Source organism: Phyllostomus discolor, chromosome 1, assembly GCF_004126475.2.
Source record: "Phyllostomus discolor isolate MPI-MPIP mPhyDis1 chromosome 1, mPhyDis1.pri.v3, whole genome shotgun sequence".
NCBI lineage: Eukaryota > Metazoa > Chordata > Mammalia > Chiroptera > Phyllostomidae > Phyllostomus > Phyllostomus discolor.
Genome location: NC_040903.2, coordinates 139960693 through 140249050, shown reverse-complemented (window position 1 = coordinate 140249050; position 288358 = coordinate 139960693). Strand labels below are relative to the sequence as shown.

Below are 288358 nucleotides of genomic sequence, written 5' to 3'. Positions count from 1 at the left end.
GTATCTTGTATCTTCTTCAATAAATGTCTTTATTTTTCATAGTATGTGGCCCGATACCATCTGGGCAGACCTTGTATAGTGTTACTAAGTAGTAAAAGACCTGGGTAAAGTACTCTAACACTTATCCTGACCCCATTTTGGTAACTCACATCTTGGGAAGCAATAATAATGAATTTGTTTAATTCTGTCATTTCACTTCACCTAAAGTAAAAGTTTTACAATTTTGTGGTACATCTCCAACCATAAGGAAAAAAAATCTTTCAGTTTTTTATCTAGTGGTGTTCTCTGTTTAATTAATCCATCAAAGTCTGTTTCTCTAACTGTAGAATGAGGAGGTAATATTTATTCATGGCTACTTTTCTGGTGAATTTAGATATAAATAAATGGAAAAGTAACTGGGATACTCCACTACTTGCTTTTAGGGAACACTTTTATATTCTGGTGCTGGGAGTTTTAAAATTGGAGGGTGACATTTGATAGGGCTCATTGCTGAGAGTAGTGATGCTTAGTTACCTCTATCAGTTATAGTAAAGTTTATTTATTTCTCTGTTAGAGGGCACTTTTTTATCTTTTAAGAATAATGTTTCCAATTCGATGGAACTCTAAGTGTGTTGTGTCTTGTGGTCACATCTTTAACTCTTTCTCAGTGTCCCAAACCTATAAAAGCACTGAGGAAATACTGACTCATAGAGAAAACTAAATATGGTGCTGAGTAGAAGCAGTACTGGCTGCCTTAACATGGAACATCTGTATTATGTCCTCAGAACCATCTTGGTAAGAATAAATCTAAACCTAGGTGGACAAGTGGGGATATGGTAGTCATCAGAGTTCCTTCCAGACATTGTAGCAATGCTACTCTTTTAGAGGATCAGCCACAAACAGCAGGTTCTCGCATGAGGGCCTGTGCAAGGACAACCGCTCAGCCCTCAGAGCCAGTGTTGTGTTTGATGGTCATGCTTGTATTTGCAACATATGGAGAAATGGTAAGATAAACTGTAAAACAGAAAGTGATGAAAGATCAAATTATGCAGGTAAAGAAAACTTGGTTTAAGCTTTATAAATTACAATGCATGGTCATCATTTTAACTTTCTAATTATTTTATTTTCTGTTGATATCATAATCACTATAATTAGGTAAGATGAGATTGGCTGAAATATTTTTATAATCAAATTACTCTTCATAGTTTCTTTTTTATCAATTTAACTTAAATTTTATTGTAGAAAATAACCTATTTCCAATTTTTCAACAAAGTGTACATGTTCGTGCAGTCATTAAATTGGAAATTATAGGACTGTTGTATTTATAACACTGTAGTGTTGACTGAGTGAGAGAAATGAGTACCACAGGTTTAAGGATATGAGATATGATTCTGTTATTAATAACTAAAGTCATAGTGGGTGTATAATGTAATATTGTTGTGTCATGCCTGATTTGAAATACAGAATAAGTGTGTGATTAATTTTAATTATTTCTAGCAAAATAATTTCAGGGCCTGAATATATATGGAGTGTACAGATCAACAGATAAATAAGTACTTTTCAGATGGATGGTGTTGTGTGTTTAGGTAGTAACCAACAGTGAAATAAAAGGAAATTGTGCATAATCAACTTAGCAGACAGGTATTTTGAGCCAACACTTTGTCCTCTTCTGAGGTCAATAGGTCACTTATTACTCTAATAAATTTCCTTCTTGGTAAGTTTTAAGCAGAATGTGAGACACAGCTTTAAGAAGTAGCTAAATGAATACACAGATCCTGGAGTCAAACAGCTGGGTGTGAGGCTTAGCCCTCCTTCTTCATGGCCACGTGAACATGAGTAATATAGCATTTCCATGTTTCATTTTCCCCTTCCATAATAAAGCAGTGCCTGCCCCATTCAGTTGTTGTGCTGATGAAATGAATTAACAGGTATAAGGTTCCTAGAAGTGTGTTAGTACTGATTTAATGCTATAAAAACACTTGCTATTATAATATAGGGCAACATATTACATTGCAATTTTTACTAAATTTTAGGATCAGATGGAGGGGTTTGTATTCTCTCTCTAGGGATATATTTATTATTTTTTTGTTTTTGTTTTTGGACCTTGGGTAAGTAATGACACTATTGAGCTTCAATTTTCTTATCTGTAAAACAGGTATAATGATAGGACCTACCTTATGTTTTGTGAAGAGTAAATAAGGTAAGTTCTGATAAATACTTAATACTTAATAAATATAACAATTTTAATGTTAATTTAAACACACTAATATAGTGTATTGTCCTTGACCAAATTTAGATATATTAAAATCTTGTTACAGGTATAGGCTAGAAAGGGATAATGCAAAATATTCCAGATTCAGTTTTAAAAATACATAATTGAGCATCTACTTTTCTGGGCAGTGTTCTATTCCCTTGCCACAACAAAATCCTGAGTTATATCAGAAAAATAGGCATGAGAACCTGAATAGAAAGGAATTATATAGGCACAGAAAATCCTTCCTAATGTGAAAAGGCACAGTTTTCTTAAATAGGAAAGTAACATTGCCTTTTGACTGACAATCACATTTAAGTTACAAAGTTATTAGAAATTAGAGCATTATTGAAATGTTAATGTTTACTCCATTTTCTGCCCTTTTTTGCCAAATGCACATTACTGTATGGAATAAAATGTAAAACCTCACAACATAATTTTAATTTCATAATCACTGTTTTCAAAACATGTCTAAGCAGAAGGATAGTAACTAGGGAAATACATATATTCATTCAACAAAGGAAGAAGTATTTCCTCTCAATTTATAAAATGCAAATTATGAAATGACTATATCTTCATTGTTTACTGTTACTCTCTCCTTTTAACATATTTCACTTTTCCCTTGCCTATTTTTATATTTTCATATATACTTGGTTCCTCATAAGTTATACAACCACTTTGGAGAAATTCAGAAGGGAGCTAGAGGCCACTACCTGCCCACCTGCCCATTTTTTGTTGGATGCAAAACTGGGATGATATTCTGAACTTTCCCTGTAGATTGGTGTGACCACATGATCAAGCATTCTCTGAAGCAATGTGAGAGAATGTGCTGTGTATATTCTGGGTCTCTCCTATAAAAATCACCCAAGAGCACACCTTTATGCTCCCCCCCACTCCTTTCCTTCCCTAAATAGCAACTTTTAGAGTGCCCCTACTTAGCCCCAAGTTTGGTCATTGACTTGGAACATTTCTAGGTCGTTACATGAGAATAATTCTACCCTGAATTATAATATAATACCCTGAATTATAGACAATGGAGTTTAATTCCATTGTCTATACCCCCAGCTCACCCTAACTAGTGGAAAAATGATATTGAAATGGAATGTTGCTGTCAAAAATGAAAATGTGTTAATAAATTTTTGCTCTAACAACAAAAACAAGTGAAAGTCGTAGTAGATGGTGAGAAAGTATATATACAGCAAGTTGCAAAGGGAAGATTTGGGCTATATAGTGACAAAACTCCACCTGCGATTACTTGGAAGGTAGAACAAGTTGCTCTGGGGGAAAGGAGGAGAAAAAGACGGAATGCTAATAAATGTGTGACTGACTGTTACTTGCTGCACCGAACCATGCATTGTGAGAAAAAAGCTGAGCTCAGGCAAGAATTAGCTGATTTTTAAGAGAAATTGAAGAGAACAGAGAAAGCCAGTTTAAAAGCATTAGACAGTTGGAAAACCCAAAATCCTCTAAATCCTGAACAATGAGAAATAAAACTGAAAAAGGCTCTGAGGACCAAAGGCGTTCTTAAGATAGTGTAGTCAAAGGGCTTCAACTTGTGCAAAAATTGGCTTGAGAGTAGTTGTCTTCTCATTGACTCCTTCTGTTGCATAGACTTAAAAGGATCTGAGAGGGAGATGTGCAGGTGGGGGCGCATGTGGAGAGGGGGAAGAACAAAGAAATAATGCCAACTTAATAGAGCTGACAAAAACTACAACTAGCAGACAAAAACTATGGCTAGGAAAAAACTCAGCAGCATTTACTGGAACATGGAAATAACTGCAACATGAAACTTAACAGAAGCACATATATTTTAAATTTTGTATTGTTTTAGAAACCACAAGCATACAAAATCATTAGCAATTAGGAAATTTCAATGATATAAATATAGGGATTTTAGAATTATTCTTGCAGCTTTTCTGTAAGTCTGATATTGTATTAAAAGAAAAAGTTAAAAAGAAGTCCTCATCTCTCAACCAATGAGAGAGAGAGAGGGACAGAAAGACAGAGAAAGAGAGTGAATGAGAGAGAGATGTCTGAAATAGTGAAATTTTCAAGAAGGGTATTTTCCATCCATGCACTTCAGATGTGGTCATTGAAGACAATTAAAAAGGAATGAAATCTTGCCATTTGTGCCTGTCCTGCAGGATTTTATTGTTGTGAGCTAGGCACTGTGATGTGTTTCTCATTTTCTTTTTTCCTAAATATGAGTTTTCACACAACCATTCTGCCCTTGCCTTAATGTTGAGCATGGGGGAACTGCATCCATAACTTCTCTTTCAATCATAAGTCATTAGTATACAAGGAACCAACTGAGCAGACTTTTGTAACTGGAAGGGTCGTTAGGTTGCCTCACTTGGGAAGGGGTATGTTCTCTATGGGAAAAATTATATGCTGTACATGGATAGAGGGACCAACTTGGGTGGTGGCTATTTGCAATCTTCTAAATAAACGTATTCTTTTTCTGGGTTATATTTTCCAACTTCTGTTTCAGAAAGATATGTGCAAGTGACTATATTCTCTTCTATGTAATATGAACCTCACTCCTGTCCAATCTCTTAAATGTATTCCTCCATGCTTATTTCTGATTCTGACTGGGAATACAATCCCCATGGCAACCTTGAAAACTGCATACGGGAGTTAGAGAAGTTGCCTTCAGTTTTGATTCTCTATTGATTTGGGGGAGTAGATATTCCCTATACCCTGTAAATTTGGGAAGTCCATGAACTACGACTTTTTGTTCTGATTTATTACTGACTTGGGTCCAGTAGTTTTCTTAATCTACCCTACACTAAAGACACAAAGGATTTATAAAATCTAATTGGAACTGTAAAGATTTAAAAATATATTAATCTAATACAAACAGGTTCAGGAGTTAATATAAAACTCAAGTTACCTCCAAAATGTTGCAGTATTTATATAGTGAATGCCTTTAAAAATGATAAATTGTCTATATTTTCTACTATTCTACTGATAACACTTAAAACAGATCTTAAGTTTGTCTTTGTCTTAATTTTAAAAAAAGCTGAAATGTATCCCCAAATTAATTTGTGAATGTATAAGCAGAAAACACTATTGGCACTTGTCACTTTGCTATTGTGTTCTAGTATATTGAAGTGTTAGGAAGAGTTCTCATGCAGGTTATCATGTCACCTGCAAGTAAATTTTTTTCCCTATTGAGTCTTCATGTCTTTGGAAGCACAATTTTGTTACTGTGACTCACAACATATATCATCACAATTTTTTTGTAAATAAAAAATATAATATAGAGTTTACCATTTATATTTATTTTAGCTAGAAACACTTTTTACTTATAATCATTATAAAAAATCAATAATCTGGAAAGTATGGCCAGACATTAGATATTATTCTAATGAAAAAATAAAATATCTAAATTAGTAGTTTTATGTCAGCAGAATTTCCTTTTGTTTTTTTAATTGTTATGCTATTACAATTGTCCCAATTTTTCTACCTTGCCCTCTTCTGCCCATCCCACCCCACACTCCCACAGTCAATTCCCACTCTGTTGTTCACATCCATGGGTCATTCATACATGTTCGTTGACTAGTCCCTTCCCCTTCTTTCCACCATTATTCTCTCCCCCTTCCTCTCTGGCTTCTGTCAGTCTGTTCCATGTTTCCATGCCTTTGGCTATACTTTGCTCATTTGCTTATTTTTGTTCATTAGGTTCCTCTTACAGGTGAGATCATATTATATTTGTCTTCCACCAACTGGCTTATTTCACTTAACATAATAGTCTCCAGTTCCATCCATGATGTCACAAAAGGTAGAAATTCCTTCTTTCTTTCTGCTGTGTAGTAGTCCATTGTGTAAATGTACCACAGTTTTGTAATCCATTCATTTATTGACACTAATTCAAAAGAACTCATGCAACTCTGTGTTCATAGCAGTGTCATTTATAGTAGCCAAATGCTGGAAACGGCCTAAGTGACCATCAGAATTGACTTTTGTAATTTCAATTTCTGATATGCAAAAATTGTCTTTGTTTTCATAGAAACTCTCTTTACATTTCTCACTGTATTTGTAGGTGATCTAAATTTGATTCACAGGTGTCTATTTTTAACTCATTTTATTTGTCTTCATACATCCAGGAAACTGAAAATTAAAATAGGAAACAATGTTATGATAAAAAACAAACAAACAACAGGGCTCCTTGTGCTGAGGTAAGTGCAGGCAATAATTCTGCATTGCAGTTATAACAAAATCAATATTTATAGAACTAGAGAACAAATGCATCTTGCTGGAGATTTAATCAACTAGCAATCTCAGGGAGTGGCCCTCCATGAAATAGTGTCATTTTTATGAAGAACTTATTAACTTACATTTTATTTTTGAGTCAGTACATGTGAGAGCAATGTCATTATTTCATAGTTACATTCTGCTAATTTCTATATAGATCATGTTCTGAAGCGACATCCAAGAATGAGAGGACAAAATGGAGGAGTCAAATTTCTCCAAAATAAAATACTTATTAAATTTCAGAATTAAAGCTGTTACTCTTTTAAACAATTAAAATGTGATCAATTATGTAATAAAATGGATGTCCTAGAGTTTTACATATTCCTACTTCAAAGTAATAAAATTAATAATGCATATTCCTCCCAAGAGTGTAAAATGAAGAAAGTGAAATTTACCCATAATTCTACCAAGAAATAATCACTTTTCTGTCTATCATCATCACCATCATCATCATCATCATCTATCTTCTATCTCATCTGTCCTTTTACATTTTCTAAGTGTGTGTGTATACATGTGACACAGGTATTTCTTTGTTTTTCTTTATTTTTACCAAATTGGATTATACTATTTGTGCAATTTTATTTTGTCCTTTATGCACTTCTCATAATTGTGAGCATTGTTCATATCATTAAATAGTTTTATAAAATAGAATTTTAGACAGCTTTATGAAATCCTTTATATAGATATATAATATGTATTGATTGGTTTACCTGGAGGCAAACATTTACTGTTTCCAGTTTTGTCTCTTGCTAATATCTTTTCTATAAACATCCTTTTCACACTTCTGTGCTTAGTATTTACTGCTTTATTTTCGTAGACCCTTAGGTATGAAATTCCTTCTTTACAAAGGAATATCTTCTTTTAGCACTCTTGCTATTAACTGCCAAAGTGCTTTTAGTCTAGAGGTCCTAATGTCATTTTAACCTGCAATGCTTAAGATGACCTGTTCACAGTACCTAGGCAAAATTATGTATTATTCTCATTGTTAAAGTATTTAAGAATTGATTAAACTGTATCTTATTGTTATTTCATTGAAATTTTAACCTAGAGATTATACTCAATATATATTAATGTTTATGTCATTTTTATTTCCTCTTTATAATTTATGTTAATGGTATAAACCAGAATGATATTAGAAATAGACGTTTTTCTAATAGAACATTTTCCTCTTTGTTAACTTTTTATAGTTCTATCATTAATAATCTGATGAAAATCACTTTGACTCTTGGTTAGTTTTTTGCTACTCCCACTTCTTGGAACAAATAGTTCTTTAAGTTTATTATCCATTGTGAAGCAGGGCTTCCTTATTCTTTATTCTAAGACAACTTTGCCCAATTTCAGTGTTTTCCCTGTTATCCCCTGTATCAGGATGAGACAAATAAATACATTGGTAATTTATCTATTGTATTAATTTCTACGTAGATTTTGATCCTATTTCTTCCATATCATCATCTTTCAAATTGAAAGATTATCACCATGTGAATGTATTCTATGATTGTATATAAAGTTCTAAAAGCATATTGTCTTAAATCAATTCACAATACATTTTGGTTTATTTTTATACTCATTAAAATGCTAAAGAATTTATTAAATATTTTGGTTGTGCCAGCAAAGGGTTAACAGCCTGGGAGTGGAAAAAGGATGGCAAGCCACAATAAATAGCAATAACAATAAAATTTACTGTTATTATCTTTCTCTTTCTAGGTTGTAGATAATTACACATAATATGGATTTTGTACTTTTATAATCTTTTCTATAAACTTGCCTACTCTAGATTTTTACTTCCACCTTTCTGTTTTTTTGCACTTAGCTGTGAAATCTTATAATTTATTTCATCAGCATCTTCACTTATCAGAAAAGTTTTATGTTATACAGTAACTTTAAAATTTCAAATCTTAGAGGATTTATGGGTTGAAAAGTTTCTGATAAACTTTCATATGCAATCACACAAGTAAAAACAATAGAAAAATGATAAATAGCTCTGCCAAAGTTTGAATTTCTTAATTTTCCATAATCATTTTCTTAATCATTCCATAAATCTGAGCTTTTACAATACATTTGAGGACTTCACAAGAATTTTTGTAATAAATTTTAAAAGTTTAAATAGATTATATTGAACCCTTTCCCTATGGTCATTTCTTCTCTCTAGTAACAAAGATAAATTAATACAATACAGTTTATTCAGATAGTGCCAAGGACTAGATGCGTTGCTTTTTGTAAGATGCCACAAATAATACTTCTACAACTCATCTGCACCTGTTTTTTTTTTCTCTTTCTGAGCACATCATCATTCCCTTGGAGTTAGGCACCAAGTGATTTGTTATATTCAAGATGGTTTGGGGTTCATGTTTTGTTTTCATCTTGCAGTTACTTCTGACCTTTGAATTATTAGTAAATTTTGATACTGGGTAAGATCTCTGATATTTAGAATCTTATCAAACTATCCTTTCCAGTGTGTTACCTCAAGTGAAAACAAATAGTTGAATTCCATGGTCTAAGAATATAGATATGTTTAGCTTTATTGGAAAATACCTGTTTTTCAATCCACCAGACAGTCCACAAGAGTTCCACTTGCTCCACATTCTCAACAACATCTGGTTTGGTCAGTTAAAAAATTAGCCAGTTTAGTGGGTTTATAGTAGTATGGCATTTTGGTTATAATTTATATTTTTATAAGTTTATTTGTGATTTGGATACTTTCTATTGTTGACACTGTATATGAAAACAAAACATGAAAGAAATATGGACCCTTGATCCTGACAATAAGTATAAATTAACCAATACTGTAATATTCCTGACATCTGGATTTCTTGTTTCTTGAAATAATATATTTCTTATTGTTTAAGCCACTTTAATTAGAATTCTGTAATTTGCAACTGACATCATTCTAATTGGTATAGCAACTGTTAAAGTGTCATTTTAGTATTATATTTATCTCCAGTGTCTAACCTAGTATCTAACATCAAAAGATTATATTTAAGTTAACCAATGAAATAAACATTTTCACCTAAGCAATGACCCTATTTTATTAATGGATATATGGAAAAAGCATTTTTATTTCTTTTGTTCCCAGAAGCATTCAATAATCCATAGGGAAATAGGTGGCCTATTCTATTTAATGTCTCTAAGATTAAATACTTTCTATTATAAAGATGATTGAAAAATCAATGTAAATGATTCATAATATATATAATGATATTTTAGAATTATATTAATGAAGATGACATATTAGGATTTTATCTAAGGATTTGCATAGCATTAGGTTACATTCTTGGTGATAGTGAAGATTGATTTTCTAGGTTATCAAAAACAAATAATATAATAAAAATCACATTTCTAAATGAATTTACTTTGTGGTAAAAAATAAAATAGTATGCTACTTTAAAATTATCTTGGGTGGCTTTATATTAATTTTCTGGTAGGTGGCCAAACTAAAATCTTAGAGAAAACATGATTATAAAGAATAAGGGAAGAAGAGCTTTATAAGACTCTGTACTTGCAACTGTCTTTGCCCTTGCTGACTGTACTGTGATTGTCAAAGCAATTAGATGAATATTTACCTTACAACTGAATATTATCATTAGGTCTACTGTTTACATAAAATGCTGAGCAAAGCAGGAAAACAAAACTCAAGCAAGAACTCAAGATTTCCCTTGAAGAAGCCTTCTCACAAAAATATTAGAAGAATGGGTCTATCCAGAGTTAAATGACAGAGGATGCCCAAGGCATAAGGCAAAGTTTTTCTGTATTGTATGATTCAGTTCTATGTTTACTCAGAAGTGTTAAAGCAACAAAGACAAAAACATGTTTTCGTACTAGAATTACTAAGGACATGTTATGTGCCACCCTCCTGTCAAATTTGGCATTGTCTCTTATCCTGGATAAGGAAGTTCATTTCTGGGATGCATTTCATTTATTCCATACTGGATGTAATATTTATCTTCTCAAAAACACTTGGGAAGAAATAATTTGTACGATGATTAGGAGAAAACAGGAGTATCAGGAGAATAATTTTTCCAAAAGATTTTGTATAGGGTGTAAGTGTGACTCTGTCATAAAGTTTAAAATGAATGCTTCTTAAAACTTAGAGAATCATTTATGAGAGAAAAAACAATAACAAAATTGGCCACCTCTTCCATAAGAAGATTGGGATCTAAACCTTAGTAATGCAAGACATTAATGGATCTTTAAACAAATTAATTATTTTTAAAGCTTAGGGAACCATCTTGTAACACTTTGGAAAAGAGGGATATTATATCTTGTGCATTTTATTTTATTTAAAAATAAAAATTTTTTGCAACCTGCTAATGTTTCTATCTCTCTAGTTAAGACAGTAAATAGCAAACAAGGATATTAACTGAATTATCATAAAATGCATAAGATAAATTTTACTTATTTTTTGTTTTAAGAGTTAAGAGTTTGTAACAAACACTTTGTATGACCTTGTATGATTTCTGATTGTTAAGTCTATATAAAATGAGTTGAAACTGAGTTATCAAACTGGCGTCGTTTGTATTTTCTACATATTATCATTGCCATTTATCAGCTCCAACATGAGATGGGCAACTTCCATTATTAAATCATTGAAATCATTATATTTAATATAATAATTAAAATTATTCATATCTAAACTTCTCACTCAATAAACAAATACCATATAAAATAGAAAACTCAATATATATCTCACATGTTTATGTATATAATCACCCTTAACCATTTCTTCATTTTCATTTGGAATAAAGATGGATGGAAATTGAAAATAATTGAATTAATCAAGTTCCTTCTCATTTTATCTCATATGACAATCCGAAATTCAAATTTAAAACTGCAAAGGTATATCACTACATATAACATAGATAATAATGGTAACAAGGGATGGCTTAATACTAATAAATTTGACAACTAGATGTAATGCATTTATTTTTTAAAAAATACAACCTACAAAAACTGACACAAAATGAAATAGAAAATCATAATAGTTCTATGTCTATAATAAAAAACTAAATTAATTATCAAAAAGCTTTTCACAAAGAACTGTAGACCTAAATGCTTTTGCTGATAAATTATACCAGACATTTAAGGATTAAATAATATTAACTTCACACCATATTTTTCAGAAAATAGAGAAGATGGGAACACTTTCCAGTTCCTTTTATGAGGCTAGTGAAGCTTTAATATTAAAACTTGAGAAAGTTGTTTTAAATTTAAGTTTCTTAAATTTAACTTGATAACAAGTTAAAAAAACTTGTACAAAGACATAGGGGGCAGCCACCAAAACCACTTCCTTTTGTTACATAAATACTAATATAAATTTTTACTGAACGTATGCTTCCATGTCTTATGACGTGATTAAAATTATTTTTAAATCTTCTATGCTATTAGAATGCTTCTGTGCTAAATCTTGATATGCCATTATTCAATATGTAAAAAATTGGTAAAGAAGAAAAATAAAATTTTGATTACCTTATATAAAAGTGCAAACTCTATTCTTAGTTTTTCTGCTGGGTTAAGTGAGTACTGAACATTTGCAACTCTCTAATCTTAAGGAAAAAGACAAGAGATATATAAACTAATCACTATATAATGTCATTATTTTATGTTTTTCAATGTGTATTCAGGCACCACTTACCTGAATGGTAAATTGCTGGCACCTTGACCATGTAGAGAATTACTTCTGGCAGGACAGGACCACCTGGTGTGGTTAAGGAGAGCAAAGAAAAGCTGTGTAGAATGCCATGTCTATAGTGTGTTCATTGATATTGTAATAGAAGAAAAGTTTACTTCATATTATTTAGTAAGTACATCGAGGATCTACTGTATAGAAATGATTGGTTGAAAGCAATGAAAATGGTATGTTTACTAAAGCTTCTAAATCTTGTGTATGCTATTGTGCATTGTGAGTCACCAAGAAGGGGTTAAAATATTCTACTAAGGGCAATCAATATATGATTGCGCAGTTTTTCAATGCACAAAATTCAATATAATTTAATATGCTTTTACTAACTTTCTATGTGTTATTTGAGGTTTTAATGCAAGGAATAGATTCTCTATTACTTGAATACTGTTTTGAGTCCTACCTTAAAATTAATTGTATCTTTTTTAAATTTTGGAAAAAGGTAAATCATAAAATTAGCTGATATGACATATTTATCTTTTAAAAATCAATTTTATTGGGCTCTGGCTGGTGTGGCTCAGTGGATTGAGTGCCAGCTTTTGAACCCAAGGGTTGCCAGTTCAATTCCCAGTCAGGACACATGCCTGGTGACAGCCAAGTCCCAGTAGGGGGACATGTGAGAGCCAGCCACACATTGATGATTCTCTGCCACTTTTTCTCCCTCCTTTCCCATGTCTTTGAAAATAAATAAATGAAGTCCTTAAAAATAAAAATCAATATTATGGGTATAGTTTGCATAGAATAAAATGCATCCATTTTAATTGTACTGTTCAATCAATGTTGATACACCTGCTTAATCATCACCTCAGTCAAAACTGATAAATTTCACCACCTGAGAAAACTTCATGTTGTTCCAAAACTGTCTCTCTGATTCCCTTTTCCCACTTTTTTTCCCTAGAAAACCATTCATCTGATTCCTATTACTATAGATTAGTTTCATCTATTCTAAATATCACTTACATAAAATGATGATATTATGGTTTGTCTGGCTATTTTTGCTTAGCATGTTTTGAAGATTCCTTTATTTTTTTGAAGACACTAAATGTATGTTCCTTTTAATTGTTGACTGATATAAATATATCAAAATTTGATTTTTCATGCCTCTCTTCTGTTTCATATAGTTTTTTTATTTTTCTCTCAGCTTCCTCACCTCTCCTTGCTATCTTCAAATAATCATATTTAAAACTTGATTTCTAAACTTTCAGAAATTTCAAAAATTTTAATCCAATTTCTCATGCAAAATATTGAATTTCTTTTTGACTCCTCTTGCTCTTTTATTCTTTTGATAAATTTCTAGCTGTAGACTAAACCCCTTAATCTGTCCTAAATAAGGGTTCTAGTTGTCCATATCCACTGTTGCAACTCTAATTTTAACTACTAGCATTTGTCTAAATTTTTGTAATTTTTGCATACCCATCTCCTCAAATACAGTGTTTTGGTCTCTAATCAATTATTTCACCATTTACCAGTGTATGTTTTTAACCATAAAAGCCTTCCCTAATTACAATCTTTTAATTATACAAGAAAGTGAATATCATGAATAAAATATATATGACTCTTATTTACCTCAGTAGCATAGGGGACTCATCCTTCTTCACCAACTTTAGTGCCATTACTTTCCTCAGTTCTTCTTGCGTCATGGCCTTTGGACAAGTTCTCTACTCTATAAATAAGTATAATTCGTATTCATATTTTTAATTTCTACTAAAATTATTTTATCAGGGAGAGCCTTCTTGAGTTAATAGATTATATGAACCTCTCTTATTAAAGGTCACATGTCATCCTGCATCTTCCTGTTTTTCCAGCCTCCCTGTACCATCAATCAATCAATGCATTTGCTTAATGTCAATATCATTATATACTTTCATCTCTAAGGGAAGATGCCAGGTTTATTTTATTCATGTCTGTAATTATAGCACTTAATAAAGTACAGAAGTATTTTAAATACTTAAAAACTGTTTGTTAAATGAACTATGATGGAAATAAGTATTTTTCAATTGGATATGTCAATGATCTGGACTAAGAGATCATGGTAAGAAAGAGAAGGCAAGGCCTGGGAAAATGTGGAGAAAAATAAAGAGAATAGAATCTGTGGAGGTGGAGAAATAAATTTTCTTCTGCCTTTAAAAAAATTCGCACTCATTTGTTACTACAATCAGAGGAGGAGATGCCCCAAAGCAACTATATAAGAGTACCCAGAAAATCCTTGCCCTAATAAAAATTAAGTAATAATTTTATATGATATTTAAGGAATAATGATGAGAGTTTGTAATTAGAAAGTTGTAAAATAATAATTTATGTCCTAAATAATAGATATTTTCTTATTTCTAGTATAATTTCTATTTATTTTTATTATTGTTCAAGAACAGTTGTCTCCATTTCCCCCTGCCACTTTCCCCCACTCCATCCACCCCCACCTCCCACCCTCAATCCTTCCCCCCTTTGGCTTTGTCCATAGGTCCTTTATACGTGTTCCTTGACAGCCGCTCCCTTCTTCCCCCCATTATTCCTCTCCTTTCTCCCCTCTGGTTACTTTTATTTTTAATAGTAAAAACTAGAGGGGCACAGCACATGTGCTATTTCTTACATTTTTAAAAATGTTTATTGATTTTAGAGAGAGAGCAAGGGAAAGAGAGAGAGAGAAAGAAACATTAATGTGAGAGAGAAATACTGATTGATTAACTCCAATATGTGCTCTGACTGGAGATCAAACCTGCAACCTAAGTACGTGCCTCATGCAGAATCAAACCCCAAAGCTTTTGGTGTATGGGACGATGCTCCAACCAACTGCCACACTGTACAGGAGGCATGTGCTGTTTTTGTACTATATTTCTGATAAACATTGTCACCTTAAGAAGCATCTAAGTTTTTACATAAGTCATCTAGGACACTTATTTAAACATCTCCCAGGATTATTTTTCCTAATTTGTTTAAGGTAACATTTATTTCATAGCATTAATATGAGGATTAAATGAGGCAATATATCATCATCATTAAGCCCACACCATTGGGACTTTCACATACGTGCTTGGAAATGCTAAGCTGTTAATACTGCCACCACATTTTATATATGTTCTTATTATATCACAATCACTGCATTTATCACTGGAAGAACATTTGGCTAAGAGAAAAGATATTCTTCCCTTTCAATAATAGAAGAAAAGAATCTTTGGGCAAATACATTAACTTCAAATTCAATGCTATTATCTTTAAAAAGGGTTAATAGTATTTGCCTCATCAACAGAAAAAGTCCTTTGACACCCAGATAAGTACATGAATGTGAAGTGAATGTGAACATGGAAAGTTACTATTGTCAAGGTTAGACCATAACTTGGAAGCACTTATTTGAAGGAAAGTTCTAATGAGGACAAGTTTCTACATTTAATTCTTTTATGCAAAATTTTGTTCCATAACCTGCTCTATTATGTGGAGAAAATAATAGCCAATTTACACATGGACATGGTGGAAATAAATGAGATTATAGGAGATATTTAAACATTATTGCTTACAGGAACAAAGACTGCTGAAAGAACAAGAGAATTGGGTTTCATTTCATCTGTCGTCCAAGTTATATGCATACAGAAGGGAATGGTGGGTCTATTTCACCACTGTTATAGAGCAGTTAATGCAGGCACAATGGAGATTGACTGTTTAGTTCTGGGGATAAGGGAGTGACACATCACTTTACAAGGCACAGCTAAAACCACAGTGCCAGAAGAGACAAGAGGTGTTAACTGTTATGCACCCAGGTGATCTGAATGTTAGCCAGATAATCAACTACTTCATCTATGTAAATTAATTTTCAATCCAGATTTCTAATAGGCATGTGGTGTCTTAGAGTTCAAGCCTGAAATTTAACAGTTATTGTCAACTTACTGACTCTAAATGGGAAGGGTCCAATCATTTTTAAAGCAGTACTGCCACCCGTTGTCATGATAAGAGCCAATGGCCATTGTAGTTATGCATATGTAGTTATGGATTTTTTAGGAAAATCCAGTGGAACCTTGGTTCTTGAACCTAATTCATTCCAGAAACCTGTTGAGAATTGTTTTTTTTTTTTTCAAAAACCGAATCTCCTTGGTTTGTCACCTGAGACATGCTTGACTGATGATACAGGTATGAACATGAAAGGATTGTTGGGTACAGTAGCGAGACCCAAAGTTTTGTTAGACAACCAAGACATTTCTCCCGTGAACAACATGGTTGAGAACCAAATTGTTCGAGAACCAAAACATTTGAAAACCGAGGTTTGACTGTACCTGCCTCCTGTGAGGGAAGAAACCCATTCTGTAGATGTTGTGGGTCAAGGCCAAAGCTACAGATACTTTTTGAGGATATATTTGAGGCTGCATATGTCATGATCATTTTAATTCCTATCCCAGAAACCTTCTGAGAATAAGGGTATCAATATTCACACTGTTATTTATAAAGCATTTAGAATGTACCAGGGGTGGGCTGTAAATATTTCATGAATTTTATGATTTATAAAATGGATGAGTCATTATAAAATTTATACAGAATTATAAGCTGAGGCTTAGTTGAGTTTAATAATTTACCCAAAATTAACAGTGAAAAACTGGTGTGGCCAAAGTATGAGCTCAAGCAACCTCACATCAAGATCCTTTTCCCTTGTGTGTGGCTGGCAAGGAAGGATGTAAAAGGCCATGACAGGAAATTTACCTTAAGAAAGGACAAAGTGGACTGGGATCAATATTAGGATTTAGCTGTGTCCTTAGATGTGTCCTAATCTAGACACATCTTAAATGATAATTTAAATAAGTTATGAAACACTGACATAATAGGATAGCATACCTACTCTGTGTATAATGATATGGATCAATACGTAAACTGTGTTTTTCCAAAAAAAATGCAAGATGTAGTTTCTGTTAAAATTTCTAATTTAACAGAATATTTCTAAAGTGCAGAATATTTCTGTGTGTTTCATACATGAAACTGAGGTGATTACCTGTGTGGAATGACACTGAATATACAATAGTGATGGGGTAAAAATGCTGGCTTTTCTCAGATTATTTTTTATAACAAAATTGTTTAATTTAAAATTGAGAGAGCACTTTAAAACCTTATCTCAGAGTGGTCTGCATTTTTTAAAAAACTTTGTGTTTTATGTCTGAGAGGAGATTAGTCATACAGGTAGAAACAGTATTGATTTATGCATACTGCTATCCCCTCAGTATTCTAGATAATCTCCCGGTTTATTTTATCTTTGTCAGCAGAAAGTGTGATTAGCATTTGGTCAAAGTATTATTTTTCATCTAGAAATAGAAAATGTGAATTCTTTAAAAAGGGAAAGGACAGAGCATTTACCTATTTTGCTTAATTTACACTTTCAAAGTGGTGAAGAGGCCAGATTGATAACGCTGAACTGTTACATCAAAATAATTAAGCTTTAATCTCCTATTCAAAGATTTTAGCTAAGGGTTAACAAAGAATCGAGAAAACTTTGTCTTTTTAGTCAATCTTAGATGATTAGTGACTTTGTTTGTGGAAAGATCCTTTTCCAAGTATAGCAATGCAGCACTAGAGTAAAATACGGGGAAAAGATTAAGGAGTTTAATTTACTTGCCATGCCATAACTATGTTTATTAAAACACTAAGAATTACAGTCCAACTTTATCCTTTGTTAATATTACTTTTGCCTCAATGGGGGTTATATTGGGAAAACAATATTCTAGACATAAAGGCCACTACGAAGCTGTATTTTTATACACATATTTTTAATACTTTCTTGTAAAATAACCTCCTGGGTACTTAAAATGAAAGCTATTTCTTTGTTGGAATTTAAATCCTCCACCCCCCTCAATAAGCTTTCTATCTATGGTTTATTATTGCAATGTTGTTAAAATGAAGACAAGTTCAGAATACTGATATCTTAATCAGCATGCCTTAATACCATGAGAAATAGGATAAGGGGGACAAGCATTATTTCTCAACAAACGTTCTGTCTGTATAATGCCACACTTGGGATCTTCTTTTGGTTTTATCATGAAATTAATTAAATTGAGGAAATATATGCAGAAACTATATTAAATGTAGAGAATTTGTGTCAAGTAAAAAGAAAAAAATATCTTTCCTCTAAATAGAATTGAAAGTTTTATAAAGAGGGCAATGGTTTTAGCTTACTAGTTCTTACAACGTTGCCTGTTTTAATAGGCAGAGCTGTCTTTTCAGAATCAATAGGTAATGCTTGGTTTACAAGCATGAAAGTCAACAGAAAGTTGGTTTTGATAGGGTTGAAATATGCAAAATAAATACCAAGGAAATAGGCAGTTTTCTAAGCATTTGTCATGACAGTGGTGTATTATTCAATAATACCTTATGATGGAAATAATTTTTGCTCTGAGAAAAATGATGTTATATTTAGAAAGGAGAAGAATGTATTTATCAGGGTCAGAATATTATTTGGTAGGTTTTCTTGAGAGATTACAGAGAAAATGTACTGAAAAAGTTGGACAAAGGCATATGCTGTTATTCCAAAGAGCAGCTTGTCTTACCAGCCTGCTCTTGATATCTATGTCCTGTGTGGTAGGATCCATCATGTGTCAGCCATATTGAGAATTTTATACCATGTAGAAATTGTATGAGTTACACATCTTTTAATAAATCAACTACTATTTCTTAGAACTTTTAGAGTTTTCCAAGTAGCCATGTGGACTACTTTACATGACACAAAGAAGCATGTAGCATAAACTGACAAAAATAAGACTAAGGTATGGAGCATTACTTAAATGCTTAAGGGATATTGCTTAAACTGTCTATTTTCCTTATTTACTAGATTCATAAATAATTATTTGCAGTCAAAAGATCCAAAAATTAACTTCAGACAAAAAATGACTGATCTTTGTTATGAATACACCAGAAGCATTCTGTAAATATTACTCAACTCACATCATTAAATAAGACCAATTTAGTATATACCATCTGTCATCTTAGTTCAATATAATTCTTAAAATACATTTATAAGCCCTGGCTGGCATAGCTCAGTGGATTGAGCGCAGGCTGGGAACCAAAGTGTCCCAGGTTCGATTCCCAGCCAGGGTACATTCCTGGGTTGCAGGCCATAACCCCCAGCAACCACACACTGATGTTTCTCTCCCTCTCTCTCTCTCTCTCTCTCTCCCCCTCCCCTCTCTAAAAAATAAATAAATAAAATCTTAAAAAAAAATACATTTATAAAATGTAACATTACATAACTCATTTTTATTAAACAATGTATATACACTTAAAAAAACTCAGTCATAACTGATGGAATAAGAATAGAACTCTCCCCATTAACAGTTTTCAGGGATCACCATTTTCCATTTATAATTTCCGATTATGTCAATATCTCTAAATAATGTAGTTGCATTACTGTTTCTCTTTCTAAATAAAATAAAACACCAATTGACTCATTATTATATTATTTCCTCAGTGGTTTTCCTGATCTCCAATTCTATCATTGATAACATTTAATAATTTAAGTAATATATTTAAAAATTTCATTGTCAATGTCTATTGGGTTGGCTGAAAAGTTCATTTAGTTTTTCTGTAAGATGGTTATAGTAGCATCTAGTTGTCTCTAACTTTATTCAAAACAACTTTGTTAGATTCAATTGTGACAGCTGTTGTATAAACATGAATTTAAAAAAATTTATCAAAATTGGTGAATTTTTGCAAAGCCATTTTATTATGAAGATGAAAGAAAAACACACAACATTTTCAAGATACAATGCTTCATTATTTCAAGAAAGGTAAAAACACAATTGAAACAAAAAAAATTGTTCAGTATAAATGGAGAAGGTGCTGTGACTACTTGAATGTGTCAAAAGTGATTTGCAAACTTTCATGCTGGAGATTTCTCACTGGCCGATGCTCCACGGTCGGGTAGACCAGTTGAAGTTGATAGTGATCAAATTGAGACATCCTGAGAACAATCAATGTTCTTTCATTGATATTGTAGTATACACATTTTTTGGTTACTTTAATATTTGGCTGAGGTACATCTTCAATATTTCTCATATTATACCTGGTTGATACTGGTTTCTTATGCTCCCCAAACTGCTTCTCTTTTCAGTTGGGAGGACTGACTCTCAGCATTTCCTTTAATGACATATGGGTAGGGAGCAAATAGAAAAGCTAGCTTTCATTCTAGGTTCAAAACAATAAATAAAAAATTGAATCAAAATTCTGGCATGTTAATACCTGCACTAGAACGCTTAGTGTACCGTGATCAACTAACTGTTCAATTTATGTAGAGGAAAGCTCTTCAGTTTGGAGCTGAGAGTAACCCATATCTGTCAGTGCAGGGCTTCCGCTGGGCCGGCAGTGAGGGGTGCCTGGTCTTGCAATGACACAGCAAGGCTTTGAGTTATTAAAATAACTATGTCCTATCCTGACTCTCTGACAATGTAACCACTTGTCTCTAGGTGTGTACCTAGTTGGAATCTCTCGTCTTCCACAGAAGAGCATTGCTCCATGTCCATTGTTGTCTTCACTTGCTCCTTTTGGTGGACTGTGGCTATCTTACTTTGTTCACTTGTTGAGGTCATATCTCTTGGTTTTACTATCCACAGTGCTTGAATGTGTTTTGTTTTGTTTTAAAAATATGTACCAGTTATTTCAGTGGGCTGTTGGTAAGGAGGAAAAAACATGTGCTAAGTTCACCATTTTAACAAGAAATAATATATAGAGTTCTGAACTGGACTTGTAATCACTCTTTAATGAGGAATTACTGAAATCTTGGGCAGGTTTGACAAACAAATAATCTCTGGTAGGCGAACTTTCCTCTATTTTTATGTTATACCAATTTTTTCTCTCTTATATTTTTAACTTTCCCAACTGTCAGAATTACTATGTTGACTATGTTCATTTCTTCTACCAGAATTCCTATTACTAATTGCATAAACATTTAATGTTTTCTCTAGTTATTTTTTCTTAATGTTCTCATTTCAGATAACAGATTTGCTTGTTAATTATCCCAAAATATTCCCACTCATATGGAATGGAGCAGTGACGTTAGTCAAACTACTTAAGGCAGAAAGATAAACTGGGGAGCTTGCATTATGAGTCATTATTGCATATGTTTTTTCTTTAAATCATTTTAATGTTTTAAAAGAGTTAATTTTTCCGACAAATTTTTTGTCTTACCAATAAGATAATAGTTTCAGGACAGGGAGAACCCTCTTCATTCCACAGATTCCTATATTTTCAGAACTGGAAGAACAAGGCTGTAGCCTTACCTTTCCACACAGGCTAAAGATAAATTTGAGATGTTAACTGATGAGTTTAATGTCAGTAAGTTCAGTAAGTGGAAGAACTATAACTAGGCCCCAGTTTTCTCATTCTCATACCCATTGCTTTTCTAATATTTCTATTTTCTTTGTCTTCCTTTAGCATACTACAACCAAAATAAGCAAACACAAAATCCATACACTTTCAGCCTCTCCTGGCCCTTGCTGTGTTCTATGTTGATGTACAATGCCTGACCTACTAACTGTCTGAGAGAAGGTGGCTAATTTCAGGCCCAAGTCACAGGCCGTGAGGCCAGTAGTATGAAAATGCTAATTTATGTTTCCATAAAATAACCCTGCTAGCGGGTTTCTGAATGGCATTAGAACCTGTGTCATGTTTACATGTTTTAGATTTTATGAATATGTTATTTGCAAATGTTTGAGCAATAAAATTACTAAATACCTCCTGTCAGGATGCTGAAAACTTTATGTATATGTAATAATTACATCAGTAAAGAATATCAAAAGCAAAACCCACTAAAATAAACATAGGGAAAAAGTTTAGAATAGTGTAACATAAATGTACGGTGGATTAATTGTAAATTTAAAAAAAGACTAAAAATATAATTAAATTTGAAGATAAACACAAATGAAGCTAAACACATTTGTCTTTGGGAAAGGAATTATAAAAATGTTTGACAGTAAAATGAAACTACTTATAAGTCATTTCAAAATAATGATACACCCTGAATGATATTCTTGGTTTTATAACTTTAAAGCTCTGACCCAGTGCCTTGTATGTGCTTTCTTGTAAAGTTATAATCTAATTATGACGTGACCAGATATTAAAGAGCTGCTGTGAATCTGCTGCTGCCAAATGTTACCTCTGATGTTTAAACCTTTTCTAATGAAAATTGCATGCACGATCAACAGAAAAAGATTAAATACTATGGTTCAGTGATGTGAAACAGAGATTGGTTTTTCTCCCTGTTAAGGTTATGATTGGATTATTGTGAACTCAATATTTGTTCCAAAATTTTTTCTATCTTTTTAAATATATAGATTGCAATGATTGAATAGACAAGGTTATTCCTGGAAGTTAAAGGGTATGTTGTAGAAATAGTGTATGTCTTTTCTGCTACTCTAACTGCCCCTTTACTTCAATCCCAACTCTATTGTTAAGTTTATGAAAATACTGTGCAGTGCTCCAGAGAAAGAAACAGATTTTTCAATTCCAGAAACTTATTAGAATGTTTTCCATTTCTATTTGCGCATGTTGATGTGTGTGTGTTGCAGGGGGTTGGTGTTTTAGAAACTGATAAAGCAGAGGGAAATCCAAGATCTGGCTAACTTATTTAGCTCATTACTATGATTCACAGCCCATAGGAAAGCTATGTTATGGTTCTCCAAATTGTCTGTGTCAATAGCACAGACAATTGTCCAGCACATTGTCTGTATCCCATTTATTATTCTACTTTCTAGCATCCCATTCCAAAATGCCACACTTTAGTATTCTACACAGGCCACTCTTAGTTTTCCTCTAGAAAACACCTGTCCATGCTATAAAATGACATCATCCCATATTCTCTTTTTACTTCTAGTTACTGATATTAACTGGGTACAGTGGTGCTGGATTGAAAATATGCACAGAAGAAGACACATGAATAAATTTATGTTTTCTAACCCCCATTTTTCATGTAGAGAAAATTTGCACAGCACCTCAGATCCACAGACAAGCATACACAGGTGATCCTCCCAGAATGTCCCCCTATGTTTTGTTATTCCCATTTTACCTTTAAGGAAGATAGGTGTATATACTTTTGTTTCTATTTTGTAGATATGTCTCTAATGTTTTATGTGTGTAATTTCATATTTGTATTTTTGTCTTTCAATATTATCCTAGACAATATGTTTAATTCTGTTATTTATAATGAAACATATCAATGTCGCACTTATTTATGCAGGTCCTCCTACACTCTTTCAGAACTTTGTTACTTGTGTGTATTTAGTTGGAAAGACTTACAAATAAATCTGACATAGACTGGTGTTACGGAACAGAGGATTTTCATACTGCCCATCTCCCTGGCTGCATATTTTCAAATGTTATGCTTCATCTGCTAAAATTTACCTCACCACAAACCCTGACGGTGCAGCTGTGCAAATCATGTGTTTCTGTGACCAGGTATGCCAAGAATGGCTGTGGAGATACTCCTGTTAAGTAATCCTCCTACTGGAAGGGATAGTGATTAACATTGATTTTCAGATGTTGACAGGTTGGCTGGCCTAGGAACCAGATAGTTCAAGATTGCTCCAGAGTATTTTCATTTGAAGCATGATGTGTTAACAGTGTGTTAAGCTTTGGAAATAGCATGAGCACCTTCTATGCTAATAAAAACTGGGAAGCATTATCCTTTGCAGACTTTGGGAATCCTTAATATGTAGGCTGCTCTATCCTGCTAAGATATTCTTGTTTTCCTTCTGCTGGTGCTGAAAGCAAATAATCTAAATCATACTTTTATTTAACAATCATAAATTAATTACTCAACATAATCAAATGAATATATTTGATTCATTGACTGACTTCATGTGGAGCTGCCCTGAGGGCATCGGTCATTATGAAGTTGTGTTGCTTTTTTAAATTTAGTTTTACAACATGACACTGGAGAGATAGCTACTTTGGATGTACCTGTGATTACCCCCCTGAAGCAAGGTGACACTGCTTTACTGCCTAGGTTGAGAGGAAATCACTTGCTTTTATTATAAAAGGGTGATTTATGCTAGTGTCCTTTTCAATTAAGATCTAATATGAAAAGTAGTGTTGGGGAATGTTTTAAATCACTGTCACAGATCAGTAGATATTATCTCATCAGTTTGATGTTTAGACATATATTATATATTTGCCTTTCAAAAGAGTTGAGAAGTAATTGTCTTTTGTTTTCTGGATGTTCCTACCTTATGATATAGCACCCTAATTCATATTTCTTTTGTAATGTTGTTTACTCTGAAGTCCTCAGAAGTAAAGAAAAAATAGAGTTTTTCACCAGCATATAATCATCTGCTCAGAAATAACAAAATGACACCAGCAACTAGTGAAGTGTTCAGTCAGTTACATAGGGGAAAAAATTTAAAACTTTTCTAAGTTTTTCCAAGTAAATTAATACTTGGAATTGTTTGGATTCTGATTTTATGCAGAAATCATCAGTTGCTGTGTGACTTTTATCAACTTTTAAGCATATCAGAGACCAATTGTGTGAATGAATGCAAAAATTTCTGCCAAGATATTTGGTATGTATAAAATGGGCTGGAGGGATACACAATAGTACTGATAGTGCCGTTGAATGTTTTTAAGTTTAATTGTATTCAATTTCTTTTAAATCCCTTCTTTCTCATTTTCCTTAAGTTAGTTGCTTATTGTCTCCTTGACTAATGGGTGGCCTAGATTCTTCTGCCTACATCTGGTCCTGTTTTTCTACCTACCATCTCTTGATGAAACTGTCCTCCATCTTTAGGCATCAAAGTGTTGCACCTGGAGGCTTAGGAAAACCTTTGCCACAGTTCTAATGAGATGATATTTCATGGAATTTCATGCACATGGAATTTCAATCATGCCCAACAACATACCATGCAGAAACTTACAACTAAACTTGTATGAATAGGAGGCATTAATAATTTCTGAATGTATAATCGCTCTAAAGTTTTAGTTTGAAAATAATTCTAAGGTAGTAGCTAAGCTTGTACTTATGCTTCATGTTTACCAACCTGTGTCTTATTTCACCTGTTTAAGCTCTTGATCATAATTCATGTTGACAGATATGAATTTTTTTATTGTTCACATGCCTAAAACTGGAAATTACAGACCACTTCTAGAGATGTAACTTGGATTTTTATATCATACTGTTGTGGGCATGTTAAACAACTTATTGTAGTCTGTATGTGTGTGTTTGTCTAATAGTTTGGAGCACTAGTTAGGAGAGATTGCAATTTATTATGCACACTCTTTTGGTGAATAACTAAGATATTTCTCTTCCATTCTTTTAAAAATATTTATTAAAGTGCTTTTTGTTTATACCAAGTAATAATTATACTTCAATAAGAATTTATGTTACAGTAACATATGCTTTGAGTGTGGTCCTTTTATTCAAAACTAAGGAGATTGCTTGTCAGACAGAATTTTAAGAAATATGTATGATCATGTGGGTTACTACTTAAGCCTATTTCAGAAAGAAATTGTTTATAATTTTAGAAGCCATATTTCTCCAGTCTTATCCTAATTCAGTCTCCTACCATCATAACACTAGAACCACTCATTTGTAAAGGATGTAATTATTGTGGAGGTGCTAATGGTGCTGGTGGTGTTTCTTTAGGGGGTATAGGGGGTGAGATTAATAGGAGACAGTCCAATGCAACATTTGTGCTTCCTTGTCAAAGGTTCCTATGTATCATTTTATTAATTGAAATGGATGACAACCATATGATTTGCTAAACCATGCAATACACTAAAAATATCACATTATCAATATTTTATGTAAAAATTAAGGGTGATATATCATATTTTTCTATCATTTATCTAACTGATTTAAAATACTCTACTTGTTTGCCTAACATATATGTGTTTAGGCAAGAATGAAAGAAACAAAATATTAAGACATTCAAAGTCAGCCCTGGCTGGCGTAGCTCAGTGGATTGAGCACAGGCTGCGAACCAAAGTGTTACAAGTTTGATTCGCAGTCAAAGTACATGCCTGGGTTGCAGGCCATGACCCCCAGCAACCGCACATCGATGTTTCTCTCTCTCTCTTTCTCTATCTCCCCCATTCCCTTTCTAAAAATAAATAAATAAAATCTTTAAAAAAAAAAGACATTCAAAGTCATCCAACACTAAATGCCTATTCTGAGCCTGGAACAAAACCACCTAGCTGAGTTTTTTTTATGTGCTATTCAGTGAACATATACACACACACATATATATGCATATATAGACCTCATATATATGTATATATGTATACATATATGTATGTACACATACATGAGGTCTATCCAGAAGAATTCCAGCCATTATTAATGTAACAAGAATGATTTGCATGACACCATTGTAACCTGGCAGCCAAGGAGAGCGGACTGGAATGCTCATGTGTGAACAATGACAACTTCACTGTACTATTCAGTGTGTGGGGGGGGTACATGCTGTTGAGTGAGCTTGTGTACTGTGTGGCTGTCACATTCAAAATGACACTGAGTGAGTAGAACAATGAATCTGCATCAAATTTTGCATTAAGCTTTAACATTCCTCTGTGGAAACTATTCAGATGATTCAGAAGGCTTTTGGGGATGATGCAGTGAGTGCAGCACAAATAAAATTATGGCACAAATGCTTCAAAGATGTTTGAGAATCTGTTGAAAGTGATCCACGTTCTGGAAGGCCTTCAACAAACAGGACATCTGGAAATATTGCATGTGTAATAAACAAAGATTGACAGCTGGTAATGCAAGAACTAGAAGCTGATCTAGGAATTCCAAAAGCTACTAAGTCCAAGATTTTGGCATGAAATGTGTGATGGCAAAATTCGTTCCGAAGTTTCTGCTACTAGATCTAAAGGAACATTGTGCTGCAGGTACTTATGACTTGATTCAAACTGCTACCAATGAACCAGATTTCCTCAAGAAGGTCATAACGAGAGATGAATTGTGGGTCTATGGCTATAAACTAGAAACAAAGGTCCAGTCATCCTAATGGAAGTCACCTGGTTCTCCATGCCTGAACAAGGTGTGGCAAAGTCACAGCAAGATCAAGACTGTCCATGTTAACTGTGGTTTTTAGCTGGGAGTGTGTTGTCCATCATGAGTATGCCCCTCCAGGCCAAACAATGAATAAGGAGCACTACCTCAATGTTCTTCACTGGTTGAGGGATGCAATGCAATGAAAAGAAAATGGCTGCAGCTACAGGCAACTGGTGAATGGCAGCTTCATCGTGACAATGTGCCCGCTGATGTGTCATGTCTTGTGTAGAGTTTTTGGTGAAACAGCAAGTCACCCAGGTGACGCAGCCCCACTGCAGCCCAGATTTGGCACCCTGTGACTGCTGGCTTTTCCCAAAACTAAAATCACCTTTGAAAGGGAAGAGATTTCAGACCATCAATGAGATTCAGGGAAATACAATAAGGCAGCTGATAGCAATTCAAACTAAGGATTTTGCAGAGTGTTTTTGAACAGTGGAAGAGACTCTGGGAGAACTGTGTGAGGTCCCAAGGTGCCTACTTTGAAGGGGACTGACACGTCATTGTCCTGTGTATAATGTTTCTTGTATCTTCTTCAATAAATGTCTCTCTTTTTCATAGTATATATATAGAGATACTTTTAGACAAACTATTTATATATATTTATATAAATTTTTAACATGGATATGGCAGATAGCATCAATATATACGCTTCCTTATGATAATAAGGATGATTTGGAAGGTACCTTACAGTTTGTCTATTTCAACTTATCAGCCAGTGCAGTCTCATTCAATATTGCTGGGTGGCTTTTTCTTGGCCACTTTCATAAATAGGAAGCTCATAATATGCAGGGAGAGAAGATATTTAAAAACTAGACAGGATGGGGCAAAAGTAGGTTTATAGATGTATGTAAAAGAGATTATTCTTATATTCTTATTCATTAATTATTGTATTATTTTCCATAGAAACAACTATAAAAGTACTTTTCCCTCACTCTGTGTATATGGTAACAGAATGCATGTCCTTCTATCTTCCAGTCTCTTTAAAATATTTTTCTTATTGGGAAAAATTTGCATTTATTATATATGCATAAAAGTGATTAAACTAAAAAGAACTTAAACTGCTAGGGTAATATTTGTCTGTCTGGTATACTTTGCATTTTTTGCGTTACCCAAAATGTAGCGAACAGTGATTCTCCGTGATTCTGCAATGATACAACTTTATTTATGTTTTTCAGTTTTCTGTCATGTAAGTAATCATGGCACAGATCTATAAACTAAGTACGAAGGTGATCTTTTCCTATTTCTTCTCTGTCTTAGAACTGTCTATTTTTCATTTTTGTTTTGCTCTTTCCAGCATAAATTTCATTTGGGGAAGATGGAAGTAACTTTGTCCTTTCTTTGTTCTTGTAATGGGAAAAGCTAAGATAATGCCTTTTGTTGTTCTAGTTTTTTTAAATACTTGTTGAATTGTTCTGTTAACATAAACACTCATTCCAGCTTCTAATTTTGTGCCTTGGATGATATAATATGGTTTCAGAAGTTTTAGATTCTCTCTAAGTTGTGTCTGTACTTTATATTAGTTGTGCAGAGCTACTTTTATTTCATTCTGTGACATGTGATATGCATCCATTTTTAAAAGTTTAAAAACTTATTCTCACTTCCAACTGAATGTGCCCAAAGCTACCTCTTAATACAGTAGTTATCTTAATGAAAATTTTAATTTCTTTGTGGAATCACTTTTTAGAGAAAATGTATCAAGTTAGATTCTTCTGCTTTACCTTTAAAAAATAGACTTTATTATTTAGAACAGTTTTATACTGGTATCAAAAGTGAGCAGAAACTATTACAGAGTTTCCATGTACAGCCTGCTCCCCTCTCCTGACTCCAGACTCTAACCATTCCCCACAGAGGAGGACATTTGTTATAATCGACTGACCTTTGATACACTGTTATTTTCCAAAGTCCATAGATTACATTATGGCTCACTCTTGAGGTTGTGCATTCCATGGGATATTAACAAATGTATAATGACATGTATCCACCAGAGTAGTTTCTCTCCCCTGATCCCTGGAAACCACCTATCTTTTTTCTATGTCCATAGTTTTGCCTTTTCCAAATGCCATATAGTTGAAATTACACAGTATGTAGCCTTTTCAGATTGCCTTCTTTCATTTAGTAGCATGCATTTGAGATTCCTCGTTTTATAGTTTGATAGCTCATTTGTTTTTAGCACTAAATCTTATTTCATTGTCTGGATGTACCATAATTTATTCATCTCTTCACCTACTGAAGGACACTTTGTTAGCTTCCAGTTTTTGGCAATTAAGAACAAACCTACTGCCCTGGCCAATGTGGCTCAGTAAGTTAGAGCATCATCCCATAACAGAAAGGTTACAGGTTCAATTCCCAGTCAGGGCACATGCTTATGTGGTGGGTTCCATCCCCAATCCAGTGTGTAGGATCCCAGGTCAGGCACATACAGGATACAACCTATCGATGCTTCTCTGGCCCATTACTGTGTCTCTTCTCTCACTTCCTCTCTCCTTTCCCCTCTCTCTAAAAGCAATGGAAAAATATCCTCAGGTGAGGATTAAAAAAATAAAGAATAAAGCTACTGTAAACATCTCTGTGAAGATTATTGTGTGGCCATAGATTTTCATCTCATTTGAGTAAATACCAAGGAGTTCAGTTGCTGCATCGTATATTAAGAGTATATTTAGTTTTGTAAGAGACTTCTAAACTGTCTTGCAAAATGGCTATACAGTTTTGTATTTCCACCATCAGTTAATGAGAGTTCCTGTTGACCTACATCTTTTCCATGATTTGGTGCTGTTGGTATTATGGATTTCAGTAGGCGTGTGGTAGTATCTCATTATTTTAATTTGTATTTCCCTGATGACATATAATGTTGAACATATTTTCATATACTTATTTGTGATTTGTGTCTCTTCTCTGGTGAGGTCTCTGTTAAGATATTTGACCCATTCTTTAAAAAACATCAGGTTGGTTGTTTTCTTATGGTTGAGTTTTAGGAGTTCTTTGTATATTTAGAGTAACAGTCCTTTATAAATATATATTTTGCAAATATTTTCTCCTGTTCTGTGTCTTGCCTTCTCATTCTCTTCACAGTGTCTCTAGCAGATACTGCTAGATGCTAGAGATGCTGTATCCCACCCAAGGTCATCTGCCAACCCAAGGTCGTTTTCTCTTACCTTACTTTCTAGGAGTTCTATAGTTTTGTGTTTTACATTTAAATTGTAAGGTCTGTGTCTATATTCATTTCTTTACATGTGGATACCTACTTGCTCCAGCAACGCTAGTTGAAAAGACAATATTTTTCCATTGTATTGCCATTGTTTCTTTGTCAAAGATTGGTATTTTAATTATTTCTTTTTATTTGTTTTTTATACTTGAAATAGCATTGTGTCCTGCATATTTTCTTATCGTTTAAAATTAATTTAAGCTTGCTATTGCATGAACAGTCGGTAGCCACATAGAAATAATCCTGCTCATTAGCTCCTCTCTCATTCTGCATTCACTGATCATTCAAGTTCAATGCAACAGCTCACTAATGGAAGGAAAGTACTTGGAGAAGCCAACCATGTCTAAAATGAGAGGATTCTTATATTTTTAAAGAAGATTTAAATATTAGTTACTATCTTTACGTAGCACTTAATATTTGTGAACTGAACCTGTATGGTATATAACCCAAAGTGATGGTTGAATATTTTGTGAAAAAGGATGAACATTGCTGAGTTTTTATATGAGGGGGTGGAGCCTCTTCCACAACATGCACTGTGACACTGCAGCAGGAGACCAAACCTGTTTCTGTTTTGGTGTCGTTCATCTAACGTAAAGTGTTGGTTCAGCATTGCACTAGTGAACCGAATGTGGCGATTTCAGTTGAAGTTAAAAAGTCAAGTAAGCTATCAGGAACAGAGAAAGTAACCAAGGTAGAAGTAACAGTAACAGTAGTGAAATACACTCTGAAAAAAGGTTTGATCTAGTAGTCAATAATTTCTAGAACCAGATTTCTCTCACTTAAAGTGTGTCTTTTTTTGTTTTATTTCTTCACCATAAAATGGGGAGTAAATAAATAGTTATTTTTTTGTCTTCTTCAACTCTAAAATTTTAAGCTACTAGTACAATAAAAGTGAAACATAGTTATGGGTTAATTTGGTTCAAGTAAGGTGGGTTTAGTGAGTAAATTAAACACATGATTACTTAAATTCATACCAATAAAAACAAACATAAGAAATTTAAATCTTATGTGGATTATAAAAGCTGACTAGTTCCATTATTTAATTTTTCTCTTAAAAATCAGTAATAAACACACATGAAGAGATTGCAATGATTTGAACATTGTTCTTAATATTTGTGATTTTATATTCTGTACTTATTTTTGAAATCTAACTCAAGTACTTAGAATTATAGAATTTTAGAAGTAATCAGGGCATTTTAATTCCATGCCCACCCCAACCTCAATTTAGGAAAGAGTAAATAGAGGTCCAAGGAACTTAAATAATTTGCACAGGGTCACACAGCTAATTTGTGGCAAAGCTGGAAAAACAAGCTAGATTTCCTGATCCTTAGCCCAGTGACCTTTCTGCAATAAGCTTAAAGTCTGTATTACTACAATAATCCACTGGTACGACACTTAATGTTTTATTTCACAAAAATAAGTTTTGACACCTGTTAATAATTTTATCCTTTCAAAATCCCTACAAGGTTATTATTGTTCTCATATTTATATATGCACTATTACAGATTAGGTGCTATTGTTTCAAATATCACTTTGACTGACTCCATATCCCAATGTGTTTCAAAGCATGATGTTAACTTCTTCCAGTTTTCTTTGAGCAGTAGTATTATAACTAGACTAGAAAGCACCTTAAGCAAAGCTTTGACATTAGTCTTTATCAAGTCTTAGTTAGGACAGTCATTCAAGTTTATGATTATATTTTGCTTCTGCTTCAACATGAGGCTTTACTTAAAGTGAACTCACATTCGGATATGTTCAATAGAAAGTGTTTAGGGTGCATATATAAGTAATCAACAAACTATTGTGTGACTCAGTATTTCATGCTCTGAACCAATTTTTATTGTGTTTCTGTGTGTGCACACGTTATATAAGAATTGTACTGACCATCTTCTTTTTACCCTCTCAAGATGGCCTTAAATGTGGATCCAAGGCCCTGTGCATAACATCCCCAGGAATTGTAGCACAACTTTCAAAAAAAAGTCACTGGAGGTTTCTCAGAGCCTACCTACTGCATTTCTAAATTAACAGCAAATGCAGATTTGCCTTTGATGGTACTTTTATAGCTGCATGCAGCTGGAGAAAAACCAACTGCCAAGGGAACTCAATTTTCTTTATCATCAGTTTGGCGTTGGATAACAGATGGCTTCTGGATACCATGGTAGTCTTTGTAATTTGTCTTTTCGTATAGTGCGACAACTACCCTTGGTTAATTGCCCAATTATTACATTTAATTCTTTGTCAACAATATACATCACTGTTTTGGGACATATTACATGAGATAGCATATAATAGGCAGATATTTGTGGAAGCACTACTGTGCCTTTGAAACATAAAGCAAAAACACCTAAAGGTAGGCAAGTGTGTTAAAAATATCTTGTCTTAAAATCCAGGAGGCTTTCTCTTAAGCGTGCTATTTCTCTAGAATACAGAGGATTGTCAAGAGCTAATGTTATGCAAAAGACAGAAGAAAGGAAGTCTACCAAAAAAAAAGTTGGACACAAATGCAGAGACACTTTAAAGTAAAACATCTTGCCAGCTGAACATTACTCTAAGGTTAACTGCAACTGAAGTCTTTTTTCCCTTTTTTTTAGCATTTAAGTAAATAGAATTTAAATATTACATTTGGGAAAGAAAAAACTGTCCTCTACTTCAAAGAGTATGTAAAAATAAGTTTACATACTTTTGGCATTCCATAAAATGCAAATGTGAACACTTTCTATGACTGCTTTGGCAATCCAAAGAAATTAGCAAACTTTTAAAAAATAGAGTTTGGAAGAGCTTATTCAATTAGATAAGATTGCATACAACAGTACACACACATTTGTACATATACAATAAAAAAAGAAGAATTCAATGCAAGATAAGTGATTTCATTGATCATTGTAAGATCACCTTATGTTGTGACTTTCCAGACATCAATTAAAACAATGATTAATTTTAGCTTTTAATCTTAGTTTTTTTCATTTATTTATTAAGTGGTAAAGCTGTCTCAAGAATGATACAAAATTATAGTTTTACTATTACCTACAATTATACCTGTACTTTTAACAAAATAAATTCCTCCCAAATTTAAGAACTTTAAACAGATTTAAAGATGGACTCAGTGAAACCAGAAAACCGTTAACAATAGCGCTTAGCTATTATGATGGAGCATCTGAATGAATATAGGTAGTAATGAATATTCTATTGCAGTTTATGCTGCCACCTATGGGAAATGAAAAGTCTTAGTAATTAATCTAAAATGTAGAAATTACTGATGGTAACTATGAAAGACAACTGAAACCTATGTGTGGATTTTATTAGTATTTAACTGTCAAAAAAAATGTCCATTTGGAGAAAGCTGTAAGTTTTTCACCGGTTCTTTAAAACCCAAACTTGATATGGGTCCATAAAACAGAGCTATATAATCCACAAGGCTCAATTCTAACACATATCTTGTGTTAAATTATTTATAATAAAGTAGTTAAAAATAATATAAACTGGTTAACTGTTTATTCTAAAATCTTATGTGAGTTGATTTAATAATGATTCTATTTTCCATTTTCTTCACATTCCTTTCTCTTCATTTCTGCCTTTCTACATGTCTATCTTTTTCCAACTGGAGAGCAATTGAGACTATTTCTGGCCTTTAGTCTGCCAAAACAGCAATGTAGTAAGTACATATTTGCTTATAGTTGTTATGTCCTCTTAATGACTTTCCCTTTTTTGCTGGAAAACGTTTTTCTTTTTCCCTAGTTTTTAATTTCTCTGGTCTTAAAATTGTTTTAAGACAAAAAGCATTTTTTTGTCTTAAAGTTCATCAGATCTGATGTTAATATAGTCACTTCTGCTTTTTTCATTATTATTATTTGTGTGGTATAGCCTTTCCCATTATTTTATTTTCAGTCTGTTTGTGCCTTTTCATATAAATTGTGTCTTTTGTAGACAGAACAAAGTCAGAATAAAAAAATTGTTCTGCCAATCCCTGCCTTTCAGTTGGAGTGCTTATTCATTTCATATTTAATGTCATTACTGATAAGGTAAGGTTTAGATCTGCCATGTTGCTATTTGTTTTCTACATTTCTTATGTCTTCTTTGGCCCTGTCTTCCTTCATAATTGGCTTCTTTTTAGCTAATTAGATATTTTTTCTAGTGTACTATCTTAATCTTCTTATTGTTTATTTTGCTATATTTTTGAGACATGTTTTAAAATTGTTGCCCTGGAGATTACAGAGTAACATGTTGAAACAATCTAGCTTAGATTAATGTCAATTTAATTTCAGTAGTTAAAAATTTTGTGCCCAGGTATCTGATATAGAATCTTTGGCTGATAGTTTTGAATATATCGATCCCCTGCCCTCTGGCTTCCATTATTTCTGATGCAAAGGTAGTTCTTAGTCTTATTGAGGATCCCTTGTATATGGTGATTTTTCCCCTTTTGCTAACTTCAAGATCCTCTCTCTTTTAGTCAAGTAATGAATGCATACATAGTTGGAACAACAAATCAATCTCTCTCTCAAATCAGTAAAATAAATTTTTTTTAAAAAACTCCCTTTAACCTTTTCTAATTTCAATTTAGTTAGGATGTAGTATGGGGAGGATATCTTTGAGATTAACCTATTTGGAGTATATTGACCTTCTCAGTAATGTAGATTAATATTCTTCATCAAATGTGGGAAGTTTTCAATGATTATCTGTTCTAATATTCTTTCTACTCCTTTCTTCTCTCTTTCTTGACTACCATTATGCATACTTTCATATATTTGAGGGTGTCTTCTGTAAGACTTACAGAATGGTAAGAATAGTTCTACATTCTTTTTTCTTACTATTCCTCATGAATAATTGAGAAATCTAAATTGACCTATTCAAGTTTGTTGATTGTTTCTCCTGTCAGCTGAAATTTGATTTTGAGCATTTCTGATGAATTTTCCTTTCACTAATTTTTGTTTTCAACTAAGAAAATGTATATTTGGTACTTTTAAAACTATTTCTGTCTCTTGATTGATATTTCATGTGCAGTGAGATATTATTTTCATACTTTCCATTAATTCCTCAAATGTGGTTTCCTTTTGTTTTTTCTTAAGCCTTATAGTAGCAGAATTTAAAAATTTGTTTAGTAAGTCCAGCACCTAGTTTTTCAGAGTGGTTTTTTTTATTGGCTCTATTTTTTTCTTTCTTGTGTGTGGCTCATGCTTTTTTTCTTTTTTACATGTCATATTATTTTCTAGAAAACTGAACATTTGAAATATTATAATGTGGGTACTCTGGAAAACAGATTCCTATTATCCCAGGGGTTTGTTGTTGTTGCATTTGTTTGTGTAATGATTTTCCTGGACTAATTCTGTAAAGTCTCTATTCTTTGTCATGTGTGACCACTGAAGTCTCTCCTTCACCTAACTTATTGGCAGACTAATAATTGGACTAACATTTCATTACATGCTTTGAATCAGTTATTTTTCCAACCTTTGTAGAGGGGCTTTGTGTGTGTGATAGGGTGTGACTTTAACTCTCCAGGGGTTTACAATTATTCCTTATCCTTTATTTCTAGCTTGTATAGATCTTGAAGGTCAACTAGAGATGAGCGATTAGGAAGCTCTCAGGTGTTCTGGGGCAGACACACAAACCTAAGAATATTTTGGAGCCTATTACAACCCGTAGGGGCATCTCATAAGACAAATGTTCCTTTCAAGTTTTTTTTGTGTTACTCTCTTACTTGGTATCACTATCTTTGGCACCTTTAAGATTAAATAATTGATGCTAATTTCTCTTGAGAAACATCCTGGGTTTGGGCTTTCCCACTGAGCAAGCTCTGAGTCAGGTAAAATGATGAAAAGCCTTTCGAGGTGGCCTTTTCTAGAAAGCAGTCAGACAGGGCCTTTATAGAAGCCCCAGATCTATTCTTCCCCTTCAGTGTCTATTAGGCTGCTGGTTTTTAAGGCTACCACAGAGCTGGCAAGAGGAGAATGTGATAGGGAAAGTTAAAATACCACAAAACTCACTGTCTTACTGAGATTTAGACACTTTTTATAAATAAATGTATCTTGGATTTTGAAAGCTTTTTGTTAATTTTCAGAATTCTGAAAAATTTGATTTTGACAATTTCCTCTGCTTTGATTGCTTTTTACAAAGGAGCAATTTTTCAGAGCTCCTTAGGCTACCATTTTAGAAATCCTTGCCTTTCCCTAGCCTAATTCTAAAGAATAGTAAATCTCTCCCTACATGTAGGACTTTGGTATTATGACTCCAGTTATACTGATAGGAAAGAACTTGTTCAATGATTTAGAATCAATGCTTTATTCCCAGGGTTGGGCAGCAAAACAAGCCTACTCACGCACCGGGCTAGTTCAGGAACACTGCCATTGCTCTGTGATTTCACAATCCCACAAACTAATGAGGACCACACAAGAACTGCATTGAATATTCAAAATGTATAAATGATAGCTTTAACTTTTTAGTAGAAATTTATAGGCCCACCATTTTAGTGCAGTAAAATAGGGACCTGTGTTTATTTAAATGAATCATATATATTTGTATTTTATTCTCATTACTAATTGTTTTGATTAGTTCTCAGTACCTCTGAGCTCTTCCATTAGAGTGTAATTTCTTTGAGGGCTGAACTTTTAGTGTATCCCATTCTGTTAAATGATGATTTAAACAGGCCATGTATGCAATGCTGTCATTCAGCAGATCTGAACTTGTTTCAATAAGCCAGCATAATACCTTATCTCCAAAAGTACCTGGTAATTTTTGTTAATTAATCAATTTAGAAAATATATTAAGAACTTAGTGTATACCAATCACTGTGAATTGATATAAGGGATAGAAGATGAGAAAAAGTCTACTCTTGATGACCATATGTCTCTTAGAAATTTAATGAATATTCTTCATTTATATTATTAACACATCCATTTCTGCATGAGGTGTTTAATTTCCCCGCAGCTTACTAAGTACTCTGCATGATCAGAGATACTGAGGGAGACCATAACAAAACAATGTAAGTTATCACAGAGGGTTTAATTTGCACATTTATGAAAATTATACATTGTTTAGAGAAGCATAGAAACACTAGTTTTAGGTATTAAAATTAGCACTACATTCAGCTGAAATGATTCAGTTAATTTGCAAGGTCATTGATAATAATAGCTGGACTTTTAAAAATTATTTTAAATATTATCGATATTTAAAAATAAATAAAGAAAACAACATACTACAGAAATTAAATATAAATTAAGAGTAATTAAATATATATTAATAAGAGAAAAATTTTAGAATCCTCCAAAAATTTGGTTATTTAAAAATACCCTCCTTTTACATGTAAATTATTATGTTCTGCAGTTGAAAGAGACAGAAAGCACTATGGAATTTTGTACTGACATTATGTCTTTTCTACAGAAGTAGGTAGAGAATACAATGTGAGAATCAGCATTTAATGATAATAGGCATATTCCATACCCCATCCTTATGGGTGTAAAAAAGTAGAGTTGAGTACATGAAATTGATGTCCTTTGAAGAAAAGCAAAATGGCTGAAAACTTGATGAATTTTATGTCTTAATCAGCTCAGACAGCTACAACGTTCTGGGGGTTAAATAACAGACATGTATGGTGTTCGGCACAAATAATGCCCCTGTTTATTACAAAATCATAATCATATAAATCTGTACGCTTAACAACATCACACTCGAGCACACTATATGACATTGTAGGTGAAATGTTCAAATTAAAACTATTGATTATTACACCCATAGAATTACCCTACCAGCCACACTGCAGCCAGCCTTACTCTGCCAGAGGCTGTGTTTCTCACAGTTCTGGGAGACTGGAGAGTGCATGGTCAAGGGGTTGATAGATGTGGCTCCTGCTGGTGGTCCTCTTCCTTGTTTGCAGATGACTGCCTTCTTGCTGTATGCTCACATGTCAGAGAGAAAGGGAGCTCCAGACTTCTTTTCTTCTTACAAGGACATTAATTCCACAATTAGTCTCGACCTTTATGACCCCATCTAAATTTAACTTCCCAAAGACTGTATCTCCAAATACCTCCACAAGGGGGCTTAGGGCTTCAACATGAGTTTGAGGGGACATATACATTCAGTCCGTAACAAAGCATAAGGAAAATGAACACTTAGTTTTGTAACCAAATGCAGAGGATGAATCTTGTGCTCCAACACTGTGTAAGACATTGAAGGGAATAGAAGATAATCAGACAAGCGAATTAAAGACATAAGTTTGGTATGGAGTTTAGTTCCCTCTTGGAAAGGTAGAGCAATTACAAACACAGTGTCATACATACACTGCAATGCAATATTGCAGTGCTTATTATGTGCATATACTGGAGCCCCTTTTGGGGGGCTTACCACTGATATGTTGAAGGAATCCTTCCTAACTGTTCTTCCCTCTCACATACCATGTCTTAAAACCAAATTTCTCCACCAACAAACAAACATTGCCCAGAATGAACTAGCAAATGCTTTCCAAATATCAAGGCAAAAGAGTATTTATTTATAGCCTTATATAGTTTTTAAATAATTTTTATAACTTTACAAAACTACTTAATTCAACTTTTTATTACTATATTATCCTCATGTTCTTTGAATATTATAATAAAATACAAGGCCAAATTGTATATCAATAAAATATATTTCTCCTGTGTGTTTAACATATGCTTTATTATAGGTTTCTCATGGTATTTCTCTGTATATTTATGTGGATGAAACTTTAACATAAGGGGAGTTTCTATAAGAACATTTGGAATATAGACTCTCAGCAAAATTCATTTTTTATTAACCCCCTGCTGGGGTAATAGAAAACATAATATTATAAGTAGGGCAGTTTAAAACCACACATTTTGTTCATTTTAGGATTTGCTTTTATGTAATACCTATACATTTGGTTTTTTATGTAAATGAATACAATCCAGGGATTGATGATGCACCTCTGGGTTTTCTTGATGCAAATTCATAGAATATTTAAGATGTTTAAGACTACACTTGTTGTTTAACTGTTTGACTCATCTTGTAAAATCATGAGATATACTTTGAAACTAAAATGTACAAGTGTCTCCAAACTCTATCTTTCAACACAGACAATCTGAGACATGCTTGAGAACCTTCATTTCACATGATTGCTTTGAAATGAACACTATCAGCTTTTATTCAATAGGAACTGTAGAAAGAGCAGTTTAAAGAATCATAGTGAGAAAAAGTCATGGAATTTGTTACTGCTACTTTTTAACTGCTCTAGGTGATTAATGTAGAGCTTAATTTGTGTTAGTGTAAGGTGAAGAGAGCACAAATTAATTTGACATGCAGATTTTTCGCTTTAGTAATGATGCCGCAAGTATCCTGGGCCCAAGTGAAAACGGCACTGTTTGCCTCATAGGTCAAGTGGACCACTGTGTTCTCCGTGCAGCAGCATCGGGCACATCCTCTTCAAGGCTGAATTGGCTGAATATCTAATCTAGTCCCTTTGATGATCTTGATAGCAAACTGATGAAGCAAAAGTGACTGTCCCACAGCCATTATCACTAAGCATACCATACCACAGTGTGGGGCAAGGGAAGTTAACACATTTAATCTTGAGATAAATTTTGCAAAAAGTAATTGTACCTTGGCTAGCAATAGTTCTTAAATTAATCAAAGCCTCAAGCCTTTTCTCACTACTTTCTGGGTTCTTACTGAAAGCAAAGACACCCTTGACTTCTATAATTCTGTTGCCTGCAGACATGATAAACATGTGACAAAACTGTTGCTTTTCCACCATGAACAGACTATTACATTAGTAAAAATGTGTGTGTTTTTATTAAAAAAAAGTTAAGTGAATTGTTTTCGAAGAGCTTAGTGTTGTGAAATTTGCACTGCATTACAAAATGTTGCAGATATTTGTTAATGTTTCTGGCTTAATTATCCCTTTCAGAAAAAATATAGTGAGCTAAAAATAAATTGAGGAGAAAAACAGACATACCTAATATAATGCCTATTCAGTTAACAACTACTTACCATAATAGCTCTTGAATATTTGTACTGTTTTTGACAAAATCTCTTTTGTTCCAGCATGATGACTTTTCAGTTAAAGGCACATGAAATTAATATTCTGTAAAAATGATACTTTGACATTTTAATTCCAGGCAAAGACACACTCAATAATTTACTTGGCCAAACAGTTCCTAGAAAAATTATAGAAAACAATTGAATTCTATCCCAATGTTTAAATGAACCCAAAGTGTTTTTCTTTTGTATGTACGCCAAGTAGAAAGGGATGAAGAAATCACATTTTTTTATTCTTGCATCTCTTGTGTACATGAATAATATCTTGTGTTTTGAAGTGCTCTAATGATTGATTAGCTTTTCTATTTTGTTCTAAATGTATCAAGTAGCATTTGAGTGCAGAATAGCCATGATTTCCAGAAAGGGTGAAAACGTGGTGGGGAAAATGGTGGAGTAGAAGAACCATACAAAAATTACTGCTTCTCATCTCTTTTACACCACTATTATAGAGCCTTTTCCTTCTTATAAATAATAAACCTGTATTTCTTTAATTTTATGGAAAAACATATTCTTTTGAAAATTGTTTTTCCTTTTAAAACATGTTTTATTGGCAATATATATGTCTACCCATGATTATATTCATGTGTAAGTGTGTTTATATACAGATTTTTAAACTTTTCATGTAGTGGTAGGGTTTCTAGCAATGAATCAATGAGGCCCACAAGCAATAGGTGGGTAGAGAAGTTTTTTATTCTTTTTTATCTGGAATAATAATTTGATTAACAGTCTGAAACACCCTTTATGAATAATTTGTGAATGTACTTGATGCATGCCTTTTTCACATGGAATTATTTAGGCACATCATTTTTGTTTGCAAAACAGAAAGCAGAATATAATTTTAACATGTTTTAGATGATACTTTAAGTCCTTTTGCATGTGAAAGCCAGGGTAGTTTCTAAGAAGCTAAAAGGGAAATTTAGCATGAACATTAGCTTAGCCATCAAAATTGATGTTCATACTTTGATCTCTCGGGACTAGTGCTGTTCTTTCAATACAGCAGCCCTTATTGAAGGTCGGTGCAGGAGCCAGGACATCACCTCTCTCTATACATAATGGCTTGTAAGCATGTTGGAAAAGCCATGGAAATTGTACCATGTTCCATATGTGATGAGAGACAACAGAGTTTAAAGACACAGAGTTATGTTCATAAATGTTTTGCGGACTGTCGGTGTGACTGAACACTGACACTGAAATGCCAGCGCCTCGCTGGTTGTGTGGTGCAAAATCCATCTTTATATACAATGCACAGTTAGGTGAGCCTATCAATGTCACAGCATGGTGATTTGCTCCTTGATAAAGGTACTAAGAAATACGTTATTAATTCTCAGTAGGTCAAGTTGTGTGACTTTTAAAGATGACAAACATTAAACTGACTTGGGATCTTTAATGTCTTGGTAAAATAATATCATTGCATAAAAAGGAGATATAGATTACATCACAGTGATTTGAGGATCATTTAAAAATACCTAATATACAATAAGTATCCCTGTATGTCAGACACAGATATGTGTATTATTATCTAATTCTCCCCTACAAAAATGTTATGAAGTTCTTATACCTTTTCAATGTAAGAAAACATGGAGGGTCTCAATGACTAAGTTCATTTTACAATGTCCTACTGTTAATGCATTGTGGAGCCAGCACAAATCTATTGTTTTCAATTCATTCCAGAGGCCCAGCTATAAACTAATTTGCCATCAATGTTTCCCACATCGTACTCTCAGGTGAAGGCTCCTCATTTCAGTAAACACTTTTGTCCACTTAATCACCCACACCAAGATTTTAAACACCTATGAAATCCCAGCAATTATTCAGATATTCAAAAATAATTATTGAACACTCTTACTGTGCCCATAACTACTCCAGGTGGTAGGGATAGATCAGTAAATGAGAGAAATAGCATTTCCGTCCTCAAGAAGAAAGAAAATGCCAAGTATTAATAGGTGCTGAAAATAACACAATAGTGAGATAGAGAACAACTGTGTGTGTGAGAAAAATTAATTTCTAATCATACTCTCCTGTTCTTGTAACTTTCTCACTTCTTTATTTCTATCACTTTGATACCATCAGGGTTTTTATTTCCTAGGTACTTTCATTTTCACAGTCTGGCCCTATACCCTTTATCCATTTTCACTTATTTTCTTATCTAGTAGAGTTTCTATAATTCAATATGTCAACTACTTTCTAGGTAACTTTTTACACCCTCCCCCAATATTTTTCTTTGTCTTACTCACATACAACCTTGTGTTACATCTTACAACTGTGTTCTAGAAAAGAATTATAATATCATGCTCATTGAGCCACTAAAATATATTATCTATGTCTTCAGTTAGGCTTTTAGCATCCCTCAATTATCTTTGTATGTCTCCAATCAGGTTTCACTCTTTGTGCTCATATAGCTATTGAACACCATTACAGGCCCCTCCTTCGACCCCAAAGTAAAGCATTCCTATGAAACCTGTCAGAAGCTGAAATGGCGTAAAGCAAGGAGTGTTTCCCAATTTCCAAAAGTATGTGTTACACCATTTCACAAAATTGTGTAACATGAATGAACTTTTGGAAAGCAGGAAATACCTGTCTTGCTTTTCTAATAATCTCTACCCCTGCTCTTCAAAGTAACTGGTAATTTTCCTATAGAACTTTCAAAAAATAAATATAACATAAAAACTTTCTCAATGTTGGCTCTAACTTCAATGGCATTTTCAATTTTTCATTTCCTTTGTTTTGTGCCTGCTCTGCAAATTTTAGAGGAAGCATTGTTCTTCCTTGAATTTACTTGTACCTAAGTTCCATTCCCATATTTTTTCCACAGGACTTTCCTCATCCACTAGGCAACTTTCTCTTCTAAGCAAGTACATATGCTTGTGCCACTCTCTAAAAATAAATAATATTGATAATGAAAATCTCAACAGTTAGCCCCATCTCATTTTGTTCTTTTTTCCATCTTCATTTCTCTTTCAAATTCATTGTATTTGGGAGGAGTGTTTGTTGAGTGACCCTAATGCCTGAGGCTGTTGTGCACTGAAGTCAGATGCTTCTGTGGTCCCTGTAGGGTGGAGTCAGTTAGGCTGACCAGAAGTTTGTGTCTGTCGGTGTGCTCATCTCCCCCGGGGCAATGCTGGAGAAAAACAGAGTAACCCTTGCTTTTTGGCTGAACCTTTTATAACCCTACCCCATTCTTCAGTTACCATATTCTTGCATAGTTTGAAACCTTGTTAAACTAACTTGGGAATTCCTAAATGCCCAGGCTCATATATTTATAAACAATCATCATTATTACCTTTATGAGTGCCTATAATTCTGCATAAAAATTAATATTATGGTGGTACTTTTAGCTTATTTTTTTTTCATTTTTTGGCTACTTTAAGGTTACATGTGTATTCAAATATTTATTTACTAAATGTTTTGAATATGGACATTTAGGATATTTTCTTTCATTTTTTGGTAATAAAAATGCTCAATTATAAAGATTCTTATTCATGGGCCCTTGTATTAAATATGCCCTGGCTGTCAATTTTCATTTATTTGTAGATAATCTGTCTCTTCCCTTCAACCACTTTTAAAGTTCATCACTGTCTTTGGTTTCTATACTCACATTAGTATTTATCTAAGTATCTATACTGCTTGTATATTTTTTCTCTGATATCCAAGAATTCATATTTTTCTTCACTTATGCAAAATTCTTAGGCAATGTTTCTAAAAATAATCCTTTTACCTTAGCCTTAATTTCTCTAAGAACTCTCTCTAGACCATCTTATTCTGTTTTCCATATTTCTTACTCTTTCTTTTATTTGGTTAGTTTATATCTTAATATTAGATTCTAGAAAATTTCTTTAGATTTATCTTTAGTATATTATTTCTATTTTTAGTTACATCTAATCTGCTATTTACCAGTAATCCAGTTTAAAATTTTAAAGCATTTTTTTTATGTCTAGATTTTATTTTGCTCCTCTTGAAAGTTCTAAAACTGAAGGTGCTATATCTACTTATCCTCCTTCTCTATTCCATGAGATTTCTTGATTTGGGGAAAACATATATTTTAAAGCTCTGATATAACTATTTTCTCCCTTGCACTCACTCTGTATCATAGATGGTAGATAAATTTCTGGAATTATTCTCTGCGAATCTCAATTTTTTTGTTGTGTTAAATATTTGGGATTTTCCATCTTATTTTTCCAGAAACTGCCATTTAAATTTTCTAAGTGCTAATCATTTCCAGCTGTTCCTAAGATATATATATATATGGAAATTTTTGTTTTGAAAGTCCACAGTTTTTTAATAGCTACAGTACCATGGATTTAATGTCCTCTCTAACACACTAGATGTATTATTTACAGTTTTTTTTACATGTTTGTTATTGTTCTAATAACTATTTTCTCTCTTAGCTCTTCTAATTATTGAGCTTGGTTCTCTACTGATAATAAATATTTTTAAAACTTTGCTTGTATTTTTATCTTTGTTTCTGAGTTTTCCACTAGTAATTCTCTGAAACTCTCTCTACTGGTTTCACAAACCCTGTTACAGTAGATCATGGATAAAGGTGAGATGTGCTATCAGACATCAGAATTTTGACATCTAGGCCTGAGATCTCATTGCTTTTCCAGAGTCATTTCAGTGGTTGGTCCTTCCAGTGCAAATTGCTGTAATCATTGCTCTGGTGTCAAGGGCAAGTGTTTCTGTTGCCAACACCTAGGTACTGTGTTCAGAAAGGGGCTGACCCACTCAACCAATATGACTTTCTCATACTCTCTAGTTTTAGATAATACTTTGCTTATTTACATTTCTGGGTTATTTCAGATTTTTAGAATTTATAAAAATTATAGCCCTGGTTGGCATAGCTCAGTGGATTGAGTCCAGGCTGTAAACCAAAGAGTCGCCAGTTCCATTCCCAGTCCAATGCCTGGGTTGCAGGCCAGGTGCCCAGTGCGGGCTATGTGAGAGGCAACCACACATTGATATTTCTCTCTCTCTCTTTCTCCCTCCCTTCCCCTCTCTAAGAATAAATAAATAAAATCTTTTTAAAAAATTATATATTTTGACATGTAGAAAGTGGGACATATTTAATGTATATAACTTAATATGTTTGGGGATAAGTATACACCCTTGAAATTTTTATCACCATCAAGGCCATAGACTTATACATCAACTCCCAAAGTTTCCTCCCACTCCCTTTATTGTTATTATTACTATTGCTAATTTTCCTGTGGGTATAACACATACCATAAGGTCTACCCTGCATAAAAATTTAAGTATACAATTTTATTGTTAGATATACATTGTTATATAATAGATCTTCAGACTAATTTATTTGCGTAAGAAAAACCCTTCAAGTTAAAAGCAGTGTTCAAAGTTATCTCTTTTTGCAGTCCATATGATCATGTATTGAAAACCCTAAATATTTCACCTAAAAATTGTTTAAATTGATTAACAAATTCAGCAAAGTTGCAAAATACAATAAATATACAAAAATCAATTGCATTTTTACATACTAACAATGAACTATCTGGAAAACATATTAGGAAATAAATCCCATTTACAATAGCATCAAAAAGTATAAAATACATAGGGAGAAATTTAACCAAAACGATGAAAGACCTGTATACTGAAAACTATAAAACTATGATGAAAACAATTTAAAGGAAGCACAAATAAATAGAAACACACCCATGTTCATAGATGGAAAAATTAGTATTATTAAACTGCCCATACTATCTAAAGTTATTTACAGATTTAATGGAATCCTTTTCAAAATGTCAATAACATTTTTCAGAGGAATAGAAAAAGCAATTCTAAAATTATTGTGGAACTATAAAGGATTCTAAGTAAACAAAGCAGTCTTGAGCAAAAAGAGCAAAACTAGAGGCATCATACTTTCTGATTTCAAATTATATTACAAAGCTGAAGTAATGAAAACAGCACAGCACTGGTGTAAAAGCTGACACATAGAATGGGGAAACAGAATCAAGAGCCCAGAGATAAACCTGCACATATATAGTCAACTGATCTTTGACAAAGGCTCCAAAAATACAAAATGGGGAAAGCATAGTTTTTCAATAAACAGCATTTGGAAAAACTGAATATTTATTTGGAAAATAATGAAATTGGACCTATACCTTATGCCATCCACAAAAATCAACTTGAAATGAATTAAAGACTTACATGTAAGACCTGAAACCACAGGGAAAATCTCCCACACATTGGTCTTGGCATTGACTTTTCAGCTATGACATAATCGTAAGTAACAAAAGAGAAGTGGGACATGCCACTAAAAATCTTCTGCACTGCAAAGGAAACAATCATCAAAACAAATAGTCAACCTACAGAATGGGAACAAACTCCAGCTTACTCTAGAACAATGCAAGGGTTAGTGGCACAGATCACTTGTGCAATCAAAAAATCAATGTGTAATTGCTCTGGTCGCCTAGCTCAATTGGTTGGAGCACCATCCTGTACACAGGAAATCTCTGCATAACTTAAATTGTCCCTCAAATACTTTGGATTTCAACTTCAGAGATGACCCTTGAACAACAGGTTTGAACTGCATGGGTCAAATGAACTGTGCTGGTCTATTGAAAGAATTCACATGTAAGTGGACCAGTGCAGTTCAAACCTCTGCTGTTCAAGGGTCAACTGTATTTGTAAACCATGTATCTAGCAAACAATTAATATCCAAAATATATAAAGAACTCCTACAACTCAATAGCAAAAGTCAAATATTCTGATAAAAATAGACAAAGAACCTAAACAGACATTTCTCCAAAGAAGACACACAAATGGTTGACAGTATATGAAAATATGCTTAACATCAATAATCATTAGGAAAATGCAAATCAAAACCAAAATAAGATACCACCTCTCACTTTTTAAGATGAATGTTATTTTTTAAAAGAAATTATAAGTATCGGAGAGGATATGGAGCAAAAACTGAACCTTGGTTCACTGTTGATAGGAATGTAAATTGGTACAGTCATTATGAAAAACCATATGGAGGTTTTTTAAAAAAAATTACAAGTAGAACTACCATATGATCCAGTAATTTCACTTTTCAGTACATATTCAGATGAAATGAAATCAGGATCCTAAAGATTTATATGCATTTCCATGACTTTAGGAGCATTATTCACATAATTCACATTAGCCAAAGTATGGAAAAAACCTAAGTTTCCATCAAAGAATGAATGGATAAAGAAAATATGATGTATACCTACAATAAAATATCACTCGTCCTTTAAAGAGAAGGAAATCCTGTCATTTGCAACAACATGGATGGACCTGGAGGACATTATGCTAAGTGAAATAAGCCAGATACGGAAAGACAAACACTGTATAATCTCACTTATACGCTGAATCCAAAATAGTTGAACTTACAGAAGCAGAGAATAGAATGGAGATTTCCAGGGTTTGGAGAGAGGGAGAAAGGGGGAGGTAACAGTAAAAGGATACAAACTGACACAACTCTTTTGAATCATTTAATTCTTCTCAGAGGTTTTTCCCATCATTCTTCTCCTTTTTAATAAATGACAGAAATTCCTAGAATGTTATTCTTCAATTGGTCGTCATTGATTTTCATGTTCAACCCATGGCGACTTGCTCAATACACATGAATTATCACCTAAACCTAGATCTAATACCCCTCCAATTGAGTATGTACTCTAGATTTTTATCTATTAATCCTGAAAATTTATTTTAAATATATGATCACATGAGAACTTTCCAATTTTTAAACTTTTTTCTTAGTTTGGTTGGTGAGATTGTGAGAATTCCTCTGTAAATACTAATAACATAACAACAAAGTAACAGAAACAAAACAATAATAAACACATTGTCGTAACAGTTACAGTGTGGGAGTTCATGAGATCTGAGTTTTGTCTGGGATGAAAACTGACTCACTCTATATAGTAGAAAAATCATTAAATATTTCTGTTCATTTTTCATAATAGAAGCTGCTTTTGTAGTACTTTAGACACAAATCATCTGCATAAAGCCATAGTCTAAATAATAACAATTAGTCTAAATAGCAAATGTTGTTCATATTTGTCTAACTCTTTGAACTGTACCTGAAGGAAACAGTAACTTGAAGACATCCATGAGATGTAGGCAGTACTCTTCCATGTGTGTTTGTGTACAGAAAATTATGTCTCCTTGATGGTACTATTTTCTCATCCAAAATGCCATCCAGTGGCAAAATGCGGTCACTAATAGCCATGCATTCCCTGTGCACTCCTGCTGCAACTGAGTAGAATACTCTGGGTTGGGTTTTCAGGAACAGAATATTTGCCTTCTTTGTATGGGGTATTCTATCATTTCTGAGCTCTGTGGTTTTCTCTTCTCTCTCATCCTAGGCTGTTCTCAATTTCTTTGGGAATTCAGTCATTCTGGTGTGGTATGCAATTTGTTTTATTCAGTGATCTCTTATCATGCGTAGATAAAAATGGCTTTTTTATCATTTAAATTATTGTTTTCCTCTGGTGATCAATTTCTGCAGCTTCTGTACTTTATTATTTTATTACTTGTGACTAAGGCATGTTTTCCTATGGGGAGCCCAGCAGAGGTATGAGTTTAGTGTTACTTCATCATCATTCTGCATTACATTCTCAGCAATATCTCTACACAAAGAAAGAGGCAAGGAGTCTATGGGTTAAATAGTTAGAGTGAAATAGTTCTGCTTTCCTCATAGCCTCAGCCTGCATTGCAGTTGATTTTAGAATTTTACAACCTACATTAACATAGTTAATTTATTTCTTGTGTCCTATATTTCATATGGTTATGTTCTTGCCTTGAACAGAAAAGGAAAAGTGATAAAATGGCATGAGCAGTTTTCTTCTCATTCTTTCTTTCCAACTCAAATATTGATATAAAATTTTTATGGAATGTCACATTTATCCCTGAAGATTTATGTGAGTGAATCAACTCTAGCCAGACTTTTGGAAATTTCACTAAATTGACTGAGGCTCTCAGATCACTCACCAAAAATGAAAAAAAAAGTAAGAAAAAAAACCTACCAAAATGTTGAAATATGTTCTTAGTAGCTGTTTTCTTCTAAATCTTCTGCTTAGTTCATTGAAGTGGGCCCAAATTACTTCATTCACTTGTAAAGTTAAATGACTGGAAATCAGTTTTAGGTAGCTTTAAAGCCTATCCCATTTCTTCAGATTGAACCATTTTGAAATTGCCATGGAAGATAAAAAACTATCCTTTGTTTAAGATCCTCAGGGAAGAAAAGTCCACTTCCTTTCTTAGTAACTATTCTACATTTCTCACCTCTTATGTCAACATTTTCTAAAACCTAACTAAAATTCAAATAACAATTTAAGTCTATTGCATTTGTTCATCCAGTAGCAAATATAACAATTATGTTCAGCAAGTCACTATGCTAGTCTCTGTAAAGCATGTGTATTTGCTAGACACTGATCTTGCTGTTATAAGGTGTTTTAGCCTTCTAAAGGAGATAAGCTAAGTATTGGACAACTATGAAAAGAAACTAATGACAAAAACATGCACATAGTGCTGTTATTGTTCAGAGAAGTGCTTAGTTTCTTTGAATTGGAGGGACAAGGACACACTCTTGAGAAGAGCTGAGCCGAAGCTGTGTCAATGCTTGAAGAGATGTGTGAAATCCAGGACACTGGGATAGATACTGTTTAAGGCTGGGGTGGAGGAAAATGGAAACAACTGTACTTGAACAACAATACGGTGAAAAAAATGTGAAAAAAAGTAAATGGAGAAAAATAAAAGTAAAAATATGGGGAAAAAAGATCTCAAATGTCAGAACAAAGAGCTTGAAGTTTATTCTTGCTTGTTTGAATCTAAACTCTGTCTTAGGGCTTTTGGGTGGTCTATGACACATCTCTAAGCCTCAGTTTCTCATCTGCAAGAGCATGATAACATAGATTTCAACATATTTGTGAGGGTAAAGTGAGACAATGTATAAAGTGTTATTGGCACATAGAAAGTGTTCAGTAAATGAAAAGAAACCTAATATCAATAATAATAACAATTATAATACTATTTTATCATGGCAATAGGAGACCATTAAACATTTTTGAGCAGTGAAGTGTGATTGTGACTATGTTTCAAAAGATTAATCTAAGAATAAGATGTAAGTGTAACTAATGAATATATAGAAACTAAGGAAATTAGTTTTATGAGAAATAAATACTCTAGATATGTTTTTAAGACTTAAGGATAGTGACAGTAATGAAGAATAAGTGTGGGGAAGATTATAAAATTTTTTAATTCCAAGTATAGTGGAGTTTTATATATTTTATTAGCTTTTAACTCACTTTAAAAAATCTAGATCTTTTTGCTTACTGCCTGTTTTTTACAAAATATTTGCTCACCTACTTAACTCATACCATGTCTCTCTTTTGCTATGTGTTAGAGTAATTAAAACTTTCACCTCAATTACTTTTCCATAAGGTGTTTCAAAGTTGGCAGGTAGCAAGCATTAATACTATCAATTGAATAATTGAGTTTCACAAAATTTAATTTAGAATACATATTAAACTAGTATATACATCGTAATAAACTATAATTTTACTTTTTTCAAAACAGTCATTTCTAGCACTTGAATGGCAAGAAGAATTCATCCTGGAAACTTTATCTATGACAGAATGGTATAAACTTTTTTAAAAATTTAGTTAATGTATTTCATAGCAGTTGAAACTTCGTACTCAGGAATCCAAAAACCTGTGTTCAGTTCAGAGATGTCATTTACTGTATATGTGACCTCAGGCAAATTGCCTTTCATCTAAGTCTCAGGTTATCCATCTGTAACTTAAAGGTAATGGAAGCACTCAACTTGCAAATATATACTTATCACTTTGTCTGTATACAATAGGCACACAATATTATTGTATTTACTACTATTGTCATTAACATTAAGCTTCAAATGATTATAGATATTCCATTTGTTGTGCCTGAATTCTTTTTTCTAAAGATTTTATTTATTTATTTTTAGAGAGGTAAGGGAGGGGGAAAGAGAGAGAGAGAAAAACATTAATGTGCGGTTGTTGGGGGCCGTGGCCTGCAACTCAGGCATGTGCCCTGATTGGGAATCGAACCTGAGATGCTTTGGTTCACAGCCCGCGCTCAATCCACTGAGCTATGCCAGCCAGGGCTGTGCCTAGATTCTTCATAGTCCTCTTTTGCTCCATTTACTTCAATTCTGAACTACCAACTTATAAAATAATGAGAAATAAATCAGTTTATGTTGTTTATTTTCTAAAAGGCTTAACATGAAGGGTATATGTTAAGCATTGTCAAGATGAAGACCTGTTGAAAAATTACTCTAATATCTAGAGTTCATGATTCAAATTTCTTTCTTATTGGTGGCTAGGAAGGAGTTTATTTCCAAATAATCTTGGATGCTACAATAAAAAAAATAACTTTTAAGAATGAACTCAGCTAATTTTGGATTCAACCCCTATTTTCTGAGGGAAAAATATGAAATCATTGTTTTGAAATCTGTTACTTTTCTTCTTCCTTTGACTGCTTAAGTCTTACTAGTTTCTTTTGAAGAAATGTTGCTGCCAATATTTTATGCAAATAATTAAAGGGATATAAAGTGAGAGAGCCCCTCCAACTGGTCTGTATCTAAATAGTATCAGGCAGATGGCAGAGACTGCACAATTTCCTTTGGAGATATGCTGTTTTTTTAATTGTTATTCAAATACAGTTGTCACTATTTTCTACCACCACTCTCCCCTGCCACACCAACCCCCACCTCCCACCCTCAATCCTACCCCACTTTGGTTTGTCCATGTGTCCTTTATACACATTCTTTGACAATGCTTCCCCTTCTTTCCCCCATTATCCCTCTCCCCACTCCCCTCTGTTACTGTCAGTTTGTTCTTTATTTCAATGTCTCTGGTTATATTTTGCTTGCTTATTTATTTTGCTGATTAGGATCCACTTACACATGAGATCCTCTGGTATTTGCCTTTCACCACCTGGCTTATTTCACTTAGCATAATGCTCTCCAGTTCCATCCATGCTGTCGCAAAGGGTAGGAGCTCCTTCTTTCTTTCTGCTGTGTAGTATTCATTGTGTAAATGTACCATAGTTTTTGTATCCACTCATTTACTGATGGGCACTTAGGTTGTAGCACAATTTACAATAGCCAAGTGCTGGAAGCAGCCTAAGTGGAGATCTGCTCTTGTGCTTATCATCCCTTATCTTCTGAAAGTTAGATATATCCTTGATCTCTCTAGCTGCACTTCAAGCTGATTTAATCTTGTTCTTTTCACTGTAGAGATCAAGAACACCTGGTTATGGTGCATAATCTTCACTTTTTCCTGTTCTTCAACACCTATGTAAGATGGCATCCTGGTCAGATATGGAAATGTCTCCTCATTGTCTTCCCATTTCTACTGTCAGTACATAAACAAAGGCTCTCATTACATTTTGTCTGAGACTGCAGCACTGTTCTGGGCCATTCTTCTTCCTTCTGTGATCGCCTTTCTTTTTTCCATATTATTAATGCTAAACTCAGTTTTTTGAATCAATGGTTCTCTGCCAATTGTCTTGTTAAGAAATTTAAAATAGTTTATTACTACTTACTGATTGGATTTAAAAACTTTATTTTTGAAATTTTGGACCTGTCTTAAGCAGATACTGCATCTTGTTTTCCCAACATACATTTTCCCCTTATTTCTTCTCCAATGCATAAGCATGGCACTGTGGCCAGTTAAAAATAAAATAATAAAAAATAAAATAAAGTAAAACAGAACACAATTTTCCAGGTCCCTTGTACATGGAGGTGACTCTGTGACATGATTTGGGAATATGAGAGGAGAGTTTACCTGAAGCTCTTGGGAAAGGTGTGTTTCTCTTTGCCCTTCATCTGCCTGGAACACAGATGCTTTGCTAACACTGCAGAGGCATGTTGTAACTAGCAGGCTAAAGGTGGTGAGACTGGCAGAAGAGAAAGAGAGGGGATGTAGAAACTAAAGGTGTCTTAGAGCTTCCACATTATCCCTGAGCTGTCTACCTTCAGATTCCTTGTTTTCTGAGAAAAATAATCTGTTCCTTGGTTTAATTGCTGCAATCAAGTGTCTCTTACATGCAGCTGAACATAATAAACTGATATGTGCTCCACTAATTCAGCCTTATTTTCCACTCACCACTGTAACTCATCTTTCATTTAGGCTGTTGGAATTCCCTCCTGTCGTCTAGGTTTGGGTTACATACTTTCACCCCTCACTGCCTGTCCTTCCACATCTTAAACATTCTTCTGATTGACTCAAGTCCCACCTACCCCGTGAAGCCTTCTCTAACAAAACAACAAATTTTTGAAGTTCGACAGCAGGCATGCTTTCCACTAGAGTACGTTAAGCTGTCATTTGTTCTGTAATTGTCTTCCCTTGTGTTGTTAAATACTCTAACTAGATTATATATTAAGGATCAAGAGTATTCTTAAATTTATTAGAATGTAAGTTTTGGAAAGGCAGAGGCAAGTTTTATATCCAACTCCATTCATCGCTTTTCTTCCTGTAGCACCAGGGAACATCATAAATATCCAAAAGTGTACTTTGGGTGTATGGGCATCTACATGAAGGCACCTATGAGAGTTTATTTTAATTAACTCAGTGATTAATGATTAATAATATTTGTTCTAAATTTATCTCTTAATCAAGAAATTTATCCTTTAGCACTATTCTTTATTGGGAATGCTCTCTAAAATGTTTAGCAGATAATTAAAACAAAACCTATGTGTTCAATTTCCTTCTAGCCAACATGTTTAACTGTATAGGAATTTTGTGAGGGAATATTTATAAGCTTGAAATAAAATTAAGCTCTGTCTCTAGTTATTGCCCAAAGTAAAAAAATATAATACAAAAAATAATGTTATGCATTTGTTTACATTCTTACCCTCAGTCAAGTACAGTTGAATAAAAACATACTTAGATTACAAACCTTTAGAGAATGCAACTTCAAGATTTTCCAACAGTCTTGTCTTTCTAATAAAGAATGTTATGTATTATTTTAAAACTCTAATCACTCTCTATCCGAGGTCTGGGTGAATAAATTATATTAGTATTAAAATCACAGCAGTCTTTCTAACATAAAACTCACCAGGGAAAAAATGAAGATATGAATGGAGTTGGATTTTTTCACACTCTATAAAGTTTTTCTCTTGTTAAGCTTTAAAGATTTTCTACTGTTTGCTCATATTAACACTCTTCCCAAATTGTCTAACAGTTGTTAGACTGCCTAAAATAAATGAAGTATTGAAGATAAAGAATGTGCCTACACTAGCCATTTGAAATGAAGTACTTTGGAAAAAGTGGAATTGCTTCAATTCTAAGGAAGCATTTAGAGTCTATGTAGGCACTTACTGTTTTATGTGCTGGTAATATGAAAGTCTGGAATATGTTCTTTCCATTCAGTCCTCTGAACTTTCTGAAGCACACTCCTGCAATTGCTGGAGAAAAGTGACCTGAAGTTCACAGCAGTGCTAACATAAGCTTGCATCCCACTCCATGGGCCATACTTGGTTTTCTGGCTAAGGGCCTGTAAATGCTAACTCCCCTACCCCTTCCCTACACTCACTGTCTTCTCTACGTCACCTTTCATGTTTGTGCTGAGTTTAGGTCCACACTACTAAGTTAACATTGTTATATTTATTATTAGCTTGATATTTAAACGTTTATCTTTCTGGGGCGGGGGGGAGGGGGAGTCTTACTGGATCTACAGGTAGGTAGTGCATCAAGAAATGATAAAAACATTTCTCCCACATAATATACAAGGGGAAAGTAGAGGCACAGATAAGGGAAATGTTGATTCCTTTCTTTCTAGAGCTGCTATATGTGGCAATTCCATGGCCCCATGGCTTTCTGGTCTCCATGGAGATCAGTATGCAGAACGGTCCAGATAAACTTCTTTAATTTGTATAGCAGCTCTGATTGGTTGAAGTTTCTTATAAAGTACCTTTGCTTGGAATACTGAAATAAATCTTTCCTCTATTACTTTGCATTTTAAGTTAAACACCCTTTAAAGCAATCTACTTTTCTCTCTCTATATATGTATTTTTAAAAAGGTTATATTGATAAAGAGTATGAGTTTAGGAAATAAAGTAATCTTTGGGTTAATTAAATTTCCTAAATTTAAAATACTCAAAAATTCATATGATTTTACTCATGTCTCATAGCAAGTGATAGTCACATATCCTCATAAAATGAAGAAGATTTTGGCTATTACATTGTTCTGGCCACAGAACTCAGATTCACACCCAAGACTCCAGTCCTTGAGGTGGCCTTGTTCAGAGACCAGATACTCTATCTCAGAAAGACTTGGTATTTTGTGGGGATATCTAGTCAAATACTCAGATACAACTTTGGACACTGGAAAGGGATTTTTTTTTCAGTTCTGTGCCTAGAGCATAAATTCAAGTTCAGAGAGTAGCAGCAAAGAAACTTCAGTTTTAAAATAGAGCTAAGTGAATTCATCCATACGTAAGCATGACTGATTTGTATGTATTTGGCATCAAGGTGATAAGATATTTGATGGCTAAAACTGGGAGTGTATGTGTGTGTTTTTATGTCCATGTGTAGAAATATTGCACATGCTTAGGCTTTGGAGTGCTTCCACTCCTCACCAAATAGGCAACTGGGATAATAGAGGTATATTTTACAAAGATATATATGCCTATGACCTCTACTAGATAGCATTCTTTTTGGAAATGATCTTAATTTTCTCAAAATACAGGCTAATTGTGTGAAGAAGTAAATTTTTTCTCTGATTTTTTTCTCTGATATAAATCATCACTATATCTCTAAAAGGTAGTTAGTTCTTAAGGTCAAATTCGGCCAACAGGTCAGCAGCAGAGACAGAGCGCACAGTAAGTGTCCGGTGAGGCCAGAGCTGCAGGGACCAGTAGTAACGCTACCTGTTTGCGCTCTTTTGTTGGTGACCACAGTTGAAGGAGAGTGATTACTTTCTTTTATCAGTTGCTATTCGTGTGGTAAACTTCACTTCCTTATCTCTCCTAATTTACTAGCCACAATGAGTTTACCTTACTTGCTGATGATTGCACAATTTTTTTACATCCTATAGTGCTGTAGAATAGATGATAACAGAGATAATCATGAAGATCTGAATGTGCTTTCTGTAATTTAAAAACAAAAACAGATCCTTACCTGCCCTGTTAATTTAGGGCTTTGCCACTCATCAAACTTTATCCTGCTTCTTCCATATTCATGGAGACTATACAGTGCTATCCACATTGGCTTAAATTTTTAAGCCCTGTTTTACACATGAGACTCATCATTAAATTGTAAACATCTCAAGGGTGAAAAATTAATGTTTTTGATGTGAGAGGCATGAGTAAGATTCTATCTTCTATCCACCTTCTTTGGTATTTTAAGACCGAGGCCTAACCCTCTCAAAAGGAAGTAAATGGGAGTGATATTAAAAGTTTCTTCCGTAACAAAAGTTAAACTGTTGTTCATTTTATTGTTCACTGCTGTTTGATAATCACTCTGACAGTTGCTGAAATATCTGTCAAAATAATCTCAACAGGACAAGTCTAATCTTATGTTTTATATCCATGAAGAGAACTCAGACCAGTGGACTGAGGTTTACTTACCTGCCTCCTAACTTGAGATAACACAAATTGTCTCTCTGAAAACTAATTACAAACAATAATGGTTGACACTAATTTTTTTCTGATTAATTACCAATATTGATAAGGAAAATTTAATGATGTTTATTTTTGTAAATGATGTGGAATAATAGGTATGTTAATATAGTTTTCATAGAGTATATATCCAGACAATATTTTAAAAGGCAATTTTTAGCTATAAAAACTTCTCAGACTTTAACATGAAAAATAAAAATATAGAAAAATATATGTTGCAGCATTTGTCCCAATCTTCTTTTTAATAAAAATTGGAACCTTGTGTTAAAAAAATTTTGAAAATGTACACATATGCATATATCTGGATTTACTTATAAATATATAAGAAATACTAATTTTTTAGGCTTATAGAGAAATATAGAATACTATACATCAAAAACTTAGAAAAATTTTTTTGATGGAGAAACACTGAGACAAATTTCACTTCTTTTAGTTACAATGGGTAATTTTTACTTTTGGAGGCATTTTAGTGTGTGTGTGTTGGGGTTCATTTTCAACTAATAATAATATTATATACTACTGACTTTGTACTTAAAAATGGGGCTTAAGATACCTGTCTTTCAGTATTTGTATGAGAAAAAGTGATTACATATGTATCATGCATGGTATAAACAGGGTCCAACAGAGAAATTAAGGCCAGCTTGAGTATGGTTGGTAGGGTAATAATATGGGTGTAATAATTTGTAGTTTTAATTTGAACATTTCACCTAAAATGTCATATGGTGTACTTGAGTGTGATGTTGTTATATTACAGAATTTCATGCTTATGATTTTGCAATAAAATATTTTGTAATAAGAAAGGGACATTATTTGTGCCAACCCCTGTATTTGGTTTTCAATTCTCAAACTGTATTATTATCAAGTTGTTGTTCTCAATTATTGCTATGATGAAGACAATCTTATGACAGTCTTATTATAACCAGTTCAGATGACTCACAATCATTCTCAAATACAGTGCTATTTTTTTTGTAATTCTTAAGTTGATTATTAGAGTCTTTTATTTTTCTCAAGGTTTCAGGAGTTTATAAAATCTATGATTCTGAGTCCTGGATGGGTTGCTCAGTTGGTTGGAGGATTGTCCCATACACCAAAAGGAAGTGGGCTCAACTCCTGGTCAAGGCACATGCCCAGATTGTGGGTTTGATCCTTGGTTGGGGCATGTGCAGGAGGCAGCCTATCTATGTTTCTCTCTCACATCAATATTTCTCTCTCTCTCTTTCCCTCCCTTTCCCTCTAAAATGGATTTTTTAAAATCTATGGTTCTGAGAGTATGTGCTGAACCTATACTGGATAATAATCACGTATCTATATATGTTCCAACCCTTTGAGCTCCTGGTTTCCAGTGGCACTCTTAAATACACTTCTAAAAGTATTAGTTAAGTATTACAGATTCAAATGACTTTAGCTATATCCAGTTTCTAAGAAATGCTTAATAAAATTCCAAGGTTCTGTTGTTCTTGAACTTCATCTCTCACAGGTCCCAAGTGCTCACCAAATGCTCATTGCATTCATTCAATCAATTATTCATGTAGTCATTAATTTTGTCATTAAAATCTATATTCCTTCACCAATTAAAGATAAGCTATAATTATGAAAATATACTGGGAAGAATATGGTAACAGCATCGAAGTATAATTCAGAGATGATGAAATTAAGGCAAAGGGTAATTTAGAGACTAAACTCAAAATACATGATTTATTTCTTTATAAAATTCACATTTTCTCAGTTAATATCTTTTTGAAAAGTTGTCACACCTGCATTTAGTATAACATGCCATTAAAGATCTATTATTTCAGCTTACACAGAAATATAGCTCAGTAACTTAATTTTTTAAATTGCTCTGCCACACCCATAAGCTAGATTTAGTCATCCTAGTTAATGAGCCAGTAGAGATAATCCTTTATCTCTATTTTGATAGAGACAAAACATTAACACAGATCACAGGTATACTATGCAGGAAGCTGTTTTTACAAATTAAGAATAAAACAACTTTAATAAGAATGGCTATAACATAACAGATAACTGGTAGAATTTTTCAATTAAGAACTATTTCTTTGTATAATGTGATTTCCTTTACTGATTTTTCCCCTATACTTATGGATTCATAGTAGCATTTGTTTGCCAAAATTATTCATAAAATATTATATAATACTTAGTTCAACCATGTGTTCACATAAAATTTATGTAACTTAACCATTGTTGATGGATGATATTTTACATGCTAGAGGCCTCAAAGACCATAGAGCTAATTGAATGAGATTCCTCTACTTGACTGAACTCCCAGTCATCATCTAGCTTCAGGTTTCCAATATCAGAGAGCTGACCATCTCCTTCAGCCGCACATTTCATGCTTGGAATGCATATACTGAGTTCACAACTTGTTACCACACTTTAATTAGCATTTGGTAAGCTGAAATGTGTGTAGAGAAATTTAACCAAGGTTGTTAGGACTAAGAGCAAGAGCAGAGATATAAGGGATGATGGACTTGAAAAAGACTGCATATAAATATATTTTTCTTAAAGTGTTCGAAGAGATGCCACATAGAAGAAAGATTGAAAGTATACTGTATATCTCTAAATAATCATCCTGGGATCCAAAAATGAAAGTTATAGAAGGATCATCGCTTGGTAAGGAAATCATAACTAGCTAATAATGCTGCATTTCTTCCCAGACATCTTAGATGCTCTACCAATAATGTCTGTATCTTCATCTGGATTTCTTATTTAATTCTTTCTTTAAAAGATGTTATTATTTATTTTTAGACAGGGGAGAAGGGTGGGAGGAGAGGGAGTGGTTACCTCTCATGCATTCCCTACTGGGGACCTGGCCCAAAACCCAGGTATGTGCCCTGACTGGAAGTAGAACCAGCGACTCTTTGGTTCACAGGTAAACACTCAGTCCACTGAGTCATACCAGCCAGGGCTGGGTTTCTTATTTAATTTTTTTTCTTTTTTAAATGTATATTGTATTGATTATGCTATTACAATTGTCCCAACTTTCCCCCCTTTCCTCTCTCCTTCCAGTTCCCCCTTTTCCCTCCAGCAAGCTCCCTTCTTTAGTTCATGTCCATGGGTACTGTTCTTAACATCCTCTTGTCTATTTTGTACCTACACAGTTATGCTTCTAAATCCCTATACCTTTTCCCCCAGTTTCCCCCTTTCCCCTCCCAGCTCAGAGCCCTCCAAATTATCTCCATATCTATGATTCTGTTCCTGTTCTAGTTGTTTCCTTAGTTTGTTTTTGTTTTTGTTTTTTGGAATCAGTTGTTGATGGCTGTGAGTTTGTTGTTAAATGTTCATAGTTTTGAGCTTGTTTTTTTTTTCCTAAATAAGTCCCTTTAACATTTCCTATAATAAGGGCTTGGTGCTGATGAAGTCCTTTAGCTTTACCTTGTCTGGGAAGCACTTTATCTCTCCTTTAATTCTAAATGATAGCTTTTCTGGATAGAGTCATCTTGGTTGTATGCCCTTGCTTTTCATCACTATGTATAGTTCTTGCCATTCCCTGGCCTGTGAAGTTTCTTTAGAGAAATCAGCTTATAGTCTTATGGGAACTCTTTTGTAGGTAACTCTCTGCCTTTATCTTGCTGCTTTTAAAATTCTCTCTTTATCTTTAACCTTTTGCATTTTAATCATGATGTATTTTGGTGTGAACCTGTTTGTGTTCTACTTGTTCGGGACTCTGTGTCCTTCCTAGATTTGTATGTCTATTTTCTTCACTAAATTAAAGAAGTTTTCTTTCATTATTTTTTCAAATAAGTTTTCCATTTTTTGTTCTTCCTATTCTCCATCTGGCATCCCTATTATTCAAATGTTGTTCTTCTTGGAGATGTCCCAGAGTCTTCTTAAACTCTCCTTGTTTTTTTTTTTTTTTGAATTCTTATTTCTTTGTTTTGTTCTGGTTGAAGGTTTGTTTCTTCTTTATGTTACAAATCATTCATTTGAATTCTGGCTTCCTTCCCTTCACTGTTGGTTTCCTGTGGATTTTTCTTTATTTCCCTTAGTAGAGCCCTCATTTCTTCCCTTACGCTTTTGCCATATTCTATGAGATCTTTGAGCATTCTGACCACCAGTGTTTTGAACTCTGCATCTGATAGGTTGGCTATCTCCACATTGCTTAGTTATTTTTCTTGGGTTCTTTTCTGTTCCTTCATTTGGCCCATATTTCTTTGTGCCCTGATATTGGCAGCCTCCCTGTGTCAGTGTACTAGGTAAGCTGCTTTGATTCCATTTTATTACACCTGTTAAGTTGTATGGGGCGGAGCCTTGGGTATTGGCCTGGGCAGAGCATCCATGGATCCCTGTGATGGGGAGGGGTCAAAGAGGAGACAATACCCCTGCTGTCTGATTTCTGAGGGTTTGCTTGGCCCTCTCCCCATTTCCAGTCACTTCACCTGTTCCCCATATGTGACTGGCACCTCTTCGACTGCTGTCCTGGTTGTGGTTCCCAGGTGGGGTTGGACTTTTTATGTACCAGCAGTTCTTCTTCCACCCCAACCTCTACTAGGTTTACAGCCAGAAGTTATGTGGTTTTATTTACCAGTGCTGGAGCCCTGGGCTGCATGGCCTGGCCTAAGACTGGGCTTGCTAGCTTAAAAGGTGTCCCCATGATCTTATCCACTACACATGAATGTGGGGCAGCACCCCGCCCCTCACCAGCCAGGCTGCTTCACCACCTCTCCACCTCTCTGCCTCCAGCTTGCTGCTGCCACACTGAGTCCTGTCCTCCTGTCTCCCTGTCTCTGCCTTTCCTACCCATCTGGATGAATATAGCTTCTTTAAATCCTTGGTTGTAGGACTTCTGTAAAGTTCTGGGTGTTTTGGTAGTGATTTTCTGACAGGTCTCAGTGTTTTTTCGTTTTTAAATTAGTTGTGTTCCTTCTCATGGTTGTGCAATGAGGCAAAGCATGTCTATCATGCCTCCATCTTAACTGGAAGCTTTTGGTTTCTTATTTAATTGTTAAGCTAGGGTAACAGACTTCTATAGCATATCACTGGAGAAAAACCTCTTAATTTGACATTACATATTAGTAATTGTTAATTATATAACTATAAAACGTTATTATTCCATAACACATATTTCCCCCAGTTATGTACAAGAGTGGCACTGCAGGATTTTGAATGCCCTGTAGAAATTCAGACATCTGTGCTTAGCAATTTTGTACGATCAATCTAGGAAAATAGTTAAATCTGGCTATATTTGTTATTAATGAACAGATACTAGTTACAAGTGATTGTTTTTATATGTGATATTCAATATATTTAGAAATGTATTACATAATTTTTCTTGGCATCCATGCACCATTTATTCCTCTTTGGTTTGCATATTGAATATATTTTTATTTGTGAAAGCCAGGGCATTTTTTTTACCTTTCCATTTCTGACTCTTTTCTAGTTCTTTGCTCATGATCATTGCATAGGAATAATATTGCTGGGGAGGAGTAATTCTAGAGAAAAATATTACAGGGTTTGCAAGTATTTCCTTTCTTCATCTCTCCTTTCCTTCCTTTTTTCCTTCCTCCTTTCCTTCCACCTTTGCTTCTCTCCTTCCTTCCTTGTTTCCTGTCTGTTCACACAATGATTGGCTACCTCTTTTCCTTGAGATTTTTCCTTAGAGAGTCACTTCCTCAGTAAGATTTCCTTAAGTCTAAGAAAAGTACTCAATCACTTCCCCAGCCCCATTTTTGCTTCCATTGAATGTATCAAAAGTTGTGGTGTTTTGGTTTTTATAAAAAAATGTGTTTACAAATTTTCACCCTCACTAGAATATTTAAATTCCATGACAGCTACAGTAATGTCTACCTCATTCATCATTGTGTTCTTTGCATTTAACACTGCTCCTGATGTATGCATAAGTGTATATTTGAGTATGCATGAACATTTGGATAAATAATGGGTGGACACTTCAAAAATTAATTATTATTTTTTATTTATTCATTTAAACACATGTTACTGAGGACTCTGTTTTCCTGACCTTGGGTTTGATGCTGTGGTTTCAAATCTATACTAGATGCAATTAGAGAGAATATCTAAACATGAGTGGAAAACAGAGTTATTGAATGATTATGCCAAAGTGAAACTGATTATTTTACTATCTAATCAACTCTTTACTTTAAACCCCCAAATAATTGAAGTAGTCTTTTTATAATCAACCTGATATATCTTTTCTTTTACTCTCAGCCTAAGATTTAGCATAGAATATCCCAAACCAACAGTATATTTTTTCACTTTTGTTTTTATTATTTATGAATATTATCTAGGAAATAGTGTACACCTAAGTCAAATTTCATGTTTAAAGCAAAGAGAAAACATCTATAAAAGACGTGTAAGTAATAGCTGTAATTTTAAAAAGGATATAAAGATTTTTATGTATACCTCAAGTCTGTTAGTTACCTGTTTTACTTACTTGTTTTACATCAAAGTTTCAAAAATGAAAAAAGAGAGAAAGAAGAACTGTTAGAAGGTGACTGTGAGAACTTTTTCTTTTTAAAGTCTTTATTCTTTAAAATAAGAGGCTTGAGGAAATCTCTCTGGCCATTATTAGAGAAAAAAACTGACTTCTGTCTAAATTAAAGTCCGTAGAACAGATTAAAAAGTAACCCTCCAAGTGTCACAAATATTTTATTGGGGACAGACCTTATATGGTGTGAGATTCTCCTTTCCTTCCAAAAGATCCTGAAGTGAAAGGAAATAGATGCCTACTAACTAATGCAGGGAGAGTACCTTAGGCACATATTTCATGTGATAATTGCTTTTCTTCTGCATTTATGAACTACAGGCAAAAGCGAGAGAAATGTAGCTGGTTTTATTACCCAGAGGAAAAGCAATCACTATGCTTGTCAGGTCCATGAATGAAATTTCTCCCATCCTGGGAAATCTTTAAAAAAATAAAATCATGTTGGTGGCTATCTTGCACTGCACTCAATTAAAGTTGTTAGGTTTTTCCCTAAGAAATGTCAGCCATTGCCATTGCCAAGTTATCTGACCTAGTCACATGGAAAATGAGCATGTTCATACTGTACTATCTGCATTTGTTAAAGACTGAGCTACGTAGAAAGAGTGATAAGTATCTCATGGATATTTATTCTAGTTTAAATTGGGGCAAATTATATTCATCCCACAAACTCTTTGACCACATGCTATTTGCTTGTGTTGTCTCTAAAATATAACACCATACAAAGTTTTATAATTTAGAAGTATAGATAAAATGCAACTTTTTGCATAGGCTGGATGGAAATTTGGAGAAATTTGCTTCATCAAATATTAACGGGAAATTGATACAAATAGAGACTTGCTGTTCTGTTGAGTTTATAACTGAATTTCCAGTTTTAGTTACTGTAAAGAAGAGAGAGGTAGAAGGAGAGGAAGAATGAATGAATGAGATGGTAATTGGGTTTCTGAGATTGTTCTATTTGGAAAGTGTTACATTTCAGAGATTTTACTGCTCTTTTTTTTTTCTTCAAGATAGAAGGTTAGATTAAAGAAAGGAGTTGTGGATCTAGAAAGGGCAAATTGCCTCATCAGTCATCCACCTTCAACTACTGTAATAACTCTTACTCCAGTACTCAATCTAAGGTGGAGACACAAGGCCAAAGTCTAATCCTAAAATACATGGAGAGTAGCATATATATTTTAGACCAAAGAACTTGGAAAGAATTAAAACAAAACTTATTTTTTAGCCCAATTTATAAAATGAGTTTCTGTAAATTACAGAATGAGTTTCTCATGATGTCTTCTTAGGTCAAATCCTCTGTTCGCCAGTGCTTACCTTTTGTGATTGAGTTATCTCTAATTCAGTCATTTGTATTATATGATGTTTCCAGTTAATTCAAAGAGCTGTGACAACTGCCAAAGCTATCCAGGGAACATTTCTTATAGACTATACACTGTATCTGTCGTGCCTCTAAATTTTTGTTTAGGAGTGGTGATATCGCTTAGAAATTACTTCAGTTCCAGTATATGCTATATAGATTTTTACTAGAGATGCCAGCTTGCTGCTAGAGAGATGCAACTGATTGATTTTGTGAATAGTCATTGAATATTTGTTAGTAGACTTTTACATTACTAAAAACTCATCTTCCATGAAAGAACTTTTTATCACTATTTTGTCCACTGATATTTCCAAATAACCCATAGCTCAAGGAATATCCAACATAATTAGTTTTATAACTTTTCTGACTATATTTGTTTTTTTATAATATTTTATATTGCTCTGACTATATTTCCATTTTCATGCAATAGCTTGCTTATCCAGGTTTTCCTTTGTGGAGAGACACAAAGAAGTTTGCACAAATCACGTCCTGGCCATATCTGATTGTATTAAACTAATGGAGCAGAGGATGCAGTAGTGACCGAAACAGGGCAAGGATGAAAACAGAGAGTTGTTCTTCATCTTCATCTTTCCTTCAAATGAGTGAGTATATTTGTATTAGTTTTGATTCTTTACTTGAGATTTTTATATAGCTCCATATATGAAACATAGTTTATGTGGAGTTACTTGTTTCATTGTGACTGAAAAAACAACTTCAAGGTGATGTAGCATCGATGCCAAGACAACATAAAAATAGACTCTTCAGAAAGAAACCAGCTTAGCCAATGAATTTCATAATAAAGGCATGCATATAAATCATTTAACAAAGCATAGACTTTGTTCTGCTCAGGTTTTCCATTTAAAACATTGTATGTAATCAATACAAGTGATCGTGGAAAGAAAGTGAGGCTGCGGCCTCCAGATGAAAAGTGGAGCCACTGCTCAGCGAAGCTCAGTTTTGGGGGCAGTAAGAGCTCAAATTAAGAGTATGGAGTAAACAGCTTAAATCTGGATTCAGAAGATTAACTGCAAATGATCATGACTCTAAGCTTTGCTTGTTATTACTCTTTGCTTCTATACATGGTTTGCATTTTGAAAATCCATGATCAGGGAGTTATAGAAAGGTACAGTTGAAATTGTACTATGAGCTACCAAGTTCAGTATGCTCATTCCAGATGCAAACACATTGGTACTTCACCTGTGTTTACTTTAATTCTGCAAATGTCAAATGTGATTTCAAACACTCTTCAAATATATGTTTCTTTGCGCATTAAGTAGATATAATTCTGTTTCAAACTTACATTCTACATCTTTCTAACAAAGTAGTTTATTCATTTATTTTTTATCTTAAAGGCAATCTCTAAATATTTATTTTTTTTTATTTTATTTATTTATTTTTAGAGAGGGAAGGGAGGGAGATAGATAGAGAGAGAGAAACATCAATGTGTGGTTGCTGGGGGTTATGGCCTGCAACCCAGGCATGTACCCTGGCTGGGAATCGAACCTGGGACACTTTGGTTCCCAGCCCGCGCTCAATCCACTGAGCTACGCCAGCCAGGGCTAAATATTTCTATTGTCTTTATTAAATAGGCTCATGACTACATATGGGGGAAAAGATGGACAGTGTGGTTAAGTAACTTGCCTTCAAAACCAGGCAAATGCTATTTTAAGATCACACCCCGAGCATATGCTGCCCTTCATATAATATTTTATTGGAGTGCTGTAATGAATTTGCCTTATAGTATAATCACACAGACTGGGACAGAGCTCTGTCTGTGCATGCAGCCAGCTTGATGTTGGGCCATTGAGATAATTAACATATGGGGACAGTAAAAACGCTATATTTTTTACATAGAATTTATTTTGTGCATTGAACTGTGAAAAGAGGAAGGCAAGTAGGAAAGCAAAAGCACCAAAAATGTTTTGTATTTTATACCCCTATTGTATATACCATGTAAAAAGCCTGTGCTATAAATATAAAAGTGTACACAGGTAAAAAAAAAAAGTTATTATTGGAAGGTCTCCTTTTTATTGTAATACCGTATCACAGAGTTTCCCTGAAAGGTCAATATTTGCAATGAGTGTAGTTACTCTTTGTCAAGGACCATGGAAAATTGAGATTTTAATTCTGTGGGTACTTGCTCATCCCTATACTCCTCCTCAGATATCCTGAAAGTTATTGGCAATCCACATGGGTTTTTATCATCTGAAGTAAAAGAATCTCCTTTAGCAAGATTGTTGCTTCTTTCCAGCTAGACACTTTCTAGGACTGTGAAATATTTCACTTACCTATTCCATTTTATCATATCCTGTTTTACACAGATACCCAGTTTATTCTCTATGAAAATTATATTGGTATACAAATAGTCAGCTGCATGAATTAAGGTGGAAGGCTCACCAGCTTATTTTTTTCTTTAAAAGAAACGTATGGCTCTGTCCCTGAGCACAGGAGATTAGGCAGATTTGGTTTTTGATGATATTATATAGGTGTAGACATAGAGTTCAATATGAAAACAAAATGAGGGAATACCACTAGTGATTGGAATGAGAATATAGAAATTGACCTAGTTTGTAATCAGTGAAAAACAGAATATAAGTTTAACTACTTTTTATTCCAGTAGGCAAGGGAATAAAAAGTAGTTAAGGGAATAAAGAGGGATGTGAACAAAAAGAGCAGACCAGAGTGACTCCCATCTCTAGGAATTTCTGTACTTCTTAATTATAAAAGTATATGGACTTGACTATCTCCAGCATACTTTTAAAATTTAAGGTAGGTTTTTGAAAACCTTGCTACTTTCCTGTTTTTGTATATTTTTGTGTATGTAGAGAACAAGTAACACAGACTGAGAGTGGTAATTGCAAGATTTCAGGGCTTCTGGAGTGCCTGAGAATTTTTGTCTCTAATCTTTCCTACTAATGACAGCTACCTCTATTTCTTTTTAATAAAGTCACATGGTAAATTAATGTAAAGAAATGCATAGTAAAAGGCATATTATACCCACATTGAACATCTAAATCTTTTTTAATCTATGTAAAAGCAGACTTTTCTCTCTTTAGTTTTAAGAAGGTTAATTCATGGAAATCTCTATAGGACATTTTAAAATCTACAGTTCCTGATAGAGACCGACTTGTAGCCCTTTTAACATTAGAGCTGTGCCAGAATGTCCATAAATAATTTCTGCTCTCGCACAAACCAGAGTGCAAGGGAATGTGCAGACACTGCAGATTTTTACTGTTTTCTCTGCTTGCATTCACATTACAATAAATGAGAATAGATTTTTAATATCCATTTCTATTACATGCATTAACTGAAGCTGTGGGGACACGATTAAAAATTTCCTAGGATTTGAAACACTGGGGAGGTCTGAATGCTTGTGTGTGGGCAGAGCATTCAGTACTTGTGCTCTCTCTCTCCTTTTTTTTTTAGAATAGCTTAAAATATTGTAGGATTGCTAAAAGTATAGAGCCTTCAAATACCATTTCATTACTTTTGTTGTAGCTCTTTCCATTAATATTTCTAGAAGGGTGAAGCAGTTTCAATGAAAGCACTGAACTAAGAGAAAAATTAAGCCAAACTGACATGGGCATGAACAGGTAGAGAGTGCACTTCTTGGCATTGCATCTTTTCCAGTAGATAATGAACATGAAAATGTACTGTAAAACTGAATTATAGTAAGCTGTATTTTTATGCACAATCAAAGCAAATCTAATATTTAGAACAATATAATTTTTCATGAATGTTGGTTTGCCTATGTAAAAATTGATTTTTTTTATAATGGAAGAGTTTAAAGATGTCACTTTAAACATATGCATTTGGGTGGGATATATTGAATATACCTGATATTCCCAATATTTAGCAATGCATATTATAGATACTTGCCAAAAGGAATTAGAAAATCAATGACAAAGTGAGAATGTGGTTTCTGAAGACTTAAATTAATGGAATTCTACTGGAGACATAAAAGTTGTTTTACTGCTGTTCACATCTGTTGCATCCTGCAAAAAAGGAAATTGTTCTATGAAGAGCTGATGCTTGCACCCCCGACTCTTCCTGATTTGTGCTGATGGTAGCTGAAACTGCAGTCCTGGCAACTTCCACTGCACGTCGTCATCCACAAGGTAGGGAACACATCCCTGCATGCAATTAGACTTCAGTGCAAAAATCTGTTTTGTTTGACAGAAATACCCTTTCTAGTCTAATCAGTAGAAATGCAACTGCTATAAAAGTTATTCCAGTACTATTTAAAAATATTACTAATGATAAACCATCTTCACAAAAAGTAATTTTTATAAAGTTTCCTGAAATTGGGGAAAATCATAAATATCATGTGAAAATTAAGGCCAGTCAAGTTGAGAAAAAATCCTGGTCAGGGCCTCAAATTCATGATGAAGGAACATATTAAAATGTTTTACAAACCCTGAGTTTACAACCAATTCTAACTCATACAAATTATTTTTCTTTCCTTGGTTTATTTCTTTATTTTTTACTTTCTTTTTTATTTTACCAAAAGTTGCTAATCTTCTATCTTCTTAAGAATAAAAGTAGTGTTAGTGTCAGAAATAAGCTAAAGATATTTACATATGTTATATCAATTAACACTCTATTCTATGGCTTAGATGTTATTATTTCCAATATACAGATAAGGAAACTGAGACCTAAAAAGATTAAATAAATTGTTTCAGTGATCTACTTATTGGTGTAGAGCTAGGATACCAATTAAGTCTCAAGACAAAACCTTGAGGCATCAGTGGTAAAAAGGAAAAGAGTAAATATAGAGAAAAGATAAGATTAAGTCTTGACAGGGTGTAGGGACCCTGTAAAGAGGGATGTGAACAAAAAGAGCAGACCAGAGTGACTCCCATCTCTAGGAATTTCTGTAACACGATAAAGATCATAGAAAGAGGAGAAGTTTCTGTAAAATGAGGAATTAAGAATGAGAATTCTATGAGACAGCTAAATTCTCACCTGGAGATCATGTGAAGTCCCTGACCTTGAGGTACAGATCATAGGTAAATTAAATGTACGTGGTAGTTAGGGCTGTGTTGATGGATGAGACCATTAAGCAACAAAAATTTTAAAAAATAATAAACAAACAAATGTGTGTACGGAGGGTTAAGTAAAGTAGGAAAAGAACCAGCAAAGATACTGAGAATAAATAACTGTAGTGGCAGGAAAAGAATCAATGTCCTGGAAATTAAGAAATGAGACTTATAGTAAAAGGGAATGGTTACTAGTATTAAATGCCACAGACAGTCAAGTAAAGTAAAGGTTAAGTTGCAAAGAGGCTATACAATTTAAATATCCCCAGCTTATTAGATAATTTGGGGTGAATTAGAAGGAGATTTTCAGGATAGAAAAAAATGAAATTAATTGAGCAATTAAAAATAGTGAGACTAGACTCTTGGCCAATCTAGACAGAGAGAGGTGACAGACAGATATAAGGATGATAGACAGATATAAGGATGATAGATGGGAGAATGTCTTCATGTATCACCCATGAAGCCTGCTTGGAAGGAAAGTACATGGAGGAGGAATTTGAAATTTTAAGTCCCAGAACCTATGAGCAACAATTTATTCATTTCAACCACTTGAAATGTAAGTACGATGTTTTTACTTCTGCTTGAGATTGTTATCGATTAATCCATTTGGAGGAAGTGTATATTTTTTTGTAAAAAAAATGATATTTTTTCATTGTTGTTCAAGTACAGTTGTCTCAGTTTTCCTCCCCTACCTTCCTCCTCCTATCTTTCCCTCCTTCCTACCCTGGAACTTACCCGCTTTGGCTTTGTCCACCATGAGTCCTTTATACCTAACCTGTTCCTTGACGGCCCTTCCCCTCCCCTATTTCCCCCCACATGATCTCACCTATAAGTGGAACCTAATCAGCAAAACAAACAAAGAAGCTTATCTTGATACAAAACAAATTTAAAAGCTAACAGATAAAGTTCCTAGGCTGGATACAAAAATAATTCAGGATGGAATTCACAAAGATGTTATGCTAAAAAAATGTTAACAATAATCCTCAGCAGCATAAAAAAAATGAAACACTGTTAGAAAAGATAGAAACAAAAGAGTCAAGGAGTAGACTCCTCACAAGTTATAAGAAGTGTTCAAAATGAAAAATAACTTACCCTACAATTTCTAATGAGACAATACTGAGGTTTTGCAGTTGTGAGGAGGTTGAAAGAATCACATTGCTAACCTCAGGAAGAAAAGATTGCTAGTGGTGTTGGTACCAAAGGAAGATGGATGTAGACATTTTTCTGGGGTGAGACAACTGGTGAGTGGGGGTGTTTGCTTGGCAGACAAAGGCCATCCTCAAATCCATCAATCCTATTTTAATAATTTGTTTATTAGTTTTTACTTTTAACAAGTAAATTTGACATAGTAAAAAGTATCAAGTATTTCTACACATTTATTTTGAAAAACAACATTTCATTGCCATTTTTTCTCAACAGCAATTGCTTCTGTTCCTTTTAGCAATGTCTCCAGATAATGGCTTTCTATTATTAGATTTTTGGGTATGTTGGTTTGTTTTAATTTGGGAACATTGTGGAAAATAAGTGCTTAGCCCTTTGTTCTCTCACATTTTCTCTACTCTTTTATTTATTTAGTTTTTGAAGTAAATTTTGCTTCCTTGTTTGCTTAGTTTTCTTATCTGCATGTTTCTAACTCAATAGAAGCATTTGCCTATTGCTTATTACCTATGTCATCTCTTGCAGCATTTTGGCTCACCAGATATGCTGTCAATTCACCTTTGTGAAAAAGTCTCTTTAGAATCATCTCACCTATTGCAACCTGGATGCCCCCTGCATATTAACATAACTACCATCCTTGAATCTCTCCTCCGTATCATCCTGAGGACTCTTTCTTCACTGCCCTGTGTCTTGTCCTTTGTTCAATCATCCATTGTTTCATCTATTTATATTTATTGACTGTGGGTGTGATTTGTTAGGCACTGTTCTAGGTGCTGGCTATATGCCAGAGGGAGAAAGGGGAGACAAATGCATTGCTTTCATTGGCCTTATATTATAGTGATGATCCAAAGAGAATTCCCCTCAAAAAAAAAATATTCTCCACTTCTACGTAGATGCCTAATATCAAGTACAAAAAAACAATTAAATAAATAAAGGAGACTCATGGTATTTTGTGGCACAGTAAGTACGTCATTGTAACTTATCATGCATTGTCTAAAGTCTGAGAAATCTAACAAAACTTCTTTACTTTCCATTTTACTAGTCTGTTTGTTGTTTGTCTAAATAGTGTTCGGGAGGCACTCAAGGTGAGACCTCTTTTAGAAATTTTGGAAGCCACTTGGTAAGATTCTGTTACATAAAAACATTAATAAAATTCTCTGATTTATGTGAACTTTGAGGACAATGGAGAACATGTATTTTATTTAAGTTTTATTTCAATATACTTACTGAGGTAAAAAAATAATTACTAATAAGATAAACAGAAAAAGAAAAACAAACAAAAAACTAAGGCGCCATTAATACTGTCTTTACCTTCAAGTATCCTTGAAATCAGAAAAAGAAAACCCTAAAAACTAGACATAAATTTGGAAGAGAATGGTAAGGTATCTTACATATTTATCTTTTTCTTAAATAAATATTCTGAAGTATATTAGCAATTGACTCTTGTTTCCTAGATAGTTTTATGACTCTTTCTGAGAAATGGTATTCACAGGTAAATTTTAGTATCTACTAAAATATCTTTATACTCCAAATACACTTAATTGATAAATTGGACCATTATAGAATTTTAGGTAGAACTTTCTTTGAGAAATCTTTTCCAGTGGTATAGAGCAGTAATGCCATTTGCTTCCTGATCTTTTGCATATGACATAGTTTATTTTTTAGAGTCTTTTAGGAGCTTCTCTTTGTACCCAGTTTTCAGAGATCCCAGAATAATGTGCCTCAGTGAGCATCTGTCTCACTGAGCAGGACAGCTGGTGAGCACCTTCAGTCTGGACCCTATACCCCAGAGTTCAGGGAATTATCTTTATGAATGTGAGTGCTTTTTCCTACATCTTTTTTTTCTTTTTTCGTCTATCTGAAAGTCCAGTTGTTTGTATATTATTTGGCCTTTTGAAAGAGCCTTCTAATGTTTGCGCTTTTCTCTCCTATGATTCATCTCCTTGTCTCTTTGCAGTAGTATCTAACAGATAACTTTAGCATTTTCTTCCAACACTTATTGATGAGTTCTTAGCCTGACACCAAAATGTTAACGTACAAAACATCCTTTTAAACTTGCTGAATATTTCTTTACCAAAGAAACTATCTCTTGTTTCACAGTTTCTGTATCTTATCTCTCTGGTAGATTTTATTGCTTTCTTTCCTTTATATACAGTAATTTTTCTCAAATGTTTTGTTTTGTTTGTATTAGTCAGATTCTTTCATATTAGTGACTTTTCAGTCATCCTAGTTATTTTTTGTTGTTTGCTCATGTTTAACACTGCATCACTATAAAGCCTGTGAAAGTACTGAGCATGTGAGTGGGTGATCTACCTGGATATTTTAGTTGAGAATATGCTATCATGGGCTTTCTTCTCCTTCTTCTTCTCTTTCCCCTTCCCTCCTCCTCCTCTTTTCTCCTTCTCCTCTTCCCTCTCTTCCTTCCTTCCTTCCTTCCTTCCTTCCTTCCTTCCTTCCTTCCTTCCTTCCTTCCTTCCTTCCTTCCTTCCTTCTTTCCTTCCTTCCTTCCTTCCTTCCTTGTTTCTTTCTTCCTCTCTTTCTCTCTTTCATTTTTTCTTTCTTCTCTTTCTTTTCTCTCTCTCTCTCTCTCTCTCTCTTTTTCTTAGGCTACAAAGATTCCTAACAGAAGACTCTCAAATTGCTTTTGGAGAGTGCAGACCTGGCTCCCGTGTTCTGGTGATCCAGAGAACCCAGGGAAGGAAGCATGCTGAGTACATGTCAGCACTCTTTATGCGCATGCTCATATTTTCTTCACTCTGAGGTATGGTGCCCAGTGTGCCTATAGTGACGCTCAGTTATTATTTTACCCTTTTTTACCCTTTATCAGTTTACCCTTTTTAACTATTTCATCCACAGAATAAATGTCCAATTGTTTTTGCAAAGTGGGGGAGGAGAAATCACCTTGTTGAGCAAAGTGGAGGAAGGGATTTATACTAGAGTGATTCTAGAACAGGTTTCAGCTAATCCTTTTTTAACGTAACTGTCTTGTCCTTCACCCCATGTCCAGGATTGTCTAGTGACTTTCAGAGTCTATGCAAAAAATTAACTTGGTGCTAAGGGACAAATCCATTGTTCCTTTATGGATTTATGATTTCTTATTCATATTAGGTATTATCAGTCATTCATGTGCTTTCTAGCTTCTATAATTGTGATGCTATTTTTTTTCTTTTTACTTTTGTGGGTTAATGACCTAAAAAATTCACATTATTGCTGTTTTGGTAGAATTTCATTAGGCAACAAAATAGCTATGTTCGGACAATCAACTATTTTTACCTTATTTTTATTCACCTTTGGCTTTTAAAAAATACATAGAGAAGATTATACTAACTTAAACTACATTATAATTTCTGCCACAAAGTTAATACTCAATCATATAGATTTGCTAAATAAACTAATACATGAAGAATAAATGAATAAAGAAAACTTGACTAGAAAGAAAACCTTTCTAGTGATATTGATAGTAAATAAACTAGTAAATAGAAGCATTTGGGAACATATGTGGAATATTTGCCACTTGCAATTGAAGGTTAAAATCTGAAAGAACACATATTTATGAGCAGTGAACAGATGGTTGTGCATATGAAGTTAAAAAGGAGATTTTAAAATTCTCATTGTCAAAGACATTCGCTCTTACAGTACTCAGAATGTGTAGTTAGCAAAACAATCTTATCTGATCAAAATAATTTAAACTGAAATGGCGGAGGAGGGATATCTCAACAAAACATAAACTAGATTATGTAAAAGAAGAATGTTATGTAATATGAATAATCATTGTAGAGAGGACATGCAGGAAATATGTGTAGAGATACAAAGATATTAGTATATAGAGCTGCAATATCTGATTACCAAAACTATGCAAATTTAGTAACGATCTGATATATTCTCATAGTCACACCAGAAATTCAATGGAATAGGATTTGTAATTGTAATCAAGCTTTGCTTTTGCTTTTAAGAAATGATTCTATTCAAAGGAGTTGAATATTGGGAAGTTTGTAGATGTAGAGAAATCCATACATCCAGGCAGGGACAATAGTACTCACCGAATGTCCCGTCTATATTCCAATTACTGCAATTAGGCAGGCTGTATGCCTGGTTCTTGGTAGTGGGTTGTGGTAGAACTAATGTGTAATATTTTTGAGACGGAACATTGAAGTTATGCATATAATTTTCTAGTTGGCACATGTTGAATGGTGATATTCTAGACAGTAGAGATCCTATGACCCTGGGACCTTGCATGACTGCATGGAACGGAAGACTTTCCCCACTACCAAGCCCAGTGAAGCATATATCATGAGCAAGAAATAAACCTCCTATGTTGTTGTTTTTGAGCAATTTATATGTTATGGATAATTTACTAGTGCAGCATAACCACCTAAACAGGAGAAATACATTAATGAACTTAGCGATGATTAATAGAGGGATGGAAAGCATAGTTTAGGAAAATTTTCACAAAGAAGGAAGATATACATGTTAAATGAGAAAATCTTTTCCACACTTTATGTGGAAATTTTATTCAATTAAAGCAGAAAAAATTATCCATTTTTATTTGCCTGGCTGAAAAGTCAAGAGTTTGAAGATCTTGTCTGCATTATCAATGAGCAATTACTAATGTATAGCCAGAGCCTGGAACACTATTATTGGCACAAAGTGATCATTATTACAAAATAATTGGAACTATGTATACAGTCAGATATGTGAACTTGAGGAAATATGTTAGGAATGTCACAGAAATAATAAACATCATGTCATGGATTAAAATAATAAGAGATAAACCAAAGATAGACAAATGTTTGTTTAAACACTAAAAGATCTTAAAAATAATAAAAGAAAAGCCAGCAGCCAAAAATATTACCATAACCATATAGATTACTATTCTATTAGTTCATATTTTAAAAGAAAGAGTGAGAAAAATATAAGCAAATAAAGAACACTGACTTCAACCTTTGAGGATATTGACAATGAGTTTAGACTTAGAAGTGCCAGAGGTACCAGAAACAGAGAATGTTTTTAAGGTTTTTATTATAGAAAAGAGAGACCCACAATTGAGGCAATGTTTACAGTAAACAAAATTATATAACTCATATTTACTTTGCTGCCTCAAAGAAGATGGTCTGGAAATTGAGAACCATAGAACATCTTGCTTTCATGAGAATAATAAGAGAGATAGGTGAGAGTATATAAAGAGGCTACCTACCTGTAAGGTTCAAATTCATCGTATGCAACAGGCTTATATAAATTAAGTCATAGAATAATGTAAGAAAATTTTATATATACATATATGTATATATCTATATCTGTATCTTTCTCTCACATCATGGAATAGTTGTTGGAAGTATGAGAGAAATCATGGAGAAGGGGAATAGAACCAAAACATGAATATAGGCTACAGATAGCAGTTTTCAAAATATATGAATCCTGAGAATTATAAACTAAGCATAATGAGCATCTCCAGAAATTTTTTTAGAAAATGGACTATTAAACAAAAACTCCTGGAGTAATTATAAAGGATTAATAGAGGTATTAGGAACCAGCATCAATTCAATAACAGCAAGCCTTGCTGAACTAATTTTACTTATTTATTTGGATTGTATTTCTGAGTTTTAGAAAAATTTTAATATATTGTCCTAAAATATATACAATGGCACCATTGGAAGAAAAAAAAATATTGATGACTAGATGGTGTCAATGGATTCTGACCACTATGTGAAAGAGTAATGGGTAGTCTATTTTCCCATTATTCTCCAGTTGGTCCATATAAAATTTTTATCATGATATTGATGAAGCATAAAAAGTATGCCTATTGAATTTCAGACTGACACAGTTCAAAAATCATGCTAATGCTCTGAAATACTGAATTCTTTTTTAAAGCTTTTTTATTATTATTATTTTTATTGCCTTCCTTTTTATTTCTTTTTTCTTGATAACTTTTTTATTTTAATTGTTGTTCAAGTACACTTTTCTGTCTTTTACTCCCATCCCAGCCCACCTCCCCAGTGCTTCCCACCTCCCTCCCATTTGTCCCATTTCCCCCCCTTCACTTTCCTCCACCCTGCACACCCTCTCCCACCCACATCCCCTCCTTCAGTTCATGTCCATGTGTCATACTTATAAGTTCTTCAGCTTCTACATTTTCCATACTATTCTTATCCTCCCTCTATTTTCCACCTACCATCTATGCTACTTATTCTCTGTATCTTTTCCCACCCTCTCCTCCTCCCACTCCCCTGTTGCTAACCCTCTGTGTGATCTCCATTTCTGTGATTCTGTTCCTGTTCTAGTTGTTTGCTTAGTTTGTTTTTGTTTTTGTTTTAGGTGTGGTTAATAATTGTGAGTTTTCTGTCATTTTACTGAACATGTTTTTTATCTTCTTTTTCTTAGACAAGTCCCTTTAACATTTCATAAAATAAGGGCTTGGTGATGATGAACTCCTTTAACTTGACCTTATCTCAGAAGCACTTTATCTGCCCTTCCATTCTAACTGAAAGGTTTGCTGAATTGAGCCATCTTGGATGTAGGTCCTTGCCTTTCATGACTTGGAATACTTCTTTCCAGCCCCTTCTTGCCTTCAAGGTCTCTTTTGAGAAATCAGCTGACAGTCTGATGGGAACTCCTTTGTAGGTAACTGTCCCCTTATCTCTTGCTGCTTCTAGAATTCTCTCCTTCATTTTTTTAAAGATGTTTTTAAGATTTTATGTATTTATTTTTTATAGAGGGAAGGGAGGGAGAAAGAGAGAGAGAGAAACATCAATGTGCGGTTGCTGGGGGCCATGGCCTGCAACCCAGGCATGTGCCCTGACTGGGAATTGAACCTGCGATGCTTTGGTTCATAGCCCGAGCTCAATCCACTGAGCTATGCCAGCCAGGGCCTCACCTTCATTTTTACCTTGGGTGATGTAATTCTGATGTGCCTTGGTGTGTTCCTCCTTGGGTCCAACTTCGGGACTCTCTGAGGTTCCTGGACTTCCTGGAAGTCTATTTCCTTTGCCAGATTGGGGAAATTCTCCTTTATTATTTGTTTAAATAACTTTTCCACTTGTTGCTCTTCCTCTTCTTCTGGTACCCCTATAATTCAGGTGTTGGAACATTTAAAGATGTCCTGGAGGTTCCTAAGCCTCTCCTCACTTTTTTGAATTCTTGTTTCTTCATTCTTTTCTGTTTGGTTGTTTCTTTCTCCCTTCTGGTCCACTCCATTGATTTGAGTCCCGGTTTCCTTCCAATCACTGTTGGTATCCTGTACATTTTCCTTTATTTCACTTAGCATAGCCTTCATTTGTTCATCTAATTTGTGACCAAATTCAACCAATTCTGTGAGCTTCCTGATCACCAGTGCTTTGAATTGTGCATCTGATAGGTTGGCTATCTCTTCTTTGCTTAGTTATATTTTTTCTGGTGCTTTGATCTGTTCTTTCATTTGGGCCATTTTTTTGTCTTGATGTGCCTGTGATGGGGTGGAGCCTTAGGTGTTCATCAGGCCAGGGCAACCCAGTTGCTGGGTTGTGACACTGTATGTGGGGGTGGGATGGGAGAGGGAACAATGGAACTTGTTCCACTCTGTGCCAGATTTCAGTCATTTCCACCACTTCCACCAAGCAAACTGGGCCATCCTGGTGCTGATTCCCATGTGGGTGGGTTTGTGTATGTTCTAGGACCCCATCGGCCTCTCCTATGAATTCTCCTTTGAGGCTGGGAGTTTCTCCAGGCAACTCAACCCCCATAGGTGTTTTCAATTGGTGTTTTGAGGCTTTATTTTCTGGTGCTGGGACCCTAGATTTCTCAGTCTGTGTGACTCCCCAGTTTCACCTGGTTTATCTGCATGCAAATATGGGACCTCCAGCCTCTGCAATCCACCTTGTGTACCACGCCCCGCCACAATCAGCCGCTTCGCTGGGTCTGCCCACTGCTATCTAGTGCGCCTGGGGTCTACCAGCCACCACTTTTTTTTCTGAGACCCATCTCCTCCCAGTCACCTGACTCTGCCCCTCCTACCAGTCTGGATGAATGTGTCTACTCTAACTTCTTGATTGTCAGACTTTCATACAGTTTGGTTTTCTGTCAGGTCTGGTTGTTTTTTTGTTTCTAAATTTTTGTTGTTCTTATTTTGATTGTATGAGGAGACACAGTGTGGCTATCTATGCCTCCATCTTGGCCGGAAGTTCTAAACACTTTTTAAAGAATATTTTATTTCTTTATTTTTAGAGAGAAGGGAAGGGAGGAAGAAAGAGAGGGAGAGAAACATTAATGTGTGGTTACCTCTCACATGACCCCTACTGGGGGCCTGCCCTGCAACCCAGGCATGTGCCCTGATTGGGAATCCAACCAGTGACCCTTTGCTTCGCAGGCCAGCACTCAATCCACTGAGCCATGCCAGACAAGGGTGAAATACTGAATTCTTTATTGGAATAATTGGAAATGGCTACAGAAAAGAACGCATAAAAATCCAAAGGTTTTCAGATGACTCAAACTCAAATTTACAAAATAGAAACATAGTAAACATAGGAAGGGGATTTGATTTTCACTCTGTGTAATCTAAAGTAGCTGTCATTCATCCAACAACTATTTGTCAACTGCCTACTGTGTGCCTGGGACTCTGTACACTGAAGATCTGTCAAATAATAAATAAGAGGTCTTAAACCTGGAGGGAGTGACATATAAAAATTTAAAATATTTCAGGGTCTGTGGTTCAGAAGAGAGATTATAACTTTTACTTTAGTTCTGAGAGATAAGAGCTAGTGATCAAAGGCTCAAGAAGCATTTGATACAAAGAGATACTTTCTATTAACTGAAACTGTTCATCAACAGAGTGTGATGCCTGGTGTGGTTTGGGCTCCACCTCTTTCCGATCAGACAGGTCGGGTTCTTGTCTGGTGTGGATGTCAGTTTGATGTGGAAAATGCTGCTTGAATTTTTCAAAAGACAACCTCTATGATGCCTCTCAAGACTCTGTAGTTACATTATTCTTAGCAGGCATGTGGGGAAATATATAGGATGGAGGCTTTTATTTCTTTAAAAATATTGGCTCATGTCTAGAAGAAAATTGGGGAGACAGGGTAATTGTGGATATAGTGAATTCAAGTAACTTGGGTTTCAATTAGAAAAATAAACAAAAACATAAGCCAAGCAGTGCCTAGAGTATTACAATTAGCATACTTTTATACAACATTGAGATGTTACTGTCACATTTTGTTTTCACTGCAAGGTGTGCATTTAAGGAAAGACACAAATTAGGCTAAACTCGAGGTGCAGGGTTCTCAATTCTTAAATATTCCCACAAAAGTATTGTATCTCTAAAAGAGAGTCAATTGGGACATGAATAAATTGCTTGTTTTAGTTAAGGGAGAAATCTGGCATAGGAAGAGATTAGATGTATGATTTTGATTCTCCACAGGATGGAAAAGATATCATTAGTATTAAAAACCCATCAATACCCAGCATGTTTTTGAGGCTGTGGTTAGAAATGCTAAGTGATACTGTCACACAGATACTTTCAGGGTCATTTGCAGCTATAGTGTAGAGTCAGAACTGGAGACTTTTAGACTTGCTGAACACAAAAATAAATTTAAAAACAAAATAGTTGAGTTTGCAGAGGTATAGTCCACTCCGAGGTTACTGCTAGTTAGTTAAAGAATTGACACCTAATGCTCTACATACAAAGAGCACAGGGGAGATACAAAGTGTTTTAGATATTCAGTCTTCTAAAAGTTTAACCAGTTGATTCCATCAAAATTCTGGCTTAAAAGGTGAGAGAAACCTTGCTACTCTAATTCTAATTTCTCAAAGTGACCATTATAAGACTAGAGTGAAAAAAATTACACCATTGAAAAGGAGAAAAGAGAGCAAGGAAAATCTGAGCAATAATTCCACTTTAATTAGAGAAATTTATACTTGAAGTAGAAAACACAACAGGGAAATGCAATTCGTTCTACAATAGTTTGTATCATTTTAAGTTCATACATTTAATTGTAGCTCCTTTACAAAACATGCCAATAGTGATTGAATTAATTTAATCCTAGGTCTTTTATTTATTTTTCATTTTTTAAATTTTAATTGTTGTTCAAGTACAGTTTTCTGCCTTTTCCATCCCAGCCCACCCCCCAGATCTCCCCCCTCCTGTTTCCACTCCCCCCCCCCCCTTTGTTTTTGTCCATGTGTCCTTTATACTTGTTCCTGTAAACCTTTCCCCTTTTCCCCTGAAATTCCCTCCCCTCTCCGCTCTGGTCACTATCAGCCTGTTCTCTATTTCAGTGTCTTTAGTTATATTTTCTTGTTTGTTTATTTTGTTGATTAGGTTCCTGTTAAAGGTTATGTTAATCCTAGGCCTTTTAAAGGTAAGAATCTTAAATCAATATTTTGGAGGTTTTCACTGAAAATATAATGTCAACCTAAAAACAAAACAAAAACAATAACCCAGTTCAAGAGGCAAAGTGTTTATTTGGAAAGCACAGATTCAGGAAGAAACCCAAATAGTGTCCGGATTACAGTATGAGAGCAAGGGTTTTTATGAGAAAAAAGAAAAGAATAATGACATGTAGGAAAAAAACCTCTATTGGTGCTTACAAGCTAAACTGTTCTTGTCTGTACATGTTTGGTTACTGATTCTATTTGCACTGGTTCATCCATGATTACCAGTCCCTGTGATCGAGATATCTGCTTTTCTTCTGACTTACAATCAATTGTAAATTGCTTGTAGTTTGGCCCAGTCCAAAGTTTCAAGGAACAGCATAAGCGATACAGGTCCTCTGGAATGGCCACTCCAACTCCATTTTAAAAGTGGCTCCATTTATATCACTTTTTGACAGTTAATATCTTACGTTTATATTTCTCTTCATATTTTTTTTCAGTCTGCAACACTATAAAGGGGAACAAAATGTGTCTGTTTGTGTAATTTTGAGCTGGTTATATTTAAAAAACAGCAGACATGGGAGAAGCTGTGAGGACCAAGTAGAAGTTACCCTTTTGTGAGCAACATTAATATGCTCCAGGGAAATCTCCATGTGTAAGAATGCTTTCTCACCTCTACCAGGAAGAGGAGGATAACTAAATCTCTCTAGAAACTCTTGTCAATGGAGAATGCACTCAAATCTGCATAACCACCACACCCTTTATACTATGCTTTGCCTGATAACGTCTCCAAACTGACTCCCTCACTAACCCACAACATCTTCTTTGGTCTCTAGTTGGAAATTATATGCAAGGTGGTGAGCTGGGCCATTTCAAGGAGTTACTCAGTTTTCTGGAGTCTTTCCCATGTATATAGGACGTAAATGTGTTTTTAAACTTCTTGTTTTTCTCCAGCAAATCTGTTCGTTACAGAGTGATCTCAGCCAACAACCTAAATGAGTGGATGGAAGATTATTTTTCCTTCCCTACAACTATCTTTAGTTCTCTTTGTTATGCATCATTTGTAAAAAGAATAGGGAACCTAAAAGGAGCACAGTTTTGAAATTACTAACTGCCTATGCCACTTAATGGCATGTATTAAGCTAAAGTGCAGAATAACTCCATTCCTTGCATTCATATTTTTGGAGATAAGAAAAGCAAGTATTTGCCAAGTAATTTAATAAGCCTTTAAAGTTTAAAATTGAGGCTTTATCATTGTACTTAAGTCTCAAGGCACAAATACTATTTATTGTGACAATCACAAACTTTACCAAAAAAAAAAGTTATAAATAGCTCAGCAGTAAATTCATCAGTTTCTCATTCTCCTTTTCTTTCTAAGCTAAGCCCACAAAACACTGTTGCCATAACTCAGGCAGCAGATAATGAAGAAAGTGGGAGAAGCTAAATTAAATACATGTATGTTGTTTTCATTTCTGTCTTCTGTCGTCTATGAGTGTTCTTTTCTCAGTCAAAAATATGCATAGGTATTTCCTGTGGATTCTGTTAAAATGTGAATACTGATTCAGTAAATCTGAAATGGGAGCCTGAGATTTTTATATCCAATTAACTTCCTAGTTCTGGTGCTGTTGCTGGGCACAGGACAGAGATCACACTTTTAATAACAAGGGTCTCTAATCTGAATGTCTTTATTCTTCTCTTGGTATCATTCTAACATTGCTGTTCAAGTTGTTCCAATTTGAGTCTTTGTAGAATCAGTCAGGTTATCCTGGTGTCTCTACATTAGATATATTTACTTATCTTTTGGCAAAAAAAGCTATTTAATTTCTCTCTAATTTTTTGAAAGCCTAATTGGATACTAATGGGGAGGCCTGGAGACTACAATGTGAGATGATGGTTATTGTATGTAAAGCTTATAAATGGATGAAATATGAGGTTTAGTTTAGAGGAAGCTCTAAAGCAGAGTACAGGAGGGAGGGATTTTGCTGAAGTTTAGCTCTACACATCTGTATTTTGGGTCCCAGCTCAACGTGAATAGCTCTGGCTTTCACTCATCAAGCATCACCTCTATTCCAGGTTCTAGATTAATATTTTTAGAAATATTTGTTCCTATAAAAAATTCATTAACTTAAAAGTTCATTATCCCTGTTTCACAGATAAGGAAAAATCATTAACCTCATTTTTAAAATGGGGATTAATGTGTCTGTAAAAAATTAAATAAACACTTTTCACCTCAATTTCTGAGGCCAGCATTACCCTAATTACAAAATCAGGTAAGAGAGTACAAAAAAAGAGAAAGACAATTACTGAAAAGATGTCTTTCATAAACTTTGAAGTAAAAATCCACCAAATCTTAGCAAATTGAATCCAGGATTATAAAGAAAAAAAATCATACACACGACCAAGTGAAATGGAGAGATATAACCATGCTCATGGACTAGAAGATTCAGCATAAGAAATATATAAATTAAATGCAATTGCTATCAAATTTCCAGCAAGGTTTTTGAAGACATAGCTATGTTTAATCTCAAATACATATGTAAAAGGAAAGACCCTAGAATATCCATAGCAATTTTGTTAAAGAAGAATAAATTAGGTAGAATCACTTTTTCTGATGTTAAGACTTACCCCAGTATTATACAGTTATGGTAGTTCTGGTGTTAGCAGCAGTGTAAGCTCTCAGTTTTTAGTTCAGCAAGAAAGCAAGAAAGAATTCAGAGTAAAGAACTCTAGCACAAGTGCAAGAGAAGTTTAATTAGCATGAAAAGTAAATGTATACTGGAAGAGAAGATTCAAACAGGCTACTCAGAGAGCTGTCTTGACCCTTTAGGGAGAAAGAAAGTCACAGAGCAGAAGTGAGCCAGCTGGGTTGTGTATACTCAGGAAACAACTTACAAAGACTAAAGGAGGGCCCTTGGAGACAGGTTCAGGGGGTTAGCCAGGGTGAGCTGATGCTGCCCACTGCTCCCCTTGTTGCAAGTCTCCTGGGAACCTTTAGAGTTTAGGAGAAAGACAGCAAAGATGCACGCCTGAGGAAAGGGGTGGGGGGCGATACAGGCATGCTCCAAGTAGAGTGCACATTGGGTTCTTTGTCTTTCAGGTTTTTATGTTTTCTGAAAGCAGAAATTTTGGGGGAGGTCTCAGGGAGGATCTCAATACAACATTTATTATCTTTCCAGGCTTGTATTTTTAACATGTTGATTCATCAAAGTGAACATATAGGGTCAGGGTATGGTCTCCACTGACTTGTTGGTACTACTGTATGAGGTCATTGGTCATTACATCTGGTCTTGATGCCAGCCATGACATCCTTGCATCTGGTTTTGCTGCTTTTCTGGGCCTGGAACTAAAACACAACTGAGCCTAGATGTTATCTCTAGTTTGAACAAAATTCTGTCTGTTGTCAACAGACTGGAGGCATTGTTCCAAAGATTACTGATACTCATCAGAACCTCATTGTCCTGAGGGTTTAATACTTATGGGAGTGGTTGAGCAAAGGAGAAGGACGCCAGTGAAGCAGGGTCCAGAATGGGGCCAGTTTGAATTACCTGTCTGTCTCACTTTCCCCATGCCTCTTGCCAAGGAATTTTTCTAGCTTCTTACTATCCTGCCTCAATAGTACATAGTATTGTGAAATAAACATTTTAATACCATTACAGAGAAAGTTACATAGATCAATGGAACCGAACAGAGTAACCAGAAATAGATCCACACAAATAAACTCAATTGATTTTTGACAAACTTACAAAAGCAATTCAATGGAGGAAGGAATTGTGTTGGAGCTATTTTATATATAAAGGCATTAAAAAGAAAAAAGAACCTCTACCTAAGTCTCACACCTTAATAAAACATTAACTCAAAATGGATAAAAGATTTAAAATTAAAATATAAAAATATAAACTCTTAAAAAGTAGAAAATCCTGGTAGATGTGGTTCAGTTGGTTGCAGCATCATCCTATAGACCAAAGGGTCGGGGGTTTGATTACCAGTCAGGGTACATGCCTGGGTTGCAGGTTCGATTCCCATTTGAGGCACATACAAAAGGGCAACCAATTGATGTTTCTCTCTTACATCCATATGTCTCTCTCTCTCTAAAAGCAATGAAAAGATGTCCTTGGGTGAGGATAAAACTTTCTTTGTTTTAAATAGAGAAAATCTTCAGGACGTAGAACTAAGTGAAGGGTTCTCAAACCTGACACCAAAAGCACATCAATAAAAGAAAAAAGTAATAAATTGGATTTTATCAAATAGAAAAATATGTGTTCTGCTGATGATCTTATTAAGAAGATGAAAAGAAAAATCACAGGTTGTGAGAAAAATATTTGCAAATAACTTATCAACAGAGAGATTTAACCTAGAATATATAAGGAATTCTCAAAATCAACATTTAAAAGACAAATAATTCAATTAGAAAAAGGTGTAGGGATGGAAATGTTTACTTTTTACCTTCTAGGTTCTGTGGCTGGTCTAATAATTAAACTAACATAGACAGATATAGAGGGAAAAGGACAAATTTGGTCATGTATGAATGGGAGCACCACAGACATGTGGAAACTTAAAGGGCAGCCAGGTCATTGAGGCTGATACTCATATGACATCCTGAACTAATGAAAGGGGTAGAGGTCTGGTGACACAAAGGGGAGAGGGTCTTCACAAGAAGACAAAAGATGTTGGAAAACAAAGGCTTTCCTCTTAGTCAGCTGAGGGAGTGGTGATGGGATCTGCTGGGTTTTGATTGCCTTTAGCTCAAAATAATTCTCATGCCAAGGTGGCGTATTTTGGGGAGACTTGTTCTAAACACTTTCATAGGAAAAAGATACAAATAGTTCATTGAAGAAAACTTACAGACATCAAATGAACACATGAAAACATTGCTCAAAAGTATTAACCACTAGAGAAATACAATTAAAACCACAATGAAATAACATTACAAACCTGTCCAAACACTAAAATTAAAAGAGTAGAATATTCTTAACATCAAATGCAGGTGAGAATGTATAGAAACTATATCATATTGGAGAGTAAAATGGTACAGATGCTCTAGCAAATAGATTGTCATTCTTTTAAAACTAAAAATGACCTGCATTTGCTATCTTGGGCATTTGTCCCAGAGAAATATAACTTAGATTCACACAGAAACTTGATCACAGATACTCATAGAATCTTCATTTTTAAGAGGCCCAAATGTCTTTCAGTGGGTGAACAGTTAAATAATGCATGAAATACCCATACCATGGAATACTACTTAGCAGGTAAACGGAACAAGCTACTGATATAAGCAACAATGTAGGTGAACTTCAAATAAATTCCACTTAGTGGAAACGAAATCAAACTTCACATCCACTTTTATATATATTATATATGTATAAAATATATGTGTATATGTTACATATAGGTTTATAACAATCTAACATGTATTTTATCTCATTTATATAATACTCTTGAAATAACAAAATAACTGTAAGAGTTCAGAATAAGTCTCCTCAGAAGGTGTCACCTTGGCCTATGGATTATTTTGAGCTGGAGCATCTGGGGCCCAGATGGCTCAGGAAGAGCTCTTAGTCTCTCTTAACTGCCTAAAAGAATTTAGACAAAGACCCTGGTCCAGGGGCAGTACTATCACCAGAGATGTCCACAAGAAATATGGGCTAAATGTGGCAGGGCATGCTTGTCAGGACCTCAAACTGAAGTCCTCACTGTCCCCGTTGTCTCTGAATGGCACAGGAAACGTGTGTTTACCAAAATGTTGTTTCCGTTTCCATGTGCATCACCTTCCTCCCACCTTCAGTCCCGGGCTCCCACCCCTGCTCTTCAGTTCACAATGGCATAGAATCCCCCATGGTACGACTGCCTGTGGGCCTCATTTTTTTATGGAGCCCCTGTACATTTGAAATAAGATTTGATTTTCTCCTGCTAATCTGTCTCATGTGAATTTAATTTTAAAACCAGGCAAAAGGATCTAGAGAGGCATAGAAGACATTTTTCTTCCATGATATATTGGAGATGGGGAAAAGATGAGTGGCAGGCAGGGGTAAAGGATGGAGAGAAGGGGGTGGCTGTGGCTATAAGGGCTAACACAAGGAAGCCGGTGGTGATGGAACAATTCTGCTATCTTGATGGTAATGGTAGTTACATGAAAATGCATGTAAGATCGTAAAACTGCACAGAAATTCATACAACACACACATGGAAATGAGTGCATGTTCAACTGGTGAACCGTGAATAAACTCTGAGTGCTTCCAATGGTCACTGCCTGGCTTTAATATTGTGCTGTTGTCATGCAGTAGGTCAGCATTTGGGAAGGCTTGATACACAGTCAGCTGGACCTCCTTTTGCATTCTTCTGCAACTTTCTGTAAATCTATAATTATTTCAAAATAAAAAAAAATTAAGTTGACAGTGGTTCATTTAAAGATCCTACATAGTTTAAAGAACATGCTGTTAACTTTCTGGTCTCCCCAGAGCTAGAGCCCCTATCCCTTGCCCCATGTGGGCCTGTACATGAGCAATTCATTCTATGCACATAGGTATCTGAGCCAGTTGTTTGAAAACCAACATGTAATAACATAAATAATTCAGTTAATTCCAAAGACTTAGTCTTATACTCTGCTCCATGCTCTCCTAATTTCTAGCAAGTGATATTCTGAGGTGGGGATAGAGGGACAATATCAGGTTATAAAAGTTATTATAAGGTATAAGAATTTTATAACTGAAGATCTATACCAAGGTAGTATTTAAGAAAACCTATCTTGTGTGAAAAGTTGAATAAACTTCAGTAATATACCAATTCCTGTCTTCTTTCCCGACTCTCATTTTCTGGTCTCATTATAAATTGTGTTAAAATGGAATTCTAAAGGAAAATCTCCAATGCACCTATTAACATATCTTCTTTTTTGTGGGTTCCACACCACCCTCCTGCAAGGTTTTTAAGGGACAGCACTATTTCCCTGACTGATTTTAAGCCATCATTATAGCAAAGACCTTTTCTTTCTCTGGCATAGTTTCAGTTATTTTCCACTCTGAAATGTTTAAAGTTGGTTCTTCCTCCCTAAGTGAATTCTTTCCAATTTGCTAGTTCTGTTCTTTTCCCCTTCTTCTTTCTCTCTGTTTTAAGCATATAGAAAAGCATTGCTTAACTCAGGGACTGTTGAGATTTCTGGGGATTTGGGGAGTAGGAGGCATCTTGGCATAGAGATCATTATTGCTGTTTGATCCGCCTCTGGTAAGCATTCTGACAATTCCTCCCACACTGTCTACTGAGTTTTCTCCTTGGGCTAATTGACTGTTAATGGAAGATAAGTAAGGCATGTAAACATCCGCATCTTTTCAGTATATGTGATTCATGTCTCTCTTAAAAAACAGGATTTGAGCAGCGGTCTCCCTGTTTTTTTCTCTGTCACATCAGAAACTTGGTCTGTGGGAGACAGATTTTATTGTTTACCTGAGTCCTTCTGGGGCCAGTAGTGAATTGCTGAAGTTGAATAAGTGGGGTTATGAGGAGGGCAGGTTTTTTCATGTAACTAATACATATTTTAATTTATTGGAAAAATATCATATTTTTATTTGAAAATAGAGTGTTAACAACATAAATTTTTTACTTCCTGTTTTGGAAAATTTACTTTTGGGTTTAGAAGTCTATATAGACATAGCATTTAACATCTGAACCAGCTTTTGGCCTCCCCTACATCACAACAGTTTTAAGCTTACAAATTTTACCCTTTAGTCTTCCTGACAAAATAAATAAATAAAGATAAGGTCATTTAGTCAAACTTATTTTGGTCTTGCTATGGAAATAACTAGTCATTATTGAAAAATAAAGGAGGATCTCTGGAGTACAATGTGCTCTGACTGTATTGTCTTACAAACAGTTCTCTCGCCCCTGTGGCCATCATTGCAAGATGGACCTCAAAGTGAATGCATGGCTCCCCAAGAGAAACATGTTCCATGCATGTAGCTACTTGAGCCAGTTGTTTGAAAACAAACATGAATGTAATACAAAAAATTCAGTTAATTCCAAGAAGTGGTCTTATTCTGTAAAGTCTCTCAAAGCTGTTCCTTCTCTCAAGTTACACTGTCATTGTTCAAACATCAATCATCCCTTACGATAACTTTCGACATGCCCTTCCTAATTTCCCAAAATGTGGACTGTGGTCTTCTGTGGCCATTATCCCCAGAGTTAGCTTTCTCAAACACAGATCTTACTATGATACCCTTTCTAAAATAATCTCATCATGTCTCATCACTGCTGACTGGGCCATGGATTTCATCTTTCTTTGGATTGTTCAAGGATTAACTAGGCAAGCTGTGAACTGTATATGAAACCAGAACATAAACGATTGCACCTATCCCAGGAATGGCAAGTATATTTAAGGTTTGAATAAACATTTTAAATGTTAAAAAATACTGATTTATTAAGAGTAGCATGAAATGTCATATGAATTTTACAATAAAATATGAAACTTCAAAGAAATGTCATACTTGTAAAATCAATCTTCTTTGGATTTTGAGTTTAAACTCCTAATCGTAGTAAGTATACTTCTCTTAGCAACTGGACTCTAGCTACCACCAAATACTTTGACTGCCTACTGTTTGCATTCTTATGCAAAATCTCTCATGGACTTAGCACCATTTCCAAACTGTCCATGGTCCTCATGCTTTTTGGAATTCTCTCATGCTGTCCTCTGCCTGGAATGGTGTTTCCCAACTTCTCTGAATTGTGAATTGCTGTTCATCCTTAAAGTTCTCAAAGTCATCCACATTACCCAAGTGTGTTATTCCTTGTTCTCTGTATCTAAAAAATCATTTCACATAAATCCATATTTTATAGTATGTCATGCTTAGTTATGTATTTTTTTACTTTTACTAGTTACAAAATCCTTGACATAAAAGGATATGCATTACTCATTTTTTCCTTCCTGCAGTGTTTCATAATATGACCACAAATCAAATAACTTGACACTTTTCCCTCCAAAGCATGAGTTTCGATTCCCCTCCCTGAAGTGTGGGCTGTTCTTTGTGACTCCCTTTCAACAAACAGAATGCAATTAAAATTACAGAGCATAACTCCTGTAGGCTCTATATATAAATTTTGGAACCTAGAAGTAGTTCATCAGCCTACATTGACTGAGATGTAAACTCATTGAAACTGGGCAATGGATAAAATTGTAAGGACTTTGAAAAGTAGTAAAGGTTTTTAAAGCTTTGAAGAAACTCTATATAAAAGAATGATGACAATTTAAGAATTGTTCCTGGTGGCTGAAAATAACATTATTAATATCTTACTGAAACTGAGAGGGAAGGGGGTCTTTGATGTAGAAATAAAAAGTTAAGCAACAACAATGCCCCAAAAAAAGGTGGAAAGTAGAAAATGCACCTAACGAATTAGGAGATCTATCTATGGAGCTTTCCAGACCAAGTGCTGAAGATGTCATCTGATTTCTTCTTGAGGTTTATGGTTAAAGGTAGATGAACTGTGTAGTTCATCTCTCAATGAGTATCATTAAATACAAGGACACAAGTATTTGATTATTTTGAAAATTCTCAACTACTCCAGATAGCAAACACTGCCAAGAAAACATGCTTTCCAGATGAAATCAAGGTTGAGACTGCACAATATTTGTTAAGGCCTCATAAAGTTCTCAGGTGATGCCTCAGAGTACCATTCCGTCAGGAAAAGAAGGCTCTCTAAAGATTTGTGTGCCCAATCTGTGTGTGCCATACAGATCCTCTAAATTAAATAATAGAGGCACTAAGAAACTTGAGAAAATTGCACATTTGCAAAAGTCTAAAGTGCAAAAGCACATGACCCAAGAGATTTGTCAGTGTAATTTTGGAACATTAAGATCAACAAGAGATCCAACACTTTAAAAACAATATATTGGTAGAAACACTGCCAACATGGACTGAAAGGGACAGTGTAAACTGATAATAATTTTGTCAATATAAGTTTGACTCTCAAAGTATGTGCATGTATTGGATAAACTACCTAGCATGTGATTTAGTTGTTCTAGCAACTATATGAAATCCACGTTTTGAGGATATCAATAACCAGGGACAAACTGAAGCCTCTGTCCAGCAGCTATGTGATTGAGCTGACTTTGCAGTGTGTCCTCTAGCCTGGACAAGTCTTAAAGTGACTGAAGCTCTAGCTAATATGTTGACTTCAGCCTTCTGAGAGACCTCAAACCAGAACCACCCAGGAATTGCTCTTGTATTTCTGACCCTCAGAAACACTAATATAAATATTTGAGTATAGTGTTGATTTTGCGCTAATTTGTAATACAGCAAGAAATAACTCATGACAATTATTTTATCAACTACTATATCATTTGGTGTATAGTTGTCACCTATCAAATATTTGCTGGAAGAGAAAGATGAAGGCAGAGTGGGTGAAATACACTATAGAAAAAATGTGAAGAGAAATCCTGATATTGTAACTACTTTAAAATTTTGAAAATTTGATTGTAATATATGTTAAAAGTCATTTGGCTTTAAATATAAAAATGGTCGAATGTACATAAACAAATTAAAGTATAAGTAATATGGTAGACACTGATATCTATTGACTTCCTGCAAAAGAGATAGGCACTCTATTAGGATCTTCATTAAAATTTGTCACTTGATCTTAGCAAAAATTCCAGGAGTTAGATATTATTCCCAATTTATATATGTGGAAGCAGCCTTAATGATATGAAATAACTTGTCCACAGTCATGAATCCAGTAAGTGGAAGAGATGGAATATGACCCCATATCTATCTGATTCCACTTTTTCTAATGTTTTTGCTATACTCTGACAATATTAAAGATGGTTAAATATAATAATTCAGCCTAGTGATTATAAAATAGCAAGGAACATTTGCATTTTCATGTACATGTATGTGTTACTAATTCAAGTTATTAACTAAGAAATTAAAATTATTTTTCAGAAGAATATTTGGGAAAATTCTGGAGTTACTTATGTTTAACCTTATTTGCTTATAATATTTGCCTGAGAAAACTGCTTAAAGACATACAAGTGTGAGAGCCTTAATATAAGTAGACCTAGGAATATGTATTTTGATAATCTCCATAGAAAATATAGTAGGGAAAAATTATTCTAGACATTAAACCTAAACAATTTTAAGTTTCTTTCTCTCCAAACTTATGTTAGTGTTTCAACTTTGCTCTCTCCTTTTTTCTTTCTTACAAAAATATTTTTTGACTGTCTCTTGAATGTTTAACACTTTAATGGTAAATCCTGCATATAACTAACAAATAGAATAATTAGATCATATATTAAATAACATTCTGAAATCCTTTATTGAAAATAATACTGACTGTTGTCTGATGATAATGCTGAGAATAAAGGGTAATTTGCAAATGAAACAATATAAGAATACTTCATATTAATGCAGGGCATAGGACATCAAAGTAAGTAAGCTGCCTCACGATGGGTGTACTGGATAGCTTAAGAATTGAAATAAAGAACAGACTGACACTAACCAGAGGGGAGGGGAGAGGGTGATAATGGAGGAAAGAAGGGGAAGGGTCATCAAGGAACATGTATAAAAGGCCGATAGACAAAGCCAAAGGGGGGAAGGATTGAGGGTGGGAGGGGTAGAAGAAAGTGGTGGTGGGAAAATGGAGATAATTGTATTTGAACAATGTTAAAAAATGCAAAAAAAAAGAATACTATAAAATATAAAGTGTGTACTGGATATTTTAGTAACACTCTAAAATGTAAAATATGTGTTTTCAAATTTGAAAAATAAGAGGCCATTTTAAATTATTTTACATTTCTCCAAACTGTAAGGCCTCAGAACCCTTCCTTCCAGCTGCATGAGTGGGTAGAAAGAAACATCATGAGGGTCTAAGCAGGAAAGGTTAGAGCCAGGCCCCCATGTGGCATAAGTCACTTCAATTTCACTTGCCAATCAGAATGTCAGAACATAAAGAATCAGTCAAAAGATTCTAATTATATAACTACATGCACAGGAGCTAGGAAACATGTACTCAGGAATAAAGGAAGCAAGACATTGGTGAACATGAGCTGTCTCTAATAGAGATGCAAGTAGAAAGCTTAAAGGAGACACACAAAGGGCTGGAAATTTACGGAGACACTGGCCCACAGTGCCCGAGTCATTATGGATGAAATGAGACATTCACACAGACTGCTGAGTCTAGTGGAGGAAAAGGGACAGCATGGCTCTTCTCTCATGGGGAGCAAAAGCCTTGGCCCTTGCCATGACTGGCCTTTACTGGGTTACTCAGCACCTTCCCTGATGATCCTTATTTACTATGCACAGGTTCGCTTTAGGTGGTTACCTTTTACAGAAAACAAAGGAGCCAATGCTGCTAATCACATCACAGAAGAGGGATATTTGCAAATGAAAAGGCAAAGTGGTCGAACAGGTTACATTCTTCCTTGCAAGGTTTAGCATGGATTTTAGGAAGTTATTTTGCAGTAAATGTCCTCAATTCAGGGTGAGGGAGTTTTTTAGCAAGAGCAAGGTTCAAAGTGGCCTAGGCACATTGCAGGCCTGATTCCCCACGGGAGAACCTATCCACAGGCATGGATCCTGTGCATCTCTGAGTGGGAGCTGGACCCACAGCACGCAGAATGGTCTCCTACAGGAAATATGTAATTTAGAGACTGGGAGTAAATTGGCAATATGAAAACATTTCTTCTTTTCCTTAGATTATCTTTGCAAATGTTTGTATTTATAAGACTGCTTATAAATATGCTAGGGACCAAATTGAAGATAGAAAGTCACTCATTTAAGTTGTGACCACATTATCTTTAGTAAATGATTGTTCTGGTCCAATTATTATGTTTCCCATTTATTTATAACCTTGTCCTGATAATATTCACTAAATTAAATGTAAGGTTTTTTTCCTTTCAAATAGACTATTTGCTTCTTACTCAACAGTTTCTCCTACATTCAGTTCATCAGTATATGACAAAAAATTATTTTTTTCTATAGTCTGATATACATTTGGCCTCCCTAAGCAAATACTAAGTTTATGTGTAACACTTATAACTTTATGATTTAAGTATAAGACTCAGGACTATTGTACACATTTGCTCTTTCACTCAAAAGTATAGTCATTTTACTCTGTGGGTTTTGTTTTCCTCTGTGTATGTGAACTTTACAAATTTATTTTATAAGTTCAAAAGTTCTTTTAGGTCATCCAAGTAATTGCTGGTTATGTGATTCTGGCCAGTGGGATTGTGAAAGCATGTTGATGATATCAAAACAAGAGGAATAATCACTTCTATTCCTAGAACACTGAGAAGGTTACTTTGTCCTTCTCCTGACATTTTCCATGACTGTTCTGACTCCATGATTTGCACTTGCGCTGTTCTCACTGTGGAGAGAGCCCTGGATTCCCCTAAGTCTAATAAAGTCCAATTAAGGACTGCTAGTTCCTGAGCTGCCTACCCTAAGGACACACATTAATGATGAGTTTAAAACGATGACCCATTACAGGCTTATAGAGTGCCAGCCACCTTAGCACTTCCTTTTAAAAATGAGTGATAATTGGTAAGACTTTAGCATTTCTATTTAAAAGATAAGGAAGTACAGATTCAGGGAACTTCAGGGACTTCAAAGTTATCCAGACAAGGCATACTTAGAACTTCTTAGATTCTGAGTAGATTACATAATTGAATAATAGAGCTGAAATCTGTTTTAGTGTGCCTCATATTTTTTTTGTATTTGGATATATATCGAACTGTGTACATAGGGACATATATATAATTTGTTCTGGATTTTTACAAGAGGATGTTTCTAGTTTCTTTTTTTTTTCATTTTTAAAGATCAGTTCAGAATTTTATGGAATGGAGCTCACCAGAATACTCATGGAAATGCCATTCTGTGCTATGGAAAGATACAACAAAATGTGGGGTCTAGTTCTATGATTTGCAGTTATTGTAAAACTTGTTTTTCATGAATTTTTAAATTGCAAGATTATCCAGGAGAAAGCATGAAACTTTGTGGTTGCCATCATCCTATTCTTCTTGGAAATGAAACTTGCAGCTTGAACATTTGAGGCCTCATGCCCTTCCCCACAGCCTTCCTTTATGGGGACCCATTTCATCTGTGTAATAATACACGGAGGGGCCCAAAATCAGGACAGTGAGCCTCTTCCATACTCCAGGCTACTAAGTCCTCTAGTAGTACAATTTTTTTAAGCATAGAAAGAAACTGCCCTGGAAAATGTCCTAATGGTTGTATTGTTTCCTTATACAATCTGAAACTAGGTATAATTTATATAGACACGATAAGGTTATATTTAAAAAAAATCTAAACACCACAGGTAAACTTTCAGTGATTTAAATCATTGAGTGATAGAAAGGGGTTTTAAAATATATCTACCAAAACTGTTATATGTATATAGTTTTTATTTAAAATATGGAAAGTTAGCTAGACTACTATCAAGTGAACAAAATGGCACCCTAAATGACCATATAGTTAAATAAAATATTATAAAGGATGTTATTATTTTATGTGAAGTAATTGAAAAGAGGTGTATGTCTGTTGATAATACAGTAATTGGTAGGAACACTGAAAAGAAACGAACCAAGGGATGGTGCAAAAATATCTTCATAATGACAAACAAAACAGCACACTAGAGATTAAAGTAAACAAAACTTTGCCCCTCACACACATAAACCAACCACTTCAAAATGAATTTATATGTAATAGCACATGTGCTAAGTGTATAGGAATGTTTTCTAACTCGTATCTGTGCTCAGGTTAGCCAAAAGATGGAATGGGGTTAGATAAGGATGGTTCTCATGGCACTAGCTTCCAAAGATTCTTGAGGAACTTCAGTAGATATTCTTCACTTTGGGGCCATAGTTATAGGTCGCAGATAACATGCTTCCCAAAATGTATCTAAACAACTTGGCTGAGGAAGAGCTAGGTTTGACTAGTTTTCACCTTTGTACATAAAATATTTAAAACATTTCTGAATTTGCTTTAAAAATTTGAATTTCATTCCATCTTCTTATATGTTTATGACCATTGTCTTCTCCTCAAAATCATCCCAGAGATGGAGCAAGAAGGAAACTACTTTGTAATCCAAGTGGTATGGTAAGTAGCAGAGCTTAGTCAAAAAGTATCAGTAGCGAAGTGTGTACTGGTATTCTCTTAAGTATATTATTCTTTCATAGTATTTTCTTTTTCTTTCTCCCACCATAGTGGTTATGTTTTATGGACATCTTGTAAATCCCACAATGCCAGATCCCAAGCCATGTTCTGTTGTTTGTTCAATAAATATCATAGACGGTGAGGCTTATTGATTTCCTGATTTACCAAGCTCCACCAGCTGCTTTGAAGTTGTAGAGCAATGGTAGGATCTCAGAACCATACCTGTCGCAGATTTCCACATAGGGATAAACAAGAGATGATGCACATTAAAAACTTAAAGGATAAATTAGATCTACTATGCAAGATCCACCATCTTATGGTGGTTTGAAACTTTTAATTACTTATGTGATAATAATGCTTCCATTTGATGTTTTCTAGATACAAATGGAGTACATTTATAAAAGGAAAGTAAAAAGGTGAGAAATTAAAGATAGAAACTTGTGCTATATTTTATCCATCTCAAATTTCAATTATTCTTAGAATAAATATACAATTTTTCAGGCTTTTCCTTATTCCTCAGCTCTTTATAGGGAATATTTCCTAGAGTAGTAATATTTTTGGAGATATTTCTTTTGTGATTTACATTACATTATAAAAATAGATATTTGATTAAAAATAGGAAATTTGAATTATTCACTTTGGGATTTATCCTGAAAAACATTTTGTGTGATAATAACACTGTAAACTATAATGTTCCATTTTTATAACAATAATATACTCACATGTTTATGGTTTATTTATCTGGTATTGGAAGGGAAAGAATCCTGTGCCAGACAAAGTGTGTATGACTCTTTGTTCCAATTTAGAAGCTTTAGGAGCTCCCAAACTTTGTTGACTAAGATGTTGGCATTTAGAAGACAGCACTTTAAACCTGTCATTCTGGGGTTGGAAGAGTGCTGCCTGAATCTTTGAAAAGCAAGCAATACTGAGAAAGTAGATGTGATTAAAGGCTTAAATGAAATATTTAAAAATAAGACAGAAGGCCCTTTCTCTCCTAAATCTGTTGCCTCACAGACTTTGATCTCTATTTTATGTCATGCGATGTTCACCACTAAGTCAGTGAACAGGATGCATGTATTTAAATGTTTCTGTGGTTAGCCAACAAAAGTGTGAAGTGCTTCAAGAGGTAGATTATTATGATTTTTTCTTGATGAATACCATTGTACTAACAAGATGCCTAGTTTATCAAGACCTACCTCTAAGTCCATAATTCATGCTAGAAAGAAGCAAATTTGTTTATACTGAAATTTATTTGCTCGTGCAATACTACTCTTAATCTTTTCTAGTTTGGTGCTGAATTGCTACTTCAGGCTTTTTTGTTTTCCTGCTACAGTGAAGTCAGTTTCAATAGTCAGCATGAGATAAAGGAGTGGGAGATTTAGTAATTATGACAATTCCCACAGGATCATTCTCCACTTACCCCACCTCTTTGTCTTGGGTTTTGTTTGTTGCTCAGTGCCTGGTGTTTTATCCAACAAACCATGTTGGAAGATGATTATTCCTTCCTCTCTCTTATCCTCTTGAGTATGATATGACAGAACTAGTAATATATTACTTTTCTAACAATTAGAAAAATAACTCTGGTTAGCCTCCATCCGCCTGTGCTCCCTCTCCCCACTTCCTCACCAAGGATGTATTACAGCAATTGGAAGGAATAGTTTGTCTACTTGAAAGCAGAGGACAAACAAGGATACTAGCTCCTATATTCCTGTCTTTTAGCTTACAACTGGATAGTTATGAAGAAATAAAGATAATAAAAAGAAATAAATGTGTGTTCACCCTAATATGAAATTATATTTTGTCAAATGGTAATGTGGCTTTTTTCGGAAGAGGCTACTTTGCTTCCATACCTATTATCTTATTGTTGCAACGTCCTTTAGAGAGAAAAAAAAACAACATGCTATTATTTGCTCTCCATTGCTCACATGAGGAAATAGAGGCACTGACTGATAAGGAGCTCACTGAGGAGTATGCGTATGACAATGACAAAAGAGAGTTTCAAACCTTTGGACTTCAGCTTGTTTGTCTCGACATTAAGCCATTTTGCCTCCTCGTATATATTTCTCACATTCCCGGAAGACAACAAATGTGTTCAGTGAACTAGTAATTTAGGAAGTTAATAAAAGGTCAAAAGAGTCTAAACTGCAGCAGTGGCACAGAATAGAATATCTAACTTAACCTTTTGTGTTTATTTCCAAAGGCAGAGACTAGTTTTATAAACTTAGAACAACTGTGCATACACAAAAGAATGGCTACAGTTCATCTCACTGCAGATGGGAATATAATCTGCTACTATTTCCATATCTGCATTTTCTCTCTAGGTAGAATGCAAAATTAAAATATATTGAGAATATTTGAGGTGTATATGTTTGACAACAAATCAATGCACATGAAAATGACCATAATCTGAGTGATGGACTTAATGTAAATGGTTTCCTCAGAGAAAAAATATGGGGATGTATTTAGAGCTATTGAAGTTTAAATTTTATGTGTGGAAGCAAGCTTAGAGATCTAATATAAATATTTCTTTTTATAGGAGAGGAAATAAGGTCCATAAAACTGAAGGGAATTACTAAAGATTGTATCACATCTATCTGTCTATCTATCTATCTATCTATCTATCTATCATCTATCTATCATCTACCTCTCTGTCATAGAAGTAATTTATGATATAAGTTAGGTAAGCATTGCATCTGTATTTTAAAAGTAAGGAAACTTGCTAAACAGTGAGGTAAAAATTTCCCATTCAAGACTTCCCATTTTAGAAGGGACATTTTCCCAGGAATTGTTTTTCTTTGTAAGAAGCAGGAAAAACTAGGGGTCCTAATCTTTCCCTTCCTGTGTAAGCATGAGTGCATAGATGTGTGTGTGTAGATAGATAGATAGATAGATAGACAGACAGACAGTGTATATTGGAATCTTGGGGGTTATAGAAACTTTGTCTTGGAGGAAAAAATATTTTCATTGAGTATTGAGGAGTAAATAGATTATTCCAAGTAGAATAATAAAAAGAAATGTAAACATGTAGCGGTAATAAATACATAAACACAAAGTATAAAAACACTAGTTATTCAAAGTATCTAAAAACAAAAGGTTAATTGCATGAAATGTCAGATATAAGAAAGAGACAATAAGATTGATAATAGTTTAAATGTGGGTATCTTTTTTTGAGAATTGGTAAATTTGAAATTTATAGCTTGCTATGCCCTTAAGCAGGAAAGTTAGATTAAGCTTTCAACAAAGGTTAAAGGTTCTAGTACCAGGTAGGGAAACCTGAAAGGGGAAATACTGACAGCAGGAAGTCCAAAAAGAAAAGTGCTATTTTGATTCAAACAAGAAATAATGAGAACCTGAATGAAGGCTATAGCAGTGGGGATGGGGGTGGGTAAGCAAAAATAAGAGATTAATAATGATTGAATGTTGTTTGCTGATGTCTTCCATGAAGAGCATAGAGGCAAAAAAAAATGACACCATGATGTCTAGTTGGGCAGCTGAACACCAGTAACTGAGATAATGTATAGAAGAGGAACAGATTGGCGTGAGAATGAAAATAGTAAGTTCTATATGTAATATCTTAAGTTTTGATTGCCAGTGGTTCATTGAACTGGAGACATTCATAAGGTGACTGGATTTGGGAGCTCAGGAGAGAGAACAAAAGAGAAGATAAAATCTGAGAGTCACCAGTTATGTTTTGGTAGAAGAGATCTTACGAAATTATCCCAGGGAAATGTAAGAGAGGCAAGGAAAAAAATCTCAGAGAATCCTAAAATTTGTTAATGAATGTGGAAAGTGGAGCCAATAAAAGAAACATAGGATATTCAGATAGATGGGAAGCAAGCTAAGCAAATATGATGTCTAGGATTCATAGGAGGGGAGATTTTCAATAAGTTAAAATGGTAAACAGGGGCAATCGTGTTAACAGTCAAATAGATGAATGACTGAATACAGAGCATTAGATTTGGCAATTTGGAGGTCTTTGTAAATTTAGTAAAAACATTTCCAAATTAGTAGGAAGAAAAAATGGCAATGGAGTAAAATATATAAGCATATAAAATATATAAACTAAAACTAAACTTTCAGTAATATTAGTCAAAATATAAAAATAATGTATAGCAATTAAATTTTCATTTATTTGGGGGGTTATTGTATGAATGAGCAACAGGTCAAGAAAAAAATCAGTGATTGAGAGATATTCCCACAATTTATTTTTATATGCAAACTTGTATATTGTAAATTTAAAGAAATAAGCTGACAACATTATTGATGGGTTAAATAACTGAATATTACATTTAAAAAAGAAGAAGACATCAAAGTTATGAAAAAAAGCAGAGAATTCTCCTTTGGGAAAATGTGATGATTGTTTTTAATGGTCTGTAAATGTAGCATCATCTCTGTAGAAAAGACTTAAAAGCAATCTTCTCAATCCACTCAGTCATTTTGCCTTATTCATACTATTCCTTTGAGGTCTATGTCTTTCTTGAGCATATTAAACAAACAAAGTTAGGATCAAGATCTATGAGAATGAGACAGAGCTGATGGGGGCTTTCTCCCTAGATCAGCTTCAGCACTGGAGGGAGGGGCAGAGAGAAGGCCAAATCAAGAGCTAATGTACACTTGAGGTGGAATTTATTTTGTTTGCCATAATAATCTACTTAGCTTTTACAAAATTGACAACTTTCTAAATGTAAGATTTTAAAAAAGCTTAATCTTTCTTAAACTAAGGAGATAGACCGATCCACAAAAAGCCATTTTAGTAGCATCTGATCTTCAGAAAGTGAAGGGATAAACAAACTGGCATATGTGATGAAATTGTATAAAACCAAACCACACACACATGCAAGAGAGTTCAATGCAAATTAGTAAAATCTGAATAAGGCATGTGGATTAAATTCATGCCAATTTCTTGGTTGTGATATTGACTTACAGTTATAACCAATAGGGAAACTGGCAAAGAGTTTCCAAAAAATCTCTTTGTTTTATGTTTTACAACTGCAAGTAATCTATATTTATGTAAAAATAAAAAGTTAAAAATAAATAAACCTATGATTATGTCCAAAAACAACAACATAGTATCACTAAATTCTCTCTAATCTATCTGGTCAGAATTCTAACATCTCCCAACAGTATTTGACCCCTATTATGTCTGTTCTGTTCTCAACTGTCTAGCATCTCCTTGCTCATAATCTTGATATTTTAATTAAATAATTAATTTTTATTGTAATTTCTCCATTACCATTTAACCTCCTTGTATCCCATCCCCCTGCAATCACCACTCTGTTGTCTATGTCCATGAGTTCTTGTTCCTTTTTGCTCAGTCCCTCCGCCCCTAACCCCCCTCAGCACCAATATATGTCATCCTGCACCCCATGAATGAGTCTGTCTCTATTTTGCTTGTTCAGTTTGTTCATTAGATTCCACATATGAGTGAAATCATATATTTGTCTTTCTCTGACTGGCTTATTTCACTTAGCATAATGTTCTCTAGGTTCATGCACACTTACAAAGGATAAATTTCTCTTCTTTTTTATGAATGAGTAGTATTCCATTGTATAAATATCCCATAGTTGTTTTATCCACTCATCTACTAATGGGCACTTGGGGTGTTTCTATATTTTGGTGATTATAAATAATGTTGAAATGAACATATGGGTGCTTATGTTCTTTGAATTAGTGTTTTGGGTTCTTTCGGATATATTCCCAGAAGTGGGATCACTGGGTCAAAAGGCAGATCCATTTTTAATTTTTTGAGATATCTCTATATTGCTTTCCACAGTGGTTGCACCAGTCTGCATTCCTACCAACAATGCAAAAAGGTTCACTTTCCCCCACATCCTCACCAGCACTTGTTCGTTGATTTATTCATGATAGCCATTCTGACAGGTGTGAGGTGATATCTCATTATAGCTTTAATTTGCATTTCACTGATGATTAGTGATGTTGAACATCTTTTCATGTTTCCATTTGCCATCTGTATATCCTCTTTGGAAAAGCATCTATATGGGTACTTTGCTTATTTTTTAATTGGATTTTTTTTGGTGTTGAGTTTTATAAATTCTTTATAAACTTTGGATATTAAACCCTTATCAGATGTATTGGCAAAAATGTTCACCCACTCAGTGGGTCATTTTTAATTTTGTTGATGGTCTCCTTTGCTGTACAAAATCTTTACGAGGCCAGCATTATCCTAGTTCCAAAATCAGATAAAAACACTATAAAAATAGAAAATTACAGGATAACATCCCTGATGAACATTGATGCTAAAATTCTCAACAAATATCAGCAAACAAAATACAACAATGCACCAAAAAGATCATACAGCATGATCAAGCGGGATTTATTCCAGGAATGCAAATCAATGACTATGACTCACCACACAAACTAAATGAATAATAAAAACCACATGGTCATATCAAGAGATGCAGGAAAAGCTTTTGATAACATCCACCACCGATTTATCATAAAAACTGTCAGCAAAATGGGAATAGAGGGGACATAACCTAAACATAATAAAGGCCATATATGACAGACCCACTGCCAACATTATACTCAATGAGCAAAAACTACAAGTGTTCCCCTTAAGATCGGGAACAAGACAGGGATATAACAAGATAGGGAACCTGCTTTCACTTCTCTTATTTAACGTAGTACTGGAAATCCTAGCCATAGCAATCAGACAAGAAGTAATAAAAGGCAGCCAAATTGGAGAGGAATAAGTAAAACTGTCTTTTTTTGAAGATGACATGGTACTGTACATAGAGAACCTCAAATATTCCACCAAGAAACTACTAGAAGTGATAAATGAACTCAGCAAAGTGACAGAATACAAAATTAATATCTAGAAATCAGTTGTATATTTATATTTCAATAATGAACCAACAGAAATGGAAATGAAGACAACAATCCCATTCACAATTGCTTCAAAAAGAATAAAATATCTAGGGATAATTCTAACCAAGGATGTAAAAGAGCTGTACTCAGAAAATTATAAAACACTGAAAAAAGAAATTGAAGATGCAAATAAGTGGAAGCACATACCATGTCAATGGAGAGGAAGAATTAACATTAAAATATCCATACTACTCAGAGCAATCTATAGATTCAATGTAATTCCTATCAAAATTCCAATGACACAATTCACTGAAGTAGAACAAATATTTTAAAAATTTATATGGAACCACAAAAGGTCTCACATAGCAAAAGTGATCCTGAGAAAGAAGAACAAAGTTGGAGGAATCATGCTACCTAATAACAAACTATACTATAAGGCCATAGTAATCAAAACAGCATATAACTGGCATAAAAAGACATATAGATCAATTGAACAGAATAGAGAGCCCAGAAATAAACCCACAAATTTATAGTCATTTAATATTCAACAGAAGAAACAAGCACACCCATTGGGCTAAAAATAGTTTCTTCAATACATGGTGTTGGGAAAATTGTATAGATACATGCAGAAACGTGAAACTAAACTACCTTCTTACACCACACATAAGAATAAATTAAAAATGGGTTAAAGACTTAAATGTTAAATCCCAAACCATAAAAATCCTAGGTAGTAAAATGTTGGACATTTCTAGTAGTAAATTGTATTTAATATATCTCCCCAGGCAAGGGAAACAAATGAAAAAAAATTAACAAATGGGACTATATCATAATACTTTTGTAGTCTCAACCTCTGTGTCCATAGCCCAGTACTACAGCAAGGATTCTCCAGAGACCATCCTGCATGGATTTCTGTTACTCTAATACTGTATACCTCCCTCCTCTTCTAGTCTCAATGTTGTAGTATCCACTTCTGAGTCTCTGTCTCTCAGGGACCATATGATCTGATGCCTGAAATCCAATACCTAAAAACAATTACCTCATAATTTCCTCCCCTCTTTAATGTTTGTTTTTGTAACATGACTAGTCTAGTAGTAGTTAGAATTCATAGAGTGTAGTGTAAAACTACAAGGGAGTTCTTAAATCATTTTCTAGCACCAGTTAGTGTTACGAGTTTGGGCACATAACCAGATTTCAGTTTCCTTATTTGTGAAACGATCAAAAGATCCCTTTAAAATCAATTCTATTATCATCTATTATTGAATACTACTGTTTTAACCTTTATCTCCAGTATCAGTGTTTTAATGAAGATGAATAAAATATTTTTGAAATTTAATTGTGCAACTCTAAATTGGATGTTAAGTTAATGTACATGTGAGTCATACATCTATATTTTCAAAATGTGTCACAAACTTCCCAATGCATCAATTTATTCTCTTAATAGCAATACTATTTTACAAAGTTATATTATCATTAAGAAGACTTAAAACATCACCACATATTATAATGTTAAAATTTAACAAAAAGAACTGTGAAGTCCTCTATTACAGTGACACATTTGACAGAAACTGCATTTTGATATGACTCCACCAACACAAAAGCTCTACAAACAAAGGTTACCTCTCTTGTTCTTCTGTGAGAAATTAGTACAGGTTTGAAGGAAAATTATCAGTTTGCTCTGACAGTCTAAATACATATTTCTCTAGGAAATAAAAAATATGGCTTTAACCAATGTTTTTCTCAAATCAAATTTATTTCAAATACAATTATTAAAGTAGAGTTATTTGGAATCATAAAATCTCTGCTTCAAAGTTACAAGATGAAAAGGAAAGTAAAATCTCAGAGACAAACAAATCCTAAATTATAGATGATCGGGTTGAGAACTTGAATATATTGAATCTCACTGGGATGAAACTGCTTCCTTTTCAGTCGATTGATGCATAGTCCACCTTGATTTTCCAGGATCCAGTGACAGTACTGTGTTAATCACCAGGGTAGGTAAACAGGTGTAGTAATCAGTACCTGTCCTTAGCTAGCTGTTATTTAAGGACAACAACAACAACAAAGGATCTGGTTACTTAATAATTTATGTATGGAACAGCAGATGTCTTAAGGAAATCACGTTTAATGTCAAGTATGTTCTGCAAGGCAACAAGTACTGTATCTTTCTCATTTATACCTATAGCTTGTACTTTGACCTTAAATTTTCTCAAAGCTTTTTAACCATATGACCTCATTCTTCTTCAATTTAGTCACTTAAGCAGCAGATTCATACTGGCAGCAGCATATCAAGTGGCAGCCTATCAACACTTCTGTTCAACCTACAAAATTTTGAATTTACAATGTCCTTGCTCTGTTTTTGTCCTTGTCATAACTTCATTCTTTCCAAAAACTCATGTGTCCTCCTGGCTATGTACATTTTCTATTGTACCTGGATCTCATAAGTCTACTCAAAGTAAATTTTCTAGTTACTGATTAGGAGCTTTAGGAACCAGAAACAGATTATTTTTACTCTCTATAATCTTGATTATTATACCAAAAAAAAATCACAAACTGTGGCTAAGCTACCAGCCAGGTCACTAGAGCCTAAAGCCCTAACATAAAGTTAAAAGCCAATGGCATATAGCATTGCTGTCTAAATGCAAATGCCTTCATCATAATTGTGCGATAGCATGTTTAATATCTAGGACCAATAGGCTTCAGCAGCTTTAGAGGACAGCCTTAAGACCAAAGAAAAATTTTCACTTTTAAGTGGCATTCAATGGGGAGTCTTAGACAACAAAAAAGAAATTGTTGCATGATCTTAACAGTTCAATCAGCCATGTCATTGATCCTGTTATTCAACAAAACCTCTTTGAAGTTCTTGGTTATCAATCACTATGTAAAACATACAGATTACAGAAACTATGAAATTACTGTCAAAGCTCTAAAACAAATTGGTGCTGTTGAGTAGCTGACCAATCCTATGTAATTTAGAAGGGACTACATGCTCTGGAATCAGAACAGCCAAATTCAAACCCCAACCCAATCTTGGTCAAATTAATACAACTGTCTGTACCTCTTCTTCTTTATGTTTATATATTGATAATAATCTTACCTAACTCTTAACATTGCTACATAAAATAAGAACATGTATTAAGTTATTAGATCATTGGTTATTGTTCATAAAGTGCTCAATGTATTTTGGTTATAATTATCATTTCTCTAATAAAATATTACATTAATAATAATTTACTAGATACAGGGAGAATAGATTTCCTCCTAAGTCAGATAAATGTCTCAGAGAGCATCATAGCACTAGAGCTGAGGCTTAAAATATGCACAGGAGGTTTTCAGATGCATGAATAGAGGAGACAAGAACAAGCCAGAAAGAGCAGTTAGAAGCCTATCACAACATTTGCAGGAAAAAGGTGATGTCTGCCTAAAATAAAGAGAAGAGGTGATAAATTAGGTAGGTAGTTATGAGACATATTGATTTTTTTGTAGGGTTGATAAAATCTCCAGTAAGTAGATGGGAACAAAATCCAAAGCCCCTGTTTCCTGGATTAAGTAACTTGACAATATCTTTCTTTGCTGAAATGTGGTACAGAGATATGGAAGACATTGGTGAGAAAACAGAAGGAGAAATAACTAAGATAGTTTGGATATTGAATTTATTTATCTGCAAGCTGTTTTATCTGAAGTATTTAATTGAATTCTGACTGGGACCAGCAAGGTAACCTACGTGAGGGAGCTCGATTGGTCTGACTGTGCCAAACCAGACAACACATGTTCCTCTAACAGGCACAGCCAGACTCAGCTCCAACCAACCACTGCTGTGCTAGAGCTAGAACATAGGGTCGACGTTGCTAGAGCTTCCCATTTTTTTTCAAGAGAGTATATAATCTTTATTTTAAAAATTCTCAATACTGGTATGCAATATTTTTAAAATTATGTAATCCCCCAAAATGCCTTTGTGGTTTGCATTCATCCCAAAGGTTTCTAGCTTGTGAATTCTCATATAGATCCATCCATCCCATCTCTTTATTCAAAACATACTTTTCCAATGCCAAGAACTGTTATAGGTGCTATATGTATGTGAATGAGTTATTTGAAGACATGTGGTAGTTAACATAGTGCAATTTTAAAATATTGCCAAAGAAAATCACATAATGCAAAGAAATAGTTTGATTAGTGCCTGGGAATACAATTGGGAATATTATTCAAGGAACTCATATAGAAAGAATAAAAAGTCAATCGGGAGTAATTTACATTGTAGAAAATGATAACTAATTTTAAGAAAGATACATGGTTAACAGAGGCAAAAGCTACACAAATTCACTTAATTGGGATAAAAGAACATATACTTGGTTTAGTAATAATTGTTTCATTGGAACTCTTAGAGAAAATGGTTCCAGAAAAAATAATGGTTACAGAAGCCGTATTTTAGTTATTGGAGAATGAATGGAAGTTGAAGTGGACATAATGGGTATAGTTTATTAGTTTTAGAGGCTTGATTTGGAAAAAAACATGAAAATTGCACAGTAGGTAGTCGGCAGATGCAGGGTTAATGGACGAATACTTTTTTAAGATGTGAGACACTTGAGCATGTCTTATATAAAGTTAGTGAAAAGAGAGGAGTGGTGATACAATAAAATAAGGAAAAAATCTTACGAACTACAATTCCAGAAGAGACTGTTTTAGCAACCATGAAATGCATTTTTTGCAGTCTTCTCTATAACTACCATATTTCATTTTTCCGGATGCCTTGTACCCATTCTACTCTTGGTTATTACTTCTGGAACTACTCAATTTTTTTCAAGGAGGTTAGAATCATATATGTTTTTATATACACATCCATACACACACATATATAGTGTCACTAGGTGACAGGTATGATGATTGAAGATATTTTTATAGATCAGGAAACAGAGGTTATGAATCTGCCCAAAATCATAAACTGCCCAGACACCAACTGGGAGACACAGAGATTTATAAAATTTTATCTGAGTTTGTAGCCATCAAATTGTACCTTAACTTCAGAGTCTGTGTGTGGCAACAGTACCAAGAAAATATTATTTATTTGGTGTTGTTTGAATAGCCAGCTGGACTTTCTCAGTGTGTTACCCATCCCTCCAAAAAACATTTTTTGAGGACTTTCTCTGTCTAACTATGATCTGGGAGGTGATTGAATAAAGGATGACAAGGATCCATCTGCGAAAAGCTGCTTTGACAGCAAATCCTAAAACCTCATTTCACCACAGGATTGGGAGACCCTTAGGCTAACTGAGAATCATACCTTATTTGCATTTCCACATGCAATCTCTAGCATAAATTATGTCTTAGGTAAATTTCTTTTTGATGTGTGATCTGGCTCTTGCCTTCTTCTCTAACTTCATTTCTCAGGACTATGCTTCTTAATCACCAGTTTTCAGCCCCATGGTCTCCAGTCTGCTTCTGGAGTGTGCCAAGCCTTGCCCTAGTACCTCAAAAATTGTACTTCCCCTTTACTCCAATATTCTTCCCAGAAATTCTATCAGTTGGCTACTTCATATCCATTATTTCTTAGCTCCAATATGAATACTCAGATGGCCTTTCCTGATGACACTATCCAAAAGGAGACAACCTTCTACTCTTTAAGATACTACCTTGTTTATTCAATCAGAATTTCCTGTGTAAATTGCAAAGTTATCCTGTGCAGTTCCCTTCTTCTAAGGCCAATATACCACTAGAATCTGCCTACTATTTTTCACTCTCCAGAGCCTTAAGGTAAACTGTTTTGTTTTGTTTTGTTTTGTTTAATTTTGTACTAAGTTTATAATTATTATCTACAGAAAGGTTGATGTGTTGGAAGCTTACTATTAACATGTTTTATTTTTTTAATTCTGAAAAACTCTATTGCTAGAAAAAATGTATATTTTTCTTAAAAATATGTCATGAAAAGTATATTTTAAGAATAATTAAGAGTCCTCAGACTAAAAACTGTTGAGATCTAATTCATGCTACTTGCTTTGTAACACTGTGTCTCAGGGTTGCTGTTATATTTTTTACGAATTTCTATTTTCAGCTCACCCCAATTAAAAATGGTCTTTAAGATGACTAGAAAACTTATAAGGAGAAGCATAAGCCTTAGGAGTATCTGACTTATTGAATGCAACATTGTAAAAACTCTGTAATAGCAATACAGGCCTTGTATTTTCAGAAAACATTTGAATTAAAAATTCAGTTTTCTCAATCAAGAAAATGATCCTATCTATAACCCATTTTCCTTTTTCTTAATTACATTTTTATATTTCAAACTTACATAAATGATCTGCGCACATTATGAGCTAATTACTTTCCAACTTCATTTTAATTAATGATGCTAATTTTGGAGATACCAGAGCAGTGACATGTATAACTCATATGCTTTGATATTTATATTTTTGTTCCTCTCTTTTTAAGTCAAGTGACTATTTTATTCCTTTAAAGTTGATCAAAATCAGGGCTCTCTTGGGCTCCAACTTAGTATGCTAAGCTTTATTTTAGAGCAAATTTTTGTAGCGGAGAACATTAGGGGTTTATAATGGCTAAGTCAGCAGACCTTTAACTATAGTTATAATAAAGGACATCTCAAGCGGAGAGATCATACTCTCACAAAATCCTCCACAGTAATATCTCCGAGCTAAAGAGGAACAAGAGCCCCTGATTGGCACTTTGTTACTTGAATGGTCCCCCACTGATGAGGCAGAAAGGACATTAAGGATGATTTTAGCACAATCTAAAATCTCGCTGATGCCCAACTGGAAGTGGTGAAAGCCGTAATGCCCCCTCTAAAATATGCTCTGGAATTGTGAAAGTTTTGCTTTCCGAGACACCCAGGACTTGTTCGTCTTTCTCCTTATCACTCCTAAAAGGCCCTCTTTGTCATCATGTCTTCTGTCCCCAACCCCAGCAGACAAACTAGAGGATCATCTTCATTTACATGCAGTACATTCTTCTGGCTGCTCATGCCACAATATAAATGTCTTATTAAAATTTAAAATACTGCTTTTACTTTCCATCAGGATGAAAAGTGAAGTTTCATTCTCGTTTTCAGTCCTGTTTTCACACTCCCATCCTTCTTGCCTTGTACCTCAGGACACTGCTATTAACAGATAGGCCACATTCCCAGACCTTAAATTATGTTCACCTTCACTGAACTCTCAGTCATGAGACAATAACAGAAGGCAAAGGACTTTTCAAAGGAGAGGTAAGGAGCTGCCATGCTCCACTGGGATTAAACCTTTCTGTTGATCTTATGTCAGGATGATGCTGAGAAAAATACATGTGGTGTCTTATCATCTTAGAGCACATGGCCCTTTAAAGTCCAAAGAGCTATTATACATTGAAGAAAGCTAAAGGCCCAGAGAATTACTCCACGGTATTCAACAATCTTTAACAAATAAAAATAACAAAGCATATTCTGGACAGTGTTCCTATGGATGCTTGTCTGCTACCTTGCAGGCTCGTTTCCCTTTTGTCATGTTAACTTTCAGGCTCCTGTTGCTATTTCTGGAAAGCAGAGAAGCTCCTATTTTGTCAGTTGCCAAAGTTGGCTCCACAGAGCAGCATGCTTTGCAATTTGAAGGTTAACTTCCTTTCAAAGAGACTTGTTGGAACTGCTCTTCTCACTCCTATTAACTAGTGGAACTGTCTGACCTTTGTAAGTGCAAGTCAATATTCACCCTGTCAGAGGAGTATCAGTGGGAGTAATCTTTTCAGTCCCAGAGAGAAACAGTTCGCCACAGGCAGATCATGACTAGATAAGGGGAGTTAGTGAGCAGTGACATAAAACACTTTTAAGTGAATTCAAACAATGTCTTTGACACAGCTTGGAATTTTATTCAATTTTAGTTATAAAAGTGCCTACTAGTTCCTCTAAACTGCAAAGTTGTCATTTTGAAATAATAAAGACATAGAATGTGAAATGAAGCCTGTTTAATGGGCTCATCCTTTTTTATCCACACCTTTGAGAGCACAGATGGCTTTTTCCCAAAAATACACATCTCTGAAAACCATTCAAAAGTGAGCATTATTATTTTTAATGAACACCAGTTATCCTTTTCTCCCTCATGCAAGACCTGATAATGGGGTGGCATTTTAATAAACTTGGAAAAGGGATTCTAATTATTTGTTTTTTTGTACCCCTAATTGTCATCAGAGTTTAACTTCAAAGCAATTCTTTCAAGTAATTCATTTTCTAATGTGGTATTCACAAAAAAAGTAAGAAAGGGAACACTATAGTATTAGTGTACATTCCAGTTGGTGTTATTTTCATTAATATGTCATTGTAATACATTTGTGTTCAACAATACTTCTACAGGGTTTAATAAAAATATCTATAAATAAGCCTATTTTTAAAAGACTAAGTGAATTATTCAGTTGCTATTCCTATCAATAGGTAGAATATATTTTAAGAACCAAAAGAAATCTTGAATATTACTCAAGTATATTGTTGTTAGTATTACTGTAGTAATGAAACTATTTTATTTGTATAATAGAATTGAGTAAATGATTAATATATCAATATTGTTGGGAATTAAGTTTCTTACTATGGAAAAGGAAGATACTATAAGAAATGGAAGATAGAGAAAGAAAACCTAATTCTTTTAAAATTTAAATTAAAGACAGAATAGTCATAATTTTATTTTTGCATAATATATGTACATATACATATATACATAATTTTAAACATATATGAATGTAATTTTATAATTATATAAGAGAGTATTCAAACACTACTAGGAATGAATTGATAGAAGAGAAATGTTAAAAGGACTTTCACTGGCCAAATTTAGGACATGCTAATTACCTAAATAAATAATACAAATATATTATAATATTGAATTTAAAAATTAATCCATTAAATATATACTAATAATCATTTTTAAATAAAAGTAAAGGGAATATAAAGATAACTATCTTATTTATGAAAGATAACTATCTTATTTATAAAAAATAAGTGTTGCAGATGGAGACAGGGTTCAGGCTGTTGGTGGTTATAAACATAGAATTGGAATAACCACATAGACATTGTAAAGCAAAGCAAATGGGAAGTTTATTAAGGAAAGCATACTTCCAGAGGCATGGGAACAGGCCATCTCCGGCCAGGGAATGGCTCCCTTTATTGAAAGGTTACAGGCTTTACAGGGTTTTGACTTAAGCTTCTACACATGTATTTTCCCACAATCCTCCTTGATGGCTCATTCAGGGAGGAGACCACAAAGCTAATTATTTTCAGGAGTCACAAGGTGAGTCTCAGAAATCAGGATGTTGACTAATGATAGCTTCAGTGTCTCAGGGTTTCCTATTTACCTCTTGCCTCAACTGCCACCTGAGAGACATGCTTCTCAAAAATTCTTTTTGGGGGTTGCTGAGGGAAGACAGTCAATCTTCTATATTTACCTCCTGCTGGAACAGGATGGTAGAGTCTGCCTGCTGAGAATCGTGAAACTCTCACCCTATGTTATCTAATGGTTGGGGAGGAATTCCTGAACCTGGCATGGACCCTGGGTGTTGTAAGGTGTTGGCATTGGATTCTTTAGGGATTGGTTGAAAACCCTGAAGCATCATCATCCCGGTGTGGCGATTCTGGAAGATATAAACTTAACCAACAGGTTAAAGATCAAAGGGCAAAGATTAGTAAGTCCCAACAGTGGTAGAAACCAAGTTACTGAGGGAATGTTTCTCTTCATGGTATCTCAGATAGTTTTGAGGTTCCCAGGATACAATCCTTTTTGCCACATGGCTTGCTTTAATACTTTGTCAGCACTTGTTTCTGTTTGCCCTGATGACTTTTTCAAGAAGTATTATCTAGAGCACGAACCCCACCCTCCAGGGCCAATAAGTGACCTACTTGAAAGTTCACTTGGGTTTCTGGGCTGGCAAGAGTACTTTGAGGCTCAGATTGTGTGTTAATTCACTTGGTCCAAAGCACTGTTAGGGATGTTCCTCCTAATGCTACCCAGATACTCTGTTTTGGCCTAGGTCTGAGTGCTGAAATTGGCATGACTGACTTGTTTCTCTAGCATGTCACCCAATTTTTGATGGTTGACAGTTGTTAAAAGTATTGCCCCAGAGAAAATCCTAGGTGATTTAGAAACAGAGTTATTGACCCAAGAAGGAGTAGCAAGAGTGAAGATTATTAGCAAGAAGGGGTTTCATATTTAAACCTCTTAAGGTTTCTTCTTTTTGAACAGGAATTTGAGGTCTAAGGGTTCATAGGTGTAGGTGGAGTCTGGATTGTTCTGCTGGTTTGGGGAAGGACCTGCTGGTTTTACTCTAGAAACATGGGCCCAACTATCTATGCCTAGAAGCTTCACAGCCATAGGGGTACTTAGGACAATCTGAGTCCCTTCCATTTAGGGCTAAGTTGATCTGTAAGAGATCCCTCTTTATAAGTTTTGTTTCTAATCCCCCAGAGATACTGTGTCCTGGAATTCTCCTTGCGAGCAGGTAAGACCTTATTTCCATATTCCTGTAGTGCTTTTTATATGCATCCTAAGTTTATTACATACTTAACTGCTTGAAGGGTCTCTGTATCAAATATCAGATCTAGAGTTAAGAAAGGCCTGTACCATACAACATCTCCAATGGACTGAGTCTAGATTTGACATTAGGGGAGCACCTGATTCTCATGAGTGCTATAGGTAGTCATTTAACCCAGTTTTCAGAAGTTTTTTGACAAAGGTTTGCCAATGTCCTTTTCAAGGTTGCCTGTTCTACCTTCCCAGAGGACTGAAGTCTCCAAGAGGAGTGAAGGTAATATTTTATGCCTAGAGCCTCAGAGAGTAATTAAATGATCTTTGATGTAAAGTATGCCTCATTATCACTTTGTAGGGAGCATGGGAGACCAAATTGGGGTATTATTTCCTTTAGGAGAGCTTTTGCTACTTCTGCAACTCTCTCTGTCCTTGTCTGAAAAACCTCAGTCCATCCAGTAAAGGCATCTATCAGAACTAGTAAGTATTTAAATCCTATGCAGGGAGGCATTTTGGCAAAGTCAATCTGCCTCTCTTCTCTGGGATAGGTCTCTCTTTGCTGAATAGACACTAACAGTGGGGGGAGAGATGGTTTTTTTCCCAGGGTTGTTGTAGGCACAATTGGTGCAGGTCTGGCAAATATTCTTTATGGTAGCTGTTAGTCCTTTCCCTACAAATAATTTGTTAACCATTGTTGTTGTGGCAGCCCTTCCTATATGGAAGGAGTCATAGAAAGCCTTTAAAAATTTCCACTGGGAGGCCAGGGGAGGAAGAGTTTTTGGCCAATGGATACCCAAGGTCCTTCATGGTTGCCCCCTTGCCCCTAAGCCCAAGATACCTCCCCATAGGTATAGTTGGCCTCAATATCTGGACCATTCAGAGGGGTACGAGGCCAGTTGTTCAGTAGACCCTAGTGCTGCCTTCTTTGCCTCTTGGTCTGCCCTTGTATTTCCCTGGGACATAGGGGACATATCCTTCTGAGGACCTTTGCAGTGCATGACTGCCACTTGCTCAGGGAGTTTAACTGCTTCTAGTAGATTTAGAATTTCTGGCCCATTTTTAATGGGGGAATTTCTAACAGTAAGGAGCTCTTTCTTTCCATGTAACAGCATGAGCATGCAGAACAAGGAAGGCATATTTGGAATCTGTACAGATATTAATCCTTTTTCCTTGTCCTGGCATATGAGCTCAGGTAAAGACCATAACTTCAGCCTTTTAGGCCGAGGTCGAGGGTGGAAGCGGCTGTGCCTCAATGGTGTCATAAACTGAGTGCTGCATGTCCCACTTTTCACTGACCATTCTATACAAAGCTGCTCCCATCAGTGAACCACTTTTCATCAGGGTTTTCTAAGGGTTGGTCTAGCAAGTCAGTCCTGCTGGAATAGGTAAGATTAATAATCTCTGAGCAGGAATGGGTCAAGTCTGGAGATGATTCTGTAGGCAGTAAAGAGTCTGGATTTAAGGTGTTATAGGTTTTTAGTTACTTCAGGGTTGTTCAGAAGAAGGGCCAGCTATTCTCTCAATTTATTTCCTGTTAGGCAGAGATCCCCTTTCATTTCTAATACTCCTTGTACCTGATACGGAGTTAAGATCTCTAACTTTTGCCCGAGAGTTAACTTAGCAGCTTCTTCTGTCAGCATGACTGTGGCTGCAACTGCTCTGAGACACAGATGCCACCTGGTTGCTACATTGTCTAGCTTTTTAGAGAAATATGGAACTGGTTGAGGTTTGTCTCCTAGACATTGGACTAAGATCCCTAAGGCTATTCCCTGGTTCTTTGCTATGTATAAGGAGAAAGACTTGATTAAATTAGGGATACCTAAGGTCAAGGTCAACTAGGGCTTGCTTGATTTAATTAAAAGCCTGGTCATCTTCTTTTCCCCAATATAATGGGTTCAGTGCCTGGTCCCTTAGTAGCTTCATATAAAAGTTTTGCAATTAGTCCAAAGCTTGGGATCCAAATTCTGCAATATCCAGCCATTCCTAAGAAAGAGCAGAGTTGTTGTTTGATAGCGGCTGGTGTTAGCTCAGTGACTGCTTTTATTCTTTCCTGTGACAGTTGTCTGGATCCTGGGGTTAGGGTGTGTCCTAAATAGTTTACTTTTTGTCTGGTAATTTGGGCCTTTCTCTTAGAGACTCAATATTCTGGGTCCCCAAGGAAGTTCAGAGTTTGAATAATATCACAATCTGAGGCTTCCCTTGAGGGGCTGCAAACTAGTATATCTACATATTGTAAGATGGCTCCCTCCTATAATTAGAATTCCATTAGATCTTTTTGTAATGCTCTTGTGAGCAGATGACAACTATCTCTAAACCCTTGTGGTAGTACCATCCAGGTATATTGCTTATGGGTCATTGTTTTTGGGTCTGTCCACCCAAATGCAAACAAGTATTGGGAATCTGGGTGGACAAGGATGCAAAAGAAGGCATCTTTGAAGTCTAAAACTGTATACCGTGGACTATGGTTCAGTGCTTGAGTGAGTGTGGTGTAAGCCCTGACTACAAGAGGATGGAGGGGAACGACAGCTCATTAACTAGTCTTAAATTCTGGACCAATCTGTACTCCCCTTTGGTTTAAGAACAGGGAGGATTGGAGTATTGCAGGGCGACTGACAGGGTCCTGGCAGCCTGTGTGTTACAAATTTCTCTATGACGGGCTACAGACCCTCTAGGGCCTCCTGTCTGATAGGATACTGTTTCCTATGGGGATAGGCTACACCAAACTTTAAGCAAAATTGAACTGGCTGAGCAGTTTGGCTTTTCTAGGTGATTCAGACCCTGGCTTGTGGGGTCTGTGTCATTATGGATGAAATGAGACATTCACGTAGACTACCGAGTCCGGTGGAGGAAAAGGGAAGGCATGGCTTTTCTCTTAAGGGGAACAAAAAGCCTCCACCCTTGCTCCAATGAGCCTTTATTGTCTTACTGGACACATTAAAAGAAGGTCCTCATTAACTATGCACAGGTTCACTTTAGGTGGTTACCTTTTACAGGAAACAAAGGAGCCAGTGCTGCTAATCACTTCACAGAAGAGGGATATTTGCAAATGAAAAGGCAAAAGTAGTTGAATCAGTTACACTCATCCTTGGAAGGTTTAGCATGGTTTTTAGGAAGTTGCTTTGCAGTAAATGTCCTCAATTCAGGGCGAGGGAGTTTTAGCAAAAAGCAAGACTCGTAGTGGCCGGCCTGGGCACATTGCAGGCCTGATTCCCCACAGGAGAACCTATCCGTGGGCGTGGGTCCTGTGCATCTCCAAGTGGGAGCTAGGCCCATGCCACCCAGAACAGTCTACCATATCCAGGAACTCCAGAGTCCCAAACTAGGGGACCTACTTTCTGTAAAATCTGTTCTGGGATGCCATTTTCTAATTTTCTTTTATTGGCTAACATAATTTTAAAGATATTAACTGGGGCCTCTTGAAACTTCAAAATGACCCCTAATCTGGCCAACAGGTCTCATCCTAGCAACAGTATAGGACATTGCAGAATAATTAGGAAAGAATGTTTAAAATTTTGGCTTTCAAACTGAGAGGCGACAGAGGGTGTATAAAAACAAGTTCGAGATTTTCCTTTACCCCCCATAATGGTAATTGAACTAGAGGAGAGAGGTCCAGTGTAAGAGTTGAGGACAGAGTAAGTGGCTCCAGTATCAACAAAAAAGGTAATTTTCTTACCTGCCAAATCAAGGATTACCTGGGGTTCCTCAGAGATCGAGGTGCTGGTGGTACAGGCTGGGGCCAACTGTTCCCCAGGCACCCTCTGTCCTCAAGTGCTGCCATGGCCTTAAGTGATGACAAGTTTCCACTCTGGGAATGGGGGCAATCTATCTCCCAGTGCCAGGGGTCAGGGTTTGCACCTTTGCACATGGGACATGGTGCTGGGGATGGCCTAGTACAACCCTTTGCTCAGTGTGCAGGGTGTTCACAACTTAAAGCATGTTCAATCATTTTTGCCCTTGGCATTTTTGTGGCTTTCCCGGGTTACCTTGAAGTGGCTGGATACCTCAATGGTGCTGCCGAAAGCTAGAGCTATTAACCTGGGCCTGCCTTTCTGCCCCCCCCCCCTTTTCCTATGCTGGATCTGCTCTTCCCTTCCCTCAAGGTCACAGTTGTTAGAAACCAAGACACTAGTGTCTATTAGTTGGGCCATAGGAGTTTGTGGACCCGTTTGTAATTTCTGAAGCTTTCTATGAATATTTGGTGCTGACTGGCTAATGAAATGCACCCCCATTAATACTTGACCCTCTGGAGAGGATGAATCCAGATTAGTGTATTTCCTGATTGCCTGACCAGCCTGTTACAGGAGAGAGCAGGATTCTCTTCCTTTCCTTGTGTTATTTCTCTGATCTTGTCATAATTTACAGTCTTGCTAATGCATTGTTTCATCCTGGCCAATAGTCACTGAATCATGCCTCCCTGAGTATTATAGTCACCATCGGGCTCCCGATCAGGGACTGTTTGAGTTGCCCATCCTACATCATTGGGGTTGGAGCATGTAATCAGTCTGCATATTTGTGGGCCATTTCCCAAATTAATTTCCTCTCTTCTGGAGAACAACAGGTGGTCAGGATTATATAAGGTCTCTCAAGGACATATTAATGGCAAGGGTTAAGGTTTAGAAGTTGCTAGTGAAGCATGAGGGGTGCTCACAAAAGTTCCCTAGCTGATCTTTGCACTGCTACAGGTCAGTTGTTGAAAGGGGCACAAGTAGGGCCCTCTGTACCTGCTACTTCCCTTAGGGGCAGGAGTGTAGGAGCGGTGGGGAGATCTGAGGCTCCACTCCGAGTATACCCCACTGGACTAGGTTTCTGGTAGTAAGGTGGAGCAGAGCTTAATTTCTCTGAGGTGGGAGCAGAGGCTTCATGGCTCTGGGGCCTACCCAGTTCCCCCTGAGAGATAGTGAGAACTTAGAAGGGGGTCATCTAGGATGTCACTGTTAACCCCTAGAGGGGCTGCCTCCCTTGACCCAGAACAGAGGGCTAGATGTCACACAGTGCCATGAAGGCTTGAACACAGGGAACCTCTGACAATTTGCCCAACCTTTTACAAACCAGGTCTAACTGAAATATGGTATTGTCATTGTTGCTCCCATTTTCAGGCCAAACTCCCCCATCTTGTAGTTTACAGGGAGGCCAAGCTGTATTACAAGAGAAAATTAGACTCTCTCGTTAGATTTTAGGGTCAAATTCTCCCCAGTTTCTAAGAATGCATCCGAACAGGGATCCTGAGGGGATAAAGGGTGTATTACCCATGTCCTTGGCATATCTGAGGAAGAAAAAGAGTGGAACGCCCTGTCTCCCTAGAGGCGTTCTTCTTCATTTGCCCAAGGAGTGACCTGGTGGGTTACACAAAGTCCCTCGCTATCCCACCATTCTAAGCTACCAGATGTCCCTGGTGAAACTAAGAAAGAAACTATACTTGCCATGGACTAACTGCACCTTCCTTCCTGGTATCTGATTCAGAGGCTTTGGTAAGAAAATTAGCTTCTGCTAGTTTCCTTTGCTCCTACTCGATTAACTTGAGCTAGTTTCCTCTGCTGCTTGATTAATTTGGGCTAGTTCCCTTTGCTCTTCATAATTGATTAGCTTGGTAATTGATTCTTTAAGTTGGACTCCTGTAAAGAGTTGCAGGGAGGGGACTGGAATGGATAAATGGGCTAGTTTCCTTTGGTCCTGCTTGTAATTAATTGCTTAACTTGAACTAGTTTTCTCTGAATTGATTAACTTAAACTAGTTTCTTAACTCAAACTAGTTTCCTCTGCTTAACTTGAACTAGTTTGCCCCTCCTCTTCTCATAATTGATTAATTTGCCTCTTTGTAATTGACCTCCAAATAGGGGGCAGAAGTGTTCTAGTTTCTCTATTTTACAAACCTAACCTGGGTTGGGAAAGCCTCCAAAAAGGGCTCCTTAAGGGGCCCACCGTCCTTGACCTATGTTCAGCATATGCAGCAAACATTTACAGGGGAGAAGTACAAAATAGGGAGGCAGTGGGTGAAGCAAGTCTTAGGAGGAACATAGCTGGCTTGTGAAAAAGGGAGATGCACCTGGTAACCCTTACAGAGAGTTACAATAGACCTGCATTGAAAACCACAGGGAAGGGATGATGTTCTGTTTTACAGTGTGCCTCCTTGCATGGATATTGTCTTGTGCCTGGTGGGAAGCTAGTCTCTAATCCCAATCCACAGCCAGGTAATTTTCACATGAGTCTTTTAATGTGGTAGGCACCCTACTGGCTTTTTTTTAAAAAGATTTTATTATTTATTTTTAGAGAGGGAAGGGAGGGAGACAGAGAGAGAGAGAGAGAGAAACATCAATGTGTGGTTGCTGGGGGTTATGGCCTGCAACCCAGGAATGTACCCTGGCTGGGAATCAAACCTGGGACACTTTGGTTCCCAGCCCGCGCTCAATCCACTGAGCTATGCCAGCCGGGCCTACTGGCTTTTAATTGCCTGACCCATGCCTGCACAAAAGCGGCAAACTCGATTTAAGGAGCTGGTGTGTTGGGAGGCATAAAGGATACAGAGAGAATGAAAGTCTCCTGCAACCACTGCGGAGGGTGGAAGGGGTTGTTTTACCACTCTAGCATTTTCATGAAGTTCTCCTGGCTGGTTTGCCAAACTGTTGCAGATGGAGATGGTGTCCCAGGCTCTTCATGGTCATGAACAAAGAATCGGAAGGACCACACAGATATGGTAAAGCAAAACAAGCTGGAAATTTATTATGGAAAGTACACTTCCCAAGACATGGGAGCAGGCCATTGCTGGCCAGGGAATGGCTCCCTTTATTGAAGGGTTACAGACTTTATAAGCTTCTACACATGTGATTTCCCACAATTCTTCTTGATGGTTCACTCCAGGAGGAAACCACAAAGCTAATTATTATCGGGTGTCACCTGGCGAGTCTCAGCAATCAGGATGTTGACTGATGACAGCTACAGTGTCTCAGGGTTTCCTATTCTGTCTCTTGCCTCATAAGGACAAATACGCTATTAAATATAGAAGAAATTATAAATATAGTACATCATTTCACAACCAGCATAGCAATAAATATTCAGGAAATAGTCATCAGTAGATGATAACAACTCTGGGTGAGATATCTGAAAAAGAGGATATTCTTGCAGGGTCAGTGCATAATTTTATAAATTATTTATTAATTAAGTACCTTTCAATGGATAAACCAGGTGAAGACCATTTTAATCAAGTGACTACACTTAATACTACCTATAATATAAATTTACATCATATGCCTTACAGTGTGATGAACTGATCACTCAGGTAGTTCTTCCACCTAAATTTTATAACCCGAATCTAATCATGAAAAGAAAAAGAAAGAACTTAGAAAACCCCAAAACAACAGAATTAAGAGACAGTCTATAAAATAATCTAGAATAGGCTTTAAAAGTGCCAATATTTTGTAATACTTAAAAAAGTCTGTGGGAAATTTATAGTTTAAGGGAAACTAAAGAATATGACAACTACATGAAGAATGTAAACTTAATTGCATTCTGGACCTAAAAATGTTTATAACACATTTTTAGAATAATTGATAGTGGGTAGAATTTAATGTAGACTGTGTACTAAACAATATTGTGTTACTGTTAAAAGTCCTCTTTATGACAATTTTATTATGGTTATGTGAGAGAACATCCCTATTCTTAGACAATTGATGTTTCACAAATTAATTAGAGATAAAATGTCACAATATTTGCAACTAATTCTAAAATGGTTTATTAAAGATTATGAAGAGGGAAGGATGGAAAAGTATTCAGAAAGACTGAGAAAAAGAGAAAACAGGGAGTGAGAAAGATGAAGAGATAAAATTAGTAAAAAATTAATAATTAATGCATATAGGGGAAAGACACTTTTTAAAAAGTCCTCACCCAAGTATATGTTTATTGCTTATAGAAAGAAAGAAAATGAGAGGGAGAGAGACCAGTTGGTTGCCTCCTGTATATGCCCTGACTGGGGATTGAACCTGCAACCTAGGAATGTGCCTTGATTGGGAATTGAACCCACAATTCTTTCATGTATGGGACAAGTTTTCAACCAACTGAGCCACCAGCCAGGTACAAATTTCTTCAACATTTTGATAAATTTAAAGACTTCTATATAAAATTTGTGAAAATATTGAAAACTATTGTGATTTTTTTTACTCTCATATATCCTCTATAAAATATAAAAAAAGACTTTATCAATTTTGGCATATATTACATTTGTCTTTGTATTACTTATAATATAATGTCTAACAATAAATTTCTGATAAAATGCAGTAATTTATGTAGACATTTCAAATAAACATAGAACTTTAGAGCTGCAAGGGCTTGAGAGTCAAAGAAAATCAATCATAAAATCCCATTTCGTATATTCTAACATTTTGATCATCTTTTCTCCTTTCTGTATAGCAAATTTCTCCATGTGATTTTTCCAATTAACATTTAATGTGTTCTACTTTCCCTAAACTTAAAAATAAAAATAAACCTCTTTTCTCAACTTAAAGCCTGCTTCCAGATACCACTTTTCCTGTTCTCCTCTACATCTAAATCTCTGTTCACTCTCCTTACGTGAGACCCCTTCCACACATGGCACTTACCACCCTGCTGAACCTGCTCTTGTCAAGGACACCAGTGGTTTGAGCGTTCTTTCATCTGATGGGTACCTTGCATCAGTCAGTACCTTTTTCTTTTTTTGCTCACTCTCTACATATCATTTAACTAGGTAACTTCCTCCTTCAGGATAAAAACATCAAAGAAAAAAAATTTATCCTAGCCTCTACATTTCTCTCATTATTTTAGATCTTTTATTTTAGTCTTCTGTGCAGATTCTATAGCTGCCCTGATTCCTTAAATGTTCGTGAGTGACATATGTATGTCCTTGTGGTGTTTTTCTTTTTTCATAGTATCTGTAGGATATTTCATTTAATCTTATGTTTTCAATAACCATCTATATACTTGTGATTACAAAATCTAATAGAATAATTAACTTTCATAAATAAAAATTATTTCCAGCTTACTATAATTTATCATCTTTTGAATATATTGTTGATAACTAAAATTGAGTATGTCCAGCTTTTTAAATTTCATTGTTGTACTCTATACTAATGGAAATGTTTTTTCTTATTCAAGAATCTTTATAAAGTTCCCACTACATATTAGTTTCCTTCTTAGGATCTTGGAAATACATCAGACAACAAAAGAGATCCTTGACTTAGGAGACTTTACATTTATGTGTCCAGGGCAGAAATTTGAATAGCATTTTGAGTATATTCCTCTCTTTAAATGTTTCATCAAGTCAGATATACCCTGAATTCACTTTAATCTCTTCATTTCTCCCTGAGAATAAAATATTCTTATTTTCCTTTGTCTATAATATATAATCACTAGAATCCGTTTTAAACTCATGCCAATGAATTAAAAAACATGCCTGTTGGTCAATTAAACTTCACATTAATAGCCATGCTCCTGAAAACCAGCCAGCTAGTAGCAGCCAGTTACCAATGCCACTATCCACATGCCCCGCTCTTGAAAGTCAGCCAAGTCATAAATATTTTATTTTGTTTTGTTTTTACTTCTCAAAGCCTGTATAAAATCATCAATTTGTTTTGTTCAGAGATACTATGTTTTACATGCATAGCTCTCTCAATTTCCAAGGAAAAATTCAGGCTTATTTTTTATATTGAATGTTGACATTTTCTTTCTGTATTTCTACTTCTATTATCATTACTGTAAACCATGTATTAATCATATCCACCTGAGTTACTACAGCAGCCCCTTCATTTGTCCATGTGACACTATCTGTTGAATCCATTCTTCAAACTTCAATTTACTCCCATTCAGTCACTGTTACTCTAATATCAAAATCAGGCAGACACATCACAACAAAATAAAATGGCATACTAATATCCCTTATAAACATAGATTCAGAAATCCTCAAAAAATAATAGCCATGAATAAGAGGAATATATCCTTGGAATGATGGACAGTTTTAGCATATGAAAATCAATCAATGCAATTCACATTATTAGGATAAAGGACAGATAATAAAACATGGTCATCTCAGTTGTTGCAGAAAAAGCTCTTGGCAAAATCCAACATTCTTTCATAGTAAAAACATTTGATAATGTAGAAATAGGAGGGGATGTCCTCAACTTTATAAGGCTATGGAAAATCCACAGATAACATTATGCTTCCTGTGAAAGAACAAGTACTTTTCCTCTAACATCAGGAATAAGAAAAAGATGTCCATTCTTGTCATTCTTATTTAATATTGTACTGGATGTTCTAGGCAGGGCAGTTAGTCAAGAATAAGAAATAAAGAGCATCAAGATTAGAAAGAAGCAGTAAAACTATCTCTATTTATACATCATGAATGCCATGATTTGTATATCTAAATTTCAGGGTAATCTACACAAAAAGCTTATTGAATTAGTAAATGAGTTCAGCAAGATTCTAGAATACAAGATCAATATAGACAAATCAATTGTATTTCAATATAGTAGCAATGAACAATTTGGAAGTATTAATAAAATAATTATATTAACAATATTATCTTAAACAATAAGAACTTTGGAATGTACTTAACAAAGGATGTGCAAGACCTGTACACTCAAAACTATATAATATCACTGAAAAAAATAAATTCCTAAATAAATGGAAAAATAGATCATGTTCATCGACTGGAAGACAATATTGCTAAGAGCAATACACACCAGATTGACTGACAGATTTATCACAATCCTTATGAAAAATGTGTTTCTCTTTTTTCATTTTGCAGAAATCGACACATTGATCCTAGTAGCCAAAACCATCTTGACAAGAAGTACAAAGTTGAAGGACTCACACTTCCTGAGTTCAGAACTTATTAAAATCAAAACACTGTGGTACTGACATAAAGATAGATATATAAAGCAATAGAATATAATTGAGATCCAGAAATAATCCCATACAATATGCCAAAAGATTTTCAACAAGGGTTCCCAAACCATTTAATGGGGAAAAATGCTTTCTTTAGTAAATGGTGCTAGGACAACTGGACGACTACATGCTAAAAAGAAATGAAGTTAGATCCCTACCTCACTCCATATAACAATTCAAAGTGAATAAAAAAAAAACAAAATGTAAGAGCTAAAGTGATAAAATTCTTAGAATAAAACATAAGAGAATATCTTTGTGACCCTAGATTATGCAATAATTTCTTACATGTGATAACAAGAGAATAAATGACAAAAGAAAATATAGATAAATGGAACTTCAATTCCTCACTCAAGGACATTTATTGATTTGAGAGAGAGAGAGGGAAACATTTAGCTGCCTTCCATACATGCCCTGTCCAGGATCAAACCTGCAACCTAGGTATGTGCTCTGACTGGGAATTGAGCCCAAAACCTTTCACTGTACAGGACAATACTCCAACCTGGCCAGGGCAAAAATTTTATTTAAAGGACACCATATAGAAAGTAAAAACACAAGAAACTTGGATCCAGAGTATGTAAAGACATCTTACATCCCAACAATAAAAAGATAAATCATACAATTTAAAAATGGACAGACTTTACAAGATATTTCTCAAGTAAAATGTAGAAATAATCAACATGCACATGAAAGATGTTCAACGTCATTAGTCATTGGGGAAATGTAAGTCAAAGCACAATGAGACACCACTGAAGACACCTAAGGTGATTCCATTTTTTAAAAAAGACATACAATAACAAGGCTGGCAGGGTCATGGAAAATTGCAGTCCTCATACATTGTTGGTAGTACTGTTCAGCTACTTTGAACTTGTTCTTTAAATTGTTAAATCTAGAGTTACCAATTGTTTGGTAAAATTCAAGCAAATCTGCTGGTAGGTATGTACCCAAGAAAAATGAAAACATATGTCCATATGTAGTCTTGTACATGATTATTCATAATGACATTGTTATAATCACCAAAAAAGGAAAACATCTCAACTGTCCATCAACTGATAACTGAATAAACAAATATAGCATATAATTCAGCCATACAAAAGAATTAACTACTGATACCTGTTACAGCATAGATGAGCCTTGAAAATATAATATTGAGTGAAATAACAGTCATAAGAAACTGTTGTTATATATTGTATGATTCCATGTGATGAAATGTCCAGATGAGGAAATTGCATAGAGACAGAAATAGATTAGTGGTTGCCAGGGGCTGAAGAGAGAAAGGAATGCAGAATGAATGCTAATAACATGAGGTTTCTGTTTTCAGATGACAAAAATATTCAAGAATTAAATAGTGATGACAATTGAACAATCTGTGAATTTTCCAAAAACAAATGAATTATGCATTTTAAATAGGTAATATTTTGGTATATAATTTATTTCTCAAAAAAGCTGTCATAAAAATAAAATCAACACAAAGCAATATGTCTAAAATGAATACCTAACTTTGTTAACTCTGATTTTTTACCAGTTTTCAATGGCCTCCTTTTTCAGATAAACTTCAAAGGCCTTCATTTGGGCTTCTCATACTCTTTATACAGTGATCTCTATGAAGTCTAGTTTCATTTCTTGGCGTTCCCTGCCCCAGCAACTCTATGCTTCTGTCATATTAAACCTTCTTCAAGTCTATCTCTCCAAAACTTCGGGTTCCCCATGCTCAGTACTTCACATAGCCCTTCTACATCTTTTACTCTGCTGTGAAACCTTCCTTCGCATATCACTCACTGTTAAGGTTAAGTGTGCTTGCTCAACTTTTCTATAAGATACTACTAGGTACTATATTTGACTATAATTCTTTCCCTCTCCCTTTAGACTTGAAAATCTATCAGGATAGAGATTGTGTCTCTTCTGGTTCCCTTTTAATTCCCAGTTCTAGAAATAACAACGTATTTGTTGAATGAATATGTCAATGAATAATATCACTCTAGTATTATTTACTGAATATTGTTTTGGATGATGGCTTTAACAAGATTTCTAACTAATGAAGCTGGATATTTTCTCTATAAAGTATTATTTTAACAGTAATTTTATTTAAATTTGTATATCATATTTATAATATTCAAAAATGATGCACTGATCGACCACCACATAGTAAAAACATTGCTATGGCTAGATTTCTAACCACTCTGATCATCTGTCTTCACAGTCATCATTATCCTTCACTAAAAAAAAATGCCTAATCATCTGAATAATTAGTTTCTGCTTAATATGTTAACAATAATGACAGTATAAGTAAATTAGCACAGCATCCTTTAGTTTGAAGGATGAGCAAAAATTGGATTTTTTTAAAAATGACTATATTCTTCCTTTGTAACATCAAAAATTTTACATTGTTCAAACAAGTTGGATTCTATTAGGCTGTGTCTGCTCAAAGTCAGTTACTCAGAGAACAAGATTCCATAGGCCTCCTTCAGGTTTCCAAGTCAGCTCTGTCCCATTTGTTATAATAGAAGCATTTGTGTCCACTTATATTTTCAGGTGGGCTGTATTATTAAAACAGACAACCACAAAGATGGTAGGATGCTCATGTAAAAGCAACAAGTTTTTCATCTAAATAAAGGGATTTATGTGATAAGACTTGGTTAGCAATTAGTAATTTTTCAAATGATGCCTAGCTGGTGATTAGTTAATATAACATAATAACATATTCAACTTAATGGGTATGTTAGAGTTCCCCAGAGAAACAGAAACAATAGGATGGAGAGAGAGAGAGAGAGAGAGAGAGAGAGAGAGAGAGATTGATTTGATATATTACAAGGAATTGACATGTAAATGTAGAGGTTAATAAGTTCAAAGATCTGTAGTCAGCAAGCTGGAGACCTTGATAGTGTACCTCTAGTCTGCAGAACATCAGACTTGAGAATCGGAAGAGCCATTGTTTATTTCCAGTCCAAAGTCAGGGGGAAAACATGAAGAAAGAAAGAAAGAAACAAACCAAAAACCTATAGTCCAGCTCTAACGTTGTCAGAAAGGAGGAATTCCTCCTTATTTGAGAAAGACTTTTTATTTTATACAGGCCTTGAAGTAACTGAAGAGGCCCACTCACATTAGGGAAGAAAATCTGCTCTTCTTAGTCTATTGATTTAAATGTTAAATTCACCCAAAAACACTCTCAGAGAAGGACCTAGAAGAAGGATCCACCCAGTATCTGGGCACCCTATAGCCCAGTCAAGCTAATTCATAAAATTAACCATCACAACAGGCATTTACTATGTGTATTTAGTAGGTATTTTCCTTTTTGTGTGTTTTTATTTTTAGTTTTTAAGGAGAGTTGTTGGTACTAGGTGGAATTGCTCATGCTCAGTTTTCAGACTGGCGTCTGTGGTAGGCAGAATGCTACGATCATCTCCAGTGAGTCATCCCTTTGTATACTCGCCTTGTGTTGAGTGTGACTTCAACTTGTGACTTGCTTCTAGCCAATAGGCTATGGCAAAGATATAGGAAAGTCATTTCCTTGATAATGTTACACTATATAACATGCTGTCTTTAGCAGAGTGGAGTAAGAGCTTCTCCTGCTGGCTTTTAAGAAGTTGCAATGTTACAAGGGAGCTAAGTGGCAAGGAACTGCAAGGGCCCAAAGCTGCTGAGAAGGGCTCCTGGCTAACAGCCAGCGGGAAGCCAGCAACCTCGATTATACAACTGGAGGCTATTAAAATCTCTGACAACCACAGAGCAGCCTGGCAAACAACTAGATGGTAACCTGTGAGATACTGAACAGAGGGCCCAGTTAAAATATGCCTAACTCCTGATCCATCAAAACTGTGTGATGATAAATGTATGTTCTTCTTAGTCTCTAAGTTTGTAATAATTTTTCAAGCAAAAATAGATAACTCAGTACTCCTGCTGCCCAGCTCTTCCATTAACCTCAACATTAAAAACTATTCTAGTTGTCATATTTTGAAAAGTGGGTGGGAAAGTTGCATTTAACTACAACTTAATAGGGCAGACATAGATGTCCAAGAATTGGAATGAAAGTTGAAATGTGTGCAGGAAGAGCACTAAAAGAAATTTCAGTCTTTTAAGCAGTAACATTGGACTCGGAATGTAACATGGAGCAAAAAAACATGATGACAATGGCAGAATATGTTCAAGCGTAGGATAGGGTGTATGGGAGCAGGTGTATTTTGATATCTAAAGACTGTTTGTGTTGCCAAGTTTGTAAACACATAGCAGGCACTGCACTCAAACATCTAAGACAGGAAACTGCACAGAGTCAGGGCACTGTTCCAACAGAAGCTGGTAGCCTAAGCAAAGCAGAAACAGGATTTAGGTCCGTTAATAGGGCAGTTTCTCACTTCTGAGAACTGGGGTAGAATATAACAAAATCTGAGGCTCCAGTTGCCTATGCTATGGTTACTTTTACTTAGGTTTGAGCTGAGAGTTCTAGATTTCTTCCTAATCCATGACAAAATAAATGTTGACATCTAAATGAGTAATGCAGAGTTTCTCACATTCAAGGGCAGAGTGCAAATATACACATAATTAAATAAAATGGCCATTTCATTCCTCAGAGCACCACCAGTCTTGCAGAAAGAGGACTTCCCCAAGAGGGTCCAGGCATGTGGCACTCACTGTGCCCATGTTGTGTGTCTGGGCGGGGGAAGGCGGGCTGCAGAAAAGACAGAGGGGTCCCAAGCCGTGTCCCTGGCAATGTTTAGAAAACATCTCCAGCAACAGTCCAAACTACTCTCACAGGACCATTTAATGAAAAGTATCAGCCCTTGGTCACAGCTTACCTCATTCCAAAACTCAACCAGTTTACAAAATATCTGGCTACCTTTTTTAACTTTTTTCCCTCATTTTTCTAACAAATCCACTCATCTTTGTTTACCTTCATTCAAAGAGCAAACTTGGAGCTTTCTTGGCTGTCTTTCTTAGATGTGCATTTACCTGCTATAGGGCATTGTTAGGAAACGTCTGTTGGTGAACATTTGCTGAGGAATTTTCAATATAAGCTCATTTTTGAATAGTCTCAATACCAAGAGAATACAGCATGCAAACAATCCAAGTAGTCAGGCACATCTGGACAGAAAAGCAAACACAGATTATTTTGTCACATTAGACTTCCTGGTTCAGGTCAGACTGGCCCTAGAAAAAGAAGTGAACATGTCAATTGGGTGCAGCTCAGAATAAAAGGGATGTGCAGTGTGATGATGAGGCTCCAATCAAGATCGCTAGCAGCCAGCTCTCTGTGATGCCAGCACCTGACCACAACTCTCAGATTCAGACCAAATTCTAGGCTTGAGTGAGCATGATATTCCAAACTCCCCACTATCTGGACACACTGTGTATTTCTAATCTTAAGTATTTCTTTTTCTTTTGTACCCCAACCAAAGATAATTGTTTTCATTTATCTCTAGGATGCCCTATCCTATTTGGCCCTTTTATGTGCTCTCTCTGTTCTTGTTGTCTGGAATGTCCTTCAACTAATATTACTTACTACAATACTTAATTTTTCCTTAAGTTTTATCCTTTACATTCTGCTTAAAGATATGGTCAAAATGTTTCTCTCTCTCTATATATATAGATAGATAGATAGATAGATAGATAGATAGATAGATAGATATAGATAGATATATAGATATATATTCTAAATGCAGTTCTTGCTTTTTTTTGCCTATTTGCCCATTTTTTTTTCATTTAAACCAAAATGACCTTATAGTATCATTGCCAGCAAGGTAGTTGAGTAAACATCCTAGAAAAACTATTCTTCCCACTGTAGACATCCTAAAAATGCTAGGTAAAATATCAGTACAACACTAACTTTGTACTCTCAAGAAAGTGAAATCTCCAGGTGATGGGGCTGATGAAGTAGAAAACAAGTTTGTTGCAAGGATACTGAATCCACAGGTGCCTTGAAGCCGTTTGCAGCTCTTATTAACCTAGAAGCTTGGGAAAGTAAAACCTTTCTGGAGGTTTCACATGTACAAGTCTTTCTTCTTTACCGGGAATTTAAATTGTTTTAGATTGCTTATGGTCCATTAATTATTACCTAAATTAATTTATTACCTAAAATAATTGAAACATTAATTTAAAAGTTACTATTGCCTAATGGTGCCTAGCAAAAAGAAATATAAATATTCTCTGAAGGGATTCAGCCTTAGTTCAGTACACATAGATTCTCACATGTGAAACCATGCCAAAATTGAGCTCACAATACAAAATTTCCAAAAGGCAAAATAAATAAACCACCACAATTAAGAATTAGTAGAAATAACAAGTACTAGAATGAGAAGCTCCAAAAACTACAGATATTGAAATCTAAAAACGGAATGTAACCTAAGTGTGCTTAAGAGATCTAACTAAATAAAATTGTTGAATTAATGAAGATGTAAGACACTTTGAAAACATACCTAACATTAATCAATAAAAGAAAAATAAAGTTTCATTCACACTTCATTTGTAGCAGAACAAAGATTTTAATGTAAAATATGAAATAAAGAACTAGGAAGAATCATGGAAGACTATATTATAACCTTTAAATGTGTAATTCTTTCTGAAAATAAAAATTCCAGAAAGGACTGAAAAATTCCTATATAAAAGTAGAAAATTTCTACATGATAATATCCAACAACAAAAAAAGTAAAAAGAAAAAAAGAAAAAAATTGAAACATATTATAGAGAAAAAAGCATTAGCCCACCCCCCCATATTAATAAAGAATGCCTATGAATTGAAAAATATTAACTTCAATATATGGGTAAAAGATATGAACATGAGTTCTAAGGAATGGAAATACAAATGCCTTTTAAACATGAAAAGATGCTCCACTCAGTCAATATAAAGACAATGCAAATTAAAACAACAAGGAAATACCATATACCACAGATCAGATTAATACAGTTGCAAACATCCGATGATACACTGTACTATTTAGGCTGTGGGATAACAGACCCCATCATCCATTGCAAATGAGACTGCAAATGGCTGCAATTCTTAGAGAATGCAATTTGACAGAATTATTAAAACAGCAGGTTCCTATCACTAGCAATTCTTTACATGAGCATTGATTTATGCATTATTTATTGAAATATGTCTAGTAATGGCATGATATAAACAATCTAGGTACCCATTATTAGAAAGCTGAATAAATGAATTGAGGTATATCCATAAATTGAATTACTATGCATGTATTAAGAATCAAAGTCAGGAAGCTCTATGTACGGATAGGATTACCACCTTAGCATAGTATTAACTGGGAAAAAAAAAGCTGAAAAATAGTGACTACTGTATGCTACCATTTGTGGGGAGAAAAAGAATGAGAACACATCTTTTTAAATTGCTATCATAGGTATTTACAAACCTCTGGTAGATAGCATTAACAAAAGGATCGTATTCACAGGAGGCAATGAGAGTTGGGTGAATGGGGTCCAAGGGACAGAGTTTTCATAATATATCTTTTTTATCTCTGAAGATCATGTCAGGAAAGCAAATTCAATAGATGGTTAAACAGGAGATATTTTTAACTAAGAGGTTTTAACTGAGTATTAGGCAAAGTGGAGGAAACTAACAAAGTAGGTTGAGGGACCTAGAGGTTAGCAACAGTGGGAAGCCATTATTACACCTGCTACCCATGGAAAAGGGGAGGAAATGCTTTCACAGAGTCCAGTGAGAGCCTCTGTGAGAAGGAACCATCTGATTCAATCTGTAAGTGTAGTGGTAGACAGGGAATAACAATACTGGGAGCCAGAGCAGAGAGGACGGGAAGAAATATTCATATCTGTCCTCACATCAGCCCTCTAATCTTCTTCTGCTGTTCATTGGACAAATATGACCAGAAGTCAGATAGTAAGGAACACCAGCAATACAGCCCACAAGAGAGGCTCTTGGAGCACAGAGCGGAAGAAAGAATGAGAATATATTCTTATCATATGCAAGTTAAGATCAAGAGTTAGATACCATATGGCATGGAGATTGAAAAAATTGAAAGTCTGACAATTCTTTGTTAGCAAGACTTTGGCTCAAAAGCAATTCTTATATATGGCCAATGAACATGCAAATTAATAGAAGCTTCCAAAAGCAATACAGCAATATCCAGTTAAAGTTGAAGATATCCATTCCCTTGTACCAGTAATTTCACAGGGAAATAAATCACCCTAGGGAAACTCACTCATTTGCACCTGGAGACATGAACAAAAATGTTCACCAGTTTTTCTGTAATATACATAGTGGCAAATCATTGGAAAATTTATTAACAGAACAGTAGAAATGTGTGCCATATTTATAGAAGAGTAGAAAGCAGTGAAAAGGAATAATTTAGAGCTACACCTAATGAACAAAAATGTCACATGAAAAAGACAAATTGCTGATGATATTATTTACATAAAGTTTAGCATCATGAAAAGTCATATTAAATATTGCTTAGGGAAAATAATAAGGATAATAGCATATTCAGGACACAGTTTAACTCCAGAATGCCGGATGGGTACACACAAAATTTGACCTTTTGAAAAATGTTTCTTTTTCTCTTTAACTATGTAATGGATATAATAATATACTTTGATAAGCTTTTAAATATATGTGAAGTATACTGAAAATTAAGAATATATTAAATAGGACCAAATGCACACACACACACATATGATGGCAAAAGAAATGAAATATAATGGACTGAATTGTATTCCCCCAAATTAATGAATTAATATGACTGTACTAGGACATAGGACCTTTAAAGAGGTAATTAAGGTTAAATGAGTCCATAAGAATGGAGTCTAGAGGTGAGAGAAAAGGCCCTCTGAGGATGCAGAGAGAAGGCAGCCAGCCCTCTGAAAGCCAAGAAGAAAAGGGTCAGGAGAAATCATACCTGCTGACATTTTTTTTAACTTTTTATTATAATTTGATTTATTAATTTTATAAACTCTATTTTTTAAAGATTTTGTTTATTTATTTTTAGAGAGGGAAGGGAGGGAGAGAGAGAGAGAGAGACATCAATGTGTGGTTGCTGGGGGCCATGGCCTGCAACTCAGGCATGTCCCCTGACTGGGAATCGAACCTGCGATGCTTTGGTTTGCAGCCCGAGCTCAATCCACTGAGCTATGCCAGCCAGGGCTTCCTGCTGACTTTTTTATCTTGGACTTCCAACCTGTAGAACTATGAGAAAATAATTTCTGCTGTTTTGGCCACCCCTGTGGTCATTCTGTGGTATTTTGTCGTGGTAGCTCTAGAATACTAATACAGCATGTAATTTATTTTTTGGTATCCTCAGTTATTACCTCTGAAATTCTGATATTTCTCTGCCTTTCTATTGAATTTTCTTTCATAATGACTTTAGGTATAAGTTCCCAATAGTAAAATTCAATGGTCCTTTAAATTTCTTTATATGCCTTAATATATCACTGAAAAAATTACTATTACCTCTTCTGTTATATTGTCCTATTTTCTTTGTTTTTGTCTTCATGTTGAGTTTCACTCATTGTCCTCTAAAGTCTGTAATTTGTCCTCTGCTTCCATCTTGTTCACCATTCTCTGCAAGATAACTTCTCCCAAGTCTATGCCTTGCCTTTCTCATGACTCTCCATTTTCCTTGATGGGTTAGCATTCAACTAAATAATTTATGTTATAACACCGATGCAAATAATTCTCAAAATCATACTTGAAAGCCTTCTTTTTTTCTTATTTTCTAGGGACAAAAACTAACTTCAGTTCCTTATCAATAGGGTGTTTTATTATGAACTCACATATATAGTCACTTAGTATCAGCAGCTACTTGATGAATAAATATCATGATATTAGTCATGGTTTTACATTAGCAATGACTGATATATGTAGATTAACAAAAGGAAAAATAATCTCAACTAATAATGAAAAAGCTGGCAAGATCTGAAAGCTAACATGTAGAAATGTGTTTAAACCCAGATCTTTCTGAATGAAGACTTTTGCTGTTGACTCTTAATCCCTGGTTATAATTTCAGCTCCACATTCCATTAAAACTTCTAAAAACATCGCTAAAACTGAATTCATTATTTTATCCTTATATGTATTTATTTATTTTTAAATTTTCCACCTGCAACACCACTTCTAATTCACTCAAGCATACAAACTGTATTTTCTAATTCCTTTTCCTTTTTTTTTTCGCTCTCCACATTCAGTAAGTTACTTGCATAAACCAGTTGTATTCACTGCCATCTTATTTTTCTATTGGTATTTCTTGCAAGGCTGTTGAAATCATATTTTAACTTGGTCTTTTCTCTCTAGTCTCCCTTCTCCAGTAGCTTAATCAGCAGAGTAATCTTTTTTTTATGTTTTTTTAAAATTGTATTTTTAGAGAGGGGGGAAGGGAGGGAGAAAGAAAGGGAGAGAAACATCAATTGGTTGCCTCTCACATGCCCCCATTGGGGGACCTGGCTTGCAACCCAAGCATGTTTCCTGATCAGGAATCGACTCAGCAATGTTTCAGATTGTGGGATGATGCTCAACCCACTGTGCCACAACAACCAGGGTCAGAGTAATCTTGAAGTCTAAATACAATCTACCAAGGCACTGATGTAAATTTTTTATTTCAAGTCTAATAACTTACCAGTTTTCCAGGAAAAATTCTTTAAGGCACCAGAGGAGTTTCTTGACTGTCTTACCCACCACTGTGATCCTATACATTCATTTTTACAAGAGCCTCTGCATAATTTCTCAGTGGCCTTGGTTTCTCTTTGTGAGTGCCATTTGTGTCCTGGTTAAGTAATGTCCTTAGTTATGATTAAATATAAAACATCTCAATTTCTGTTTGCAGATCCTGTTATTAAAATAGTTTGGCTTGGTATCAACCATCTCTTCCATCACTGAGGGCTTTTTCCAGCTTGTTTATCAACTTGACTATTTGAAGGAGACTCAACAATTGATTTTGAGTTTCATTATATGTGGTCAGCAACACCAGATCCTTCAAAAAATAGTTATAATGAACTCTTAATATTTTATCCCATTTTCCCTCTCATATACAAGATTCTCTAGATTTTTTAAGAGATATATTTTTTAATATTTTATTTATTTATTTATTTATTTATTTATTTATTTGTTTTTAGAGTGGGAAGGGAGGGAGAAAGAGAGAGAGAAACATCAATGTGCAGTTGCTGGGAGTCATGGCCTGCAACCCAGGCATGTACCTTGACTGGGAATCGAACCTGCGATACTTTGGTTTGCAGCCTGCGCTCAATCCAGTGAGCTATGCCAGCCAGGAGATTCTCTAGATTTTTATAACAGCACATTAAACTTACATTTCTGTTTATATGGACACATAAATGAAGGTGGGCACTGTGGAGATGGCAAGCTGAGGGCTTCTGCTGATTCAGGCAAATTGGATTCACATTTTGGCACATAAGTTATTCATTCAAGACACTCAAATCCATCTGTAAAGCTCACCAGTTAGGAGGACTTTCCTTACATAATATATTTGATCATTGAATACTGTAGATAGTCATTTAATTAAAAAAAGAAAAATTTACAAAATTATTTATGTTTGGACATTTTTAATATATGTGATATCTGTTCCAGAATTATGAATATTCATCAACACTAATTTCTCCTCAGCTCTTGAGTACAGCAGTGATGCTACTGTCTAGTCACTTAATTCATTGTCAAGGAGATTGTCCCTGTATAATATTTTCCCTTCGTTTTAAGATGCCAATGATTGTAAAACATTGCATCTCTGTAATGACAGCACTGGTGAAACATGAAGGTACATTATATTAAGTGCACCTATTGATTGTATGATACTTTTCAATATTGGAAAACTTTTTAAATGTTATGTCTATTTTATAATCAAAGAAATACAGTGTTTAGGATTATTCATTTATTTAAGAGAGAATGTATTTTGTACTACTTTATTTCCAGGTTAACTTTTTCTGATGGACAGAAGCCTTTAGTTTTCTTCTTTGGTGACAAGCCAGAAGGAGTAGTAACCATGTTTATTTAACTAGCTCTATGTATTGGCTTTTTTGAGTCTTATATGTGATTTATACATTTGGAGTCAAGTAAAAATTAAGGAGGTCTCCTAATGGCTGTTATGTATGAAATACCCAAGGACATAAGACAAGATAGAATATCCCTTTCCAATCCCAGCACATGTGACTGTCCCACCTGCACATGTTTGATTTCTATTGGAGGAATGGTAGGTACTGGTGTGTGTGCATGTATCAGTTCCAGTGCTCTGGGTGTGAAAGATGGGTTCATTATCTGTCATTATTACATATAGTTTCAGCATTCTCTATACTCTCATTGGCAAAACAATGAGTTTTTTAACTTTCTCCTTTCTTTTCCCTTCCTTCCTTCCTTCCTTCCTTCCTTCCTTCCTTCCTTCCTTCCTTCCTTCCTTCCTTCCTTCCTTCCTTCCTTCCTTCCTTCTCCTTCTCTCCCTCTCTCTCTCCTAAAGACTTGGTAGGGTCACATCACTGACAATTCCAGACGGAGGACTGCAACTGTTCTGATTACCTCAGAACAAGACATTTCAAGAACATATTTTATTTTTTTCTGTCCCTTATTTTTTCCAGAGATAACAGAATATTATCCATGTTTTTCTGTACCTCTCCTTCTCCCAATCTAAATAATATATTGAGCTCAGAAACTGGTCTTTCTTAACTAACTTTCCCTGTTATTTCCAAAGAGGTGAAAATCTAGAGTTTACAATTCCATAGCAAACATATCATTGATATATTGTAATTGTCAAAGGGGTGAAGACTTGAAGCTGGCTTTAGTAATGTATTTCTCTCTTAATCTGGAAGTTAACAGAGACAGTGCTCAGTCTGTGGAGTTGTGTTGGGACTAGTCATAACACACAGCTCCTCCTCCCTGGCCTCGTTGTGTTCATTCAGTTCCTTGGAGTGGGATGGTAAGGAAACTGTTGTGATTCCAGGAAAACATTTAACACATTTTACATCATTTTTTCTTACTTATATCCATTTAAGTACATATTTAACTCTCATATTGCAATTCATGCTGCAGATTTGCCAATGGGAACTCTGAGTGCCTCAGAAAGCCGATCCGTATTACAGCTTTGTGAATTTCAACACTCTGGTAGATATTTGAAATTGTTACACTTGTGAACACGGTATCACACCCAGTTCTGTGGAAGTGAAAACCTACATCACAATTATGCAGTCTCCCTTTGTTTAAATTATGTCATAAAATGAATGTCAATACATATTTCTGATAGAATCATTTAATCTTTAAAATGGAAGAACCCTTAGTGACCTTATAGTTTGTTTGTTTGTTTTTTTCCAAGATAAGAGACTTAGGTCTCTTAAATTGCTCAAGGTCACTTGGACAGTTAGTGGTAGATCAATATAGTTAGCTTTACTGACTTTTAATCAAGTTCTTTACCTACCATAGACTTGATTTGGGACACAAATCATTTAATATTTAATATTTTTCTGGTACCCCAGTTATAATTTTCACTTTTGAAAAATGTTTATTTGCAAGTGCAGAAAACATGATAAAAATACTCAAAATATACCAGGCAATAACCAGAATCAGTTCTTGATGATGGCAAATTAACAAATCACTCAAACTGGACTTTGGAAAATTCTTCAGAGCAGCTAATGATAAATTGTCAACTCATGAAGTAACAAAAAGAAGGGGCTAAGTAAAAAACAAAGTAAGGTCTCGTGCAAACACACATTCATGCCCAACATTTCTGTATACCCACTCACCTGTGCTCACATTGTTTAACCTGCCCTCCTGCTCCCCTGTGCACCATCAGGCTGTATGATGACTCTGTGTAGCAAGTTTCTTATTAAAATGTATCCCTGACCTTCACTTAATCTTTGGGCTCATAAAAATATTGTACTCCACAAACTACAACTCAAATTAGAGGATATGTCCAGGGTTTGACTAGATAATCAGACATTTTCAATCATACTAATTATTTGTCCATAAAGGAAAAATACACATTATTTATAACAGGAAAATATTTATTAAAAAATGAATTCCCATGTACCTTAATTAGTCTTATTTAGTTATTATTTGAATGGTGAAATATTTTTTGGAAATATACTTACCATTTAGAGTGTCATCAGGATTATATTTAAGGTAGAGGACAAATCCATTTCAAATAGCCCATTTCAAATAGCCTTGAAAAGGTTAAAAATGCAACCTCAAGAACCTATTTCCTCATCTGAGTCACCAGTTCACAGAAGAAAATAAAGAATCCACGAGCCATTTAGACAACAACTGAGTGTTGAACACATTTTAATTTCCAAGTGGTATGGGGGAAGCTAAGTATAAATATATATGTGCAAATACCTTCCTCTGAGATCTAGGTTGACAAGAGGGTAATCATTATATGCAGAGTCAAATAAATCCTGAAATTACAGGTGGAGAGAGAGAGAGAGAGAGAGAGAGAGAGAGAGAGAGGGAAAACAAAATTAGGTTATAGACATATCAAACAGAATTCAAGAAAAGGCAGTAGGGTTGAATCTTACAAGGACCAAATCCAGGAAAGTGTTGAAAATACATCAGGAATTAGGACTTCTAGCTTCTCTTTCTTGACTGGTCACAGAGTCTCCTATGACAGCTTACCCCTCTGGATCTTTGACATAGTTTGTATCTCTTGGTCTACAATGAATTTTCTCTTTTCAGTTTACAATAAACCCAAATACACTTCCCAATATTTATTCTTCTTTCATATCCTGTAACAACAGCTAATTGGTAAACTCTCTTTGTGTCTCACTTCCAAACTCCTAAGACAATTTGACCATCTTGATTTGGTTCAGGTGACTGCCCTTGATCTGATTAGACTTGTAATTTCTTTTTCAGGAAAAATTATCTATGAAATTGACTACACATAGATAACAAGAACTCACTTGGGGAGGTAATAATTGGTGTTTCTAACATATTCTGATATATTCCTATGTATTCAAATACTAATTAAGCAGTCCCATGGGAAAAACACTGCATTAATTTGACAAATATAGGTGTTAGCAATACATAGCTCTTGTACCTAAGGAGCTCAGACTGGAATGGAGGAGACAGAAGAAAACAAATCACCAATTTCAAGAAATATATTCAATACCAATGCTCCCATTCTTTAGATATATCCACTCTGGTTTACTCTTTGACTCCTCCCAACAGAGTGAGCATTGAATTGGCTCCCCAAATGGCCCAAGGCTTTGTGTGGACTTCATGTCATCATTGTTCCACCAGTGTGCATTTCCCTGTGCCTGAAGGGTAAGAAAGTGATGATTTTAGGGGAAAGGACACATGACTCAACCTTGAAAGCAACACATGTATAAGGCCCATGGGAGGGAAGGTTGCAGGGTAGAGACAGGGTGAAAAGCTAGAGAACATGGGACTCGAGCTGGGTACCTCCATTAGTATTCTCTTCCTGGATAACAAATGTTAGGAACAGGTCTGGATACCTGCTGAGGGATTATAGTATAGATATTTTCTGAGTGTTATGAGAGTCACTAAATAAAAGCTAGCCAAGATATGCTTAGAAAGAAAGGTTGCATTATATCTGAGTTTTAAGACTATTAATAGTTATGTGAGCAATGTGATGAAGTTCTGAGAAGGTGCAGCAAGTGAAATGGCAAGCAAAGACATTTTTATCTGCTGTGGTATGACATTCATAAGGACCCAGTAGGACTTTATGAATGATGTAGAATTCAATACATGTGAATGTACACTAATGATTTTCATCTTCTTTAATATCAGCAGTGACCTAAGATATTCTTTCTCCTTCTATCTGTGTCCTCACAAGAATGTCTTAACATTCCTCAGTTGGTGATTTCCTAGGAATAAAAAAAATATTCAGAATATTTAATAACCATTATAGAATAGACATTTCATTCAACAACCATTATAGGATAGACATTCCTCTGGAGATTAGTTACTTGTGGGCTGGTTATTTCATTTAATAAGGTATAAATATAAAGGCATCTCCAAGTAATGGATAGTCTGAGTGTTCTCCATTCAGTAAAATAGAATTTCAATTAGTAAATATTTAGATAAATATTAGGGACATCAAGTTAAAGATGGTGGGTTGATTACATGGAGGATCTTCTATTCCCCCTTGAAGTACCAATACATTTACAACAGAGAAATGTGTTTAAAAAAACTTAAACCAAAAAGGGCAAAAATGTTAGGATGTATTAATGGGATGTTAAGGAAAGTGGGAACCAGATTTGTGCTTGGTGTGATGGTTAACTTTGTCTGGGGCTGGACTGGGCCACTGGATGTCCAGGTGTCTGACCAAATATCATTTCTGGGTGTGTCTGTGAGAGTGTTTCTAGAAGAAATTATCATTTGAATTGGTGCACTGAGTAAAGCAGTCTGCTCTTCCCAATGTAGAAGGGGGAATTCTGTCTGGCCATTTGAGCTGGAACATTGGACTGGTATGTACACCATGTGCTTCTGCTTCTCAGGCCTTTGAACTCAGACTAGAATTACACCACTGGCTTTCCTGAATTTCTAGCTTGCAGATGGTAGGTTATGGAACCTCTCAGCCTCCATAATTACATGAGCCAATTCTTCTTAATAAATCACTCTATACATATCTATCTATGATTCTGTTTCTCAGAACTTTGACTAATGTACATGGTAAGTGACAACAGACACCTAAGAAAGATTATTTCTACCTGGCAATGAGCAAAGCTGATAAAAAAATTTAATATTATACTATGGAACATTAAAAAATGATACCATGTGCTTTTGGAAGTGGGAGAAAATATGAAACTCAAATAAAAGGCTTGTTGAAAATTTAATATTTAAATCCTGACCTCTTCCATCTGTTGTGAGCTAGTACACACTTATCAATACCATTTGCATATTCATGAATTGTATATAACGTTGATGAAACCTAATTGACAATCACTCTATAACTGTGTTGGGAGGGGGAGAGTTTAGGAAGGGTGTGTGCTTGTGGGGGCAGGTGGTAAGGAAGAGGTGGCAGTGTGCTAAGGTCATGTAGATCCTCATTTTTTATAGAGGAATGTCAACAGAGAATGCCTAGCAGTCAAAATTTTAAAAATAATAATATATATATTTATTTAGATATATGGTTATATATATCAAAAGAAAAGAGCTAAATGAGGTGAAAGTGGTTCTTTCCCAGGAGTGGGGAGTTGGAAATTGAAGTGGGGATTAGGAGACTTAATTTTTGCCATAAATCAGATGGTATTATTTTGCCATTTAAACTATATCCAAATATTACTTAGAAATAAGAACTAAATTTAAAAAAATAACATCAGTGTAAAATTTGATGCCCCTGAAGAGTACTTGAATTGCTGGTATTTCCTGTAGTGTTTTTTACCTATATACTTGTATCCTTAATAATTGGCTCAGCTGGAGGTACATAGTTGTTCTTATTTGAACCTTCTGGTTACTTCACACATAAACTAAATGCAATTGTGTGCAGTCTTATATTGCTTGCATGAATGTTCTGAGGATACTTGACATACCACAGGATACAAATGTTATCTATTTAGGCCAACTTTAAATAATTTAAATTTTACATATCATTTGATCAATATTGAGAGGAGAAATACATGAGACCCTTGGAGGTTAATGAATTGTCTGAGAAATTTCTATTGGCAAATAATCATAATGATAGGAGAGTCCTTTAGTACTATCATATATTTAACAGAGGTATCCAATTATAATATTCTTATTCTTTAATTCACACTAAGTGAAAATAGGGGCTATACTTAATTTTAATTCAGATTGCTTTCACAGAGAGTTGAAGCAGTATGTCTATAGAAATATCCTGGGCTATTTCATAAACACATGATAATGTATAATAATTCCATTTTAATTTGAAAGTGTCAGCATGAAAAAATCTTTGATTCATAGAGTGTTTAAAAATATATCTCTGATGCATTTTTGTATTGTTTTGACATGTCATTGTTATAGTATTCATTCAGCACTTTATCTGTCAGTAGAGCCAGCTAGCAAAGGATCATCCTTGATCTTCTGACACACATGTTCCAGAACTCTTTCTTTATCATCAGCTCCAGAAAATGCTATTTGTCAAAGCCCTTAGGGTAGAGTGAGGTCCAGACTGAACTTTCAGAGTACAAGGGAAGTCTCATTGAAATAAATATTAAGGGGATGTTTAAAGAAAGATGTAAATCACAACAGGGCCGATGTACAAAACCAGGGAAATAAAGGATCTAAGGGTTTTTTTATACTTCACATCTGTTACATTTTTACTTATATAAACAAATTCAAGTGTCTCTAAGCCCTCTCTATATATCTGTTATCAGTAGAGATGTTTATTTTACTCACTGCATAATTTCTTCTTGGTGAAGTTATGTTACTATTAATCCTTAGTATTTCTATCTAATGATTCAAAAAATTATTTTTAAATAATAAAAATATTTAGTAAATGGTACTACTACTCAAAGAAAGGTTAGCTTAGATCAAGATCTTAAGCCCATTTCTAGAAAGGGTCAGAGGGTATTTTCAGCTTTGCAGACTATAAAATTTCCTTGCCAACTACTCAACTCTGCCAATGTAGTGTAAAAGCAGCCAGAAATGATATACAAATGAATGGACATGACTACGTTCCAATAAACCTTTATCTACAAAACAGGCAGCCAGTACAAGTTGGCTCATGGACCAAAATGTCCAACCCCCTGGGTTTTTTTATATCATAGCCAGATAATCAGAGGTGAATAAATCTTACCATAAATACATCTACTACTTCCCAAGAAAGTCCCTAAGAAGTATATACACAATAGTGGTAGTCATATGGGAAAATATGTATCAGTTTAGGAGAGTAGAAGTCAACTTCTTATGCAGGGCCATTGGTGGGTGAATCACATAACTAAGCCTACAGGACAAAGCAGAGGTTCCTTTTTAATCTATACTGAAAGAAAACCTGACTGGATATTATCGATCTCCTTCTGGTCACATGTCACAAGATTAGAAGCAGTGGCAATCATGCAGAGGTACAGAGTGCTGGCATGACTCCTGAAGACAGATGAGCACCCAGAAACCATCACACTGACTGGAGGAGGGAAGGATAGAACGAAGCAGCTCCAACAACAGAACTGGCCACAGTTTAATTACTACGATGGCTAGATGCATAGAGAGCTTATGAAAGAGATCATTGTGAATTAGTGTGAATTTGCTCTTTACAGAATGCTGATCGTAATTAGTAGTGTGTGTAAAATAATAAATCATTTGTTGCTGATCATTCAGATTATTAGTTCTGTTTTCCTGTGGGGGAACAAAGAAGTAAAATAATGATAACTAAAAATTAGTTATCTTTAACTAATCTATCTTAAAGAGAGACAGAAAGAGAGAGAGAGAGAGCTCGCATGCATACAGGCAAGAGAGAGAGAAAGGGGAGTATCTAAATGAAATAAACAAAAACAATCTTTCAAACAGTTCTTAATACTCGATAGCATCTCGATAAATGTTACTTTTACATCTCTGTGAGCTCTGGTTTTGGACCTTCCACAAATTATCTGCATATGTGCAAAGTTTACAAACATTCCTAGGTCCTAGTTTTGCTATCTGAAAGATGTAGTAATATCAGATCAACCTTACCCAAACTCTGTTCCTGATCTCAGCTCTAACTTAAACTCTGCAGAAAAGCTGGCATGAACTTTTCCTGACTTAGGGATATCAGCCTAATATTCACTCTCACTGCCCCATCAACCACAGTATCATAGACCCCTCTTCTATTATCACACCATTATTACTGTGTTGCTTTACATTCATTTATGTAGTTATGTGATTAACCCCTTTCTCATCACTAAACCATAGGTCTACTATGGGTGATAACTTATTCCTTCCTTAGTACATATTTGGGCACGTTTGTAGTAGGAATTCCAAGTTATATGAATTCAGATAAAAACCTATGGTTCTCAAGAATCATACAATATTATTCATTTGTATGTTGATTCCTCCTTACATTCATCTGTCATGAAGCCACTCCCATTTTGTGACCATGCATTGTTCTGTTTTCTGGTGAAATAGGCATGGTTTGGGAGGAAGGGTCCCTACCCTGTGGGGCATAGAGTCAGGAGCAGGAAACAGTATGTTCCAATACACTCATTCAAGTATAGTTTTTAAAAAATGTATTTAAGAAGAACATTATAAGCATATACAAAATCAAAAGATTTGACTTTGTTAGGGAATTTTATGAGGAGGTTTTAAAGAGGTGGTGACCTTTTAAGCTTATACTTGAAGGTTGAGTCTGTAGGTAAATAGATTAAATAGACAGAAAGAAAATCATACACAGTCCACAAAGCAGTGTATGATAAATGCACATACCATAGTATAATAAATGTGGTTTAAAAAGCAAAGGTAAGAATCTCTCAAAATGTATTATATATATGGTATATCTAATATATATCATAATATATCTCCAATTAGGATATGTATCTCCAATATATATTTCCTATATATATCTCCAAGTATGATTTACATTATATATATAATATTTATATAATATAGTATATAAAATACTATGCAATTTACATATATATTATATATTATATACATATTATAATATATTATATATTTATGTATTATATACACTATATATAATACTTATATTATTTATATAATATAGTATATAAAATACCATATAACTTACATTATATATATCTCCAATTAGGTCTGGTCGGAAAAACTCCAGTCATTGCTAACATAATGAGAACAGTTTGCATGACATCAATGTAGCCTGGCAGCCAAGGAGAGTGGACTGGAATGTGTATGCACATGAACAATGATGACTTCACTGTACTAGTCAGTGGGGGCAGTAGATGCTGTTGAGTGAGCATGTGTACTGTGAGGCCATCCCATTCAAAATGACTGAGTGAGTAGAGCAATGAATCTGCATCAGATTTTTGTATTAAGCCTGAACATTCTTCCGCAGAAACTATTGGCATGATTCAGAAGGTCACAGCTATGGGCTACCAGTGACTGGAAGCTTCATCACAACAGTGTACCCACTCATGCATCACGTCTTGTGTAGAGTTTTTTGGTGAAACATCAAATCACCCAGGTGACTCAGCCCCCCCTACAACCCAGATTTGGTACCCCATTACTTCTGGTACCCCATTATCCCAGAACTAAAATCACCTTTGAAAGGGAAGAGATTCCAAATCATCAATAAGATTCAGGAAAATATTGATGGGGCAGCTAATGGTAACTGGAAGACCTGTGTGAGGTATCAAGGTGCCTACTTTAAAGGTAACTTGAGGTGTCATTGTCCTATGTACAATGTTTCATATACCTTGTCTCTTCTTCAATAAACATCTCCGTTTCTTTTATTATTTATTTTCTTATTTAATTACTTTATTGTTGTTCAGTTACTGTTGTCTGCCTTTTCTCCCCACTGCTCCCCCCCCCACCCCAGCCAAACCCACCTCCCTCCCTTGCTTCCTCCCTCCCGCTTGGTATTTTCCATGTGTCCTTTATAGTAGTTCCTGAAAACCCTTCAAATGTCCCTGTTTCTCATACTACCTGGCTAGGTACCTTCTGGGCAGACGATGTATATGTATATGTATATGTATATATTGATATCCATATATACACACATACAAACACATCTATCACAACTCAGCATGAAAACTATAACTACTATACTTTTATAGTACTATAACTAACAAAAACAAAATTTTTCAGGTAACTCAAAATTTTACTGTTATAAAACACATTCATATTCAGATACAGTTTAATTTTTTCTAATTCCTATTTTACCACCTTTACTGTGTGAGAGCTGATGGTCCACATTATCTTCTTTCTGAACTTCCCCTTCTTTCCTTTGTTTTTGGTTGCTGTTGTCATCATCATTGTAACTTTTTTGCAAGGATCATTAAAGTAAGTGCCATAATGAAGAAAGACTATTAGCTTCCAACAAAGAGTTTCTAAAATGAAAAAGAAACCAAAATTCTAAATACTTTAATGGAAGAGAAAGCTAATTTAAATTGCAAACTATTTTAAATATCTATATTTTACTTATTTTAACTACATTCAGCAAAAAGAATGGATGTTAGGACTATGTACAAATAGCTTTAAGAAACAGATAAGAATGATTTATAAGTAGACAGATTGTCAAGATAAAAAAATTACTTTGTAACTGCTTAAAACAGCTATCTAAATAACAGTCTATTTGGATCTAATAGTGTAATTTTTTTACTATTAATGCTTTACTATTAATGCTATCTAAATAAGTCTATTTGGATCTAATAGTCTAATTTTTTTACTATTAATGCTTTACATAGGGAATTTTTTCTTCATAATTATTTAAAAGAGCAGGATCAAAGCAAACATCTCTTTAAACATTTGAAATCATAAAGTAATGAGGTTTTTCCCTATATATTTTTGTATTTATATTATCCATCCTAGTATTACTCTAGGAGTATCACCATCTCTAGTATGTTCAAAAATAAAAGTGACCAATTTTAATGCATGCACAACTTTCACCAAGTCTAATAACAAAAGCTCAATAGTGTTTAGCAGTTCTCTTGTTTTAACTTTCTCCAAACATGGAGATTATTTGATCGCAAAGAAAGTCAGATTATATTTTTTTCCTTTGAAAGAAGTAGGTGAGTCATTGAATGGGAAATACAATTTTGCACTTATTTCAAGAGAGCCCTTTGTGTATTTTAAAAACTAACCTTGAGGGGAGGAAGAGACCCTTGGGTGCAGGTATAATAATACATGTTTTTGGAATACTGCTGGCTCAGAGATGTTATGCATGAGAAGTAAACAGCCCCACTCATTCTGGTAGCTTTACTGCTTCTAGTGTGTTGTGATTAGAGATGTGCATGGCTTTAAAACTAAAAAGATTGAATTGCTTAACACACTCTGTATTGGAAGGCCAGGGCCAAATGGAAGCTTAATCAGCATTTCCTTTCTTCTAAATGTAAATGGTATAATGCAGTATCCTGTAAATGATGCTGTTTATCATATACTGTCAGAAGATGCTGCTGAAAGATGCATTTCCATTTGTTTTCTTACTTGAGTTTGATTTGTAAAATCAGATTTAAATGGTGGATGAAATTGAATCTGAATTTCAAGGACAGATAACCTAATGATGTTTATCATAACCGGAACTAAGACTAGGAATGAGTACTCTAACTCTGGCTTCTAGGACTTGAAAGAACAATGTGTCTTTATTTTTACCTTTGAAACAATTAGTCCAGATGTCATGAATTTTGTGGTAATTACTGGCATTAACACTGGAAATGTAATAGCTAAAATGTTCATGTGCACACTGCAGTTTATATACTGGGATACTAGAGACTTCTTTTTTCTTACATATTTGGAGAACAACAAACAATTTTAAAATGTGATAAAGATATTACTTTCACTTTTAAGTATTTTTATAATTATGCAAATTCTTCACTGGCTGGGAAGGAGCATGGCAACATATATATGCAAATCTTTTTGATAGATAGTCTTGTGCTCAAAAAGGTTAGAAAATGTTAATTTACCTCGTCCATGTTCTTAGCTGATTATGTCCAGGCTGAAATCAGTGGGAACCACACATGCATGCCAAAAAACCTGAGATCTTTAAGACTTCATTATGGCTATTATTAGAATAAATACATTTCAAGATGGCCAATTTTAGAAATTAGGGCAGCAGCATTCTTAGTTACAGGAATCAGCAGCAACATACTCTAGAGGTCCTCTGCAAGTCACAAACACTGAAACACAGAGACTTTTTTTCCCCCTTGTGACCATATGGACAAATTTTTAATGTTTGCTAACAAATTGCAATCATGTTTATGAGTTACTCAAACCAAATTGGCATCTCAGCAAGGCGGTGAGGGATTGTAAATTTGTAAGTGTCCATTTGGAAGTAAAAGGAAAGGAAAAATTTTGTGCCCTGGGAAACCTGTGAAAAGGTGGGTGCTTTTCTTAAAAGTTGGTTGCCCTAAGGCACCTGTTTTCCAGGTTTGTGCTACTGCCTCTCCTTGGAGGCAGTTTAAAGAAGCACTTAAATCTGACTGGGAAACTCTGAGTTGGAGAAGTGAAGCTGGTGGGAGAGACCTGATTCACTCTGGCTCATTGGGAAGCTTGACCAAGTCGGTCAGCACTCGGGAGTGGGGTTGGGTACAGCTACTGTCCAGAATCCTGGGCCCATCGTCACTTTAAAAAGTGCCCTACCCAGCCCTGCTCAAAGAAATCCCTAGCCTTGGTGAACAACAGATCTTCCAACTGGAGTGGGATCCATCCTCGATTGGCTGGGAGTCCTTGGTCAGAATGCCAGCTGGATCATAGGTGTAGCTATGTTTGTGCATTAAATATTTGGAATATGCATCTTGATTTGTTCTTTGCCTTTGACCTCAGAGTTGCTAAGGATGATCCTGAAATGGGGAACTCTCTTGGCATCATAATAAGACAGCATCAGAAGCCAAAAAATCACTGACTCCACATGTTGGGATTGACTTAAGGAAATGTCTCTTTGACACAGTTTCTTCACATGCACACACATATCTACATAGAGAAAGCCTCCAAGTTCTAACATCTATAATGGATTTCACTTTATTCTGAATGCTAACTCATGAGACCGTGGTAATACACATTTGCCATTTACAGAATTTTACAGGGCTGAACTCTACATTGTAGACATTTTTAGGACTTTGGGGAACAAAAGTCCTATAAGTTCAATACTACTTGTTTGAAAAAAATCACAATACAATCAATAATGTACACAGATACAACTTGTTAATAAAAACTTCAACATAATATATGTACTTGAAATTGGTAAAATATAGAAATATTACTTTTTACCTATACTTTTTTCTTTCATAAACTCTATTTTTTCTGTATTTTTGAAAATTTTAGAAAGCAAGGACCACATTGACAGAAATTTCCCTGATTTCTATGCATGTGTAAGACAATATCAACATGGTTTTTATCAGGCATTTGAAATATGATATAAAGGTCTTAATGGGTTACAAAATAATAAAGAAAATTTGTAAAGTAAAATTTATTCCACAAGCATATATTAAGTGCCTATAATAATGCCAGACAATGTAATAGGAGCTGAAAAAGAAATTTTTTTATTTTTACGAGCTAATATTTTATTTGAGAGACTCATATATAGTTAGATAATTCTTCCACAAAGTGATAAATGATACAATGTTGAAAGGAAAAAAGGGCTTTGGAAAATTGGAGGAAAGGCACAGTGAACTCTGTTGGAGAAATCCAGAAAAACATTCTGTGTGTTGTCAGTGGAGCTAGATATCAGGGGTAAATAGCAGTTTGTAAGGATAGGAAGAGAGAAAGAATACTGTATAAATTCTACAGAACTATGGAGTTCTATAACGACAGCTTGTCGAGGAAACTGAGCAATTTCCTTTGTCTGGGCATAGAGCTGGGTGAGAATGGGAAAGGGTTGTGGGCAGTAGTCAAACATGAAGGGGATAAAGATGGCAAAGAGGGTTGTATATTGTCTATCCGGTAAGCCCTCAGGATTTGGGAAAACTCTTCGTATAATGGAGGTTATGCATACATGTTATTTTCACATACATGTCATACATGTATGTGAAAAGCAAATCTCGACCACAGTGGGGACAGATCAGTTGCAAAGAGAACAGTGAGAAGGTTTATGATGATGCACAGGGAAGAGGCTCTAAAGGTCTAAAATTAAGCAGTGACAACAGATTTTGGGGGAAAATGTAATATGTTATTCATTTATTTAAAATAATTTATCAAGAGTTAATCTAGTATGAGCTGTTCATTCTAGTGGGGCAGAATTTTTAATATAATAAATAAGTTTACACTGAGATATTGTGAAGGTAAAAATTATAGGTTCTTTTAATGGTGAGAGTGAGTGCATATGTATGTGTTGGTGGGATATGAAAAGGAAATAGGAAATGATTTTTGAGAAAAATAGGATTTTTTTGGACCAGAATTTTTGACAATGCACATATGATAGAAAAATGGATTTTGAGAGAGATGAAACAGTTGACTTAGGAATGTGTTTAATGTGTCTATGTTACACTTATACATATGTCATTCTAAGATGGATGCCAGTCTTTAGCCCGAGAAAATGAGTGGAGATCATTTAGATTTGAAAGTTAATACCTTGGAGATTATGTGGTGAATTATAAGAGTAAAACAAAATCACTTTGAGGGATGCGGAGAAGGAGGAAACCTGAGGGCTATGAGCAAACCCCTGACAGAATACTTCAGAATACTATTATTGAGGGGGGATGTGCTAGAGAGGGAGAGGGATTAAAAAATGGTCAAAATGGTAATAAGTAGCCAAAAAAGAGTGTTATGAGAGAAGTCTAGGAAAGAGTCTAATAAATAGGAAGAATCCACTAGGGACCAGTTACAGAATGAGGCATATAACAATATGAAAAAAAATGAGATCACTGTTCTGGACAATTAAGAAACTTTTGGTTATTTTAGCAAAACAGGTTTAGAATAAAGCAGAGTGGAGGGACTCAGAATTTAATTTGTTGAAGAGTCATTATTGAGCATTAGGCAATTGGAAGAGAAAGGGGTAAAGAAACAAGATGGACTAAGAAGATGAAGAGGATATATTTTGCTTGTTGGCTTTGTTTTTGTTTTTATTTTTAACAGGAGCATTCTGCTTGTTTTCTAAATAAAGAAGCTAGGGCAGATTGCAGCATTTGAAAAGAGAGAATATAATTAACTGGGCAAGATCTCAGAAGGAAGGCTAGACAGAATGAAGCCCAATGAAAAGGTCATCGGGAGTAGAAAGAAGGAAAGTCACCTTTTCTTTGAAAAAAGGAAAGCATTAGGCATAGATCATTCTAGTGTGACTTTAATCTAAAATTTGCAGAAACATTACTGATAGAAAAAGCAATTGCTTTCCTTTAACATGCTTGTAAGCAGCTGACACCCTATTCCAGCCACACAGTGAAATCACACATGTGACAATGGACAAAGGCTATGACTGTGCTGAGACCTTCCATATGGTCTCCCAAATCCAGGGATGATTTTTGTATTAATGCATACAGAATAGAAATCCATATTAAGAAGAGATTCCATTAGCTGCTAATGAAAATTTATGTCCACACCTCCCACACACCACTTTAAAGAATATGATAATATTAGTACTAGTGGGAGTATGGGGGAAATATACAATATGTTCATGCCGTCCTGTGTCATTCAGTGTAGCAACAACAAAGCTAGAAAGCTGAGTCTGAGGCTTTTATTTAATGAAAGTCTCTTGGTTTCAAGAAAATTTGGGAAAACCTCTCCTGAATAGGAATTAAACTTTTTCAAGCATTTATATTGAAAAATGGTTAGACATGGCTATAAGAACACGAATCTTATAATGTTATGAAAACAAAATTCATACAAATTTCATAACTTTGATATTAATATAGCATGTGTGAATGCAGACCACTTTATTAATGGCTTATGTATAAATCTATTGCCCTTATTTTTCTCATTTTGCTTTTCTTTCTTATTTTGTTTCACTGCATGTGCTTTGTTGCCTAAGCTCATTTTTGAAACCAGTCAAATATATAACTGAGTAAAATAACATCAATATCGGTTTTGCACAACAATTCATTTATTCATTCTAACAAAAATAAATTGGCTTTCTCCAACATTATAAATAATGCTGAAGAGAACATTTTCCCGATACATCATGTCTACATAAACACACTTTTGGCTTACACAAATTCAACATCACGAGATACTTATTTCTATACTGCTTTCCAGAATAGCTATACCACCTGCAGGGTATGAGTACCCCTAATAAGCCACACCCTTACCTACACTTGACATTGAATTACTTCTTAGTTTGTGCTAAGTTGGTTGTGTAGTAGCACATCATTGGAGTTTTACTTTTCATTCCAGCAATGAAATGTTTCTGGCTTCCTCAGCACCATCAATGGTAATGGAGAGCAATGATTATGGTGAGGAAGTCCCTTTGGCACTGCAAATTAGGCATTCTCCCCCGTAAGAATACAAGGTTTCTATCTTATACCAGAGACCATATTGGGCATTGATAACCTATAAAGTCAAACTCTGCAAAACTCTATAGGTGAATTCTGCCTCTAGGTTGGAGTAATCAAACCAGTGCTGAGGGGAAATGTCAGTAAATCTATCACCCCCAGAGGGGTGGTAACTGTCAAATAACATAAATCACTGTCGGGGGGTGGGGAGCAGGTATGGGAAACTATCTAAGAACTGCACCAAGTGGGTATTGTATGCCCTGCACATAGTGTTTTCCACAGCCCAGTTCAGCTGGTAAAAAAGCCAGGTGCTTTATGGCCAATAACGGTGAAATACTGATAAGCAAACATGTGTCTTCTCATTAATGCAGCTGTGCCCAACATTGTCACCATCTTAGATATCTTGTCCAAGTCATAGGAAGGTATCATGTCATACTGGATTTAGCAAATGTGTTTTTTCAGTATACCCCTGACCGGTGAGTCTCAAGATCAATTTGCCTTCTTGTGGGAGGGGCAACAATGGATCTTTCAAGTGCTTCCCCAAGGCTACCTACACAGCCCCGCAATCTGTTGTGGGTTGTTAGCCCTAGACAACTTCCTGTTCTCCTTTCCCACATAAGTAAAAGGGGCCCATTACTTTGATGATATAATATTGACATGTGAAGACTTACGTTTCTGCAAGACACTCTGCAGACTTTGCTGGAACATTTGAGAGTCAGAACATGGGCAGTGAACAGCCAGCTAAAAATTCAAGGGCCAGGCGCTGCCATAAGTTTTTTTGTAGTTGTTTGGTTGGGTAAGACATGCCTTGTCCCAGAGGTGCTATTGACAAATGCAGGCCTATCCAACTTCTAAAAACATGAAAAAGGGATAAGCTCTTGTAGTGATTTGGGGATTTTTGGAGGACTTCTTTCTAAGCTTTTACTTATTTATTTTTAGATAGAGGAGAAGGGAGGGAGAAAGAGAAAGAGGGAAACATCAATGTGTGGTTGACTCTCATGCACTCCCTACTGGTGACCTGGCCCACAACCCAGGCATGTGCTCTAACTGGGAATCGAACTGGTAAACTTTTGGTTCATAGGCTGGTATTCAATCCACTGAGGCACACCAGCCAGGGCTGGAGGACTTTCATTTCTTACCTGGTACGTTGCCTCCATCCCTTATACTGCCTGGTAAAGAAGGGTCACATTGGGGGGTTCAGTGCGACAAGCTGCCTTTGAGCAGACAAAAAGCTGCTGAAGTGGATTTTAGCTCTGGGCATGTCCTAAGCAGGGCTACCATTTGAGTTAGATATATCTAACTCTGGAAGGTCTGGGCTGGACACTGGAAGAGATGAAAGAAAGAAAGAGACTCGAGGATTTTGGTTCCAGCTCTGGGAGGGGCAGACATCCAATACTCTCTTATAGAGCAATAGCTCCTTGTAGTGTATACAGTGCCCTGCCAGACAGAGCCTCTCACAAAGAGAAATTTATCACGGTAAGAACTTGCCTTCCTGTCAAGAAATGGGTGGAGAATATGTTCCATCAACACACAACCCACCTCTGCTATGGCTCATACTCCCACTTTGACTAAGTTGCAGGCTTATTTGCAGCAGAGGAGTCTTTCCATGTCTGCCAGCCAACCATCTAGAAATGTGGGTACTGTTCAGCCCTGTAGTTTGTAGACCCTCCAAATACTCTGCCCCTGTTTCTGCGGTGGCCTCAGTGGCCTATAGAGGGGAAGTAGAGAAAATTCACAATGGTTGTTGATGTACAGATGGTTCTTGGTAGAGAGTTGGGATAGCCAGCCCATGTGACCTGCAGTAATTATTCAGCCCACCATCTGACACTGGCACCATCTGAATGGGCACAGAAGTGAACCATAGCAGGCAGTGGGCTGAATTCAGAGCAGTTTGCTTGGTGATGGATCATACATGAGCCCTCGCCATTAGCCCTTTGCACTGAGGGTTGGGTTACTCTAAAGGGGTTAACCCTATGGCTTATGATTTGCAAGACAGGTAAAGGACATGCCATTGAATGGAGATCCCATCACCCCTATAACCCACAAGCAGTAGGATTAGTAGAAAGGAAGGATGGAGTACTAATGCATGAGTCAATTACTAACAACTAAAACCACTTTGGCCAGGTGAGCTGAAGTACTAGCCCAGGTGTTAATACATTTGAATGACCACAGAGTAGGGCCTACTGCCTCATACATCAAACTGGGGACCCCTGCACCAAACACTGTAAAGGCATGAGAGTCTTGGGAGACAGTCATTGTCCCAACTTTGTGTGGGTCAACATGGTATGCTGCAGAGAACACTAAGCTCCATCACGTCTGGGAAAGGGGTCATCCAGTGGAATTTGCAATGGGAAATCCTGACGGGATGGGTCAATTATTTCATGCCCATATGGGAGAGGGGATTACTCAATCTCCACTGGGATCCCACTGTCCTGCTACAGGCTAGACTTGTTGAAACACACTATACCTAGAATGGAACATGTGCCATTGAAAGAGGGGAGAAAGTGGGAGTCCTGGTGTGACATAGGCTGTCCCCAGCCCATCTTCTCACTCCTGACAGCACTGCCTCCCCCAGCCAACATGTACGGTGTGACAACCAGGTCAAATTCCTAAAGCTGCAGCCCCATTAACATCTAAGGTTCTAAGGATTGGGCCACAGTTTAATGCTTATAGAGGAAAGACCACCCCATAGAAGTTCATGCTAAACATCTACCTTTTTGACCTCAGACTTCTACTGCTCCTGTGGTGTCTCGTTGTGGGATGGGCACCTGATGGTATCACCTATTACAGTGAGCCCACTCCTGGGCTAGAGAGAGCCGTTGCCCACAGGTCCAACAGGTGGACTGAAAGGACATTACCACTGATTGGTCCTCTAGCTGGACCTGAGCAATGAGAGGCCCTTTACCCTCTCTCCTGTCCTTGGAATGTGATGTTCCCCACTGTTCCCATATTAGGAATTACTTTAAGGACAAAGTCTTGAGACAGCAATGTTTGGAATGTCATGTGGAAAAATCCTGGGTTTGCAAACCTACAGACATCATGGACTCCAAGCCATACAGTGCTCCCCTCACATCTGATGATGTTGCAAACCTAGTCTGAAAAGAAGCTCCTTCAACAGAGGATTGGAGTCGCCATTACCCTGCTGGCCCCACAGTCGTGACCTTCATAACGGAGTGTTTATACATCTTAAGTGTTGCTTCAGTAACTGTCAGGGCAAGGCAGTCTTCCTGAAGACCCATTCATTTGTTAATTTGTAACATTTGGGGCTGTGTGAGGTGTGAATTGAAAACCCTTCACTCAAGCGAGGGTCAGAAGAAACGACTGAAAACTATTCCGCAATTGCCAACGAAGAGACTCTGTAGAAAACGGGGGCAAAAGGCGCAGTTGTTAGGGTCCGCAGCGGTGAAGCTCCAGGGCCGGGTTTCTGTGCCCAGGAGTGAGGAAGGACAGGCGACAATATCGCGAAAGGTTGCCCAACAGGAATTGATGCAGCTTCTGACTTCTCCAGGGATGGTAACCTCTAGAGGCCCCGAAATCCTCAAATAATGAAGTTTTACAAATTTCGATTTGGTATCCTCCAAAGAAAATGTCCGTTTACCAGGATTTAAAGGTAAGCCATGCGCATGACCCAGAGTTTCAGTCAGTATTTTCATTTCCCACACTTCCCTCCCCCCCCAACCCCCAAAGGAAAGCCTCTGTGCTTCGAGGGTGAATCCGCGGGTGATGGCATTAGACTGAGCTGTTTCACTGAAGTGAGAGAGGTGCAAGGCAGTAGTGACCTGTGGTCAAGCGTGAGTTATAGTAATTAGTAGTATTGCTTTCACCCGAGAGGCCAAGATGGTTTCTGGTACAGGGTTGTGAGCATTGTTTATTGATAATAGTGAAATGGTGGTTCGTACCTGGTTTAAGTGAGGCCCCCAGAGGGCTCTGCCATTGGGGCTGGTTTCGTCGCAGAATGTGCCTGTGTTCAGTCTCCTGGCTCCGAAGTGTTCTGTGCCTGTCTTGGTGTTTCTGATTTGAGAGCGGAGGTATTGATACATCCACTAAAGCCCTGCAGGTGAGGACCGTCAGAGCGAGCTCCTGGCTGCTCCTGATCTGTGCTGTGAGGCAGTGTTTAGCTGAAATGCATTTCCTTACTGCGATGCTTTGCCATTTTCTTGCAATGTGTATTCATTTCTCGCAATATGTATTCATTCCTTGCAATAATCCTAGATTCCTAAGCATTGCAATTGCCAGTCCTGTACGAGTTGTTTAGCAATTAAAACTTGTCTGCCACCATTTGTGGAGCCTCAAAAAAGGGAAACATAATAAGCAAACTAAGCATACGCCTCCAAAATGACCTTTTTTTTTTCATGAAAGGGAACAAGATGTCTAGCCTTGTGTGTGTGTAAAAACACTTCACAAATTTGTATGTCAATTTTATTTGCAAGAGATATGCTAATCTGCTCAGTATTAATTCTGGTTTTTGTATATGTGCTGCCAAAGCATGTGCTACTATAGGATTTTGATGAATATGAATACTAATAACTAAAACATTCAATCATAAAAATTATTTTCTTACAAATAATGATTGCATATACTTCAATAGGAGGGACAACGAATTTGTCTAAATCACAAACTATCCTGGGCCACACCTGAGAACACTAGAAAATAAAATGTTGGTGTATTGATTTTAACAATTGTTTGTTATCTCTGTTAGGAAACATTAAGCATTTTAATTTAAAAAAGGTAAGTGGTAGAAATTTATCATTTTGATGACTGAAACATAATAGTGATTGGATACCTTTCCTGAAAATCATGAGTTTCTATGTAACAGTGAAACATAACCACCTAAGAATGGGCATCACAAGAAGCAGAACTTTAAAAAACATATTTATCATTGTGTCATTTGATTCATTTTTGTGTTACACAATCTGGATACCAGTGTGCAAGAAATTTAGCTTCTACATTTCTGAATTTTTTTTTCTGAAAGCACTATCAATATTATGTTTTTCTATTCCTTACCAAAGAAAGTTATTGTTTTCCTTCTTCCCTCGTTTATATTGGATGATATGCATCTTGATAGGAGGGAATAGAAAAGAGAAATGTTTTCTTGCCATTAAAATAAAGAGACCCCATAAACAATGTGTTTCTGTGGTTGAAGTGCCGTGTGCATGCCCGTGTTACGTGTGTTAACTTCGGCAGGGTTTAATATTTAACTGCACGATTGGAAATTACTTAGCACGGGGTTTCTGTTTATAACTTCATAAAAGTGATTTTTGATGGAGGAATAATCTTTGTTGTGTTATTTATTGCATACAATGTAGCTAAGTAAATAAATTGTACCCAGATACAGTTTATGGTATGAAGGGCAATCTCTGTACAGAGAAAAAGAGGACTTCACTGCATGCTCAGCACTAATTTCTCATGCTCTTTGTGTTTGTGCCAAAGTACTTTTGGTAATATTAATTGAGAGGAGCCACATGGTATTTTAAATAGAGTCATGGGAATTTGTCCCATTATACAGCTGAGTAACTATACAAAACATCCATCAGTACTGACCACACCATCAAATATTGCATTGTGGCATCAACCCAAGACATTACATTTATCTAATCATTGACTTTACATTTACTTCAATCTATTTCAAGACAAGAAATGAAATGCTTGCCTCAAAATTACATTTCCAGCAATTTCTGATAACGGAAGGAAATGAACTCTGAGTGGAGCAATTGTTTTCTAGATGGATATTTAAGACATGGTATATGGGGTCCTGAGTTCATTGATTTGTATGGAACCACAAGACACAGGTTGAAAGGGGACATCTCTTCAGTAGAAGAGGGAGTTGGAAGGAGATTGCTTGTTCCCTGAATCAAAGGCCTGAAGCCAAATTTAAAAACTTGCTCACAGAGCAAATTTCTTTTGATACTTTAAAATGAAATTTTAAAATTCTATAAGCACATGGGGCATCTTATATCTTTTGGGACACTTGAAAGAGAAAAGCACATTAGTCCAGTAGATGACTCAAAGGATTGGAAATGGGATATAAGACCTTTCACTTCCTTGTGGACAGTTGACTGTACATGTGTGAGTTTATTTTCTGGCTCTCTGTTTCTTCTACTGAGCGATACGTATGTTTTTATGTCAGTACTAAACTTTTAATGACTGTAGCTTTACAATATAATTTGAAATTTGGAAGTGCGATGCTTATAGGTTTAGTGTGAGGAATACAGGTTTATCATCATGACTTTCACTGAAGATACGATGGCTATTAACATGGAGTATGAATGTGTCTAATTCATTACTACATTGAAAGCAGTCTGTCTGGGGGTTTATACCCCCTGTGTTCCAGAATATAAAATGCTTCAGTGATAACTACTTACTGATGACCTTGTCAAAAAACTTTATCTTAACTGGGCCATCAAAACTGGATCTTAACCAAACTTTCTAAAACAGTTCAGTTTTTCAAAGTGCAAATTTAAAATGTGCTGTGATTGTGGCCTATGGTAATAGGCCACTCAAAAACACGCCATCTGACAAGCACATATTTGTCATCCAAGAATGGGATCTCTTGTTTCTTCATTCTGGATAGTCTGTTAAATGCCAACATTCCAATTTTAATTGGATTCTTTGACCTTCCCTCTCTTTCCAGATACTCTTGCAAGTTGCACTGATATAACTTCTAAAACAAATGTCTACCATAACTATCTGTGTGCAAACAATAAGAAAAAACAAGGATTTACTAGGGTTGTACCAAGAACCAGTCACTTTAAATACATTATCTCAATGTATTACATTAATCTTAAATACAATGTATGTGAGGTGAGGATTTTAATTATTTTAAGAAAAAATGGCTAATACAAGATCAGAACAAATGACTTTGAAACAACTTTTGTATACCAGAAAGTTACTCTCTTTTCTAGTCCCAATTTTTTGAGAGATGGTATTAAAGGTAAATGCAGAGAATAATTACAATGAAGTACCTCTATAAAGCACAATTCATATGAATAGCTCAAAGCACTTCTTATTGCTTTACCTCATTAATTTTTGTAGTATCCTACTGAGTGAGGGTGGCAGGAATTTTATTTCTCTTTTATGGATTTTTTTAATAAAGTGAAACAAACGTAAACTTCCAGGTGCTTTCTCTGCAGCATATCAATGACTGCTTTAACTAAAAAGTGGTAGGCTTAGAACTCCTATTCCAAACTTTTTCATTAGTTTATTAAATCATACTTTTAGCTAATAGTTATTGAGTATAAATATACATTGTAAAATGATTAAACTTAAAATCTGAAAGAGGCCTACAATCTGAGAATGGCTTTTAAATGTTTGTAATAGATATGATAGGCAGTGGGGGGCCCTAGAAAGTTTTGAATTGGGGGTGACATGATAAAACCCAGCATTATAAATACACATTTTTATTAAATAAACGGGGAAGGACTCTCTGTTGAGCTTTGTGCAAAAGCCCTCCCAGGAATTTATGGCTTACCAACCCTCTATCCAAGATTTATATAGAGGTGAGGCTTTAGGAGATTTGGTCTGAGTCATTGCAATTTCAGACATATTTAGCAAGTCCCAATCATGGCTCCAGAATTTTAAATGGAAGTAAATTTCTCTTTGATTTATGTGCAGCTCAGCTGGAAGTCTTCAAGGCTTCTTCACACCTGAGGTTAATGATTAATATTGGCAGTTGGCTGGTAGCCTCAGTTCTTTCCATTGAGACCTCTCCTTGTAGTTTCTCCATGAGGTCTCCTTTCATAGGCTAATTTGGGCATCCTCACAACATGGTGATTGGGTTCCAAGGGTAAATATCTTGACATAGAAAGACAGAAACTTTATCCTGCTCATGACCTAGTTAACTTCATATACTCTTGTCTGGGCAGTCACATGCGCCCATTTTCTGTTGGGAAGTGTTAGTCACAATGGAAGATCATAGAGGATAGTGTTACCAAGTATGGGAAATAACACCCAGAACAAGAATTAGAATATTGCCAAGGGGGTATAATCTACTTGTGCATCATTCTTGATCCAAAATCATTGCCCTAAAGGTAATGGCTAAATTATTTTTGCAGTAGTCACTTACTTTATAAATTATGCCATTTTTGTATGAACACATTACATATTTCAGTTTTAACTGGTTTTTGTACACAATGTCATACTGAAATTATTCTTGTGTGTCTTGCCTTCCTCAGTAAACATTATGCATGTGAGACTGATTCATGTTGTAGTCCATTCTGATGGTCACCGTGTGTTAAAGTGTTCACATCTCCAGTGTTAACCAGAGCCTTCATCCTTTGTTTATTTCCAAGGGACCAGCAAATAGTAATCTCAACATGAGGACTCAAGTTACCCCCAAGGATCTCACCTGGAGGTGATCTTGGCCTATAACATATACTTGGGGTGTAGGAGTCACCCCCAAATAGGACTGTATCCCTTAGGCACTAGGGTAGTAGGGATGGTAGGCAGGGTCAGGTCTGAACTGCTTATTCAACTGCTGTAAGGCTTTCCACAGGCCACCCAACACAACAGCATTAGGTTGTTTGTCAGTCTTTTCAGGTAGAGTCCTGGCAGCAGCAATGAGGTCAAACCACATTTGCTTCAAAGTTACTTTTACTAGACATTTTACAGCAGGTTGTGATAGCCTTTTGGCTTCTCTGTCTTGGATCTTTGCCACAGCCCGTGTCCATTCTTGAGATTTGTCAGTTTCCTGCTGGACAGCAATGGACTGCTCAACATAATAACTGTCTGGTCCCACGACTGGGCTGATCATAGATATCAGGATCACATTCCCAGTACTGGGGGATGTACTGGAGTATTTTCACTTTTGTTCCTGCAATGAATGTGGCCTAATCAGGGTCTTCAGAGGCAGTGGCACAGATGAGATGGTCTGTCTCATTCCCAACTCTCTAAGAATCTGTTGTACTTCCTCTGTAGCCAGGGTGTCAAACTCATTTTTACTGGGCCTGGGGCGTGGGGGGCACATCAGGCTCAAGGTTGCCTTAAAAGGGCTGAATGTAATTTTAGGACTGTATAAATGTAACTACTCCTTAACTAGGGGCAAGGAGATCGGCACTGCCACCATGTAGAAAGAAGGTGCCAGGCTGGATAAAACAAGGTGGAGGGCCAGATTCGGCTCACGGACCTTGTGTTTGCCACCTGTGCTCTATAGATTTCCAGGGTCCCATGTGCCCAGGGAGATCCCCCTCATTGGACTAAGCCTCCCTGCAGGCTAGAATAATCCAGTCTATAAGGCTGTGTGTTCCTTGAACCTTGAGCGTCATGATGATGTTTCTGGAGGGCAAGGTGTGTGGTGATGTTGCTTGTTTTTTTGTTTTTTGTTTTTTTTTTTGTCTCCTGACCAGTCAGAGAAATCTCATTGCCCCCTATATCTCACAGCTACACTATCCATACCTGGTACTTTCCCTGGCCTTTTTTTGGGAGGAACCTGATAGCTGTATCAATAGCTCAGTGGGCATATATTCTATCATCATGAATATTTCCTGAATTGGAGGTTGCTCCACCAGCTGGGGTTATTGCTGGGCTTTTGCTTTCCTTTGCATTAGGGGGTCATATGGCATAGGGTGCTTTACCTGTATCACTGTCAATCACCACAACACTCTTTGTTTTCACTCTTCTCACTTTCTCAGAGATTTCACCTCTTAGCATTTCAATCAGGCTTTGTCACATGTGTTTGGACCTTAATCCATGGTATCTTGCACCCTTCTGACTTTGCAAAATGGCATGTTAAAGTCTTCAATTATTATCCTGTTCTCTCACTTGGTCTTCTAGCTCCAAAGCTAGCAGGGGTGGCCAGCCAGACTGCCCACAGTACAGACCAGCTCCCTGTGAAAGCTATTCTTTCCCCTTTTTGCCACAATGTACTTGCTATGTGCAACTCCTTAAACACATGCATTAAACCAGGTGGCATTTTGGGGGCATCCTCATACTCACACAGCAGTCTGTAAGTATCCAACATACTGGCCAGCCCCCACCCCCCAACCTAGAAGTTTATGGCAAACCTGGGATTTCCCTATTAGATGCCATTTCCTTAGACCCATATCTTTAGTCTCCTGGCTGGTCACCAATTGCTGGTTCACCAATTGCTGGTTCCCAATCTCACAAATTCCCTAGGTGAAGTTTGAAACAGAATCCCTTACATGGAAGGCAAGGAGAGACCGGAAAAAGAAGGAGATCACTCCAGACTGGTAGGTGGCATTTTTAATAAGCAAAGGAATTTACATTTGAGGCTTGTCTTGGGTAGCTGCAAGATGGGTTGATCTCCTCACTCACCCACCAGAATCTTAAGAGTTTCCATACAGGCCTTAATGGGATTTAGTCACATATATAGTCCAGATGGTCTCACTAATATACTTTCTCCAGGCTGTATACTTGAAGTAACTCCCAGTGCAGGAAAACTACATTCCAAGGACAGGGGAGAAGATAAGTTGTCTCTGGACAGGTCTAGCTTCTGGGTCAAGTGGCAGTCACATCTTCTTGATGCCCTTCTTTAACAGAGTCCTAGCAGAGAGATCCCTTCACAGTTGGAGGCTCAATAAGTACTATGCTAAAACCCTGCTTGACAACCAGGTTGTTTTTTTCAATTATTTGTTAATTTTTCAACTGATTTTATTTATTGGGGTGACATTGCTTATTAAAATTATACTGGTTTTAGGTGTACAGTTCTATAATAATCAGTTCTACAGTTTCTAATATACAGTTCTAAAATCATATGTATATTGTATCGAGTGTTCACCAATACATCAGGTCTCCTCCCATCACCATTTATCCCTCGTATACCTTTTCCTACGACCCCCACCCCCTGGCACCCAGGTTGGCTTTAAGAATATGGAGCATGTCCCCCTTTGCATAGAGCCATGAGGCTGGTTAAAGGCATCTTTTTTCTGCAACAAAGAGTGGTGTGTACACCAGAGACATACTCAGGATGTTCATTGTGACCTAAGATGGCACCAGGGAGGAAATTGTTCTCCTGAGAAAGGATTAATTTGTGTGCTTTGTCATTAATCAGTTCAAAACTGCTTTAGTTTGTACCTTAGAATGGTTGGACTGATTAGTTTTATTAAAAATTAAACCTGAAGTACCCAGTTAGTCAAAACAAACACTATATATCCCCTTACTTAGGTATATTATTAACCTGGACTGATGTTCTCCAAAGAGGCTAGGAGAAGGCATTTGGAAACTAGAACTCCGTAGTATGTATAATTGTATTTTCTCCCTTATTTTCAATCTGTCCTTTTGTTACTTTCATTCCTCTTTTAGGTAAACCTCAGTTTGTGTACCTCTAGTTCATATATTTAGACCAAAGTTTGGCAAACACTTTTTTTTTGTAAAGGGGTTGATAGTACCTATTTTTGGCTATCAGGAGCTTATGGTTTCTGTTACAAGTACTCAACTGTGGTTCTTGGTTCCTGCAGCTTCTGAGCAACACTGGAATTCATCAAAAAGTTTATTTACTTTCTGTCAGTTTATATGCATGTAGGAACTTAAGTTCTGAGAAGTACTGAAAAGTTCTGGGAAATTATTTGTTCTGAAAAGTCAGTAATTTCTCATTCACCTCTTTTCAGTCTTTCTGAAAGATCTAGGATAAAAACGGACAACTTTTATTGACTCTTTACTTTATCTCTTGCCTTTACCCTTTTGGGTTTGCACTTTACATCTTTGCTGTATTTTGTTAGAGTATCAGAAGTAAGTAGAGGTAAAGGTGTGTCTTTCTTTGCTCCTCTTCCTCCAGAAGCTTACCTACTTCTCTTTTGAATCTCTCATTTCTACTGGTTCACTTCCCCAACTCTGCAACTTTTTTAGTGAAATTTATTGAATGCATGGTGAGCATGACATTCTGCAATTATTTATTTATTCTGTAACCAAATCATGGGAGTTGGTATTGCCCCTTATCCAGAAGTTTGTGTTAATCTTTTCTTCTTTTAGAATGGAATAAATAGCCCTGGCTGGGTAGTTCTGTTGGTAAGAGTGTCATCCTGACACACCAAAGTTGCAGGTTTGATCCCGGGTCAGGGCACATGTGAGAAGCAACCACTGGATGCATGCATAAGCGGAGCATCAAGTTGATGTTTCTCTCTCTAACTCTTTCTCTCCTCCCCCTGTCCCCCTAAAATCAATAAACAAATCTTTAAAAACAGAATGGAAAAAGTATAGTAAATATTAATAATGACCAGTCTTTGAGGCCTTTGTGGCTTTTCGGTACCTAGTTAAAAAATATAAATTATTATAGCTACACTAGATTTTGCAAAGGGATATGTTAATAATCAAGCCAATTTGACTCACTTCATAAGTAGTATTATAAAATACAATTAGAATGTTCCAATTATGTTTATTTGTTTTGATATCATTTACACTATGGTATTTTTTACTTAATTTTTAAATAAAGTATTTTATTTTTCTCCCCTTGGTCATCATCTGGGTATAATCTAAGTTTGTATAGTGAAGGTTGTTTATTAATAATTTATTTATTCTGCTATATAATTAATGAGGTGTTTAAGTTTTTAATATCCTTGCATCTTAGCTTTTTGCCAAGAGGCATCTTTCTTCCAAAGAATATTAAGTAGAAACTTAGCCTGGATTCTCTGGTTTTTTTTTTACTTCCCTGTAATAAAAGGGTGAGCTGATATTTTGGAATATTAACCAGTACCAAATTTTGACTTTCCAGAGAAATTAATGTATATCTTGAGTTTTTCTTTCCATTTTAAAATAAGATAATTTAGTATAAATTAAGTTTAATCCAACCTATTATTCATCTTTAATGGTGTGTACTAGGGTGGCAAAATGTGTTTGGTTTTATTCTATCCATTTTATTCAGCTATATGGGAAAACAAACAGCACATGTAGGGACTAATAAGTCCTGTAGCTAGTTATCACACAGTGACAACTTTTCCCTCAGTGAGACCCTCTCCAGTATTCTGTACAGAAGCCAGCACACTGTGGACAGACCTGAGAAATGGTGAGCTGAGAAGATACCCTGAGACCAAAATAATTTAATTTTTATCTTGACAGCACACACATACATTGACAGATGATTCACTGACCTGTTGTATAAACTAGACATCACACCATATTCTTCTTCTGAATAACCTAGGGCTCAGTAAATCTCCTGCGTTATTATACATATTTCTAAGAAGTGTTTATTGTTTTCTGTGGAAGTAAACTTAGGGTAAAGGCAGAAGATAATAGTAGTCCATAGTATATTATTGCCAGCCAAGATGGTAATTGAAGAGGAAAATTAGTGAGGTAATTGTTTCACTCTCTGTTTCAGAGGTTTTACCACATATACACCTCCAGGCAGAAATAGTTTACCTTATACAGTGGTGGATTGTCCTATTAGAGATTTTATTATATGGTTACTGAGGATAGAGGGAAGAATATACTAAAAACTGAAGTATATGCTCTGGCCAGCAGTTGATAAATGGCTTTCTTTCTCCTACATAACTGGAAAACACGAGTCTAGGAACCATGGGTAAACATGGGCGTGGCTTCTAACTATCTATTCTAACAAATGTAGTTGCCAGGGTTGTTTCCTATCTCCACAGGATAAAATACAATTGGTCTAAAAAGTTTAGCTTCAAAGAATAATAAGTCCTCTAAAATAAGCAATGTTTTCACCAAACTGTTGAGACTGCCACCTGATTTTTCATGACGTTGAGCCATCGCGGAGGTCCACTGTACTCAGTACCCCAATTTGCATCAGTGATTCAGTTATTCAGACATTTTTATCTTTCTTTATTGTTGTTTGACTACATTTAAAAGCATATCTGCATTTGCCTGTCCTGATCTACTCTTCACCATCTCCAGTCTTCACTTGTTCCAGGATATCGAATGGTGTTAATGCTCTTTGATTTCTAATTGATTTCAGCCGATAGAGGGGTCTTGGGGAAAGGTCTGAAGAAGGGAGAGAGTAAGGTCAGGATATTTGTGTTTCAGAACTCTCCCTTTAAGTTGGCCTGTTCCCTGGTATCAAAGGTCACTCACTGCTTCTTTGGAGATAGGTAAACTTGACAGATTCTTTACAATTGTATATTTACTCTATTCCTTTGTAGAAGAAGAAGAGGACATGGTAATAGCTCAATTGCTACAAAATCACAGGTTAAAGCACTATTTAATTTAGGGTTGTCAAGGATAAACCTGTTTTCGTTTGTTTGATAGACACAGTAGTCCCCCTTATCTGCGGGGAATCCATTCTAAGGCCCCCCAGTGGATGTATACAACTGCAGATAGTGTCAAAACCCGTTTACACTATTCTTCCTTATACATGCAAACTATGATAAGCTTTAATGTATAAATTAGGCACAGTAAGAGATTAACAACAATACTTAATAATAAAATAGAACAATTATAATAACATACTGTAATAAAAGTTATGTGAAAGTGCTCTCCCTCTAAGTACCTTATTGCACTGTATAAACACTGTGGATATGCTGGACAAAAGGATGAGAATGTCCTGTGTGAGATGGAGCAGAGCAGTGTGAGATTTCATCATTCTATGCAGACTGGCCCACAATTTAAAATCTATGAATCACTTATTTGTGGAACTCTCTATTTGATGTTTTTGGACCACACTTGACCATAAGTAATTGAAACCATGGAAAGTGGAACCACAGATAGTGGGGAACTACTGTATTTTAAGGGTGGTTACATCATAATAGTGAAGAATGATGACATGGCAATTGTTTTGTTTTTATTTGTTCTTTAACTTTATTTTTATTGTTGACAATATTGCAGATGTCCCCATTCTCCTCCCTTGACGCCCCTCCACTGAGCCTCTGCCCCTTCTTCCCTCTGGCCATCACCACACTGTTGTCTGTGTCTGTGTGTCATGCAGATATGTTCTTTGGCTAAACCCTTCACCTTGTTTCATCCAGGCCTCCTCTGCACTACCCTCTAAGGCTGTCAGTCTGTGATTGTTGTTTGGAATGTAAATATGGATAGGAGGCACTATAGGGATGCTTATAGTGAAGGTGGTAGAATGTGTCTGATTGCCTCTTGGCAGCTTGGTAGCATTGTCTCTCTTCTTTGCTCTCTACATTATCACAAGAAATGAAAGATTTGGAACTATGTTTTCAGAGTCCTTGTCAGTAAGAATGTAGGTTAGATTCTGCAAGATATGTGTCTGAGATTTGAAAGAAAGAAAAGAAGCAAGCAAAAGCCATACTAATTAGGACTGCCATAATTAACGTAACCTCCAGCAGTGGAAGGAGTGCTCATGAGCATTGATAGACATGTATTCCATAGGGGTTTCCTAAAGGTTTCTACCTTAGTTCTGTGGGTAGCTGTGACATAACTGGTGGTTTTCCTGTGGTTCCTAAAACTATCCAATTTCCTCAAAACTAGCTGGATCAGCCTTCCTGACTTTCATTTTTCCAGCCTTCCAGCATTTTTGGAAACACCTGACTCTCTCAATTAAATTTTGCTATGGAGTGGTTTCTGTTTTCCCAAGTATTCCTGATTAACAATAGCTGGTATATATGTATGAACACACTGTGTGTGTGTGTGTGTGTGTGTGTGTGTGTGTATACAGGCATACATATGTAAATATATATAAAATATATTCATATGTAACCACTATATGCATAAAATATATGTAAAAAACATTATGTGCCCTGGCTGATGTGGTTCAGTAGATTGAGCACTGGCCTGCAAACCAAAGGGTCACAGGTTCGATTCCAAGGGAGGGCACATGTCTGGGTTGTGAACCAGGTCACCAGTAGGGGGCCTGTGAGAGGCAACCATATATTGATGTTTCTCTCCCTCTCTTTCAAACCTTTCCTTCCCCTCTCTCTAAAAATAAATTAAAAAATTTGTATATGTAGAACCAGTATATATACATAACCAGAGTAAAGGCACTAAGGAAAATGAGTTATTTATACTTTCAGTTAATTCATGATGTGCTGTGAAAAGAGAAATAAATTATAATGCCAGATTAGAAATATGCCTAGGATCTATGGCTGACAAGAAAATGAGAACAATTGAAATACCCCAGTGTAGAATTATCAGGGAGGGTTAACTCCAAGTGTGTTTTGGCTGTTTTACTGTATGACCGAGATTTAATCAAATGGATAAGAAACTAAAGGGAGCCTCAGTGGAGGAGCACTATGGGAAGTGTAGCATTGAAATAACAAGAGCCTTGTGTGGGAACCACATGTGTTTTGATACTGAAGGGAACACTCAGAGTGGTGGGTGGTGGTGGGCCTAGGCCATGTAGAGATGTGTTGTCATTTTAAAGCTCTTGAACTTTGTCCTATATGAAATGTATATCTAAACTTGAAATTCTACCAGCTGGAAATGGAATAGGTGGAATCAAGGCCCATAAATTAAGCATCATTATAGGTATGTGCTGTGTGTCAGCAAATTGTATCTTGCTATTGTTATGTTTATTTTATTAAAGAATACTACAGGACATGCTGATTGCCCTTAAAATATTGCAGATTAATTTATATGTGAGTGACGGGCTCCTTCCCATAACTATACTGTAAATTATGAAATGACTGTGGTCATGAAATATGATGGCAGCACTTAGACTTTTCATTGGCTAATTAAATTTAAGTTCTATTTTTGAACTCTTGTTCTAGTTGGCCATTCATCATTCAGAAGGGAAACAGTCCTAACTTGAAAGCTCTCACAGGATACTTAGTTACACTTTTAGACATCCACTCTAATTTGATAGTACGTGAAATCATTGTGAAGACTTTCTTATTTAAATATTTATGTATCGCAGGCACATATTGTTTCTTGAGTTTTCTTCCTTTCACTTATGCAGAAAAACAGTGTATTTTCTATAAAATATCTGGGAAGAAAAATGAAATCTTAAGACTTCAAATACTTCTAGTTTGGAAAATTTGGACATGAGTATGTAGAGATACATTATTCACTCTATTTTTTAAGTTGAATAAGCACATAGGTTTAAGGAAGAACATCTAAAATGAATACTGATGTCAAACCTGAGACAATGAATTTGTACACCAAAACTTATTTAAAATAACAAGTTATTGTACTATAGTAATTAAAAATAATATACAAGTATTTAATAGATATATTAGTTTACTTTTAATACTTAGACTTATTTATAAAATTTCATGTTTCCAAAAATAACCACACATATCTCATTAAATCTGTATTTGAATAGCTGGTCCCGGGTGTTCAGAGAATGCATGTATGAGGCATTTTATATCAGTATCATGTATGGTTATAATTTTCCAAGAATCTAGTGTTATATTCTCCTTGAAATCAACATATGCACTAACTAGAAAAATAATTGCGTTTTGTGGATTAAGAGATTAAAGGAAAAATAATGCACATGAGAATATTTTCAGAATATGCATTATAATTTTTCTACTTGACAACATAAAGATAAGGCCAAAACTTGGACATCATCCTGCTAACATTTCTCTTGTTTTATAGCTCTGTGCAGGTCGGCAAGTTGAATAGATGTCAGTCTGTCTGATAAAACAGAGGCAGCATTAAGAAAATGGTTACATTTGAAACACCATTTTCAAAATTGAATTTCCTAAACTCTTTCTTGGCAAGTCCTTACCTTTATTGAAAGCAGGTAAAAGTTGTTACATATTAGCATGGCAGTGAAAGTGGAAAGCAGAAATGAAGGTCTTTGCAGATAAGACTCAAAAGAAGTAAAAATCAAGGGCTTAAACTGTCTATTAATCAGATTTTCCTTAGTAATCATGGAATCAAAAATTGTGACCTTTACTGGAAACAGATATTATTATAAATTATTCTAAATGAAGAGTTGAAATCCATCTGAGATCCTATGAGAAAAATTTTATTATACTTCCTCTGTGTATATTAACACACACCCATAACCAAATAGTATAGTAAATGACCTAGTTAAATGAACAAATGACTCAGATGTAGTTTGTTTTATTAGTAAAGGCCAAATTAGATATAATAAGGAAAAAAACAAATTAGATTTTGTATTTGTTTTTGATTGGGAGTAATAATGTATCACTTGCTTCGCCTTCTAATCCCAGGACAATATCATCTTTACCTTTACAATGAAAGTGTTTGCTTTTTTATTATTGAGTCCAACTATTTCAAATTACTGTACGTGTCTTATTCTGTTGTATGCCATGGTATTTGGAGAACATCCATAGAAGAATTTGTCTAACTAAATTAATTTTATTGAAATATAGTCATGCATCACTTAACAGCAGGAATAGTGTCTGAGAAATGTGTCAATAGGTGATTTCACTGCCCTAATGTCAGAATGCACCTACATGAACCTAGATGGTGCAGCCTACAATATATCTAGACTATACCGTGTAGCTTATTGCTCCTGGCTATAAGCCTGTGCAGCAGGTTACTATACTAAATAGTGTAGGCAATTATAACACAGTGGCATTTGTGTATCTAAACATATCTAAACAGAAAAGTTACAGTAAAAATATGGTAAAAAAAAACAGGGGTCCCCAAGCCCTGGGCTGCAGACCCCTACCAGTCCTGGTCTATTAGGAACCTGCTGCACAGCAAGAGGTGAGTGAGAGAAGCTTCAGCTCATGTTTACCATCTGAGCTCAGCCTCCTGTCTGCCCCACCCCACTTCATTCGTAGAAAAATCGTCTTCCAGAAACTGGCCCCTGGTGCCAAAATGGTTGGGGACCACTGGTATAAAAGATTAAAAAGTGGCATCCCTGTGTTGGGCACGACAATGAATGGAGCTTGCAGGACTGGAAATTGCTCTAGGTGAGTCAGTGAGTGAGTGGTGAGTGAATACGAAAGCCTAGGACATTGCTGTATACTTAGGCTACACTAAATTCTTTTTTTAATCCTCACTTAAGTACATAAATTTTTATTTTATTTATTTTTATTTTTAAAATTTTATTTTATTTTTTTAAAGATTTAAAAAAAGATTTAATTTATTTATTTTGAGAGAGGGGGGAAGGGAGGGAGAATGAGAGGGAGAGAAACATCAGTGTGTTGCCTCTCATACATCCCCAACTGGGGACCTGGCCCACAACTCAGGCATGTGCCCTGATTGGGAATCAAACCAGGGACCCTTTAGACCCTCAGTCCACTGAGCCACATCAGCCAGGGTCTATTTTTATTGTTTACGATGTTACAGTTGTTCCTGCTTTTTCTATCTTTCCTCACCTCCACCCAGCCTCACCCTCTCCTCTCCCCAAGCCAATCCCCATATTGTTGTCTGTGTCCTTGGGTTGTGCATACATGTTCTTTGGTTAATCCCTTCACCATTTTCATCCCTCCCCCTCCTTTCTTGTCACTGTCAGTCTGTTTTATGTATCTAAGCTTCTGTTACTATTTTGTTCATTATTTTATGTATACATTAGATTCCACATATAAGTGAGATCATGTTGTATTTTTCTTTCACTGATTGGCTTAATTCACTTAACGTAATTTTCTCCAGGTCCATCCATGCTATTGCAAAATGTAAGAGTTTCTTCTTCTTCTTCTTTTTTTTTTTTACTGTTGCATAGTATTCCACTGTGTAAATGTATGACAGCTTTTTTATCTACTTATCTGATGGGCACTTAGGCTGTTTCCAAGTCTTAGCAATTATAAATAGTGCTGCTCTTAATATAGGGATGCATATCATTTTTTTGTATTGGTGTTAGACAGGGGAAGGGAAATGGAAAGAGAAGGAGAGAAACATCAATGTGAGAGAGAAATTTCCATCAGTTGCCTCTCATACACACCCTCAATAGGGACAAACTCACACCTAGACATGTGCCCTGACCAGGAATCTAACCCACAGCCTTTAGGTTTATAGGACAATGCTCCAACCAACTGAAAGACACCTGCCAGGCCTATATTACATTCTTAAAAATATATTTTTTCTTCAGTAACAAATTCACCTTTGCTTACTGTAACTTTTAGTTTATGAATTTTAATATTTTTTAACTTTCTGGCTTTTTTGTAATAACACTTAGCTTAAAACACAAGCACATGGTACAGCTGTACAAAAATATTTTCTTTATATTCTTAATCTGTAAGCCTTTTTAATATTTTGAATCTTTTTTGTTAAAAACCAAGAAGCATACACAACAGCCTAGACTTACACAGTGTCAGGATCATCAATGTTATTGTCTTTCACTTCTACATCATCTCCCACTGTAAGGTGTTCAGGAGTAGTAACATGCATGGAACAGTCATCTCCTATACCAGTGCCTTTTTATTCTGGAATACTTCTTGAAGGACTTGCCTGACATCCTTCTTGAGAAGGATGTTACTGTTTTCAGAAATGTGTCCATGGTGATTTTCTTGATGTTTTTCTTTTCTTTTCATTTTTTTTTCCTCAGAAATTTGCTTGTAAGTAGGTCATACACCATGGATAGTCTCTATTAATGAAAATATTTTGTTTCTAGTGTCTATGTTTTTAAATTTTTTAAGGATATTATTGAGGTCTGCAAAAGCTTCTGCTAAACCTTTCACTGTGAAGTTTTTGAGTGGTTCTTTTTTTTTTTCTGTAATTTTTTTCTCTTGCCTCTCCTTCAGCTGTGTATTCCTGTTCTACCCCCAACAACTTCCTCATTAGTCAGTTCCTCAGGAACTATCTCTATGAGCTCTTCAATGTCATCTTCATCCACACTCCGGTTAAACTTGTTTGCCAGCTCAGTCACAGCCTTGTTGATTCATGCAACCTCCTTATCCTTGGTAAATCCTTTGAAGTCGTGGACAAATTGCTTGAGTGTCTTCTTCCAGATGCCATTCATACATTCTTTGGTGACATTACCCCAAACGCAAGCAGTGTTCTTGATCAAGTCATAGATGTTTTAATCCTTCAGAATTGCATCAGTGTCTTGACAGTGTCTTCCTTAGTTGCAGCAGTAGCCTGGGCAAAGGTCTTCCTCAGGTGGTAGGTCTTAAAATCTGCTATAATTTTTTGATCCAGTGATTGGATCAAAGATGTGGTGTATGGAGGGGGAAACACCACTTTGATATTGGTATAAAGATCATCAATAGAAGGAGAATGTCTGGGAGTATCAATAACAATAAAAAACTCTGGAGAGGTGTGTTATTGCCAAACAGTACTTCACCATTTCATTGGTATAGCAATTTTGGAAGAGAAGGAGGGTCCTTAGGAAAGGAGTTTGTTTTCTGCAGCATCACCATAAACATGTGAGTAATGCACTGCATTATGATGCTACAACAGCTATGACATCACCAGGCAGTAGATATTTTTCAGTTTTATTATGTTATGGGATCACCATCATATATTCAAGTGGGGACCCCCCAAAACAGAATTATTTTCTGGAGGGTAGGCCCACTGTAATACAGGCTTCCCCTGCTAGGTGAGTGTTCTAGGAACCCATCTGTATCATTCTACTAGCTGGTATTATTGTGAGAGGCTGCCTTCAGGTACAGTGAATTTTTTTTGAAGACTCTTTTAACGTGTTTACCCATTTCATGATGGGTGACTTATGGGCACACCTGCCCACACCATGCTGAGTGTTCAGCATTTTTTGACCAAAAACAGCATGACTCCATGTACCACCTTCCCTATTCAGCCAATCTCACCCTGAGTTACTTTTTTTTTTATTTCCCTGAAAGAAAGCAATTCCTCAAAGGGAAATATTTTGTTGATGTGTAAGAAGTGAAACAAAAACAGCAGAAGCATTAAAAGGCATCAAAATTGATGAGTTCAATAATTGTTTTAAGCAATGGAAAAAAACATCTCAATAAGTGTATTGCATAAAATGCAGAGTACCTTGAAGGGACTAAAGTTTAAATATGTAAAAATACATAAAAAATATGTAAAAATACACAATTTTTGATAAATTCTGTTTTTGGGGGGGTCTGCATCACTGACCATACTTTATTGTATAGTCCACGACTGTTACTTCACTTGGGGGCATCCACTTTTTCTTCTTCCTGAAAGTATGTGATTTACTCAAACACTTCAAATATTTCATAAGTATCTAATCTGTGAGGTGAAATACTGTATGTCTTCCACACAAATATTGCTCTAATATGGCTGTAGTAGTCAGAGATAGCAGTTTTGAAATGTAAAGATTTGTTGGAGCAATATAAATAGTGCAAACTGATAAATTAAATGTCCACGTTACTATGAGATACTACTGTGAAAAAATATTGTTGGTGATATTTCTTTTTTTTATTGTTCAAGTACAGTTGTCTCCATTTTCCCACCACAACTTCACCCCACCAACCCGCATCTCCCACCCTCAATACTTCCCCCCTTTGGCTTTGTCTATGGGTCCTTGATACATGTTCCCTGACAACCCTTCCTCTTTTTTCCCCCATGATACCCTCTGGTTACTGTCAGTTTGTTCTTTATTTCAATGTCTCTGGTTATATTTTGCTTGCTTGTTTGTTTTTTTATTAGGTTCCACTTATTTGTGAGATCAGATGGTATTTATCTTTCACCACCTGGCTTATTTCAGTTAGTATAATGCTCTCCAGTTCCAACCATGCTGTTGCAAAGGATAGGAGCTCTTTCTTTCTGTCTGTGTAGCACTCCATTGTGTAAATGTACCACAGTTTTTTGACCCACTCATTTACTGATGGGCATTTAGGTTGCTTCCAGTACTTGGCTATTGTAAATTGTGCTGCTATGAACATTGGGTGCATAGTTTTTTTTGAATTGGTATTTCTAGTAGATGGCCAATTCAAACCTACATGCTAGTATTCAGGTCTCAGGTAAAAGCGCTGCTTATTGGTTGCCTCTTTCTTGATTCCCTAATGCATAGATTAAGTAAAGCTATTTCATAAAATTCAACACCTTCCATCAGTAGCAGTAAGCATTCAATTATAGATGTATTTTATTATAATTCTTGGTCACTTTCAGAAATTTTGAGAACTAAATGGGATCTGATCACTCAGAGCACAACTCTAGTATTTTTGAAAGTAGAAATAAAAGCCTAAGAAGTTAGTGGAAAATATTAAGAAAGTAACATTTCTATATTAATATTTAATTGCCATAGAGGCTTTTGCATGACACATTGGGTACATAGTTAAAAGGAAAGTTCTGTAATATATAAAAAAAGTGTAGTTTGTCAATTTTTTAGAAAACTTTGAGGGCTCAAACTATAATACAGAATAATAATAAATACATTTTTCTATATATTTGATATAATGATAATGTTTAAATGCTAAGAATGATATATAGATTCTGAAATGAATTTTGAGTTTTCTATAACTTTCCTTAAATTATTTAAAACATTACCATAGGGGTTGCATGGCAATGGGACATCTAAAGATCTTGTTTGTTCTGTTCATCAGCCTCTGTGAGTCCTGAGCTATTCATGAAGGCATGGCACTACCTGTCCAGTTCATTGTTGAGTCCTGGGTATTGATAGAAAACCTGGAATATAGAACTCACTCAGTAAATATGGTTCAGGGAACAAATTCAAATTGGGAAGTAGGTGCTACTTTTTACATCAAAAGTAGCATTTTCTCAGTCAATAGATCCAGAATTACTGGAGATTTATTCAGTAATATGATATATATCTTTAATATTTCTAAGGAACTTTATGTCCTGTTAATCTCTGCAAGTAGCATGTCACTACATTTTTATAAGGAATGTGTTTTTTATCTCTTTGCAAAGAATTGCATTAAATTAGTTAAAATATGTAATGCCCTTTGGCCAGAGCTTGGCACATGTTTTTATTTTTGCTTTTTATTAATTAACTTGGATTTGATCATGCTGGATTCCATATTCATGCATGGTTATACAGCAATAGACGATTGTTTTATGTTTCTCTTTGCTTTGGTAAAAAGAGTAAATTTGTGAATGGAGCCTGAGAAGAAAATGGATTGACTATTTGGTAAAAACATGGATTCTATGAGATTTTATTTTGATTATTGAAGCCAACGATAGTTTTGGTTTTGCTTTTGATTTTCCATGTAAGAATAGTTCTGGCTCCTTTGTATTTACAGCTGATGCATCACATCACACCAGTGATGGGTGTCTTGTGTAGAACCCTTCCTTTCCAGGAAGGGATTCTTCTACTAACCAGTTTTTCATGTCATGTCATCAGTGACCAATTCATTCTCTAACAACACTATAGTGCAGTCCATGGGGTATCAGTTTATATTACAACCTTTTGGTTACTTTAAAATACTGCTTCAGATAAATTAGTCTAGGTCCTATTTGGAGAAAAGAAATGGAGTTTATGGAATCATAAGCTCATTCCTATCTTGTCATTCTATAATAAATCATCTTGGTTACAAACCCAATTGTCCTTTAGGGGCAAATGTAAAATGACTGTACAATATATCTGAGCCATGTATCTGTTGCTTCCGATAAAAGTTTGCTTTTTTAACTCAGTCCATTGAAATATGGATGTATTTCAGAGATGAAAAGCAACTTATATGCTTGTGTTAGTTTTAAAATAGAGTAGTTCTGTTCTTTATTAATACTATACTTAAGACATTAAGTGGTATAACTAAGGCATGGAAACAAAAACTGTCACATATTTTATTTTTTTACTTTTATTTTTTTAAAAATTTAACTTATTTATTTTTAGAGAGAGAAGGGAAGGAGAAAGGGAGAGAAACATCAGTGTGTGGTTACCTCTTGTGTACTCCCTACTGGGAACCTGGCCTGCAACCCAGGCATGTGCCCTGACTGGGAATTGAACTGGCTACCCTTTTGTTTGCTGGCCCACGCTCAATCCACTGAGCTATACCAGCCAGGACCCCTTCATATTTTTTAAACACAGCCTTCAGTGTTAGTCAATATATTTGGAATTAAACTCAATATTTTTAACAAGTCTTTTATCTATCCTTAAAGTTCAAAGAACATGAAACTCTTGTTCTTTGTTCTGATAACCCCTTTATCAAATTAAAACACACACAGACACACACACACACACACGCATGCAACTTCAGGCTTTGATTCTCTTTACCTAAATAAGAAAATTGGATAGTATCTTTAGAAAGAAAATTTTCTTAACTGCTGATTTTCCAATATCTAGGTAGGCAGCGCTTTGGTTTAGAATGATAGAAATCCATATTGCTAACCTGATTTCAATATACTAGCTCTGTGACTTATAGTAAGATTTATGGGAATTAAATAAAATAAAATACTCTAAATTTCTTGGCATACTTTTTTCACATTTTAGTTAAAAAATTATAGTTATTATTTTTGCTAATTATTCAAATTATTTTCTTCCACTATAGCCACTATGATATCAGCAAGAGTACTAAGATGATGTGTATTTTCTAATTTTACAGTGGTGGAAATGTCACGATGCCTATGAATTATAAAGTACAAACACCACTCTTAGTAAATCTGCAATCTAGTCACGACACAAATACTCATACACACACACACACAAACACACACACCTTTTCCAAATTTCTGATTAAAAGTATACAAAATTATTTCACATACTCGATATTTTGGCATTATCTTTCTCTTCCTCAAAATTAGCTGGAAATACCCATCATGCACTATCTATTACTGATTCAATATGGCAAAGATAGTGCAGAGGCTTCCTTTATACAGGGCTATGAATGTATGGAAACTCTGACCTATTATGTTGATAACTAGTGATGATGATGATTGCTCTGAGACAAAGCAATATCACAAAGTTCTGCCTAAACTTGTAGAAAATATTTTGTAGTTTAGCAGTGTGCTATTTTTAAAATTTGTTTTCATTGGTAGTATATCACATAAGATTTGTAATAAACACCATTTAAGATTAATATTCTAAACATATTGTTCCCATACATATTAAGTTAACTGTAGTTTTCATTGTTGGGAAGATTCCCATTTGAATGGGGAAGGAAAGTCCTTCCTATTACTATTAATTTCTCTATGTGTGTGTGTGTGTGTGAAATGACTTAGGACTTCACTTGATCTTCATTTTTTAATTGAATTTATTAGAGTGATACTGGTTAATAAAATTATATAGGTTTGGGGCTACAATTCTGTAATACATCAGCTGTATATTGTGTTGTGTGTTCACCACCCCAAGTCAAGTCTCCCTCTATCACTATTTATGACCCTTATACCCTCTCCTACCTACCACACCCCCACTTCCCTCTGGCAATCACCATACTATTGTCTGTCTTATTTCACTTAGCATAATTCTCTACAGGTCCATCCATGCTGTCCCAAAGGGTAAGAAGTCCTCATGGACAGACAACAGTATGACCAGGGGACCAGTGCCCGAGACCAGGCCCACCCTTGTGAGGGAAGAAAAGACTGATCACCTCTCAGGCCAGAAGGCCTGGGTAGGGTTCCCCTGCTGGGGTGGGGAGGGGGGACGTGATAAACTCTGTGTGTGTGTGTGTGTGTGTGTGTGTGTGAATGATTGTGTCTGTTGCTCCACCGGTGGAAGCCTACGGAGTGTGAGTGAGCCCTAACCTGCAGTTCCTCGGTCTGTTATATGGCATAATGGCTGGGAGTTTAACCCGAATTCTACCCGGGCAGCCTTAGCCAAGAGACACCCAAGTTCCTCGAGAGAGGAGAGGCCAGGCAGGCAACCCAAGAGTCCCTTCCCTTGTCTGCCAGCACTGATCAGGAGGATTCATCATGCGGGTGGGGTACTTCCACAGTACTGGACTGCATGTTACAGAATTTTGATCGGTTTGATCAGGGGCCAGGACCCGAGCATGGATGCAGGTCAATTAGAGTCTTTTTGTTCATCCTAGGGGCCAGCTTTTGGGGTAGGCTGGCCCCCTGAAGGCACCCTGAATCAGGGCATCATACAGGCGGTCCAACTCATAGTCACAGGCAGGCCAGGTCACCCCGACCAGTTTGTTTATATTGACTGCTGGCAGGAGTTAGCACAGGATATGCCCGGATGGCTGCAGTGCTGCGTGAAACATTCAGTCAAGGCATCTGGTGTCGCGGGGGGCCCACAAAAGGCTGGCCGGCCATGCTGCACCTGAGGTTCTCGAAGTACAACCCGGCCCGAGTCCTCGTAACCCAGGCACGCTGACCTCCTATTTCCAAGGGAGACCTGGAAGAGGAGGTCCCGGTGACTCTTCTATCCCGTGTGCTCTTGGAGCACGGGAACCCTCTCCAGCCTTAGACACCTTAGACATTCCGCCTCCTTCAGTGCCTCGGGCAGAACCAGGTGCTCCCCCGGCCTCTCTGGTTGCCACTCAATTGCACAGCCATCCTGGACTGCAATTACCACTCAGGGAGACTCAGGCTCTGCTGCACATGGGCCCGGATAGTACAGAGCAACCTGATTGAACCATGGTTTATTACCACCATTTACCATGACTGACCTCCTTAATTGGAAACATCATACTCTCTCCTATTCTGAAAAATCGCAGGCTCTGATTGACCTTATGGAGTCTATCACGCGAACTCACCACCCAACTTGGTATGATTGCTGGAAGCTCCTACTTACCCTGTTCAATATGGAGGAGCGCCCATGTATCATACAAGAGGCACACCATCACCTGGAGGTGACTGCCCCTGTGGGGACCCTAAACCCCGCCCAGTAGGCCCGACTGGCAGCCTCTGAGACCCAGCCAGACTGGGACCACAACATAGAAGAAGGACAAGCGGCCCTGGCCTGTTACCGTGATGCATTACTCTGTGGAATCCATGTTGGGGCAAGGAGACCCACTAACATGTCCAAGGTGGCGAATGTCACTCAAAGGTCAGACGAGTGTCCAGGTAATTTCCTTGAGCAACTGTATGAAGCCTACTGCATCTATACTCCTTTTGACCCGGAGAGCCCTGACAACCAGCAGATGGTCAACAGGGCCTACGGGTCACAGTCGGCCTTGGACATCCAAAAGAAACTCCAGAAGCTTAAGGGTTTTGCCGGAATGAACATAAGTCAGTTAGTCGAGATTGCCAACAAGGTCTACAACAACCGGGAAGAAGCAGCTGAGAGGGAGGCGCAGAAGAGGATGGAAAAGAAAGCGGTCCTTCTGGCCATGGCCCTCAGATGCCCTCCACCGAACAAGAAAGGTTGCAAGAGAAGGGAGGAAGGAGGAGGGCACTGGAGTGTAGAGTGGGACCACTGTGCTTATTGTAAGGACAGAGGACATTGGAAAAAGGAGTGCCCGAACTGAAAGAAAAGGCCCCCCAAGCAAGAAGCCGAGGGAGCAGCTCCCTCTATCCTCAACCTGGCCAGGCTGGACTCAAACTGAGAAGGACCAGGCTCTCTGAATCTAGGCCCCCCGAGAGCCCATGGTCTGAATGAAAGTAGGGGGCCACAGCCTGCCGTTCATGGTAGACACCGGCATGGAACATCCAGTTGTAACAACTCCAGTGGCCCCCCCATCAGGGCGAGAGATCACCATTATCGGGGCCACCAGATGCCCCAGTAGCCCTAAGAGATTTTGCCGAGCCTGCACTGTGGAACTAGGGGGACACTACATCAGGCACAAGTTCCTCTACCCACCCGAGTGTCCCGTCCTGTTATTGGGATGTGACCTACTCATGAAGCTTGGAGCTCGGGTTATCTTCCACCCCTCTGGGGAAGCCCACCTGCAGGTACAAGCCCTGAGCATCCTGGCTGTATTCCTCCTGAGGGAGAAAGAATACTGGCTTTACTCAGAGGACGAATGGAGCCAAGGTGAGACTGAATCGGGACTGGGACTGAAGGCTCAGCTACATGAAGAGTATCCCAAGATCTGGGCTGAAGGCAACCCGCCCAGATGAGCTAAGACCCAGACCCCCATAGTCATAGAACTCTAACCAGGGACTCTACCCTGCTACCTGTGGCAGTATCCCGTCCCGAGAGGCCTACCTAGGGATTTCCAAGGTCATCTGCAGACACCTACAAGACAGGACACTGGTCCCCTGTCAATCCCAGTTAAACACCCCTTTTCTGTTGGTCAAGAAGCCGGACGGGAGTGGGTACCAGCCTGTCCAGGATCTGCAGGCCATCAACGAAGCAGCCATCATCCTCCACCCAGTAGTCTCGAACCCATATACCCTCCTGAGCCAGCTTCCCCCAACAGCAATGTGGTTTACCTGCCTTGATCTGAAGGATGCCTTTTTCTGCATTCCTGTGGCACCTTCCAACCAACCCATTTTCGCCTTCGAATGGGAAGACCCACACACTGCAGTCAAGACTCAATTGACCTGGACTAGACTGCCCCAAGGGTTTAAGGACTCCCCAACCTTATTTGGGGAAGCCCTAGCAAGAGACCTGAAGCCCCTTGCTGAGGCGGAGCCAGACCTGATGATTCTGTAGTACATGGACGACCTCCTCCTGGCAGCCCCATCCTAGGAATGGTGCTGGGAGGGAACATACACACTGTTGAAGCACCTGACTGAATTAGGGTATCGGGTGTCCTGGAAGAAGGCACAGATCTGCCAGAAACAAGTAAAATACTTAGGGTTCCTCATCTCCTGAGGGAAGAGGGCCCTGAGCACTGAAAGGAAAACTGTCATAGCCCGATTCCCTTTCCCCTGCACTCAACAGGAATTGTGGGAATTTCTCGGAGCAGCTGGTTTTTGCCAGATATGGATACCAGGATTTGCCCTCATTGCAAGGCCCCTCTACCAGGCTTTGAAGAGACCAGATACCAAACCCCTAGAATGGGGAGAAAATGAACAGAAAGCCTTCCAAGATATCAAGGTGTGCCTCAGTGATGTTCCTGCCCTTGGACTACCAGATCAGGGGTGGCCTTTTGATCTGTATACCCATGAGAGAAACAAGGTAGCCCTTGGGGTCCTGACCCAGCCTGTCAGACCATAGTAACACCTGGTGGCTTACCTGTCTAAGCAGTTGGACCATGTCACCGCTGGCTGGCCACCCTGTCTGAGGGCAGTCACTGCTGCCGTGCCTCTCTTGCAAGAGGCAGACAAATTAACTCTAGGTCAAGAAATCAATCTCCACATACCACACACGGTGAACAGCCTCCTTGCTGGGCAGGGGCATAAGTGGCTATCAAACCCTCGACTGACTCAGTACCAGGGCCTTCTCCAAGGGGACCCAAGGGTACATGTTAAGACCGTGAAGTGAGTCAATCCATCCACCTACTTACTGGCAGAACTTGGGGAGCTGGACTATGACTGTCTTGAAGTAACTGAAGAAGTCCACGTCAGCCGGCCAGGACTCTGGGACCAGCCCCTGGCCCAACCTGATGCCACCTACTACATGGATGGAAGCAGCTATACGGTTGAGGGCAGGAGAGTCTCCGGGTACACAGTAGTGGACAACTGCAGAATAATAGAGGCCAAAGCACTGCCAGTGGGGTGGTTAGCACAGAGGGCTGAGCTATGGGGGCTAATAAGGGCCTTAGAGTTAAGCTGAGACAAAAAGATCAACATTTACACAAACTCTAAGTATGCCTTTGCCACCCTCCACATTCATGGCACCATATACTGAGAGCAAGGGTTGTTGACAGCAGAGGGAAAAGAGATAAAAAAAAAACAAGAAATACTCTAGCTACTAGAGGCGGTATGGGTACCTACTGAGGTGGCCATCATGCACTGCAAGGGCCACTTGAAGCCTGATACCACAGTCACCCAAGGGAATCAGAAAGCAGACCAGGCTGCCAAGGTGGCAGCACTCAGAGCAGACCAGGCAAAAATAATTGCTCTGCTGCTAGGCTCCCTCCTGGACATTCAAGTCAGCCCCGGGGACTATGTCCCTGCAGAAGTAGAGTGGGCACACCAGACTGGGTGTCAGAAGACCCCTGGAGGAGAGTGGAGGCTGCCAGATGGAAAAATACACATACCGCAAGGACAAGCTAGCAATCTAGTGAGGCAGTGCCATGCCCTCACCCATATGGGCAAGACCTCCCTAGAAAATCTGTTGAAGAGGTATTTCTATTTCCCCAACCTGGCAACACTTTGTGCTTCCGCCTCAGCACAATGCGTAACATGTGCTCAGAACAACGCCACCAGGCATCCGGAGATGAGGCCCGGGATAGAGCACACTGGTAAACAACCCTTTGAAGACCTACAAATAGACTTTACTGAAGTCAGGCCTAGCTGAGGGTTTAAATACCTCCTGGTAATCATGTGCACCTTCTCTGGATGGGTTGAGGCTTTTCCCACCAAGACGGAGAAAAGCCAGGAAGTCACCTGAGCCCTCCTGAGAGAGGTCATCCCAAGGTACGGATTGCCTCTGACCATTGGAAGTGACAGCAGGCTGGCCTTTGTCTCACAAATCATCCAAGAAGCAGCCAAGCTTCTGAACATCATGTGTAAACTACACACTGCCTATCGACCCCAGAGTTCTGGGAAGGTAGAGCAGATGAACCAGACTCTTAAAAGAAACCTTAGATAAATTTTACCAGGAAACTGGACTGCCCTGGACAGACTTGCTGCTGCTAGCATTGCTTAGGGTTAGAAATGCCCCTAACCCCTCAGGATATACCCTATATGGACTAGTTTTTAGGAGACCTCCCCCAGTTCTCAGTATACAAAAGGGGGGACTCTGGTTGCAAGGTGAATTATGACAGACAAAATATATCCAGAAGCTAGGGGAAACATTAGGAAAAATAAATGGGGCCGATTTGGGCCAGGGACCCCATCCCCGAAGGAGGCCAGTGCACTCCTTTAAACCAGGAAGTTATGTATGGGTAAAGGATTGGAAAAAAGAACCACTCCAACCCATGTGGACTGGGCCACACTTGGTATTACTAACTACCTGGACTGCCCTTAAAGTTGCAGGAATCACCCCTTGGATCCACTACAGCCGGGCCAAAGCAGCAGCAGATCCTGAGGACCTGAGGACTAGGCCTGCACCTAGAATACCCACTCTGAGGCTCTGGAGGACACTAGCCAGTAGAGAAGACACCAAGGAATGGACCATTGTTCTGCAGGGTACCTGACTTTAACTGGCACCTTCACAGGAATATTGGGAATTGGACTAGTGACTGTGGCCCCTGTGGAATGGAATCCTGTGGAACGGATCACCCTAAGAATAGTTTATCTCTGTTTGGTCTCTGCATTTGGATTTATTGTATGCTTCACTTGACAAACGCGGACCCTGTCTCAGCTTCAGCCTGCGAATGTAATACCCCCGAGCGTAGGATTATTCTCAGCGGTGGAGTGATCTCTTACTATCTCCCAGGGTCAGCTTTTAGTTCCTCCACTGACATGCCATCAGGTTGTGTTTGGTCACAGCGATCCCTCTGTATTTGGGGAGGGAAGGTATACCGGAATGGAGTGATGTCCGGCACCACAGGATACCAGACCTGGATGTGTCAGGCATATGGGACCCCAGGCAAACAAGTATGTTGGAATTATTACTGCCATGTGAGTAGAATGGGTCAGACAGAGTTTAAACAGGCTAGGAAAGAAGCTACAAGAGAAATAGCAGACCAGTTGGCCCAGGAGGAAGTTATCTACCAAGGGGCCAACCTTACGGCCTTTCAGGAGGCCCTGCGGAGAGTGAGCCCAGCAGTTCAAGTTCAGCAGATACTCTGAGCCATGTATATGGCATATCAGAATATTACTAACTCCACCAAGGAATGCTGGGTATGTTTGCCCATGGAAGAGAAAGGCCTTCTGGGTGTTCCAGTGCCCCTGAGCTGGAATAGGACCCATAAACTCACAGACTCAGGTCATACCATAACCCAGGGTCCTGTAGCTACTATTGTGTTCCTAGATACCAAGAGAATGAACTTGACCTGTCTGGTGGTAAACCGGACCACTGGGTAGGGGAACAAAGTGGGAACACTCGACCCCCAGCTCTGCTCTAGTCAGTGTAGCATTCCCAACAACAGCAGCCTCTGCACTGAACCTGGAATCTTCCTTCTCCGTGGGAGGGCAGCCTATAAGTGCCTACCCCAGAATTGGACTGGGACTTGCCTCGAAGTCTTCCTAGCCCCTAGCACTAGCATCCAGACCCCTAAGGAAATGACAGACCTACTGCAGCCTAAAGTTGAGAAAGCCTCCTGGCATAAGAGAGGAGCCGGGCCCGCTATAGCTATAGGGACAAGTCTTGCAGTGGGCGTCAGGGCAGGAGTTGGGGCAGTGGGATTGTCTGCATCCACCTACTACAAGCTGTCAGCTCAACTGAACGAAGATATGGACAATGTAGCCGACTCCCTGACCACCTTACAGCAGCAGATAAACTCCTTAGCCGAAGTGACCCTTCCAAATCGGAGAGCTTTAGACCTTATCACTGTAGAGAAAGGTAGAACATGTATGTTCCTGGGAGAAGAACGTTGTTATTTTGTCAACCAATCAGGTATAGTAGCAAAAAAGGTAAAAGAATTAAAATAAAACATTAAAAGATGGGCCCAAGAGCTAGAGGATTGGAATATTGGATTCAACCCACAAACATGGCTGAGATGGATATTACCTGTTCTGGGGCCCATCCTCATAATTCTCCTAGGTGTAACGCTGGGACCCTGCATCCTTCGGACCTTGGTCCAACACCTGGAGGCCATGGTGACTCATAGGGCAGCTGCCAAAGTGTTAGCTCTCCAGCAGTACCAACACCAGTATTAGCAGTTGCAAACCTTCCCCAGCACCTCAGCCATATAGCCAGGTATATGGTGATGCTAAAGGAATACAAGCACCTTATAGCATCAAAAGGGGAGACTGTGACAGGACACAACTGAGCGGTAGCCATTCTTAGATAGCAGTTATCTCAAGGTTGCACTCTAACCTCCTCATTCTGCTTCTGTAAGCCTGCTTCCTGCCACAGGCTGTGCTCCTCCCTTCTCCTGCTTCTGCCTTTGCAGCAAGAATATAAGCAAGCCCCAGCCTGAGCTCGGGGCCCAGAATTTGGAGACTGCCTCCTCTGGGTTCACATGCGTGAATAAAACTCCAGTTTGTAAACCCCAAAGCCATCTGAGTCACCTTTTTTGTAACAAAATTAGCCAATCAGAGAAAAACAAATAAATATGCTTTTATTTGTATGTGGAATCCAATGAACAGGGTAATCTAATGAACAAAATAGAAACAGACTCATGGATACAGAGAACAGACTGAGAGCTGCCAGGGTAGGGGTAGGGGGCTGGGTGAGAAAAAATGAATAAATTAAGCAAAAAATGACTTAATTTCTTAATGTCATACAGTAAAGTGGGTAGTGTTCATGTAAATAGTATAGATATGGAAAGTTCAGACAGGGGTTTCAAAGAGATAATAACCTTGAATGATACTCTGGATGACCTTAATATTTGATATAACCTTATGTAATTTGAAAATACAACATTAACTATATTTGAACCATATAATGATTTCATTTTCATGAACTATTATTATACTGACTTGACTGTTACTGTAAGTGACTTTGGTTAGATGTAAACAGCCATGCACTTAGCTAGTCTTTTGTGCAAGCAATTACACACACACGCAGGGTAAGTTCTCATTAAACATTGTTGATAGGTACTGCAATTTTAAGCTAAACAACATTAACAAAACCAATTTTACTATAAGCTAATTGATATAAAGCCTTTCAGCATTTTCTCAATGTTATAATGCAACGACTTTGAATGAAATGACATTGTTCAGGGACCTGCTCTGTGTATGTATACATAAGAGAGAGAGAGAGACAGACAGAGAGAGAGAGAAAGAGACAGAGAGAGCCAGCCAGACAGACAGAGAAACAGAGAGACAGAGACACACAAAGAGAGAGAGAGCCATAGGATATCATCTTATCTGAAAAGATTCTTTTTTCCCATTTGAATGTCTGCTTATCAAGCTTCTTAATATTTATTAATGCCTATAGTTTTATCCTATCATATATTCTTGGCTTTTAAATGGTAAGTCTATAAAAATTCAATAAGCTTCCTTAGAGTCCTTTTCGCAGCACCTGTTGTTTTGGCACTTGTATGGAGTTTTGTGTTTTCTGTAAGTTATCAAACAAAATTGCATAAACACATCTGTTCATCTAAGATATTTTATGAACAATAAAGATGGCCACAATAGGATGGCTAATTTCCCAACAACATTAATTGCAGGTATTCTCTGACTTAGAGCACAATGGCAAGATTATACTTTCCAGTAGGAAATAATTAAAAAATATTTGCAGAAAAATTTACTCTGCTTCACTCTTTAAACAGCAATACATTACATTATAACTAACTGGTTCATAATGCAAAAGCAAAAATATTAAAATTTAATTTGCATGTCAAAGCAAAGAGAAAATGGAAGAGAAGTTGAAAGGCTAAATCAATCATTTTATATTTATAATTAGAACATATCTGTACCTACACTACATGACCATGCGAACTCTTTTGTATGAAAATAGTGATTATATCAGATCACGAGTGTGCTTTTCCTCCAGTGAAGGAGCTCCCCCTCATTGGCTTTATGTTATTTTCACTAATGAAGGAAGATGTTATTGATGTCTCTCAGAGAAACTTTCTTCAAAACCAACCTCTTGAAATTTGAAACTTATCTAATCAAAATATTCTACTTTAGAAGCAATACCCACTCATTTTATTACTATAAGCTTAATGGTTCTAGAGGAATTGGCATTTAATATTCCCTCTGAATCTGATTTTTAAAAATCAATTAATTCTTAATTCTAATTTCAGTACTTCTGGGCCATTGATTCTTTTCCTCATTAGGCTTCTTTAATCACTTGACTTCCTCAAAAAGGCAACAGTTCGAGTTTCTTGGAGAAAAGTTTCCTATACAAAAGTTAAATGAATATAAATGTAACAACTTAAATATGTCTTCACTGCTAATGGCTTTTTCCCTGAAGAAGTCTTCACCAGACAGAATGAGTAACGTCTCCAGTTTGTTCTGCACACATATTTCTTCAACCTTTCCTAATGCTCTTGAAGCCGCCTTGCACTATACGAGAACATTAAATGCAGTGCTTTATGTACTTTGTCCTGTCATGGGTGTGGTAATTTTTTTTTTAAATTTTGAAATGGAGTAGAAAAACCTTATTTTTTATTGTTTATTCTATTACAGTTGTCCTAATTCCTTTTTTTTTCCCTTTTGCCCTCCTCCACCCAGCCCACCCCTCTCACCTACAGTCAACCCCTCTTCATTGTCTATGTCCATGTGCTATTCATACATGTTCTTTGACTATCACTTCCCCTTCTTTCCACCATTGCCTCTCTCCCTCCTCCCCTGCTACACCTATCAGTCTGTTCTATTTTTCCATGCCTCTGGTTCTATTTTTCTCATTAATTTCGTTTATTAGATTCCAGTTGTGAGGTTATATGGTATTTGTCTTTCACCAACTGGCTTATTTCACTTGTAGCTTAATAGTCTCCAGTTCTGTCAATGCCATTGTAAAAGGCATGGTGTCCCTCTTTGTTTCTGCAGCATAGTATTTAGTCCATTCTGTAAAAGTACCACAGTTTTTTAATCCATTCATCTACTGATGGACTCTTAGGCTGCTTCTAGCACTTAGCTATTGCAAGTATTGCCACTATGAACATAGGGGTGCATAAGTTCTCTTGAATCAGTGTCTCAGGAGTCTTAGGGCATATTCCCAGAATTAGAATCACTGGGTCAAAAGGCAGTTCCATTTTTAGTTTTCTGAGGAAATTCAATACTGATTTCCACAGTGGCTGAACCAGTCTGCATTCCCACCAACAATGAAAAAGTGTTCCCTTTTCTCCACATCCTCACTAGCACTGGTTTGTTGATTTATTAATGATAGCCATTCTGACAGGTGTAAGGTAATATCTCATCATGGTTTTAATTTGCATCTCTCTGGTGGCTAGTGATGCTGAGCATTTTTTCATGTGCCTATGGGCCATCTGTATGTCTGTTACAGAACACAACAAGGGGGTCCTGGGATGATATACTATTATTGAAAGAAGGCCCCGGGTCCGTTATGTCCGCCGCCAGAGGAAAGAAGTCTCTCAATGCCAGAGATTCGTGAAAAGGAAAGGAAATGTTTATTTAATGCTATACAAACTTAAAGTAGTGACCTAATGTCTTCACCAAAATCCCAAAGTCCCTTAAAAGACCCACAAACACACAGTCCTTCCTTCCTTCCCCCTTACCCAGTCCAGAGTACTGTATCTCAGGAAAGGAAATACAAGCCCATGGCTCAGGCAGTCCTCTAGTTCTTCTCAGTTAGTAATCCCTCTCTACTGGGAGACCTCCCTGGATTCCCGGCACCCTCAGCTGAGTCGCCGGGATCTCTGCTAAAACCAGGTGGTGGTTCCCCCTTCTAAAGCTGTGGGGGTCCCCACTCTGCCAGGCTGTGTGGTTCTCTCCTCCAGGCTGCGCATGGTTCTCTCCTCAGAGCTGCACAAGGTTCTCCTTCTCAGGGCTGCGCATGACTCTTCTTCTCAGGGCTGCGCATGGCTCTCCTCCTCAATGGCCGCCAAATCTGGGTTTTAAATGCCCTCGGCCAATCTTCCTCTGCAGCCTCATTTCCGACTCCTCCCACACTCGGCTTCACATGCCAGAACTCATATCCTTCCAGCTTTACTGGGCTGCCATCATGAGTCTGGGCAGGTGTGGCCCCATGTCCTGGAGCCAATCCTCTCTGGGCTCCCACGCAGGCACTGCAACGCAGGGGATCCGCCCCCCCCCCCAGTTACATCTGGGTGGGGAAGTTACTTCCATTCCCCTGTCTTAGAGCTGATCACAGCTACTTAACATATCTATCAACCAGTCAAAGGTTATAGATATGCCAAACGACCATGCTAGAGCTTAGCTGCAAGGCTGTTGCTATGCTAAACAGCTCTCAATGGCCCTGCTCCATTTGTCCCTTCCCCCAACCCACACCCTGGGCGGGGGGTGGGGGGATGGAGACATCCCAAAATCTCCTGGATGCCTTAAGTTCTGGACCCCATTTCAAATGCCGATTTGGGGTCCCCCCTCTTGGCTGCACCCTGTAACATGTCCTCCTTGGAGAAGTGTTTATTCAGGTCCTTTGCCCATTTTTAATTGGTGGTTTGTCTTCCTGGTATGGAGTCATATGAGTTATTAATATATTTTGGAGATTAAACCCTCATCTAAGTATCAGTGGCAAATAGGTTCTCCCAGGCAGTCGGTTTCTTTTTCATTTTGATGATAGTTTTTTTAACTGTGTAAAAACATTTTAATTTGACATAGTCCCATTTGTTTATTTTTTCCTTTATTTCCCTTTCCCCAGGAGATATATTGACAAAAATATTGCTACATGGGTTGTCTAATTTTACTGCCTATGTTTTCTGCTAGGACTGTGACAGTATCAGGACTTATATTTAAGACTTTTATCCATTTTGAGTTTATTCTTGTGTATAGTATAAGTTGGTTGTCTAGTTTCAACAGATCATATACTACAATCAAGTAGGATTTATCCCAGGGATGCAATGATGATATAACATTCACAAATAAATAAATTATGTAATACATCACATAAGCAAAATGAAATATAAAAATCACATGATCATATCAACAGATGCTGAAAACACATTGGACAAAATCTAGCACCCATTTATGATAAAAACACTCAGTGAAGTGAAAACAGAGGAGAATACCTCAACATAACAAAGGCCATGTATGAGAAACCTACTGCCAACATCATACTCAATGGGCAAAAACTAAAAGCATTTCCCTTAAGATCAGCAATAAGACAAGAGTTCCTGCTTTCACTACTCTTATTGAACATAGTTCTGGAAGTTCTAGCCATAGTGATTAGACAAGAAAAAGAAATAAAAAGGCATCCAAATTGGAAAGGAGGTAATAAAACTGTCATTACTCACAGATGACATGATCATGTATATAGAAAACCATATAGTCTCCACCATAACACTATTTGACCTACTAAGGGAATTCAGCAAAGTAGCAGGATACAAAGTCAATATTCAGAAATTGATGGCATTGCTGTACACCAACAATGAAATATCAGAAAGAGAATCTAAGAAAAAAATCCTATTTACTTTAGCAACAAGAAAAATAAAGTACCTAGGAATAAATTTAATGAAAGATGTAAAAGACCTGTACTTGGAAAACTACAGGACACTGAAGAAAGACATTGTGGAAGATACAGATAAAGGGAAGCATATACTGTGTTCATGGATTGAAAGAATTAACATAATAAAAATATGCCTACTACCCAAAGCAATCTATAGATTCAGTGCAATTCATATTAAAATACCAATGGCACATTTTACAGGTCTAGAACAAATATTTCAAAAATTTATATGGAACTAAAAAAGACCCCAAACAGTCTCAGCAACCCTGAAAAAGAGGAACAAAGTTGGAGGGATCACAATACTTGATATTAAACTATAAGCTATACTGCAAGGCCACTGTAATCAAGACACTCTGGTATAGGCATAAGAACAGACACATAGATCAAAAGAACAGAGTAGAGAGCCCAGAAATAAAGCCATGTCTCGTGGTCAATTAACATTTGACTAAGGGGACACAGGCATACAATGGAGTAAAAAACTGTGTCTTTATTACACGGTGTTGGTAAAACTGGAAAAACTAATTTTTATTTATTTTTAAAATTATGAATAACTTTTCTGTAGTGTTTGTAGTCCTTTGCTTACTTTGGATTTGTGTGGGTATGTGTATAAATGTTTGTTACCATCTATTTGGGACTTACACTTGCCCATGTTATTTTTACTATATTTCTTTTAAAGTTTTCTATTTTCATAAATGTTCTTATTTAGAATATTATTTTATCAGGATATTTCAAGAACCAGTATCCAGATTCTGTCAAATTTTATTCAACAATCTGTAGATTCATAAAAGTACCAAAGATTTGGGGGCTAACATTATTTAGTTACGTTTAGGGAAATGGACAAAGTCAATGCTGGTTGACTCAGAATACCCATTTACTCATTGATTCATTCTTTCAAAAGTTTGAATGTCTACAAATGGAGCAAATGGTTAGAATAGCTGCATAATCTTGTGCAGCCATTTATTTCATGTTAATGACATTAAGAATTTGGAGCAATCAAAACAATATTTCTCTTCCAACAGTTCTTTCTCATCACCTCTTCCTCCCTAAACACTTCCTTTTCTATTTTGTTGAGTCATAAAAGAAATTTATTTGATGGGAACTTATTCCTTTAATTGATAAATGTCATTTTCAGTTTTTCTTCTCCCATAGTGCATTGCTGATGAGTCTTAAAGTAGGGGTCCTCAACCTCCAGGCTGGGTATTGGTCTGGCCTGTTAGGAACCCGGCCACACAGCAGGAGGTGAGCTTGAAGGTAGTGCACTTGAATCATCCCGCTCTGATGCATGGGTCACCAGCCAGCAGTGATCACAGAATGCTGCAGATAGCTCGTCAAAAACACGCGAGAAAAACACACAGAGACAACCAGGTCCTGTGGGGGAATAGGAACAGCAGGGCCACTCCTCACGTGGGGAGCGCCTTAGCCACCCTCTCTCCTGGAGAGCGCTGCTTGGCCATCCTCCCTGGTGGGGAGAGTGCGCCATTCCCCCTCCGGAGAGGCTTTTTATTGGTTTCATTTGTATAAGAATTCAGGTAAAAGCTCATTACTCATTGCTAGGAAGTAAAGATCAAACAATAGATAACAAGGAAGTCTGCGGATCTATTTTGAATCAGGGTCAAAGAGTTGTAAGACTTTGAGGAACAAACTAACTTCCTCCTTGGACCCTTCTCATTCAACTGAGAGCATTCTAAACAAAGAAGGTTTCACAGTAATTTACATGTTCTTTCTTAGGCCTGATCACCTGGGGAACCCGCCCTTTTCAGCATAGAGCTGCACCACCCTGTCATTGTTTCAGGCTTAGGTGGAGCAAGGGAACTAAGGCAACCAAGAGATAAGGAGATTTTCTCCCAGATGCTGAGAACTCAGGCTATGTCAAAGCCGGGGTGCGAGGGTCCATCACCCCCTTTTGCTGTAGCCCCCGAAGTCCTTCTTTTGGGGGCCTCCCACATGATCGTGCCTGTCTTAGATCATTCACCCCTTGGGGAATCTTACCTGTCTTTGGCTAACCGACCAAGCTTTGGGGTTCAGTTATGAATGAAGCAGCAGAAGCAGCATTCCTGCCAGGGAGATAAGCTTTTGTCTCCTTGCTGGCTTACGGTTCCAAGGGTGTTCCCTTAGCCTTAGCCTAGGCGGGGGTTACAGCTTCTGATACCAGGCAGGGCGGTTCCCAACACTGTTCCACCCCCAGGTCCTCGGAAGAATTGTGTTCCATGAAATCAGTCTCTGGTGCCAAAGAGGTTGGGGACCACTGTATTAAAGTATTGGTTTATATTCCTTTATATTCTTATAATCTTGTCATTAATTAGTTTTCAGTTAACTCTTCCCATCAATTGTAGTGAAAGCTTTCTGAAAGCAGGGTATTTTTCAAATCCAATTTAGTTTCAGTGCCTGGGTCTGAGATGGAATGAAGGGCTGCCAAAAAGAGCCAGGAACTTAATGACGATAAATAATACCAAAAATGCTCAAATTACCTACACTTTCTTTGTAGGTCAAATTTCTATAATAAAGACAATGATTATGCTTGTCTTTTTCTAAGTAATTTCTCTGCTGTAGGACTATTTTCATCTCTTTTTTCAGGAGGCCAGTGGTTTCATGCTTTTCTCATATTTTCTTTCTCTCAAGGATTGTTCTCAAGGTAGAATCCTAAAAAGAACATGGAGACACTGTTGGAAGGAAATACACTCTTGATAAGGAATAATATGTTACCATTTCAGAGTGCATATGAAATTCAAACAGGTAATACCAGTATATCTTTGGCCTCTAACTTTGGAAGTTCGGCTTTGGCAAACTAGTGTGAAATGAATTTGTGAGTCATAATACCAATTTGGCATCCTCAGTTTTTTATAAAGTTACCTATTTTTGTAGAAGAACTTTAAGATAGTATGATTATTGCTTTATGCAAATTATCCCATGCAACATTATAAGAAAACTATTAACTAAAGTTTCCAGAAGAAGGAACTGATATCAAAGTCATTCAGGGATTTGCCAAAGGCCACACACTAAGCAAAGGACTCATATTAAAATATAGGTATTTTTTCTATTTCAAATCTATGTTGTTTTTACTGATTCCATGTTTTTTGGACTCATTTTCTCTCTAAAATTATGAATTAGGTGGTATTCCAGAAAAAAGAGGAATGATGTTTGATGTTTATACATATATTAATAAAATGTAATACTCTAATAAAAGTTTGTTACTGAAGTTTTGACAGATTGTAAAGGCCTATTTAACCAAAAGCAAGCAAACCAAAAACTATAGCTTTACCTCATATCACAGTGGGTCTTAAACTAGTAGTATGAACAAGAATCATGTAAGCTTTAAAAAACCCAGTATTATCAGGCATAAGCCCAGAAATTCTGATGTAATTGATATAAGTTAAGAGGCTTGCATATCTATACATCTATACCTATATCTACAGCTACACCTATATAGATAGATAAAATATTTAATTCCCAGAATTGAGACCCATTGCATGTGTAATACAAATGTGCACACAATGTTATGTGGAAAGAACCCTTTTTAAGTAAATTCTTCATATGCTCTCTAATCCTAGATTAAATTTTCCAAAATGTTGATTAGTATCTGTAAGCACCAAAAATGTCAATAGTCCATGTTGAGTATCCCTACTGTCCAAATGCTCATGATCTATCTGCATCAGATAGAGTAGGCTAGGATACTCTGTCATAACAAACAACCCTCACATCTATGCAGCTCAACACAGCAGTTCATCTCTCACTTGTGCAAAATCCACAGTGATTTTCAATACCTTTCCAAGATTTCATACCGTGACTGAATGATTCTTAGCACTTCTATCTTGTTGCCTCTTTAGTCACTGTGGTGAGGAGAAATCACAGAGTGCCTAACACCACTCTTTTTCAGAATGGATGTGTATTAATCATAGCCCATTTGTTAGAACTATTTATTGTACAAGTCCTCACATAATTTCATGGAGGTTGGGCAATGTCACAGTAAGTTAACTGAAGGGATAGATTTATCTGCCTCTAATATGAGGGAGAGGGAGGGAGGGATGAAAGAAGGCAAAGAAGAAGAAACATAGATAATAGATGATAGATGATATAGATAGATAGATGGATTCTGAGATTCTGGAAGGCTGTGGATTGCAGTACAAGAAGTAGAATGTGCAATATCCTGTATAGCTTCAGTCTCCTAAAGGTATAGGTATGCAGAAAATGCTTTTTATTTTTCCCCTAAATGGGCTTCTATTACTTTTCCTGTTTTCTTTCTTGAAAAATTATCTCTTCAAGTTTATAGGATTGTATCTATATTAGGGTAAATATCAAAGCAAGTAATTTCTGCATAATGTTGGCAGTATAGCCCAGAAAACCCAGGGTGAATCAGATAGCAAAACAGTGTTAAATCAAACACACGGGAATAAAAGTTGTTTGGTTGACGCTATTCCAAAGTGATTGCCTGTAATAGTACAGATGAGATAGTTTGGATCTCTTATTTAGTATCCTTAGGAAAAAATAATTGTACAATACAAATTTATAAAAGACATAGAACATTTGTTTTTTCTATGCTGATTACTTTGCCATATACCTATGAAAATATATAGAAACATGCTTTTTAAGGAAATTTGTTACTAAGACTAGCCATCTCTAGGTAGTGTATTGAATATACTGTCTAATGACAGTTATTAACAATTACTGTTAATATTTATAACATTTACAAAGTCAAATATGGATAATCTTTGGCTGGTCCAATGAGGAGCACCATTTTGAGTAACAAGAAGAAGCACAGCTTTTTTAAATGAGAGATGCTCAAAATCAATTGTTTTATCTCTTACTAAGTAGTTTTATCAGATAGGGTTAAGTGTATTTTAGGGAATGATCTATTTTCTCATTCCATCTGTTCCTCCCTCCCTCTCATTTTATTATTAAATCTTACATTATATTCATTTCTTTTTCTGTTTTTCTCTTAGTCCTCTATCCAAATTGTAATGTCCTCCCAAATTGCTCAACCTAAGTAAGCAATTATCTCATCCATATAGGTGTTGAGTTATATAAAGCTGAACCAGAGCGAGCTCCTCTCCTTGATGGTTGGTACCAATTGATGAAGAAAGTGAATATGATTGATGTCATATAAGAGTGTAAATATCATATGTGGTAGCGTACATGCTGAGACAAATATTTGCTAAGAGATATTAAGTGATTGGTAGTCATACTGGCATTTAAACTGAACTATAAAAGAGGATTTTCTCAAGTGGAGGTGAAGGTAAGGAGAATTACTTAGAGCAGTAGTAGTGTAAGTAATTGTATAGATATGGGGCAATGTTTAGAGTTTTTTGAAGTTTAAATGCTCCAATATAGGTAAAAAAAGTCTGCATGAGCAGGCACATTTTCTGGAAATATGTATTACAGCATGTTCAGGGAGGATCTGCAATTTTATTCTAAAGGTTTAAATTTATTCTTTAAGTAGTCAACAATTCTTGGGCAAATCATGCTAGGTTTTGAGGTAATTAGTTAGATATGGCAAGGACATTTAACACGGAAAACATTTAGAAGGTTATTGAAATTTGTGAAAAATGATGAGAGGTGAAACTAAATCAATAGCATAAAGGGAAGTGGATGAATGCCAATGATGTTTGTGGGTAGATGCTCTTATCAATTTACCATGGAAAGATGTGAGGAATTGAAATGAATTTTGTGGATTTAATCATAGATGATTATTTTTTGATGGTTTTACCAAAGACAAAAATATTAAAATTATAGATCGACATTTTGTGGGTGAATATAATGAGTTTATATATTTCAGATTTTGGTTTGGAAAAAAAGAAATGCTTTATAAAATAAGATAAAAAAGAAAAAAAATACTTTAAAATTACTTTAATTCATCAGTCCTGAATGTCTTTACTCTGATTAGCCATACTCAGTGAATCATAACTCCAGCAGGTTATAGTGAAAATTCTGTACATGTTTGAGGTTAGATTTTACTTGAACCAATGGTCCTCTAATCTCTTGTGTCCTGTATTTGATTCTTTTGTTCAAAACCTTATGTGACTCTGACCAGATTGATCTCCAGCTTGGGAATACTTTCTAATATCTGATTGCTTGGTGGTTTTTGAGCCATATTTTCTTCTTTACCTCCACCTTTTCAAACTTCCTAATCTCTGCTATCCTGCTAACTTTCCATTTACTACTACCTCTTACCTCTATCTTTCTTGATTCTTCTGGTTCTGGATTTCATCCTTTGATTCTTAACACTGCTTCTGACTCAGAACTATGGCTTATACCTCACTCTTAGATAATATGAGTAGTAAGGAAGTATCAAAGTAGAATGAAGATACAAACAGCCATTCTGGATGAGTCTGGATAAGGCCAATTCACTCTTGTGGTAACTTTTTTGTGTAGGTGAAGGCTGTAAGTAAGAACTTTAGGGATGAAATTGTCTAAGTCAGGGACTCATTTAGATGCTTGGTGTATAGATCAGGGTTAAGAGTGAGCATGGGGAAAAACTTAGTTATATGAAAGTAAATCCTACTGGGTTGGTCAAAAAGTCTATTTTTTCTGTAAAACAAAAGACACATTTTTTCATTTTCACCAATAACTTTATTGATTGGGATGTTTTGAGTATGTCGGCTCTCTTCTGCTGTTGGCTTCTAGTGGGTAGAGGCAAAGGGTGCTGCTAAACATCTTCCAGTGCTTGAGACAGCCCCACAGCAAAGAATTATTTGGCCAAAATGTCAATAGTACAAGAAACTTTACAAACCACTTTTGACATATTCGATCAGTCACAGCACCTTCTCCATACACTGCACAAATCTTTTTTGTGTGTGTTTCAGTTGTTTTTACTTTTCTTGAAATATCAAAACATAATATGTCAAAATGTTGTGTATTTTCTTCCATCTTCAGTATTAAAATGGCTGCACAAAGATTCATTAATTTTGATTTTTTAAAATGCATGCAGATATGACAGCTCTCACAATACAATCTAACAGAATTGTTTCAAATGAAGTTAAAGACAACTAAGTACTATTAGAGCCATCATATGGAAAAAATTAAAGTTTTTGGCCAATCCAATATTTCTCTTCAGTGCCCTACCCAGTCATTGATGGCAACTAGTATTAATTGTCAAGGGCGCTGAAAAGGATCATTTGATACAATTATTGGAAATCAATGTGGGCTAGGATACACAGACTCATGGCCTGTTAAAGCTGCAATGGCATTTATGCGCAACCTAGTCCATTAACTTATTTGAAGATAGGATGGCCACTTCTACTTTTTCAGTTCTGCTGCATTATGTCTGCTTTTCTATATACAGTGAACACTAAATAATGGGGTCATAAGTGTGACTTGTATCAATAAATAAATGTATTATCTCAGACTGAATTTCAGACTGTCTTTCCATATACTTACTTTATGATGAATTTAAAACAAGCTGAATCACTTGAAGGTAGCATTTCTCTTCATACAGCACATATAATTCCCAGAGGCTGGTATTTATGTTTCTCTGAGTGACAGTCAACACTGTAGAAATTTAGTTAGAAGAATTGTAGGTCAAAGATCTTGGATGTGAGTGACATTGGCAGCATAAAGAAATGATCAGGGAATAAGTTTTTTTTGAACTTTGCCAGTCAATTTTTAAAAGTCAGAAGTCTTACAAAGAAACTTAAAGGAAAGGTTTGTCAAATGCAGTTATATTCTAGAAAAGTGGGAACAATATAAAATAAGGATGGCAGAAAACAAAAGAGAAGTAAGCTAAGCTTCAAATCACAATCTGTGGTAAAGGGAAACTTGTCTTTGTTTTGTTTTTTTTACTTTTTATTTTGAAGTGATTTTAAATTTATTGAAGAATTGCCAAGATAGTACATAGAGTTTCCATATATCCTGCATCCAGGTGTCCCTAATGTTAATAACTCATGTGCTCTTGTACATTGATCAAAGTAAGAAATTAACATTGGTACAGTACTATTAAATAACAATAGATTTGTACTTAGCAAGTGATCTTTCTTTTTGCTTTTTTGCTTTTTTTATTGTTGTTCAATTACAATTGTCCCCATTCCTCCCCTGTCCTTCTCCCCAGCCCTACCCATCCCCACTTTCCATGTTCAACCTTCCCCCAACCCCCATTGTCTTTGTCCATGAGTCCTTTATACATGTTCCCTGATGAATATTAGTCAAAGGGGGCAGGAGCATAAAATGGAATAAAAACAGCCTCTTCAACAAATGGTGTTGGGAAATCTGGACAGCTACATGCAAAAAATAAAACTTGAACACCAACTTACACCATATACAAAAATAAACTCAAGGGGGATACAAGACTTTAATATAAGTCACGAAACCATAGAAGTGTTAGAGGAGAACATAGGCAGGAAAATTTCAAATATTCCATGCAGCAATATTTTCACTGATATGTCCCCTAGAGCAAGGGATATAAAGGAAAGAATAAACAAATGGGACTTCATCAAATTAAAAAGCTTCTAAAAGTGATTTTCCTGATGCAAAATTCAATACAGGATACTGTGATTAGCTTAGTCATTATATCTTCTTAATCTCCTTTAATCTGTGATTATTGTTTTGTCTCCTGGCTTTTTTGACTTTCACACTTTTGAACCATACTGGTATGATAGAATCTAGGTGGCAGTGTGTAAGATCATCTCTCATGCATTGCCTCCTAGGGATTTGTCATAATATTTATTCCTCTAGTGTTGTAGGCCTTTTATGGTGAAAGTCTAGTGAAAACACTTTATGGTCCTGAGTAAAATGGTATTTTCTCAGCATGGGACATGTACGGACCATGACTTTGAAGGACTATAATCTCAAAGAGCCTTGAGGTACAAAATTATAATGGAAGTATTAGTTTGTTTGCTGAATGGGGTTTGGGTTCTGATCAAAACTACAAGCAAGGCATTCTCTTTCTGTATCAGAGAACTAAAACCTAAAATGAGTACCAGACTCATACTTCCAAAAAACCTTTACTTTACTCTTGGAACATGATATGTGCAGTATAATTTTATTTATTTTTAACAACATTGGATCTTAGGGGCTTGACTTAAGTCAGCATTAGCCTAAGCTATGGTTTTTGTGCAACTTAAGTGAGATAGCTTTCCTTCTCCCAATTCAAAAGAACCTGAAGAGATCATATTCTAGAACTTCAAGTTCACCTAGATTTAAAAATTCCTGTCATTACCTTTAAAGTTAGTTTAAAAATAAACTGTGTATGTCCAGAGCTTTGACTCACAATACATTGATGCTTTGCAGGTATATCTGGTTTGGAATTCCACTCTATCAGCCAACAGGACTCAGACTAACTGGTCACAATGTTGCATTCTCTTTAATGCCTGAATTTATATTTCAGTGATATGCTTCACTGATGAAGTAATAATGGTTGCCATTCACTGGTCACCTAACTAACTTTAATTTGCTGAGCGACCATAGGAGGTACACAGCATTAACATCATTTTATAATGAGATGTATGAGAATCAGAGCTGGTTGAAGTGAATGGCTTACAGTACTACTAGTGAATCTGAGTTTAACATCTTGCTGCTTCCATTATTCCTTGGTGTTTTTCATGAAGCAATGTTCATTTATTTATTTCAACATTTTCATTTTATGTGAGACAGTAACTGACCAGGAATTGCTAGAAAAAAGAGGGCATTGAACTCCATGAAGAAGTTCAGACCCACTCCACTAAACTGTAATGTTTAGACCTCTATAATCTAAAACAGCCTGTGCATGGTCTCTGACACTGGCTGTCACTGTTTCCAAATTCTGCAGGTTAGCCCATCAAATAGAGTGTTCAATTACCAAAACATATTTAGTTACATATTTTAACATTTTACCACAGTGCATTCTCACCAGTTATACTGTATTAAGTCCTTATAGCAAAATTATGTCCATAGAAGATGACCTGGCAGAGTACAAGGAGCATTCTAGCCTAACTTTGAATAATTGGTCTAAATGTCCTTATTAAGTAGCATTTGTCTATGTTCCCTGAAAATACAAATAGCTATATATAATTGAAGACTTTTGTGAGAGCTACATGTGATAATAAATGAGTTACAGTAGATGAACCTACCTCAGTCTGAATTTAAATAAAACTTGTCATTGCCTGTCCCAATAAAAATGCATATTTACCTTTGAAACACTGAAGGGAAAAAAATGTGAAATTTATATGATAGATAGTGGCCATCCTGACACCTCTACTAAAATTAAGTTCTATACAATGTACTGAATTATTTGGTAAAACATAGGCACAGTCAGATTCAGAAGAGGAAGTGTAAGTAAATTATATAACACTCAATTCTGCTATTTCTTTTGTGTGTGTGTTATCTACTGGGGCTTTCTTTTTGGATATTCTCTATTTTGTATATTTTTTCTTGTACAAGTTAACAGAAGAAAATAAATAAGTAAGTAAATAAGTAAATAACTAGCACTTAAAAAGCAATTAAAAATCAATTTCCCAAGACAGCATAGTATGACATATTTTCCATAGACTCAAGACCTATTTTGGGGTCTACATTCAAGTTTATGCATTCCATGTAGGTTAAAATAAAAAAGACAGTTTTATGTTTTCATTATTGATTTTATTGTGCCTATTTTACTTCAATTTAGAACCCAGAATTTTATTTTTTTAACAGTAAGCTGAATTTTAAAGACATATGCAAAAACTACCAATGCTACTTAGGTCCCACTTCCTCTTAACCCCCAATCCTGCTTCTGGTTCATTTGCAGTGCTCAACTTGTCCAGTTAAAATATGGTAATTGGGTTCAATTGAGTTTTCTTTAAAACTTACTCCAGTGTAGTAATAACTGCCCTATTATTATACAATGCTGGTTTTATTAAAGTTCTTTATTTGATTTTGATAACAATTATTATACTTTGAGAAAGTTCTTTGTATTTATGAAAAACAAATACAATGCCTACTGACAATCTAATGGTGATTTATTCAATAAAATATATCTGGACTGCTTGACACTCTCAAAATTGTTCATTTGATGTATGGATGCAGCAGTAAACAAAAAAGACCTGTCCCTGCCTTTGAGGAAGTTACATGTAATCCAATCTAGAGGAGGAAGCTAGATATTTAATAAGTAATTACTCAGGGACTCTTTCAACTGTAATACAATTGTGATCGTTGACTGCTGTCACATCTCAGGGGAAATCTGACTGTCTGGGGAAGTTGAGTCAGTCTTCCTTGAATGAGTGACATTTATGTTAATATCTGACAGATAACAGTAGATTCTGTGGGTTGGATTGCCCAACCCACATTCCACCCTCCTTATATATGGTGTTATTTTATAACAACAACAAAAATAGCCAATGCTGTATTCCATGGACATTCAGGGGTGTCCAACCTTTTAGAATCTCTGGGCCGCATTGGAAGAAGAGTTGTCCTGGGACACACATTAAATATACAAACACTAATGGAAACTGATGAACAAAAAAGAGGTCTTAAGTAAATTTATGATTTTGTGTTGGACTGCATTCACAGCCATCTTGGGCTGCATGCGGCGCGTGGGCCCCGGGTTGGACACCCCTGGTAGATGCAAATTTGCTCCATGCATTATTCGAACTCATGTAAGATTTGAAAGTTCCCCCCCCCCATTCCTCAGCCTCTTGAGAGTTGAATTATTTGTGGCAGAGACAGTAATGCAGTATCTTGATTGTACATTCTCAACACCTGAATTAAAGAACTAAACTGATTCTAAAGGACTATTCTTCTTTGCAGGAAGGCCGTTAGAGGCAGTAGCTTTTCTAATGGGCTGATTCTGTTTTGTTCTGGGAGTTTTCCTCTAGGCCTTTCCAAATACTTTTGCTGATACTGAATCCCTTGATTTAGATACCTAGGGAGGTTCCTGTCATCAGCAATAAACCTTGGCAGCTGTGGTTGATTAAAAATTAATAAGGATACACCTTGGTAGATAGCATTTTAGGTAGAGGGAACAATAAGTGCAAAGTCCCAGAAACAGAAAGGAGCACATCTTGTGCTAGCAAGGAAACAGTGGCCATATGGCTGGAGTGCAGAGAGGTAAGTGGAGAATACCATTCCAGGAGACAGATGAGGAAGTTTGGATATGATCCTTACTTCAAGTGCAATTTCAGATGTAACATTGTTAAGCCTAGGGATAAAATACTTCATTTAAAGGATCATTGTAAAGTGAATTTTCAGTTTTTAGAATGGTGCTGGAACATGGGTTGAATCTTTTGCCAATAAACTACACAGAAATAATGACACATAGATTAGAATGTTAGCAGTAAAGATGGGAGAAACTCTGAATTAAAGAAATAATTAAGATTTGACATTCATAGAACTGTTAGTTGAATAGCCAAGGGAATTGAAGGGAATGGGGTTAAAAGATTATAGGACTCTATTTGGTAAATTGGGTGGAAGGTAATGACTTTAATGGGGACATGGATCACTGAAGTAGGATTCTTAATGAGGATTAAGGACTCAGATTTAAACATGTTGAATTTCAGTTGCCTGTGGAAAATTTAAGAGGCTGAATTTTTAAACATTGGTACATCTACAAGTCAAAGGAATGGAGATAAATGGTGAGGCAACAAACATAATATAAAAAACAAAATAATGTCATCTTAATTAGGTTATTAAATATTGATCAGAAATAGTAAAAGCAAGTTAGAATAAACTTAATTTCTCATTTCTCTATTTTAGCTTATCAAAAGGTAAATATCTAAGTAAATTTATTAAATTAAATTTAAAACTTATGAACAAAATTAGGTCTGATTTTTAATGTCTTCCAGGAAATAGTTCAGTATTTCTCAGAAAATAGTGTAGATTTGCACATGCATATTCTTGTAGAAATATTTGTGTCCTAAAAAAGGAAAACTCATAGGGAGTTCAAAAGTATCTAAATATTAAACAAACCAGTGTAAGATGTTTTTTAGGATTATAATTAAGCACTAACAGACACTAGTTCATTTGTGTTAATCACTAGATATACAGAAAATAGATATTTGGCTATTTGGTTATAAGTTAAAGAAAAATTCTATCAAAAACTATGTTAGTATACAAACATGATTAATCTAAGGTAGAAAATTTATAACTAAAACGAATAAAGGTAAATTAATTCTTAAAGGGATGCAAAAATAATTTCTTTTCATTAATTTGCTTATATTTGGCCTTTTTATGTCTTCTCTTGGCAGTACAATAAAATGCGTTGACATCCTTTTGGCTTAATAAGATGTATACGTCAACACCCACATGGCCAGTAATATTTCTCATATTTCAGGATGTGATGTTTTAATCATAAAGGAATAATAGAATGAGGGAAGATATGATCTTATATAGGATGTGATGACTCATCAATTCTCACATACCAATAATTTGTGTAAATCAAGGTGAATGAACATAAACTACATAAAATAACTAAGAGGTTTAAGAGAATTTACAGTAACTTATTATCTAATGAATTTTTAATTCATGCAAGTTTTAATAGAAGGAGCATAGCTAAGGCATTTCAAAATTTATGTTGAGATACACTCAATTTCAATTAATTCACTGCATCACTGAAGCAGAAAATGTTGGCTTTATGAATATTAGAAATAGTGCCTGATTGCTTACTACCATATACGTTACATTTTAAGTTCTGTGCATGGAGGAAATAAATTTAATTCAGAGTCAGCATAAAATGACTTTATATACACACAATGGCTTTTGATGTAATTTAATAAAATGTACAGTTTTATGTTTGATGATGTCTTAATTTGCATCATAATCTTTTTGCTTTGTACTAAAATACATTTGAATGAAAATAAAATAATTGGATACCTCAGCATATAAAAATGAATTTAAAGGTGAGAAAAAGATAATTTTTATTACTTAACAATTATTGGCATTAGTGGATATTTTAAATAAATACCATTTAAGTAATGAGCATTTTAACATTATTTATGTTGGTTTGAATATTACTCCATTAATACCAGTGGTTTTGAAGTTGAAATGTTTGAGACCGTATTTCAGTAATATTTGTTAAATTGAATTAAATCATTATTGCCATACATGTAAAATAGTTTTTGCACAAAAAGAGGGAGAGATGGCTTTTAACATATATTTCATTCTTTTATATCATTTAAGGTGCAATGATATAAAATTCTTGTGTATTTTTTAAGGAATTTGTATAAATGCATCTGTTTTTGGCTGTTTTAAAGCAAATGGATAAAAATACTTAGTAAAGAATAAAGCCAGATATTTTCTTTTTCTTTAATACTTCTAATTGCTTCCCTTATATTTATACATATCATATATTATTTTTTAAACTTATGGCAAAAAAATTGATTGAATACCTGCTGAGTTCACACTACTCATTTAGGTGATATAATGATTTGTAAAGGATGGAAAGATTATTTACCTGCCCTTCTAGCATTCGGCTTTGCAAAGGTTATAAGTTATAAACTACAAGTCTGAATGTTTATTTTTTCATGTGTGTTGAATGAAATAAGCAGGACCAAAAATGGAACTAACTTCCAGAAAATATTTCTTTTTTGTTTTTTTTTGTACACCATTGTCATTTAGTAGACCCTACTCTATCAAAGCCTACAACTATCACCTAGTAGCTAAAGGATTACACCCAGTTTCCTTTTATGTCTGAAATATCACTACATTTTCATCCCACTCTGTGGGGGAGCTTTGTCCAGCAGAGCCCCCCTGGCCATCACATATAAGAGTAAGTCTACCAAGACATGGTCTGCTTGGAGAGGAAAGGTGGCCAGTCTCTCAAAGATTATTGGGTTCAATTTACACAGGAATACAGGGAAAACTCATCAATAATTATTGGGCAATAATGATCAAACAATACATAACATTCAAAAAAACTATGAGGGCTTCTTCTGAGTCAGGGTCATATAGCTAAAGGGCCACAAAACTTTGGGAAACAAACTCATTTTATGCTTGGACCCTTATCAGAAAATTGAGGGCATTCTTACCAAAGCAGGTTTCACAGGATTTTATGTATTCTTTCTTAGGCTTGATCTCCCCAGGGAACTGCCAGTTCCTACCCAGGGCTACACCTCCCTCTGGCACTGTTTCAGGCTTAAGTCTGGCTGGGGAAGCAAGGCAGCCAAGAGATTAGGAGGCTTCTTGCAGACAGAATGAGAACTCAGGCTATGTCAAAGCCAAGGGGTGAGGGTCCATCACCCCCTTTTTTATAGCCCCCCAAGTTCTTCCCTGATGGCCCCATGATGACCATGTCTGTCTTAGGTCGTCCCTCCCTTGAGGAATCTTACCTGTTACTGGCTAACCAGTCATCTGCCCGGAGCCAAGCAGGGGGAAGTAAAGGAGACAGAGGTGGCACCCCAGCTGTGAGGATAAGTATTGTCTCCTTAGTGGCTTATGGTCTCAAGGTCTTTTACTCAGCCTTAGCCATGGGGGGAAGGGTGGTTATAGCTTCTGAAACCAGGCAGGGTGGTTCCCAACACCATTCAAATTATATAAGATAATTTTCATATTGTTCCAAATACACTTTTCATCAAAATTTATGACCCTACGTTGTCTTGTATTTAGAATGCCTTTCCATGAAAAGTAGCTTTCAGAGCCCTTTATACCTATATCAGTGAGATCATCTTCCCACCTGGAGGTCATCTCCTCCCTCTTTGAATTGCCTCAGTTCTTAAGAGGCTTGAACTATAATTATTTATGTACAAGGACTCATAGATCAGTAGAATGGAGAGAAATATTAGAACCTTTATAATACAATTCTCTCACTTGTCAGATGTGGAAACATATTTCCGAGGTGAAGTGACTGAAATACTGGGTTAGAAGTTCACTTTAACCATCCATGTAAAGAATTAAACCTTTTCTAAACTCAAAATGAGTTTACTGTTGGTACCTGACAACTATTAGTGACAAAGTACTTTATCAGCTCTCAAGATGGTCCCAGTCAAAAGGATAGTATTGGAGCCACACCTCAGATGCAGTTCATGTTTGCATTCCTTTGAGTCATAATGCAATTTTATATTAATTGGATATTTTGCATTTCTTTTGGAAAATGAGAGAATGATACTACATTTTTCTCAGAGGTCAGTGTAAATGAGTACAGTTTTATTATAGTAAGTTTAAAAAATTTTAGTGTCCCAGGTTCGATTCCCAGCCAGGGTACATTCCTGGGTTGCAGGCCATAACCCCCAGCAACTGCACATTGATGTTTCTCTCTCTCTCTCCCTCCCTTCCCTCTCTAAAAATAAATAAATAAAAATATTTAAAAAAAAATTTTACAAGCATGAGTTTTATACATTATTCCTTCTTTACACTAGGAGCTTTTAAGGTACTACAAACATGGCATCACTCTATTGAACAATCAGTCATCTTTTACTTAAAAACCAGAATCCATGGTTGATGAATCCATTTTAATTTCTAATATACATTCTCCCTTTGTGAAAGAGTATGTTATATTCATTTTTTAACTCTCTAGTTCATGTAGCATTATTGCTTAAAATATCAGGTATCAGCAAGAAATGTATTAAATATACATTAGAAGACATGGGGCACAAATTGAGTGCTAAAAGGGACAAGATATTCCTACATCTATACATATACATAATGCATGCAGTACATTATGCAGTTACTGTTGTACAATGACAGGTTGTGAGTGGATAGATTTATCCTCATGAGATATTGCAAATGATGGGAAAAACTGATCAGCATTCATTTAATTAAATTCTTTTTTAGACAATAAAATATTTCAGTAATTCTGGAAAAAACAGGACAGTATTTCTGTGTTCTAGGGATGTACAAGGACAACAAGTGTTGAGAGGAGTGGGAGAGGGTGTTATAGCAGGCAAGGAAATGTGTATATACCCAGTTGGTATCAGACTGTGCAGTTCTGTAGGCTATATCCAAATCATGGAATCACAGATGTTTGGAGTTAGAAGGAACTTCAGAAACCAACTAATAGGAAGGTAAAGAGAATGCTGAAACTCTATAAAGCAAAAATATATATGAGGTTTTGCATTTTTTAGTAAGAACTTCTGTCAGATACTCAAGTGATGTATGTACAAGAAAAGGAGGAAAGAATTGTTCAATATCTCCATTTTATGGAGGACATGTTTGAGATTTATAAATGAGTTACCCGGTTTGGTGCATGTATGTATGTGTATGTATGCATGAATACACAACATTGATGAAGTCATATTGATGTCATGTCTAGGGATACTTGTAAATTCATTTTTTAATATAATAGCTTATTCGTAATGTCCTTTGGGATTTATTTATTTATTTATTTATTTATTTATTTATTTATTTATTTATATAATGCTCAATGAACTCTGTACTTTTTATTGTGCTGTTTCTCCGCCAAGGATGCCCACTTCTGCTGCCTTTAGCACCTGAAAACTTTGGTGTTGACCTCAGACACCACTTTGCTGTCTTGTGGATGGTGGTCTTTTGGATGGTTTGTAAGGAGTGGTTGTTGTCCAGGGTGTCAACAAGATCAAAGTCTTCCCCTTGTTCCAGCAGGCGGTGGTAGGTGGCAATCAAAATCTCCAACTTAACCTTGATGTTCAGCAGGGCCTCATACTCCTGGGCCTGGCACTGCCCCTCTGACCGGGTGTGGGCCACCCTGACTCCAGGTACAGCAGGATCCCCTTGAGCTGTTCCATCTGCATGGCATAGCATGTCTCCACCTCCCTCAGGCTGATCTCTAAACTGGCCTTCAGATTCCTCATTAAGTCCCGGTCAGTTTCCAAGGACTGAACCATATGTCTCAGCTCTGTGAGTGTCACCTCAGCAGCTCATATCTCAGCAGTCTACAAAGTGGTCACTGCACTGCCCTCCTCAGTCTGATGGGACCAGTACTTGTTTAGCTTGTCTCATTTCTTCCAAGCCAACTTGTCATACTGGGCCCAGATATCTGTCATGATTTTGCTGAGGTTCTGAGATTTGGGGGGCATCTAGTTCCACAGTCAACCCAGAGTTGGCAGTCTGGCTTTGTAGACCATTTACTTCCTCCTTGTGGTTCTTCTTCATGAAGAGCAGCTCTTCCTGGACAGCCTCGATCTCTGTCTCCAACTGCAGCTGTATGATATTGGCATCAGCAGTGACCTTTTGGAGCCCATTGATGTCATCTCCACAGACTGGCCCATGGCCAGCTCTATCTCATACTTGACTCTGAAGTCATCAGCAGCACGGTGAGAATTGTCAATCTGCAGAACAATGTGGGAATTGTCCACAGAAATTGCAAAGATCTGAGCCCTCAGGTCCTCAATGATCTTGAAATAATGCCCCCAGTCTCTGACCTGGGGTCCCTTCTTCTCTAGGTGTTCCTGGATTTTGCCCTCCAGTCCCCAATTATCAGCCTCCAGGCTTCTTACCCTCTTCAAGTAGGAGGGCAGGCAGTCATTCAGGCATTGCATAGTCTCCTTCTTGCTCTGGATGCCCCCTGTGCCTGCCAGACCCCTGGCCATCCCTGCACCCAGGCCCCCAGGTCCCCAGCTGTCCCACATGCTAGTGGAGTAGGCCACATCGAGAAGCCTGAGTCCCCCAGCACCTGCATAGTTACTGGCTGCACTGCTGGCCGGCCAGACCTGGTGGCTGGGTATTGTATGGATCCTAGGATCCAGTAATTTGTGGAGAAGCTGGAGTGTGTGCTGAAGCTAATGCTGTTCAGGGAGAAAGATTAGAAGCTGAAGCTCAGGTTGAAGCTGCATTTGGGTTTTATACATATATGATGTGGCTTGCTATGAATGGTGGTGATTTTATTTATTCTTTTTCAATTCCTACTTAATTTTTTCTTTTTCTTGTGACTCTGATATTTCCCAAGACAATGTTAAATATGAATGGAGATATTGGACACTCTCATATCAATTATAGAAACATTTTTTAGATTTCACCAACAATATTAAATTTGATGTATATATTTTTATAGATATTCTTTTTCAGTTTAAAGAAGTACCTTCTTAATTGTAGTTGACCAAAAGTTGTTATCACTTATGGGTGTTGGATTTTAACATATGGCTTTTCTGTATCTATTAAAATTACCATATTTTATCCTATATGAAATTAATGTGTTGAATTATTTTCTTTTGAATGTTAAACCCATCTTGTTCCTTGTGGGAAAATATACCATAACCATCATATATTTTTCTTTTCATATGCCATTAGAATTATTAATGTAATTTTATTTTGATTTATAATTTTCTTATACATTCACAATGGTAATTAGATTGTGATTTTTTTATTGTAATGTCCTTGTAAATTTTGTTTGTCAGTGTTATCCTTACTTGATTAAATGACTAGGAAATGTTCCGTACTTTTTTTTTTTTTTTTAAAGATTTTATTTATTTATTTTTTAGAGAGGGAAGGGGGGGAGAGAGAGAGAGAGAGACATCAATGTGCGGTTGCTGGGGGCCATGGCCTGCAACCCAGGCATGTACCCTGACTGGGAATCGAACCTGCGACACTTTGGTTCGCAGCCCGCGCTCAATCCACTGAGCTATGCCAGCCAGGTTGTTCCGTACTTTTTAAATTTTATTGAAGAATTTATATGACTTCCTTATTTCATCCTTAAATAATTGGAAAAAATTGTTGATGGAAACAGCAGGTACTAAGATATTCTTTGTGGGAATATTTTAAATTAATTATAAATTTATTTTTACAGATAAATATGGAATTATTCAGATTCGTTCTTCTTTTGCCAATTTTACGTTTATTTTCCCAGGATTTTTTCCATTTTTATGAAGATGACCTTAATATCTTCCTTTTATTAACCTTTATACCTCCCTTTATTAACCTTTTAATATATGTATAAGATATATTATGATGTTTATTTTTATGCCTGATATAAGAAATCTGTGCCTTCTCCCCCCTTTCATTGATTTTTTAATATTAAATAAGCTAAAATTTTTATTTAATTGTATTTACATAAATGTTTATTTTCTGTATTATTAACTTGAGCTATTTTTTATTTCTATGTTTTGATTTTACTTTGTCATTTTCTCCTAACTTTATAAATATATCATTTGTTTCAGCCTTTTATATTTTTCTATTGTGTGTTTTAAGGCTGTAAATTATCCCTATCATAGTCTTGCTACAAATAGTAAGTTTTAATATATCCTATTTCATTATTATTTTTTTCATATGTTATAATTTTTATAGGAATTTTTACATGGAATACTTTCAGATATATTATTAGTTCCTTCTTTTAGGGTTTTTGTAGTTTTCTTTTTGTTTTTGATTTCAATTTTTTTCCAACCTTCAAAGATTTGCTTTGTGGTTATTATCCACTCATTTTCATGCAGTTTAAAGAATAAACATTTTTTACATAGATTTATATGTGTGAAATAGGTCACATTTTATAATTACATTGCTCTATATATTTGCATATTTTTGTTTGCTATCAATTGTTGAAAAAGTGCTCTGAAAAACTCACTCTAATTTGGACTTGGATATTTTTCTTCATTTTTCAGTTTTAACTGCATATAGTTTGAATAGATATCACTTAGCAATTACAGTTTTATAATGATCATAAATTCCGGGTAAACTGTATTATTAACTCATTTATCATGTGTAATAGTTTTTTTTTTCTGAGTGTACTCACAGTGTGCATTTTTTATCTTTCTATTTTTACCCTTTTCTAACACTAAGAGTGTGATTTTAGTAAGCATTATAGATATTGTTACTTTCTAATGTACTCTATAAGTTTTACCTAAACATTTAGCTTACTTACATTTAATGCAATTACTTACTAATCTAGGTTCATATCTCTTGTCTTAAGATTTGTTTATTCTTTGCCCTACTGGATATTTCCCCTCACTTTTTATCTCTTTGTGCTGTCTTCTCTATGAACTCGGCATTTTAATATTTAACTTGTTACTATTATTGTTGTAGCTGCAAGAACAGAGTTAGAAAACTTTCTACATGAGAAATTGATTTAGGGTTATCTTTTTCTACCTAGCTGTTCCACATAGTACAGCTCTGATGAGAAAACTATTTCAGTTGTCATACTCCCAACAACTGGGCTGGTGCTGGTGGTGATGGTTCATGAATTAATTATAGATATCAGGTTGGAAAACACAGCTTTCATTTCTCTTCTCTATAGAATGATTTATGAAGAAGTGGGTTTTTTGTGATTGTTTTTGCAGGGACCTGGAAGTAATGCCCCAAGATTCTAATATGGAACCAATGGCTTCTGTACTCACACCTGAACTGTCACATGTTAGGCCAAAGAATTGTCCCTGAATTTTTGTATGGATTCCCATTTGAAGAGACGTGACTGATGCTGCCATGTGAGCATCCTGAGTCTTTGTCATCTGTCTTCTTTGAAAGCTGAGTAAGCTGTGCTAACATCCAGAGTATAAAAAGAAAAAGAAAAAAAAAAAGGCCTTACTAATGATGTTCTAGCAGAGTGGGTACTGCAGCAGTTACCCCATATATTATAGTGCGCATCCTTGATTTATAATAATGTAGTTATAACCATTTCTCAGATAATGTTATGGCCTTAGACCACTTTAACTCTATTCACCGAGCTCTTTCCTTTTGCTGTTTTTTAAATTATGCATACATTATGCATATTAAAATATATACATTTAAATTATGTATATATTTAAACATTGTTATATTTGTTATTTACACTCATTATTATTTCTTTAGCTCTTTTTTTTTACTTCCATGCTTTTCTATGCTCCATTTTGGGATTATTTCCCTTCTCTTGAAGACTGATTTATTATTTTTGTAGTAGCAGTTTTTTGGTAGTAAATTATCTCAATTTTTAATTGTTATTTATTACTGCCTAATTTTGTAGGCAATTTTTAATCTATTCCATAGGTACAGTGTATAGTTTCACTCCAACCAAAGTTTGGTAATAACATTTCCACATATGATCTAATAGTTTACATCTATTTTTTAACTAGTACAGAATTAATGTTTTAATAATATTTCTGTCGGGTTGATTATTCTGTATTTCTAGGAGAATAAATCCTTGCATCATAAATTAAAAACATGTAGTTTTATATATATCATGCATATGCACTAACAAAATTTTTTATCTTGTCCAGCTGTTTTCTTCATTCAACACTAGATGTTTAAGAAAAATTGCTAAGCTATGAGTTACATTCTTTGGTATCATTATGAAGTTCCATGGTATGAAAATATCAATTCAGCACAGTAGTTATGCAATTTCTATGCATTGAGCATGAAGTAGCAGCTTTCATTAGCAGGTTTTCACAGTCAAAACTGTTACTTCTCTACCACTATCTCTAATTCAAAATTCAATCTGTCTGTTTGCAAACAGAGAAATTGAAACTTGCCAATTATGTTAATCATTAGTTTAAAAATCCCTTGAATGTCTCATGATCTAAAGAACAATAGAAAATTCACTCTTTTATGCCTTGTCTACAACTGTATCACATTTTTCTATCATTTTGATTGAAACACAAAGGCATTTTTAAAAGCCATTTTTTTTAGTCAGTTAATGGATATTATTAACTTTTAAGGGATTATGCTGGGTTTTACTCCTAAATCAAATTACTTCAAGAGTTCTATAGAGTAGGCCCTAGCTGGTGTGGCTTAGTGGATTGAGCACTAGACTGTGAACCAAAGGGTTGCCAGTTTGATTCCCAATCAGGGCACATGCCTGTGTTGTAGGCCAGGTCTCCAGTGGGGAGTGCATGAAATGCAACCACACATTGATGTTTCTCTCCCTCTCTTCCTCTCTCCCTACCCCTCTCTAAAAATAAATAAATAACTAAAATCTTTTTAAAAAGTTCTAAAGATTAGTAGAAATGAAGGATTGTTCTACAGAAGTCTAGATCAACCTTTCTTATCCTCTATAATATCTTGCCAAGAAATTTGAGATCTACAACTTTAGTTCATTATGTCATATTCCATAAGGTTTTAAGATGTTTTAAGTCATTAATGTGATATTGCAAAAACTTTAGATTGTTAGTTTTTTCTATATAGCCAGGATAACATAACAATTTAATAATTGTTAACATTAATGGTATTATTACCTTACTATTTGTTACATATGTCACTTAAAAATGATGTGTTGTAGCTGTCTTAGTCTTTTTAAAAGTATCTTTGACAAAGCAAAATGTAAACATGCAGTGTGATGTGATAATTTATTAGCTCAATACCAGCATTAATTTATAGCTTAAATAGTATGAGTGCTATAGATACTTTCATCTTTAATATTTGTTGCTTTTCTTAAAGAAAACATGCTTAGAAAAATAATACAAGTTTGAAAGAAAACATTATGTATATTTCTCCTTTCTGTTTAAAAATACTTTTGTCTAACTTTCAAGTTTTTCTATAATTGTTGGATCAGTTTTGTGTGATTTTTAATTCTAATAGCAGTGTAGTAAGTTTCTTGTATTGAATTCAAAATTACACATTATTTGGATCATTTTCAGGGAAATTCCATAAGCTAATGTATCATTCAGGTTGTGCTGTGAAGAGAAATATCAATAGCAATATCTCTTTATAGCATAGTAATATTACATAGCAATATCTCTTCATAGTAATATTACATAACAATATCATCTCTTCATAGTAATATTATATATCAATAATCTCAAATTACCTATGTCATAAGTGATGTGATGTGTGCTGGTTCCAATGTGTAATATATTTGCTACAATAGAGATATGTATTTAGTACATTTAAGATTCTGGTTTTCAGAGCCATGAAAGATACTGTGTTGTTCCTCTCCTTAGAGTAGTCATAATCAGCCATTTTTCCCATCACTTTTTGAAAACGCAGACATGGATTTAGGAGCTGGTGCATGTTAGTAGAGGGATATGTGGATCTACAGTCCTTTCATCTGGAACTCCCAAACAGTTGCTTTGACTTCTTTTGTAGTTTCTGCACATCCTCAGTGGTATCCCTCAGAAAGGCTCTAGGGTCAGTGCAAACAACAAGTAAAGTCAAGATTGGCTACAATTTATGGAACTTAATGCAAGAAAAATAAGCAAGGCTGGTAGAGAAGTAGTAATTCCAAAGAAAGAGAGGGTCTGGGAGTATAATACATGACACTTATTTATTATTTATTAAGACATTTCCTAACTGTTTCTATAGGATGAGAACTAGACTGAAGTTGTAAAGGAAAATTTAGCTGTATCATTCTAGAAGTTGGAGAATATACTACTAGAACTCTCTGACTTGGTTTTATAAACCAAACCTTGGAGAGGCTTGTATAAAAATGTTTCTGTTGCACTGTTGGCAAATCGTCAACCTCAAAAGCTTTGTCATTTCTACTGGTGCTTCAATTCTGCATTTGTAAAATGTCAATCACTCATATAAATATAAAATACTCCTACTATGTAACAAAATTTGTACTAGATACATAAAGGTAAAGATATAGTAAAGAAAAATTGGACCTTAAGAAGAGAGAAAAAACAATGAATTTCCTGAGATGTGTGATTTTTTTTTAAGCCAAGGAAGGTCAGGAAAATATTTAAGTACAACTCCTTTTAAAGATATTTAAAGTTGCATGGCAGCTTTCTACTTATATAAATAAATGTTTTCATCAACAATTGAGTTTTGAAGGACTAAACATTCTAATTTTGTCTATGGGACAGAAATGACAAAAGGAGGAAATTTTTGCAACTTTTTCCTACTTTCATCTTAGAAGTAATTGCCTGGGATGAGAAATCATGAGTTTCATATCCTTACAATACACATATTTAGACACAAAATTATAGCTGTGGGGAAGTAGGGTGTTAGTAAGACCATAAGTATAATGGATGTGTGAATTAAACTATAATCATACAACAAAAATGGTAATCACAGGAAGAAGCAATATCCTTAGACTGAATAGTGCCAAGACCAGATGGACAATGACTTAGGTCCAATTCTATTACTGTTGTTAATAAAGAAAGAATTATCATATCAGAAAAGAAGCATGATGGTGTAGAAGCATAGGAAGAAAAACATTGGAAAAAGTTGTCTTTTGGAGGGTTTTTCTAACCTCTGCCCAAGACTGAGGTTTCTGTACACCAAGAGCTAATTATATCTGATATCAGAAATATATATTCCAAATGTCATGACATATGCAAGTCTGGTGTACTAAACTCCCAATTCCCTCTACTCTGGCTCATACTTACCAAGAGATTCACACATTATAATTTGGTTCTTCTAGTGCCTTGTCAAAATAGAGTTTCAATGTTCTTTCACTTTAGAAGGTAGATTTTTAAGTATAAATCAGGGAAATTCAGACAACTAATGCCACTCAAATTATGCTGTGAAGGGATATTAATATTATAATAGCAATAATTTCATAGTACCTACATCATAAATATATCTGCTAACTGTAATACTATAAAAGTTAGCTTTTTAAGTAGTCCAATAAAAAGTTAGCTTTTAAGAGTAGTCCATTCTGGAGCTTGACAATATTAAGTGTATGTACCAATTGAAAACATAACAATAAACACACAAATAATGATGAAAGAAAATATTCAAGCAAAATTGATATTTTGTATCCTTGTATTACTGTTTCATGTTCAGTATCTGTCCAAATATAATATGTGAAAAAATTAAAACCATTTGTCTTATGGATTCATATCTTCATTTGTGTTGTAGATTGTAGTCAAGGAATATCATTATATTCAGTAAGAATTTCTACAAGAAAGGATTAAAAGAAAAGCTGTAGTGAGAAGAGGTAAGAGTAACATTTTATCCCAAGTCATATCAAGACTTTTTAAAATTTTAGTACAGTTTTACAGTTTACAAGTCAGTGAATCATTAGACCATTGATAAAGATTTATAGAAAATCACTACCTAAGCACAGGTACTCCAGTAAAAAATAATATAATTCTGCATTACCAAAAATTAGACCCACTATGAGTCTGCCCCCTTATTATTTTACTTGTTTTGGAAGACTACAATGACTTAATCCCATTCAAAGGAAAATTCTAATTCCCTTAGTACTTTCCCAGCAAAGAAGAAGCTCTAGAAGCTCTCCAGAGATCTTGAGTGATAAGTGAATATCAATAGCTTTCTTTAAAAGAAAATATTCTGTATGTGAGAAATTTACTGAAATATAACCAATTTATCATGTCTTCTCATGTTTATATTAAGATATATAATATCTTACAGACACGATTCTATCTTTGAAAATTATACATGTCTTTACATTATAGTATGAAAGATAAAGAGATTGAATTCCAACATTTTAAAAAGGGCATGGATAATATATCACTTGTTAAATTATTTTTGAACTCATTGATTTTTGATTTTGTTGGCATTAAAAATATTAAATTCTGTGAGAAATGCCCCCTCAGAAATGTTTTATGTAAAGTCTGCAATGCAGAAAGTAACTGACAAGGCCTATATGCAAAAAACACAATTAACCACATTATGATTGATTTTCTATTTTTAGTGAAAATGACAGTTGGTTATGCCTTAAAACTGGAATCATCAGCAGAAGATATGCTAATTCTTTGACCATGCTTACCAATCCAGCAGAGAATATGACACAGTAGATAGGACTGCACAAAACCCACTCAATAATTACACAGTTATTTTAGGGCTAATTAACCCCACTCCAGAGGCTAGTTCTTACATGCATTCAGTAGCTCCAAAACACATATACCAGGAGATATGCAGGCATATTTTGTTTTATTGCACTTTGCATTACTGTGCTTAACAGATACTGTATTTTTTTTACCAATTGAAGGTTTGTGGCAACCTTTTATTGAGCAAGACTATCAGCACCATTTTGCAAACAGCATTTGCTCACTTCATGTCCGTTTTACATTTGGTAATGATTCAAATATTTCAAGCTTTTTTATTATTACTGTATTTGTTGTGGTGGTCTATGATCAGTAATTTTCGGTGTTACTATTGTCATTGTTTTGGGGCACCATGAAACATGCCCACACAAAAGTGAGTGAATTTAATCGATAAATGTGTATGTTCTGACTGCTCCATATAATGGCAGTTTCCCCATATCCCTTCCTCTCCTCAGGCCTCTCAAGGCCCTGAGGCACAAAATATTGAAATTAGGCCAATTAACAATCCTATAATGAATGGCCTGTAGATGTTCAAGTGAAAAGAAGTGTTGCATGTCTCTCACTTTAAACCAAAGACCAGAGCTAAAAATGATTAAACTTAGTGAGAAAGGATGGTGAAAGCCAAGATAAACTAAAAGTTAGGTCTCTTGTGCAAAGCAGTTAGCCAAGTTGTGAATGCAAAGGAAAAGTTCTTGAAGGAAATTAAAAGCTACTCCAGTGAACACATGAATAATAAAACAGCCTTATTGCTGATATGGAGAGAGATTTAGTGGTCTGGATAGATCAAACTGCCTTAAGGTAATCAAACATTTCTTAAGCCAAAGTCTAATTAAGACTAAGGCCCAAGGTCACTCCAATTATATGAAGGCTGAGAGAGGTGAGGAATCTGCAGAAGAAAAGTTTGAAGCTAATAGAGATTGATTTATGAGGTTTTAGGAAAGAAGCTGTGTTTATAACAAAAGTACAAGGTGAAGAACAAGTGGTGATGTAGAAGCTACAACAAGTTACCCAGAAGATCTAGCTAACATAATTATTGAAGGCAGTTACACTAGAGAACAGATTTTCAATGTAGATGAACTGCCTTATATTGAGAGAAGAGTATGGCATGGTCTTCCACAGCTAGAGAGGAGAAGTCAATATGTGGCTTTAAAGCATCAAAGGACAGGCTGACTGCCTTTGTAGGGTTAATGAAGATGGTGACTTTTAAGTTGAAGCCAGTGCTCATTTTCCATTCCAAAAATTACTAGGAATTTTATTCCAAAATCATACTAAATCTACTTTGCCTGTGGAAAAATATAGCTTGGATGACAAAACATCTGCTTACAACACAGTTTACTGATTATTTCATACCCTCTGTTGAAACCTACTGCCCAGGTGAAAAAAAGAACATTTTAAATATATTACTACTCATTGACAGGGCAGCTGGTCACTCAAGAGCTTCTGATGGAGATGTATGATCAGGTTAATGTTGTTTACATGCAGACTTTGTGTCAAGTACTAATTTTGACTTTCAGGTCCTATTATGTAAGAAATACATTTTTTTAAGACTGTAGTTACTATAAATAGTGATTTCTCTGATGGATCTGGGAAAAGTAAATTGAAAACCTGGAAAAGATTCATAATTCTAGATACCATTAAGAATATTAATGATTCATGGGAAGAGGTCAAAATATCAACAATAAAAAGAGTTTAGGACTTCTGGAGAAAATGGAGGTGTAGGTAGATACATGTTGCCTCCTTGTACAATCAAAGAAGGACAACAACAAATTTACAAACAAAAATAACCAGAACTACCAGAAAACCAAACTGTGTGGAAGTCCAACAACCAAGGAGTTGAGAAAAGGGCATTCACCCAGACTGGTAAGAGAGGCAGAGATGGGCACCCAGGGCAGAAAGGACTCGCAGCAAGGTGGTGGCTGGCAGACTGGGCAGTCCCACACTTGTGTGTGGATAGATCAGGAGGAACAACTGGCGAGCAAGACAGACTGCATAACCCAGGGTTCCAGTAGGGGAAAGAAAGCCTCAAAACCTCTGGCTGTAAAATCCTGTGGAGGTTGTGGTGGTGGGAGAAACTCTCAGCCTCATAGGAGAGCTCATTGGAGAGACCCACAGGGTCCTAGAATATACACAAACCCACCCACCCAGATATCAGCACCAGAAGGGCCCAATTTGCTTGTGGGTAGAAGAGAAGTGACTAGAAAGCTGGCTGAGAGCCCAGCAAGTGGCATTGTTCCCTCTTGGACCCCTCCCCTACATACAGCACCACAACACAGTGATCTGGGTTGCCCTGCCCTAATGCTCTACCCCTTACAATGTAACAGGTGCCTGAGACAGAAAAATGGCCCAAATGAAAGGACAGATCAAAGCTCCAGAAAAAATACAACTAAGCAATGAAGAGATAGCCAACCTATCTGATGCAGAGTTCAAAACACTAGTAATCAGGTTGCTCACAGAATCAGTTGAGTATGGTCACAAAATAGAGGAGAAGTGAAGGCTATGCAACATGAAATAAAGGAAAATGTACAGGGAACCAACAGTGAAGGGAAGGAAACTGAGACTCAGATCAATGATTTGGAGCACAAGGAAGAAATAAATATTCAATCAGAGCAGAATGAAGAAACAAGGATTCAAAAAATGAGAGGCTTAGGAACCTTTGGGAAAATTTTAACCATTCCAACATCCAAATCATAGGGGTACTAGAAGAAGAGGAAGAGCAAGAAATTGAAAACTTATGTGAAAAAATAATGAAGGAGAACTTCCCCAGTCTGGCAAAGGAAATAGACTTCTAAGACATCCAGGAAGCTCAGAGAGTCCCCAAAAAGTTGGACCCAAGGAAGCAAACACCAAGGCACATCATAATTAAGTTACCCAGGATTAAAGATAAGGAGAGAATCTTAAAAAGCAGCAAGAGAAAAAGAGATGGTTACCTGCAAAGGAGTTCTCATAAAACTATCAGCTTATTTCTCAAAAGAAACCTTATGAGTAAGAAGGAGCTGAATGAAGTATTCCAAGTCTTGAAATGCAAGCACCTACATCCAAGATTACTCTATCTAGCAAAGCTATCATTTAGAATGGAAGGGTAGATAAAGTGCTTCCCAGATAAGGTTTCAAGTTAAAGGAGTTCATCACTACCCAGCCCTTATTATATGAAATGTTAAAATGACTTAGAAAAATAAGATGATCAAAAATTTGAACAGTAAAATGACAATAAACTCAAAACTATCAATGACTGAACCTAAAAACAAAAATAAAAACAAAAACAAACTAAGCGAACAATTAGAAGAGGACAGAATCACAGAAATGGAGAACACATGGAGGGTTATCAGCAGGGAGTGGGCAGGGAGTGGGGGAAAATGCACAGAGAATAAAAAGCATTAGTAGTAGGTACAAAATAGATGGGGAGGTTAAGAACAGCATAGGAAATGGAGAAGCCAAAGAACTTATATGTACAACCCATGGGCATGAACTAAGATGTGGGAATGATGGAGGTAAGGTAAGTGCAGGGCAAGAAAAAAAGTGGGACAACTGTAATAGCATAATCAATAAAAGATTTTTTAATGGAAAAGAAACAAAAGCAAGAGTGGAAGAAGTTGATTTCATCCCTCATAGATGACTTTGAGGGGTTCAAGACTTCAGTGGAGGAAGTAACTACAGATGTGAAAATAACATGAGTACTAGAATTAGAAGTGCAGCCTAAATATCCCATGATAAAACTTTGCTGTAATCCCATGATAAAAGTTTAACTGATGATGGGTTGCTTCTTGTGGATGAGCAAAGAAAGTGGTTTCTTGAGATGGAATTTAGTCCTAGTGAAGATGCTGTGAAGATTGTTGAAACAACAAGAAAAGGTTTAGAATATTACATAAGCTTACTTCATAAGGCATTGGCAGGGTATGAGAGGATTGACTCCAACCTTGAGAAAAGTTCTGTTGTGGCTAACATACTATCAGACAGCACTGCATGCTGCAGATACATGGCTTGTGAAGAGGCAATTGATGTGACAAACTTCACTATTGTCTTATTCTCAGAAACTGCTGCAACAACCCCAACCTTAAGCAACCACCACCCTGACCAGTCAGCAGCCATCAACACAAAGGCAAAAACCTCCACCAGCAGCAAGAATACAACTTGCTGAAGGATCAGACGATGGTTAGCATATTTTAATGGTAAAATATTTTTAATTAAGGTATGTGCATTTGCACACTTAGTAGAGACTGTATAATATAAACATAACTTTTGTGTGCATTGGAAAATTAAAATATTCATGTGACGTATGTTCTTACAATGTCCATTTTACTGTGGTGGTTTAGCTTTGAATGTGGCCTATTTCTGAAGTATGCCTGTAGTGGGCTCCACTTTAACTCAAGCTTTGTAAACACTTTTGGATTTATACAGGTTCTGAAGCAGAACAGAGGCATATTCATGGTTCTTTAAAAATTGAACAACTATGTGGGCAGCAATCAGGAATTCAAGAGACATCTACATAAAAAGAAATAGGAACAGATATAGATATGAAGGATGCTGATTGCTGCTCACCAAAGGAAAAGAAACCTATTAAGAACTAGATAGTTGCCAGAGTTTGACCAAGTGTGCAATGATGAGGGCTTGAAAGCTAGTCCTTGTGGGGAACTGTGGTACTAGCCTGGGAAATTAGGACACTGGCAGTCAGTACCCACTGTGAAAGGATGAAAGCTACAGGAAAAATTGTGTTTGCCTCAGTGTCTTTTCATGAGCTGAAGGTTAGTACCTGGACAATGAATGGATCCTCAGTCTCATTTCAACTAAAAATGATGTATTTGGCTAAGAAAAAGTTAAAGGGCATCTCAGGTTATTGATACACGGAAGCAAACTGGAAATAATGGCTTTGCAGAGACAAATGCAATCATTTTCCCTCTGATTTTCCAAAGCATAGACAAAAAAGAATAAAGTTGACTAAGACTGATCCAGAAGCATATTGTATGCTTGGGCCAGTACATATAACAGAGGTGAAATAATCAATAATATAATTATTAATCAAGTGTCTCATTCCCCATCCACCATGACACTAAAGTCCCTGGTGAACTAGTGATACCCGATAGACTTACCATACAGCATTTGACTAAATATTAAAATGCATCAGAATCACTCGGTGGCCAATGCAATGTAGTCAGTCTAACTAGCAATTTGGTCAGTTCAGGAGGATATTCCCATCATTTATTGAACTTTTAATTTTCACTATATAGTCACTGCTGAATGGTTCCATGTATGTTAAAGAAATGGCATGAGAGAGAAAAGTGAAAAGGTTTAGCTATAACTATTTTCTCTATTTTGCTTTGCAAACCATTAATATTGCAGAGTTTGAAATATATTTTTGAAAATATTTAACTAAACTCTAATAAGATGTTATCAACAAAATTTTGGGGGACCAGTTTCAAGTGATAGATAGCTTTGTAAGGATGAAAATTTAAATTATGAAGTATGGCCTTCAGAAGATTCATTTTGAGAAAATGCTACCTTTTAATCAAATTTCCTTATTCAATAATTCATGAATATAAATAATCTTTTGAATCACTCAATGAAAATAAAGCTTTCCAAAACTAAACCATGATAAAATTAATTGTATTGTAAATGTTTTTAATGTTAATGTTTCTCTTTTAAGGAGTAAATATCATTTAATTTACAAAAAATAATAATAATTTAAAGGTCACAGACTCTACCTTTTTTTCCCTCTTTGACACCTTTGTGCATTCATCTCATTGTTTGACTGTTTACCTCATGTATTCAGTAATATAAATTCCTTGGCATTTAGCTGGATCTTTTTTTCCCCTCGTGGCTTGAAGTTCTTTCCCTTTTTTAATTAGATTGACCTTTTGGTTCACTTGAATGCCCTCAACCTGACAAAGAATAACTGTTCTCTTCTACAGCAACCAGAAATGAGCAGCAAAAGATTGAAAACACTGACATAAAATGAAAATTTTTGATACAGCATTCTGGGTGTTATAATCGTTACTTTTTATAGTCACTAACATAGAGAAATACTCAGCTCTTCACAATTATCAGAGCTTTAATGTGATGAGCTGCTTCTCATCTTCCCAAGTGGACATTTTTATAGTGCTCCTTAAAACTAATGTCTTTAAAGTGTTTTTAAATGTCTAGTAACAGCTGACCTGACTTACCTTTCTAAAACCCAATGAGGAGTACTGAAGAAATAAAGTGTGACCGGTTCTCATTGTCATTCAGTCATTGTGTATATCATGTGTGGACATGCATATACACAGATCTTTTTTTTTTTTGTAGAAGTAAAATTTAAAGAACATTTAGAACTATAGATATTTGTTGAGGTCAAATCCACACTGGTCAATTATCCAACAAACTATGATTCAAGTATTTATTACATAAATTTTCACACATGACCCGTAGTGTGTAAGTCATGTAAAATTATCAGACTAGGTAATAACCAAACTATTTTGACTAGTGCATATGTGTCAAAGCTTAAGACATAGAGTAGGTAAGAAGTTACTCTGAAAACTTTTTGAATGCAATATAGCCATAACAATATTAATACAAATTACTGCTAATATTTTAAGATATCACTTTTCAATCCCCCAAAGAAAAAAATATCCATTTGTTTTAATTTTTTTATCATTGTTCAAGTAAAGTTGTCTTCATCCATTTTAATATGTATAAGATTAGTAATAAACTGACTGATATCCACTCAGTGATTTCTGAGTTATCAATTGACACTTTAAGTAGTTGCTTGGTCAGCTTGACCTGAACACAGGAAAACATGGTAATTGAATCTTAAGATAGGTAAAGCAATTATAAAAGAACACAAAGGTAAGACATTTTGTCCAAATTTCTAGGCCTTATCAAGTTATATAGAACTAAAGACAGAATAGATATCAGACAACTAGAGAAAGACAGCTAGTCTATTTAAAGGAGTGGAATGCAAAGACTGGTATTAGAAAAATCCTCAGTAAAAGAAAATGAACATAATTATATTGCAAGGTCCATTTTACAGAGCTTTATGAAGCCACAAAAATAATGTCCTTGAATACTAGTGACATGGAAAGCTATTCATATTTTTTGAACAGAATATCAGTATAAGTAGCAATATGGTCAGGCCTGTGTATGTGTGTACATGTATAAAGACATACATATGATTCAGGAATTTATTTTCCTATAATTTATAACTTGAATGTATAAAACAAGTTTAAATGCTTAGGGATTAGTGCTCATATGAATAGTTTTGATTGTAAATAATTATAATACCCAAATTATTCTAGCTCTGGAAAAAAATTTGGGTAGGTTACTTAGATTTTTGAATGGCCTTGTGCTTTATAAATAGATGATTTAACGAATCTGCATAAAGTAAGGTAGGATACTGCATTCTAACAAAAGCTTGGTGTATCAGTGTAATAAGATAATAATTTTGTTAATAACAACATCAGTAACCACAACAAAGATATGTGCTTGATTGCTTACAAGTGGTGAAAGATGTTTACCAATGATGTCAAGATAATTTTATAGAGCTGCTGAGACAATTCAGTGGAGAAAGGATTGTCTTTTCAAGATGTGATGCTAAGACAATCAGATATTTACATGCAGAAAGATGAATTCATACCTTCATCCTACACTATACACAAAAAAATAACAAAGGAATAATTGAACTATAAAATAGAACCAAAACTAGAAAATTCTTGGAAGAAAACACAGGAGAAAATTTTTGTGAACTAGAGGTAAGCAAATATTTCTTGGCCCCAGCAACAAAACTATATAACCCATGAGGAAAAGAAAAGTACAATTAGATTTTATGAAGATTAACAACACTTGCATTGTAAAAGACACCAGTGATACAATGAGGAAACAAACCAGAGACTTGATGAAAACATTTCAAATCATTTATTTGATAAAGGACATGCATCTCAGAAAATTAAATAACCCTTACAAGTCAATAATATGACAAATAACCCAGTATAAAATTTAAAGATTTAAATATTCAAAGATTTTAATAGATATTCTACCAGGGAAGTTATTCAAATAGTAAATAAGGACATCAAAATGGTCAACACCTATACTTATTAAGGAAATGTAAACTAAACCCACAATGAGATACCATTTGCCAGATAAATATTGGCCAGATTGTGAAGAGCTAGAATTGTAAGCCTTTCTTTAAGGAAACCTCAAATGTGTCAGTCACTTTGGAGCAGAAGTTGACAGTATCATTAAAAAGGTAAACATAAATTTATCATATAAGCCATCAATTCTACATCTAAGTATTTACCCAAGAAAAATGAAAGCATACATTAATATAAAGTCTTGTATGTCAGTTTTCATAGTAACATTATTTGTAATAAGAAACTGGAAAAATCTGAATGTGTTCATGATTTATAAGGGTATAATTTGTGACAATAACAACATAGCGGTGGGGTATGAAGCTATATATGTACAACTCTTTGTATACTATTGAAACTAGGTTGGTATTAATTCTACTATGATTGTTACAATGTTAAGATAATTATAATTCCCAAGGTAGCCACTAAGAAAATAACTAAAGACTATACAGTAAATGTAAATGATAAGGGAATCAAAATGGCATACACAGAAAATGCAATTAAAAAACAAAAAAGCATTAATTGAGGAAATGAGATACCACTTTAAGACATAACAGTCTACCTTGCCACCAACAGTGCTCTAGGGTTCCCTTTTCTCCACATCTTGCCAGAACTTGTTGTTTGTTGATCATTAATGATGGCCATTTTGAGAAGTGTGCAGTGGAATCTTGTTGTGGTTTTAATTTGCATCTCTCTGATGGCTAGTGATGTTGAGCATCCTTTCATATGCCTATGGGCCCTCTGTATGTCCTCCTTGGAGAAGTGTCTGATCACATCCTTTGCCCATTTTTAAATTAGATTGTTTGTCTTCCTGGTGTTGAGTCACATGCGTTCTTTATATTTTGGAGATTAAACGCTTGTTTGGTGTTTCATTGACAAATATCTTTTCCCATGTGTTTGGTTACTTTTTCAATTTGATGATGGTTTCTTTAGCTCTGCAGAAGCCTTTTAATTTGATACAATCCTGTTTTATTTTTTCCTTTATTTCCCTTGCCCTAGGAGATATATTGGCAGAAATATTGTGGCATGGAATATCTGAAATTTTACTGCCTATGTTTTCCTCTAGGACAGGGGTGTCAAAATCATTTTCACTGGGGGGTCACATCAGCCTCATGGTTGCCTTCAAAGGGCCAAATGTAATTTTAGTATTTTATAAATATAACTACTCCTTAACTAGGGGCAAGGAGCTCAGTGCTGCTGCTGGGTAGAAACAAGGTGCTGAGCCAGATAAAACATGGTGGAGGGCCGGATTTGGCCTGTGGGCCTTGTGTTTGCCACTTGTGCTCCAGGACTTTTATGGTCTTTTATGGACTTTTAAATAACTTATATTTAAGTCTTTTACCCATTTTGAGTTTATTTCTATGTATGGTATGAATTACTGGTCTAGTTTCTTTCTTTCTTTTTTTTTTTTTTTTTTTTTTTTTTGTGCAAGCACCAGTCTAGTTCTCCCAACACCATTTATTGAAGAGACTATTTTTACTCCATTATCTGCTCATGCCCTCTTTGTCAAATATTAATTTACCACAGAAATGTGGGTTTGTTTTTGGGCTCACTGTTCTGTTACATTGATCTATGTGTCTGTTCTTATGCCAGTGCCAGACGGTTTTGATTACAGTGGCCTTGCAGTTTAGTTTGATATCAGGTATTGTATTGTGATTCCCTCCTACTTTGTTCTTTCTCAAGATTGCTGAGGCTATTTGGTGTCTTTTTTGCTCCATATAAATTTTTGTAGTATTTGTTTTAGGTCTGTGAAATATACCATTGGTATTTTAATAGGAATTGCACTGAATCTATAGATTGCTTTGGGTGGTATGGACATTTTTATGATATTAATTCTTCCTCTCCATGAACACAATATATGCTTTCCACTTATTTGTATCTTCCTCAGTTTCTTTCTTTAGTGTTCTATAGTTTTTTGAGTACAGGTCTTTTACCTCCTTGATTAATTTTATTTCTGGGTACTTTATTATTATTTTTTGTTGCTATGGTAAATGGAATATTTTTCTTAATTTCTCTTTCTGATAGTTCATCATTGGTATACAAAAATGCCATCAATTTCTGAATATTGACTTTGTATCCTTCTATTTTGCCAAATTCACCTAGTAGGTAAAATAGTTTCCTGCTGGGGTCTACAGGGTCTTCTAGGTTCACAATCATGTTGTCTACAAATAATGAGAGTTTTACTTCCTCCTTTCCAATTCGGATGACTTTTATTCCCTTTTCTTGCCTGATCACTGTGGCTAGAACTTCCAGTATTATATTGAATAAGCAGACACCCATGTCTTGTTCCTGATCTTAAGGGAAAAACTTTTAGTTTTTGCCCATTGAATATAACGTTGGCAGCAGGTTTTTCATTGTTGGTGGGAATGAAGACTCTTGCACCCACTGTGGAAAATGGTATGGGATTTCCTCAAAAAATAAAAATGGAACTACCTTTAGACCCAGCAATTGCACTACTAGGAATGTACCCTAAGAATTCTGAAATGCCAATTTATACACCCCTGTGTAGAGAGAAGCACTATTTATAATAGCCAAGAGTAGGAAACAGCCTTAGGGCCCATCAGTAGATGAGTGGATTAAAAAACTGGTATATTTACACAGTGGAATACTATGCAGAAGAAAGAAAGAAGAAATTCCTACCTTCTGTACAGCCTGGATGGAACTAGGGACTATTATGCTAAGTGACATAAGCCAGATGGTAAAAGACAATTACCATATTATGTCATTTATAAGAGGAATCTAATAAACAAAATACACTAATGAGAAAAATAGAACCAGAGGCATAGAATCACAGAATAGACTGACTGTGGTAAGAGGGGAGGAGAGTTGGGGGTGCTGTTTGAAAGAAGGTAAAGAGATTAGTCAAGGAACTTATTTGAAGGACCTACGGGCATAGACTATGGGATGGAGATTGATTATGAACGTGGGGAAGGGCTAGGTGGAGGGGGCAAAGGGGAAAATAATTGGAACAACATAAAATATAAAAATTAAAAAAGATAAAAGATGCAAAATATATTTGTATATTTAAACTTCAAATTTAATAAGAGACAAAGAAGGATACTGTATGTTGATAATTGGATTAATCCACCAGAACATATAGCTGTAATATATACATCTAACAACACTCTACAAACATATGGAACAAAAACTGGCAGATTTGAGGACTAGATTGTTTTCAATAATAGTTGGGGACTCCAGTGCCCTGCTATCAGCAGTGGATAGAACAACTAGACAGAATAGCAACTAAAAATTAGAAAACTTGAACAACACTTTACAGTGTGCTAAACCAAATAGGTTTAGCACACACATACAGACCATTCCACCAAACTACAACAGATTATATATTCTTCTCAAGTACACATGGAACATTATCCAGGATAGATCATATACTAGGTCATAAAACAAGTCTTAACACATTTTTAAAGACTGAAATCATACAAAGTATCTTATTCAAACCACAGTGATACGAAATTAGAAATTTATTACAGAAGGAAACCCAGAAGAAATTCCCAAAACAAACAAAAGGAAATAATAAAGATGGAGATCAATGATACAAAGAATAGAAAAAAATATAGGGAATAAAAAAATTAGAAGGTGGTTCTTTGAAAATATCAACAAAATTGACAAATCTTAATATACTGCCCAAGAATAAAAAGATGAAACTCAAAATACTGAAATCAGAAATAAAATTTTGGACATTATATAAACTAAAAATAATTTGTGGAGAATACTATGAACAATTATATACCAGTAAACTAGATGGCCTACATGAAACAGACTTATTCTTGGAAGCACAACAAATACTGAAACTGACTCAAGAAAAATTACATGCTGAATAGATGTTTAAAAATGAAAGAAATTGAATAAATAATAAAAACCTCCCACCCAAGAAAAACCCAGAGAAGATAGCTTCCCTGGTGAATCTTACCAAACATTTAAAAAAGAGTTAATGTCTTTGAAATCTTCCATAAAATAGGAGGGAAGTTAATACTTCCTAACTTGTTAATATGATAATGAAGCCATTAAAGAAGTCATTACTGAAAGCAATGCAAGAAAGCTACAGACCAATATCTCTAATGAATACAGATGCAAAAATCCTAAACAAAATACTAGCAAACCAAATACATCAGCACATTAAAAAGCTACATACTGGGTCTAAGTTGGACTTAGTCCAGAAATGCATGGGTTGTTCATGGTGTGAAAAATATTCAATCAACATTATAGAATGAAAGGATGAAAAGAGGCATTGTTGTTTCTACTAATGTAAAAAAAGTATTTCACAAAATTGAAGAGATTTTTATGATAAAAAAAATTAGCTGAACACGCAGAAAACTAGGAGTAAAAGGCAACTTTTTTTAACATGACACAGGGTTACTTCATTGTGAATCAAAAATTCACAACTACACAATGATGGAAGACTTAAATCTTTTTCTTTGAGATCAGGAAGATAAGGATTCCCAGTTTCAGCTTTGCTATACAACATTCTTTTGGAATTTCTATCTAGAACAGTTGAGCTAGAAAAAGAAATAAAGTCATCCAAATTGTAAAGGGATGTGAAAACTCTCTATTCTCAGATAGCATGACCTTATATATACAAAATCCTATAAAGAATCAACAACAATGTAACTACCAGAATTAATAAGTTAATTCAACAAAGTTGCTGGGTACAAGATCAATGCTCATAAATCAGTCCTGTTCTGATATGTGGCAATGAACAATTTGAAAAGAAAGTTTAAAGTCAGTTATTTATACAATAGCATCAAAAAGAATAAAATCCTTAGCAATAAACTTACCCAGAAGCTACAAGACTTGCATACTGAAAACCAGCAAACATTGCTAAAAGAAATTAAAGATTAAATAAATGGAAAACTACTGCATTCATGGATCAGAAGACCTAAATATTGTTAAAATGGCATACTCCCCAAAAGTGATCTACAGATTCAAGTCAATCCTATTGGACTTTGTTGCAGTAGAAAAGCTGATTCTAAAATTCATATGGAACTTGGGGTGCTGAATATATTTATTATCATGTTTGTGATCATGGTACATTCATGTGAAAACTTACACATGTACAATTTATTTTATTTCAGTTGTATTTCAATAAAGTTGTTAAAAGTCAACATATCATTTTTTAATTTGTGTCTTAAAGGGTAGGATGACGTGATAGAACACTGACTTGAGAATCAAGACACCACATTTATAGGGGACTCCTCTGACTTTTTGTAACGCAGTCTTCCTGTTTATCATTCCTTTAAATGTTTTGAAATTTTCAAGGGAAATATGCTGCTAAAGTAATTTATGCTTTAGTTTGTTGATATATTTAAAATTTTAACTTTTTCACTAATGTCTTCTGAATGTTTTGTTATAATCAGTAGTTGATATTCAAGTAGTCTTCAGCACTTTCCTCTACCAGTGTCACCTTGACCCATTTATTTGTATTAAGCCTTATTCTTTATGTTATCTTTTACTAGATATGCTAATGTTGGTTGAAATGATCAAAAGTTAGGAAAGAGAGCTAGAGAGTGGAAGCAAAGAGGTCTGGATGGTGCCCACAGTAGATACATTGTTCTTGAATAACCAATGACTAATTTTAGTCAGAGAAATTGTAATACTAGCTTAAGAGACTACTATACAGGATACTATATCCAGTATAAAACCAGAGATTTTGTAAATTACCTTTGCATGATAAAAGTAGTATTATTTAGTGCTAGTTTTTCTTTATTGTCTTTATTTTTTGTAGCCAAGAAAGCAAGGGTTTATTAGTTGAGGAAATGGGACCAAGTCTGGAATTATAGGTAGGCAGTGCTCAAAGACCTGGCTCCCCATTGGCTTCTAGGAGGTGAGTTTTACAGGCTGAAATCATTAATGATGGTGCTTTCAAAGAGTTGGGCTCCTGGGTTCTACTGAGTAGTTGAGGTCAGTAAAGAATCATGAATCTGAGACTGATATTGTATATGTTATTTTGGGTTCTATGCTGAATATAATAGTTTTATAACATCAATGTAATTTGCTGTAAGACTCAGCACTTATAAGCACAAGGTATAAATGGTAATGATGGCTTATTAACTTCCCTGCGTGGATACATTTGTGGTTTTAGTACCATGCAATGATGCTTTTTATAATGTTCTTGACTACCAGGAACACATGTTAATTGAACATCACATCCAAGTTCAACTAAATGCGTTAATAGTGCATTAGCACATTTAAAACAAAAGACCAATAAAGAACAAAAGCAGAGCCCTTCTTTTTGAATTATGTAAGGAATATATAATTATTTTTTAAAGTCACTTCTGAAGAAAGATTTTTACATTTCCTGTCACATTTTCATTCAGTGCTTTTCTCGGATATATTTTTTGTATCTTTCTGTCTTTGCATGGAGTATATTTTCCCCAAAAGATATCTCTCACTTTCATAACTTCATCATATAATATAGAAAGACTACATTATTTGAGGAAAGACCATTTATTTAAAATAATGATTTGCTTATTTTCACTTTTCTTAGTTTTACCGATTGACCTTCCCTCACTCTCTCCTGTCATGCCCATCCTGCTTCTTGTACACCACTGTTCAAACATCACTATATTATTTTCATTTTTAAGAGAAAGAAGATGACACATACCAATTACAAAATGAAATTATAATTGGAAAAGAGAAAACATAATTTTTTAAAAATGAATGCTTTCCTTAGAAAACCTATAAAGTGCTAGAAGAAATTGTCTTTTCAAAAAAATCAATATTTTTTTCTCAGCCTTATATTTATGGTCAATAATTCTGACATTGCTTACTACCTACCTAATTTTAATTCCTCCAGACCATTTTCTCCTTCCTAAAAGAAACCTGACTTTTTTCTTTTTTTTTTCTATTTACATAAAACTCCATTTTTATTCAATTTACAAAAGCAAATAAGAAACTACATTAATTTGTACAAAACCTGCTTCATTTCATGGTCAGTGTGACCATTTCTGTTGCTTTATGACCAAGCCAATATACCTGTCTTCCTCTCTGAAGACTGCTCGAATTTAGAAAGAGCAAGCCCTGTCTTTATTCCAAGAGTGAGTATGTATAGCCATGCAGAATCCAGCATAAAACTTTATAAATTATAATACAAGCCCTAAAAATATGAACAGTGCCTTTGAGTATATTTACACAAGAGTATTCACAAAGAAGATAAAGTTCTTTGATATAAAAGAGTAGTGGTATCTAAGAGCATAATTGATAAGAACCCCTCAGACCTCCTCCATCCACACTGACCCAGCAGGAACCAAGGGTATACACCAGCTCACAGGGAAACCAGGGCTGATTTTTTTTTTTTTTTGTATCCCTTTTCCTCACAACTTGTGCCTCAGGGGAGCCTGGCAAAACACCTTGCTTGTGGTAGGTTCTGAATGGTCTAAGCTAATGACAATTGTCCCTTTCTTCTTGCTGGTGATTTGTTTAGCTGTAGAAGTAGTATCACCCTAACTGATGAGACATGACTGGCACTCCAAAGAGAAGTGTACAGAAATAAAAAACCTTTTTCTGATTTTTGTTTTAATTTCTAGAAGTGACAGATCTACTAAAGTTGTCTAGATTGAGGAAAGACCTAAGATTCTAAGATGAAGACAACTTGGAGCCTTTAGGATATTTTTTAGCCCCAAGGTGATGAAGTCTGGATTCTTCCTGTGCCTGAGCTGCTTGTTCTACATAGTGCAATAATGAATTTCCTTATTGTTGAAAGTCAGTTTGAATTACTAATTATTATTGTTCCTTGAAGCAGAATGTATCCTACCTAGTAGGCATACTAAACATTTGGTTAATTATAATAATAATAGTTACTATAGGCTATTCTTATAATTATTTTTACTGAAAGTATCACCCAGATGGGTGAAGAAAAATGTGAATACATTTTCCACTTACTTTTTTACATGTACCCTTATTATTTCACTAGATATTTGCTGATTCAAGTCAGACTACACAGAGATGATTTTTCTTCCGGTTTCCTAATATTGGATTCCCCAAGAAACAGATTCCGAGATGCAGATTTGCAGGTGGGTTTCTGCACCTGTGCACAGGAGTGGAGGAAGTAGAATTAAGCACAAGGAAGTGGTACAGGACTGTTACAGCCCTCATTGACCAGTAATGGAAGTGGGTGGCCTGTGGGAATATGTAAGAACTTAGCTGTGTTAGACATGTTCACCTGAAAGCCATTTTTAGAAAATAACTTAGCTGAGAGTTACCTCCTACTAGTACTCCAAACAGCTGAAGTAATAAGCACTTCAGTTCTGATGGGGAATCTGAGTGACACACCACAGCTTCTACCACACTACACTCTAGGCCAGAAAACAAAACTGCATCTTCTGCTCTGCCACCCTTGCAGTCAGATATGGCTTTCTGATCAATAGATGTACCCACTTCTCAGGCCAGATTCATATAATTCTTCTGCATGATCCTCCACACTCTGTCTTCCTTCACTTATTGCCTGTTGCAGAGGTTCCAGCAAAGGACAAGCTCCACAGTGAATCCCAAAGGTTAAACAAACCTTGGATCCTGAATGAACAGGATGAACACTGCCATCTGACAAGAGATATCTAAGTTTGGATTTTTATAAGTAAAACATGTTTTGTATAAGGAACAGAGATTTGGAGGTTGTTATAGAGGGCACTGTTATTTATGTGCTAACCAGTAAAGACTCATACTGTGATAATACATCATATATATATGACAATATATGACTTTTTTCAAACTTCAAAATAACAGTAGTAATGATGGTAATAAGAAAAAAATTACCAAAAGAAGTAGGCTTTGCATATTTGGGAATTCACTTCAGCTCTCCTAGTTTATTTGCTTTTTCATTGGTTAATTAAAGATTTGGATCGAATCACCAAGGTTCTTTCCAGCACTAAGAGTCAATGATTTTATGACATCCTCTCTGGTACAGAATAATGGCATACAATCATTTTTTAGAAGTTCATAATTCCATAAAGCTGCATGGGTCACCCAAGGTGAAACTTGATATTTAGAATTTATGCCAAAACACATGTAATCCATCACTGGCCAAGATTAAGATCTAGAAGCTACATGTTCATGATTAACGTCCCTCTTTTCTGAGTGTTTGAGGCCTTTTCTGCTAGCAATCTAACTTTGTTGTTGATTGAATGATTATCAACCCCTCTCTGTCAGTGGGTTTCTTACATGCAGGTCATATTAATATATGGATTACTTATATACTAGTAGAGAGAATTTTCAGAAAAACAATTCCTCTTTGAAGATGTTGGTCTGCTTCTTGTGCTATGAGATTTTCTATGATACAATCAGTCATAATAATAAGGATGCCTTCTCCTTTAAAAATGTCTTTTCTGGCTGTGAATAGTTGTCTGGCCAGTCACAGTTTCAGACTCTGAGAGAATGCATGGTGTAACGGGTGTATTAGGGACAACAGTAAGCAGTAGCAAGTTGATACAGTTTTTTGCAACTGTGAAGGCAATAGTCAGTAGAGAAAGCTTCAAGTAAAATTAATAGCCACCTTGTGCTTTTTGAAAAATCAATGTATTATTGAAATGGTATTTATTCAAGAATGCACAGTTGGTTTAATGCTGATTATGTTTCAAGTAAGAGAGAATAATTAAATAGAAAATGATGTAAGGTTATTCATGACAGAAAAGATGCTAAGAACATTACAACATAGGCCACTTGCTGATAAAACAAGTTAAGATAAATTAAATGAAAAAGTATTAGTTTACAACTTTTTCTTCATCTAAAGGAGTTAGCTTTGTTAAAATATACACACTTGAAGAGTGCTACACTTTAAAAACAATACTTGTTCTCATTTCTGTGGCTTTTATGTCACGAATAGGGCATATAAAACCCATTAAACTTTACCCTTATGGGCTTTTTTCATATTTATGTTAATCAAATGAAACAATATTCTTAAAGAAAGGGCTCTTTGGGGCCTAGATTAAGACATAAAAATTAAATACATTTAAGAAATACAGTCCTATCATAATTATTGTGTGGATATTCATGAAATAAACTTTATCAGATAATTTCAGGGAACTTGGGGTTCATTGCTAATACTTAAAAAATTAGCGTTTGAATTTCTTTGTCATCCATTTTTGTTAATGATGCATTGATGTCAATCTTTTAAGTATTGATGCTACCTTAACCATAATAATTAAAATTTCTCAAATATTCAGATATAATTTTTATAATTTTTATTTTTTCCACTTTTTTTATTGTTAAGTACAATTGTCTCCATTTTCACCCCACCTCAGTCTCCCACCCCACCATCCCTGCCTCCTACCCCCAAACCTACCCCCTTTGGCTTTGTCCATGTGTCCTTTATACACATTCCTTGATGGACCTTCCCCTGTTTTCCCTTGTTATTCCTCTCCCCTCTCATCTCTGATTACTGTCAGTTTGTTCTTTAATTCAATGTTTCTGGTTATATTTTGCTTCCTTGTTTGTTTTGTTGATTAGCTTCTACTTATAAGTGAGATCATATGGTATTTGTCTTTCACCACCCTACTTATTTCACTTAGCATAATGCTCTCCATTTCTATCCATGATGTTGCAAAGGGTAGGAGCTCCTTCTTTCTTTCTATGGTTCATTTACATAATATTCCATTATGTAAATGAACCATAGATTTTGCTCAACTCATTTACTGGTGGTGGGCACTTAGGTTGTTTCCAGCATTTGGCTATCGTAAATTGTGCTGCTATGAACATTGGGGTATATAGGTTCTTTTGAACTGGTATTTCAGGACTCTTAGGTATAATCCCAGCAGTGGTATTGCTAGGTCAAAAGGCAGCCCCATTTTTAGTTTTCTGAAGAAATTCAATACTGATTTCCACAGTGGCTAAACCAGTCTGCATTCCCACCAACAGTGCATTAGGATTCCCTTTTCTCCACAACCTCACCAGCACTTGGCTGTCAATTTGTTTATTATGGCCATTTTGACCAATGTGAAGTGGTATCTCATTGTGGTTAATTTGCATTTCTCTGATGGGTAGTGATGCTGAGCATCCTTTCATATGTCTCTGGTGCCTCTGTATGACCTCCTTGAAAAAGTGTCCATTTAAGCCTTTTGCCCACTTTTAAATTGGACTGTTTGTCTTCCTGGAGTGGAGTCATGTGGGTTCTTTATATATTTTGGAGATCAAACCCTTGTCCAAAGTATTAATTGGCAAATATATTTTCCCAAACAGTTGGTTCCCTTTTCATTTTACTGCTGTTTTCATTAGCTTTGTAGAAGCTTTTTATTTTGATGAAGTCCCATATGTTTATTCTTTCCTTTATGTCCCTTCCTCTATAAAAGGCATTCAAATTGGAAAGGAGGAAGTAAAACTGCCATTGTTTGCAGATGACATGATAATGTACATAGAAAACCTTATAGACCCCATCAGAAAACCACTTGACCTAATAAGTGAATTTGGCAAAACAGTGGGGTACAAAGTCAATATTCAGAAGTCAAAGGCATTTTTGTACACCAACAACAACATATTGGAAACAGAAATCAGGAAAAAAATCCCATTTGATGTAGCAACAAGAATGTACCTAGGAATAAACCTAACCAGGGAGGTAAAAAACCTATTCTTAGAAAACTATACAACACTAAAGAAAGAAATTAAGGAAGGCACAAACAAATGAAAGCATATACCATGTTCATGGATTGAAAGAATTAGCATCATCAAAATGTCCATACTACCCAAAGCAACTTATAGATTCAACACAATCCCTATTAAAATACCAATGACGTATTTTACAGATATAGAACAAACATTTCAAAAATTTAAATGGAACCATAAATGACCCCACATATCTACAGCAATTTTGAGAAAGAAGAACAATGTAGGAGGGATCACAATACCTGATATCAAACTGTATTACAAGGCCACAGTAATCAAAACAGACTGGTACTGGCATAAGAACAGGTGCATAGATCAATGGAACAGAACAGAGAGCCTAGAAATAAACCCAAGTCTCTATGGTCAATTAATATTTGACAAAGGAGGCAGAAGCATAAAATGGAGTAAAAATAGCCTCTTCAACAAATGGTGTTGGGAGAGCTGAACAAACTACATGCAAAAAAAAGTGAAACTGGATCACCAACTTTCACCATACACAAAAATAAATTCAAGGTGGATAAAAGAGTTAAATATAAATTGAAACACCATGAAAGTCCTAGAGGACAACATAGGCAGGAAAATCTCAAATATTCCACACAGCAATATTTTCAGGAATCATTTTGAAAATGCAATATTAAATTCATTTATGTTGTAAATTCTTGTTTTTCTCTTTAGGAGGTTAACAATGTGATATTTCTCACTTGAATGATGTTTCATTTACATTAGGTTATTTTAAAACATGAGTCCTGGAAATATAAGGGGAGATACTTTATAAATTATATGATTATGTAACTACTGTTCTTTACACTAATACAAAATAGTATTGAATGTAAATTATAGTTGACAAATAAAAAATAAACAGTTATTTCTTTACTGAATCTATTCTAAAACTTAACTAGCTTTGCTATTATTAGTTAATATATGAGATTTTTTGTACTGTTTAATGCAGAGACATACATAAATAAAAGGATTTCAGAATATTTTAAGAAACAATATAAATTTATTTCATACATGTATATGCTCACATTTACAGAGCTTGAGGTTTGGGGTGATTCTATTTTTCTCTGATGGAATTTCTAAAATTTAAAAACTAAAACCCCAACTTTAATGGCCCTAATAGTTATATAGAAGATATCCAGTTTTCCACTTGGAGGGTTGCACAAATTCATTTCATTATGAATCACAATGATCTATTACATTCTTTTCAATGAATTAAACTCTCTAAGCAATGATGCATTTTACTGAGAATCTTCTGCACTCTTATTGTATCAGAAAGGTAATAGGAAGATATAAAATGTCTCTTCACTTTAAAAAGCAAAGAAAATTTGGGGTTAGGAGTTACTCTTTAAAGAAAGAATTATTTCCGTAGACTTTCCAATGGATAATAGTAAAGGTGGTTCTACATTGTTTGTTCAGCATTCTGACGGTTGTTCAGTCTGTCAAGGTATATAAAATATTACTGCTCTGATTTCACTGCAAGCTTTCCAAGCGAATGCATTCCAGACATAATTAAGAATAAACTAATGCCTTCAGACATGCTACTTTTTTCATTTCAAATGATCATTTTATAAAAGAATACATTATACTTTTTTCATCAGAGTTTGATTTACTAGTCATAGTTGAAGAATAAATAAGATCTTTTTCATCTGTTGGCTATTTTAGAATAAATTTCTACTTTCATTTTAGAATTTATTATTTTAAAATTATATTACCTCTTCTTATTCACATTCTTTCATAACTTTCAATTCCTCCTGAAAAAAACCATCTAGCAACTTTTTTGATTGCTTAATCTCATTTTCAAAGATAAGGTAACTGGAAGCCAAATGGAAAAATCCATTTCAGCTGCCCTTTAATTATGTGCTTCAAAGAAATATATTGGGGTATTACAATTCTTAGCTGAATTTCAATCTTACACAGGAAGGTAGAAGAAAGAGCAGTCTCTGTATAGTCTGACTTTCAATCAGCAAATATCTGTTTTACTCTCCCCTCATATATGAGGGGGACCCAAAAATGTGAAATTTATTTATAAAAATTATGTATTCTTACATGTTTAAATTTCAGTCACCTTCAAAGTGCTCTCCATTTATTGCAATACACCTAGCGAGAATTTTTTTCCCACTGCTCTAAACACCTTCTGAACTTGTTGATTTTGATGCCTTTTAGTGCTTCTGCCATTTCTTTGTTTTACCTCTTCCACAAGAGCAAACCATTTCCCTTTGAGGACTTTTTGCATTCAGGGAAACAAATAAAAAGTTGCTTGGGTGAGATTGGGTGAATAGAGAGGGTGGTGCATAGGGTCATGCTGTTTTTGATCTAAAAGTGCTGAACACTCAGCGTGGTGTGGGCAGGTGCACTCATAAATCACCCATCATGAAATGGGTAAATGTTTGAAAGTTTTCAAAAAAATTAATTGAAGCCAAACACAGCCTTTCACAGCAATGCCAGCTGGTACATTGATACAGATGGGTTCCTACAACACTCATCTAGCAGGGGAAGTTTATACTACAAAGGGCCTGCCCTCCAGAAGATAATTCCAATATTTTTGGGTCCTACCTTGTACAATGTGGTATTTTCAGTCTCTGCACAACCTTGGACTTGGGCATCCATGTACTCCTTTCATGTTTTGTTTCTGCTATCCTTAGGGACTCAGAATGTTTTGATGGATTTTATGCTTCTAGCTAGCACTTAGGAGAAGAGAGGGCATGAAACTTACTTGGAAGAGGTTTTTTTGTTTGTTTGTTTGCTTGCTTGTTAAAAATAAAACATGCCTGGACATGGTGTACTTCAACACCAATGACAATCCTTTGCCAGAGGGATGCTGGGAAATATAGTCTGATTTTCCCATCAGGCAGTAGAAAAGCATTGTGTGAACACAGAATATCTGTTACACGGCCCTATTTCCTATGTTATCAACTATATATTGTAAAGAGGATTGCAAGAAAAAAAGAGTTTAATTAAGTTCATCAGAGGATCCAAGATATAGGCAGAGTAGGTAGAAGCTATACTTATCTCCTCCCAGGACCTAACTGGAAATGCAACTAAAATATAGAGCAATCAACCTAAATAACCAACTGAAAACCAGATGAAGAAAAGTCTTATAAAAAAGTGATTTACAGAAGACGCCACTTAGGGACTGGTAGGAAACGCAGAGTTGCAAAACAAAAACAAAAACTAGCCTGGCTCTCGCAGTCAGTGGCTAAAATTCGGGAGGGATATCTCAACTGCAAAGGCTCCTTTTGAGAAGCATGAAGACTCACCCTCAAGCCGGGCTCCCCAACCCAGTGCACTAGAGCTGGGAAGAGGTGTCCACATAACATTAGCTGTAAAAATCAGCAGGGATTCTGTCTACCAGGGATAGATGGGAGTCAGTTAAAGACACCGGTGCCTTCTTAAAGAGCCAACACAAAATATTGTTTACAGCCACTCACCCTGAGCTCCGGAGAAGGGAGGGTGGAGTCTTGTGAGAAGAGACTAGGGCTTGCGGCTCTGAGAAGAGATCTGAAGGCATAATCCAGGACCCCTTGTGCTTAGTTACTCTATTGCACCATAGATGCCACTTTTCTAGGGTGGAATGTGCCTCTCCATATGACATCAGCCTGCAGGAATGCAATAGCCCAACACTGGTCTCCCTTTCCACTCACAATACAGAGTTTTCTCCCTATTAAGGAGTCAGCTTCCTGGACCAGGTGTAGAGGGAAAACTCAGCGGGCATCAGTGACTGAGTTGCATGGCTTCAAGGGTTTTCAGTGACTGAGTTGCATGGCTTAAGAGCAAGGGCCATTGCTCCACTTTCCCTAACTGGTGCCTCCCCGTCATGGGAGATCTGCTAGCCCCACTCTCTGGGCTCCCAGTAGCCTCACCCTCTTGACTCTTGGTAGCTCCACCCTGCTGAGATCTGATGTGGGGGCCACACCTCCCCACTTTCCTCAAGACTGACTCACACCACCCTCTCCTGAATCCCAGTGATCCCACCCTGCTGAGATCCTACTCTGGTTGAATCTGGGACAGACTGAGTTGTGTGGCTCTTGGATGAAGGAGATATTTTTCTTTCATACCAGACTGGTACAGAACCTTTCCTTCACATGGCCGGATCTTGGTTGTTTGGGCTTGATGAACTCTGCTGGTCTCACCCTGCTACCTCTCTGAAATTCCACCCCATCACACATGTGTGTGAGCACCCAGAGAACTAGACTTGGTATACACTGGGACATTTGCTCAGTGGGCACAGACCTAGCAATGGCACCAAGTTTGAACCTGTATAGATATGGTGAAAACCTCTCACCCTTACCTGGTGACTTAATGAGAACTTATCACATGCAACTCTAGTACCATGAGAGGCTCTTTCAGTGACTGAGCATAACAGCCAGCCAGCAGACAGAGGAAGGTGAAGGTGGAACTCAGGTTCCTAAGCACTTTTGGTGACCTGACCCTGGGCCTGGTGCTGGTAAAAGCCAGCCTTGGTGTGCAGTTTGGTCCTTCTTGTGTATATCCAAGCCCAGTAGAGGCATTCACAAACTGGGGATCATTTTCTAGCTCCAATAGGTTTGCCCAGGGCCAGATGTAGGCAGCATCTGATACTGGACTGCACCAAAGTCCCTCTCAAGAAGCCCAGAATGAACATATCTGGTAGCCAGTTTCAGACAACATCAAAACAGGATCCAAGTAGCTTCAAAAGTGGCATATTCAAAGGGAGTTCTCAGCAGGCACCAGACTAAGCTAAGGTGAACTCCATTCTGTGTGGCCATTACCTGCACAGTACCTTGTACAATGAGCTCTGGGTTGATGGCCACAGTCAGTCAACCTGAGGGTTGAACCTTCACATGAATGGGTAAGAATGAGTAATTAGCAATCAAGGATTTTTTATAACAGGAAGGCCCACACAACCAACACAAGGGGCATTCCTGGAACACCCAACACAAGTAATCAAGGTACCTGTGACACAGGGTCTCACGGGGCACCTACTACATAAGGACACCATACCAAGACTGGGAGTCATTGCAGATGTACCTAATACACAGAAATGAATATGAAAAGGCAGCCAAACTGCAGAGACAAATACTACAAATGACAAAAACCAGGAGAAATCTCTAGAAAAAGAGCAAAATGAAATGGAGGCAAGCAATTTACCAGATATAAAGTTCAAAACAATGTTTATAAGGATACTCAAGGGGTGTAGGGGAAGAGTGGATGAAATCACTGAGAACATAAACACAGAGTAAGCATAAAAATACATAGAAACCACAAAAATCAACTAGTCAGAAAGGAAGAATAAGGCATCTGAAATGAAGAATACACTGCAGGGAAGAAACAGCAGGTTGGTTGTAGCAGAGGATCAAATAAGGGATTTGGGAAACAAGGTAGAAGATAATCAGAGCAGGGAAAATTTTTTTTAAATGATGACAGTTTAAGGGACCTTTGGAACAACATGGAATATAACAACATCTGCATCATAAAAGTACCAGAAGGAGAAGAGAGAGACAGCAAGGAGTTGAGAACCTATTTGAAGAAATAATGACTGAAAACTTTCCTAACCTGATAAGGAAAGAAAACGTACATGTTCAAGAAGTGCAGAGTTGCAACAAGATGAACCCAAAGAGGTCCATGCTAAGACATGTCATCATTAAAAGAGCAAAGGTAAAAAATAGTAAATGTTAAAAGCAACAAGAGAAAGACAGTAACTTATAAGGGAGTTCCCATAAGGCTGTCAGCTTATTTCAGCTCAACAGAAATATTTCAAGCTAGAAAAGATTTGCATGAAATAATCCAAGTGATGAAAAGCAAGGACCTACAACCAAGATTACTTTACCTAGCAAGGATATCATTTACAGTTGAAGGGGAAATAAAGAGCTTCCCAGACAAGATAAAGCTAAAGGAGCTTGTTGCAATCAAACAAGTATTACAAGAAACATTAAAGGGCCTGTGTGAAGAAGGAGGAGGAAGAGAAAGGAGAAAAAGAAGAAAGAAGAATAAACAACAGAAACATAGTTAAAAGAATAAAATGGCAGACTTCCAGTCAAGACGGTGGCATAAGTATACAGTATATGGATTGCCTCCAAAAGAACTTGAAAAAGAATGACAAGCAAAGCCGAAAATGAGTAGAAGGAAGGAAATAATCAAGATTAGAGCAGAAGTAAAATATAATCTAAAAACAAGATTCAAAAGATCAATGAATTCAAGAGACAGTTCTTCAAAAAAATAAATAAGATTGACAAACCTTTAACAAGACTCATTGTGAAAAAAAATAGAGAGGCTCCAAATAAATAAACTCAGAAATGAAAGAGGAGAAATAACAACTGATACCAAAGAAATACAAAGGATTGTGAGAAAATATTATAAACAACTATGTGCCAACAAATTGGACAACCTGGGCGAAACAGACAAATTCCTAGAAATATACAATATTTCACAACTGAATCAGGAACAATCAGAGAATCTGAATAGACATGGCCAGTGAAACTGAAACATTAATAAAAAAATTCCCAATAACAAAAGTCGTAGACCCGATGTCTTTACAGGAGAATTTTATTAAACATTCAAAGAAAAACTAACACCTATCATTCTCAAACTATTTCAAAAAATTCAAGAGGATGGAAGACTTCCACACTCATTTTATGAGGCCAGCATTATCCAAATTCCAAAACCAGATAAAGACTACAAAGAAAGAATATAGGCCAGTATCCCTGATGAACTTAGATGCTAAAATCCTCAACAGTATATTAGTGAACTGAATCCAGCAATATATTACACCATGATCCAGTGGGATTTGTTCTGGGAAATGCAAAGTTTGTACAATATCTGTAAATAAATTAATATGATATATCACATGAACAAAATGAAGGATAAAAATCACATGATCACATCAATAGATGCATAAAAAGCATTTGATAAAATTTAGCACCCATTTATGATGAAAACTTTCAGCAAGGTATGAATGGAGGGAGCATACCTCAACATAATGAAGGCCATATGAGATAGACCAAAAGCCAATATCATACATAACAGGCCAAAGCTAAAATCATTTTTCTTAAGATTGGGAACAAGACAGGGATGTTTGCTTTCACCACTTTTATTCAACATAGTACTGGAAGTCCTAGCCACAGCAGTCAGAAAAGAAGAAGAAATATAAGGCACCCATATTGTTATTATTTTCAGATGACATAACTACTGGAATAGAACCTGGCCAGAGTGGTTCTGCTGCAGGCTGGCGTGTACTCTGTGGGTTCTTCATGTATGAAAGGCTTCACAACACAAGTTTAGGTGATTTTGAGTGTACCTTTATTAAAGCTGGGGACAGTGAATCAAAGGAAGGACTCAGGGTAGAAGAACCAATGGGAGGGAGCCTAAATGGTGTTCTCCTTTCTCTCTCTAGAAATATTATAGGAGAGGAGTCAGCCAAGGCAGTGCTGCTGTTAGTTCACTGGGAAGTGAAGGTCACAGTAACATAAGTGAGCCAAGGTGGGGCTGCTTTTAGCTCACTGGGAAGTCAGAGAAAAGGGAACCTTGGATCAAGGGTAAACCAGGAATGAGCTGCTGCAGCCCAGGCTCTCCTGGTTGGAAGTGTCATGGGGACCCTTAGAGTTTAGGGGGAAGTAAAAAGTTCATGCCCCGGAAGGGACACGGGTGTGCTCTATCATGACCCCACACTGGGTCTTTGTCTCGAGGATTTTTGTCTCTTCAGACATGAAAATCTTAGGAAATGGTTTTGGCAGAATTTTTATTATCTTTTCAGGGGCATTATTAAAATGCTGATACATCAAACTGAGCATATATGGTCCTGGTTGGAGTGTTGCCCCATGCACCAAAAGGCTGTTGGTTCGATTTCTGGTTAGAGTTCATACTTAAACTGTGGGCTTGATCCATGGTTGGGAGGCACATTGGAGGCAACTGATCTCTCTCTCTCTCTCTCTCTCGCTCTCTCTGGTTAAGGAGGAGAAGTATAAACCATTTGCTCTCAAGCATTTTGGTTGGGGAAGATAGGTGTGATTCACTAGCTGGCTGTAACTTGTTCAAATTGTTTGGCCTTGTTTAATTTTCTTGTCTCAGTTTTCCTATTCCAAATGCCCAGCAATTTTCCTAGCTTTTTACTATTTGCCTCAACATTATAATGTATATAGAGAACCCTAAAAATTTCACACACACAAACTACTAGAATTGATAAATGAATACAGTAAAACAGCAGGATACAAAATAAATATCCAGAAAAGTGTCATTTTTATACACTAATAATGAATTATCAGTAAGAGAAACAGTAAACAATCCCATTTACTATTACAACAACAACAAAAAATAAGATTCGTAGGAATAAATTTAACCAAGGAGGTAAAAGGCCTGTATCAGGAAAACTATAGAACACTGAAAAGAAATTGAGGAAGATACAAATAAATGGAAACATATACTGTGTTCATGTACTGGAAGAATTAATATCATTAAAATATCCATACTAGCAAAAGCAATCTATAGATTCAGTGCCATTCCTATTAAAATACCAATGGCATAATTCACAGATCTAGAACAAATAATACACAAATTTATATGGAACCAAAAAAAAAAAAACCCTGAATAGCCTCGGCAGTCTTGAGAAAGGAAAGCAAAATTGGAGGGATCACAATATTTGACATCTAACAGTGCTATAGAGCCTTTGCAATGAAAACAGTCTGGTACTGGCATTTGTACAGGCATATAGATCAGTGGAACAGAAAAGAGAGACTAGAAATCAACCCATACCTATATGGGGTAAACATAGTCTATTCAGTAAAGGGTGTAGGGCAGGGTCTCCAACCTATGGGCCATGGCCTGGTACCAGTCCATGGCCTTTTAGGAACCAGGCAGCCCAGGGCCACACAGCAGGAGGTGAGCAGCAGGCAAGTGAGCAAAGCTTCACTTGCATTACCGCTGAGCTCTGCTTCTCCTGTTGCCCTCAGTCTCTGGTCCACAGAAAAATTGCCTGAAACTATCTTCTACAAAACTGGCCCCTGGTGCCAAAAAGGTTGGGGACTGCTGGTGTAGGGATAACTGAACAGATATGTGCAAAAAAGGAAAATAAAGAAAGAAACGAGACCACATTCTTATATCATATACAAGAATAAACTTCAAGTGATTAAAGACTTAAATGTTAGACTTGAAACCTTAAAAATTCTAGAAGAAAACATAAGCAAAATAATCTCAGACATATAGCAATATTTCCTCTGCTATATCTTCTTGAGCAAGGGAAACAAAAGAAAAAAATAAACAAATGGGATTACATCAAGCCCAAAAGGTTTTGCACAGCAATGGAAACCATCAACAAAATGAAAAGATAACTCTCTGAGTGGAAGAAAATAATTGCCAATGATACATATGACAAGGGGTTAATATCCAAAATGTATAAAGAACTTACAAAACTCAATGCCAAAAAAGCAAACAGTCCAATTAAAAAAATGGTCCAAGGGCCTGAAGAGACACATCGTCAGACAATACAGATGGCCAATAGCCATATGAAAGTTGCTTAATGTCACTAATCATCAAAAAATGCAAATTAAAAACACAATCATCTCACTCCTGTCAGAATGTCTGTCATCAATAAATGGACACACAACAAGTGCTGGTGAGGATATAGAGAAAGGGGAACCCTGGTGCAGATTGGTGGGAATGCAGGTTGGTGCAGTCATGGTGGAAAGCAGTATGAAGACACCTCTAAAAATTAAAAATTGAACTGCTGTATGACCCAGTGGTACCACTTCTGGGAATTTACCCAAGAAACCTGAAACACCAATTTGAAAGAATATATGCACCCCTCTGTTTATTACAGTGTTATTTACAATAGCCAAGATTTAGAAGCAGCCCATTTACTTATCAGTAGATGAATAAGCAAAAAAGCAGTGGTACATTTACATAATGGAATACTACTCAGCCATAAAAAGAAGGAAATTTTTATCCTTAAAGACAGTATGGATGAACCTGGAGAATATTATGCTAAGTGAAATAAGCCAGTCAGGGAAAGACAGGTAATATGTGATTTTATTTATATGTGGAATCTAATGAACATGATAAACTAACAAGCAGAATAGAAACAAACTCATAGATACATAGAACAGACATACAGCTGTTAGAGGGGAGGGGTAGGGGTTTGGGTGAAAAAGATAAAAGGATTATGAAAAAAAAAAAACTTATAGACAACAGTATGGTGATTTCCTGAGGGAAGGGGGTAGGTAAGAGAACATTTTGGGCAATAAGTGGTAATGGAAGTTACTTTGTGTGGTGAACACAAAATATAACACACAAATGATGTATTAAAAAAGAAAAAGTTATTGCATGACATCATCATTGACAAATTTCTTGAGTACCAGGTTAATGACTTCATTCCTCAGCTGTAATACAGTTACACTTTCAAAATAAGATATGCAACATATTAAGCAAGTTATGTCAAAAAATTCTGGGACAACTGTTTAACTTTTGTCAATATGGATAGGGACATATCCTTTTGGATATGGAAAGGGACAAACAGTACACTCATGTCCAAACAAAATGATTTTTAGAAAATAACTCCTAGAGTTTATAGATATGCAAAACCAAAATTTACTTTGTTTTCATTCTCCTGTAATGCACCCTATAATTACATTTAATAGTCCTTAAGTAAATACCATATAAACTGGAGTCTTCTTTAAAGGAGAGAAGCAATCACATATTTACACTAATGATGGGGTATTTACATGGCAATTACCAAGCCATTATATTGTCTTTCCTGTAACTTAATCAATTTCATCTCCTAAATCCTGTTTAGGCAAAGTGTTGGAGCTAAGTAACTTTTAACTACCATAGTGTATATTTCTTAAAGCAGTTGCCACTGGCATTTTTTGTAGTTACTCTGATATTTGTTTAATAATATGGGAAAAGAGCATTTTAAACATGTTGAGCATTTATAACATAAGTTAAACATTTATGCAAATATCTATTTAACTGCTTTAAAAATATTCCAATCATAATAATCATCTGATTTCATGCCCTTGTATTTCCATTTACTGTGTACAGACATAAAAGTTGAACAGTAAGGAAGGCTGATAGAAAAAAAGTTGATTCACTTGAAATCTGGTATTGAAGGACATTGCTACATACAGCCAGGACTGCCAGAATGGTGAGTGAGTCCTAGAGCAAAATATTAATAGAGGCATAAAAAAGAAAATAACCCCCCCCCCAAAAAAAACCTAACAAAACAACAACAGAAAAACTGAAGCAGTCCTACCTCAGGCACATCATGAGAAGTCAGGGATCTTTGGAAGAGACAATAATGCAATAATGCTAGAAAAAATAGAAGGTGGCTAGAAAAGAGAAATGGCAAATATGAGATGGATTGACTCCATAGAAGAAGCCATAGACATGAGTCTACAAAATGGTAAGGACAAGACTGTGGGAGTGGGGGCAGTTGGGATGGGTAGAGGAGGGCAAAGGGGGAGGGGAACTGGGACAACTGTAATAGAATAACAATAAAAAAGGGAAAAAAGAAAAACTGAACAATAAAGTTAATTATAATTGCAAAAAAAAAAGACGTTATGGACATCACTCATTCATAAGGTAACCAGTAGCTGGGTCCAGCTCAATGATGTGTAACAATCTCAGATTTTCCAAAAGAAAGCCACTAGCCTTGAGGCAAAATTGACTTTTATTTACTTTCCTCGCCTCAGAACTTAGCATTGCAAATCATTGCTTTCTCAGCAGATATCTAAGACCTATATGATACCGTATGAATCTATATGTTTATGTATAATCAATTACCAATCTGGTTGTTTTAGTGGGAATGTCAGACTTCTGCAAGTTGTTTCATTTAGCTAGAAGAGAAACTCATTTACATTTGGAAGTTAAAATTTCACATTTTCTGATTAAGCCAAGATATAAAGAAATATGAAGACAAATATTAGGTGTCTAAAAAAATAAATGAATTAAGCCAAATGCAACTTATATAAAATGTTATGCTTTATTCTAGGTATTTTATTTTTCTTTTTGCTATATCAAATGGGATTTTTTCTTGATTTCTACTTCTGCTGTTTCATTGTTGGCATACAAAAATGCCTTTGATTTCTGGATATTGACTTTGTATCCCACTGTTTTGCCAAATTCACTTATTAGGCCAAGCAGTTTTTTGGTGGAGTCTATAGGATTTTCTACGTACACTATCATGTCATCTGCAAACAATGACATTTTGTTTCCTACTTTCCAATTTGGATGCCTTTTATTTCCTTTTCTTGTCTGATAGCTGTGGCTAAAATTTCCAATACTATGTTGAGTAGAAGTGGTGAAAGTGGACAACCTTGTCTTGTTTCTGATCTTTTGGAAAAGATTTTAGTTTTTGCCCACTGAGTATAATTCTGAAACACCAGTTCAAAAGAACCTATGCACCCCAATGTTCATAGCAGCACAATTTACAATAACCAAGTGTTGGAAGCAACCTAGATGCCCATCAGTAAATAAATGGATCAAAAAACTGTGGTACATTTACACAATGGAATTCTATGCAGCAGAAAGAAAGAAAGAGCTCCTACTGTTTGCAACAGCGTGGATGCAACTGGAAAGCATTATGCTAAGTGAAATAAGTCAGGCAGTGAAAGACAAATACCATATGATCTCACCTTTAACAGGAACCTAAACAACAAAACAAAGAAACAAGCAAAATATAACCAAAGAAACTGAAATAGAGAACAGACTGACAGTGTTCAGAGGGGAGAGGAGAGGGAATTTCAGGGGAATTTCAGGGGAAAGGGGAAGGGTTTACAGGAACAAGTATAAAGGACACATGGATAAACAACTAGGGGTGGGTAGAAATGGGAGGGAGGAGGGGAGGGCTGGGTGGGTGAGTTGGGATGGGATTAAAAGATAGAAAATTGTACTGCAACAACAATTAAAATAAAATTTTAAAAAATGTTATGCTAAGTCTGATCAATTGTAAAATTTGTCAGTCATTACCATAATTTCTTTATATTCAATATCATATAGTTCTACTCATTTTATAAATATATATGTTTTTGTAACAAATTTAGTGACTTTTAGATAATGTAATAGCAATTTTATTGGTTAAGTTCAACCTGTCCAACTTTTCATTTTGTCTTTTTTTTTCTTAATCTTCACCCAAGGATATATTTATTGATTGAGAGAGAGAAGGGAGGGAGAGAGGGAGGGAGGGAAATAAGGAGGATAAAGAGAGAGTGAAAGAGAGAGAGAGAGAGAGAGAGAGAGAGAGAAAGAAAGAAACATGGATAAGTTGCCTCCCATACATGCCCAGACCTGAGACTGAACCCAAAACCTAGATATGTGCTGTGTCTGGGGACCAAACTTGCTACCCTTGGTGTATGGGATGACTCTCCAAGTAAAGGAGCCACCCAGCCAGGGCCTAAGTCCTTTAATTTTAGCATGATCTCCAGTTAGAAGGATTTCACATTTAGAGTGTTTTTACACTGTATTTTATCATCCTAATATATTTTAGACTTCACAGCTTTTCTGACATATTTTAGAGAGTAAAGGCACATCAATATATTTATTATCTTAAGATCTTGAGTTCTTCAAATTTTTAAATTTTGTATACTTATAGCACATATATGTTAAAATTTAGAAAACCTCAATAATAGCAGTGAATGAGATTCTAATGACTTGGAAGAAGGTTTTTAAAATTATTTTTCTTTTCATTTTTTAAATTTAATTATTATCCTTATTTTATTCTGTTATTAACAATCCTGGTGTTTTTCTTTTTTTCCCTGTTGTTACACCTAGAAAATTAGGCTTTGCTTTTAGGCCTTGAAAGTAAAGTAAAAATAGAGTAAATTTAAGAGCTGCAGGTTACAACTGAAATAAACAAAGGAATTTGAAATGTTGATTAAGGATCAAAGAATAGTAGCAGAATTAATTATGTGGGAAGATGTGAAATCACAAGCTGCATAAAGCCAAGATAAGGGAATTGAAACTTATCACTAATTAATTCAAATAATACATTAATAAAACAGATAAGGCACATCTTAATATTTTAGCAAACTTTGGACTGTAACAGCCAAATTGGTTTCTGAAAGGTATGTGATTCAGTTATTAAACCCTAAGAAACTGGCTTCAGGACATTTACAGCCAAATGGAAGGCAGGTTGCAATACAAGTATAAGTGTTACCGAATTACTAAATTTGGATGTAGGGATTATGAGGGGGTTTAAAAAATCAATGTAACAGCATGGTGATAATGAAGTGTGTGGAGAAACACCACACACTTCATAGTAATTCAAGCCTAGTATAGTAATTCAAACCTAACCACTGAGTACAGAGCAAGTGACATAGGACAAAATTAGGCAGACTTTAAAAAATGGAGAACCAGTGTGATATCATTTACAGGCTTTAAACAGCTCCTTTCATTCCATATGTTCAAGAATTTATATATTATGCTTTACATATTATGCTCTGAGGTTTAATTTATGTAAGTAAAAGCCTTATCTACATAGTTAGCTAGTTTCTGATTCCAGGACTTTGATAAAGAGATTATAAATGGTTACAATTCATACTTATTATTTATTAATTTACTTATCTTAGAGTTATTCTGGATGTTTTATGGAATATTAAACCATCTGGAATGGTTTTACATTTGTATTTCAATGACCCTATTTTTGTTATATAGCCGGACCTGAGCAAATTTTAGAAACAGGTATCTTTAAAACTGTATTTTACTTAATAAATTATATTTTAATGCATATTTAAAAGTTTCTTCTGAAGTTCTAAGGATCCAAAAACAATAATTATAAATATTGTATTAAAAGTGTATATATGCAATTAATGTTTGGAAAATTACTCAATAATGATAATCATCATAATTTAACTATAATTTTAAAGATTCACAAAAGTATAATACATATCAGTCATAGTCCAAGGTCTTGGATCTGCCAAAAACATCAGCAAATCAGAACAATTAAGCAAAACAGAACCAGAGACATTGAAATAAAGGACAAACTGACAGTAACCAGAGGAGAGGAGGGGGATAACAGGGGGAAGAAGGGGAAGTGTCATCAAGGAACATGTATAAAGGATCCATGGACAAAGCCAAAGGTGGGCAGGATATAGGGTGGAAGATGGGGATGTGTGGGGAGGGGGGGACTGTAGGGGAAAATGGAGACAACTGTACTTGAACAACAATTTTTTTAAAAGTTTTCACCTACAGAATACCTTATAGACTGAGACTCCTGCAAGCCACATGTAGTCAAACCAATATCTAGACATCAAATCTTAAAGCAGTGTTTTGTGGGGGAGGTCTAGGGATGGTGGCATGGGGAACAGATTCCTCTTTTTCCCTTTAGTTGTGAGAACTATGAAATGCATATGATGGTGTTGTCTACCAGGGTATACCTTAGAGAAGGGGTGTCAAACTCATTTTTACCAGAGGGCCACATCAGCCTCGAGGTTGCCTTCAAAGGGCTGAATGTAATTTTAGGACTGTATAAATATAACTACTCCTTATGCAGGGGCAAAGAGCTAAGTGCTGCCGCTAGGTAGAAACAAGGTGCCGGGCTGGATAAAACAAGATGGAGGGCTGGATCCCTCCCACAGGCCTTGTGTTTGCCAACTGTGCCTTAAAGCAAAGTTGAGGAAGTTATTTGGAAAAATAATTCAGAGTTTGTACATCTGGAAATGGAAAATTGATGTCAAAGTAATTTGTACACTAAGTACACAGAAATAGCCAATAATCAGGGAAGCTGCAGGGTGCAATTACAAATAAAGAAGTAAAATAATCTTTTATTTATGATTCTTGGTTTGATGGAATATGATTGTACCCACAGCATTTAAACTCACTGTGCTTTACTTATAGTACAAATGGAGATGGATAATAATACTCTCTATCACATTTTTCTATAAGGACAAACCATCTAAATTATTTTATTCAACAAACATTTATTGAGCTAATCTATGCCAGATATTATTCTAGGTTCTGAGTTTCAGTGTTCAAAAATAGTAAGAGTTCCTGCTGTTATGTACAATATGATCTTGTATGGAGACATAATAAACATGAAAATAAATGCATGAGATATATTTAGATAGTGATAAGAGCTAATAGAAAGTAAAAATAGAGTAATATGATAGCGAATGTCAGAATGTTCTCAGCAAGTAGATTTTTCTATAATGCTGACCACACCGTAACAGCATAACAGCAAGCTTCTTTTAGGAAATAGAGGGTGGGAGGTTGAGGGAAGGGAGGAAGGAGAGAGACACTCTAACTTTAGTGTCTTTCATAACAATCTCAAAAGTAATGTCTCATCACTTCTGCCATATTTTGCTGGCCACACAGACCAATGCTGTTATAGTCTGGGAAGAGCTACACAAAGGTCTGAATGCCAGCATGTGAGGAACATGAGGGGGCATCTTGGAGTCTGGTGCCACATGCAGTAGTGGTTCAGGAAAATGAAAAGTGCAAAAAGAATCTGGAGATTTTTAGAAAATTTAGTTTTATTCTGAAATGTGGTTATATCAGAAGCAAGACAAAATTAAAAGGGAGAGAATATGTGGTCAAGAAATGAAAACAATAGCTATAAACTGAAAATGTGACTGAAAGGTAAATGTAGGAAGTCTATGGTAATTGGAAATTAAAGAAAAAGAAGATATGAAGACCCTGTCTATGAATATTTGAAATACAACAAACAAAAAGTTAGTGAAGAGCAAGAGATTTTAAAAAGCTTTTTAGAATGTGAAAAATAGGCAGTTAGGTCCCTGTCCTTTTTAGGAGAAAGAGACAATGTTAAGAACACAGAGGTAAAACATTTAGGCATGGCTAGAAAGACAGATACTACTATTTGTGTGAATGCAGGGAAGACTAAAGGATATACAAAGAGACTAAAATGTTTCAATATGAAACAGACTTATGCAATAAGTTATACACAAATTTTAAAGTAAAATAAGAGCTAAAAACTGTCCACACCTGTTTCCAGACTGAATACTAACAACATTTTTTCCCCAAGACTATTAACCGTTTCAACATCATGTTTATCTATAAACTCTGACTGGTCCAGCATTAACCAAAACACATCATCTATTTTTGGAGGAATGTACACAACCTTGAAGACTGGGCTATAAATTGTAGAAGACCGTTCTGCGTGACATGGGTCCAGCTCTCACTCAGAGATGCACAGGACCCACACCCACGGATAGGTTCCCCAGTGGGGAATCAGGCCTGCAATGGGCCTAGGCTGCTTTGAGTCTTGCTCTTGCTAAAAAACTCCCTCACCCTGAACTGAGGACATTTACTGCAAAGTAACTTCCTAAAATCCATCCTACGCTAAACCTTCCAAGGATGAGTGTAACCGGTTCAACCACTTTTGCCTTTTCGTTTGCAAATATCCCTCTTTTGTGATGTGATTAGCGGCATTGGCTCCTTTGTTTTCTGTAAAAGGTAACCACCTAAGCCAACCTGTGCATAGTAAATGAGGACCATTATGTAATGTGCCGAGACACCCAATAAAGGCCAGTCATGGCAAGGGCCAAGGCTTTTGCTCCCCTTGAGAGAAAAGCCATGCTGTCCTTTTTCCTCCACCAGACTCAGCAGTCTGTGTGAATGTCTCATTTCATCCATAATGACACAGACACTGCAGCCGGTGTCTGCATTAATAAATCCATACTCCCCAGGTATACCCGGGATCTAAGCACAGCCATAAAGTTCTTTGTCGTGCTATCATACACTCAGCAAAACCTGTAGACACCATTTTTAAGTCTATAGAAACACACTGCCTCCCTATTATAAAACCAATATCCATAACTAATATTTTAAAGATTAAAATGTCAGGAAAAAACAAGACTTCCATTTCCTTTATTTCCTAATCATATCTACTTCATTTTTCCATCCTGACATAAAGACAGTAATTTTTTAAAGTTCATTTGGTTTTTCTTTCCTTCTGCCTCCTACAAATCTTGGTCAGGAGTCTTATTCCCTCCTTTCCTCCCTCCCTCCCACTTCCTCTTTGTCTCTCCCTCTTTCTCTGTCTCTCCTTTCCCTCTGTTGCTCTCTTTCCTTCTTTCTCTAATTCCTTGTTTTCTCTTCATCATTGTCTTAATTCTTGTGTATAAGCATTATTTTATAATGAACTCGATCAAGGAAAAGACTATCATAATTCATTAGAAAATGCTTTCCATTACTACATATCATCTTGAGAAATGTTTTGTGCTTATTTTCTCAAATTCCTTTAATTTCGTAATAGCACATATTTCTTAAGACACTAATATTTGGCCACTATTTCAACTCCTTTTACTCAGTCTTTCTGAAATTGTGTTCAATATCAACTTGTGGTTCTTGACTTATATAAACTTATACTTGTAGGCTTATACAAAATATCTATAACCATTGTTTTGAACTTCATATCAGGTAGTTTACTTGCCTCTTTCATTTAGCACTCTTTCTAGGGATTCGTCCTTTCCTTCATCAAAATAAAAAGCTCTGTATGGCTAAAGAAAACATCAGCAAAATGAAAAGGGAAGCAACCATATGGGAATATATATTTACCAGTGATACCTCAGACAAGTGTTTGATCTCCAAAATATATAAAGAACTCACACAGCTCCACTTCAGGATGACAAACAATTGAATTAAGAACCAATGCACCCCAATGTTCATAGCAGTACAATTTACAATAGCTAAGTTCTGGAAGTAACCTAAGTGCCCATCAGTAAATGAGTGGATTCAAAAGCTGTGGCACATTTGCACAATGGCATACTATACAGCAGAAGAAAGAAGGAGCTCCTAATCTTCACAATAACATGGATGGAACTGGAGAGCATTATGCATCAATGAAAGCATCATCACTCTCATTTCAATGAGAGCATCAATGAAACTTATTTCAGGTGGTGAAAGACAAATGCCATATGATCTCACCTATAAGAGGAACCTAATGAACAAAATAAACTACCAAAAAAATAAATGGAATTCTATGTGGAAATACTTGTATAAACTAATCAACAAAACAAGCAAGCAAAATAAAACCAGACACACTGAAATAAAGAACAAACTGACAGTAACCAGAGGGGAAGGGGGAAAGAAGAATAACAGGGGAAAGTAGGGGAAGGGTCATCAAGGAACATGTATAAAGGACACATGGACAAAGCCAAAGGGGGTTAGGATCAAGGGTGGAAGGTGAGGGTCGTTGGGGTAAGGAAAGTGGTGGTGGGAAAATGGAAAAAAATCATATTTGAATAACAACAAAAATGTTTTTAAATAAGTAAAAATGTAAAAAGAAATATTTAGCATATTTCATATCTCTGAAGTATTTTAAATAGTGTATTCCATACCCAGAATTTTTACAATATGTTCTCCCTTGGCTTCTGCCATTATTTTCTTTTGTTAGCAACTGATATTCCTAAAGTCTTTTTAATGATTACTGGTTTATCTTCCCCAACTTGCACATTAAAAGACGGACTTTGTCGTCATTTTCAGTTTGATTATATTCTTACTTAAACTCTCACTTGACAAATATTTAATGTTGTTAAAACTGATAATTTTATTTATTATTTCTAAACTGGGCAGTCTCAAATTGGTATCTTTCTCTAAATTATACTGAATATCCTAGTAACATCACTGAAAGTTCATATGAGTATTTCCAGATAGAATTTCATTTATTTTGTTTGTTAGTTTATTTTGTCCATTAGAGTCTTCTTATAGGTAAGATCATATAGTATTTGTTTTTCACCAACTGGCTTATTTCACTTAGCATAGTATTCTCCAATTCTATCCATGATGTTGCAAAAGGTAGAAGTTCCTCCTTTCTTTCTGCTGTGTAGTGTTCCATTGTGTAAATGTACAACATAGAGTGAAAGTGACCAGAGAGGAGGTGGTAAGAGGATAATGGTGGAAAGAAGGGTTAGGGACTAGACAAAGAACATATATGACTGACCCACAGACATGGACACCAGTGTGGGAATTGACTGTGGGTGGGATGGGCAGAGAAGGACAAAGGGGGGAAAATTGGGACAACTGTAGTAAAAGAACAATAAAATAATTTAATAAAAAATAAATGAAAATAAAAATAGAATTCCATTTAGAATTATTTTATCTCAAGCTATTTTACTGAATGCATGACTTACCCTCCCAAAATATTATATAATATACTGTGTAAAATTCTCCTTTCAACACATTTCATTACCATTTTTTCTCTCCTTTTTCTCTATAGCCCAACTTCACTGACATTTGTATAGTTATTTCCTCAAACTTGTGGATGACTTGCTTTTGATTTTAGATTTTCTTCTTCACTACAATGCCACTATTTAAATCATCATTGATTAGCCTTTAGTTGTACTATTCCAAGAAAATTACAAGGTTTTTCTATGAGTAATTTCTCATCAAATTGGCTTATCATGTGCTGTACTGCACATGATACTTCTTTACTCCTTAAGAAGAAAACCAAGAAAATTAGAGGTGTGTATACCAACTAGGCTTAAACTTATACATTTACCCATGTCTAACAGGTAATATAGAATTCATTTTTAAAAATATATTTTATTGATTATGCTATTACAATTGTCCAATTAATTTTCTTGCCTTTATTCCCTTCTGCCCTGCACTGCCCCTCCCACCAGCATTCTACCCCTTAGTTCATGTCCATGGGTCGTACATATAAGTTTTTTGGCTTCTCCATTTCCCATACTATTCTTAATCTGCCCCTGTCTATATTGTACCTACCATTTATGCTTCTTTTTCCCTGTACCTTTTCCCCCATTTTTCCCCTGCCCCATCCCTGCTGATAACCCTTCATGTGATCTCCATTTCTGTGATTTTGCTCCTGTTCTAGTTTGCTTAGTTTGTTTTTGTTTTTGTTTTTAGGTTCAATTGTTGATAGTTCTGATTTTGTTGTCATTTTAGTGTTCATATTCTTTATCTTCTCTTCCTTATATAAGTCCCTTTAATATTTCATATAATAAGGGCTGGATAATGATGAACTCCTTTAACTTGACCTTATCGGGAAGCACTTTATCTGCCCTTCCATTCTAAATGATAGCTTTGATGGACAGAGTAATCTTGGATGTAGGTCCTTGCTTTTCATGACTTGGAATACTTCATTCAGCCCCTTCTTGCCTACAAGTTTCTTTTGAAAATCAGCTGATAGTCTTAGGGGAACTCCTTTGTAGGTAACTTCCTTTTTCTTGCTGCTTTCAAGATTCTATCCTTATCTTTAATCCTGGGCAATTTATGATGTGCCTTGGTGTGTACCTACCTCCTTGGGTCCCACTTCTTTGGGATTCTCTGAAATTACTGGACTCCCTGGAAATCTATTTCCTTTGCCAGACTGGGGAAGTTTTTCTTCATTATTTTTTCAAATATGTTTTCAATTTCTTGCTCTTCCTTTTCTCCTTCTGCCACCTCTATGACTCAGATATTGGAATGTTTAAAGTTGTCCCAGAGATTCCTAAACCTTTACTCATTTTTTTTTGAATTATTGTTTTTTTTTTATTCTGTTCTGTTTAAATGTTTATTTTTTCCTTGGGCTCCAATTCATTGATTGGAGTCCTGGTTTCCTTCCCTTCATTGTTGGTTCCCTGTATATTTTTATTTATTTCACTTTGCATAAGCACCACTTTTTCCTCTATTTTGCAACCATACTCAACCATTTCTGTGAGTTTCCTGATAACCAGTGTTTTGAACTCTGCATCTGATAGGTTGGCTATCTCTTCCTCCCTTAGTTCTGTTTTTGGAGCTTTGATATTTCCTTTCATTTGGGCCATATTTCTTTGTCTGGGCTGCTTGTTACTTTGTGAGGGGCAGAGTCTTAGGTATCCTCTAGGGTGGGGCAACCCACTTTGTTGCATTTTGGCACTGTATGTGGGAAACGGGTCAAGAGGGAACAATGCTGCTTGTTCAGCTCTCTGCTAGCTTTCAGTAACTTCCCCTGCTACCCACAAGCAAATTGGGCCCTTCTGGTGCTGTTTCCCGGGTGGGTAGGTTTATGTACGTTGTAGAACCCTGTGGGTCTCTCCAATGAACTCTCCTGTGAGGCTGGGAGTTTCTTCCGCTGCTACAAACCCACAGGTTTTTACTGCCAATGTTTTTGAGGCTTTCTTTTTCCACACTGGAACCCTGGGTTACATGGTCTGTCTCGCTCTCCAGTTGCTCCTCCCAGTTTATTCACAAGCAAATGTGGTGCTGCCTGGTCCACCAGCTGCCACTTTGCCGTGCAAATGTTTCTCTTTTGACTCCTTGGTTTTTGGACTTCCATACAGTTATTTACGTGAAACAAAATGGCATTTGTCTTTTTTTTGTCTGCATTATTTCATTTAGCATAATACCCTCTAAGTCCATCCATGTTGAGGTACAGGGCAAGATTTAATTCTTTTTATTGCTGTGTGATTTTTATTGTTTATACATACTGCATCTTCTCTATCCATTCATTTATTTATGGACCTAGTTTGCTTCCATATCTTGGCTATTGTAAATAATGCTGCAATGAACACAGGAGTATATGTATCTTTTTTAAGTTAGTATTTTTGTTTTCTTTCAGATAGATACCTAGACATGGAATTTCTGGGCTGTATGATAGATCTATTTTTAGTTTTCTGTGGAGTCTCCATACTGCTTTCCATAGAGGATGCTCTGTTTTGTAGTCCCACTAACAGTGCACAAAGGTTTCTTTTTCTCCACATTTTCACCAACACATGTTATTTGTTGACTTATTTATAATAGTCATTCTGACTGGATTAATGACTTAAGTGTAAGGCCTAAATCCATAAAGGTACTAGAAGAAAACATAGGTAGTAAATTATTTGACATCAGTCTGACTAATATCTTTTTGGATATGTCCCCTCAAGCAAAGGAAGCAAAAGCAAAAACAAATAAATAAATAAATGTGACTAAATAAAATCAAAAAGGCTTTGCACAGTGAAGGAAACCATCAAAAAAAAGACAACCCACTAAATAGAAGAATATATTCACAAATGATATATCTGATAAGAGGTTACAACTCAATAACCTGAATAGACAGTTCTTCACAGAAGACATCCACGTGACCAATAGACATAAGAAAGGATGCTCAATATAACTAATGACCAGGGAAATGAAAATCTAAACCACAATGACACCACATAGTAAGTTTTTCTGTCTTCTTTATGATATGATTGCATTCCGTTCTTGTGTTCTAGAAAACCTAAGCTAAAAATCTAGATATGCTTCCTGAATGATTTTGACTGGATATGTCTAAATATGTCTGAAGAATTGATGTGTTGTATATTGCAAGAATCTTATATGAGGGTTTATATGAGGGCTTAGAGCCTTGAAAAATGTAAATTTATTTAAAATAAAACAGTTCTGCACATTGAAGTACTACACCATATTTTTTTTTCAATCCCACATTAACTTCAAGCTACTACTATGAATGTGAGACCTGTGCTACAGAAAACAAGATGACGTATATGTTTGGGAATTCTTTAGTTATATCTTTCTTACAGTTCCATATTTTGGAAGTATGTTCTTTACTTCTTGATGCCTCCAGTTTATTCCTCAATTTCTTTTGTCATATTATTCTTTTGAAAGGTATTAGTCTCAATAGACATAGCTTATCTAAATATTAGTGGCAATAAAGGTAGTATAGTGTAAAATGAATTCATTAATAAGTTACTAAATGAAGTGAATATAAAAAATAAAATATAGGTAATTGGTAAAAATATGCATGGAATTCTTACATAAGAACATATAAATACTACTCCCAATCATAAAATAAAGAATATTACTCTTAAGAAAGTAAAGGCAATGAAATGTACTTGTAAAACAGAAGAAAGAATATGATAATAAGAAGTAGTAAATAGGCCCTGGCTGGCATAGCTCAGTGGATTGAGAGCGGGCTGGGAACTAAAAGTGTTCCAGGTTCGATTTCCAGTCAGGGTACATTCCTGGGTTGCAGGCCATAACCCCCAGCAACCGCACATTGATCATTGATGTTTCTCTCTCTCTCTCTCTCTCCCTCCCTCTCTCTCTCTCTCTCCCTCCCCCTTCCCTTCCATCCCTAAAAATGGATGAATAAAATCTTAAAAAAAAGAAAGAACACCTATCATTAAAAAAAGAAGTAATAAGCTTTTACTCTCAGTGAAATATACCTGAGGTTTAAAGACATACAATAAGTGAAACAAATTAGAAGCAATAGGATTGACAAGGATATAAACTGAATTAAGGAAAGGAATGTCAAATTTTAAAATAGGTAAAATATTACATAGATAAAAGATTAGATAGATAGAGAGATAGATATAACCCAAGAGATGATGATGCATAAAGAAGTTAGGCAAAGATGTTCTTATGACTTAGACATATCAATAATTGATGAACCTGAAAATTATTAACGCTATAAAAGTAATGAGAAAAAAACCTGAACTTCCAGATCAAATAGCATAGGTGTCCAAAAGAAATTGATAAAATGCTATAAATGTTCATTGACATCCTTCTATATTATTGAATTAATAGAGTAAAATAAATATATCCTCTATAACTTTGGAGGAATGTCTGCTTTCAGTTATAACCAAGATAAAAAGTTATGAGTATTTAGAGAAACACAAGTTACAAAATAATTAGAAAAAAATTGTCCTTTGCATCACTATACAACATTCAACATAACTGAGAAACAAAGTTTTACAAATATTAGGGAAAATAAGCATGAACCAAGAATTCCTCCCCCATCCCCCAGGCAAGTTATCATTCAACTATAAAGACTGAAAGTCTCAAAACACATACACATAAAACACATGGAGATAATAGCATCTAAGCATTCCTGGGATAAACCTGAAAATGTTAAAATTCAGCCAAATGATGTAATATATATTAAATAAATCAAGGATAATAAAATTATAGTACAAAAGGCTTTCAGTAGGCACTGAATACATTTAAATATATAACAATTAAATGTGGTACATTCTATCAAGGAGAAACTAGTGAAATAAAATATGGCAAAATGATATATCATGCAGCCTTTAAAACAAATAAGTCTTTTTATTACAGTATGGAAAGATATCTAGATTGAATCTGTTATGCTAGTTTTCCTATCCATAACCAATGAGTGTGCCTGTCTAAAATTCCACCATATATAAACAATGTGTCTGGGTGTGTTCATTAGACAAAGTGATATAATCTACTTTAATGTATAGACCAGAAAATGGATGATGAACCAAACAGAATAGAATTTTATGATTTGCTGTATAATTGCCAAAGATAAATGTTTTGTATCAGCAGAAAGCGTCCTTCTGTACATGGTTATTCAGGGATACAGGATCGTAGAGACTTTGCCTTCCTCAGTGTGAGGTCTCCAGGGTCAACATGACCATTTCAAGAGGAAAAATATCACACAGGAACCAAGTGGTTTCATGGTCTATGGCCTGAAAGTGAGACACACTTCCACTAACATTTCCAGATAGTAACTAGTCATGGCTGCACATATCTGCAACAGTGGCCATCATATGTATGCCTAAGAAGAAGTGGAGAACACAGCAGTGGAGAACCTGTCAGTTTCTTCCATAGCATTCAGGAAAAATAAATGAGGAAATATGTTGATGATTAAAATACTGAGATATTGAAATATGATCAGAATATGTTTATCAGCTTCCTTTTATGACTATAAGGACAGGAGAATATTAAGGCTGGAGGATACATGAGGGGTGCTGTTCTGGAGGATGTGATAGCACACAGGAGAAGGAAAAGTTTAATCAAGAGTTTGATGAAAAATTTACATATTCTGGGTTATGCCAATGCTGCTGCCTCTGTCAGGAGACCCAGCCTTGTGCAACCCCACTGTGTTCTTCTACATCATCAACAAGGAGCCATTGGACTGTTTCTGCTTTGAGTTGTTTGAATACCAAGTTCCAAAGAGAGCTGAGAACTTTTGTGTTCTGAGCAATGCAGAGAAAGGTTATAAGGGTTCCTCTTTAAAAATTATTCTGGAGTTAATGTGTCAGGGTGGTGACTTCATATGCCCTAATGGCACCAGCAGGAGTCCACCTAAAGGAAAAGTTTGCTGATGAGAACTTCACCCTGAAGCAATGGGTTCTGGCATCTTGTCCATAGCAAATGCTGGACCCAACACAAATGGTCTCATGTTTTTTATCCGCATTGCCAAGACTGAGTGGTTGGATGGCAGATGTGAACTTTGGCAAGGTAAAAGAGACATAAATGCTGTAGAAGCCATGGAGCACTTTGGGTATAGGAGTGGCAAGACCAGCAACATCACCATGCTCACTGTGAACAGCTCTAATGAATTTGACTTGTGTTTTGTCTCAGCCACCAGATGGTTCCTTTTGTAGGTCAGGTGAGTGCTCCTCTACCTTCATCAGCTCTCAGTGTTCTATTATTTTTGTTTCTCCCTTCAGTTCCTTCCTTGGGTACATATTTTTTATCACCTTCAGAGTCTAGTTAGATTGCAGAGTTTAGTTTATAATTATGAAATAAAAACTAAACAACAGTTTATAAATTTTACCTGTTTTTCAGTTCCGTCCAAATCTGATCAAAGGATAAAACCATCTTTCAAATACCTGATACCATTTTATACACATAAACTTATGAATTAGATTAATCATTTTGCTGTATGAGGAGGGGAGTTACTTGACACTCACATGTTACAAACTAATTCTGAAATAAAGACATTGAAATTTATTCAAATCTGTTTTGTTATTCAAATGATAAAACTCCCTTTTCATTTACAATTGATTTTCCTTTTGTGGATTGGTTTTTCAAATGTTCTGTTCAAATATCAGGTTTGATCCCTCACTAAACTGGGAACTTACCACATAGGGAAATAATTCTTTCTCTTCAGCTTTCTTCATAGTTGTAGATTGTGTTTGAAAACAATACACCCAATGCCTAAAATCCCTATTTCCTTACTCTCATCTTTTACATACTCATGAAAGTAAATTTTGAATAAAGTAAGTTTTAGCTCTATCTCTTTGAATATTTTAAATATCATAAATCTTTTCTGAAAAGTATGGGTTAATGTATAACACCATCTTGAGATTTAACAAAACATTAATGCATTTTACATTTTGTCATGTTTTATTACTGCCTACCACCTTATTTACAATAAAAATAATGTGTTGTAGAGATATCCATTAAGGGATTTCATGAGAAATGACTTCATTCTCACTATGAGACTAAATGTAGGCAGCAGCACAGTACTGCTCAGGATAAATGACTGTTTGATGGGATGATTATACCAGAAGGGATAACCTTCTCTGTGGTGCACAAAAATTCTCAGACTCAGAAATCCATTCAAATACAAGTAGGAATATCCCTGAGAGACCTTTCCTGGCAGTGGATGAGAGCTTTTCCCTTTAGGACATTCAGAGGTCAGTGCTTACAATTTCACCAGTTACCAATGTCTATTTAAAGTGTCCCTTGTTAGAGATATCATAGGAATATAGATTCTCCTCAAACGTATTTCTGAAAGATAAGAAGCATTGTCAAGAGCAAGAAAAAAAGAATGTAGCAAAAATATAGTATAAAACTGAGTGTAAGTTCTTCTATGAACCTATAAATGAAGCCTTCACAAATAAAAATGCATATGGTAGTCAAGTAGAAATCAGGCCACAGAGCTTAAACCCAAAAATAACCTGTGTGCTGAGAATCATCTCCACTCTTTCATTTCCAGAAGTAATTACACATGTGGCATAACCCTGAAAGATTACCTTCCTAGTCTCTCTTTGTTCTCATACTTTAGAGTGTTATGGATAGAACTAGGGATGAATAAGAAAATGCATATAGTGTGGCAAACTTAGGTATAATAAATTGTTATACAATAGTAATGATTTTGAAGAGCTTTATTGTGCCCAAGATTTACATGCATGTTTAACCACAGATCATTTTTAGAGTCACTTAGCTTGTTTATATACTTTGGAGAAGTTTGGGATAAATAGGATTTCTTAAATCTGAAACTTATTAGAAGATATGTTTATATGCATTTTGGGAGCTGAAGATCAGGGAGGAGTTTAGATAAGTGGTACAGTGACTTTGGAGTTGATTTTAAATAGGTAGATATCTTAATTCAGTTATTGTAGTAGTGAGTTCATAGGTTATACTGCAGAAAATTTGGACAATCTGGGAAAAGTGAAAAGCTCTTTTAGTAGTGGACTACATTTTTCTTAGCGCCACATGACATATGAATTATTTATACATAAATTATAGAGTGATCATTTAATAGTTTAGTAAATGATAATTGTAAATTGAAAATATAGATAAACAAAAGAAATGTGTGAGTGTGTATATGTGATTACAAGTGTTAGATTACAAGGGTTACCCAAATCATTACTAAAAGACTATTTAAATAGAGTGATTTGTATTTGATCAAATGGTAATTTCTTAATAATCATTTCTTAAATCCATATTGTCTTTGATTCTGGAATTATTGCAAATGAGATATGAAGTCTGTCCAGAAGATATCCAGCCATGTAATATGAAAAATGCAGACATTTATTGGAGAAGATACAAGAAATGTTATACACAGGACAATGACACCTCAGTCCATTTCAAAATAGGCACCTTGGGACCTCACACAGTTCTCCAATTGTTATCAGCCACTGCCTCGAGTTTTCCTCAAACTCATCACAATCTGAAATCTCTTCCCTTTCAAAGGTGATTATTAGTGTTGGGAAAGCTACAAGTCACAGGGCACCAAATCTGGGCCATAGAGGGGCTGAGTTACCTGGGTGATTTGATGTTTCACCCAGAAACTCTGCATGAGACAGTGATGTATGAGCAGGGACATTGTGGTTATGAAGCTGCCAATCACCATTTGCCCATAGCTGCAGCTTTTTGAATCATCCAAATAGTTTCTGCAGAGGAATGTTCAGGCTTAGCATAAAATCTGATGCAGATTCATTGCTCTTCTTGCTCAGTCCTTTTGAATGTCTAAGCAGACACACAGTATACATGCCCACTCAATGGTGTCTACCACCCCCACTGACTAATACAGTGAAGTCATTATTGTCTACACATGGTTGTATCAAGTCCACTCTCTTTGGCTGCCAAATTACATTAATGCTGTGCAAACCATTCTTGTTATATTAATGATGGCTGGACTTTTTCTGGACAAACTTCATATATATGAAACCAAAAAGCTAAATTCTTACATGCAATGGGTGTGCTTTCTACTGGCATTTAGACTGTTAATTTCATTAATCCTTTCACAATTATTTTCAAAGTTGGGATTTTAAATGCATACCGCTTTCTCAAATCCTATATATTTATATATTTTTAAAGTGTTATAAGTTTTTTTATTTAATTCTTCCTAGGTTTGGAGTTTCGAAAGGCAAATACGTTCTCTCCATTTCACAGATTCAAAAACAACAACAACACATTTTAAGTAGTTTATCATGGGTCATATTGAGGAAGCACTTATCCTTATTCCTATTCAGTGCTATTAACTATTCAGTTATTTTCATCTCATATTTTGGGATCATATACATTCAGGCTCAACCACATATATTTTTATTTTGGAAAACTTGTACAAAGATAAAATAATTTAAAAGACATTTAGTTGTTTAAAAATATATATTTAACTGTTCTCTATACATGAGAAACCACGAAGGAATGCAAAGATAAAACAGAATATAGATGCATATGTTCAGAATACAAAGCAGGCCCTTTAGAAAAGTTCTGCCATATTCTTAGTGCATCTTTGCCTAGCAGAGTATTCCATCACTTCCAGTATGAAATATGCCTTGTTTGAGGTCCTACCAGTAATATGCAGAAAAAGAGGCAGTTGTGCATGCTGGTTTAGTCTCAAACTAAACTTCTTTGCTTAGATAAATTAATTAACTTCTTTTTTTGTTCATTTTATGGACTGTTTGTACCACCTTTTTGTTATTTAAAATCTTCAAGGTTTAAAAATACGTGAAACCATTTTATACATTTCAGCATTACTCAGTTCTAAAGCTTTTACTCATGTCATGTTGTCTGTGAAATATTTGACAGATATGCTCTTTCCCTGAGCATCACATTTGCTTCCACAAACATATCTCAAACTATATGGAATTTGTAATTTTCATCACAACTGACAGGACCAGGAGGCACACTTTTCTCAATTGACTTGGTGTATGTTTTTTATATACATAAATTATGAAAGCGGCATTTATTTGTTTGCAATTTTAAATTCACAGAGCAGCAAAACAGATTATAACATAGACTTGTTTAAAATTAAATGAAAATGATATTCAAATTATTTGAAAATGAAACACTTTGTATTTTGTTATGGGAAGTTGAAAGTATTTGAAACAACAAATATGCATGTTAGAAGAGATGCAAAGCTGATAAACACTGTAAGTTAAATAATTTGTGCTAATAGTGCATATACTGCTTTCAGTACACATTGCTAAACTACCTTAACATCAAGGAGTATTCTGCCTGTTGGATTCAAGATAGTAACCTGCTTTTTGTTTCAGTTTTCAGTTTGCTGCAAACTGAATCATTATAAATTTGAGTTGCAAAATCAAATTTATCATAAAAAGTTGTAACTGACCATTAACTACTGTGTAATGTTGTAAACATGACCCCATGGTGAAACTACAAGACATCCTGTTCTAGAACATGACAAACAGTTAAGAGGAACAGGAAAAGTCAGTGTATTTGTCACTGGGAACAAGAAAGATAAAAGGAACATGATCTCATACCATTTCATTGTTTTCTTCACAATTTTAAGACATGCACTGTGATCTTAATAGCAAATGCCTGGAGAAACAGTGCCTTCATTTTAAATTAGAGCTATGTATATTTAAGAGATTGTATCGGCATTTTCAATGAGTTGCTTCTCTATATTAGATATTTTGTTTTAAGTGCAACAAAAGGCCAACCTCAAATTCATTCCTAATGAGCCATGTGTTAATGTCAAAGTCTCTGCTGTCCACTCAAATGCCAAAGAACACATCTGACTTTATAATGAGCCAAACAGTTGTCTCTTCATAATCTCAGTTAGCCTTCTGTTAGATAGCTGCATCCCAAATTTATAATGCAGTGGTTGAGATTGTTGCTGGGATGGCTGACATCCAATCAAAGATGTGAAACTTCTCAATATTGTGTCAATCTTATTGCCAAGTCTTTACCATTCCATCTCTACATTGAATAAAAAAACCCAACAAATTCCAAATGGAATGTTGCCTGATTTTGATCTACTCTGTACATTAATGAGGGAGAGATCAAAACCAGATAAAAGGCATCAAGGCAATCAGCCATGGCAGGGTTGTTGGCATGTAGGCAAAACTTTGGAATGGAACTGCTGAAACTTTCTTGTCCCTGGAGGACACTTTTTCCACCTGACCACCTAATTTCTTATGCTCCTAGGCTGTAAACTTTGTTTGGTTCCTGATTTGACACATGCTGGTATTAAAAACATTTAATGTTTACCTTTTCTATTCTCTAAGTAATATGTCATATTTACTTAACATGAAAATAAATGTCTTTACATAGTCACGGGTAGCAAAAAGGTTATCTAGAAATTAGGGAAATTTAGAATATTTTGGATGAAGTATTGTACATACAATATTACAGTTGTAAATTGAGATTAGATAGATAATTTCATCAAGTCTGTAAAACTAAGGGACATATACATTTTTTGTTTCATTTCCTATTCAGTCTGTACTAATGTGAATTCCTAGGTATATTTTTCAAGTAGTTACTCTTAAATATTTTTTCCTACAACAATGCCATAACTTCTGCTGGCCTCTGGTTTTCTAGAAAAAAAAAAAGAGGCTAATTTAGGCTAATCCTCCAAATGTTGGATCCCATATTCCAAAAATATCTTTTTTTGTGCTCTACATAAGAATCTCTATCTCCATAGTAAACTTTTCTGATCCTAGAAATTAGCCCAAATAATAAATGTCTAATGGTTAAATTATCATCCTTACAGCAGCATATGGAAAGGAGAAGATTGTGTAAGAAACTCCTCAAAACCTTTCAAATCATATCATATAAATAATCTCTTAGTATGGGAGTCTTCGGGGATTGTGCCAGACCTGGATTTACTAACTTTGATGACAGGCCAAAATTTCCTCATTAACAAAATTGGGCTTGGAATTAGCTTTCCCATGGAGTATCTGTAAAAACTAGTTATACTTTTCAAAAATGTCTCTAGTATTGTGCCTTACAGAGAAAAGACATTGAGTAAGTAGAAAATCTATTGGAAGAATGGAAAGAGGATGCCTTTCTAGTGAAGGTAACATGTGCTCCAGTCCCAGAATTGTTGTGACTTAAGGGAAATTACACTGTCTCTCTTAGACACATGTCCTTGCCTGTTAGGTGCAAATACTATTTCCACTGTACTATCTATTGTACAAGACGTGTTATGCTTATATTAGACAACCCTATGTAAGTCTATATAATTTATACAGAAAAAAAAGATGCTCATTCTTTTTCCTGCCTGTGAGTATGGGATGGGAAGCAAAGTGATGAAGGGTAAGAACAATGTATTTGGAACAAAACTAACCTGCAGGTCAAATATTGGCTTCCAAGTATAAAAGGAAAATTAGGATATTCACATATTAAGTTGGAAAATGTTTTACTTTAGTAATGATAGAAACATATAAAAATACATTAGAAGATAAACACATTAGTAGAAAAACTAACAGAAAGTGAAATGTTATTGTCTTTCATTGGTGAGAATGTGAGAATTTTTATCTTTCTTGGACTTTCCAAACTGTTTACAATGAGATTGTAATTTTTATGTTTCATTTGAGGTAGATGAATGCCTAGCTTCTAACACCACACTAAGTCTAAGGGTGGTCTCTGACCATTGAAGGAAGGGAGGACAAATACTATTAAAATTATGTCATTGTGTAAATAGCTACGTGCTTCAGGACTGTATTAGTTTTTGTTTATTTTAAACAAACTTTCTTTTTTTATTTATTTTAATCATTGTTCAAATACAGTTTTCTCCTTTTTACTCCCAGTCCAGTCCCCCCTCCCACCCTCCCCACTTCCCTCCCATTACCACCCTCCCCTTAGTTTATGACCATGTATCCTTTAAGTTTGTTCCTGTGAACTCTTCCCATTGTCCCCTTAAATTCCCTCTTCTCTCCCCTCCAGTCACCGTCAGCCTGTCCTCTATTCCAGTGTCTTTGGTTATATTTTGCTTGTTTCTTTGTTTTGTTATTTAGGTTCCTGTTAAAGGTGAGATCATATGGTATTTGTCTTTCACTGACTGGCTTGTTTCGCTAAGCATAATGTTTTCCAGCTCCAGCCACGTAAACAAACTTTCTTTAAACATCTATTTAAATATCTCCTAGGTTCTAATTAATGCATGTAATCTCTTTTAAGATATATAAGGTCTGTCCAGAAGGTATCCAGCCATGTACTATGAAAAATAGACATTTATTGAAGATACAAGAAACATTGTACATAGGACAATGATACCTCAGTCCCCTTCAAAGTAGGCACCTTGGGACCTCACATAGTTCTTCCAGTTGCCATCAGCTGCCCCATCGTATTTACAGGAATCTCATCAACGGTCTGAATTCTTTTCCCTTTCAAAGGTGACTTAGTTTTGGAAAAAGCCAGAAGTCACAGGGTGCCAAATCTTGGCTGTATAGGGCTGAATCACTTGGGTGATTTGATGTTTTGCCAGAAAAACTCTGCATGAGATGTGATGTGTGAGCAGGTGCATTGTCATGAAGCTTCCAGTCACCAGTTGCCAATAGCTGTGACCTTCTTAATCATCCTAATAGTTTCCATGGAGGAATTTTCAGACTTAACACAAAATTTGATGCAGATTCATTGCTCTACTAGCTCAATCATTTTGAATGCGAGGGCCACACAGAACATATGCTCACTCAATGGCATCTACCGCCCCCACTGACTAGTACAGTGAAGTCATTATTGTTCACACATGCACATTTCACTCTACTCTCCTTTGCTGCCTGGTTATATCAATGTCATGCAAACAATGCTCATTATATTAACAATGGCTGAACAATTTCAGTGTAGACTTGTATATTGATAAAATTCTGCCATGTTTAAATGACATCAAATATATCAAGTATGTAGGAATTGATATAAGAAAAATATGTAAAACCTGTACATTAAATTTTTAGAAATTGAAAAGCTAATTCTAAAATTGGTATGAAAATACAAAGGAAAAAAATAGTAATGGTAGATTTGAAAAAAGCAAAAGAGTAGATATTAACCAGTTACCCCAATAAATTTAATTTTATAAACAAAAATTTTTCTAAAAGAAAAAAGGCAAAAAATGAAATACTTACATTGTCAACTATTGAAACTAATTATAAAATTATTGTGATTGAGACTTCATTAACAAAGAATAAAATACAATGATTGAATAGATTAATTTACTTCAATGCTAAAAGTGAAAATTAACACAGTGATGCAACTACAGATGGGGAATATGGGGAATTGGAGGGAGGGAGGGGGAGAGAGAGGGAGAGAGAAATTGGGAAAAACAGATATTGAGAGAGATTGAGAGATTGATTGGTTCTAGTTTCTCCCTATAATTTCAGATTCATATATCCAAGGATATACTAGGGCACATAATTTTGTTGTCTAATATTTATCTGAAATCTCAAATTTAGCATGTTCAAATTTAGCACCTTGATCTCTTTTAGTCTTTTCTCCAATGTGCGTCCCTCTCAGTAATGATTTTGCAGTCAGTTTCAGCCAGAAATATGGGTACTATTCTGATTTCCTTTGGTTTTTTTTTTAACTTCACCCTCTTTCTATTTCTTTCTTTGCTACCACTGACAATGTAGTCTAAACTACATTTATTTCTTGTACAAAACGAAGCAATAGTTTCCTAATTGATTCCTTGATTCTATTCTGACTCACCTCTTTATGGTTTATTCTCAGTACAAGAGATTGACACTTAAAAAACATATCACACTTCTGTACAAAAAATAAAATAATAATGATAATAGAACTAAGAAGAGGGGAGGAAATTTCAAGGGAAAGGGGGAAGGGTTTACAGGAAAAAGTATAAAGGACACATGGACAAAAACTAAGGTGGATGGAAATGGGAGGGAGGTGGGAAGGCTGGGAGGATGGGCTTGGATGGGAGTAAAAGACAGAAAACTGTACTTGAACAACAATTAAATAAAAAAAAACAAAAATAAACCTGGCACCTTTTTAAACTTCTGTACATGCTTCCTCTTACCTACTATACTACTATACCCAGGTTTGCTAATATTTTTTAATTCTCTTTCCCATTTCACATAGCTAGTACCTACCTTAAAATACTTTGAATATGTTATACCCTTCACCTGTAATGTCCTTTAACTTGATCTTTGCTTGCTATGTCCTTATTGTTGTGTCCACAGCTTTCACACTACCTCCTTCACCTCGTCATTTCATTTAAAGTAAAATCTTGTATACCTAGGTTCTTTAATTTTCAACAAAATACTTATAAGCTGATATATATTTATTCACACAACACCCAATAGAACATAAACTTCTCATAAACAGGATCGTTATTCTAGCTGTATCCTTGGCAACTAAAATAATGTCTATACCATATGTAAGTTTTTCATATTTATTGTTAAATACTGAATGAATGATAGGTTGCAGTGAAAAGGCATATTTTGACAAGACCAGAGATTGGATTAGGACTGGAATATTAGACTTGGAGTAAGTCGAAAAAAAGAGTCAGCACAATTTGGTGTGGTTCAGTGGATTGAGCACCAGCCTGCCAACCAAAGGGTCACCAGTTTATTTCCCAGTCAGGGCACATGCCTGGGGTGCAGGCCAGGTCCCTAGTGTGTGCAAGAGGCAACCATTGATGTTTCTCTTGGTCTCTTTCTCCTTATCTTCCCCCCTCTCTAAAAATAAGTAAATAAAATCTTTAGAAGAAAAGATTCAGACAAAAATAAAATATTAAAACAGCCCCATTGAAAAGAACTAGTCATATAAGCACAGAAGAGATGTGTAATAAACATGTACAACAGCAACATCCTCCTTGCATCTGTGAAAGGAAGACTATTTTCCTCTAGTACTAATGTGGAAAAGCTAGAGGATATGGAAAGTGTTTCACTAGCATTTGCACATTGCCAACCTAATGTTGGTTACTATATTTCTATGTTCAATACCTCTAAATTTACTAGCACTTTAGTGATATTGGTCTCCTTGAGGTATTGGATGATATCATGGGTGATGCCTAAAATTTAACTAAATATATTATCTATAAGGGAAGCAACACAAGGCCATGAATATTAATATTTTAAATGATTAAATTGAAGAGTTCAGTATGAAGCCCTAGTATTTCCATGAACCAAACAGGAAACTAAATGTTACATGTTAAGTGTGAACCTTAGTCTTATGCAATGTGGATAGAGGGCAAATTAAGCCAACTGAAGAAATGTCTATTTGGCAGTTGAGCTGATTATCAGTTACTTCACAAAATTATAGTGCAACTGTATTTTGATATTTTTCTCAGATCAGTTTTAACACCTCAGTGTGAAATTCTGCTATATACATAATTGATGAAATGAAGTAGAATTTACAGTGAATTTTTGTTCATTGATATTTTCTCTTCAAAGGAAGATGCCAAAGGGAAAACTTAGTGTTCTTCTTATAGAAATTTATTTCAGATTAGAATGAATGAATTACATGTTTTTCACATATTTTGAGTAGCTGCACTGGTATAGGACCTTGATACCTGTGCAACTTTTTACCATCACACTAACCTAGGTCACTTGTATTAGGATCCTAAGTTGTTCTTTCATTTGACCCTACATAGGTGTACTAAGTACTTGCCATTTATTCTAACTGTAATTTAGATAGTCAGGATACTTTGCTGTAAATGCATCTCCTTTGAAATTGTAGTAATGATAAATAGTATATAATAAGCACAATTTAATTTTTTATTATGAAACCATAGCCTGTTCAAACAATATAGCTTTGTTTACTGCTTATTTGCCACTATTTAATATATTCTAAGAATTGCTAATAAACTAATATTAAAGCAATAAATGAATATAATCAGCATTCTAACTACTATTCAGAATTATAATTCGGTGTTCATAAAATAATTTTTCCTCTAGTTGAAAAGGTTTGTGTTATGTATGAGAAAACAATGTAAATCATATAAAACATGTGGTTCAGATTTATATATTTTTTTGAAACATTAGGAAGTTTCTTTTTTTAATTTTATTTATTTATTTTTAGAGAGGGAAGGTAGGGAGATAGAGAGAGAGAGAGAGAGAGAAACATCAATGTGCGGTTGCTGGGGGTTATGGCCTGCAACCCAAGAATGTACCCTGGCTGGGAATCAAACCTGGGACACTTTGGTTCCCAGCCCGCGATCAATCCACTGAGCTACGCCAGCCAGGTCAGATTTATATTTTAATGATAACTTGTAACAGAAGACAACTAGATAATTCAAGAAACTAGCTTTAGTTATTAAAGTGGAAGAAAGATAAATAATTATCAATAATCTACGCATGTGTAATACTTTGTGTAGGACTACATTTGAGGACATGGTAGAACTATTAATCATGATGAGAGGTGTAAATTACTAGCTGTGATTTTATTTCATTTTCTGTTGTCTAACAAGTGTTTTTGTATTCACATTTGCTTCATTCTTCTATGGAGATAATCCAATACGAATTCCCCTTCTCATATTAAAGATATTAACTTTTGTTAAGAAATAAGGAATGAGATTTTACCAGTTCTTGAATAACACTCATATAAGGATATGGATTTATTTAATCACCATAAGTACTTATGTATTTACCATATACCTTTAAACCAAAATTCATATATAGTTTCAAAATATCCATGTGATTTTATAATTATTTTCTCTATAAACTAAGAGCACTTAAGATAATATATTATTCTCAAACATACTCTAATGAAATAATAATTAAGATTAGCTAAATATACATATTTAACACATTTTATGCATTTTATGTTGTTAAAGATTGTAATACACTATAGTTTCAATAAATACACTACAGCTTATATTTTCAGGTAAAACTCTTTCATGCTATTGCCTATATTTTACATTAACAGAGCATTAAAATTCAGGATAACTACTTTATGGAATGAATCAATCACTTAAAAATTATTATATAGAATATCATTCAAATGCTCCTCCTCCTTAAAATCAAACAATCAGCCGTTGCAAAAGTGTTGCTTTGATTGTATGCAGCACTTAAGCATGTTGTATTTGAATATGCATATGCCATATATAGTTAACAAATCCGTACAAATTTAAGAAGGATCTCACCCCAGATCACAATTAATGGTATGTAGAATAATAACTGTAGCAGAGTAGAGGAATCCACTTACGTTTGGCCCCAGACTTAAAAGATCCTGTCATTTCTTTATCAACTCACATAACTGAATAACAATTTAAACAACTTACAGATGTCTTCCTTCTTTCCTGAGATAGGCATCGGGTCCTTGTAACATAAGCCTAGAAAGCTGGAAATGAACTGTCAATAACTAAACACTGTTATGAGATTATCACAGATCTTTCTTCTAAGTTTATTCAAACCATTGACTACCTTATATGTGCTGTGTTGTTGAACTTACCTCAGGCCATGCCCAATCTATTACTGCAACTTCCCTGGTTGAAAGCTAAAATCTAGATTAGATCGCCCTTGTTTAAACCTCAGCTTTGCCACTAAATCTTTGTTTGACTTTTGGGAATTTACTTAATTTCTCCATACCTCAGCTTTCCTATTTATAAGGAGATAACAATGATACATAACTACTATGATCTGAATCTTTGTGTCCTCTAATAAGTCTCCATGACAAAATTAGAAGGTGGGGCCTTTGGGAGGTGCTTAGGTTATGAGGGTGGAATTCTCATGAATGGAATTAGTGTGGTATAAAAGAAACTCCAGTGGAATCCCTTGCAACTTCCACCATGTGGGGACGTGAGAGAAGGAAACAGTTGTAAGTCAGGAAGTGGGCCATCACCAGAAACTTACCATGCTTGTGCCTTGACCTTGAGTTTCCCAGGCTCCATGTGTGCAATATATTTCTGTTGTTTATAAGCTACCCAGTTGGTGATATTTGTTATAGCAACCTAAACTAAGGTATTAGCTAATAGGTTTCTTATAAAAAATTAAATCAATCAGTATGTCTAAAGTACTTAGAAAATGCCCAGCATAGACTAAGTGCTCACCGAATGTTCAATTTCTAGTTGTTTGCTATAGTGGAGATTCTTGGTCTGTGTAACTACTCTTTTGTGGTTACTCTCCTGGATAGCTTTCTACTCTTAAATATTTGGTTTTGCTAGCTCTGTATTTAATCAAAACTTTGCTTATGTCTCATTGAATGGATCCTAAGTATAGTGAACCTGGTCATATTTAATGACCAATAACTTAATGAGTGGATATACATCTATAAAAACTCACAATTATACTTGTATATTGTGCAAAAGATAGAGAAATGTATAGAAATACAGATTATATGCATAGGTTACTATACATTCACATATTCCCTAGCTCTGTTCATTGAGAGGCCTAGGAGCAGTGACACCCCAGTAATAACACACTTAGTTTTAAACACCATTATTCAATAAAAGTAATAAAGTACTTGAGAAAAAATGGTTAATTCCCATGGCTATTGTTAGAGAAGAGAAAATGCTAGATGAGGCTGAGATTTCTTGTAGTGTCAGAAAATAAAGACTTTTTTTTTGTTATTTTAAAGATGGAGTATTACCAACAGAACATAAGATCCAATAAAGATGCTCATAGCTGGGAAAAAATAAACACAAGATAAATGATATTATTGAATTATAATCCACAGTATAAATCAAATATCTATGATCCATATGGATAGAAGTAAATAAATAAGTGGATGAGAAGGGAGAGCTCTTCTGAATGGTAGTAGTTAAATCAATAAATATATTGCTTTAAAAAATAAAAATGTCTTCACTAGGCAAGCATCACAGATATATTTCTTATAAACAGGATCCACTTGTAGATGCTAATGTTAGTAAAAGTTTCAGAAGAAAGATTTGTATAGTATAATTACTAACTACAAAGGTAAAAACAGCCACTTTACAGTGGAGAAACCAGAAACCATCTTAACTAAAATTTTAATGTCCAAACATTAAAGTAAAGACATACTAGCATTCAGAATCTTGTAATATGATAAGTTGAGGACACAATATCAGTCCTGTAGTATTTTTGCTGAAAGTTCATAACTTCAGTCTAATCATGAAAAACACCAGATTTATCCATACTGAGGGAATTCTGCATAATGAGTTCAAAGTATTCTTCAAAAGTATCAAAGTCATAATGAAGAGGGGAACATTGTGGACCTGCAACCTATTGCAGGAGACTAAGGGTGTGGATGCAGTGTGAGAGCTTGGCTAGAGCCCTGAAATGATAATCAGGTCTTAGCAATTTGGTAAAATTTGAAAACATTCTAAAATTTAATGAGTATTATACCAATGTTAATTCTCTATTTGTGATGATTTTATAAAATGTTAATATGAGGGAAATTTGGGATGGGTATAAAGAAAATATCAGTACTATATTTCCACCTTTTTGTATGTATAAAATAGTTCAAAAGAGAAAAAAACATACTTGCAAATCACATATCTGATCAGGGGTTACTATCCAAAATATACATGGAACTTATACAACTCAACAGCAAAAAAAAAAAAAAAAAAAGCAAATAACCCAATTAAAAAAATGGGCGAAGGACCTGAATAGATATTTTTTCCAAAAAAGGCATACAAATCACCAACAAGTACATAAAAAGGTGCTCGGGATTACTAATCTCCAGGGAAATTCAAGTCAAAACCACAGTTTGATACCACTTCACACATATTTTTATTATCAAGAAGACAAAAAGATAACAAATGTTGGTGATGATGTGGAGAAAAGAAAATCCTTGTACATTCTTGGTGATATTGTGAACTGATACAGAGACTATGAAAAACAGGTTCCTCACAAAAATTGAGGAACTACCATATGATCCATTAGTCCCACCCCTGGGTGTGTAGCTGAAGGAAATGAAACCATTGCCTTGATGAGATATCCGCACTCCCACATTCATTGCAGTATTATTCACAATGGTCAAAGTACGGCCACAACCGAAGTGTTTGTCAGTGGACAAATGGATAAAGTAAAACAACACACAAAAAGTGATAAACACACACACATGCACACACTCAAATGGAATATTATTCAGCATTTAAAAAGAAGTAAATTCTGTTATTTGTAACAACATGAATGAATCTGGAGGGCATTATGAAAAGTGAAATAAAGGGGACAAAGAAAGACTGATACTGCATGATATCATCTATATGTGGAATCTAAGTTAACACACACACGCGCACACACACACACACACACACACACAAACTTGTAGAAACAGACTAGAAAAGTGGTTGCCGGAGGCCACGAGGTGGAAGAAATAGGGAGAGGCTGGTAAAAGGGTATGGACTTTGTTATAAAATGAGTAAGGTCTGAGGATGTAATGTATAAAGTGATGAGCATAGTTGATAATGCTGTATTGTATAGTTGACATTTGCTAAAAGTAAAATATAAATGGTCTCACAAAAATAAAAAGGACAAGTATTTGAGGTGATAGATGTATTAACTCAGGAAAATCCTTTTACAATATATATATTATCAAATCTTCATGTTGTAAACTTTAAATATCTTATAGCTTTATGTGGCAATTACAATGTAATAAAGCTTAATAAGTTTAACCTTTATTTAATGAATGAGTGATCATCAACTATAGAATTGTTAAAAAGTTTAAGTTTTAGGTCCTATTTGAGTTTGATTAGTCAGGATAGTTAGGATATGTGCTTCACATGTAACTCCAAAATCTTAGGGGCTTAATACAACCAAAGTTGATTGCTCATTCACACTCTTTTTAGGCCTTTCCAACTCCCTATAAATGTATCCATGGCATAATACAATTCCTAGTTTGATGGAGGCTTCACCATTCTGTGGCTGTATTATTTGAAACAGGTGATGTCTTTTGTCAACATGGCATGGGGATGAAGGAACTTGATTGCTAATAATTAAACATTGATTATTTTTTTAATTTTAAAGTGATATTTGTAACATTTAATTGGTCATATAGACACATCTAACACAAAATATGACAGCGATATGTGTCCCTTCATGAATTAGAGAGATAAATAATGTACTAATGAACCTCCATCCCATGACCAAAGTAATCAGGAATTACATTGACCATTCTTCAGTGAAGGACTGCTCTTGTTGTGGGTGGAGCATCATTTTGGAGTAAGAGTCACGTCCTTCTTTACATAACAATAGCTGTGACATTGAGCAAGTTATGTAACCTTTTCTAGCCCTGTTTATTTCTATGTCAAATGATGATCATGTTCTGTCTCTTACAGTGTTCTTATGGACATGGAATGAATTAATTGAGTTAATGTATAAAGCTTTCTGGTATAGTTCCTCACATATTTAATAAAATGCCTTTAATAAATTGGGGAAGCATTGTGGGTCTGGACATATGGCCAGGATTAGGAGCTAATTTATATTAATTTATATTAAGCTCTTCAATTAATTCTCTGATCTATAAAAGGAACCACATAATGTTTATATCCTGATATTTTCCTTTTTGTGTGTGTGCGATCCTGTATGAGTATGTGGTATGTTGGGGGGTGCTGGTAGGAGATACACATGTGTATATGTGTGTACATATACACATACACATATGCCTGTGTGTATATGTATATACACATATACACACATATGTGTATATGCATATGTATGTATATGTGCATATATATTTATATATATAATTTCTGACTTGATTTCCCTGTACACAGGACATAGGGAAAGACTCCAAGTTCCATGATGTATGTGGAAGCCCAGATTCCTCCACAATGTTGTTGGAAATTACAGATAATTAAACCCCACACAGAGAAGATGGTAGGGGGTCTTTGAAAAGATGAAATCTTGTAACTTTATATAGAGAGCTGTTCTTCATCTTGTAACTTTATATAGAGAGCTGTTTCTTATGTTTGGAAAGGGCAGATATGCGATTTGGAGATAATCCTTCATAAAATCTTTAGAAAACTTATTTAACTGGATGAGTATTAGATTCAGATATGTCTCATTCCCATCATATTTCTTTTTTTTTTTTTAAGATTTTATTTGTTTATTTTTAGAGGGGAAGGGAGGGAGATAGACAGAGAGAGAAACATCAATGTGCGGTTGCTGGGGGTTATGACCTGCAACCCAGGCATGTACCCTGGCTGGGAATCGAACCTGGGACACCCCATCATATTTCTTAAGCCATAGGTCATTCAACTTTTCTACTACTCTGTCAGTTAAAAAAATATCTGTCTTAAATTACATTACTCTGGGACCTTAAGATCTATAATTTGGGTGTGGTAAAGCATTAATTTTTACATTCAGGACATCAGCTCATTGCTTTCCTGCATATTCATTGTAATTTGGAGACTCTAAACTGTACAGAAACTTCTATAGAACACAAATCCTCAAAGTTCAAACGAATAATGCACAATCTGAGGATAGATGCATATAAAGAAGCAAATATGGTCATTTACTTTCTTCCTTTCTCTCTCTTCCTTCCTCCCTCCCTCCCTCCCTCCCTCCTCCCTCCCTCCCTCCCTCCCTCCCTCCCTTCCTTCCTTCCTTCCTTCCTTCCTTTCCTTTCTTCCTTTCTTCCTTTCTTCCTTTCTTCCTTTCTTCCTTTCTTCCTTTCTTCCTTTCTTCCTTTCTTCCTTTCTTCCTTTCTTCCTTTCTTCCTTTCTTCCTTTCTTCCTTTCTTCCTTTCTTCCTTTCTTTCTTTCTTTCTTTCTTTCTTTCTTTCTTTCTTTCTTTCTTTCTTTCTCTTCCCTTTTTTCCCTTTCTTTCTTTCTTTTTTCTTTACCAGTTAGTGCTTGAGCATCTGTTATGTGCTAGGTCACTTCTGTATACTGCCGACACATCTAGAAACAACCAAAACTAGCTCCCTGTCTTCTTGGAAAACATAAGTATGTAAGCAAATGCATAAATAAAATCATTTTGAGAGAGATGAGCACTATGAAATGTACCAGAGAGGGTAATTGGATAGGGAGAAAGGGAAGGAGAAGTTACATTGGATAGTGTTTAGATCAGGCCTTTTTGCAGAGATGACATTTGAGCTGGGAACTGAATAATGGGATGGGTCCACATTTGAAGATCTGGGGAAGAGAGCTCCAGGCAAAGGGAACACTTAGTCATGCTAATGAAACAAAAATGACCTATCTGAATAAACAGTAAAAAGAAACTCTTTGTTCTGTGTAGCTACACTAAAATGAGGGAAGTAAAATTTTAGCAGAAGAATAAATTACTGGGGTAGGGACCACAATTTCAAGTCTCCTGAGCTGTGATAAAGTGTTTAGGTTTGTTTCTAATTACAAGAATATTTTACTTCTGAATGTTGTAGATGGATAGAATGTGTGGATAGATAGATGATAGATAGATAGATAATAGATAGATAGAACAAACTTTAATTTAAGCAAATAAGTAACATGGAATAAAACTTTAAAAAATCCTTTCTCAGGTGCAAACCTTGACATTATCAATGGCCAATGAATGATGCCCTTTCAAATCTTTAAAGTCACCATGTTTTCTGGCAATTATTTTTCTGCCTTGACAAACTCAACACCAGATGCTTCAAATTTTCCCTTGCATGTTAATAGAATAAAATATCCAGATAAATTTTCCTCTTGGAGTCTTGGCCCCAATACCATTAGTTGTTGAACAGTGTTGACTGAAAAGTATACGACCTGAAAATTGACCATAGGAACCAACAGTAACCACACACTGTGCTGATAACCTGGCTACTGTATTCCAGTACTTCATCCTAAAAATGCCACCTCCCTCTCTGCCCATGAGGGTATATGGCTCCTATAAAAGTGACTGGTATTGGATAATGAACTACTGGTCATTGTGTTACTAGTTCAATGATTGGTTACTGTAGCTAAACATATCTAATATAATACACTCTTTATAGTGCCATAACTCAGAAGAAAAATCCATGTTTTAATGTGCATAATATAAGTATAATAAATTTAGGTGAGGAGAAATGTATGTGAAAAATTACATAATAAAGATAACTACAGATTCTATAAGGAAAAGAATTAGTACTGAAAGAATAATTACAGAGTCCTAATCTCAGAAATTCAGAAAAGTTATATGTATTTATTTGTATCTCGACCCCTTTTTTCTATGGGGATGTCAGACTGTTTCAGAAGCACACACAGGGAGCTAAAACCCTAGACTGGGAAACTTTCCAAAGGGAATCAAACTTCCTCTTACTTTGGAATTTCTAAAATTTTAAACAAGTAAAAGCAAATAAAGATAGTCAAGGGAAATAATGAATTTTCCTGTTACAAAACTCTACTCAGCAGGTTCCATCCACAACAAGCAAGGGTTAAACTTAAACATTTTCATAATAGTAGTATGTATAGTATCTTGGTGCCTTGCCTGTCTTTTGAGATACTCTATCATTCCCTTGGTTATATTGATCAAGACCTTGTTCACTGTATCTTTTACTCAACTGTGAAGTCCTTACCATTATTTTTTGGCTGTCTGCTCAGTGTTTTATTTAGGAACATTCATATTCACTATTAATGTGCTGATCTAACCAAACATTCAGATCTCTCGAGACATGCTACTATTTCACACCCTCCTTCTTCAATGGCCAATACATAGGAAACACAGGTCTAATGAACAGATTGTGTGATGTGTTTTGTTTGGTTACTGAATGATATCTGCTTAGAAGTTTTGTTTTTTCTTTCTTCTCTTCATGTTGGTATTAACTGGCCAAGGCAGATAAACTTGAAATAAAAGATGCATCTAGGTCATTTTACCCAAAGTAAATACTGGAAGATATGATTTTACTGCATTTGTTAATTATAGTATTTCTTTTCAAGCCATTGTTAGATTATTTTTAAGATTTTATACCTTTTCTGTAAAAATCTTAGTTGAACTTATATACATAATTCTTGTAGAAAGTAAAAAGTTAAATCCTGTAATTATTATCTCTTTTCCATTTAAATAGAAATTGATTGCTTCACCTAGATACTCATATATGTGGCAATGCATATATAGCACTTTATAGTTGTTATTATAAGTAGTCTGTCTTAATTTTCCTCATCATTAATTGTAGTTGTATCAATACAGAGCATTTTGTTTATTTGGAACATAATATGTGCTCAGTAAGTATTAGACATGGATGAATGTGGAAACCATGTTAAAACTTCTATCAACATTGGCAGCAAAATAATATGGCATTTCATGTTTAAAAGGGTGAATGTCAAAACTTCAAGGACAATGACTTCAATTCTTTCTAAAGACTAGGCAACATGTTAGTCTCTAATCTTTCAGAAATACTTATTTTTTTATTTATTAATTACATGTTTTTGTCAATGTTCCCACTAACTCACATTTTAATTCTCTTAGTATTTTCTGATAAGTAGCATCTGGTACTATTGATTTACTCTAATTTTTCATCTTGCTTCAAAATTTACTTCTTGGAGAATTTTAACTTTGCTAGCTGCATATTCTGATGTTCTAAAAATATACCTTTGGGCCCTGGCTGGGTGGCTCAATTGATTGAAGTGTCATCTTGTATACCAACAGGGCAGGTTCCATCCCTGGTCAGGGCATACCTAGATTGCATGTTTGGTCCCCAGTCAGGGTGCATGTGGGAGGCAACTGATCTCTCTCTCTCTCTACCCCCCTTCCTCCTTCCTCTTGCTCTAAATCAATAAACAAGGATTAAAAAATAAATAAAATATACCTTTGCCGTAATGATTTCTCTATTTTATATTATTCTAAAATATAATGTATATGTGCAATAACATTTTTCTATACTCTTTATTTTTACCCTTTTCTGGAAGCATTAGGGCATAAATAAAACATCACTAGTTATATTATTATCTTTCATAAATATGCTTTATAAATTTATAATTCTGTTGAAATTCTAGCATTTAATTTTCACTGAAGTTTTATTCTATATATCATTCTTCTATATGCTTTTACCTATTTCTGTTTAATTCATTTCCAAATGTAATAAATGTGTATTTGTATTTGTATGTGTAATTGTGTGTTTTTTAAACAATATTTTTCTTCAAGTTATCTATCACTTTGTGTATGGGAACAAAACTTTAATCTTTGTAGATATTTTGAGCACTTAACATACTATGCAGTAACTATCCCTTTCTTTCTCTGCCACTCTTGATTTTCTCCAAACAAAACAAAGCAAAAGCAACAAAGCAAAAAACAAAAACAAAGAGAAATCAGACAACTTGTAGAATTTTCATCCCATCACTTGAGATTCTCAAACTACTTAAACCACAATAACTCCTTTGGACCTTGAAACACATTTAAGGATAAGAAAGAAGATTTTTGATATTTTTTCCTCACTTGAGTTTGTTGTCATGACATCTTATGTACTTATTATTCACTCATTTACTTTCCAGTCTACAAACAAAACATTTCTACAATGCATAGAAGACAGTTTCCCTTAATGGAAAATTTTTACAAATTGATTGGTTTCAGTATAATATTGAATCATACATTAACTAATATTGGACATTCTAAATTTTAGGCCATGATTTTATTAGTCTTATTCTGTTGTATAATTTTTCTTAAACTTTGTCCAGAATAATTTGTAGTCAATATAATCATCAAGGTAGCAAACACAATTCAACTCCTAGAATGTTTTAGAACGTCCTCACCAAGACATTTGATTCATATTTGATTATTCACTTGGGGGAAGAAGCAATTTCTCACTTCTTTACAGCCAGGATCTCAGTGCCTAGCTCAGAGCTTGTTACATATTAAGTGCTAAGTAAAAGTTATTCAAAATGAATACATCTGGGTATTCATAAAGGGAATGACAAAAATTTTATTTTAATGTCATTTATCAAGCTTGTAATTATAAGATCACCAATCTGTAACTCATTTATTCCTGCATCTTCTATGATTTAACATCAAGAAATATGAAAACAAATTTTAATAATATTATTTTTTAGTTACATGTCTATATCCTATAAACTTCAGGAGATTTCAAGTTCTGTGTTTCTTAACAAGTATATTATGGGTTTAGTGAATACAAGTATTCACTAAATCAACAATGGGGCATTCCTGGGCTTATTTCTATAGGAGAGAAGTTCTTCTTTAGTTTTATTGCCTTCAGTTTTCAGACTTTAAATACTCTGACTTGGGCAGTCGGTTTGAATTATATTATAGAATGATTCCCTAGACTATTTCATGTGGACAGATACTAAAGTAACACTTATTTTAAAAGGCAAGAGTGAGTTGAGGGGGTAGGGTAGGGGTGAGCAATGGGGAAAAAATGGGAAAACTGTAATAACAATATATTTTTAAAAGTAATTAAAAAAATAAAAGGTAGCCCCGGCTGGTGTGATTCAGTGGATTGAGCACTGGGCTGCAAACCAAAGGGTTGCTAGTTCAATTCCCAGTCAGGGCACATGCCTGGGTTGCTGGCCAGGTCCCCAGGAGGGGGCACATGAAAGGAAACTACATGTTGATGTTTCTCTCCCTCCCTTCCTTCCACTCTTTCTAAAAATACATTAATTAATTTTAAAAATAAAAGACAAGAGAGACTGATAAGACATGGGTGAAATTTTGCAAAGTGTAGTCATTCTGATTAAAAATAAAATACACATAAGTGAAATTTAACACATGTTCATGTGACTCTGAAAAATGAAAAGTGATAATTTAAGAATAGAAAATCAAAGTAAGCTTTATTAACATGCAGAAATAAATATGTAAGAAATATACTTTTAGTCAAGTACAGATTGAAGGTAAAATGTCTATTGTTTCCTCATATGGAAGCAGTTGAAGGTTTTAGCACAGTTAATTAAATGTGACATTGTACCATGAGCCCATTCTTAACTTTATATTCCAAAGGAAGCATGAAACTGAATTGAGTATGGAGAAATTTGTAGAGTAACATTGTAATTATGTTATAGTAATGATAATGTATAAAAGTGTATAATTTTCAATATCTCGTGAAGAAATAATATATATCATGAATAGTGTAATGAAAAGTTATACAGTATAATCTAGAAACTCATTTAAGCCTATGCACAAGGGTACACCTCTCAGTTTTAGAAACAAAGATCATTGTTATATAACTTAGAGTTTGAAACTGAAAATGAAACATTATGCAGATTTCATGACTTCTAGGTCTTATTATTTACTGTAATACCACCTATCCCCTAGGAAGGTTACTGTACAAAAAAGTTCAGGTTCAGCTGCCTGTGGTCACAAAAGCCAAAGTCGTGAGTTAGATGCTGGTGTTCAAGGAAAGAGGTTTTAATCAGGGGCAGCACGATTTGGGAGAATGGTGGACTCTTGTCTGGAAGCTTCTCCTCTCAACAAGATCAAGCCAAAAGTCAGTGTCCAGCGTTTTTACTCAAGTTCTAAAGCACAGTTCTTTGGGGCGTGCAGGCAGTTTCTAAATAGTCACAGTCCTCATCTAGGTAGTATAGCTGTTCCTGGTTGCTGCTCATTTCAGGTTCCCGCCTGGAGCCTTCATGTGGAGCCCACACTGACATGGGCCATGCAGCTTCTAGGGCTGCAAGGTCGCATGCTCCCAGGAGAAAGGGTGTGAATGCGCTGGAGAATGTATCACTAGGTGGGCAAGAGAGTGAGAGAGTCTCCCTCCTGGAGGCCATGGGCCACGGGCCACCTGGCTCATGGAGAGAACTGGTGAATCCACTGTCCAATTGCAGGACATGAGCCAGTGAGCCATAGACCAAGAGAGAGAGTCAGGAACCAGAGAGCCTCTTTATTCCTCTTGACTTGGGTATGACCAGGTGCTTTCTCAAAATGACCAATAAAATTCCTACATTTTCACAGGCTTCAGGTGGGTCCACCTTGCAACCAATCCCTCCTTTCCACAGGCTAGAATGACAGGCCTCTTTGGTTTACCTCCTCCTCCTCTGTGCCATTTTGAATTCTATGGCACATGTGCTTGCCTTTCCCTGGTCTCAACCCAATCTGGTACTGGAAATTGGGGAGGAGGGCTTTTTTCCTCTATCCAATTATCTTGCTAACATTTCAAGTGCTCAGTATAAGAACCTCCTCCTGCTACCATGTTGACCATTGGGCAGAGTCTCCTGCTGGTGCTCTAGACAGGCTGTCTACTGGTAATGGAATGATAAATGTATAAATGTAGAAATACCTTCCCCCCCTAAAATTCTAAGTTGTGGAATATCGTATCTTTAACCCCCATTATGTTGGGAAAAAAATGGACTTTTATGACAACAATAAAAATGTATATGGGAATTGTGTTTCAAGCACAATATGCTAATATACTTGACAGTATTTCTCTTTAAATTTCCCCTTTTCCCCATTGTTTTAAAATAGCAACATTGAATTTGACTTCATAAATTGATATTATAAAATCAATACTTTTTAAACAATTCATAAGGCAAAGGTTCTGGAGAAAAATCTCTCAATTACTTTTTCATCCCACTTCCAACTCACCCACCTTCCATCTGTATACCTGACTTTCTAATGCTGTCACTGTTAATCTGATTTATATAATTCTGTACATTTCTTTGATTATACAAAAATATGTGTGCAATACTTAATTGAAATTATATACTGTTTTCAAGCAATAATTTGTTATATTCAATTAAAAACTAATACCTATTATCATGGCAATAGTCATAATGAAAACCTGTATTTTTAATTTGAAGAACACAGTTTCCCAGTTGCATTCCCAATAATTCCTTTTAAGCAGCTGGTAAGAATACTTACAATTTATTACTTCTGCATAAATAGCTGCTTCTATTAGAGAACATAAAAACATAATATATTGAAATAATAGGTATGCTGGAGCACTGAAGAAAGTTTTAGGCCAAAACTTAAAATCACAAAAGCAGAAAATAGAATTAAAGCTTAGCTACCAAGGTCATCAACGCTGCATGTTATAAAATGAAGTTTTAAATTGAAGATATTGAATTGCATTTGCATATGCAATTCTTTCAAATTCAAAGTAACTATATAAAGCAGAATCAGCATTTTTAAAAAAGG

At 35.6% G+C, this 288358-nt stretch overlaps 2 pseudogenes; one reads left to right on the top strand and one right to left on the bottom strand.

Moving 5' to 3' along the window:
* Positions 1 to 208598: 208598 nt before the first annotated feature.
* On the bottom strand, positions 208599 to 217957 carry LOC114492072 (annotated as a pseudogene).
* A 284-nt stretch (positions 217958 to 218241) lies between these two features.
* Positions 218242 to 221879, top strand: LOC114492071 (annotated as a pseudogene).
* Positions 221880 to 288358: the final 66479 nt, after the last annotated feature.